The sequence below is a fragment of the Denticeps clupeoides genome, chromosome 4 (genome assembly GCF_900700375.1).
Source record: "Denticeps clupeoides chromosome 4, fDenClu1.1, whole genome shotgun sequence".
NCBI classification, from domain to species: Eukaryota; Metazoa; Chordata; class Actinopteri; order Clupeiformes; family Denticipitidae; genus Denticeps; species Denticeps clupeoides.
The window spans coordinates 27,218,019-27,429,069 of record NC_041710.1 but is presented as its reverse complement, the minus strand read 5'-3'; the positions used below and the strand labels follow the sequence as shown (position 1 = coordinate 27,429,069).

Sequence of the window (211,051 nt, the reverse complement as noted above, 5' to 3'; positions counted from 1 at the left end):
ATTGATTTGCCTCGTGTTTCCCCAAGTTGTGTCCCTCGCACCGTCTGAAGATCGCGCTCATGAATGTTTCATTGTGCGCCTGTTTTTTCGTTGCGCTTTGCTCGACGTTCGACTGAGGCCTCTCTGGAGCAGAAGAGGCCGACCAGTGACGGGGCTTCTCTTTTGGACCGAGAGAAGCCCCCCCCCCCACGAATCCCCAAGGTAGTCATTTTGATCAAGTTGAGCGTCTGCAAACCTCACTCGCATGTTTGGTCAAGAGGTAAATAATAGATCAGGGATTAAACTTGTGTGGAATTCGTTCTGGGGTAACAAGCTACTCACTCCCCAGATATGCATATTCATTGCATGTCCAAGGCCATTGGAGAATAAATACCATATGCTTAGGTTGTTAGAGAGCTTAAATCACTAATTAAATGAGATATTACTGTACATAGCACCATGGGCTAACCTAATACGGGAAAATAAGCTATTTTGGAATTGTCTGGGTTTTGTGATGTGAGCAGTGGTTCATTAAATGGATATTGTAACGTATTAAATATTAAATATGCCAGTGTTGCTAATTGCATGTTTTACTCAACAAATCAAGTAACAGAGCATGCTGGAAAACGCTAATTTTACATACATTTGACTAGTTTCCCAGTAATAACGAGGAGCTGTTGCAGTGATATTTACATATTGGTGAGCTTTGTGATATAATGTGGCAACAATCTGTGGCAAAGGGCTATTTTAATACATCGCAGGCTCCGAATTGGAGGATTCCGAACACAACAGTTCTGATCCTAATGTTTGCCCAGGAAAAACATGACATTAAAACCGCTCTCCATTTTCGGATTGCTTGCAGGAATCTACCTGCTCCGGCCACCTGCGGGAGGAGAGGGGAGTATTGGTTTTATCGCAGCCAATGACAGGACCCCATCCTACCCTCTAATTACTCAAAGGGCAGTTGATGATGAGCTATTGAACGTTCCGGGCAGAGACGATCCACTGGGACGGCCATCAGCTGTCACTAACTGCGCGTCTGTTTATGGACAGCTCAGGGAAAAGGTCAGGCCGACAACGTCATCAGACCCACGGGGAAATCACACACCTGTCCGGCTCTCGGGTGCACCATCTCGGCTGCGCCACCGGAAAACGGGCAGTCCGACGACCTTGTGACCTTTCCCTGTGCAAATGCTCCATAATTAACCTGAAGACCTAAAGTCTGGGAATCTTTATGCTCTGAAATCCTTTAGGACATATGGTAATGTTTGTACTGCTGGCGCGTGTTCACCTTGCACTTAATAACCAAAGATTGCTAGGCCTAAAACCAACTTGTCAGGTATTTTATCAGAAACAAAATTCAGTTGTGCGCAAAGGCCAGATGAGCAAAAATGGAGAGCCGAGTGGTTTAAACCACACATCCTTTTGTCTTAGGTGCAGTATGGAGAGCTTCTCCTACATTGCCAGGAGCTCTTTTTATGTGAGCAGCCCGGAATCTCTCAAGGGAGATTCGAACCCAAACTTAGCCCCTCCACCTAGCCTTGGAAAAAACAAGCCCCTGTGGAGGGAAGCGCTTCTACTCCTCTTTCCCACACTATCAGGGGCAGCACACGGGGCATATTGCAGGCCCCCGCAGCCCTGCCAGTTCCCCCATTCCATCCCTTCACCGCCCTGGCTCCCTACCCTTACCCCCACCCTGGCTATGGCCCCGAGGAAGTCAGCCTCCTCCTCATCAATCCTCTCATTATGAAGCCATCTTTCACGCAGAGGATGGAACCTAAGGTCATCAGATGGAGCAGTGGAGTCTGCACCCGAGGGGGCTGAGCAGAGGCACTTGTGCTGGGTGCATGGAGTGGGCCCACTCGTGAGAGCAGCTCCAGGCGCGTGATGTCAGGGATGGCCGAAAGGGGTCGGGTGGGGACATTGATCGGAGTGAAGGAAGCTACAGAGGTAGCTGCACAAATAAAAGGGGTGAGTTTAGCTATCAGTCATAGACAAGGAGGGGAATCAATATTGGTCTGCTGCGGCGCAGACACAAAAACAACATGTTCAGCACACTCTGGCTCAAAGTACCCTGACACAACCAGGACATATTTATGAATGTTTTTGAGCCTCAGAAAATTCTGGAAAGGCTCCATTGGTGGTTTCACTGGTGGTTTCTCTAATGTTTTTGCCATTAGAACAACTGTTTTACTGGGAATGAGTCTTATGGTCTATATTTTTCCTTTATTAAATTAGTCACATTTAGCAAAATGTTGCTCCCCCCCTAGTTCATGTTGGGAAAATCACACTATGTAATTGCTGTACATCTTTGGAATTGAAAAGAATAGCACTTTTCCCAGATCTAACAGCCTGTTGACACTGCCTAAACAAACTGTACAGTACTAAGGAAACGGAATAATCAGTGAAGTCATCCAACCCCAAACCCCCCTGACATGAGCGACAAAGACATTTTGAATAATCAGAATTTGCAACAGACACTTGTTCAACTGCTGTTTCTCAAATTCACTCGGCTTGTCATCATTTAGCATGCTGTAAACCCTGCAGTCGTTTCCCTCCTTTATCAAAGTGAATCAAAGTTGGTGCTAAACGTTTCACAGATGACAGTCCTCCTACCTGAGGTGGCAGGCGGAGACGGCTGTACTCTGAACTCTCGGTGGAGAGACACTTGTCAGCTCTGCCTACTCAGCCCACTGAGACCATGTTGCAGGTTTGCTGAATTTTTCATGTGCCGCATTTGCATGGTGTAGACTCAGGGCATTGTGAAATCATTCTTATGTGGTCCTAAGACACCGGTGGAGAATAAATCAATTTTCCAAGAGATTCCAATAAAAGTGCCTTCAAGCCAACTCACTCAATGTGGCCTTTGCTGTTGCATTTTAGTTATTAAAATAAACAAAACTAACCTCATTTATAATATTTTCACGCACATTTGCTAGTCATTGTCGTATTAACATTAAGTAAACCAATACATCAAGGCAGGCCTATCAGTTTATAGTACTCAATGATATAGTCTGCAGGAAAAAAATCTAATATTTTTATTTTATGACAACTTTCTATTGTGCTAAATTGCCATGGTTTTAAACCTCTCCAAAGCAAAATGTCCTGTTGGACAATAAATCCAAGGACTTCCACAGGGCTTTTTCTCATTCGTTTATGACATCTGTTTTTATGAGTGTTTAAGTCTCTAAGGCTGAGGAGCACGATGCTTCTCTTAAGATGCTTGAATGGGAATGATATTCCAAGCATAGTGTGCAGTGTAAGGTTAGCACCAGTTAAAATGTCCTCTTGAAGCTAAGGCCATATGTTTTTTCAGTGTGTTCTGAGATGTTTCCATATACCTTTTCATAGACTTTATTTATTCATTTATCCAGCAAGCCATAATAAAGTATTTTCTCCTCTGTGAGACTTGCTGTAAAAAAAATAAAAAGATAATCTATTATTCAGCAGAATCGTGTCCTTGGTTTATGGATTATTTGTGCTTTGCTTATTTTAATAAGTTTATTTATTAATCTCATGGTTTAAATTTACATCTACTCTTGTTGAATTGGTGACCAAAATGATCATGTTTAATTGTTGTGGTTAATATCACTTTGAATTTGCAGCCATAATTTTGTTACCAAAGACTGTATACCATATTTGCAATGCATTAAAAAGACTTCATAGAAGTTGCTGTTACATTCCTGAAGGCGTCACTGACTGGTCCCTTCCTGTTGTGACCTTACCACCGGCACTGATAATATACAATATCCATAAACTGAAGTAAGCAAATGCAAGACCTTTCTGGTTAATCTGATTTGTGATGTCAACCTCCTTAAACAGACACAGCTCTGACCCTTTTAAAGAAAGCTTCTTATCATTTATAATGGTCATTATAAAGGCAAAGCATTTTGAATTACGTGGAATATGACAAAATTGACATAATAATCAAAATAATAAAAAGAAAATGATTAAAACTGTATTTAATCCAAGTTTCTGTACATAAATATTAACACACGAAGTTGTCACTTTCTTAAAACAGCCTTTGAAAATCATGCTATGGCCACTGCACCTTATTTATTACCTGATGTGATAACCATGTAGGAAGTGGTCGCTGAGAGTATGTTTGATATGGTCTTGCTGTTTAAAACCCCCAAGCTCCCTATCAGTGTGTCAGTTGAGAGCACAGAAGGTCTGTTTTTGTGTGTAGTCTCAAATAAAACCATAGCCTGCCACACTTCCTAATACATTTGATGAAAGAGGAGAACAAATGAAAAGACACAAACGCCAGGATGAAGTCGGGACTTTAAATGATGTCTGTAATGCTGGAAATACATCACTTGGGAGATGAAAGTCATGGGCCTCGGGAGGGTGTTTTATGTGTCTAAAATATGCTCTGATCTGTGTGGATCTGTCATTAAACAGACAGCTGACAAACAGTTAAAAGAATAAAAAAAACAGTACCTGATACACCACAATGAAAGATGCATGTGGCAATGACACATTTGTGATGACAGTTTTTTTTATATTATTATTATTATTATTATTATTATGCATATAACAAATCTATTTTTGGAATCTTTTTTCATTGAGTTTTATGTCATTTTAGTCATAACATGACTGAAAAATGTAAAGGACATGTCTGTATGGTCAAAATTCAAGGTTAATGCTACTACTTGAGCATCAGAGATGAAAGTCATTTTCTCACCATGTAAGTATGCAGATTCTCTTATATGGAAATAATTTTGTTTGCCACTGCATAAATGCTGAATCCTGTGCAGAGACGGATGACTGCTAACCATCACTAGTAAACAATGGATATTGTTGAGCAAGAAATGCGCAGAAACAGATTCGTAAATGCCATGCAATAACAGGAGCAGATGCTGCAAATTATGAGCCAGTCTACTGCCTCTGAAATCACTCTGCAAATGAGCATTCTAATGAGAGGCACAGCTCGCGGGTCAAGGAACGGCCTAATCACACCAAGTCAACTGACTTATTTTGGATCAGGAAAGTTGAAGGGAGGCGGGGCAGATGAGCGAACCAGTGTTAGTGAAGAATGATGAAGAAGTCCTGTCTCAATTTCAACACTGCACAAAGGGCAAATGTATCTGGCATTTGTTTGCCAGTAGCTTAAAAATCACAGATGCAGGTTATATTTTAAGCAGAGCTCATTTAACAATATAGATAAATTTAATATATAATCTGCATGCAGTGTAAACAACCTAAAATACAGTTAGCAAAAATAATCTGCATCAGGTTCATTGGCCAAGAGGCATCTTTGATTTTTGAATTAAATGCAAAAACATTAAACAACATTGCTATTGGTCAACCAAAAAAAAATCTGTACATACACAAATGTATGGGAATTTCAATATGCTAATAGGGATATATATATATAGATATTTTTTTTGCAAACATCGATTTGTAAATGTCTTAATGTTGTGATGCGTAGATCATGTTTGGATATAGAGGTTTCAAACTGAGGTGTCTATTCATCAACTTTTTCTTTCTTGCTTCCAGAACTGCATGTTTGCACAAAGCCCCATCCTGGGGCAGCACCCTCCCGCAGCGCTGCGGCTCCTCCGGCTACTGAGACGAGCGGCCGGCTGAATGCAGCGTCGTATGTTGCCCTCCACTGTCGTAAAGTGCCGCAAACTCGTCTGGAAGCGGTAAAACGGCGCGCTCGTTTGAAATCCACAACAAACCGGCAGGGTGGCTGGTCGTCGTTGGCAACCGCGTTGCAGGCGAGCGAGCGAGCGGGTGGTGATGTGCTTCCTGCCGAACAGTCTGCGACTGCAGGAACTTTGGAGAAATACGCTCGTATGAATGTACAGCGGTTGCCTGAGTAATAGCACTGCTCCGCTACACTGTCTCTTTAATAGTCTCTAGTCGCTTGACTTCAGACGTCTCCGGGGAAGTTTATATCTTAGCTTAAGTTAGCTGGTTAGCCACTGTCTAAGTATGTTGTTTCTTCTGGTTCGCTCCGGAGTTTTTTGTCGTAATTGCTGCTTGGTTATAGTGTTGTAAGCAAAAACGGATTTGCTCGATTCGCTGTATGACAGCTTGCCGACAAAGTGAAGAATTAAGACCACGTCTTAATATGCTAGCTAGCTCTCGCACCACGAGTGACAAAAAATAGCATAAAAAAACACCCCAGCTTAGCTTATCACTCTGTTTGTTTCATAGCCTTCACTGCGCCACAACATTGCGTGTATTGAACAGTGCGTTCTAAGAATCGCTTGTTCGATTTGGTTCCATCCAATTTAACTGTTTTTGAGGAGGCGTGGGAGAGAATTAATAGACAAATTATTAATCTCTTCATAGATTGAAGATGGCAGAAAAAGATGACAGCGGTCGTGTGTTTCTTCTGGAGAAGGAAGTGAGGAGTCTGTCAGAGGAGCTTGTTCGGTGTCAGGTAAACAGAACTGGGGAAAAACTGGAGCAGTTCACTTATTCACCACCAAATTATTCCAGATTTATTTTTATTTCTCTGCAGGTGATTGTGGGTTAGAATAGCCTTTGAAAGTCTCTCTCTCTCTCTCTCTCTCTCTCTCACACTCTCACACACACACACACACACATTGAATGAGGCAGAGAAGGACCTTGCATGTCTGTAGTCTCCCACCAGGTGGTGCCTAGAAGCATTAGTGTGCTGCATTTCAGAAATGCTTTTTTACCGTATTTTCCGATCACTTTGACAAGTGATGGTTATAGTGGAATGTCTGTAGCTCTGTGGATAGAAAACGGAATGATTTGTTTTGTTTTAAACCCGTACAAACCTGTATGAAACAAGTTTTTAATTAACCAGTGGCCATTCATGGTCTGCTTTCTAAGATGAATAATTCATCGATCAGACGGGCCTGAGACACATCTTCAAATATTCACACTGAAGAAATCCTTAGAATGTAGAGAGGGGGTTCCATCTTGACCTGATGGGTCACACTGCATTTATGTCTGCCAAAGCCGTAGTAAAACGATGACCTGTTTGATGTGGGTATTTTTTTCCCTAATTCATCATTAACTTCAGTGTAGGCCAGCTTTTAGTGAGGTCTCTATCTCTTCACATCTGAGTTTTCCACTTTGTATGTTCAACCCATGGTCTATCAAGGTCTGCCTTCGCCATTTAGTAAATAATTGATTAGACAGTTTTGAATGGGGTTCAAAATTCATGTACTAATTGGAGACCAGTGGATTCCAGAGGGAATGATGACTTTAATCTTATGATGATGCAGACATAATTTAACAGATAATTTTATATTAGGTCGATATGGTATAATTCTGTCTTTTTAATGTCAGAAAATGTACTTTTTAGATGTTTCTCATTAAATGTAATGTAGCTTAAAATGTTTGAAAGACATTTTTTTCTACAAGAATCTGAATTCGAAATGTGTCAGGAATTCCTTTATAGCTGCAAATGACTGTCTCTGTCATCAGTTTTTCCTATGTGTGTTTCAAGCAAACATATCTTTCCTTTTATTTCTTTTCTTTTTTTTTTCAGTTTGATTTATGTTTGATTTTCGTGTAATGAATGCAATGAAATGACCCACTTGCTCTGTGATCCAAGGAAGATGGGCCTTAAATCAGAATATAAATGTTAAATTGTTACATGCTTTATTCAGTTGGTCATTTGAAGCGTGTTTCATTTTCTGCTCTTTATGGGAAAAGATATGTCAATATACCACATCACTGTGATCTGTTGTTTTGTAATGACAAATATAGCCATATACTGTTCAGATTTGATGATGAAGTTTAGTACATTCCATTTAAATGCAGTAAAATAGCTGTTTCTCTTTGTTTTATTTCTAGGCTGACAAAGAGTTTGTATGGTCATTGTGGAAACGTCTTCAAGTGGCCAATCCTGACCTGACTCAAGCTGTGAGCTTAGTGGTTGAGCGGTGGGTTGACTCCATACACTGTTCATATACACCTATGAGTGTGTCAACTCTGTTTTGCAACACACCACCTCTTAATTCAGCAAGCGAATTACGGTTCTCTCAGTCTAAATCCCCTGCTTGGGAGCTGTGCCTCTAAAGCATTCTCAGGCCTATTGCCTGACCCTCGCACGCTGTAGATTGAAGGCGAGGTATGTATGAAAGTTATCCAGCATTGTGTATGAGGTAGCTCTTTGGTGCTGCAGGGTTAGGGCAGAATCTGCTGCAGATGCTGATTTAAGCCCCCTTATCCCCTGTAGAGCTGCTCAGCCATGGAAGTGCTTTAATGAAAACGCGTCTTCCCATCCTAAACTGTGGAAACGGGTACTCCAAGCACCTGCCTTGGCAGGATAAATGCTAGATTTGCGATGACTAAGATGACCCTCTGAGGGTTAGCTGCACCAATGGCATGGGAACCTTTCAAAAGCAAGATTCTGCAGTAACCCCCACAATGCACAATATTATGGGTTGTGTATTGCGTAAATGTATAGCTGATGTGGAGTCCTACACTGTTAAAAGTATTCATTTTTAATTCATTTATTCCTCTTTGTATATTTGTACAAAATGTGATCTGTAGGCTTAACTGGTGAAAATCTTTTTACTCTGACGATGTGAAAAGGGTTTTCCTTTAAAACGTAAATGCAACACACGCACAGGGAAAAGGAAACTGTGTTTCTTCCAGTGTGTTTTTGCAGAGCCGCGGCGCTGAAGCACTTGGTTCTGAAGGAACAGACGTTCCAGGTAAAGGAGCCCCAGCCTCTCACCCGCTGTGGAAGCTCCCATAGGCAAAGTCAACAAGGCATGCCAGCCCTCAGAGACCAGGCAACATGCACCCTGAGAGTGCGGCTGTGTATCAGCATACCCGCCGTGTGGGATATTGACATGATAATTGTGCTGGCTCCACTCAAGCGCTCAGCCTTATGGGAGTTCCCTTGGCCTTGTAGCGATTGGTTGGTTGCTCGGGACATGGTTAACATTGCCTGGGATACATGGTATCGCTCGGCTCAGAGGAGACCAGGCATCATGTCAGAGGTCCTTGGTGAGCAGGGGAGTAGAGAGAATGAAAGGGAGCATGAGTGGAAAGAATGGAGGGGAGGAATCCCAGGTGATTGGCAGCGCTTGAAACAAAACTAGGCCCTGATGGCTGTTCTTTTTTGCCTTGTTCCCACGAGCGATGAGTAGAAAGAGACTGCAGCAAGCTTTAAGTGAGCATGTTTTGGCTCACCTGTGAGTTGCACACCTCATTTTGATGCCCCGGTAATTACTAATACCAGGAGAGGGGTGTTCTCCCTATGCACTCACTCACTTTTGCTGCGCTGCTCCAGGGGAGGGTGGGAACCTTTGAGAGGCAGCTGCGTTGTGGTTCACATAAGCTGACTTCTCAGCCACTTCTCAGTTCTAAAACTTGCAGAACACTGTGTCAGTGGTTCAAAAAATGTCTTTGCAGCATTCATCTTTTTTATCAGTACCAGAAATTCACAATTAACTAAATTAGCAGAGACCCAATTTAGGGGTCACCACAGGAGATGGTGGTTTGGCAGAAAGTTTATGCCGGATGCACTTCCTTATGCATCTCTCCCCATTTACCTGGACTTGGGATCGGCACCAATAAATACACTGTGACGTGCATCCACAGTGGCTGGGTTTCCTGCTAAATGTGACAACATACAAAAATATTGACATGAATATGATCCCATTGACTATTCAAGTATAAAACTAGACAGTGGTCCAAAACTCTTCTAAATGTAAATGAATGCTTTAAATTCTCTCAGGAATCAGCACCATAGACAGTACCATTAATATTGACTATCTACATTTATTTGTTGAATTACAACATGCAAGAAAGGTTTAAGACTTAAAGAAATTTAGCTGATGTAACTGGGTAGATTAGGTGGTGTTGAGGTCTTAAAATACATTGAGAGTATTTTAAAAGGTACTAAATTTAACTTCCTGCTTTCTGTGTCCATATTTGCTTTGTAGTGAAAATCTTAAAGCAGAAACTAAAGACAGGAAGGTTCTAGAGATTCTCCAAGCAAAAGACTACAAAATCCAAGACTTGGAGCAGGTGAGGTCACGTGCACTTGTTGTGTTGTGTTTGTTTTTATGGTGAATTCCCTTTCAAAAAACATTACTAAGTCACAGTGATGAATGTTCTGGTTGTGACTGTTCACATTTCCTTAATTCACCACTAATAAAGATCCCTCGGTGAGGCATCTGCAAGTATGTGTCATTATCATCTCTCATGACTACTTAACACATTAACCACTCCCAGTAGAGACCTGTATTGATGTAATCACCAGTATTATAGCATTCCCCCCCCCCAAATGTACACCTTCACTCATGCTAATATGGATTTAACATTAGACAAGCTTGTCTTAAGTTGGATACCAACCATGCATTTATGAAATGTAAAGACAGACCACATTAATTCAGTTGTATGTAATATTTCTATGGACATTGGATCCTTATATGCGGAACAGCAGTTTTATTTTTCAGTCCCTTTAACATAGTCCTATGAGTTTTCAGTTAAACATCATACTATTGTTTGTATGCTTTTATGTGTTCTTATAATGAATTACAAATGTCACCTAAATGTTTACACAATGTCATAAACTGTCATAAACAGAAATGTATGCATGCACATCCAGATCAGTCAGCTAAAAAATGGCTAAAACATTTCAACATTAATTCAGAATTGAGACGTTTTATTATAAAAAAGCCAGCGAAATCCAGGAATGACTGACTATCAGGCCAACATTTTTGCTGATGTGTGTCAACCAACATTGTTCTTTAAAGGGCAGTTTGTGGGGGAAAAAATAATAAATTTTCAGTCTTACAGTATACAGTAATATTTTTCAGTTGAAAAAAGCCAAATAAACTGATGCCAGCTTTTTTTATGAACCAATATGCTATACATATGCAAAGTGTGAAAGTGTGGCTTTTTATGTGACTTATTTGGTAGTCTTTAATCGATCTGCGGTTATCACTATATATTCATCTTAAAATATTTTATCTTATAAAGAAGACACAATAAAATAAAAAGTTCACTAAAATGTGTATATGATTGTCTAATATGTCTCTTAAACATGCATTGTAGAGGTAATTTGGCCTCTAAAATGGCCTATTTGTAAAGCCGATTTGCAGTGAGAATTCTGGACTGTGTCCTGCTGACACCCATTGTCTCAACCAAAATATGCGTCAGATGAAGCCGAATGGTGATTAATTGGTTTCCTGTAGATGTGATGGTCTGCTGAATCCTCAACATCTTGCTCTCACAGTGCATTTCCACAGAAACTTTGACAATCTTTCTTCTCCCCCCAACACACTCACATACACCCCACACGCACCCACTCTTTCATTTTTGTAACATAATTAGCTTTCATGAACTGCACTGGGAATTTCTCATGCTAATCTTTCTGTCCTAGACCTCTTAACTTCTTTAAACCCTTTTTCCTACCAATTGAACACTACTGGGGTTAAAGCAATTCTTGCCTACCTCATTATCAACGTTTTGAATTTAGTTCCACTTGTGGAATAAATCTCTATTAAAGCCCATTTTTGCATGGTGAACGGACCACGGCATAAATCCACTATCTGGAAGATTCCAGTGATTCCCCCAACATGGCAATTAATTGCGTCCCAGAGCACAGTGTTATTTCTGAAAGATCTGTGGCCAGTGGTGGATTACCTCAATGCCAGAGCTGGCGTAGGTCTCTGTTAGGAGACCAGCCTTCTCCTGTCCTGGTGCCTCTGCCAGCTCCTGACTGCATAAAGGAGGTAGATTATCACAAATAACTGGGAACTGCCCTGCTGCAGTTTCTCCTTGGATTTTTGTGTTGCGTGATGTGGTAAAAAATATCTGATTGCTGCACCTGTATGAAACTAATGTATAGAATACATTTATTGGCTAATTATGATAACCTTTTATTATTTTTCTAAAGCGTGTGACCATGTGAGAAGCATCATTAGCGGACATTTTCATGTTTGCTTGGGACCACTTCCATGTGCAGTACTGGAAGTATTTGAACACTACAGTATCACTACACATTTGAATTATTCTCAGTCTGAATGTTGATATTAGAATGAATGGGACTTTTAAAGGGCTTTTGGTAGAGTACCTAAAGTTATGACAAACCACAGTCACCGACGGGTGTAAATGTCTGTAGCCAAAAACTTTATCCTAGGTCATAATTCCTCCTTAGTGAGGGAGAAGGTTAAAGTGGTCATGATGCATGTCAGTTTTTGATTGGATGTTCTTAAGATATAATGCACAATTTCACAGCAATTTTCCCCCATGGTCTGCATAAGTCTCCTTATGTAGTCACTCTGCCATATTTTCCCAACAACCTGGCATGTTATCACTCTGGCATTTATTAAACATTTACATTAGCACTGGTTCGCCTGTTGTGCCATGCGCTGCCTCTGGATTTTGAATCTGGACCCAGATTGCTTTTGACTAATGGCTGTCTCTTTCTCCCCTCCTGCTTGTATGGCTACTGAAACAGAAAGTGACAGCGCAACAGCAGGAGATAAACAACCTGATCCAGAGAAGCCACAGCAACGATGAGGAGCTGGCTCTAATGAAGAAGGAGCTGGCAGCTCTTCGCCAGCAGCAAGGGAATAGGAGTCGAGAACTTAAGGTTTGGACAAATTTCCACTGGCATCCAGTGCTTTTGAAGCGCCGCGGTTTCTCTCTGGTGCGCCCGCGACACTGGAAAATAGACAGGTCCCTCGGGGCAATAGCCTAAGGCCTCAAAATCACTTTGGGAGGTGAAAAAGACATGCCCAGTCTCTCTGTCTCCCCAACTCTCTCCCCTCACCACTTTCTCACTGTCAAGTTTCTACCGTACTCTGAACTGAGAGTCAGGGCTTCCAGGAAGGCAGTGAGCTGAAGGTTGCTGGCTGCTAACTTCCAGATAAATACTTAATGATCAAGCAACGGGGAGGGAGGAGGGCTTTTTGGAGGGGGTTGGGGCACAGGGAGGTTGGTGGTTTTGAGGAAGTATGTGTGATGATGTGGCTTCTTCCTAATTACGCACTGATGGGACCTGCATGATTAATTGATAAAGTGGAGGGCTGGGTGGATGTGTCTTCGTGGAGTCTTGAATTGGAAAGGAAAAAAATAAAAGAAACACACACACACACACACACACACACACACACACACACATAGATAGATGCAGGGGGACAGCATCAAAGCAGTCCACATGGGCTAATGGGCTTGGAGTGAAGGCATTCTCATTACCAGCTTTCATTAGAGCTAAAATATGGCCCCTATACCTGCGTGGGCCCAGGCCAGCCGGGAGCCCGGGTGACCTTGCCAATCAAGAGCACAAACGGGGCCTTCTGTGTTTTCCCCACGCTGCTGCTGTTTTCTTTTCTCTTTTTTTCCCCCAACTCTCTCACTTCCTTACTGAAAGTTTTGCATATTCATCTGCACCATGTCCTCTGTAACCCCTCCATTTCACCCCCTCTCTCTGTTCTCCCTTGCTTTAGTTGTTTACTTGGCCCTTTTGACTTCCGACCAACCTCACCAAACTAAATTTCTCTTCTTGTTCAGGAATGTAAGGAGCATTGGAAAAAGAAAGAGGAGGAAGGACAACAGGCATTGCAATGTCTGGAGGAGGCAAAGGAGGAATTGGAGGGTCGTTGCTCCACCCTGCAGGCAGAGCTGGATAGAGCAAGGGAGCAGGATGACCAGAAGAGGCTCAAGGATGCGTCCATCCAGGCCACAGTCAAGGTAGCACCACAACTTGCACTCAGACAAGGAACACAAGGCAGGAGGGGGGCAGCAGAGACCCAGGGACCTCCTTTTTCTCTTTTTTGTCTATTGTTCTCTTTGTTCTTCTGCTCACCTTGAGCCTCTTTTGTGTCCCTGATCTGAATGTAAAGTACCAAACACGTCCTACGCAGCACATATTTTAAATATTAATGGAACCAATCAGAAGGGGGGAGAAATAATGACATATATATATATGTGTGTGTGTGTCTGGGTCCTCCCTTAACATTGTGCTGTGGCTAATGAATTCTCCCCATGGTGTGACTTCTTTTTTTTTTTTTTTTTTACACGTTGTTGTTGTTGCTCCACAATTAATTAGCGTGTGCCAGTTTGCATGGCCTTCCCATACCCCATGCTATGGAACAACTTTTTTGGGGGGTTTAATGACCAGAAACAGATAGCTGTTCCCTGAATCCAGTGGATTCACTGTCAGTTCTAACAACTCCCTCGTCTGTCTCTGTCTCCCCCTTTCTTCCTTGATTTCACTTTTCCTTTCTTCTTCATCGGCAGTAGAGTTCAGTTCCCTTGCAGATCCAAAGCTCATCTGCAGCTTCCTCCTCCTGAAGTGGAGTGTCAGTCAAACACTGGCCTGTGCTGCCCTAAATAAATAAAGGCCTGTGTTCATTATGTAAACCAAGGCCTTGCTCTGACACTGGCTCACACACAAACACATGTACACATCAGAAAGTATAAAATAGTTTACTTAAAGCACAAATGCATTTTAATTTTGGTCAAGGTTAAAATTAAATGTGGGATTGTATAATAAAGGAATATAATGGAATCAACCCCACACACAAATATTTATGAAAATGTTATATAGAACTATGAAACAAATGATATAGAACTAGCAAGAATAATGCTTATTACAGTTAATTACATTTATGGCATTTTGGCAGAGACACTTAAAAAAGTGTTTTTTTTTTTTTTTTAGATGTCTATCATTGTAATTTCTCGTTTGGTTCTCGTTTGACCCATATTTAATCTAAATATTTCCTAAAAAGGAAGGTTTTTAGCTTAAGATAATTTTATGAAATGATAGCTTATTTTTCCTTTATACATGGCCCAGTCAGTGAGTGTGTGTGCACATGTTTAGAATGCTTAATAACAGGTTTGCTGTTCAGCTTATTGGGTATGTGTCATTAAGGCTTGCTCCGGTGCAGGGGAGGATCCTCTGTCTGGCCCTGAGCGTTTGATGCTGGCCAGCAGGGTTTGGCTGCCTGGGCCACTACGCTCTCTCATTAGCAGCAGCGACTTGTGTGATGTGCTGCTGAATGACCAATCACCTCACACATACTGGTGGTGAGGATGAAAAGAGAAAAGAAGTGGAATGGAGGGCTGCTTTCTTAGCACTTTTCTGGTCGAAATGGTTTTGTTCACCTGATGTTCCATTTGTTTGCATGCTAGTTTCTAAAATCTCGCTCTCTCTCAGGATATGGAACAGGAGTTGAGCGCCGTGAAGCAGGAGGTATTTGAAGCCGAGGCTCGGCTTTCTGTTCTATCTACCCAGCTGAACACCACAGACATGGAGTTGAAGCAGAAGGACAATTGTGTGGCTCAGCTCAGGTACCAGTTACCGTCCTCTTCACAGTCAAGCCACAGTTTTTGTTAATAAGGTTTCCTCAGTAATTTTACAGCACAGAGGTGCCTATTATTGCCTGGAGATTTTAGTAGCAGTGAAATTACAACACTACAAAGAGTTCTATTATAGTAATAGCTAAATTCTAATTTATCCATAAGTGTTGAAACCCACCCATGCTTATATTCAGCATAATCTCAGATATCTATATCTATCTATGGCCATTGTGGTAAACCTATGCATGAATTGGGCAACAAAATTCATAAATAAAGCTTTTGCCATTTTATCTTTTTACACGTTTTAGTCCATCTTGAATCATCATCCAGTCATAAAAGCGATCATGACCACCATACTAATACTAAGGCCTAAGTAGACACATCACAAATTACATGTTCTTGTAAGTATTACAGAAATAGAATAATGGTTCAATTGAAAGATATATAAAAAAAATCACACTTTCTGGACCTATTACCTGTGGAAAACATTTAAGAATTGAGAATCATTATTGTGACAAAAAAAGGTCAGGACTAAATATAAATAATGGTTTAATAATTGTATTTATGGGAAGTTTCATTATATTATTTAAATGTTTTCTTTATTTAAAGGTTAATTATTCATATAGTCAGCTGCTGATATTAATTGACCACAAGGATTTTACTACTTCTAGTCAAAGTTGTTTTTTAGTTAGGTGGAATATTCTGTAGTATTTTGACTGCCATGGCTACTTTGATCATTTTTATCTTCTGATGATTGTCTATCTGTCAAATGGGTATTTGAGTGCCGAGGATGTGAATACGTCTGTCCAGCTCCAATTTGAGACAGTTTGGCAGTGTACACACGTTTTCACTCACACATTCACTCCTCAGCCATTTAATAAGTCCTGCATACTTAATGTGCATTGGAGAGACAAAGTGAAACCACGCAGGATTTGCTAAAGCTTGTGTCGATAGATAAAAACTGTGGAGCCTTAGAAGTAATCTCCCTTTTTCTTCTTGTGTGCTTAAGGTGTCAGTCACACAATGAAGACAAAGCGTGTCAGCTCATTTTAGCATTCTCTGCAAATGTGCTACAATAAGTAACTTGTCACTGACATATTTATGTTTAAGTGGCATGGAGAGATCTAGGTTTAATAACAAAAAATGTTTCTTTTGTTCAGTCCTTTTTACTCATTTATGTGCAATATTACAAATAATGATTAATCAATATGCCTTCAAGGTTAAGTTGACCAAGCATATTCTTAACAAAACAAATATGTTTTTTTTCCATCACAGAGGCAATCCAATTGACCCCAGAGTGTCCGAATGCATGTCATTAATGTTTTGTGTCTGGAACTGTTTCAATCAAGATGACCGTTTGACCCTGATTATTAGCTGATAGAGATAAAACACAAACACAACAATAGCTCAGTCATTGATTCATTCTTAAAGCAAGGAAACATTGGAGTGCTCCGGTTTGGATGTGTTAAGTGTGCCTTTTCTGTGCATGTCAGGCAGGAGCTGCAGAATGTGCAGGTTCTGTATAAGCAGAGTGTGGATCATGTGGACGAGCAGACACAGCTCATCCAGCAGCTGGAGGGGCTGAACCTGGACACCCAGCGAGTGCTGCGCAGCCAGGAGCAGGCCCACACCGCAGACACCGTCTCTTACCACAAGGTACTGGAAGCCTCTGCCCAGTGTGCGCCAGTCAGCCAGAGACTGATTCGCTTTAGTCAGCAAGCCCCAGCTCCACCCAACTTTTTTCCAGATGATCTTAGCATCTGTGCTCTGTGTGGAGTGGGTATCAGGTCACCATGGAAACCCCACAGTGAACAATTACGTTGTCCATGGCAGTTTTTGTTTTCTTTATACCTTTATTTAGAAATATCACTGCACTCCACTTCATCACGTTATTTTGTGTCTTTGTGTCTGTGGAAGCTCTACACCGAACTCACTGTGGCCCACCGGGCTCTGGTGTGCAGTGAGGCACAGCTCCGCCAGAGGGACATTGCCCTTAGTGCACAGCTGCAGGAGAAAGACCAGCAGATACTGCACCTTCAGGAGCAGCTGCGGCAGCTGGCAAGCTCCGCCGTGGACCCCACACAGGCCAGACAGACCAACTCTGAGCACTTTGAGGTGGGTCCCCTAATATTTACAGTCCCTTTCCACTGCTCAGTACTGGCTCAGCTTCTGCTGTTGAGGGTGTTCTTTATTGTTGTCTAAGTGAGGACATCCTGAACAAACCCACCAATTGATTGACAATGATTTCCTGGCAATGTAGTCTCATACCTCCAAGATTTTGAGTTAGAATTATGGCTTCGGCCTGCGGTTTGCAGTGTTTCCATGCTCTCTTCATGTTGTGCTGTCCAAAGGCTTGCACACTAGGTTAATTAACCATCCATAGGTATGAATATGTGAGTGACGGGTATGTGACTGGTGTGTGTGCTCTTTGGTGGACCGGCTCCCCTGCACTCTGTGTGTCAGTAGGAATAAGGGTAAGGGTGGGTAGGTAGGTAAATAGTGGGTCAGTCTCGGGCTGAAACGATTATTCTAATAATTCGATTTAAAAAAAAAAAAATGTTCCAGGAAAAATCTTTGCCTCGAGGCTTCGTTTAATTCACCAAAGACATATGGGTGTCGTGGAGGTGACGTGTTTCTGCCTACTACAGAGGTGACATGTTTCCGCCTATTGTGGAGCTCCACACCAGTTGCAGCCAGGTGCACATTTACCTGAAGCACATTTCAAAGATGCTGGAAAATGAAGATACTGGTGTGCGTAAAAGGCAAAAAATGTCTAAAGTGTGGGACCATTTTACGCTGCGTAAGGTGGACAACGTAGTGCAGTGTATACACTGTAAAACGGACATGTCCTACCATTAAAGTACATCGTCAAAACTACAGCACCTTAACCGAAAACATCCTCACGTGAACTGCAGTTCTCCAAGCGAACTCAGAGCTTCTACAAGGCATCGTATTTTTGTGATTGCTAACTGATATGAACATTAGCGCTTCTTAGAACGTACATTATAATTGTATTATTGTAATTATTGTAGCCTGTGTTATGAATCGATAGTGACGAGGCATGATAAGTAGCAAGAGAGCGAATACAAAGATCTCTCTCATGTAATTCTCCTGCGCGCCACACACACACACACTGATAAGTTACATCTCAAAACACGCCTTCCCTATACATAACGTAGTAATAATAAATGCAACAGATGGACAAATCTTCATTCATTAGCATATAGATTTAGCCAAGATTGCACCGGTGAGGTCGACTGCCGTCGCGACTGCTCCGACCCCGTTTACTTTGTTTTTCGTTTTTTAAACAAATTTTTGTATGAGTTATCTGATTAATCGATGAACAATCGTCAGAATAATCGATTACAAAAATATTCGATTGTTGCTGCCCTAGGTAAGACACTCGGCTATGAACCAGGAGACCGAGGTTCAAACCCCACTTACTCATCCGTTGCTCATCCCTGAGTAAGACACTTAACCCTGAGAGTCTCCAGGGGGACTGTTCCTGTATCTACTGGTTGTAAATCGTTCTGGATATAGGCGTTTGATAAATGCCTTAAATGTAAATGTAAATAATGAGTTATTGATTAGAAGCTAATCAATTTAAGACACATTGCACTTGGGGGTGATACGTGTTCCAGCCAAGCTGTAATGTATTTGTTTTTCTTATTTTACATAGTACATATTTTACATTTACAGCAGTTATCAGACACCCTTATCCAGAGCGACTTACAATCAGTAGTTACAGGGACAGTCTCCCTGGAGCAACTTAGGGTTAAGTGTCTTGCTCAGGGACACAATGACAGTAAGTGGGATTCGAACCCGGGTCTTCTGGTTCATAGGCGAGTGTGTTACCCACTAGGCTACTACCACCCGGCTAGGCTACTAGGCTACTACCACCCAGTCATAGAAAAATGACCTGAGAGACTTTTTTTTTTTTTTTTTCTTTTTCTCTTATTCTTCTTATCGTCTATGTGGCCTAGAGGAGGATGAAATAAAGTGACAATTTTTTATTCCTGAAATTCTAATTATTAGCACATAACAATATCAGTATTAATGATCCACAACTTATTTGCCCTAAGGTTGCTTTGTGGCTTTAAGATGCATTTGAGGAGATTATATTTGGCTACACTGAGTTGTGTGTTATTGACATGAATATGATCTTGCCCTGCGTTCTTCACCCTGTGGTTCTGTCTGCATTGCCCAGTCAGAATTTAACCCTATTAATTCAGGCAATGTTGATATTTAAACGGATCAATTAGTGAGTAATTAAATCCAGTTATGCTGTGTTCCCCAATAATTAACTCAAATCTGCAAAGATGTGTTGAATGTTTTAGTGCGCGTGGGTGTGTAAAGAGAAGCAAGAGTGTGTGTGTGTGTGTGTGTGTGTGTGTGTGTGTGTGTGTGCATGTGCATGTGTGATAAAGCATGCCTTACTGCACAAGGCCTCCATAAGGAGGCAGATCACATCTTTTTGGGGAAGGCGTAATAATCAACACTCTGCTTATGCAGAGATCCGAGGCGTAGCATTAATATTAAATTGTGTTTACTGAACACATGTAGCTGCTGCCTGGGTGCTTTGTTTCTTAACTTTCTTACCTACCGACATCAAAGTTAACAGATCAGGTATCCCATGGTATAGTGCAGTCAGGAGGGCTTTCCGTTCCCTGGCTATAATTGTACTGACAGGAGTGTGTGTTCCAGCGTAATCTGAAATTCTGTAACAACTTCCTCTCCGACACCTGTTAAATTCTAATGCACAGGTTGTTAGAGAGGCTTTATTTTAATTTTAAATGTTTGGAAGTTACCACTGGAGATGATCAAAGTGCTGATCACTGGGGGAGAGACACGGAGAGAGAGAGAGGGAGAAAGAAAGAAAGAAAGATGGGTTCTCATTTGAATATGGCGGAGTGATGGCTTTGAACACCATGCTGTGGAGGAGGGGAGGGGTGGATGGAGGAGGGGGGTGTTGGGGGTCTGAGAAGAGGAGACAAAAATTGCAGATGTAGACACGGAACCTTTATGGTGTTTGTTGCCACACATCATATTAAGAGAAAAACCTGAACAGGTTCAGGATCTCACAGGAACAAGAGCAAGGGATCGTGTGAACTTGTTCGCTCAGTGTGAGCGGTAATAGTTTTTTTTTGTTTAACATGACCATTCCTCATTAATATCTTAGATGTCTTGGTACAGAGTTTAACATCTGTCTCTCCTTCTCTGAGCATGTAGACAAAAAGCTAAACAGTGACTTTTTCCTGCTGAGGAAACTTAATAATAATAATACATTTTATTTATATTGCCCTTTTCATCACAAGATCTCAAAGGGCTACAGGTTTAAAAAAAACATCAAAATATAGAGATTAATTAAATTAATTTGGGGGGCTGGCAAAGGTTTTACTAAAAATAAATGATTTAAGACATTCTTTAAAACAGTCAGTGGGTTGTGGAGCCACAAGGATGTCAGAGAGGGAATTCCACAGGCATGGAGCAGCAGCACATTTTTTACATTACATTTACAGCATTTATCAGACGCTCTTATCCAGAGTGACTTAACCCTAAGTTGCTCCAGGGGAACTGACCCTGTAAGTACTGATTGTAATTGTCTTGCTCAGGGACACAATGGTAGTAAGTGGGGTTTGAACCTGGGTCTTCTGGTTCATAGGCAAGTGTGTTACCCGCTAGGCTACTACCACCCTAAAGGTCTCCCATAGTCCTCAGGTTGGTTCTGGGTTTGTGGAGGAGGTTTGAGTGCGAAGAGCGAAGAGGGCGTGTTGTTGGTTAAGAGTTTTTTTGAGGTAGATGGCATATCAATGGATGCATTGGTGAGTTAGAAGGAAACCATAGGACCTTTAATGTAATTAAATGTATTTATAATTAATGTGTATTGCTTACTTTTTGAATCTGTCCTCAACTTATTTTGTCTTTAGATTTGGAACACAAAAACCCCTTTCTGAACTGTGCAATACCCCTGTGATCAAGAAAGCTCCCCAGTCAAGGTGGGCAGCTGCCATATCTGGTGGCCTTCCTCACTATGGCCGTTGGCTGGGAATTGCCAGGGCCTAGTGTCTTTTATGGTCTCAACACACCTGAAGTGGCATCTGTAGTACAACATTAAAAGCCATTAAGCAGACTTATTTTATTTGGTTTCTGAATAAAACACATGAGATTCCACTTATTCATTAAAAGTCCCCCCATATATTATTTTAATAATATATGCATCCTTGAACATTTGTAATTTGGTGAAATCAAGAATATTTTTTTCTTTCTGTTCTTTCGTGCTTTCTTTTTTCCTTTTAATTCCAGCCTTTTGAGAGAAGAGTATGGTAACCAGGAGACAGGTCTCATTCCCTAATCTCCTCGACAGGGTTTTCAACATCTGCCTCCAACTGGTTTTTACCGTTGGTGAATCCAAATCTGTCAGATGTATAATTGAAGTGTCAGCTCCCCCTAACCCACCCAAAATCACACACACAGACACACACACACACACACACACACACACACACACACACACACACACACAAGCGCAGCTTGTTAAGAGGGGTCATGTTTAGATGAGTAGATGTGTTTCTTTTGATCATCACCTCTAGCATACAGAGTGTGTAGGCTGCGTGGTTTGGGTTCTTTAAATGCTTCATGCCATGGTCAAGAATTCCCAGTGTCTGGTTATTAGTCAACCCAATTTGAGAAACATATTTAAAAAATGTTGATAGATCTATTTGTAGATAGTTTGCCCTATAGTAATTGAATGAAGAATGTAATTCATGTCAGGCTGCTTCTAAATTTACAGGTTTGTTTTTCAATAGTTTCAATAGTAGTATTTCCTCATATGATATGTTGATAGTTTATAGTGTGTATAGTTTTATTGATTAAAACACACACACACACACACACACACACACACACACACACACACACATATATATATATATAAAAAACTCAACTTGCATCCATTTGGAAATGGTGCAGTTCTGTAATTTCCACATAATCACCAGTGTTATCCCTGGGTCTTAATATATTTTTCATTTCTCCCTTGTCATAATTTGGTTAGCATGTGGGATCTTTACCTTCAGACAGAGTTTGTACCTCTAATCCTTTAGACGGTAATGATAGGGGCTCCAGTGTTATTTTTCTAATAGCTCAAGTGGTCTCATTAGATCAGAGCGCTGTGTACTGAAGCTCATTAATGAAGCCCAGCCATGTGCTAAAGGCCCACAGGTCAGATTGAGCCCCCAACACGCACACATACACAGATACTCGCACGCACACACACTGTCCCACTGCTGCGGCCTCTGCTGCATGCACAAACAAGCGATAAATACTGATGCCATAAACGCTGCTCAGATGCTTCATCTTGTTTATTCAGCATCAAACATGTAAGTGCACACATGCAAAGAGATGGTTAAAATGTTAAGAAAACCCCTGACCATTTATGAAAACCCAGTGGAGAATTTTCAAAGATACATCTCTGCCAGCATCTGCACTGCTATCATTAAACTCTGCAGAAGAGTAACAAAGACTGTTAAAAATGGGCCTTAAAGTGGCCCAAAGATTTCCTTTACTCATCAATAAATATAGCACCACCAAATGATGCTATATTTCTGGGCTGTAATAAACACAGATTAATATTTTAACACACTGAAATGTGTGTATTAGTCATGCAAAATGCTCTTCAGGCATCTATAAGAGACAGCAGTTTTTACACTTTTTCATCCACAAACACATACAGCACCTCACGAGTACCCACCCACACAGATGCACCTTCAAGCCCTTTTACTCTCAAAAGCCCCCCACTTAATGCCCACCCTGCCCCCAAACACTCCATCCCACCCCTGCTGCCTTTCCACAGATGTGAGTTGTCTGATTATGGACGCTCCATAATTAACAGTGATCAGATTTGTTTTGTGGCATAAATGGTGCATGTGTCGAGCATTAGCCCACCGTGTGCCGCCCGCTCATTCGCATGCAGCTCGCGGGGTGCACCGGCAGACGGGTCATGGGCTTTGGGGGAACACAATCACAAGCGCCTCCATATGTTCCCTCTGTTTCTGCACTGGGGCCACGCGAGCCAGTCAATGTCCCAGAAGAACTTAATCGTGTTCGGTAATTACAGTGCACAGCTCCGTCTCTTTCGGCCTCTTTCTCTCCTCCCTCCCATACTCCCTCTTATTTTGCCGTTTCCCTCTCTTTTTGCTGGCTGGAAATGAGAGGGGTAGCTGAATCGCTCCCTCATCAGATCATTTGTAAATTGCTTTACGTGGCTAGTGCCGAACTCAGTCGGTTTTCAACTGCTTGAAATTATAAATAATTGTAACAGATGCAGCAATATGGCCGGCCTCCAATAAACGAGGCCCCAGATAATTTGGCCGACCCCTATGACAGGCCAATTTAATAAAATGTGAACAAAATCTTCCTGCTAATAATTTATCATCCCCTCTCCCTATTGGTTAAACTTAATTACCCTGGCAGTTAACAAGGTCACACCCAGATGCCAAGCTGCTTTGATAATGCAATCAGGAATCTAAAGGTGATGACATCAGTGTTGCGCTCTTCGTTGCACCATTCTCAGGAAAATATATTAATGCAATAATTATACCCCATGAACAATGCATTTTTTTAAGAAATGAATAACTTGAGGGTATGGAGTTTTAGTAAATCCGGTCTCCGGTCCTCTAGCTGAAGGCCCGGCCAGTCTGTCTGTATTTGTTCGCATCAGTTTCTATGCCCCAGACCACATGAGCTTCACTGTCAATAAAAAGCACAGGACAGAGCCTCTTTACAACTCACATAGACTGCATAACAACTGACCACTGTGTTAAATAAGCACAATAATGGGCATGGAAATGATTTATTGAATTTAAGATAAGATAGACAAGAATATTTAGTTTATAAAAATTCTTCAGTATTGCTCCTACCACATTCCAACTACCAAACACTCACATTAGCAATAATAATAGTAATAACAATAATGGTCACAAACAGATTATGTTGCAAATATACCACAGTTTACCCATTCAAATACCATGCAATATTATTTTGACATTTATTATCTATTTTGACATATTATTTAATTATATTTTTAATAATAAACACTGTTTAGGTAGTCCTGCAGGTGAAGATGGTGGAAGTGAAGTGCATATATATTTATTTTTCTTGATCAGGCGGGTTTGGTCATTTTTAAGTCACATCAAAACTTGAACTAAGTGCCTTTCTTTCCTTTTTTTTTCGCCCTTGTCTTGTGTGTAGGCTGCTGTGGGCCTGTGGTGTGCCTCTTAATTGACTAGCTGCTAGGAGGTGATGAATAGGTGGGCTGAGATGTAGTCCAGTGTGCTCCAGTGTGCTGGGGTCTGGACAGCTGTCCCTTGTCCCCCTGCACTATTGCAGGCATCTGTGTCTCTCACATGCTCTTCCACAACTTTGTTTGGGGTCACTTTCAAACATGACATGTTTTCTTTTTCCTCATTTCCTCAGTGTAATAATTTTTGTTTAAATCTTGTTCATTCCTCTTGTATAGTATCTAATTGGGATGGCATACAACATATGTATTAGCTATTTATTAGCCATTGAATAAAATAAAGAATATTTTTAGCCATTAACATTAGACAAAACTTGGCCTCCTTTTAGTGATTTATGGAAAAGTGTTTTCTACGCATCCCCATCTAGTGCTGCTTCCTTGTATGACACTGAGAACTAATAAGCCTCCAAAACTGAATGGTCTAGTCGTGTAGGCCTGAAAATCCTAATATTTATCAATGGAATGTATTCTAATTATGTAAGACCATCCTAAATCAATTATCTGATATGATTTTTGCTGCTATGTCCTTGAAGGAGCTGCAGAAGCAGAGACTAGAAGACAATGAGGGAGACCAGACCCCAGGCCCATCCTTACACCTACTTGAAGGTCAGCCATTATCAGAGGTGGCCTCTACTAAAGACCCCAGCCTTCCTCAGTACCAGCGCCATGAGAGCCGACAGCGGAGGGGGAGACAGGTACAGTGAAGGCTTCTGAAACTAATCAGGCAGAAAAATGGGTGTAAAATTGAGACATAAAGAGAGAGCATGTGATAGAGCTGAAATGTCCTACTCAACACCCTGCTGTGGCCTGGCATGAAGTCTTTCACGCATGCCTTGGGCCTAAACAGTTGGAAATCTCTCCATCACTGTATTCATAACAAATGTCTCTTTTTTTTGGTTTATTGTGCCAAAGATTTATTTCAGGACACTAATCCCATGGTAATGAAAAGTCTCTGAACTTGTTTATTTGAACAAAAGCAGTTGTTTGTATGAGTGCATTATGTGTTCCTTCTGTTTAGTCATATTGTATACTGTTGATGAACATATCAGCAGAGAAAGAAAATATCAACAGAGTAAGCCTGTTGGCTGTTGTGAGTTTTAGTGATATCTGCACCATATAGCAGCTGAGGACATTATGCCAGTTTTTCTGTATTTGTACAACATTTTCTTGTTTTTGTAACCTTAAAATGAATCATGTGACAATCACAGTTAATAATGCACCTAGGGTCAACCGCTAAACGAGTTTAATGTTCTACAAAGCCACTGTAAATATTTTAAACATCTCAGTGGAACATAGAGCACTCTTAGGCCATGACTCTAGCCAATGCTAATTAAAGCCCTTAACAGTAATAAGAGCATTAGCCCCATAAGTAGGGATATGGTAATTTTCTCAGCATGTGACCTATTGGGAGTAAAACTTAAAAATAGAGCAGTTCAGGATGCATTTTACAGTGTGTTGTACTGGTATAACTATGCACGTGATTAATAAAATCTTGAACCTAGTCTGTATCCTTAAGGAGTCCCTATAGCTAATGGAATGGAACAGTCACCTGACTAATTATTCAATTAGCAGCTGACTGTGACCTGATAATAGCAATGCTTGCAATAGCATAAAAATGCTTGCAATTCAGCGACAGGTAGATGAATGGTGGCCACAAATCAGACATCATTGCATATTAAATACTTCACAGAGCCAGCTATATCCAAAAATGGAAGACCCTTTCAGATGGTGGAAGGAAATGAAGGGTATTTCCCCACACTGTTGAACCTGACTAGATTTTTTCTGTCCATTCCTGCACCATCTACCCGATCAGAGTGAATTTTCTCTGCATTGGCAATGTCTGCTTGACCTGAGACCACGCTGAAATGCTTACTCTCCGTAGTATGAATAAACAGTGATTGACGCAATTTATAATCTAATTAATCGATTATAGGTGACTAGTCGACTATCGAAATAGTCATTAGTTGCATCCTTACTCTTACGTGATCATGCCTATTTTTTTTAAATCAAGGCAGTTTGACATAAATGAAATTTTTTTTGCAGCTGATTTTAGTTTTCAGTCTTGTGTGCAGTTAGATAATATCTTTTTTTTGCGAGACATCAGAGTTTTAATGAATTATGATGATAAGTGGAACTGACTACCCAGAATGCCAAATGCTGCACATGGAGGGCCTCAAATCTATTTTTTTTTTAATTTGGTTTCTATCTAAATGGTGTTTTCACTAAACTAATATTAGGGTAAATAGTTTGAGAGACTGAACTTTCCATCCACATACATTTGGATTTCTCTCAGGGCTTATCCACTCTCTCAAAAGCACAAGTGCTTTGGTCTCCTCCACACATAAATTCATCGACTAAATTAAGCTAATTGTAGTTGATGCATGAACGCTAACTCAATCATGTTCTTGCTATAGAAAAACATTCTGTCTATCAAACGATTGAACATGTTTTAAAAAAGTTTTACTGTGATTAAAAAAGGGGGGGCTGTAGGGTGGGTGTGGTGGTGGGGGATTCTGAGTTAACAACTAATAGTATCTGCAGATGGCAGATTGCAAAATTAAATATTTGACCATGCATTTACAAACTGTCTTTGTTCAATTTAAACTTTCTTTTCTAGTGTCACTAAATATTCATGTTTAATCTTCAAAACACCCTTTGACTGCAAGTTGGGAAACAAAATAACAAACTTGTTGCAGTTTCTTATAGAGACAGAAACTGTTTAATTGCAGCTTTAATTATCCTTTTATTTAATTATTTTCCCTGTAGTCCTAGTTAATAATAAAACCCCCAATATCTAGTAATTACCAACATTTTTCAAATAAAATAAATTATTGGTTAAGAATAAATAATATAAAATATATGTTTAATAAAAACATGTAATTTCACTATTGTGGAAACAAAAAAAAAAATGTGATGTAGACTTTCTAGGTACATAGTTCACCCTGGGCTGTACTGCACTGCTCATCTCCCACCCTTCTGTCATATGCTTTGAGGGGATGGTGGTCTGGATTGGAGCCCACACAATATTCTCATTCACACAACACCAGGGTCCAGGGCAGCTTTCACATGATGGCCCTGCCACCATAAAGAGCTCTATTGAATACCGTATGACCTGCAGCTTCTGTCAGGCGTCTCAAAAGTGTGAGAGCGTGCAAGCATTTTATTTCTTCTGGTGTTTTCAGAGCCATGAGGATGCATGATTGGTCCATAAAGGACGTTGCTGCTGGCCAGCTGCTAGGCTTTGGGTGTAGTGGCCTGGTCTCAACACAGATTAAAGATGTTGGTGGACAGAAACAGGAATATAAAGTGGATTGTCTGCAGGGCAGCCTGCAGAGCGTCTGGTTAACACTCATCTCCCCCATCTGCCGTTGTGACCCTGCATGGTAGTGAGCACCATCTGACTACACGGCACAGTGCAGTCACATTACCAGGGGAGTGGAGTGCTCCTTTCCCCTGGGTCATGGATTAAGTTCTTGTTCTCTAAATTTCTTTTTTTCCGGATCTTATTAAAAGGGAAAGGAAAGGTTAACACTGACTATATATCCTGCATTGTGGATCAGAAAAAGGTTTCAGCCATCACCTTTCGAACAAATTGTCACGATTCAACCACTCAACCAATCATTTATAAAGCCTTGCACTGTTTAGCTGGTGTCTGTCAAACTGGGTACAGACAGCTAAGTGTAAAGAGTCAAAAAATGGTCAATAGTCAATGGTGTTTGTGTCTAATGTGACAGGCGAACATGCTGACATCACCTTCTGCTACGGCAACTCCCACAACCGTCTGGCCGTATCTGACCACGTAGTGCCACTTTCTGAAATTCTCCTGTTGTACGGTGCAGTTGTTTCCATCATGCTGGAATATTTCAAGGAGATGAAAGGACTAGACCCTCTCGTTTCACTCGCTCGCCTCTTTGCTGGCGCGAGTCGTCTCCTGTTGTCCTATCAAGTGTAACCTGGGGCCCTGCTCAAGCAATTAGAGGCGCCTCCCTCCCCACCTTAGGTAATGAGGCCCAGCCACGTTCAGCAGTCTATAGCCCTTTAGTCTCCCCTAATGGGACATCATTATTGTCAAAGAAACAATGTAAATGTAAATGAACACTCTCATTAGCTGGATGCAGGGAGAGCAGCTCTTTAGAGCGTTGGGCTGGAAGGGCTGCTGCTCAGTCTTCTGTTTTTCTTTTTTTGTTGTTGTTTTGTGTGTTTATACGTGGTGTTATTTCTCATGCATGGGGTTATGGCTGTATCAATAGAGCCTTGGTGGCGCCTTGTGTTTTGTGATATCCCAGGATGCCGTGGAGCCGAGTTCTCTGTCTCTGTCCCCGAGGAGCAGCAGCACTCGAGCCAATGCAGCAGAGAGGAGGATTGAGGAGCTGAAGGAGCTTCTGGTGCTTAAGGTAATGCCACTTTCTTTTCCCGTTTCATGCTCTCTACCTCCTCATTTCTTCACTTGTTATCTTTCTCAATATCGACTCATTCGCCCCTTTCATCTCCACTTCTCTGTTACTAGCTAACTCTCTCTCAGCTGTATATATACTTGCTCTCCCTCACATTGACCCGTATGTGAGTATGTGACTTACTGCCCGGCCATGTGATCTCATTATCACATGAGCCCTCTCATCTGGCCCCTCATGTGTTAATGGCACAGCAGCTCAGGGAGCATAGGAGACAGCGTCCTGAGCATCTCTCTGTCAAACTGTCTATCTGTCTGGGGTGTTTAGCCTCTATCACAGTATTGATCAAAACCTGGTTTTAAATATCTATGCTATATATTTTTAATATATAGCAATGATATAACAATATTACATGTCATAATATGTCGTAACATATATCAGTACAATCCATGGGATCTTTTAAGAAAGATGATCAAAGCAGTATGTTTTAGTTTTGGGTGTTGGTCACTACTATGAACTAAATGAAAATATTTACTCAATACCACTCTTGTATGCAGACTTCGTCTCCTGTTTCTTACTTCTGCCTGAAACCCTCCTGGCTCAATTATTAACCTCTACAATCGCAGCCTTCTGGAGATAATGTGCTCTGAGACCTTCACCCACTCATACACCGCACATCTCCGCACACCAATACAGTATCCAAGGTGTGCCACTAATGTGGCCACTAAATAGAGGAGTGGGCTGGAGTAGGCATCCAGACCCAGCAGCTGATGCAGGCAGTGGACAGCCACGTGCCCTGAAGAGACACAGGCTTCTTCTCAGGGATCTGGTCCCTGGTCGGTGCACAACAAGGCCGTTGTTTTCGTCTGATGGCCGGTGTCTCCTCTCTGACCTTTCTTAATAGAGCAACTCGTCTGTCAGTCAGCCCCCTCCTCCCTGCACTCTCGCTCCAGTCCTTCTGACATGCAAGCCCTCTCTCTCTCTCTCTCTCTCTCTCTCACACACACACACACACACACACACACACACACCGTCTGCACAGGCAATGAAGCAGCAGGAGAGGAGCTGCCTGGCCGTGAGACTTCTGCAGGAGCCACGCTCTCTCCCTAAACCAATCAGCTGCATCGCTCTTCTGACCTTCATCCACTGCCTGCCTGTCTGGACCACTTGCTTTGTAACAGACTCATTTTTTCTTTTCTTTCTTCCTTCCTTTCTTTCTCAGAAGAGATTTCAGACAGTAGTTCTCAGCCAAATTGGACACTTTGGGTGTGTGGCTTTATTCCCTCTCCTACTGCAGAACATAAAAAGCTGCTATTGCAGGTCATTTCCGTAATGAACTCTTATGACTTACCGCTTAGGACTACGCTGCCTTTAAATGTCACCAAGCATGTTTTCTCCTTTTCAGCATCTTAGTTCACTTTTCAAATTAGAAGTGAGTAAACTCTCCATCAAACTTTCTGTTTACTTGTTTGTTTGTTTTTTATTTATCAAAGTCACACAAAGTCAAACAGATTCTTTTCCCAAGTGGTCTCCTGTCAAGCTAGACCTTTTTAAGGCTTTAAAAAGCAGCCGCTTCTGCTGAACGGTCAAGCCTGGTTATTGATTGTGCATCGTAGTCTGGCGGATGCTGCCCCCTGCGCTGAAGCATGGCAGCGGCTCTAAGGGCCCCCGCAAACGGCATGATGTGGGCAATGCCCTGTCACTTTAACACCGAGCGCCGGCCGATCAATCAGGCTGCCAGCCAATCTCTCTTCCAGCTTTCATTATAAGGCCGTCTTTTTTCCCCTCATTCTCTCCCTCCTTTTTTTTAAGGGGTTTGTTTTTGAAGGGTTTCAGTGTGTCCTCTCTAGTGAATATCTAGCAGTAAATCCATACTTGTCACATTGGCGGCTGGCCTCTGCCTGCTTGTTCTCTTTGTCCTTGTTAATAATAACAGGGTTCAGGGCCCCGCATTTCCCTCCCGGCAGGGCTGCCGTGTCATAGCAGCGGTAAACAAGTTTCCCTCCCTTCAAAAAGGCGCTCGACAAGTCTCCCAGCCCTGGTTGTCCAAGCGGAAAGCAGCCCCTTGCCTTGTTTCTCTCAATGCTCGCCAGCTAAGGTCAGAATAATAGGGGGCCTTTTCTTGTCAGGAAAATCTATATGTTCACCCCCGAAAAGTCCCATGTAATCTCTTGGCTGTTTTTTTTTTTTCTTTCTTTTTTTCTAACTTGCTTTCCTAAATAGCTGGCAGGATGAGGCCTGATATTTGCAGGCCATTTTGGGGAGCGACCCTGCTGATCAAGTCATTCCCCCCTGCTGAGGGGCTTAAGGTGGTGTGAAGGAGCCTGGCTCTCCCCATTGGCCGGCCACTGACATGTTGGCCTGTAATTATGCCTCAGGTGCAAGGTCGATGGTGAAATGTTTGTCAGGGCCTTACTCTACCAGTGGAGGGGAGAGAGATGGGTTCCAGGAGGCTTTGAAAACTTTTTTTTTTTAAAGGTTAAATCTTTTCTCAACATGTTGCTTTTAGGGAATAAAAACGCTTTTGAAATCTTTAGTTTCTTGCCATAACAAAACGTTCCCATAATATCATGTACTCATAATATTCATCTGTGGTAATCGTGGTACACCAAATGTCTATATACCCACAAATAGGACTGCAAACGTACATTCAATATTTTTATGAACACAAACTACATAAAATATTATGGATATTTATTTGCAGTTTTAAGACCAATATTTCAGAATTGAAAGTTGAAAATGTAACAAGACACTACAATACTAATGGTTGTTAGAGTAAATATCCCTTGTTATATTTCATCCCATCTATTTGAATTACACTGTATGATGAATAGTTTTCTTCACAATGATCTTAATAAAAAAATGTATACAGTTTTACAGACTTTTAGTTTTGAGCAAATGTTTTTAAATATTTCATACAATAATGTATTTGTGTGTAACAGACACAAGAGAACGAAGCATTAAGAAAAGCCCATGACAAGCGTTATGAACGTCTACGTCTGATCCAGACCAACTACAGGACTGTCAAAGAGCAGCTGAAAGAGGCCGAGGACACTGATAGCGAGTGAGTATCAGCACCCAGCTGTTTGATTTGGGCAGATGTCTGGACATCATTTCAGTGATTGAGCTGGTTGTCTGGCTTAAAGTTAAATTACTATAACTCACATGCAAGTAAGCTTCACTTTCATTATTACTGCAGTATGATTTTATTTTTTGATAGCAATTTCTCAGCAAATTTATGTCTGTTTTTAGTGTGGGATCATGGCATTCGTTAGACCTGACATAGCCTAGGTGTGCAAATGTGCCATGAGGAAAGAGAGAGGGAGGGAAAAATAAGGAAAAACATGGAAGGTAGTAGATTTAATTTCCTGTTCTTTATTTGGCTTTAGCTGAAAAACCCTAGGATTTTAACACAAGTAGGCAACAAGGCAAATGTCATTAACATTTCCTCAGCTGCCCTCTCCTGGGTTTGAAGGTTTTTAAATGTAACTAATGGAAGCGTGTGTTGAGTATCCGCATGGGACACAAGTGTTGACCTTGTCAGCTGTGCTCTCTCCGGGTTAATTAAAGAAAACAGTGGTGCAACGTGAGCCCGTGTGAAAGGAGTGTGAATTTATCCACCTCTGTTTTGTGCATGCGTGTGTGTGTGTGTGTGTGTGTGTGTGTGTGTGTGTTTGTAAACCTACCAATATGTGGACATTGACCTGACTGCACACCAATAAGGTGGGGACGTGTGTCATCGTGGGGACCAAAAACCAAGTCCCCACAAAGTTAACTACGCTAGCATGTATATTTCATCAAAATAAGCCTACCCCTTTAATATCTCCAAAGTCCCCAAGATGGACATTTTCTTGAAAAACATTGTGTATGTGTGTGCCTGGAATTGCTCACAGTGTGTACACGCCAACTAGGGTTGAAGAGGGTAATTGCAATTGCAGATACACACATTAACACGTGGTACAGCAATGCTGAACTCTTATTGGCTCGTCTCGATGACGTCACGGACCATCAGAAACCAATGAGAGAGCTAATTGTTAATAAGTGCCTCAGTTAGCAAGACTGAGTTTGCTGAGCTATAGCACCATCCAGATCTATGTAAGCTAACTTTAACTGCAAGAAAAAAATCATTTAAAGATTCATACTTTTATGATACACATTGTGTTAGGGGTAAATAATATTTCTTTCAATAGTAAAGTGTTTTAGTAAGAAAAGCTATGACAATGCTAGCTAGTTAAATGGTACTAGCTTAGTTAGCACATGCTAGTTTCTGTTATTTATGGATATTTAAAATTACAATTATTACTATATCTTCCATAGACGTTTTCACTAAGCAGTAAGAGAAATAATGTGCTAAGAAAAATGGCTCGGAGGCGACAAAGCCCAATAAACAATGCCATTTTTCACATCACCACCTGCCGTGATAAAGCAGGGCTTGATGTTAAATACATCAATTCCTATAAAGGTGAGCAAAGCAGATATATTATCTTAAACTAATTACTATGAGGGAAAGTAGGTATGAATGTGGGTTGTGATTCACAAATTAGGCAGGGGAGTGTTTGCCGAGTCAGATATTTTCAAAGGAGATTTCATACTGGAGTACAGAGGAGACCTTATCGATCCAGAAGAAAGTAAACGAAGACGGCGAATTTACCACAACTCCCTAAAAGGATTTATGTTCGATTTCATCTGGCATGGAAAATTCTGGACGTGAGTACAAATGGATTTATATATTTTCCTTTGTTTTGATGTATAACTGTATTAAATATTTAAAAAATATATTTGAAAACTCGCTGCTAAAACTAGTATTAGTTTTTTATTAGTATTCTAGTTTTGTTGCCACATGTGGGAACTCGTGTCTTGTGTGGAGTTGCACAGCATGGGGAGCATTTAGATCATTTATCATCGCTAAACCGCCCATAACAGCTTTAAATGTGTATTATTAATTTTTTCAAGTCAGATGTGGAGTCAAAATGGGTTACATAACGTCGCTCAGACACACAGGGATTGTGGGTAATATGGTTGTTTTCTTCTGATGGAACAGAATGATTTCATCATTTGTCTGTCAGCATTTAAGGTACTTATTGTAAACATGCCATACTATATTGACTTATTTACAGTTGGCTTCTAATAGTTAAGATAGCAGCTCATGCATGGTTCCTGCTCAGGTCTGAATATTTTCCAGAAATACAAAAAAAAAATGTTTATTTGTTCAGCTATTTGAAGTAGATTTATAATGTCTGCATATATCAGTTGTGTCATCACAAGATCACAAAAAATTGTTTAACAATTTATATATTATATTGTTAATATAAAATTAAGTAATACAAACTAACAATAGTATAATTTTGCATTTAATAACTATTCTCTTTATTCAAATTCAGTATTGATGCTGCAAGGGATGATGGCACCCTTGGAAGACTGGTTAATGATGATCACATTAACCCCAACTGCAAAATGAAAAGAATCATGGTGGAAGGAAAGCCTCATTTGTGCCTTTTTGCCTTAAAAGACATAACACCTGGAGACGAGATTAGATATAATTATGGCGATGCTGATTGTCCTTGGAGGAATCAGGTAAGAATTGTAAAAGATATTTTGAAATCTGATATTTATATAAATTAAGATTTTAGTATTAATTAATTGTAATATTATGTTTGTTCATAAAGTTTTAACAATCAGAATAATTCACACATGCTCGCATCCATTTTACTGTTATTGGTTTACTGGGCTTTTCATATGTTTGCAGCCCTGGTCCTGCATTCGAATTCTGTAACAAATATTGAATCTAGAGAATTGTGGTTGTTTTGTTTATTTCACTGAAGATGCATCATCACTATACCTACTTAAGCATATTCTCTGCATCTGTATTTATTTAAAAATGCTTTTGCAACCTGACACTGTTCAGCTTTTTTATCTTTTACCAGTATTTGGGGACTTATTGGGGATTCCTTTGATAATTTCAGGAAGAAAGAAGTGGAATGGAAGGAGCCAGTAACTGTCCCAGGTCAGAAAACGCCTCTGAAAAGGATCTACATTACACCCAAAGTTCATTGGATAACTGCACCCTCAACAATCAGGTATAAAACTGCTGTTTAATTACCCGATATTATCCATACTTTTAGAATGAGAGTGTGCATTTTAAAGTTATGCAAACATAACTTTCATATTTGGTCTAATTGTTGGCTGTTTTGTTCATTCCAGGAGACAATAAGTGGTGTAGACAGAGCTAATATCTTCCCCAAATCAGATGGTACCTCTGAAGACATTCAGCATTCCACAGACTGTTCACAGGTTGAGACTTTCCACATTCAGGTATGATACTTCTTTTTAAAATGTAATTTTAATATAATATACGTTAAGTCCCCACACTGTGCAATGTGCATGATATATGTGAAGTCCCCATGAACTATTGTGTATCACAAATCTTTTTGAAAGATTCACAAGACTCAGGATGAGAAGTGCTGCACCTCCCCCACTATGTCCCCACATTGTCTTCTAAAATTAAATCTCTATACTAAGTCCACACACTACACCTATTTTGATCTATTAGGATTTTGTAACACATGTACAACTCTTAGTACATTTAAACATTGAAAATATGTAGTGTGATTGTAGAATGGCAACGTATCTTTTATGTTTGGTTTAATGGCTGACTGTTTTGTTCATTTTAGGAGACAATAAGTGGTACGAACCAAGCCAGTAACTGCCCCAAATCAGATGGTGCCTCTGAAGACAATCAGCATTGCACAGACAGTTCACAGCATGACAGTATCTTCCACATTCAGGTATGAAACTGCTCTTTTTTTATGTATTTTAATTACCATATACGTTAAGTCCCCACAATGTGCAATGTGCATGATATATGTGAAGTCCCCATGACGTATTGTGTATCACAAATGTTTATGAAAGATTCACAAGACTCAGGATGAGAAGTGCTGCACCTCCCCCACTATGTCCCCACATTGTCTTCTAAAAAAAAATTTCTACACTAAGTCCACACACTACACCTATTTTGATCTATTAGGATTTTGTAACAAAATTAATTATTTTAATGACATGTATAACTGTTAGTACATTTAAACATTGAACATATGTAGTGTGGTTGTAGAATGGCAACATATCTTTTATGTTTGGTCTAATGGCTGACTGTTTTGTTCATTATAGGAGACAATAAAGGGTATGAACCAAGCCAGTAACTGCCCCAAATCAGATGGTGCCTCTGAAGACAATCAGCATTGCACAGACAGTCCACAGCATGACAGTATCTTCCACATTCAGGTATGAAACTGCTCTTTTTAATGTATTTTAATTACAATATACGTTAAGTCCCCACAATGTGCAATGTGCATGATATATGTGAAGTCCCCATAAAGTATTGTGTATCACAAATGTTTATGAAAGATTCACAAGACTCAGGATGAGAAGTGCTGCACCTCCCCCACAATGTCCCCACATTGTCTTCTAAAAAAAAATCTCTACACTAAGTCCACACACTACACCTATTTTGATCTATTAGGATTTTGTAACAAAATTAATTATTTTAATGACATGTATAACTGTTAGTACATTTAAAACATTGAAAATATGTAGTGTGGTTGTAGAATGGCAACATATCTTTTATGTTTGGTCTAATGGCTGACTGTTTTGTTCATTATAGGAGACAATAAAGGGTATGAACCAAGCCAGTAACTGCCCCAAATCAGATGGTGCCTCTGAAGACAATCAGCATTGCACAGACAGTCCACAGCATGACAGTATCTTCCACATTCAGGTATGAAACTGCTCTTTTTTATGTATTTTAATTACAATATACGTTAAGTCCCCACAATGTGCAATGTGCAAGATATATGTGAAGTCCCCATAAAGTATTGTGTATCACAAATGTTTATGAAAGATTCACAAGACTCAGGATGAGAAGTGCTGCACCTCCCCCACAATGTCCCCACATTGTCTTCTAAAAAAAAATCTCTACACTAAGTCCACACACTACACCTATTTTGATCTATTAGGATTTTGTAACAAAATAAATTATTTTAATGACATGTATAACTGTTAGTACATTTAAAACATTGAAAATATGTAGTGTGGTTGTAGAATGGCAACATATCTTTTATGTTTGGTCTAATGGCTGACTGTTTTGTTCATTATAGGAGACAATAAAGGGTATGAACCAAGCCAGTAACTGCCCCAAATCAGATGGTGCCTCTGAAGACAATCAGCATTGCACAGACAGTTCACAGCATGACAGTATCTTCCACATTCAGGTATGAAACTGCTCTTTTTTTATGTATTTTAATTACAATATACGTTAAGTCCCCACAATGTGCAATGTGCATGATATATGTGAAGTCCCCATAAAGTATTGTGTATCACAAATGTTTATGAAAGATTCACAAGACTCAGAATGAGAAGTGCTGCACCTCCCCCACTATGTCCCCACATTGTCTTCTAAAAAAAAATCTCTACACTAAGTCCACACACTACACCTATTTTGATCTATTAGGATTTTGTAACAAAATTAATTATTTTAATGACATGTATAACTGTTAGTACGTTTAAACATTGAAAATATGTAGTGTGGTTGTAGAATGGCAACGTATCTTTTATGTTTGGTCTAATGGCTGACTGTTTTGTTCATTATAGGAGACAATAAAGGGTACGAACCAAGCCAGTAACTGCCCCAAATCAGATGGTGCCTCTGAAGACAATCAGCATTGCACAGACAGTTCACAGCATGACAGTATCTTCCACATTCAGGTATGAAACTGCTCTTTTTTTATGTATTTTAATTACCATATACGTTAAGTCCCCACAATGTGCACTGTGCATGATATATGTGAAGTCCCCATGACGTATTGTGTATCACAAATGTTTATGAAAGATTCACAAGACTCAGGATGAGAAGTGCTGCACCTCCCCCACTATGTCCCCACATTGTCTTCTAAAAAAACATTTCTACACTAAGTCCACACACTACACCTATTTTGATCTATTAGGATTTTGTAACAAAATTAATTATTTTAATGACATGTATAACTGTTAGTACATTTAAACATTGAAAATATGTAGTGTGGTTGTAGAATGGCAACGTATCTTTTATGTTTGGTCTAATGGCTGACTGTTTTGTTCATTATAGGAGACAATAAAGGGTATGAACCAAGCCAGTAACTGCCCCAAATCAGATGGTGCCTCTGAAGACAATCAGCATTGCACAGACCGTCCACAGCATGACAGTATCTTCCACATTCAGGTATGAAACTGCTCTTTTTTATGTATTTTAATTACAATATACGTTAAGTCCCCACAATGTGCAATGTGCATGATATATGTGAAGTCCCCATAAAGTATTGTGTATCACAAATGTTTATGAAAGATTCACAAGACTCAGGATGAGAGTGCTGCACCTCCCCCACTATGTCCCCACATTGTCTTCTAAAAAAATCTCTACACTAAGTCCACACACTACACCTATTTTGATAATGACATGTATAACTGTTAGTACATTTAAATTTTGAAATTATGTAGTGTGCTTGCAGAATGCAAACATTACTTTTACATTTGGTCAAATTGCAATCAGACAGTCAGAATTGCACTGCCAGTTCACAGGTTGAGAGTATCTTCCACATTCAGGTATGAAACTGTTCTTTTCAATGTATTTTTATCATAATATCGAATCTCGAATTCCGATCCGCCAAGGTGCAACTGAGCAAAGCACTGTCCCCACACACTTCTCCCCAGGCGCCTTTCATGGCTGCCTACTGCTCACCAAGGGTGATGGGTTAAAAGCAAAGGACACATTTAGTTGTGTGCACATGTGCTGTGTTGCAGTGTATCACAATGACAATCACTTCTCTTTTACTTAATAAACATTAAGTCCCTTCAATGTAAATATATGTGACATCCCTACAAAGTAGAATGTGCTTCACCACTATTGTTGAAAGGTTAATAAGACTCAACAAGTTTTGTGTACGTGCCTCAGCAGGTACCCACGTTGTCTTCTAAAATGAAGGCTTTAGTGAAATAGCTAAGAGACTCCATGGTAGCATGAAATGGAGTCTACAACTGACATAAGTGGCTCAGGTAGTGCAGCTCGTTCAGGATCAAATTCAAATTTTATTTGTCACATACACAGTCATACATGATATGCAGTTTTAACAAAAGTGTTTAAGTGTTAGGATATGTTAGGAAGTGTTCAAGTGTTAGGTATATCAATGCAAGCTATGGCAAGAAGGTTTGTGTAGAGTCCAGAACATGAAGGCACTACCAGGAAACAGGCCAGTACATCAGAAGACATGGAGGAGGCAGTAGAAGGGCAACCCAGCAGCAGGACCGCTACCTCCACCTTTGTGCAAGGAGGAACAGGAGGAGCTCTGCCAGAGCCCTGCAAAATGACCTCCAGCAGGCCTCTCTGCTCTGCTCAAATGGTCAGAAACAGACTCCACAAGGGTGGTATGAGGGCCCGATGTCCATAGATTGGGGTTTTGCTTACAGCCCAACACTGTGCAGCATGTTTGGCATTTGCCAAAGAACAACAAGATTGGCAAATTCGCCACTGGCGCCCTGTGCTCTTCACAGATGAAACCAGGTTCACACAGAGCATATGTGACATGTGACCGTCTGGAGACGCCATGGAGAACATTCTGATGCCTGCAACATCCTCCAGCATGACCAGTGTGGCAGTGGGTCAGTAGTGGTGTGGGGTGGCATTTCTTTAGGGGGGCGCACAACCCTCCATGTGCTCGCCAGATGTAGCTTGACTGCCATTAACTACCGAGATGAGATCTTCAGACCCCATGTGCACATCTGGGACATCATATCTCGCTTCATCTACCAACACCACGTTGCATCACAGACTGTGCAGGAGTTGGCGGATTCTTTAGACCAGGTCTGGGAGGAGATCCCTCAGGAGACCATCCGTCACCTAAACAGGAGCATGTCCAGTCATTGTAGGGAGGTCATAGAGGCACGTGAAGGCCTCATTACTGGGCCTCATTTTTACTTATTTTAAGGACATTACATCAGCCCATAGTTTGTTTTGCCACTTTAATTTTGAGTGTGACTCCAAATCCAGAGCTTCATGGATAAATTTGATTTTCATCGATAATTTTTGTGTGATTTTGTAGTTAGCACATTCAACTATGTAAAGAAGTATTTAATAAGAATATTTCATTCATTCAGATGTAGGATGTCTTATTTCTGTGTTCCCTTAATTTGTGAGCAGTGTATTTTCTCCAAGAAAGAATCAAATCCTTAACAATTTTGAATGCATTTGTTTTGTGTTTAAGTGGCTCTTGATGTAGAACCACCCATAGATCCTTCTGCAAAAGAAGTCCAGAAATCTTCAATTGAACAAGCAACAGAAATAACAAGTACCACAACTACCATGAAAGGTACTGTTTGTTAAACTTCATGGAAAGCCTTTATGAACTTAAAAATCTCTGTTTTTTCTGATGTGCTTTGTTCATTCAGGTCGAAAGGTGGTAAAGAAAAAGAAATGGGACAGTGATGAAATGAATGCAGTTGAAAAGCATCTAAACAGGTTCATCAAAACTTGTACAGTGCCAGGAAAACAACAATGTGAGGCCTGTATAAATGCTGAACCTGTTGCCTTGAAAGACAGGGATTGGTTGTCTGTAAAGTTCTTTGTGAAGAACAAAATCACTACCCTTAAAAGAAGAATGTAAAGTCAGTTATTTTATTTTGTTTGGTATCTTATTTTCTGGTATTTTAGATTTCTGGTTATTACATTTGTTTTAAAAGGATCTTAGAATCTCTTTTTTTTTTTTTTTGGAAATGGGTGCAATTCAGTAAAGTGTCTTTGAATCGAATGTAAATATGTACAGAATACTGTTCAGAATGCTACATAAAAATAGCAAAAAAAAATAAATATTTTATTCATGTTATTAAATTTTGATCTTTTCATTCATTATAGCTGCATCCCAGCTGTTTCGTCCCCATGTTGTTCACAAGTACCTACATCTTACAGTTAACCAGACAGTTCACTATGTGTGTCTGCTGGTCCTCACAAGTGATGTCTACCAGACAAGGTCCCCAGTTTGTAGGAAAATGTCACATTGCTTTATTAATGTATTTTCTATATTTTAAAGTGACAGTCATTTTTAAAGCCTCAAATGAAACATAAATCTATCTTTAGATTTTTCATAAAGCCTTTAGAAATGCACGTCCCCACGATGTGGCATCGTGCATGTAGTCCCCAAATTGCGGCTACACAAGTATGTGTGTGTGTGTGTGTGTGTGAGAGAGAGTCCTCTTACCTATATGTGTGTACCATGAACAGAAAGAAGCAGATTTCACCTGTAATTTTATTAAACTCTTTGTCACTAAGTTTGCTATAGATTAGTTTCTGACCAAACTCCAATGGCTGACTGGAAATACAATCATAAGAAATTGTCTGAATTCTTACATCTTTCAAATGATAACATTTCCCCCATATGATGTTTTTGGCCTGCATTTGTTTGTTTGTTATTGTTCTTGTCAAACCAAGCTCCAACTTAAGGAAAAGAAAGAAAAAATATTGGATCCCCACAGGGGCCATGCCAGTCAAAAATCGGAGACAATAGCGAATGACTTGAACTGCCCCTGCTAAATGGGGAGAAATCAGTCCTAACAAGTCAGAGGGGAAAAGGTTGACTCTCATTGCTTTTTGGACTTGTTAAGGATCCCCAAGGTGCCACCATGCTGGGGCCCTTTCAAATCATATTGTACTTTCTTTTGTTTTTTTTCCACACTTGTTTTTATTTGTTTTTGTCTTGATCCCTTGAGGTCAAAAAGCATTGGTTTGTTGTGTCCATGATTTTCATTTGTCAGTTATTATTCTTTGTATTAGTGATATAAGTGCTAAATTGTCCAAATCTGCTAAATTTATATCTAAAAAATACATTGTATTTTTATTATTGTGGAAAAATAGATCGATCTATAAATTAAGATCTTGTTTCGCCTTGTTACACTGATTAAATATCTGGAAGGTTTATGGTTTTTGTCTAGCCATAAATCTGCTCGTTCAGTGTCTGATTTTGATTGGTCAGCTGGTCAAGCATCAAGCACAGCAGGCTGAGGAATTCAGTTTTGTGGTGAATGGAAGTGAACACCAGAGAGGACAGTGTGTTAGCACTCTGCAGTATGCTGACTTACTCATTAGCATGCAGCTGCCTTGTGCCGAACTGGCCCAATGTAGCACGTCCTGTCATTCATGATTACCTCCATGCAAACCCAACATGATGGAGAAAAGGAGAAAAGCAAGCTGGGAACGCAGTTTTTCGGCACTAAATGAAGCTGGGATGGTGGGATCAGTAAATAAAATTAAAGGTTATTAAAGCATCCACACCCTGATCAAAGTTGTGCTCATAAACAGATTCACCAGAATCAAAGCAATTAGAGGGTGCTTCTCTGTAAAGTTCCAGCACTTTCCTTCCGGCTTCATAATGAAGTCCGTTTTGCTGCAGGGGTTGTTGGAGGCAAACGTGGTGGAAGTCTTTCAACCAGCAGAAGACTCAGAAAGACCTTATGAGTCTTGGATGCCTTTGATAAAGACATCAAGTCACTTATTGTTGCATTTGGTAATGGGCTAAAAGCTTCTGGACCCCACTGGTTGTTAAGTAGCTCTGAACTGAACACCTTTTCCAAAAGAGCTTTAAGTGCTGGTGAGCACTGCTCCCACACACACCCACACAGACGGAGCGGCGTGGCATACCAGGAGTTCAAGGGCTCCTAATCGCTCACTGGGGCGTTAGCGGTGTGAAAGGAAAACATTTGCTGTTACTCGCTTGCCTCCACCTCAGGAATGGGGCTTAAGTGGTATTAGTGTAGCATAGCGGCGTCTGCACGCCCCAATAACGACTTTGCAAGAAGAGTGTAGCGATACGGAGAAAAAAGAAAAAAAAAAAAACTCTGTTCTGTTCTGCCACTCTGTTGTTTTTGCCAATCAGAAGAATGAGGGATGCAATGGCTCCTCCAGCTACATATGGCTGATGTCAGTGTATCAGGGTTGCTTCTTCAAATTGGCAGGTTGGAATGTTTAATCGCTTAATCACCCAGTGAAATGTAAAAAGGTATTTGCCCAGCTGAAACATTTGAGGATTGATATAACATTCCTCCAAGAGACTCACTTGCGCGCTTCTGATCATTGCAGATTAAGATCACAATGGATAGGCCAGGCTCATCATTCCAATTTCGATTAAAACACCAGAGGATGTGCCATAATAATCGGCAAGAACGTACCGTTTCCTGTAATCTAATCCAGCTGGACGTTTCTTAATAGTAATTGGCTGCCTGTGTGAACTCCCAGTTGCTAATGTTATTCACCAATTTGGGATGGTCTTTTCAAACTTTTAAAAAAGAATTACAGTTCGACCAAATCAGCATTGCATTTTCTTAAAATGTATGCCATAATTGATTTATCAATTGATGGTGGCAGTGGTGGCCTAGCGGTTAAGGAAGCAAGGTAATCAGAAGGTTGCCGGTTCAAATCCCAATCCGCTGAGGTGCCACTGAGGTGCCACTGAGCAAAGCACCATCCTGTAGCTATTCATTCTTTTCCCAAGTACATAATTCTTATTTAGTGGATGCAAGACTCCTCACTTCAATAACAGACTGCAACTATAGTTATATCTAACCATAGACCCCTAACCATGACACTATTTATTCCGTCCTGTCATCACAGCTATTGCCCTTGGAGACTACTCCCTTTCAGATGGATAGTTTGTGAATTTCATCTCAATGAGATGGATTTTTTTCTAAAAAACTATCCAGACCCCTGGTATGTAATCATTAACTGTATGGGAATCTCTTAAGGCATATCTCAGAGGACAGATTATATTATTCTGTGCAAACCAAAGAAAAGTGAGAAATAAACAGCTAAAGCAGCTCGTGGACCAGATATTAAAGGTAAATCTGTTTCACAGCCAAATCCTTTCACAAACACTGCTCAAACAATGATTACTGTTAAAGACAGAATATAACTGCTTAATATCTCAACAAATAGAATATTTCATGTCAAAATTACGATGTGATTTCTATGAGCATGGCAAGAAAACAGGTAAACGTCTGGCTCACCAATTATGCCATAGAATATTTAACAAGGCTATTGCTGAAATCAAAAATGAAAATGGCATAAATTACACAGATAATGCAGTAATTAAATGATGCTTTCAACAATCATGTTACTGACTGAATTAGGAGTATATAATATCAGCTCTAGACTGCATAAAAAATTATTATTCCAGTCATGGAGCAAACTCTTCCTACTGAACTAGAAGAAGCGATCACAACTAAAAGTATGCAGAGTGGTAAATCTCCAGGCCCAGATGGGTAGCCTATCAGAATTCAAAATTCTCCCAAATCATCTCCCCATTGATGCGGTGTGTTTTTTCAAAGAATCATTCATAAGCCACTCTATTCAACATATTCAACACTCCCTTTAAAACTGCTCATAATAAACTTAAATACAAAGCCAATTATCAACACTTATTGTACACTTTGAATCAAGACTTTGAAAGGTGGAACTCTATCCCTTGGTGGAAGGATCAATGTAATTAAGGTGATGGTCTTGCCTAAATTTTTATACTTATTTCAGTCTCTCCCAGTCTTTCTCATGAAAACATTTAAACAATCAATTCCTTCATTCAATTCTCAACAATTCTCAAACAGCCCAGAAAAGCTGCGAAAATACTACAGAAACCCCGGATATCTGGGAGAAGGGCACTTTATATATTAGTATTGGTCAGCCAAGATTAAAGCAAATGCATATTGGATTAGTAATTATATTGATATTGTTCAAATCCTGAACTGCCAAGGTGCCACTGAGGTGAGCAAAGCACCGTCCCCTCACTGCTCCCCAAAGGTAAGGGGTCAAATGCAGAGGACACCTTTTTTTGTGTGACATATTTTTTATTTTTCAACTTTCAATTTGCTAAACTACTGATTTCTCAATCTATATTTACTGATACATCCAATCCTGTTGCAATACACACTGTAAAGATTTTTTAATCAGCCCACCAGTGCCCAAGCCACCAAGGTGCTGCTGGGGCAGTGGTGGCCTAGCGGTTAAGGAAGCGGCCTCGCAATCAGAAGGTTGCCGGTTCGAATCCCGATCTGCCAAGGTGCCACTGAGGTGCCACTGAGCAAAGCACCATCCCCACACACTGCTCCCCGGGCGCCGGTCATGGCTGCCCACTGCTCACTCAGGGTGATGGGTTAAATGCAGAGGACAAATTTCACTGTGTGCACCGTGTGCTGTGCTGCTGTGTATCACATGTGACAATCACTTCACTTTATTTATATTTGCTGAGCAAGGTGCCGTCCCCACACACTGCACCCCAGGTGCTTTTCATGGCTGCCCACTGCGCCCTAAGGGCAATGGGTTAAATACAGAGGACACATTTCATTGTGTGCACCATGTGCTGTTCTTGCTTAGGGCTCTATGAAATCATTTTTTTCCATTTTAATTTTTCAGAATTCCATATTTTGCCTTTATAAACCATACTATATTTATTTATAAAGCACTTTAACAAACAAAGGAGCCAACCAAATTGCTGTACATTTAAAATAATAATAATAAAAAACTCACACTGGGTTAAAAGCCAGGGTGTAAAAGGGAGTTTTTAGACGAGATGACACTGTCTGACACTGATTTGTAGGTTATTCCATAAACTACTAATAGAAGGAATGCTAGAGATGTCTGGCTGATCCAAAAAAATCAATGAATTACAGAAGTCAAGGCGGGACTAATGAAACTGTGAATCACTGTTTTCAGATTTTGTTTGGAAAGGACTGGCTTGAGTTTGGTAAGGCGCCTCAGCAGAAAAAAAGCATTGTTTTACAAAATTGTTAACCTGTGCATCCATTTTCAGAGTTGAGTCCATTTTAACACCTAGGTTTGTAATCAGTTCTAAACATATTTATTCACTTATGGAGAAGGTTGGGGGAATAACCTCCACCAATATGACATCACATTTCATCACTGTTCAACAAAGTGCTTGGGAATTTACTCTTTGCTTTTGTTAACCATTTACATGTAGATAATATGTGCATTTCATGCAATTTCACAATATTACACATGTTTGACCTTAACATAAAAAATGTAGCAAATAAATAAATATTAGGGAGACCTGGAATACAAAAAAAAAATTTGTGCCCACTTGTATAATGAACTGGAACAATTATAATAAAATCATATAAAATTATATCAGCTGATTTTGCATGACCAAGAGTTTGCTGGCGTGACTGGATTGTGCTAGTTTGCTTCTTTTCTCTGCTTCTGATTAATCGTAGAATTGTACAAAAAAAATAAAAAACAAGAAAAGCAATAATTTCCAAACTCTTTATTCAAAAACAGAACTAAAATCTTTAGAATGTGCACAAACATGTTACTCATTGAGCTATAATAATAAAAATGAACTTTAACTTTTTTTTTTTAATAAAGTGCTACAACAACAATAAATAATGTGTGTGCGTGTGTGTGTGTGTGTATATATATATATATATATATATATATATATATATATATATATATAATATTAAAAGAACAATACAATCAGAAAATGTAGCAGATTTTGTTTGAACGTCAGAACTTGTTCTCTTCACACACTCACAAACTCTCACACTGACATCAGTGAGGGTGATAAAAATTATTCAAGAATGTCACAGCTTTAACTGGACCGTAAACATGCTAATTAATGCACATGCACAAAAATCCACTTTCAAACAGCCACGCAGTTCATTATCCGCTGCCAAATAATTTGGAGACGGCTGTGAAATACAAACTACAGGCACCTCACTAAACCACAACTCACCTGTCCTCACCTGTCCTCACCTGTCCTCACCTGTCCTCTCCAGCTCGCCTACTGCAGTCACGTGGGCTGATGAGCTTGCTGTTTTGTCGTGGGAGGAGAAATGGGCGGGTCAGACCAGGCATCTGCTAAAACAGACCAGGCGTGGTACAAAAACGCATGGATGTGCTGAGCATGTGCACAGACCAGGCGTTTATTTAACACTTACAAAAGCCGTTCAAAACCACGTGTTAAATTGCAGGCGAATTATGGCCCATGTGGCCTTGTATCTTTCTTCTACCTCAGCTCGTTTTTTTTGTTTGTTTTTTTTGCTGCATGCATCAGTGCGTTTTTTTTTATAATCAAATGTCTCTGCATCATGCGAAACGTGTAGTGGGCTGCAGCAGCCACAAATGCTAGTTATACGCAATTCCGCATTTTATAGCGGATTCTGTTTTATTGGTTGGATTCTGCGATTCCAGCTTTGTTTTCCGCATCGCGGACATCATAGGGCCCTACTTGCTGTGCATCACAATGACAATCTCTTCACCATTTTGCCATTGATGATCTCATGCTGTCTACATCAGTAGCAAAAAAACGTTAAATTTCCCCTTCAATGATGGATGATGCTTTTCTATGGTCTAGATGTGGCATTCACTCAATATGGGACCTTTATATTAAAGACAGTTTTGCATCTTTTGAACAGATTAGTATTCCTTAGTATTTTGAAATTTAGTATTCCTAGATCACGTTTTTCAGATATTTACAGCCGAGGAGCTATATAGCCTCCAAACTTTTTCCTTCTCACCCTCCCCATTCTCTTCTAGATTTACTGCTTACTCAACAGTCTATAACTACTATCTGTACCTTTTTTTAATACCACCAATCAAGAGTACTTAGAGGCCTTGAGATATTAATGGGAAGCGGCTCTAGAAGAAACAATATCAGATGATATATGGTGTAAGGTGATTAAAAGAATATATAGTGGGTACTGAAAGTATTCAGATCCGGTATTTTCGGTATTCAGTATTTTTAACTCTTTGTTATATTGCAGCCATTTAAGTTCACTTTTGAATTGTTCACATTTTTGCAAATTCATTAACCAAGAAAAACTGAAACATCACACAGTTCTTCATTATTTAAGCATCTCTAGAGCTCAACCACATCTTTGGGTTCTTCTTTACCTCTCTCACCAAGGCTCTTTTCCCTGATAGTTCAGTTTGGCTGGACAGCCAGCTCTAGGACCATGTAATATTTCAGCTTTTCTTTGTTAAATCTGCAAAATGCAAAATGCAAAAAAAATCTGCAAAAATGTCAACAATTCTGTGTTTTCTGTCAATATGGGTTGCTGTGTGTACATTAATGAAGAAAAAAAATGAACCTCATCCATTTGTCTCAGATATAGTGTGATTCCGTTTAACATTCTATACCAGCTTCATTGGTCCAAAGATAAATTATCCAAGTTCAGGAGGGATATTGATGCTACATGTGACCGATGCAAACAGTTGCCAGCTACTGTACTTCTTGTGTTTTAGACATGGCCAAAGTTTTTGTGATTTGACATTTGATACCTTTTTCAAAATTTGTGGTCGATTTATTGCTCTGTCTTCCACCATTTGGTGGTTCTGTATAAATGGAAAGACGCCTCACCTCCAATGTATGGACACTGGATGAAGGACATATGTGCCATGTGAGAAAATTCACTACACTATAAAGGGGGAACCAAGAGATAGAACAAGGGCAACCCCTTTTAACCTTTGTACAAAATATGGAAGCTTTAAAGTGAAGTGATTGTCACATGTGATACACAGCAGCACAGCACACGGTGCACACAGTGAAATTTGTCCTCTGCATTTATCCCATCACCCTGAGTGAGCAGTGGGCAGCCATGACAGGCGCCCGGGGAGCAGTGTGTGGGGACGGTGCTTTGCTCAGTGGCACCTCAGTGGCACCTTGGCAGATCAGGATTCGAACCGGCAACCTTCTGTTTACAGGGCCGCTTCCTTAACTGCTAGGCCACCACTGCTGGTAGATTGTTAATTGCTGCTTGTACCTGAAAACCTCTATATGTCTATGTAACATGTGTACTTGTAAATCTGTCTTGTCTGGCCTTTTCTGTCTGGATGTTTATTTGGGTTTGATGTTTATTTGTTATCATTTGGAATTGTATATGTTAAAAAATATATATAATAAAACTTTGGATAAAAAAGGAAGGTGAAGGCTACAATATGGCACTGTTTTTGTGTTTTGGCCACCTCTATTAGCCACATTTGGTCTAATTACAAGTGAAGCTAGTGAGAGAATCAGAGAGCTTAAGGCTGTAAGCGGACGTGCCCATTGGGAGCAGATGGTGTTCAGTGTGTAGGTGTGCCACCCTGTCAGACTGGCATTAAGTATTCATTAGCAATGTATTAATATTATGGTGACCTCCTTTGCATATCTGTCATTATTTAGATTTGTATCATACGTGGGTCCATCCTGCCTTACGCCAGCAAGGCATCGCCTTGGGCTTATGTGTGTGTGTGTTTGTGTTCATGCACGCGTGTTCAACCTCAATTAAGTCAAGGCCAGTTATTTAAATACGCTTAAACACATCACAGGTAGAAAAACATGCAGAGGGTCAGCCATCTCTTGTTACTAGTTTGAATTTGGCCATAGGCTGTTGGGAGCCATTGTGTGTGCATGCTGTTTTTCTTATTTGTTAGTGAGTGCTGCATCACCACGATAGGAACACACGATATTTAATTGTGTCTTCCTATGCAAAAAAATTGAGAAAAGGACATATTTACAAAATGATAAAAAAAAAAATAATAATGTTACACTTTTTAAATGCTTTTGTGGCATCATAGTTTCCATGGTCTTCACAAAGCTCTTGACGCATTTGCTTGCCTATGCTCACAGAGGTAGGACCAGGACTGTGCGTGCAGAACCCTGGGAGCTGCGTCAGGAGAACAGCGATGGTGTCTGGAAGGAGCTGGCCTTTTTCAGACGGCAGAACCAGAAACTCCTCGCAGAAAAGTAAGCCTGCCATGCACCAGACCAGAACAACGTAATTTAAAGAACAGCTTACATTCCCAATGTACACAGACAGTCTCTCTCTCTTTCTTTCTTTCTCTCTCTCAGACACACACACACACACACACACACACACACACTCACCTCCTGTGATTTGACAGTGTTAAACTTTGAGCTAGCCCTGGTGAACCTGCTGGTGTCCTCTCACTCCCTCATTATTCAGTGAGCCAGCAGGCAGTACCACATGATCATAAGACTGCTCTCATTTGGAAAATTGGCGGCTCAACATTCACACTTTTTTGTAAAATGCTCCGTTTTCTTTTTTTATATTAATTTATTTGTTATAGGAAAGGAAGTTGTCGTATTGTCTCGTATCAGGCCCATAAACCAGAAATTATTTTCCCTGGCATGTGTTAATGATCAAAAAACTGTTTCATGCCAACTGTTAGTCACAGCACAGCAACGATCCTTATGGAGGCCAAAATTGATTTCATTACAATCTCTTCAGCCTGAGAGGCCACGCTGTTGTCAGTCCAGGCACATCGTGTTCTGTAATTACTGAGTACATATGGCTGCCTTTTAGTCAACATGGGTTTGCTTATGCATGAAGCACATTGCTCAGTTATTTGAATTTCCAGCGGCGAAGCGGGGGGCCGCTCTGGTAAGTATGTATAGCTGGCCCTGTCCCTGGGGACATTCCCCCAGTGTTTGAGTTCAGTGCCGGTGACAGAGTGGGCTTCGAGGCGACTCTGGGGTGTGTGATTGTGTGAGCGGCGTGTGCGCTGGTGGGTTAGAGGCGGTGAGGGGATTGTGTTAATTACCGAGGCTCTCGTCTGCTGGAGGTGTCGTTGTTCATTAGAGCCCCCTCCCACCCCCACGTTGCCAGGCCTTGGATCGCCCAACACTACCGGTGAGAGTAGGGGGGGCAGCCCTCCCCCGTTTGATCTCGGGCACTCCGCACGCTGCCCCGGCAGCCTCATACAGGAGCACTCTTCACCCCTCTCCCGCTCCCCCTCTACCACTCTGCCCTGTCCTCCTAATCCCAGCTGAGCTCATTATGATGTAGCCTGCCTGCCGCTCCCTCTCCACCTCCACCAGCCTCCATCCCCACCCCCCTCTTCCCTGAGCCGGAGCTGTCCAAGCTAATTACGGGCTAGCAGCCGCGGCTGCCTGTTAAGGGCCCCGGCTGCCGTGCGGCTAACGCACTCCTTTGGAAGTGACCTGCAAGGAGCACGAGGGAGTTGCCGTCTTTCTTACTGTGCAGTGCCTGTCCTCTGGGGTTAGCACTGATCCCCTTCACGCGGCTCAGAGCGAGCGCTAAGCAAACTTGGCCAGGGCTAACTCGTGCTCTCGCGAAAAGAGAGAGGGATGCCGGTGGAAGAGGGAAAGCACAAAAAAACTCCCTTTGATCTTGCCTGGCCCCATCGACCATTACCGGCTCAGTGTGATTGAGTAAGCACAGGTCCGTCCGTCCCCCCGCCCAAAAAAACATATTCTCTCTCAATCCCCCTCACTCCCCTCTCCCTTCCCTGGCCTCTCAACTCTCCCTTCTCCCTTATTTATTGTACTGGGTGAAAGGGATGTTGTAATAAGAACAAGGAAAGTGTAATTAGGCTCGGCTTTCTTTATCAAGCTGTTTCACGGCCTAGCTGAGTAAATTACTGTTGATAGCCAACAATTAAGAGCGGGCCGTGCCAGTGCAATAACAAGCCAACGGGCCATGCTGGAAGCCAGATAAGTGGCAATGTGCCATTCTGCTGACCATATTAAGATGGCCGCTCTTGTGAAGGTTGCGCCTCGTAAGTGTTGCGATGATTCGCTAATGGTTAATTACTTCCTAGCGGCGCTGGATTGTAGGCCGAGTAATTGCCAGCGATAGGCTGCCGGCAGATACTTAGGATCGCCAGTGGTGGACCTCAAGAGCCTCATCTTCCGGTGTTCATTTCCTTACGGCCTAAGTCAGGAGCAGATTCTCAGCCAGCTGTCCCAGGTCATCCCTTACCCATAAAACCCTGGGCCGCTGCTTTAGTGCAAGGTTTTGTCTGTTGTTGCTTTTTGGAGGTACAGAGGGCGAAGGTTATACACTTTCAATTACACTCCTGGGCAATAGAAATGCACAGTACACAAACACGTTTCACTTCAATTTAGTATGGGTTAGTGTTACCTCAAGTCTTAATCATTTTTGGGGGGGGGGGGGGGGGGGGCAGCAAATTCTTGTTAAAGAGGGTAAGCGTGTCCCTTTTTAAACCCTTTATGCACTTCAGCTTACAAGTAACTGGCTTATAGTCTAATATCAGCTCATTTTTATATTTACACATTTGGCTGACCAGCCATCTGTCCAATAAATAAAGACCCAGGTAAGACATAAAGTTTCAGAAAGCACCTCTTTATCCTTAGGTATTCACCCTCTCACATTGCAAGTACTAATGCTTGCTCTTGGGACTGTACCATTTGTTTTAGTGCAAATTAAAATCAGCAGGCAAACAAGAGTGTCTGATCAGCGCCCTTAACTTAATGACAAACAGTATTGCTTGAAAGTCGGACAAAGACCTCAGTTGGAGATGGGGGCTGTAATGGACTCTGGAGGGAAATGATTTAAATTAAGTAAATTGCGAAAACAAATAAGGCTGAGTGCTCGGCATGATGCAATTGAAATTTTCTCCTTGTCGCATATCGGGATGAGGAATGTTGATTCACTGTGGGATTGCGCCCGCTCTCTCCATCTCGCTCTCATTATGCATCCTGTGTCCAGGCTTGTTAATTGTTGTTAAAGGTCTGTTTGGTGAAAAGAGGCAGGAATTATTTAAGTCTCATAAACAGAATAAACACGGCCCTTAGCCAGAGACGGGCACACTCAGACGACATCAAAGCGCAAATTAGGCAGCCATTACGTCGGGAAAAAGCCTCTGAGATGATTTGCTCTGCGCACCCTCCACTGAGAGTGACCATTACAAACATGATCCTCGACTTTGACTTTAATGAAGTTTAATACAGTTTACCCGTTTCACAGCCCTGTTTTTCTTTTCATCTTGATTGCTTAAAGGTATTAGAAGTAATGAGTGTCTTTTGCCCTGGGTCCCAGGCTGAGATGCTGAGATGGGGTACACACAAAGACAATGTTTTATGCATGTTATAAAAAAATCAACTGCAAGTGTTCGGCCCTCCATCAATTATTTGTTAAATTAATTAAAATAGAGTATTTAATGATTTAGCCTGGTTGACTTTACCTTGGCATCTCACACTATGGTGTTGTCTGATCACAGCAATTAGTATATTAAAAAAATATTAATAAAACGTAGAAAGCAACATATCCTCTTGTAGTGACATCTACCTGCTCAGAAATATTTACATTAAATGCTAAATGTATATATTGTTATAGATGATTGAAAATTCAATATTGTTGTTTTCCCCCCAATAATTAATATAACCCCCAAATATCCCTACACAAAAAAAAGCCATAGTTTCAAGGGACTGTAAAGCTTTGCTTTCAAATGTACACTAAAGAAATCTTTTTACAGTGCACTTGAAGGTCTTTTTTCCCATTGCCTTTCCTGTCTGTCTGTCTGTCTAAATGCCCTTCAGCAGAGCAACATGCGGTCCGGTAAGACTTCTACTGCAGCACTGTGCACTTCGCCCTTCAGCCACTTCACAAACAGCTGTGTGAACGTTGCCTGTTCCCCGCAAACAGCAGAGGCCCCTAATCCACTGGGGCAGCTCCCTGACTGCAGAGCTCTCTTTCTGCGCTAAGGCCGGATACCATTCCCTGTGGAGGCTCCAAATGATGCCTTTCCTTTCCTTCAACTTAAGCGCAAGTACAATTCCTTCAACCCAGCCCAAAAGCGCCAGAAGAGCTTTTCTGTCTCCTGCTCTTATGAGCTGATCCTGAAATAGACAGAAAAGAAGAGAGAGACACAATGAAACGGAGACATGCGGAGGTTGAGGAGGGGGGGTGGTACCTGAAAAAACCTTGGTCAAAAATGATGTACTGCTACAGTCCTAGGGGAGTGGGGCTGGCAGTTTGTGTTCTAAGCTCAGTTTGCCAGCTAAGGTAAAAGATCAAATGATGGGCAGTGGAGAGCTTAGGGGCCGTCTCTCTACTGCACACTTTACAAACAGAAGAATTAGAGACAGAGTTGTGCATTAACAAGCTGACGTCACTATTATTAAAGCCTGTCTGATGGCACTTTTCCACTGCTGCGATGTCAGGGATCAAAGTACAGTACAAGTTGTTCTGTTCAGCAGGTACTATTTAGCAAAGGGTTTTGATTAATGTAGTTATAACATTTTTATCTCTTCTATTTGGCCATGCGTGCTGGCCCAGGTTTTGATAGTTTAGTGGACATTTCCTCTATAGTTAGTCCCTCATACCATTCCAACTCTATTTCTTTCCATGCAAATGGCAGTAAATGCAGTTCAGAGATGGGAGCAATGTGCTTGTGATGTGTGTGAAATGCACCTGCTTTCTGGACTTTTTCGGGAAGCCAGAGAGTTGAAATCAGGCAGAGATTGGAAAAAAAAATAAAAGGTTGCCCAACTGAACAACTGAGATCATGGTCAATTCATTGCAAAATGTGTAGTTCAATTTATAATTGATTGACAACCTTAGTTTTATATGTTTAATCCTTAAAAAGTACTTGAGATTTCAATCAAGTATCATGTCCTCTTTGAACTCAAAGGAAAATGTGTTCTTTGTCTCTCAAGTGCTTGAATATTAGCACAACAGTTCTGTTTAATGATCATAAATGTTTGCAGAGGATTATCCAGAAGAGGGGTTTCTTGCTTCACTTTTTCCTGCAAATTCTCCAGTTGCCATGCTCCGTCTGCCACGCATGTGTGATTCAGACCGTAATGAATGTTGTCCATATGAGTTTTAATCAGAGGCAGAGGGCTTGCTTATCTTCCCCTTTATTACTGGGGGGTGTTCTCCCACGTGTGAGGTTGCAGAGACCACCAGTTTCCTCCTGGCTCCTTCACTGTATCCCCTCTTCGTTTTACTTATTTATTCCGAGAGATATCCAAGCGGCACCACGGCCTCTGGAGGGGGCCCGTGTTGGCATCCTGAGGGAAAGACCTCGACTGCAAATAAACATCTGTTATTCAAATGGATGTGTTCACACAAGGCATTGTGGACTATAAACCTGTGAGCGATGGGATTGAAGTGGTGCATGGAGAGAAAGATGGGTGGTTAACATCATCTCAACAATAGTACAGCTCTGACAAAGGAGGGAAAAGGATGTTGGAGAGGGAGGAGGAAAAACAGATTTCCTGCTGTCGCTGAGTTTTAATTGAACTGCTGTTCTTTTTTTTTTTTTTTTTTTTAATCAGGTCAACACAAAGCAGATTGTTACTTTCAAGGTGCTACAGGTTTCTTGCTCATTTTCCTTCCGTCGGCAAACCTGCTGAAACAAGCTGTCAGAAAACGGCCTTTGAATCAATGCCAAAATCTATAAAATGGGTTTATTGTCAAATGTCTGACATGAGTGGATACAGCTATTGAAAAAATGTATATTTGACTCTCTAAGAAAACATTTTTGTATTTTAAACAATTGTAGGATAGAGTATCATAATTAATGAACTCAGTGTATTTAAATAAATTTAATTTAAACTCTAATTTTTTCCCAATTGCTCAATCTTTTGAGCATTTCACGTAGGTTTACTGTATGATTTGAAATGAAGATCGCTAAATGTACTACTTGTACATCAATTACAAGGTGTTAGGGGATAATAATTTATTAATTAACAAATGTTTTACGTTTCCTGTGGCGTGACCTTCACTGTTAAAAACACATTTTTCACTTGATGCCCTTGTTTTATGGAGGTGCTACTCTGGTTAACCTGAGGCCCCTAGACTGAAAAACTGAAACGATATTGGCGAGAAACTCACCTTTGTTGAAAGAGCTTTGGCTACAGGACTTTTGGTGTCACGTCAATACCGTGCCATCTAAAGTGGCATGCATTAGAAACCTTAGATGACAGCAACCACCCCATATCCAGTCCCTCCACCCTTTCTGCTTGTATCAGCTGGTCAAGGGTACAGAGATGGGGAGCCTATTAGCAGAGGGGCTCAGTGCACATTGACTTAGGACATTTATAGAAGAAAATCTATAGAGGAGAGACACATTTCCTTCTACATTTTCATCCCTCTAGAGAATGTATCAATAAATGAGCATATTTTATCTCACTGAGATCTCACTAATGAAGATTCCGTCTCCATATGGTGAGCATACTGACCATTTTTGCAGCCATTTCTTTGAAATGCCCTCCACAAATCACACAGCCTCCGCACAGTGAATCTGACACCTCCCATTAATGGAAATATTTGATGAAGGATTTTTTTTATTTGTGATAAATAACAGTGATGATAAAATGAAAACGGGGTCTCTGTTGGGTGCCTGAGAATGTGGTTGTTGAGGCAAGCCACTGCTGCTGGTACAACATGAGTGGGAGGGGAGCTAGGTGTGTGTTTCAGGTGCTGTGAATCTCGCTGGGACCTACCTCTATCCTCCACTGGCCTCTTTTGGGTCCTAATAATAACATGAAAGTGCAGTCTTGAGCATGGCATCTTTTCCTCTTAATTAGCCTTTAGTTGGAATAAAACTAATTGCAAGGAGCTAATTGGGCTTGGATTCAGTTCTTGTCTGTCTCCCCCACCACATCCCTGCTTTGTACCGCACCTTCTCTCTTGGTGTTGAGAGTATTGTACATGTATTCTGGGTTTTTATTTTTCTTGTCACTTAGCACTTTGATTTCTTGGTGAATTAAGAGTGTTTTAATTACTCTGTTGCTTTTTTAACTCCAGCACAGCGGGTTAGAGATTTAGTTCATGTCAAAGTTAAGGCAGCACAAAGGTAAAAGACTGAAATGGGTTTAAGGGGGAAATGAAACATTGTATGCATGGGATTAATTCACAGAAGTCATTCCCCCTCAGGATGGAGTTATAGCTAATGGAGAGAACCTGTTCATTAAGAACTTGTTATTGACACTGTCTGTTTTGTTGGTAAAGTTGGTCAAAGTTCTCTAGCAGAAATCATATCTGGAGCTGTTTTGTGTAACATATATCATTTACATTTTTACATTACATTTACGGCATTTGGCCGTAATTAAGTGTCCCAAGCAATAGGAGGATTTGTCATATTGTTGACCATTAGGCCTCTGTAACGATCAGGCTGGTTCACAGTAACATCAGAGTGTGGTACCAGTTCTTCAGATATAATGGGGAGGAAATAGGAAGACTGGAGGCAGTTGGGTTTAAAGAAAGCTTTTTAACACCAACATTTTCATCACACAAAAGAAGTTAGGAGCAGTAGAGCAATTCTTTTGATATGATAAAATGTATCATATTGTCCTGAGCTTGCTTGATTAATGTTTCTTTGCTTTTTCTCACACTAGTGCTGACCTGGAGGAACAGCTAGATGTAATGCGCGTACAGGCAGCTATGGATCGTGCCGCCACTAAAGAGCTGCGTCTGTTCCTACATCAGGAGCATAAAGGTATCACACATAAACACCAACTCAGTCATACACCTGGTCCTTACCCCAGGGATAATGGAACGCACTTGTAATTAACAGTTTAGTGCCTGGTGCAAAACATTAGTCTGGTAATTTATATGTTGTTAATAACACAAGGCTTCCCACTAGGTGCTTGTTATGTTTTTTTTTTTATTATTATACTTATTTGACAGGATGAACACAACAATACAATTAAGATCAATTAATCATTTAAAAATTGAACAAGATATATACCAACAGGGATCAGTTGTTGAAGACTCCCTCTGAAACTCTGTGTCATTTAATCTGACAAAACCTCCAACATCTTCAATTAACAAATTCAATAATGAAGTTGTCCACTACCACTTTGATTACTTGGTGCCAAACGGAGGACACTTCCTTGAATACAAAACCATGGCTTCGAAGACAACATTAATTAGGGAGCTCACTCCTTTTTGCACTGCCTTATCAAGCTAAGTAGAGTGGCCTTTAACTAAAGTCTTTAATGCCATATTGTATTCTTTTCTTTGTCTTGTCAGTAATAATTTTTGTCCAGTGTGATTGTCTCATTGTCTATAGCTGTTTTACTATAATATAATATGTCTATTTATCTGAATCACCCTTCTGGTTATAGCATTGATTTGTATTTATAGTTGGCTGTGCTGTACAGGGCTGTTTGGCCCAAGTCCTAACCCTGAGTGTCTATACCTATTTCAATTAAAACAAAACCCAAATCCATAAAACATGCATCATCATTGACTCCTACATGGGTTTCTACGACCAGATCAAAGACAGGGCTATTCAGGTCATGTTACCTTGGAATTACAATAGCCAATGCAAGCAGATGAAAAAAGCAGTCTTTGGTTGTGTTGCTTGCGCGATTTCCCTTGGAGGTAGGCATATGTAATGTGTAGAAGAACCACAGATCTGTGACATTCTCTTCTCTTCAGTCAGGTCAATGTATGTTGGGCCCAGCAGAATCATCCACAGCCCTCCGGCTCATTTGTATAAGGGGGAGGGCGGTTAGGATTCTATGAGGTGACATGTCTTCACCAGCCCAGCCACACTGTGCCTTATAACATCTGACATGCTCTAGAGACAAAAGAGACGCCTAATTTAAAGTAACAAACTTCTTAAGGGGCATGTGGAAAAGAGAGCAGGAGTGTGGAAGAGAGAGAAGGAGAGAGAGGCCATGTGAAGGGAACAGCAGGAGTCTGGAGTGTCAAGCCCCCCTTCTCCACTCACATGGAGGTCAACTGACCCGAAAAGTCAGGAGTCTGAATTTTTCAGGAAATTTTCATCCAACAAATGAGCATCCGTGTTGCACATTAAAGTTTTAGCAACAGAGGAGGAAAAGTTCTGCCTTCCAAATTGGCCTCTTCCTGTTCCATCTTGAACCACACAAAGACACTGTCCTAATGTTCCAATGAATACATGTCGCAATAAACCTGTTTGATTAAAGACTTCTTTATTTGCTCATAATTTGCACTATGGCAGTATTGAGACAAATGTAAAGGTGTTGCAAAAGTTGAAAAATGCACTCTGACATTATGATTCTTAATCAGCTCTTCTTTTTCAGTTTAAAAAGAAAAAACTCACCGGAAGAATAGCTGTGATGAAAAGGAATAGAAATTGCGTGCAATTAATGATAATTGACATAATTTTTCCCCCTCTCTTTTTAATACACTAGTTTTCCGTCATCCGCTGATGACACCAGGGCCGACTTTCTGTCTGTAACACACGCTTTGTTCCGTTTCAACAGAGATGCTTCAGAAAGTGGCGCAGGAAGAGGATGAGGTCAGGAGCAGCTCTCCCAAAAAGCACACAGCGGAGAGACTGCGGCAGTCTTTTCAGAAGGTACGCCACCATGCTGTCACTGCTTGATCCAATTATAAGGACAGGGCACTGTAGGGGTGAAGCAGTACAAAAGAGTGTCTGTCTCCTGACTCATCTTGGTCTTTTTGTTTTTAATTGCAGTACTTAAGTACTCTGCTGCCACACTATTAAATGTACAAAGGCAAAAAGAGATGTGCTTGTTAATCAATATATGTGTGCCACCCTATTATTTAATACATATTTACTAGTGGTTCAGATGAAATACAGAGCATCAGAGACAAAAAGAAACAAAGCTGATGACTAGAATCAGCATCAGAATCATGTTGATCGGCCAATTACTCAAAAGAATCTAAAACAATTAAGATCTTATTTGCAGACAATACACAATCTGTAGATTAAAAAAAAGGAAATGTGTGTGTGTGTGTGTGTGTGTGTGTGTGTGTGTGTATATATACACACACACACACACACACACACACACCCACCCACACACACACACACACAAACAGTAATGTGCATGGAATTTATGAGATTCAGCCAAAGTAGTATTGTAGATGTGGAGCTGGATGTAATTCAGAGAAACAAATGTAGCAATGGTAATTTTGGTTATCTCCACTATAATGATAAATGTTCGCTGATAAATGTTTGCTGTGTGTTGTTTTAGGGAACTATCTAGTCAATAAGTGGGACTCATGGAGTGCAGGAATGATACTGTTTGAGAATTATTTATAGCACGTGATGCCATTGCGAGCTGCGCCAGCATCTGCCATATGGTCTTGTAATGGGACCTGTCATCACCTTTATTACTGAATGACAAGCACCATGTTAAATATAATAACCTGCAGGGGCAGATTCCTGCTAATGTATTCTTGCAAACTCCACATAATTGAAATCATTTTTTCAACAATAGTTACTTCACTGTGCATGTGTGTGTGTTCGTGTGTTTGTGTGTCACAGTCACTAGTATTTCTGTCACGAGCTAAGCTGAAGAAAGAAAGGGGGGGGTAATTTTGTTTGAAAGGTAACATGCTAACCAGAGGGCAGAGAAAAAGCTAAATAAAAGGCAGTGATTAGCCTGGGGGTATACACCCAGCAGGCATCCCTCTTCTCCAGCGCTTGCCATGAAGATCTAACAAAGAGACCAAATTGGCCACTTTTGTGTTTAGCCATGGGTAACAGGGTTATGAGGAGAGCGCCATGCTAGTTGCTCATCACTGTAGCCTATTTTATGCTAATGCTTGTTGGATGTCGTTTTTACTGTCGGTCAGGGGGTGTCTATGAGTCTGTGTATGTGTGCATATGCTTTATCTTGGTGGTGGTGTCAAAGGACCACGTCAAGGGCATGTCTAGTCATTAGATTAAGTGTACTTTCCCATTTACAATGATTCATTTAGTTTTTATTGAATGTCTAAAATTATATAAAATTAAAGTACAGTTTGATATAAATGATGAATATATAAATATGTATCTATAAAATGAGGTGTTCATCAATTTTTTTAAATTGATTACAGTAAATCCAAACAATATCTTCTTCCAGATAGAGCAACTAGAGCAAAAGATGTTATCTCTGGAGAAGGAGACTGATCGGCTGCGACAAGACAACCAAAAGCTCCAGGCAGCCAATGACACCCTGGTCAAAACCCACAACAGTCTGCAAACCTCACTGCGTCGTCTACGCAGGCAGGGTGCTGCGCAGGAGGAGGCAGTCCATGCCCAGGCCACAGCTGAGTGGGAGAAGCATCTAAGTGAGCTCCAGGCTTTGCAGGCCGAGGTGGAGCGCTGCAGAAGAGAGACAGACGAGGCCAGGAGAGAGGCATCTCAGGCCAAGCAGCGGCAGCTTCAACTCAGGCAAGAGGTGGGCGTGCTTCGGGCCGAACAGCACTTCCACAGGGTAACTGCCCAGTGCGGTGCAAAGGGACCAATAGTGAGTGCTAGGGTGAGATCTAGAGTTCCCCGGCCCAAAGCCTCCCTCCTGGCACAGAGACTTCACCTCACCGCAGCTAAAGAAACGAGGAACCAGAGCCCGGTCAGGGACGGATGGGAGGACGTGAGCGCAGACAGGTACACACACTATCTGAAACACATACACATACATGCATATACACACTCTCACTGCTACACAGATGCACTGATATATTCTCTTTTTCCTGTCTCCTTTCTTTCATTATTTTTCCAGTGAGGGACAGTGTGCATATGCAAAGTGTTAGCAAATGGGTGATTGAATTTCAGGCTCCTGTCTAGTTGGTATTCAGGAGCACAAAAAGAGGGGGGTACAGGGAGAAAAAGAAGAGGAAGAAGAAGACGGAGGGGGGGAAACTGTCAGATCCTTTGAAATATCCTGGGACGTCTTGCTTGGAGCTTATTGACTGAAATTTGCATGCAGAATTAGCCACCTCTGTGCGCTGGAGTTGAAGCGGTGCCAGGGAAGCGCCGGGGTTGAGCCTCCACTCCGAGGTCTTCTAGCAATGCCATTTTCAGCCATTCATGAGCACCGGAATTGACAGTTTGGCAGGTTGATTTAATTTGGTTCTGCTTTGCATATTCACCTTCTGACAGTGGAGGATTCCCATGCAGACTTCACCGGTCATTTAGGTATCTTGTGACACGTTGATCTAGCGATGAGCCTCTGTGTTATTTTTTTTTATTTTTATTTTTTCCCCCCAGCTCTCTTACACAGACTCATACACCCATGTGTATGTGCTTCCGTTTAATTTACTTAGATAAATTTTGAATGACCCTCCTCGGCTTGCTACCAGATGTCTACAAGCTGTTTAACAGCCCCTAAATTAAGAGCCATCCACACTAATTATTTCATGTATGTTTTATGCAAAGCCACTGCACCAGGGTTTACGTATTGATGGGTGGAATGATTTGGTTTCAAACACTTCGCCCTGGTGGTATTTATTTTTCCGCACTTCCTAACAACGTGCTGTTGCAACATTTTTAAATACAATCCATCTCCTTGGAATCTCCACTGGCCTATCCCCTGTAGGATCCTTAATGGTACTACTGTTCTCGGCTGAATCTAGCAATACCATAACAAATCAATGATGTGTTTTTAAATGTGTTTCTCAATATGTGCTATGTGTCAAGATGTAATGCAGTAGTAGCATGAGACACATGGCTCAGGCTCTCACTCTCTGTCACTCAAATACACACACACACACACACACACACACACACACACACACACACACACACACACACAGACACACAGTGAAACAAATTAAATTCAGAAACCGGGTAAGTCATCTTTTGCTAAAACCACATGCATGTCTGCCACATCAAGTCTCACCAAAGCAAAACCTGCCGATAACTACTATCCATTCCTTTGCAGAAACAAGTATCAGCTCCATCAACCTTTTGCCATAGCATTCATATGCCCCCCATTGTTTCCCCAGTGCCAGCGAAGAGGAATCTTCTGACAGTCAACCTCATATTAGGCCGTGCTACCCTAAGATCTCACACAAGGTCAGTCCCTGTGTTTTTTCCCCCCAGAGGTCTCCTCTAGCCTTTCTCTTGATCCAAGGGCATACCAATTTTTTGGCACTAGGTTTTCTGGTGCAGGCACTTTTATTAATAATTACCTTGAATAACAGCTCCCTAGTCATTTGTTCAAAGGGCAGTCTATCAAATTTAGTAGCCTATATGTAAAAGCGTCAACATTCTCTAACTATCAGAAAGGTGCTTTGTCCATATAAAAAGTAAACAATCCAGTAAGTTGATCTTGTGCAAGTATGGGAAGTTTTGTACCCCCATTTGATGTTAGCATGATTAAGATAGTTAATATAAATTTATTTAATTTATTCTCTGGATGTAAATGAATTAATCATAGTCATGTAAAAGTATATGCTACAGTAATGAGGTATGTTATACCAAATTTTGTGTTTGTGTGTATTTGTCTGTATTTGTGTGTGTGTGTATGTGTGTGTGTGTGTGTGTGTGTGTGTGTGTATATATATATATATATAATCGCAAAGTTTTGGTATTATAACAACTTTTGTAGGGATGGATAGTTGAGAAGGAAGTTCTGCTCATCGTTTGTTATGGAATTGCAATTCTTGAGCTGTCAGTGCCTCCCTGAGATTCTACTACACCACCACCCACCAGCCCCCCACTCTGCCCCCACATGCTCGTCAGCTCCGCCGGCACTCATCGCCATGACAGCAGAGCACCGCACTGCCCGTGTCACACTAAAGAGCTTCCGGATGTATCCGTGATCAAACTGGAGGAGCAAGGGAGAGAGGGAGTGTGATCAAAACCTTTTAACAGCCACTCAATACAAAAGAGGGGGAGAAGCCAGAAGGCTTTGATGTGACTACAAACGCTTTTATGCCTTGGTGTCACCCTGTCAGGAGATGCCACGTTGTGTTACGTTAAACTGTACCCCCCTTATTCCTTCTCAATGCTTCTTCAGTGTGTCATGCTCTTTCTGTTTCCACCCCTCCCAGCTGGGCTGCAGGTACATGGCCATGCCCCTGGTAGATTTGGCAGCAAAGGAGCTTCCTGCACACACAGGTAAGTCCCATCACTTCCTGTGATATTGCAAGAGTTTCCATTAGTTAAAATCAGACAGAGATGGAACTCAACAGTAGGGCACAGTAGTTTGGTACATTGTGTAAATTTAAAGTTATTTGTATTGGGCATACGTAAATAAACAATACCAATAGGATTACCAATACCCACCAATAGGAGTCCTAAGAACCTAATTGTAGGTATTATATTGGCATTGCTTGTCTCTAAGTCCATAACCATGCGATGCTTCCTATTGACTTATATTTTCCTACAGATTTGTTTACATTGTATGAGTGTGTTTCTGAATATGGAATTGCTAGGTCTATGTCTGTGTGTGGAAAGAACACATTTTCCTTCAGATCCTCTGTGTTTTTGCATCTGACATCAATCGGTATGTTTACAGTTTAGTCAAGCTATAGTCATTTAACCATTTGAACATTTAATTGGACTATTTGGACATGTAACCAATTGGACATTTTATTGGACTACTTGGACATTTAACCATTTGAACATTTAGTGGGACTGTTTGGACATTTAATTGTCCTTGTACCTGTATACATGCACAGGAGGGAAATTGATTTATTGACTGATTAAAGTTTACCTCCAGTACTAAAAGAAGCCTGTAGAGAGACCTGGGTCCATTGATTGTATACATGCAGGAGTTGCTTGATTATCTGGGTGTGTTAGTCAGGATATGAGAAGTTCCATGTATTAAAATTTCGATCAGACTAGTCCAGTTTTAGTCTGACTGACAAAAGTATTAGATTTACTTTGTTGTGTAAAAGTAAATGTTCTGAATGACTTTGCATCGTTAACATGAATTTTATAATATAAATTAAGTATTATGAATATAATAAGTATATTCGTAAGCACTGATATATATATCAAATGATCAATTTTTGTCTTTACCAGTTTTGAATTTCTATTATATCCAGAATATAAATCCCAGGAGCAGAGGAAGAAGATGAGGAGAAGGACTAGAGCTCTCACCCCCACCCTGCGCCAGCGCATTCTCTCTCTGCAGCAGCAGCTGATGGTTGTGCGTCAGGGTCGGGACGAGGCCGAGCGAAGGGCCAAGGATCTAGAGGAGAGCGGCAGCAGGATGAGCGGCCAGCTTCACAGCCTCAACCAGAGACTGAGCAGCAGTCAGCAGCTCTCCCAGGTACTGTATCCATGCCGCCTGCTCCCTCATTCACTCTTTTTACTTTCCATCTTTCTCAAATTCTTGCTATCTTTTTCCTCTATATTTCTCCCTCAGTATTTTTTCCCTTCTCAAACTCCTGGATGAACAACAGTTCCTTTGCCCTTATCATGCTTAATAAGTGTGTGGCTGACAGGGCTGCCCTCTCAAGGAGAGAGGTCAGAGTCACAGAGCACTGCTTCTCTCTCTCTCACACACACACACACACACACACACACACACACACACACATTCGCTCCTCTCACTTATATCTCACTTTCTGGCACTACCATTGCCCCAATTATCTGTATAATGTTCACACACTCAGTCATACACAGTAGCCCTGGCTCTCTTAACAGCTGTACAGTATTATGAACTTTTAAAATTCAGAAAAGGTAGCCCAGTCTCAGTCTCCTCACACCACATTCAGCCACCTCTGAAATAGTAGCCGAGTTATCACATACAGTGCTGCATGGCTCAGGTGATAATAAACAGCTAATGGCATAAAATATTTGGGTAATTTGGCCAACTTTTAATTTGCTTAATTAAAAATGTTCCACCTCAAATTAATTGGTGTGAGCCCTGCAACTGAAATTCTGGGGAAATAGTTTTGGAAAGGGTCTACTTTTATAAGATAGCGTGTTGTCCAATGCTGAAGATGACAGTAGGTCTGCACAATCAAATTCTGTAAATGTATGCATGTGCTTGTGACAAGATGTAAATTAAAGGGATTATTACATAGTTTTCATACACACACAAAAAAGTGTCTTCTTTCCCTTCAGAGTTGGTTGTGTAGTTAGTTGGACAGGTAGCAGACAGAGCCGGACAGAGCAGGCAGGTCCTGAAATGCCAAGCCCACCAGAGGCCTGATTAGGAGTCTTCCTCATACAGCAGGTCAGCATTGCTGTCCCTCCAGAGGCCCGGCGCTGGACCCCCGATCTTCCACTTTCTCTCTCTCTCTCTCTCTCTCTCTCTCACTCTCTCACACACACACACACACACACACACACACACACACTCATCGCCCCTGTTGTCACATCCACACATATTCAAAAAATTAAACACTTCCTTACTTGTTCATTTTGTTGCTGTGACAGTACCTCACTCTTTGACTCTCACTGTTTCTGTTCTAATCCTTCGTTGCCCTTTCGTCCAGCCTGTCTGTGTGCCTGCCTGTCTGACATCATGTCTGTCTGTCTGTCTGTCTGTATTCTTTCATGCCTTCACCTTTCTCTCTTTATCTGAGCTATCCCACCACGGTATTGCAGTAATGTGAAATAATGACACTACTGCAGGGCAAGGGGGGGTCCAAAACTTTTCTCTGGTCCGTTTTGTTTGTTTGTTGGCCTTGTCCTCCTGCAGTATTCATGCACCAGGGCCTGGAAGAGGAAGAGGGCTTCTCTTTCCCGAAAAAGGGCAGGAGGTCCCACACCCTCCGCACTGCCTCAGTTCCAAACTACCTCCCTAATTGGCCCTAAGATGGCACCTCCAGGGGGCTGTCGTTTGCTGGAGTAATGACGGCGGCCGGAGTAGGGGTTTGAGAACGGGACTGTGCTACTCCAGCTAGGACTGTCCAATGAGATGCCCCTCACCCCTCTGGCTGTCCTCCCTGAGGAGTCTGTTTGCACGAGGTTACACCATATCCTTGAAAAGCACCGGGTTGTTACTTGCCCATTTCATTTGGATGCTTTCTGAGCTGATTCTGTTTCCGCTGTCTTTTTGTCTTTTGGGGGAAACTGTAAATTTGCACTGTTTGTGCAGCCCTGAATTTTTCGTAAAGGCTCACAAATATGTTGTGGCCATTGGGACTTGGCTTTGGGTGTTGTAGGATTTTTATTTTTATTATTTTGCTGTGTTTGTCTTCCCCTGCTAACAAATCTAAGTAATTTACATTTCTAGTAGGATAGCTAGTATGTACCAGGATTTGTTCACTACTCCCAAGCCAATCAAATCAGATGTTTTCAGTATTATCATCAACTTTCCTTAGTGGAGGAGTGATCACCGTTACATCATAGTCATACTGTAAAGGTTAATGATTGATTGCTTGAATCAACTAATTGATTAATGATAAATTAAGTTACATATAGGTCAGTCCTTGTATATTCAAGTACACATGAGGGTTGAAATGATGTGTCTCTTGAAGTTAGTCATATAATTATAGTGCATGAACTCTGCATCAAAATTAGCAGCATATGTGACACTTTGAATGTTTTAACGCTGTTAAACGCATGTTTCATATGGGGTGGTGGTGGTGCACGTGCACTGCTTTATTCTAGTGTTTTCTTCTTACTCATCTTCTGTAATTGTAGGTAGTCATTCAATTTGACCCTCAAATGATGCACTGTTCTTATGTTGCCTCTCTTAACCCTGAAAGAATGTTCCTTTTGTGTGTCTTTATTTCACCAAGGCTGCTAAGTAGACCCTGCTTTTGCTGAGGAAATGGGTCTAATTACAGGGACATTACTTTTTACTTCCCTCTCTTCACTTTGTCATGTTCTGTGATTATTCACTTTTTTGCATGTAGAATGGGAGAGAGGGCGGAGACATGGTTGGAAGTCAGGTGACAGGTTGGGGGTCTAGAAAGGGAAAGGGGGTTTAGGTTAGGGATAATACGGGATTATGGTCCGACCTTAAACAGCTGTCCCACTTGAGGGGTCTTAAAGTGTGCCGCCTCGACAGGCGCCTGCTGTAGTATGCAGGTGTGGATCGCTCTGCCTTTTAGCAAGGTTTCCGGATTACAACTGGATTACACCGCACCAACAAGCATGTCTGACAGGAGTTCGGCATATCTGGGGTGTGCACATCAAACATGTTGCAGAGGCGTGTAATTACAGTGACATAACACACCTTAATCGGTGAGAGTAATGTGTGTGACTGCGCTGATAGAAAGCAGCGAGGTATGGAAAAAATTTCCCTATAACCCTATATAAGCCCACCTTTCTGACACTGGTGACTTTTTTTTGACAAATATTTGATATTTCATGGTAAAAACAAGCCCAGGGTGACTGGCCAAACTACGTTTCTCTACATTGTCACAGCATTTCCGGATCAGTCAATACACTCTTTTATTATCATGCCTTTAATACTTACATTGATGTGAGGGATGTTTATCTGTACTGTGGGTTTGATGTTGACATGCTCATCAAATCAGGCTGTGGTTGAGGTGCACAATTGCAGCAATCTTGTTGCTATTTTCAAGCACGTCTTTGGTGGCACTGGGAAAGCTGGCATCTTAACAAAAGGCTGAGCTTTTGTCTCTAATGGCACTCTGCAGCAGTCGTGTCACACACACACGCGACTGCCCTCACACCAGACACTGAAATCAAACCCTGCATTTACGGGAACCGCCATCAATGCCACTCTTAATATCACCCCTGCTGTCTCCGAGACCAAGAAACCTAAAACAAAAAGGTTTCTATTAAAAGGTGTCAGCAGGCAGCCAGATATCAATAATTCTGATGTGTGGAACGCGGTGGAGGCCTCAGAGACTTTGTGGTTTTTGTAACACACTTTTTTCCCTCAGAATGTGTGAGTGTGTGTAGTATCATTTTGCCCCTCATTTGTCCATGAGCATAACTGTGATCTTTGATAAGGAATGGTTCTGTTGACTGTGTATCCTTTATTGAGTGTATTATATAGCCCTGTAATAGGATAGAGGGGACAGGACCTGCTAATATATTTCATGCACGGCACTCCTCTGTGATTTCAAACCCTTTTACCTGAACTGTGGAATTTGCTGCAGCCACAATTAACTCATTCTTTCATCTTTTTGGCTCTTCTAACACTTGATGATGATAAACTCCCACAGTGCACTGGGACGGGCCAGAGATGGCTCTATTAAAGCTGTCAATCACAACACGGCAGAAAATGGGAATCTTATGGCTCTTCATTAGCATGAGGAGAGGGTTTAATCGAGCTCTTCTGTTAAAACATGCCTGCTGACGAGCCCGCGGCGCTGCATTGTGCTAATACACCAGTGGCTGATGACTGAGGCTCTGCATTTCCCTCCCTTTGTGCTTATTATGCATCTGTGCTTTTTATTTGCTTAATCTCATGGCTAATTGTTTTGCTTGTCAGTTGGGAGTAATGTCTGTTCCTATTGCAAAAACAAAACTGTCCCTCAAGTCTCCTTAGATGTCACTTTGGCCGATTTATTAAGATATTATACTTCTTGACCACTTTATTAGGAATGTCTGCATATGCACTTGTCAGCACTTTCCCGGCCATTTATCAAGGATCTGTTTCTGACTCAGGGACCACTGTTGGTTAGAAGTGAATTACTTACAATGCTGATGTGTTATACATTTGTTACAGCATAGGTGTCTCTTATAAAACGGACACTGAGAGTATATCTGAAGCTAATTCATGTGCGTTCTCACCAATGACTTTGCCGTTCAAGTAATTTAAGTCAGTCTGTATGTTTGTATGTGCATTGGCGTGTAGAAGCTGACTACAGACCTGGCGCAGGTGGAGCTGCAGAAGAAGCATCTGGAGTTGGAGCTGGAGCAGTGGAAGCGGATGCAGCAGCAGGCAATTCCCTTGTCTGCCGCCCCCTCCTCCCAAAGCGGGAGCCCCATCCTGGATCCCAGCAGTCTTGTTCTCAAACAGGTAGAGACGGAGGTCAAGCAGCTACAGGCCAAGCTGAAGGTGAGCTGTAGTGAGTATTGATGAAGATTTGAGTGCAAAAGAGAGAGGGAAAACCTCAGCGGGTGCACCCAAATTTTCATCATCTGTATAATCACATGGACGTGTGTATATATATTTTTATTGAGAAACAGAAAGGAGTGGTTTATAGGTAGGGTGACTAAAGAATTTACCTTTTCAGTGTGCCAGTAACGAGGTGACCAAGCTTACAACAACCAACAAGGGCCTCAGAGCAGAGCTCGCCGACAGGGACCAAAGGCTCAAAGAACTCCAAGAAAAGTGAGTGCTCTTTTCCCATGTTTTGACTGTCATAATCTTTTTACTACTGTTCTTTTTTTGTCTGTTTTTCCCCTCAGTTCTTTATGTCTCTATTATTCTCTACTGCTCCGTAATGTCTGATTCCACCTTGTGGAAGTTTCCTGCTTGCTGCAGCTCCAGTCCAGCTATGTAGCACTAGAAGTCTGTTGATTATTTTCTGTCTCCTTATTTTTTTTCTTATTATTATTCATCTTCAGTTTTCTTGCCTTTCCTTCTCTGCTTTTTCAGTTTTAGTGTACTACTTGATTAGCCTTTTTGGAGAAGCTTCCCCAAATAACCCATGCAGGTTTGCTGCCCATGCATCCATGTCTCTAGTGCCACCATTGGGTCAAATGTGCAATTTTCACTTTGGCCTTGAGGACATATATTTTGTGGATGACTGCAATGACTTTTTGCTATATTTGTTGAAACATTTTCTGCCATTACTTTCTATTAATGTTTTTTTATTTTTCATTTAATTGTTCAAAGCATACATTAATTAGGCTATAATTATTAATCTCTTGAAGTATTAAATTTTTCAGCAACAAAAAAAACCAATATAATAACATTGGTTGATAAAGCTTCATAACATGATTATATTTAGTCAGTTTATATAAACTGTCATGAGTGTTACAGCAGATGATTAACGTAAAGACTTTTATAAGAGTACATTTGTGCAATATTATTAATATATATTACCGTAAATGTACAGGTTTCTCTATGAAACAAGAAACAGTCTAAATGTAGCCTCACGCAGCAAAATAAGATAAATCATTTTTCCTGACAGGGCATTTGGGTGTCTCAAAGACATACGAACAAAGACACATTTGCACAGTCCAGCACCTTGACGATCCCTTACGCTCTGTGGTTCTACTGGTGTCCTCATTGCCTGAAGGGATTTAGTGTGATTATCCACATCTACAGCGGCATGAGCAGATGTGTGTTTGGTGTGTGTTGAGACTAGAGTGATGAAGTAGAGACTTGGAGGAAGTTATTGATTCTATCAGTCCTGAGGGAGGGAAGAAGGATCAGCATGCACACACATACACAAACATCCCCACACACACGTGTGCGCGCACACAGGGCTGTGCAATGTCACTTATGCAGTCAAATTTTTGCCACTTTTTTCCTTTATCTCTCATCACCACAATATTAAAACTGCTGACAGGCGGTGTAACACTGATTATCACATTACAGTGACACCATAAAAGGGAGGAATACAACTAGGGAAAAATTATTGGTTTTAATGGTAGGTTTATTTCACCACTGAGAGACAGAACATTAACAAATAAAACATAAAAATACATTTTAAAATGGTTATAAATTACTTAAATAAGTATTTGATACCTTGGCAAAATGTGGTTTAGTTTTTGATTGCAAAACCTTTTGTTAACATCTTTGAGGTCAGATGATTCTTTTAGTTGGCCACAAGATTTGCAGATACGGTATTTCAGGGGGATTGAATCATTGTCATTGTGGAATACACACCCATAACCCATTTTCAATACCCCGACTGAGGGAAGGCGGTTCTTGCTCTAGATTTGTTGGTGCATGGATGCCTTGTTTAGGACCACAGTCTTGTTTGGAATCTGGATAGATTAATTGCTTTGATGGAGGGTGTCTCTTATACAGGTAACAAGTTCAAAAGCTCCCAATGTCAGCTTTTTACCTGTATAAAATACATCTGAGAGTCAGAAATCTTGCTGATTGATGGGGGAAGAATATGAAAATGCCAATTAGAACTTTTTTTGAAGTGCATTATTTATTTATGTATTTATTTATATTGTTCTGTCTCTCGCTGTTTGAAATTATAGACTGATCAATTCTTTATTAGTGAGCAATCTTGCAAACCAAATGGGTTTAAATAAATTGTATATTAGTTAGCAAGTGCTTGGAAATTGAAATTAATTGGCCAGGACAAATTTTTGATGGAGGCATTTACTACACTTCTACTGCTATTAATGTCTAAATAAAAGGTCAAGATCAAGTTTGTTTCTCTGTTCAGAGCTGTTTTGACCAGAAGAGGGGGTGTCAGGATCTGACTCCAAGGGGGAGAACTGCTGCTCCATGGTTTGGCCCAGAGTTTTGCATTGTCAATGTTGTGTTCCTGATTGGCCTGATTATTTCCAACTGTATAATATTATAAATGTACGCCTATCATATTATGTTTTCGTTGGGTCATGGATCCTTGTTGCTTGTGTTTTCTGTGATAAACCCCCTTTTGATTTAAGTTGTGTGCACATGTGTGTCTGTTTTTCTCTCTGAGAATAAGAATAAAGTGCTGGCAGATCAGAATCAGGCAGAGTGGAGATTTCTCTGTCTGTTCCATGCCATAATGTCCTCCTTCAAGTCACCCAAAAGCCTTCTGCGTGTGAAATGCAAAGCCATGTGCCTTTGTCACAATTTGCGACCCACAGCATCAGTAACTCTTTCCCTTTGTCTTTTTTGAATGAAAGACATGTCTAGACACTGTGAAAAATACATTGCCATGCACCAAGGGGCAGCGTGTGCTCTGGCTTCAAAAAAAATGAGCTGAGGAGGAAAAAAAAGGAGTTTCAAAAGTACGCTGCCGTGTCCTCAGTCAATATCCGGCACCAAGGGCCCTGTCTTATTCATGAAGGCCTGGCTTTCATCTGAGCCCTGTTGTCTGTCAGTGCCATACATGTTTAAATCTCTTTTGTTGTTTTTGCGCACGACTGCCGTGCATGACTGTGAGGCCACTTATATCATTATTATATTGCTTGCACATACAGAAATGCTTCACCCTCATCATCAGACACCCAGGTCTTTAAAAAAAAAAAAGAGTGATTTAAATTCTCTGAGACTTTCATGTCTGTCTTTGTTGTGTGGACAGTGGAGTCTTCCAAACTAGATTTAGTAGATAATCTAATTGTCATTAGCATCTAAGTCCCTTGTCAGAGATTGGACAGAGAATGAAGGTGGAGAGAGGGGAGGTGAGTATTGCTTTTGGCCATATGTCAACAGTAGAGACAGACAGACCAGGCTTCACAGTGGAAGGGTCAATATGCCTTTTTCTCATTAATGGCCAAGTCTACTGGGTAACACAGACCCTGGTCCCTGGGCCATGTTCACTCATTTAATTTAATGTCACTCCAATAAGCAGACCGCCCATTAATTCAGCTTTTTGCTCTCGGACATGCTGTCCTGAGAGGCCGGGACATTTACTTAACACCAGTGCTCGCTGTCCTTTACATTAACAGAACTCTAACAGACAACAGTCAATCATTTGAGAGCCATTTAAAATTATGGAAAATGGATTTTGATGCTTATTAAAATAGACCAGTTTGCAAAGATAAAAGCAAAGGGACCCTCGCTAGCTTATCTTTTGTGATGCCGTGTTTTCCTGGGTGCCCTCTAATAAGCTTATTTGAGTAGAGTAAAAGAGTAATAACTTACTTTTAAGTGTTAGGCTAGAAATTTGCTATTAAAGCGTCCTGTGACTGTTTTTCTACCTGCTCCATCAATATTCCATATTCTTCTCTCCAGTTTGAAATGTATCCTATGTTTGCTTTATGTTTTGGAGTTCTGGTCTCCCTTGCTGTGCCTTACCCATACTGATTTCAGCTGACCTGACCATACGAGCATGCCAGTTCTCACTCATATGTCTATCCCATTTACCCATGATTCACAGGGTGTCTCACTCTGAGCGTGATGTGGCCATGAAGAGACAGTTGGTGGAGGACATGAAGAGTAGGCTGAAGTTCTTTCATGAGGCAGAGAAGAACCACAGGCACATGGTGGAAGATCTGGAGAAAAAGGTCTCACACAATTCATTTAACTAAAATCTTATTTAAATCATTTCTATCACACTGCACTACTTGCATTTTTTGTCGCAGAAAGGGTCAAATGTTACTGGCATGTTAAAACCCATTGAAAGAGTCTACCGGTTGGAGGGTGGAGTAAAGCACAGGCACAGGACATTTTTAATAAACACAAACAATATGGCACAAGGGCCAAAACCCGTGTGTCATAAGGACAGGAACTGAAAACAAACAGAAAGGTAAGTACAGGTCAGTATTCGTGTGGCAGCAGGTACTGACTTCCCAGACACCGCTTACCGAACCGCACGGAGGTGCCGTCTGAGCATGTGCAGGCCCTCCCCCTGCACGTCTCTGCTGGATGCTCCAGCGCTCTTCCCTGCATTGTGCAGGGTCCTATTACCAACCTAAAGGGCCATGCCTTCAGGTGATGTGCAGGCTCTGCTCCTGCACACCCCTACTGTCAGCTCTTCCTGCCTGTGTTGTTGAATACTGAATCTTGAATTTTGCAAACTATAGCTGAATTAGTATTTTTTTCATTCTAAAGCAGTTTTGATTTTGATGTTCAGGTGAAGACTTTATCAGAGGAGGCCAGTAACAGGAAGACCTTCATTGAGTCACTGAAGAGGAGGCTGAGTGTGGCCACCACAGAGAAAAGCCAACATGAGACCTCCAGTCTCAAGTTCAAAGAAGAGCTGGAGAAAAAAGTATAGTAATGTTTCTACAGATCTTACAGACCCAGTGTTCTTGCAGCACTTCAGAAATGCTAGGGTTCTGATAGGACTTGAGCTTCATTTGAAGTCTTCCATGCCAAAATCCATGCTATGCACAGGTTCTGATAATTGGTTTCCCAACTGTATGTTTTACTTACATTTACATTTCTGGCATATATCAGACACCCTTATCCAAAGTGAGTGACAATAGTAGTAGTTACAGGGACAGTCTACCTGGAGACACTCAGGGTTTAGTGTCTTGCTCAGGGTACACATTTGGTAGTAAGTGGGGATTTAACCTGTGACTTTGGTTTTCTGATTCAAAGGTGAGTGTGTTACCCACTTGGCTACTCCCACTATATATACAGTACAGGCCACTCCTCCTCATTCAAAGTGTTTTCTTTATTTTCATGACCATTTACATTGGTAGAGTCTCACTGAAGGCATCAAAATTATGAATGAAGACATGTGGAGTTATGTACCAGAATAAAACATGTTTTATTTTAGTATGTGTATATTGTAGTTTCTTCAAAATAGCCACCATTTGCTCTGATTACAGCTTTGCACACTCTTGGCATTCTCTCAATGAGCTTCAAGAGGTCGTCACCTGAAATGGTTTTACAACAGTCTTGAAGGAGTTTCCAGAGGTGTTTAGCACTTGTTGGCCCCTTTGCCTTCACCCAACCCATCACCCCAACCCTCTCAATTGGGTTCAGGTCCGGTGACTGGAGGCCAGGTCTCCACTACATAACTCCACATGTGTTCATTATATATATGTATATACTGTATATAACTGTGAACAGCTCCTGATGCAACCCTTGCCATTTACCCGGGCTTGGGTCCGGCACCAACAAACACATGGTCACATGCATCCCCAGTGGCTGGGTTAGAAATATATGTATAATACAATATATAATATTGTATATAAACAGCTCTTTTTTTTTTTTTTTTGGTGGGCTTCTACAGGAACAGAAACTGGAGGCCATGCAGCTGCGTTTGGGTCACAGTGAGAAGGCCATGGCTGAGCTGGAGCTCACTGCCTCCAGGCAAATGCATGGTCTGGCTCAGCAGAGTTCCCAAGCCCTGGAGACTGTCCAGCAACAACTGTGTCTGGCCACTTCCCAACTGGAACAACTCCATACCTTTATCCACGTACGTCATTCTAGTACATATAATTACATCTATAATGTTCAATTTGATGTAGTGTCGTATAATCATGTTTTTGGCACCTTATTTCATATCATTTTGTGGTTTGTGCTAAGCTTTCTGTTCGAGAAGTCTATGATGAAAATACAAATACGAACACACAACCTGCCTCAGAAAAGTTTGTTGCACTGAACATGTACTCATTGTAATCTGAGCAGCCACTGAGAAAAGCATCGTCCCCACACACTGCTCCCCGGGCACCTTTCAAAGCAGAGGACACATTTTATTATGTGCACTGTATGCTGTGCTGTGTTTCACAGAGTTAGACATAGTCATACATGCAGAAAAACAAGCAGTTTCATGGTGCAGTTAATGCTAATAATAAATATAAAATATGCCGCAGCAGTAACAAAACACAATAATTTTGTAGCGGTATGTGCCATCACAAATAGTACACTGATTGTCATCTCTGTTGAGAAAAACAATACTGGTCATCTTGAAGGACTGGAGTATTTTCTTATAGATGAGTGCTTTGTCCCCCACGTGCTGCTGTGTTTTCTTAACCTCTGCACCTTCTTTATCAGAACACCTCTGTACCACTGCCTGCACATCAAAGCATTTCCCCCATCGGTCAACACTGGAAGCGCATATGCCTCAGCATTTCCCATAACCCTCCTTGTCCATGCGGATCTGCCGCATGGCAGCGTTCCCTCGGCGATGGTGATCCCTGTGTGATGCTGGGACTCTTTGATTGGCTTTGTCTTTGTCCTGGGGAGATTTAGGCTTGTCATGTATTGATCAGCGATGCTAATGGGTCTCGCTGTGCTCCCTCATCCCTGGCCACCCTGGGCCATCTCCACTGCTGCTGAACTCAGACGGCATCCTACTGGATTAGTCATCAGGGATCGCAGGGATCGCAAGGAGCAGGCAGATCACCTCTTCTAATTGTGTCTTTGATTTTGTGAGAAATACATCTTTTGAAAGAAGTTTCCCATCGTAAGGAAGGGGAAAAGACATAGTTCTGGAAGGAAAGAAAGGTAGACTTTATTTCGAATTTGTATTGTTGTATGTCCATATTCACGCAATAGACCACCAGTTTACTTGACAAAAAAAGACCTTGAGCTCTGTTTCTCACTCCAGATACAGTATACATTACCAGTCAAAAGTTTGGACGCATCTACTCATTAATAGTCTTGCATTTTTTACATTTATACAACAAAACTGAACACACAGAACTATGAAATAACACGTGAGGTTATGTAATAAACAAAAAAATAGCAAACAAGGCAAAAGTTGAACATAAAGCAATGATTTCATTCAGACATTTAAAGTAATAAAAAAAAATCAATTCAAAGTAATTAAAAAAAAAAAAATGAAATCTCCTGAATGCACTGTAACCATGTAACCCTTTCTACAGTGTGAATATATTGGAAACTATCACCTGAAAATTGCATTTCACAACTTTATTGGACTGGTATAGTCACACATACATGGGTGTCATCTTGTGTGTTTACAGTCTTTTAACATATTTTCAGCAATAAAGTTATCTTTTTTTTTTACATGTATCCATGGTTTGCCACCTGGTCAACATCAAACATTTTTTCTAATACAGTACTTTCTGACCAAATTCACTGCAGCAATTAGCATTGTCCATTGTTTTATATCACCCTTATGCCTGTAGCACTGTCCATCGTCTGAAGGCCCGGGTTTAATATCTGTGTCCCGAGTGAAATGTAATGTGCTGTTTAATGCTTCTTATGGGCCTGTCGGCTGCAATGGAGATGTCTGGGAACCTGCAAGAAGCCATGCAGCAATGCACCATGGACCGTTGTTTGTGATTAGCCAGGGTTTATGTATGCTGCAATATGAACATTTTGAGCGAGTGCACGTTTGTGAGTGTGTAATTTCTCCACTGACTTGTCCATTCCAAGGTCAGGTTTTCACTAGGCTTAGGGGGAATGATGCAGAAGATTATTGCTTCAATCAATAAGCTCAAAATGAAGCAAAGGGGAGTTTGCTTTATTGACTTTCTTATGTACAGTGGCAGCTTTAACATTTAATTGTTTCTCTGTATTTAGCGGCAGCTCCCGTTTAGCGCCGCACCTTTCCTCTCGATGAAAGCCCCTGCTGTGAGCCCCACCCTGCCAGGCACCATTTTGAGTGTTCCTAACAGCTTAATTATTTAGCGTCTTATGAGACAGTTGTGCTGTTTCCATGAGCACCTCTGTACATAAAAGCAAATAAATAAATTAAATAGTGTGTGAGTTCTAAAGTGTCTATTCCCTCTTCATTCTCAACGTGTTTGTGTAATTCTCTATTATTTTGGCTGAGCACCTTCAAAGTTTTAGTATGCAGCTTCTTGCTGTCTGGCACATAATCCTTGCGGTCAGGCACCTTGCTTAGGTCCGGGTACATCAGTGTGTTGAAATGTGTGCCGGGTCAAGAGGCCCTCTGGTAATCCAGAGCCCTCTTAATAATTCACACACTGCCAATCTCAATATATGCTCATTTAAGTGTTTATTCATTTGTTATTCTTCTTGTCTGTCTCCATCCTTTTCTCAGGCCCTGGCCAGTGAGACTGAGCGTGATGTGCAGGACATGAAGATTCAGGTGAGGAGGAGGAAGAGGCAAAAGAGGAAGGCCCTTAATGGCAGAAGCTGTAATGGACTGTCTAAGAGGTCTATCCAGCGGGCACAATCCATCGCAGCCTCTATTCTTAATGTCACTGAGATGGACTTGGCTGAGATGCTGGATAGTGAAGAGGTGAGACTTTTCAATAAAACTTTTATAAAAACAAAATGTTAAATTTATTCATATGGGGTATCATTTATTTTGTCAGTCATACAACATAATTGATGCGTTACTTCATGCATTCAATAGCCATATGTTGTATTTAAGACTATGTTGTAATGTAAACCAGGCATTAGTCTGTTAGAGTGTATAAAGAACGCTTCCCTTCCTGGTTCCTTCTACAGGGTGGGGCATTTATATGGATACACCTTAATAAAATGGGAATGGTTGGTGATATTAATGTGAGGGGGAAAACTTTTCAAGATGGGTGGTGACTATAGTGGCCATTTTGAAGTCGGCCATTGGATTCAACTTTTGTTTTTTCAATAGGAAGTGGGTCATGTGACACATCCAATTTATCGGTAATTTCACAAGAAAAACAATGGTGTGCTTGGTTTTAACATACCTTTATACTTTCATGAGTTATTTACAAGTTTCTGACCACTTATAAAATGTGTTCAATGTCACCAACCATTCCCATTTTATTAAGGTGTATCCATATAAATGACCCAACCTGTATTTTTTGTAATGCTCTTTGCGACCTCTTTCTGAAAAAAATTAGTATATACTGTACCTACATGAATATTGTGTGACAATGTAATTGTCCCCTTATTCCCACAATCAGCGGAAGAATTCAACTTCATAATTAGTTACATTAAACTAGACACGTACAAGCTTAATTGATGCCTGCCATTTGGATTCACTTAAATAGAATCATTCCAGCATTTTAAAGTTGGGTAGGTGGTCTGACTTCTAGAGAAGCACACACTTCAATGCTACATCCCTGAGGAAGTTATTGAAATGTTGGTTTGATACATATAAATTAAAACCCTTGACCTTCAAGGAAATAAACTGTCATTAGAGGATATAAAGTACATAAGTGCGCACAAGCAAGGGTGAATATCCTTGCTGAGGTCAGAGTTGAAGGGCAGTGGAGGGTGTAATGAGTCCATTTTAATATCATTCTTCTGTAGTGGTGGGGATGCCTGTGTGTCTTTGTGTTTGTGTGGGTTTAACAAGGAAAACATGAACTGTCCTGTGCGTTTTGTAGGAGGAGGACAGAGTCTCTTCAGAGGCTTCAGGGGGGCGGGGCTGGCTCCAGCAGGTCTGTGGTATCCTCCAGCAGCAGGTGAGTTTCTAAGTGAATCTGAATGTAGCGTAGGGGCCACAGGCTTGGCCAGCAAGTGGGACAATGTGTGTGTGTATGTATGTTGGAGACATGTATCTGCTCGCTCTGTGCTCCATCAATTGTCTCACATGTGTCAGCATGAGCCACAGGCTCCTGTGTATGTTTGTGTGTCGCCTGCAGTGGTCCTTCTGACCTTTGACCTTTTACGCTCCATGTCTCCAGTTGATCCATTCTCTCTCTCTCCTCCATGTTTTTTTTTTCTTTCTTTTCTTCTTCCTCCCCAGCAGCCAGACGGACAGCTCTGGGAGTCACTGGGCTGCCATCAGGCATTCTGCTCTCCTCTTTTCTCTCTCTATCTGTCTTTTCCCTCTCTCCTCTCTCTCCCTCTGTCTCCCTCTCTCTCTTTTCTTGGCCTACACCCCGAGGCAGCTTGTTAGTGGGGAGCTGAGTATTGATCCGTATGCCTGTCGATGCTGGGAGAATGAGTGAGGGTCCACAAGAGAACCTCCTTCCCTCCATCACCCCCCCACCCCGCCTGCTATTGACGTTTCCAGGGCCCGAGTGTCGGAGCCACTCGCTAGATGACAGTTTCTCCCCTGTCCCCAGCTACGCCTCTCCTGGGACAGCATCTGACACCACAGCACTGACCTGGGAAACTACTTTTTCTTCCCCTTCAAGTGACTTGTCTTGCTCTATGTTTTTCTTCTTCTCCGTTTTTGTCCTCCACCCCCCCTTCTCTGTCTCTTCAGTAAACACTTAGCCCTCAGGGACAAGTGTTCTCACACCCCACAAGTGATCAAAGAATCAAGGGGAGTTGATGATATTTCGGAAGGAATGAGAATGAGGAAAGCGATACTATGAGGTGTGTGAGGGAAGATAGAAACTGGATCTGTCCTTCAGTAATGAATACATTCACACTTAATGCCTTTGATATGCAGTTTTCACTGATGCAACATTGTGTCACTGAAGAAGAACACACAGGCATTCAGCTCTGTCATCTGCTGTTCCGGTTGTTCCTGCCAGTTCCTCAGTTCTTACAGCAATATTTAGCCCTACCTATGAATAGTGCTGTCACCGTGTCATCAAAAAGTAGTAACTGGAAGAGTGGAGCAGTCTGGTGTCTGTCTCTGCAGAGGTTTTATGTGTGTAAGGAAGATAGTGGTTGTGTGAGAGACGTGGCCTGTTTCAGGCTGTCACCGCTCCTCCTCTGTCTGTCAGCCAGTAATGGAGTTGCCTGTGGGACCAGCCTTAATTACAGCAGTGGCCCTGTCAATATCTCAGCCATCACTCATCGGCGCAGCCGGCCTGCGCCTGTCACCGCGCCCCACATGTCAACATAACAAGCCAGCAGTGTCAGACTAGGTCTGTGCCACTGTCCCTGTGTGTGTGTGTGTGTGTGTGTGCAGTGGGACACACACACACACACACACACACACACACACAAGTGTGTCCCTTTCTCTCTGTGATGGATTGCATGTGTCTCCCATCTATGTCTGTGTGACAGACAAATGTGTGTTCTGTCTTATCCCATTGTGCCCGTGGGTTAATGTCACAGTAGATGTACTCTTATTTCATGTGTCCACCAGATTTAGGATTTTTAAAATGTAATGAAATTCTCTGTTTGTCACTAAATATGTATTTTGATGTCCCTCCTGTCTTTATAGATGTGTGTGTTTGTGCTACCTGGCAAACATCTGGACTGATCTTGGCATACTGCTAAATGTGATCTTAGTTAGGCAACCATATAACTGGTGATATGATCGTGGTACTGAAGGTTGGTGCACATGGGTGCACATGTTAATTGCTGAAAATGTTAATGCTGGTCATCATTGATGATGCATAGTCTATAACTGCTGACCCCTGTCAGTCACCTACAAAAGCTCCTACAATAGACACATGAACCTCATCTGTTCTGATGAATCACTTTTTCTTTTAAGCCATGTAGACAGCTACGTGCGTCATTTACCTGGAGACAAGATGGCAGCAGGTTGTGACATGGGAAGATGGCAGGACAGTAAAGGAGGAGTGCTGCCCTACTTGTGAATATTTTTTTTTCATTGCTTAGTACTGCTTACCTAAACATTGTTGCAGACCAAGTTCACCTTTTTTGTGATGTTATTCCACCCTGGAGGGGTGACGTCCATTCTGAATAACTTCTTTTTTTGTGGAATGTTCTGAAGAAATTCCACTAGAAATTCTGAACTACTTGAATATACTGCTGCAACTATTTCTTACTACAAGACACCACCAGTCTTCACAGCTAAGATCTGTTTTGCCAATTTTAACAGTATTAGGTAGTTTGATTGGGGAGTTAATGTTAATGTGTGTCTGTGTGTGTAGCTGCATGATATTAATGTTAAAGAAAAGCACAACATGACTCCACACATTTCTTCTCTCCTTTTATTTACTTGCACTTGCTCACCTTCGTCCCCCCAGTTCATCCTGTTCATCCTCCAACCTTAATTGAAGAAAACACGGTCACAGCCCTTGGTGACTGGGTAACAGTGTGGGACAGCATGGACGTCCAATAATGACTTGCCTGTACTGGGGTCCCTCCGGCTGGCCCGTCACGGTGTGAATAACCTCTCTGCTCAGGATATAGTGCCGGTCTGCTCTGCAGGGCCCAGACCAGGGAAGCTAATAGCCCCTCTGTATTGATTTAATTGCTTGGGTTTATTTGCAGAATCCTAATTATTGACGGGAGGTAAATTGTAATGGAGAGGTCTTTATGAACACTGGGAGATGACTGCTTGCTTGCCTTTATGCCTTAATGAACTGCGACTCGGCCCTTTGGATCATTTTTCAGACTCATTCTGTGCTGCCCTGACAGCACAAGCCGCTGGCTGTCCATTTTTCAGTGTGTGTGTTTATGACTAGAAAAGCCTGTTTAACTGAGGCAGTGTGTTACACTAAAATATATCTGTGATGTCGGGCTCAGGGGAGAAGTGGTTTTTCTATCAGGCACTGAATTGGTCTACCTTGGGCCTTTAACTGAAGAGGTTTAAATTTTTTTTTTCCTTTCATCTTCTCACTTTCTCTCCTGAAATGGGTCCAACTTTGTTTAGTTTGAAAGCATTGCCCTGATTGATATGGCTCATAATGAGTTCCTTTGCAATAATAAAGTGCTAAGCGAAATTAGCGCGGCGGCACTCAGAGTGTAAGTGTCTCTAATTAAAGTTCATTTAATGATTGTCGTAATTAAGTCAGTGACAGCCTTTTTCCTGCTCCTCTCAGTCAGAGGCTTTGTGCTGGAACTGTGTCACTGGGACAGTGGTGATGCGGGTGGCGTTTGTTCCGCTGCTGATGGGAAGGCTTTTGTGTGTGTGTGTGTGTGTGTGTGTGTGTGTGTGTGTGTGTGTGTGTGTGAGACTTCTCTTAGCATTATGTTTGTAGACAACATTACTAATTCATGTTATTGACACTAGTTTCTCTTTGAACTGAAAGCATTTATGGCCTTTCAAGTGTTTTTTATGTTGCTGGTGAAATCATTAGTGGCATCATTGGCTGGAACTTGGGCCAAGTCGTGCCTGTATTTCAGGTTAATCAGGACACGTTGCTCTTTTTACAAATATTTTCTTGGTTCACTATTAAATGTTTGATATACTTATTCAGTGGTGCTTGTTCACTTTTCTGTGAACCAGACAAATTCTCTTCAAAGGGAACTTGTTAATATTCAATGGCCTGTTGGTTCAAGCTTCTTTGTGGTAGAAGTGCAAGTTGAGGTTGTTAGCAGATCTTCTTTTCTACCCTGAACCAAATACAGAGATTGTCACACTACGGAATTCAATTCAAATGTGAAATGACAAACTATATTACAGGCAGACATAGGTACACATCATTAATGACTGGACCTGGCCAGCTGAGCTTTGTCTTGGTGCGGACATGAGAATAACAAGGTCCAAGGAGCTGTGAGTTATGTATTGTTCTTACACAACAGGGAATTAGCCCGCTATTGATTCATAATGAGTTTTGAAAATCAGAAGGAACAATGAACAAAGACCTGGAGCATTCCTCGTTTAATCTTGGGTGTATTTAGGTCAGTACTAATGGCTCAGGTTGCATAGGCCTGATAGCTGTAGCAACATATAAAAAAGAGATTTTTAATTACAACATCTATGGCCCCCAGTGTCCAATTCCCTTTCATATAAGTCCCCGGTGGCCAGGAGGGGAGAAGGCAAAGGAAGGTGGGCTCAGGGTGGGTAATTACAGCGTGGGGAAGAATAGATTGGTGCACCCGTTCGCTCCTCTTACCTGAGTTGTGTATGTGTGTGGGTATGTTCTCCCACTGCAATGTGACACATTCATTATCTCCTAATCAAATGCAGACTTTAGTAGGTCTTGGGTGCTTTGTGTTGTGCCAGTGCAATTTTGTTTTAATGTTATTCTCGTTTGATAACTTTGATTTCAGAACAAAAGTGTGAAGATCAAAGATCAGAAAGTGATTTTTGTGTGTTTGTGTGTCTCTCCTCATTCTCCCTTGTGATCATGATAAGTAGCAGCTCTGTTTTCCCCAAATGTGGCCTAGATTGGAGTTGGTTTGTGTGTGTGTGTTTTTTATTATTAATAAAAAACAAAGCAAAGTGACGCAATGAACCAAGTCCTAGCATGAGTGTCAGTGTGTGTTTTAAAGGTTGTGATTGATCATAAACTAAAAGCACAGTTGAGCCCAGGGGAACACAGGTTACTTTAGTCCACTTGTACAGTGAATGATTTTAGGTCATTTGGTCCAAATTAAACTGCAGAAAACAGAGTTTTTGAGATTTAAAGAGAGCCTCCCTGGTGGTGATTGTGGAAACATGATGTTCCGCCTGTGACCCTACTCTCTCTAAAGCAGATAGGAATCCTTCTTGCCATTCTGCATGCCATTTATCATTCAAACACTTCACCAGCAGGCGTGCAAATTGGGCCCTTCAGAACTCTTTTTACATCTTTTGTGGGGGGGGACAAAAGGTGCTTGAAAGATCTGTTAAGAAAAAGAGTGAGAGAGTGTGTGTATGTGTGTAATGGCGCAAACTCGCAGTGGGGGTACAGACTTTTGAAGGTGCAGTGGCCCAGCCTGAAGGGTAGCCCCGGGCTCTGTAATACCAGTGTCATTTAATTGGTGCCTAAAACACCTGTACGTTGCACAGCGTCTCTCACATCGACTCGACTTCTGCACCTTCGCTCCACACACTGAGCCAGTCGATATCAGGGCAGGCTGAATCAGTGCTTGGCCTTGTTGAATGGATAGCTGCCATTAGAAGACTGCACATTTTGGTCTCATGTAGAGGCATGAAGATGCTGTTTACATCGATCTTTCGTCCAGAGTCAATCAAAAACAATGAATATCAACTGTCCATGCAACAAGGAAATAGATATTATTTATTTATTTATCACATCAAGTCATATACTACCCATTGGCTGGGGATACATGTGACAGTGTATTTGTTGGAGCCTGTTCCAAGATCGGGTGAACCGGGAGGGTTGCATCAGGAAGGGCATCCAGCATAAAACTTTGTCGACAGCCAGACCAGTTGATCAACTGTGGCCACCCCTAACAGGAGAATGTGGAGGAGGAGGAAGAAGACTATCTAAAATTATGTACAAAAATTATATATATATATATTATTTCACAATACGGTTATTATAATTTCTATTTACATTTATATGCATGTATATTTACACATATTACTACATATTAAGTGGTGGTTGTTTGAGTTGCAAACAACCACCTTTTCTTCTTTTAAGGTTTGAGGTCCACGAGTGGACAAAGTACAAAAACCACATGAATGTGAGTTAAAGGTGGAAATTAAAAAATTTACAAATGTATTTGACTTCAAATGCACTTAAGTATTTAATATAAAATATCATGATTCATGTCCGTAATCAGTGCCTATCCATGGCATAGCCAGCATAGGCAAATGCCCTCCAAGGGAGCGTCACAAATGTAGAAAGAAAAAAACATTCAACTATTCTTAAAACTAGTTTGTATTAATGTTTCTTAATATGAAAAGAACAAACCAACATGAATTTACCTGCTTAGAAAAGCCTATTAAGTAGTAGTAGTAGTAATAATAATAATATGTAACTTTCCTATCAGACCGCGGACAGTAACGCTGCACTGTGAAACAAGCAACTCTCCACTGGGTCCTAGAGCCTGTCAGTTGTCTTCTGTTTTAATGTTACAACACCTGTTCAGAACAAGTAGTCTAAATCAGAATGACTGACATATTCTCACATTATAATCATCTCAATTAAATTATAATCGCCAAATAATTTTATTGAAGTGTCTGTGCCATATATCAAATCTTTACTTCCAGAAGTCTGCACAATTAATAACAATAACACAAATTTTTGGATGTGTTAACATCCAAAGACATTTTGTATTTCTTTCTAAGTATTTTAAATTTGCAATTGATTTATTTAAATAAAAGTATTCAATTTCTTCTGATTATATCTACACTAACAGAGGAATTTACTGCGATGCAAGGGGGCGCCACCTAAAATCTTGCCTAGGGCTCTAAATTTGTTAAATCTGACTCTAATATCCTATTAACAGGACTCTCATAAAATTGGGTGGTAGTAGCCTAGTGGGTAACCCACTCGCCTATGAACCAGAAGACCCAGGTTCAAATCCCACTTACTACCATTGTGTCCCTGATTAAGACACTTAACCCGTAGTTGCTCCAGGGGGGACTGTCCCTGTAACTACTGATTGTAAGTCGCTCTGGATAAGTCGCACTTCCTCTACTCTCTGGAGTAGATTTGTACTATCTGGCTACAAAAACTCTTTTTAAGATGACAGATTGGAGTATGTAATTAGGGGTGGGCAACTTTAGGCTCCTCACGATTCAAACAATTAGGATTCAGAAGGACAACTGTGATTATAAAACAATTATTGATGCATCTTTCTCCCCCCTCATATTGGTATTTTCAAGACAAAGCAGGTAATGAACCAAAATGAATTTACTTCAAATTTCTTTTATTATCAAAACAATTAATTGTGTAATAATTTGTACCGATTTCACAGATTTGACACATAAATAATGCTTATTTTAAACCACATAAACTACTGATCTTATTCAAAACTAAATAAAGAAGAGTCCAAGACATGTCATTTCACCAAAGGTCTGACTATAGAGAATCTATAGGGAATAAAATCAGTAAATAAATACATAAAATAGAAAAGAAAATTATGTACCAGCAGCTCAATTGAAAAGTGAAAGTGAAGTGATTGTCATTGTGAAACACTGCAGCACAGCACACGGGGACCCAACGAAATGTGTCCTCTGCTTTTAACCATCACCCTTGGTGAGCAGTGGGTAGCCATGACAGGCACCCAGGGAGCAGTGTGTGGGGACGGTGCTTTGCTGAATCAAACGCACCTTGACGGATCAGGATTCGAACCGGCAACCTTCTGATTACCGGGCAGCTTCCTTAATCGCTATTTCACCACTGCCCCGCAAGTGATGCTTGTGGACTTAACTAAGTGAAAGAAAATAAATACAGCCTTAAATAATCCAAGATTTAACATTTCAAACAACATATTGCACACCACGCTGGCCTTGTGCGTGCACCGAGGTCAAAGTGAAATTTTGCTGTGTGGCGTCATGCATTTTCATGCGACCAATAGACTCAAAGCATCTAAGCCGGCTAAAGTTCTCTTGAGTGTCCAGAGCTCTACAACACAACATTCTCGTCTTACTGGAGTTTAGAAAACCATGTAACTTTTTCATTCCTTAATATTGCATTGGTAATGAACAATAATCGAATATTAACAATGTTTAATCGATTCAGAATCTTTCTTTTCCTCATTGCGATGAATTGAAAAAAAAAAAACTTAATTGGTTGCAGTCTACTTCCTGTGGCCCACAGTTCCTTGCACATCGCCAGGGTTTTAGGATATGATTGAGTTACAAGCCACTGCTAATTAGTTAGTGTCCTTCTGTACATCTCGAGCTTGTGCCCAATATTCTCAGCACTTAGGAACGTGAGGCTTGTGGAGGTGGGGATCTGCCAAATTCGCCATGTCTGGCATGTGTACTAACCGTCTTTGTGCATTTGTGCTTCTTGTGATTGCATGAGTGTGCGTGTCCTCCAAAGTGTGACATTTGAGTGCTGAGATTTAGAGGTGTTCATGCTTTGTGAGTGTATGCGGTTATCTTGGTAGAATGTGTGTGTGCTGCTATGTGTGATCTGCAGTAAGGAGCTCAGCACGGAGGCTTTTGATGCCGTCAGCAGTGGGACCAAGCCCTACCCCAGCCAGCCTTCCTCTGGGGAGCCTCGGCTCCCTGTTCCCCTAATGAAGTAGGGACGCTGGGAAAGAGTCTCTGGCTCTCGCTCTTTTCCTCTCTGAAATGTCTTTCTCTCTCTCTCTCTCTCTCTCTCTCTGTCTCGTCCTCCTAAAGCACTAAATATATATGTAGTGAACGGGTTGTTTCTGAATATTTATGGCTGGCGTCAGGCCTTTGATCACTTCCGCTGATTATCATAATGTCCTTGTGTTGGTTGTGCGGAACTGGAAGGTTAAGACTTCAGAACATCAGTACATATTCCACACAACTCAGTTGGGTGTTCCAAAGTCGGGTCTTAGCAGTATGTCTGTACACACCTGGCATGAGAATGTGTCTCAACATCGATTTTGAGGGATAAGATCCCTAATGTTTGCAAAGACCAAGGCCATTTCAATATCCACTTATATGGCCACTGATGGATAATCAATTTTTAGACCTCAACCTGACCTTATGTACACTGAAATGTATTTATATAAAATATGATATGGATTCATATTAATATTAATTCACATAGCCATATATATTTGAGTTTCATATTAGGAAGAAGTGAAACACAAATAGAAAATAAAAGCCTCAGATCTGTCTTGTGTTGATGTCCACTCTTCTCTTTCTGTCCCCCTGCAGGTCCCCTCTGCAGCGCAGCTGATGGACACCATGTTGGAGAAGATAAAGGAGAGGAAAGTGCTGACCGAGGAGCTGGCCACACTCGGAGCAGCAGTCAGCGAAAAACGCCTGACCGCAGAGAGAGAGGCAGAGCGAGAGACAGAGGCGGAGAGAGTTCCTGTCATCTCCTGCTTTAAAGAAGGCAGAGACCTTGCTTTCAGTGGCAGAAGCTCTTTTCAGCCATAGATGGGGCTATATCAGAGTTCTGAAGAAGACACAGCTCTGTTGGGCTATATCAGAGTTCTGAAGAAGACACAGCTCTGTCTCACAGCGTCAACTGTGGACCAACTCCTTTAGCCAGATGCTAACTGCCCAGCCATCTGTACCCTTGACAGGCTCTGCTGATTAGCCGTGCTCTATGGTACGTGCTGCTTCCTCCCAGCTTACACTCTAAACCTGCCATTGCCTTTAATGTCAAAGCGGAAAGATGAGCTGCTGCACCGTCAGCTTTAAGAAATCCCCGCACCTCACATTGCCATGATTCAGCCTCAACATTCCTCACTCTTTCACTGAAAGGATGTTGGAATGTAAAAAGTATGCAGTGTAAATACTAGATGAGGTCTGTATTGTAATACCGCTGAGTAGACCCCATGGAGTTCGCCATTCATGAAGGAAATCTAAGACATGCCAATAGTTTAAGAACTTTCAGCTTAATTAGAATTGATTTTTGCTCATTTGTTTATCCTTTCTAAGAATGAATTATATGTGTACATATCTAGTTACCTGACTGGCAATCATTTTTGTATTTATTATAGGACTATGTTTGTTTTGATGATATTCTTTCAGAAATGTCGGATTCACTGCAACAGTCTGTTTCAATGTTCAGATGTGATTAATAAAAGTGCAAAATGAACACATGACTGGTTATGTTTGCAGTGTTGTTGCTGAGCTATAACAGGTTGTAATTTACTGTTTTTAATTTCTTTCATTACAGTGCAAAAACTATTAAAATATGAATTTCATTAAATGCTTTGAGCCTGTTTTTAATTAAAGTATTTCAACTTTAATCAATTTCGTGTGTTCTATAGTGAGCATATTTCATATGTTTATAGCGTGGCAAATTATGACCTCTCGTGTATTATTGTTCTGTCATTGTGATTATGTGAGTTTATCCACCAAAACTTTTTTAAGGTAAATATTTTGTATATATATTTTTTGTATTCATGTGTGTCTATATATGTGTGTAGCATGATGGAATTATATTTAAAGAAATGCATCGAAGTTCTATTATCATACCAGCCAATGAAAATGCCTGGTCGTCATTTTGGTCCTTTGGCATAATCTACAATAATTCATGTTTACAGTAAGAATCCCAGAGCAGCCAGAGTACCAGTGATCGCTATCTGTTTACAGAGGACCTGCACTGTTTCTCTCCAGCAGGTTGTCTCAGTAATTCGTGCTGTGTGCTGATATGCTTTCTCTTCATGGGATGCGTTGCTGTTCTGATCTCGGTGGGCTTTGGTCAGCTGGTTTTGGATCAGCTGCTGCTGCTGCTGCCTAATTAGTCTGGAACAGCAGACAACCTGGCATCAGACACGGAACATGAACTTCGAGGTACGACTGAGTAACAGACGGGGTGCATCCCAATGGTGCTGCACCAACCAACCCCATCCCCACCACCACCACCACCACCCACCCCCCTCCTTCATTCGTTTATTTTTACATTTTAAATGATGAATTAGCAGAGTTAATTTGGCTTTATTTGGTTTTTACTGTTAAACCGTGCACATCTGCAGGTTGTGTACACCGTGTTGAATTGCTTCCTTCTGAACATTGTTAACAACTGAACAATTGTTAATTGCAAATTTCACGTCAGAAATTGTCGGTTGTCCTTGGGTTTATGGGTTCTCCCTCTTTAATCGTAGATTGCACTCCTTTCTTTGTTTGCTTTTTCGCCGCACCTTCCCTGCTCTCCTTTTTATGTGCAATTAACAACCTTATGTAAAGCCACGCGTTCAGGAATTAGCAAGAATAATTCGACTTTTTATCTCGTCAAATTTATGCTAATGATGTCGTTTTCCTTTATCTTTTTATAATAAAGGATTAGCCAGGACCGTGTCTCAAGCAACTAAGGGACCAATTTATCTGTGATCCAGGAGCGCCAAGCCCTTGTGGTTAATTACCATTAATTAACATAGTTTGCATCTTTTCTTCTCTGAATACCCACGGGCGAGCTATTGTCAATATTTGTCCTATATAAATTTGCTGATTTCTAGTCACTGTCCTCAAGCATAATGCCGCTAATGACAAACATTAATAACTCGGAGGAAGTGGCGTTCACCGGGGACGGGAATTAGCGTGGCCGCGCCACCGTACCTGAATGCGCATGCGCTTCCCGTGGCGGCTTAATTAACGTGGAATAACGGGTGTCAGCCCCACGCCGGCACCCCGAACCCGCGCGTAGTTCCGTCTCATTAGCGGGGGGGGGGGGGGGGTGTCACGTGTGGGACCGACTTTGATCAGGAGCTGTCCCACTTTCTCCGGGAGGATGAGGAAGGTGAAGATCGAGGGCGACCGATGTCCCGTGTCACCGGGGCGTGGCGGCAGTTTAAGTACATTCAGTACAAAATAAATCTTACCAAACGTGTTCTGTCTGCTCAGTTCCAGTTAAATACTCAGATAATTTCATTATTATCACATAATTAGTAAAAAGTGACACTTTGCGGGGGAAAAATGTTATTCGTAAAACAAAATACCTGCTGGTTCTTCTGCAAATGTAGCAGTGTGCTAATATTCCAATAATAATGTTATTAAAGCATTTCTTAATTTGCCGGTATGCCTTCACATAGCAATTAAAATGTACTGCTCAAGAAGAATTATAAATTCATAGCTCGATGTTTGTGTAAACTGGAGCTGAGCTGTAATCTTTGTTGTTGCCAGATCATTGCAGCAGTGTTCCATAATTAAAATTACTGTATTAATACTTGTGAACGTATTGATTGCTAAAATCACCCTGTAAGGCTCACACATTTTCTCTGAATTTAAAATATGTACTTCGAATACAAGTTTTTTTTTTTTTTTTTTGCATGGTTTGATTCTCCTAATTTCCTTTTATAAATATTTTTGTTCAGAAATATTCCCAATGTTATACTCTTTTTCACCAGAAGAGGGCTCATATTGTTCATACTCTCAATAATTTTTTTTCCAAAGAGCATTCATTGGAAAATGTTTTCGAAGCATATCTGCTCTATGCAGCTGTGTGTACCTCTATTTTTTTTCTCTGGAGTCCTTGCAGTGTTCTGAAAGGAGGAGACACTCCATATGAACCCATCAGAGGACTGAAGGGAGAAGCTTGAAGGGAAAAGTCAAAGGGATACAAGGCATGGAGGCAGCCAGCGCAGCAGAACAGTGAAGCTGAGAGATGAGCGGCGGCTTCTGGAAGGTTCTGTGCGGTGGCTGGAGCAGAGCTGCCACTCCAGCCCAAAGCTCTCCCAGTGCCCGGCGCTCCTCTAAAGCCCTGTAGCCTTTGTAGAGCGAGCCCCCGGTGTGCACAGGCGGAAGGCCGGAGAGCCGGTCTCTAATCCACCTCAATGACAGCAGGCTAAGCAGCAGCAGCAGTTTTTCTTTTATTTCTGTAAGTTATGGCAGACACCAGCAGTTCGGGGATGAACCTTGAAAGAGACATTCCTTTCTGAAACTGCTGGATTATATATTATACATTAATTTAGCTGGTTCGGGTAACGTAAAAATGATCTGAGATCAGAGTTTATCACCAAAAGCTATCAGATTTCTTTTGTTGGATATTAGGTCTGCATATATGGGAATAATCAGTGATGCTAAACTTCTCACTCAGTTTCCATCACGGCTTGTTCGTGATCAATGTTGTGGCTGCTCTGAGCCCCTCCCAGGACACTGGCCGCAGGGCGGAGCACCAACCCATTCACTCACACAGACACAAATATGTACACTCCAACTTGCTTTCATTCATTCCGTCACCCAGAACATGATCTCAGTTTTAAATGGGAGGAACCAGATTATTAAAAGGTCTCACACACTCTACTTCCTCATTCTGGGTGGTTTCAACCATGCGTCATTGTCAAATGCACAAACATAATCAAAGATTGTATTTCTTTGTTGTTTTCTCCATGTATGCGTGCAAGTCCTGAGGAAGGCCCATGCTTAGTGCATAGCTTAGCAAAACTGTTGCCCATTGTCCTATAAAATGCAGGGAAAATGCATCAATCAATGTCTTTCTGGCAGATATAGGACCATACTGAACAAAATGTTACAGACATATGTCAGCCCATGATGTAAGTAATAAATGCTCTATTGTAGGATTCAGTGCTCTGTTGAACAGAAACATTTACTTCCTTATAGAATAGAGTTACTCACTTGCAGGGCATCACTGGCTTCAGATTTTTTCAGTCAAGTCGGCAATCCAACCAGTCGTCAATTTTACATTTTATTAAAAAATTAACATTTAAATAACATTAACATTTTACCGATCACCAAAATAAATTTACAAGCAGTGAATCATGTTAACGCCCAACTCACTAGTTTGTTTCTGACAACTGATGACCTGCTTCAACACACCCATCAGCATCTGACAACACTGTGGGGCAAAAGCTGGCTTCTAGTCTGTAACCCGATACTTCAGGTATTCCTACCTATCTTATTTTAAATAAATGGAATATTCAAGCGCACCATTCTCCATGGCATTGCTTTTTCCTCAAGGCCTTGCCTCAGCAGTGCCTCTCTGAGTGTCTTAGGACATGGCACTACAAGGTCACAAAATCAAAGCGTGTCTGAGCCTCGACTCCAGCTTCACGGGCCTCCAGATATAAAAAAAACGTCATTATTAGCCGCAAGAATAAAGCATCCCCTGAAATTCAGGGCACACCGTGGGTTCGAGAGCCATGCTAATGAATGCACACACAGAGGCATGCGCTCCTTGTTCTGTGGCGGCATTAGGAGCCCAACAACAAAGGCGTGTTTGTTTGCATAGCATTAGCATGGAGCCCCTTGTGCACACAATGGCTCCGCAGGCCACAGGACCGACTGCAGGCCCCCCCAGCCAACACAGGTGGAGCAGCCGCGCATCGCTGGGACCAATTACAGCGGCAGGTACATTAGCATCGCTGAGTGGGTGCGGCGTGGAGGAGGAAGAGGGGGTTCGGCAGCGGGAGAGAACACACTGTGCCGAGTAATGAACACCCCTCAGATGACCATCACCCTACCCCGCCTTCACGTTTCTTTTATCTTCTCATCCCTCACTCTCGGAGGTGAGGTGGGTGGCTGCCCTTTGTCTGCCTGCGTACGCTGCAGTCCAGTAGGGGAGGCATTCCAGCTGCACATCATTTTGAATAATGGATGAATAAACTTGCATACTTCAGGCAACAGTTAGTCAACATCATTGTACTGGAGTTATTCCTCAGATATCGGCCACATCAGGATACAGGCCTGCTGATAAAAGAATACACCTCCCGTCTGTCCTGATATTTTCTCTCTAAGATTTGTAGTTTGAAAGAGTAATGCAGAGACATTCTGCAGCAGCTCTGATCAACAGACCGGAAGACCATCATATTCCATCAGGAAACGGCCTACCATCATGGCCTGTGCACAGCAGTGGTTTGACTGGAGGAAAACAGTGGTTTGAGTGGTGGTTTAGTTCGATATTTACTTTTTCATTTGGGATAGTATGACCTTAGTTGGAGGAACACCAAAGCATAGGCAATTTACTTTCTAAAAATGTAATGATTGAAATAAACGTCCTTCTCTTCTTCCTATTGATTCCGTCTGTCAGTAAACCTTCCCCCTACAGATTCAGCAGCGGATTTTATATGGGAATGTAATACTTCCTAATGTCCACTAGATGGAGGCAAATCCACACTCAATAATGTCAAAGTTTATTTATAATTTTTTTATGCTCTATCAAAGGTAACTCGAGGGTAATTTTTTGTCCTGTTTTTATAAATATTGTCTGCAGTAAAACTATCCATCCTGCAGGCGAGTCACTGAATATAAAATAGTTTAGGCCAGTGCCTGAATGGAGGAATGATTACTGCAGGTCTAGGATGGAAATGAGATGCTCGTCACCGTCATTTATGCAGTTCACATGACAGCCACATCGGGGCAGCATTGATACATGAACAGCATCCAAAATCCACCCACACTTCCTGGCATTCAGTTACTCTAAATTACGTGCATTTACTACCTTTACAAGCATGTCAATCCTGTCTCTACATTGCATGATCTAGCACAACTGTTATGCTGTATGTATAACGTGTCAATACTGTATAATGAATCTATTGTAGTTGAACTTGTATAGAAATAATCCCACTTCTTCTTACAAATGAACACTATTTTAACTAGTTGCCATGCAAAGGAAAAATATCCCACAGTAACACAGTTTGGCGCTGCGCTTGTAATTGGTTTTAATGTGTGGGTGATCGCTGCAGGATGACATACACCTACGGACCATCTGATATCTGCAGCTCCAGCACCAACTCCATTTCTGGCTCTCTATATCTCTTTCTCTCTCTTCCTGCAGTCATCTGTTAGAGCCTCAGTAGGAGCCTCAGTTTGCGGCACCATTGTTGGGAGGCAGATGGCGGCTTCAGAGCATCCTCTAGTCTTTCTGTCCATGTCTGCAACAACGTCGGTGTGATGATTCCTAAATAGTCTACTTTTCATGCCATCTTCATCTCCTCTGTACAAAATCAAATTTGTGCTCCCTCGGCAAAAATTCCTGGGGGTGCAGACCTAAAAGTGTAGCATTAAATATACATGAAAGATGTTATTTAAGCATATTGACTTTTGTTGTTTTAAGATGAAACTGGCCGTAAAATGTTTATTTTACTTTACTTTACTTTACTTGGCAGACGCTTTTATCCAAAGTGACTTACAATAGGACGACACCAGCAATTCTCATTCGGTTTCCATAGATTTTGAGTTACAAAACTAAGAGACCTGATAAGGCCTAACTTGTCAGGAAAAGAACATGCTCGGGAATTGCTAAGTGCAAGATGAAAATTTGTTTTTTATTATTTTGTGCAGTGTGTGTGTGTGTGCGTGTGTTAGACTCGTCTGAAATACTTTTTGAACAAGTGGGATTTCAACTGCTTCTTAAAGGTGGTGGTAGTCTCGGCTGGTCGAATGGAGCAGGGCAAGTTGTTCCACCAGCCAGGGACAACAGAGGAGAACAGAGTTGATTGGAACCAGAGACCCCGTGAAGAGGGAATTTTCAGTCTCATTTCATTTGCAGATCTGAGAGGGCGTGCAGGAGTGTAGTTAGGTAGTATTGTGTTGATATAGGAGGGTGCAGTTCCATTTACAGCCCTGTAGGCAGCATCAAGGACTTGAACTCAGCTACCAGGAGCCAGTGAAGAGATGTGAGAAGAGGCGTGACATGGGTGTGTTTCGGCTGATTGAAGATGAGACGGGCCGCCACGTTTTGGACCATCTGGAGTGGTTTTACGGTGACTACAGAGGCAGGGGAGAGAGTTACAATAGTCGAGTTTTGAGATGACCAGTGCCTGGACGAGGAGCTTGTGAAATAAAAGGTCAAATCTTGCAGTGAACCTGCAGGATCTGGAGATTGCAACAACATGATGGTTTGTCGTCAATCCAAACTCCAAGTCTTTTTGCAGATGGCGTAGGTGTTAACAGTAACAGCCCATTTGAATTGAGAGGTTTTGCTGAGGGGAGTTGTTGCCCCGAAAGATCAGAATCTCAGGTTCGGATAGGTTCAATTGGAGATGTCGCTCAGACATCATGTTGTGTCTAATGTAATATTTCAATATTTCAAATATTTCAATACTATTTGAAATGTATGTAACTAATTACATTTTACAATTACAATCTAATTACAATTGAAACTAATAACCTTACATACCAGTACTAAACTACTGCACCAACAAGCAACTCACCTGGCAGCATCCAACATTTTTCTCCAGCATACCCCGCCTTCCTCATAATAAACTGATGACCACGTGAGAACCAACCTCGCCTCCATGTTTGTTTCAGAACCCGCTTTGATGTTTTCTTTCTGTTGGTCCTGTCACAGTGCATCACATCACACAAAAGGTCAAAATTCGGTGCGCGCAGACAGTCAGAGTGCAAAATCGCTCTTTAGGTGCACATACCGAGAGCTTGGCAGGGTCTGCATTAAACACGCCAACTTTCTGCGCTTTCAGAACCCACTTTCAATGGATGCCGTTCAGACTGAAACCAGCTTAACAGTGTCCAGGATATTAGTTAATGGACTCATGACAGTGGGTGGGGCCTGGGCGTGGTTCAGGTTAATTTTTTTACATGGTCGGCAAGCACTGATTGGTTGACAAATATCACTCCCATGATTCCCATACACACCACAATTATTAAACATATTGGCAAGGTGTACAATGTTAAGACATAACTTGCAATCATGAATCTTGGGAGAATCTTGGGAGATTTACAGAAGTATCTGTAATTTAATTACACCTTTTCCTCCAGTAAATTTATTTATTTATTTATTTTGTAATTACAGGTAACTCGTTACAGGTAACACTGGCCATAACATTATTACCACTCACCAAATATTGAGTACATTTATCAGATGCCTTTATATGAAGCCATTTACAATCAGCAGTTACAGGGAGAGTCCCTGTGGAGACATTCAGGGTTAAGTGTCTTGCTCAAGGACAAAATGGTAGTAAGTGGGGTTTGAACCTGTGACTTTGTGGTTCTCTGGTTCATAGGTGAGTGTGTTATCCACTAAACTACTACCAGCCAGTAAGTCCCCACTTGGGGCCTAAAGCAAACCCGACCCATCAAGGGTCATACACCTCAGCATCAGTAGCAGATTCTTTTAGTCAAGTTATGAGGTGGTGGCTCCATGGATTACGCTTGATTTTCCAGGATATTCCACATGGGGTAATGGTGGCCTAGCGGGTAACGAAGCGGACCCATAATCAGAAGGTTGTGGGTTCGAATCCCAATCCACCAAAGGTGCTACTGAAGTCCCATTGATGAAATCACCGTCCCCACACGCTGCTCCCGGGGCACCTGTCATGGCTGCCCACTGCTCCCTGAGGGTGATGGTTAAAAGCAGAGGACACATTTCGTTGCGTCACCGTGCTGCATGGTTTCACAATGACAATCACTTCACTTTCAGATACTCTATTGGACGTGCACAATGAAATGTGTCACCGTGTGCCATTTATTATGGTTCATAAGGAATGTGAAGGAATTCAGAACACCTGATGCCAATGCCTTACACTTAAAAGGTTGTGAGTTCGAATCCCAGTCTGGACCTTGGGTGTGTTTGATACAGGTTTCCTAGGTGGAGTGGTAACTTTGAATTGTCTGCAGGTGTGATTGTGTGAGTGAATGGTGTGTGTGTGTGTGTGTGTGTGTGTGTGTGTGTGTGCACGCGCCTGGCTAGCTCAGTGGCTAGAACATGACACTCTTAATCTTGCAACCAGAGGGGTTCAAACCCCAAAGTGTCCCACTGAGGTCCCCCCTCCCCGGACGCCTTTCATGGCTGCCCACTGCTGACCCCGAGTAGCACTGAGCGGTTGTGGATAGTGAGTAGGACCGCGAGTGCTGTCCGTGGTGCTGAATGTGGTGCGGGCAGCGCTGCGTTCATCTTAACCATATAAACGTGCCCGATCTTCAATAAATACTACCAAGCCCCGCACACACACTGATCCTCAGCAGATATGACACTTCACTCCAACTCCATGGCAACTCCGAGGGACATTCCTGCAGCTGCAGCACAACCGGCCGCTGCGGCTTTAAGACGATGCCGGCTGACGTCACGGGCGTGTCCGACTCTCCGAAGCCCGGCTCCTGCCCCCGCAGCTGGGATCCCCACAGCGGATTCCGACCGGCAGGGCTCACGTCGACGCACCCCTTCTCTCTCACACCCACGCCGGTTCGCACGCAGCGCAGGACGACGCATCCGGAGCCATGTCTGTAGCCGGGCTGAAGAAGCAGTTCCACAAAGCCACTCAGGTGAGAGCCCGTCACGGCGCCGGAAATAAAAAAAATGGACGCAGTGTGATTATCGGTGTTTATTTCGACTGAATTAAACACAGAACGCCTATTTTTGTTATCTGCTACTGTTATTAAAAAAAATTCCATCGGGAGGAACGATGAATGCGGCAGAAATTGTGGGGAAAAAGGTCCCTCCGCCCCGAGCTGGCTGGCCAGACGTGGGAAGGACTCCCCTTCAGATGACATTTCCCGTGGCGCATCAGCAGCCGCGGACCGGCGCGTCCGAGCGGCCGGCCGCGTTGCGTAACCGGCGTGACGCGCGTCCGCGTGGAGCGCTGCGTGACCTCGGCGCCCTTTAGAACCCCACGGCGCGTTCGCGGAGCGGGGACCGTCCGTTCTCGGGGTCGCCGTGCGCGGACCCACGACGTTTGGCGCTCGCCGCCCCCCTCTGTGCGCATGCGCGTGATTTACTGTTTCTATACCGTGGGCCTGAGCAGTCGGGTCACTGCGGTATTACCGAAACAATCCTTAATAAAAAATACGACCTTTCATTTCGAATGGCTTCTCAGGCCAAAATCACGAATTTGTGTACATTGCTTTAACCGGGTGTATTCGTCGTATATTTCCATAATTATTTTTGGCTATTCAGTTAAGTATTGTGATCATGCACTTATGCATTTATATGCCTTATATCGTATTTCAGAATAATTTTCTTTACATGTATACCAGTGCAGATCAGGAAGCCACATCCCCTTTCAAGGGAACACTCCTTCCCCGCGTTTGTACACCGACCAAGGCCTTCAGGAGATGTTTTATTAATTTCTGACTTTCGCAAATATCCATACATTCTATATAATAAAGTGAGGATGATAATGAACGTTGTAGTACATGTTGTTCAAAACGCAATTTGATCGATGCCTTCATGTTATGTCATGATCGATGCCTTCATGTTATGTGGGGAGGGTCTGTATTCATTCTCACATGTGACATAACCAGGCAGCAGCTTAGCACGTGCGGGGTTTGCACGACACCCACACACACCCCCAGCAAACAGAAGGGTCTCCCGTCGCCGGAAGCCTTAATCCATCTGAGATCAGACCTCCAGCTCTCAAATCTGCTCGAGTAATCTCCAGGGCAACTGCTCTGTGCCCCCACCCCCCCTTCCCCACTCTGTCCCAGCCCACAACCCCCCTGCCGTATGAAGATCTTGGGGGATGGGCCGATACTTCTGTGTGACTCGATGTTAACATCAATGGCAGTGATGCGACTGCGGCCCCGGATGTCCCATTGTGGCCGGCAGGACAGAATATGGCATTATTGAGATTAAACGAGTCTGTTGTGATCGCTTGGTGTCCTTTTTGTGGGCAGGTGTTTCCCAGTGAACGATCCACAGAGAGGAGACAACCATAAATCCAATTCCTGTGTCATGCAACCCCCACACACACACTCACACACACACACAAGCAAAGGCAGCGGGTTCTCCGCCACGCTTCGCTGCGGTTTTACTAGAAGGAGATTGTCCGAAGTCTGAAGGCAGTCACCATGAATGTCACCCTACTGGCACCTCAATCTCCATACATCACCCACAGGCATGGATTTATATACGCCGCCTGAATATCGACTTCATCTTCAATCAGAGCCCTCAGGGTTTGGTCCATGCATGGAAGGTCCTAGCACATTCCTGCTCCCCGTCCTGAGGGACTGAGCGGTGCGGGCTGACTCATAGCTGCCGTAGTGAACAGATGGCTCTCTGAGCGCGGGGCACGCGCTACACACCCTGCGCCTCACCCCCAACCACGTGAGGCCATCTTGACAAACGCAGATACCTTTTGCTCCTGTTCAAGGCCTTGTGAAAGGTCTATGGTGACAGATTTGTGATTTTGGCTTCTGTTGGCAAAAACAGTATATTTTTTATTTGATGCGGCTTCGAAAATTGTGCTCCTGTGGCTGTAAATGAGAGACATTAAATCCAATACATATTATTTTGTTTGGTAGCATTGCCTGTAGCGCTATGGTTAGTCTTTTGTGTTAACTTTGCGTGTGCCCAGTTATGAGCGTTAGTTATGAATAGCTGTTGTGTTCCTTTGGCTCCTGGTGATGTGAGTTGAATTGTGTTTGATGGTATCCTGCTCATCCCGGGGGGAGGATTTAAGGGGCAAAAAAAGACTTTTGGCAGAAGGGAGGAGGGAGAAGAAGAGCAACCAGATCCTTGGGCCATGCAGATTCTGGAACGTTGCATCAGATTAATGTCAGCATAAACACGTTCTACTGCTGTAATAGCCCTCGCTGTTGACAGATTAAGTGTGGGCTGGAGGTAGTCCATGGACCTGGTAAGACATCAGATTCATAGAGAACCATTACAGTTACAGCTCAATGAAACCAGATCTGAAAGGTTCTTTTTCACCACAAGCTATAAAGAACACAGGGTTGGAGAACACGGACAGTTTTGAGTTGGTTGCATCTTTTTGTCACTAATACTCAGGATGTGAATGTCCACTGGTGTAGTTTTCTTTGCATAAGGAACATTTTCATGAGGAATCAGGAGACTTTCTTGATGAATCTGTAATTGTGAAAACGCCCCTCCCCCATCACACATTCTGGTGTGCTGTGGACCTGTATGTGTGGAAGATCCTTTTCCCACACAATTAACACTTTACTTCCCACTATAACTTTCTTGGGTTTTGACCATTTATTATTATTTTGATTTCGATTATAAGATACATTTCTAGAGAAAATATTTGGTAGAGACCTTTGGTAGACCTTTTCTAGACCTTTTCCATAAACTGTACTATTATTGAACTCCATTTATAGAATTTATCAGACAACCTTATTCAGTGTGACTTACAATCAGTAGTTACAGGGACTGTCCCCCTGGAGACACTCAGGGTTAAATGTCTTTTTCAGGAAAACAGTGGTAGTAAGTGGTGTTTGAACCTTTGACTTTGTGGTCATCATAGACAAGTGTGTTACCCACTAGGCTACTACCACTCAGTGTACAGTGTAACTTGCCATATAGCAAAATGTAATCCAGTGTAGTAACCATATGGCATTTAATTATGTGGCAGTTTGTTTCATGTTACATTGTTCTTACCATATGTGGATATAATATGCCTTGCAAATTCCTCTCGCTTCTACCATGGGTGTAAATATAGTATGTAAAAGAAGAGAGTTTATATAATTCTAAGGAGCTTTACAGACAAAATTGGCATTGCACGGCGGATCAGACTCTTGACTGTACTTTTGACAAGATAGTTGTATCCCAAACAGAGATTGAGTCTACTCCCCATGTTTATAGACAATCCACTGTAGACACTCACAGCTCTCTCCTGACCTCTTTCGTACATACAGATGATAAATAGCAGCAAAAGACCCGTTGACACAAATGTCCAGTTCAGGTTAGTTTCTCTTTCTTAAGAATATGAGAAAAAACATAAATTCTAATGGCCTATTGTGCCATTTATGGTTATTACTACAAATGTCTATTGTTTCCAGTTAAGTGTCCTGACTAGAATCGCAGATTTTAGAAAAAAAGGTCTGCACATGTCGTGTTCTGGAACTGTTCTCATTGTGTTACGAATGATTAGCCGATGACACTGTGATTTGGCACTTTCAGGCAATCACATTACTACGAGTCCCACACCAGTCAAGTCCCCATGACAACCAGAGGGCCTATCATGTTTTTGACTTGTCATCTTCTACCCATATTCAGTAGCACCCTGTTAGATCTGCACAAAGTGGGTACATGTGATAAGTGGTAAATCTGGGGGAATTGTTAATGGTGAGCTGTCATAAAGAGCTGATTGTGTGAATACACAAGCTAGATACTTTCTCTGATATTGTATATAATTATGTACCTACATTTACATTTACAGCATTTATCAGACGCCCTTATCCAGAGCGACTCACAATCAGTATTTAAAGGGACAGTCTCCCTGGAGCAACTTAAGGTTAAGTGTCTTGCTCAGGGACACAATGGTAGTAAGTGGGATTTGAACCTGGGTCTTCTGGTTCACAGGCGAGTGTCTTACCCACTAGGCTACTACCACCGTCTACCTAAAGAGTTACGTGTCCAGTCCATCCACGTCCATACTTTATTACTCAATCTCTCTCATAATTTTTAACCAAGTTAAGTTTGCATTAATTCTTCATGAGTTTGTTGTGCACAGACTGTGCCTCAGATATCAGAGATGCCCATAAGACCCTGGGGTAGAGGGGTGTGTGTATGAGTGTGTGAGTCATGCTGGAAGCTGCTAGTGCTGCAGTGCAGTACATTGCCTTTGATCAGATCTGGGAAGAAGAAGAAGAATGCGGGATTGGATGCTGGACGCAAGCAGACTGGCAAACACACAGGGAGCGCAGCATGGCAGGGCACACAGAACTAAACCACATCACAACACCTCTGGCTGCTCTCTCTCTCACACACACACACACACACACACACACACACACACACACACACACACACGCACTTACATACCACTGACCTTCCCTGTCTCATTCGGGCATCTCACAATAACCACTGCACTGCTCATAAAGATGTGACATTAATTTTATTGTATGTTGCTGGTTTATTTACTGAGGCTGCCATTTTTTTTTGTTGTTTATTGTCTCTTACACTCTTTTGGGTTTGGCTGGAGCCAGACTGCAATCTTGCATCTTTTTTTTTTTTATTACATTTTTTAAACTGCTGCAGAGACAGGATAGACTTTCTGTGGTGGGTCTCTCAGGGTGAGGGACCTTTAGGACCTGATTGGGTTCATTAGAATTAACCTCTGTGTAGCTCAGCAAGCGGTGGAGCCCTACAGACAGCTACAGAGGCCATGGGTATTCATTTTTAATAAACATAGACTGGTAGGGTACATTTATAATTGAACCATTATAGTATTTGTAATGTATAATTTAATGAGGGAAGGAGTGATAAGGGAGGCAGAAATTTAAGCTGTGTGTAATAAGGACCGCAATGTGCTAGGGATGTGCATGTTAAGAAGGGAAATTTAAGGCTTGAGAAGTTTTGCAATCTAGCTCATCTGTTTTCTGGGCCCTCGGGTGAAGGTTATGGCTACATTTGCACCCACTGCCTTTCCCCTGCATACCAGGGCACAGGGAGATGTCTCTGGTGGCAGATATCAGATGGTGGAAAGGCAGACTGCGGATCTGATGTTTTATTCAGCTCACTGGATTACGTATTCTGGGCATCACCCACTGTAGGAAACCCTGGCTGGCTCTGACACTGGGGGAAAAATGCATTTCAGCTCGTGGAAGACCAGTGGGGGAGGGCTGGCCAGCATCCAGGGTTGAGTGCTAAGCTGGTTAAGTAACATCCATCAAAATGTCTGCCTGGAAACTGCAGTTGTGTGTGACAAATGATAGTACGGCATCCAAGCCTGCTTGTAAATTGTGATACTTTATACGTGTGTGACGTTTCAGATCTGTAGCGTGTGTATGTCATGACATTTTGATGTCATTCAGTGAAAGGGGACGGTTTTAGTATCCGGATCAATTGCACAACTGGGATCCTGGTCCATTGAGTAGAGGAAGAGCGTTGTAGGAGAGGGCGGAGTGAGCCAATCACAGCCCACCCCATTTATGGCCCAACTGGTCATTATCATCCAGCTGGTGGTCTTCTGGGCCCTGCAACGGCTGTGCCAAAAGCACAGGGAACAGGGTGTTCTGAGCGGTTACATGAGGTGAGCTGAAGATCCCGTTCTTGCACTGAGGTGCTTCCACATATGATGGGGCTTCATACACTCTACAAGAATGTACATCTTAGGTTAGATTAGCTAAGTGTACCATTTTGAGGGCCAAAATGTTCAAATTAGCCATTATATTATGACATCATAATATATTGAGTATGTCGCCACCAAAATAGCCCTAACCTCAGGGTGATGGATGAACTCCTCAAGACCTCTTGTGCAGATCACTCCAGTTTTTGTGGTCCATGTGTCACTATAACAAGATAATTTTTGACTTTCCTTGAATTCCCTGGATGAAGCTCTTACTGCACTACATCTGTGACCCGTCATGAACAACCCAGGGTAATCCAGTGCTGACCAGAGGAGGATTGGTTCCTCTCAAGGTTCCTCTCAACATTTTTTTTTTCAGGCAGCTTTTCCCTGCCGTTGTTGCCTTTGGCTTGATCACTAGGGGCCTTGAGCAGTGTTCTGATGTAATGCTTTGTGCCAATGTACATTGTAAAAAGTGCTGTACAAATAAAAATTGATTGATTGATAATCAGTGTTATTCATTACACCAGTCAGTGGTCCTAGTCTTAGGACTGATCTGTGCGCATAACCTTAAGGTGCAACAAATAAGAGTACTTTTATATCTGAAATTGTACAATGATCACGTGCGGGTGACATTGTGAGATTGTGAGATTGAGTGGGTGTCAGAGCACGCTGATGCCAAATCAGTTTCTGTCAGCCTTAATGTCATTGTGAGCAGAGATTACTTGGACTTGATTCTTGCATCTGTCATTGTGATGAATATTCTCTCTGGTTTCCAATCAGTTTGGCATGTGTGCATGTCTGGTTCACAAATTAACTGTTGTTTTGTGGCGGTTGCTCGATCCAATCTCGAAATTTGAAACATATTGATTTTTTCAGAAGCAGCCAAGCTCCATCAAAGACCTTTTTATAGAAGTAAATAGAATAGCCTTGTTTTTGTGCTCACTATGCTCTTCAGTCTACCTGCAGCCAGACGTGTGACTGGTTGAAAAATATCCCCATAATGCTCTTCTGTGTGACCGATGTGCCACACACCCTGCCTATAAAAGTATGGATTAAGACAGTAGGGATTAGAGAGAAAATCACCTTTTTAATTAGACATTCATTTAAAGCGTAGCTGGAAACTAATCTTCAGCTTTCTGCCAGACCTTGTCTGCCAGAAGCACGTCTGCCCGCGTGTAAGCCCAACGTGGGCAACACTCTCCCATGCCTTCACCTCTTAAACAGGTTGCCCTGGGAATGTGGATTATAAAGGGAATGAAACAAACAAATGGGGAGAGGTTGCTCTCTGCTAAATATCCCTGAGTTGGTATGGCAACAAGGCAAAGTAGGGGTTGTTGTTGAGAAAAAGGACTTAATAATTTATGGCTGCTTCCTCTAGCATCCCACATCCAACTGACTAGCACGTGTCTCTGGATAATGAGCAAAAACCTGCTTTTATACCATGCTGAAACGGTGGGCGAGGAAATGCATGCTGCATACCCATGATCCCCAGATACCTATCTAATCTCGTCCTCCCTGGCATGAATGATGTGCTCTGAAGTGGCTGTCGGACTCTCATCAGTCCAACCCACTCATTCCAAGTGAGTACACCGATGTCAGAGCACCCATCCCCCAGAACCCAACCTCCACTTCCCAACCAGTGGACCAATGTTGCTGGGAAAAGCAGACAAAAGTACAGATGGTTCCACCACAGATCATTAGTTAACTATTGCCGGATATATGATCACATCTATCAGCATATTATATTGTTATATAATATAATTCCCTTAACTGAATGAGAATAGCATGCACATTGTACAGTGTGGTGTCCTGGTATCAGATTAAAATAAATGCATTCTCATTCCTAAGAAATATGACTGTTGCAAAACATTTTATATTATCTATGAGAATTAAAAGCATATGTGAATTTGCTGTTGCTACTGGTATTGACCAGGTATTGAGTGGTAAAGTGGTGCTGTCTGTGGTGCTGATTTATTTTTGTTCAATTAACATGTAGTTTTTAACGTATTATTTAATTATCCTGCTAGCATTTTTTTTACCTCACCAGAAATTCAATCAGCTGTTTGAAATTGGAGGCCCGTATCTAAAAATATGGACCGAATCGATGACCAGATTGCTTTTTTGCCCTGAACCAGGGGAGTGGGAGGACAGGATATCTGCCTGGCTGTCTGAGAGCGTACTTAGCTGTGTGCCCAGGTGGGGATAAATTTGTTGTGGTGTACTATCGATTTCTATCTCCGGGGAAGGCGCGGCCCCCTCCCCCGCGTGCAGCAGAATTTTCTGTGCCTGCATTTTTAACACCACGGGAACCCAAACACATTTGTCTTCCAGCTATGATCGTCTGACACGTGTTTGCAGCTAAGCTACTTTGGCTAGCCTCCGCCATGGGGACCTTTAATCATAGCCATGTCAAATCACGTCTGATGACATTGTATGAAGGCCAGTTTGTGCATTTTCATTTTAAAAACTATAATTAATAAAATTAATTTGCCATCTGTTTATCTGTCTGTGTGATATTACAGGTCATATTTAAGTCTCTTATGAAATATGCAGACATAATTTGCATTTAAATTTAGTGTGAGTGAGAGCAGGAAATTGTTTAATCAGAAGATACAGATGTTTGCAAACTCACGTAATGGGTAATTTAACTCCAATTATCCCAGCGTTGCCCCGTCAGGGAAAAAGGTTGTCAGCTGCTTTGATTGTAAATTAAAAAACGCTTACTGGACTATTACCATTGTGCCTGTCCTTGTGAGCATGGGGCTTGCAAGTTACTTCTTTTAAATCTAGTGCCCGTGGTTAAATCAGTGGGTTTTTTTTTTTGTTAAGATCTCCAGCTGCTATTAGTCTTCACTTCCTGTGGAGACATTCATATCACTGAGCTGGAAAGGGAACAATAGACCTTTCGGGTGGACATGACACCTGCTATGCTCAATATGTGAGGGACCATTACTGGCCTCCCAAATGTAATTTTTTTTCCCTGAGCAATGTGTAGGTCTGTGACAACCATTAATTTAAGAAGGCGTACTCTGCTTGGGTTTAGGCAGCTGGTGTCTGAGGGGCTTTCCACGTTTCTGTGAAGATTAACATATTTTAAAATGCTTTTACGCTGCATGAATTTCCCTGGCCCGTTAATGTTAATCTGTGAGAGATTAAAACGTAAAGGGAATGATCAGAGAGTTATGTGGACAGGTAACGTAATCAAGTTGGATTTTTACCCGAACTGCCATTTTTAGTCATGTTTATCCCCACACAGATTTGTCCTATGACGCCATCCCTGTATGTACATGCTTTATTTATTATTATTATGCCTTGTCAAACCCCATTTATAAGGATTATAAAGACCGACATAATGCCTAGTCTTGCTAATATAAAAATGTATACTAGAAATAAACACAATTGTCTGAATCCATCCAAAAATGGCAAGCTCAAGTGTGTGATAAGAAATTAATCTGTAGTATCCCACACCGAAGATGAATTTATTATGGCACATGTTACACAACATTGCCCTTCTAGCTGTTAGATCACAAAATTGTCCTATGAACCTGTAATGAGCGTGTGGGTGCTGGAGTTCAGAACAGACACAGATACATTTGCATGACATTTCAGCATGCAAGCCTGTCCTTTTCCTAATTATAGTGAGAAAATCAGTAGAGTTAACCCCTTAACACATCCATCCAGGCACCAATTATTTTATGTTGTTTTAAGTGGTGCTGTCCCTAGTCCTGAGATGTTGAGTGTGTAATAACAATACAACATTTTTACTATTAATTGGATGAATGAACAAGCTGGAGGTTAAAAGATGGCATTTATTCAACAGAGAACATCAACCAAGCAAGAGCAAAGACAGCATAGCACAACAACTGCCATACACTTGGCCAGTCATCAGATATGGATCGTGTGACGGATCAGGTGTTTAAACATTATTAATTAATGGATGGACGTTAAGTCAACTAAAATAATACATCAAATTAATACATTGCGTAAAATAATAATAATTAATCTAATCATATTCAGAAACATGACAGAGTTAAAACAATCTGTCAAGGCTCTCAAGGAGCATGACTAATGGTTTCCAAATTTCCTCAAATGTTTTTGCTTTTATTTTTAGTATATAAGTCAATCTCTCAACTGAAATTCCATATGTTACCTCCTTCACCCATGTCTTAATAGAAGGTACTTCCATTTTCCGTCAAAACAAAGCTATTATTCTCCTAGCCTGCAGGAGTCCAAAGCCTGTTAACATTGCCTGTTTTGAGTTAACAAGAAAATATCTGGGTATATGCCAAGTAGGCATTTCCATTTCAACAATCTCCTATATATTTTTAACAATTATTTTCCAGAACTGCCTTAATAAATAATATCATTGTAATAAACAAAAAAAAAATTAATAACCAGACATTTCTGAAATATAAACAAATTATATTCTTCTACTTGATCTTGCTCAAATTATGGCAAAAAATCTGACCAGCCAGACAGACCATCCCTCCACCATGCTGGACCTTAGCAGCTGAACACATGTTCTTTTTGGATGGTGTCACAGTCCCTGTAAAGAGTTGATACTAATGTCAAGCATGCGATTGGCTTCGTAGTAAGTGTTAGATAATGCCAATGTGACCGAGCATCTGGTCGGCTTGCCCACTGTTAGTGGATGTCAGGCCAGCAAAATCCATTCCATTACTCGATTATTTAGACAGTTTGAAATGGAAATGCCGGGCAGGGAGCCGATCTCGCCACTGCAGCAGCCGCAGCCATAGAGACAGTGGCACTGGCACAATCCGTCACGCAGACTCTGGCTGTTGCCAATCAGGGTTTTGGGAAAGTGTAAGCTGGAAGAAACAAAAAGTATGGTGAGAGTGATGGGAAATAAAGAAATCTCCTGCACTCCTGTTCTCGCCTGTTCTGAGCAACACTGTGTGAACTGGAAAAACATAATTATCAGTCGTCAGTGGAGGACACACTGTCCTCCCTGGAATAGCTCTTAAATACAGTGTGCAGTATTATCCCTTTACATTCAAATCTGAAAGTCCCTTGCCTTTGCAACAAATTTCACTATCTTTATTGCTCTATCATTATGTATACGTGATTATGGGTATTTATTGAGCATAATAGAAAATGTCCTCAAAGATTATATGTAAATTCTGTCATTCCTTAGAAAAAAGTAGACTGTAGTTAACTGTGTAACTAACTAATGACGCATTAACAGAAAATCCAGAAAAGACGTCAAAGGCACAAGTCTAAGCCCCCTATATATGTAGCGGCATATGCAACTGAAGACTGCATTGCGTGGAACCAAAACTGTGGCTTGCCGCCAGGAGGATTATTATTCACCACGGTTATGTGTGTGGGAAGGATGGGGAGATGGCGGATGATGGCGCAAGCTCAAGTCACAAGATAGTCACCCTAGGTAAGGTGGGGTAAACCCTTCTCTCACACTTCTTCCACACCAAATTCCACTAAATGAAAGGAAATGACAACCACAGACTTGTGTTTTTATATTGTATTGTAACATGTTTCTGGAAGCTCATCTGTCTTCTGTGCTTTGGTCTCTTCGGGCAAAGGGAAGTGAACCGGAAGTGTTCAGGAGTCTTCCTGTTTTGGATTTTCCTTCTCTCTGTGTGGGAACTGACTACAGTGTTTTGGTTTTCATTTTATTAAATATGCATGTTGAGGGGACATACAAAGGACCACTAGATGTCCTAAGGTGCATGCACAGATGATCTTTTGTCAACTTTATTGACGAATAGTTATTAATGCCCCAGCAGATACACTGACTAACTCAAAACCAGTCTCTTTGTGGTCTCCAAAAGCTCTTTTACAGACTGTAAAAAAAAAATTATATATATTTGTTCAGTATGTTGATCAAAACTTTCTATACTTTCTGTTCTATATTTTTGACATGCCTGTAAGTCATCTTATTTGGGGATATTTTGAGATATTTTTAGGTAAAACATGCTTCAGGTCAGAAATGTGATGACAGATGTGGTGAACTGTGGGTGATGTTCTGTAATTTACTGAGCTCAGTGGCTTTCACAGAACATCATGTGCTCAGGAACGTCAGCATGACATCTGGTCCAGGTGACTGCTGCAGCTGACGTCATTAAGCAGTTTGTCCTTGTGTGTGTGTGTGTGTGTGTGTGTGTTTGGACTGGGGGCGGGACTGAATCGTGACTGCCAGTTGATGAATGGATGTGCATGCATGCATGCTCACATTATCCCTGCTTTCCTCTTATACCAGGGCAAACGCTTCTTCCTAAAGCACTCGGAAATCTCTGTACCCATCTCCCCCAACACTGCCATATGTCACTTTTTTATTCCTCCTCCCCCTCTCTGTTTCTCTCCCTTTCTTCATTCCCCCTTTTCCAGCCTCCTCCTCACGCTTCTTTTGTTTTCCCTCTCTCCGGCACATGGCAGCAGGGAATGCACTCGGTGCAGAGACTCATCCTAATGTTACGTAAGAGTTTTAAAATTCAGGCCGCTGCCACCGTACCGGCGGGGTTGGGGGTGGCAGCGATGTCCAAACTCAACCTCACGACCAGGGGTTTGAGGTCCATCTGTTTTTGCTTTTGTATTGTGCTTGTGTGTTAATCTTTTCATTTTTGAAAAAAATGTTGTCCAGTTGATGCTTGAGTGGATCGGAGGATTAGGGTAATTTCGTCATTAGCAATATTAAAGACTCTGAGTAGTAATTAAGGCTCATGATCCCTGGAAAGCATCTATTTTTTGGGGGCAAGCGTTGTTACTGTAATGCCACGGGGTGAGGGAGAAACACAAATGCTCGTCATTATCAAATAACCGGTGACTTTAATAAAAGAAAAGAGGCACGGTGGCCAAAACACAGCTCAAAAGAAAGCAGACGGCATACGGGAAGTAACATGAAAACATGCAACCTAAGATGCACACAGTTTGTAATATGAAGGGTAATAATCATCCACACAGAGTGGGCGAGAGCTGTGGGTGAGCTGTCCTTTTCAGAAGCAAGTCATGTGAATGAATTTGGGGTTTTGACTAGTGTAGATCACAGCTCTGGATTTCTTATTTCTGCCGAGTCACCATGCAGCAGAAAAATAACCTGGAAGTCTCCCCAGCATTTCAGTATCAAAGATAAAGAAGGGAATGTAAAGCTCTACATGGATTCATTGTGCAGGTATCCCTCTCACACACTCACACACACACACACTCAAATACAGATGAAGTACTTGTGATCTTACGGGTTCTGCAATCTGATTTTATGGACACAACCACATGCCACCTCCTCAGATCCTTGCCACAGGAAGTCACCGTCCCTTCCTGTTCCTCCCTGTGTCCCGTTGCTGTTTATAAACCCCTAATCGGTGCGGTGGTGCTAATCCTGCCCCAGTGAGGAGGGTTCAGGGCCATATTTAAATCAGAGGCAGGACCCGGTGTGGCCCGCTGGGGATTAGGGCCTGAGGGGTGGGGCCTGCGCTCTCACCACAGCAGCCGTGTCTGCCACGTGTGCCTCTCTCACATTGGACTCCATGTGATGTGCTGTGCTGCTGAAGGCCGGTGCCACCCCGTCACTGCATTGCCTCTCTTGGCCACAGAGCCCAGACAGCACCCGCAGGATTTTGTGGCATTTGTACTGTGAGGTCAGGGTGTCAGAGGACAAAGAATAGGAGATGAATGACTTTATGTCATCGCTGTATGGTCATTATTCCTGTCAATTATTGACATTTAGCATTGACTCATCTCATAGTGAACTATGTGTGTGTGTGTGTGTGTGTGTGTGTGTGTGTGTGTGTGTGTTTTCCCTTTTCCTGGTGAAATGATGGACGGGTGAGAAGGAGAGTTCTGCTTCCCTGAGATTCATATTGATTTCTGTCATCTGGGCCGGGCAGAGATTTAGAGAGGGGAGAGAGCGGCACTCTGACAGAATACTTCCACCTGCCTTCTCCCCTCTCCTGATATATCAGCCTCATCTGCACTGCACCATTACAGTGCTATGTGCACCACACACACACGCAACTCACTTTATTCTGGTCTGTGTGTTATGCTTCATAAAACTTCAATCCGTGATGAGTATTTTCAGTGTGAATAAGGCTCCTTTACTTGGTTATAAAGCTCATTTAAATGTGTTCAAAGTTTTTCCAATACAGAAGTTGAGCACCAAGTTTAATGTGAAAGCTTGAGACAAATTCCTTGCCAAGGCCTCTGTTAAAATGCCAGCATTAGTCTGACTATATGCACCACCAATTTATTTAACCTAGCAGAAGAAGATCCACAACTATGAAATAACACATGAGGTAAACAAAGTTAAATATTTTACCAAACCTTTGCACACTCCACACTCCAGTTATATTGGCATGTAAAGATTAAGGTTAAATCACATATACCAAGGATATTCACAACTTTACAACTTTAAACTATTTTGAAAAAATTTACCATCTATGGCTGCATCGACAAACCTTACAAGTGTAGAATTCAGCACCATAGACAGTTCTCTTGACTACAGTCATGGCCAAAGGTTTTCAGAATGACACAAATACTTGTTTTCAGAAAGTTAGCTTTTTCTGGATTATATTTGCATATAATCCAGAATGTTATGAAGAATGATCAGATGAATTGCAAAATCCCTCCTTGTGATGAAAATTAACTTAATCCCTAAAAAAAAAAGTATTTCAGCCTTCCACAAATGGGCCTGCTGAGATCATTTACATTTACATTTATGGCATTTGGCAGACGCCCTTATCCAGAGCGACTTACAACGTGCTTTCAAGTTACCATCGATGAAGAGATCAATTCCGGTTCACTAGGACCCCAACTATGAATACATCTATTTTATTCACTCTGTTGTAGAAGTTCGACAACAAGAAAATTACAATTTAATCTAAATATTCTTTAAAGAGGAAGGTCATTTCAGTTTCCTCTCATTAATACAAGTGAGAATGTTGATGAGCACAAGGCTGGAGATGATTTTGTCGTGCAATTTTTGTCAAGTTTTCTCCCGATAAAGCGTTATGTATTCACAACTTTATTGATGTCAAACCCTGATATTCTAGAGTTTCTTCAGAATTCTCTTGGCTCCATCCAACCATTGTATATGCCTTGTATTTCATGTTTTGTCGGCCCCTTTGTTAACCCGCCTATATTAAGAGGACTCTTGGCCCAGAGGAAAACCCAAAGGCTTTACTGCACTCTCCCTTGGCTCGCGCTGGTTACTCTGGGCTAGTCTGCTGTAATCTGACTGCTGGTATTTTTAGAGGAGCCCACAGCGTTCGTGGCGTGTGGGCCACAGTGGATAAATGCACCTCCGTCACCGATAGTGATTTGATGGAGCACTCTGGGTTCATGACTGCGTGGCTTTACTCACACTGTGGCTCCCTGGGGAGATGTTTCCACCTGAGTGGTGGTGGGAAGAAGCTTAGCTGAGATGGCACAGTGGGCCACTGGTGGATTGACTTTTCCACTTTTCTACCACCGAGTTTCCTTGAGGCTGACGTTTCTGTGGCGATACAGCCGACATTTCAGATCAGATTTTTCAGAATTTTTTTTATCTAGTTCAGGTTGCAGATTACTGTTCTAAACAGGATCCCACATGAACCCACTAATTCCACACAGGGCTTCCCATGTTTCCCCCATGAATTATTCTAATGTATTTCCTGTTATGGAATGGAATGTCTGGTATGGAAATGGAGGGATTGTGTGTGTATGTACATGTGTGTGTAAATGCCCCATTCAGGGGAAGCCATTGAGGAATACTCCCATTCGGAAAACTGTGTCCGTTACTAGAAAGGCTGCTTGAGGTCACTCTGGATAATTCTGGTCCTACTAGATTAGACCCAAGGTCAGGCTGTGTCCCCTGCATTAATGACCTTTCCTCCAGACTCCTGCCCACCATGTGTGAAACATTCCGTTTGTTTAGAAGATTAGAAGATTTAATTCCTCGTACAGCTTGAGGAATCAACCCAGGCAGAGCTTGAAGACTGAGTGCTTGTTGTCCATGCAGGCGTATTTACGTTGTTAGCATTTCCGCGTGTGTGTGTGTGTGCTGCTGGTGTGATTCGCAAAAATATTTTAATGAGCTGTTTCAAAACACGCAAAAACCCGAAGCCAGTCCTGCTGAAAACGGGGATAATCGATGTTTTGGCTGCCGCTGTGTGACAGAGGGGAGGATCTGATTATCAGCACCCCCCTCCCTCCACCTGCATGCGAGATTTTACCGCAATTACATCTCAGAGAAGCCGGAAGCACAATCATTGCTGTCTGCTGTAAACACGTGTGTGTGTGTGTGTGTGTGTGTGTGTGAGACTCAGATCAGCAGGGTGGCAGGATTACAGAACTGTCACATCACCAGGGTGCCAGTCCTTGCAGACCCCTCGTCATGCCAAATATGGATATATGTCTGTGTGTTTGGGTCTTTAAATGGAACGATGGGGGAGGAGAGTGTCACCGCATCCCTCATTTTCCACTCAGACTGATGGCCTCATTTCTGGATTAAAGATGTAGGCGTGCAGCACTTCCAAGCCACTTTATTTTTCTTGATTTCTTATCTTCTTCTTTTGTTCTTTTATTCTTTCTTTAGAAAGAATAAAAGGGTTATATAGGGTTGTCCACTGGTTGTGGTAACCCTATAGCTTTGATCTTCACTCTAGATGCATCCCAGCAGGGAATTCTTCACACATCCTGGTAGCCAGGTGCCTGTCCCCATGGCAACCAGCTCCTTATGGACATTACAAGATGTTTAATTTTTATTCCAGCATGATATTGGAGCAAGTTGGTTGAACCAGCGCTGGTACTGCTATTATTTGTGTGTGACTTTCAACAAATGTTCTTTGCCACTGGAATTATGAAGCAACCTTGTGTTATGTTGCAAAAACAACAACAACAATTGTAGCATCCATCAGACAAGCAGACAGGCAGAGAAGAGTTTGAGGTGTATACAGCAATGTCACCTTTAAATTCATGCTCACAGGCTCTCTCTCTCTCTCTCTCTCTCTCTCTCTCACACACACACACACACACACACACACAGACACACACACACTTACACAAAACACACATGCAAAACACAAGCCAAGGGTTAGAAGCCCCCTCCTGAGTTTCATCTCTCTTTATTCTCATTCCTCTTTCACTGATCAGCTCTTTTGAAGGTCTGAAGATGAAGGGTCATTCTGGTATCACATGATGATGAAATTGTTTTGTGTGTGGGTGTGTGTGTGTGTGTGATTTGTTGGGATGATACAAAACATATTAGACATTAGAACCCACCCGGCACAATGGCTTTCCTTGTTTGCCTGGCAAACAAGGGCAAGACCCAAGGTTAATATAATCCTGCTTGTCTGTGTTTCAGTGAGTAGTGAGGTGGCCCTTTTCTCTGAGACAATAAGAAGGGGGTGAAAATGCAAGGTCAATCTGATTTCGCATGCTTTGTCTTAAACCTAATTAGAAATAAATAAAGCTCACTTTGCCAGTGACAGTGCCGCTAGTTAATTGTCCGGAGACCCACTGGGGGTAGAAAAGTGTAGGCTGTCACACATTCCCAAAATACATGAATGGCTACTGTCTACTCATGACTGTTTTTTTTCTCCTCTGCAGAGGGTGAGTGAGAAAGTTGGAGGAGCAGAAGGCACCAAGCTGGATGAAGAATTTATGGAAATGGAAAAGGCAAGAGACTTTTTATTTTCATTTTTTAGAAAAGTTCCCTCTTTTGGTAGCAAGACTGGGATAATGTATTGTATAAATGATGTTTAGTATGGGTCCTAAACACTTTTCAATGAGGCCCATTGCAGGTCATACAAACTGCTGATTTGCCTCGTTTAGTCTTGGTATTACTTGGCTTCTTTATTGGTCTGATTAAACAAAATAATAGACACACAATTTAATAATTTGATTAATAATACAAAACTGATTACTATATCTCAGCAAACATTGCTTCAGGGAATGTGACTAAATTCGTGTCTGTGTGAGGGTCCCTGTACCATGTTTGTGTCATTAATGTTGGTGAGTCCTGCTTTGCATGTATGACAGTTGGCATGACATGGCAGGAGTTCTGCAAATACTGCAGTTTAGTCGAACTTCCTATTGAAGACTGTCATATATAGCAGTAATGTAATATCTGCTGTGTGACAGGAGTAAAATCACTTGGAGGGGGTCACCAATGGAAGGGTGAAAATGACAGGAAACATGTCAGATCCCCTTTGTTTAGTCAAAACTGCTTTCTAGGAGCAAACTCTGCTACAGTTACAAGATGTCCCCCCTTCCATCAGTATATCCCTCACTTATCTTGTGCAGTCGCTACATGATGTTTTTTTCATTGTTTGATGTTGTGCTCGATGACGCTGTCGGTTGCGTCAGTGTTCTCTTCTCTCACATCTCTGCTTTCTTAACTTCTCTCACATCTTTGAGAAGAAAGTGGATGTTACCAGCAGGGCAGTATTGGACATCATGACCAAGACCACAGAATATCTGCAACCAAACCCAGGTACTGCTGCCTGGGTTTAATGTTGATCTGCTGTGTGAGGAAACTATATCAAATGTTACAGAAGAAAGGCAAAATCCCAGTGAACATCATTTTACCAACCTGTTTTTGTAACCTTCCTTTGTAGTTAGTATAGCTCATTAAACCAAGCACTCAATTGTTAGCCCATATAAGCTCTTTTTCTTACATTTGAAAGCAAAAACTGACGCTAGGGTGTTATCACCTATATTATAGTCGATGCCCTACAAAACACTTCAAAGGAGCAATACTTTTTTTCTTTTAAGGCCAGTTTCGTACCCTTTGCACTGTGCGTTAAATCTAAAAGTTGGCAGCAGGGTATTTTTTGACCAAGGCATTGTTTCCATAGCAATCCGAGCCAAGATGAGCATGATGAGCTCCATGTCGAAGATCCGAGGGCAAGAGAAAGGGCCCGGCTACACCCAGGCAGAGACCATGCTGGGCGACTCCATGCAGAAGTTTGGCAGGGAGCTCGGGGAGGAGTCCTCGTTTGGTACAATTGTTACAAAACATTAAAGTCATGTTTAAACTTAAATACAAACCTAAAAAATGTTTATATTTCAATTCTTGCCAGTTTGCCCACTTACTTCAGAATAGCGCTGGCTTTTAGAGTCTGTGAGTAGTGCTGGGTCTTAGTATCTAAATTGTTTAGGTCTGGCTCTTATCGATGTCGGAGAAGCCATGCGTGAACTGGGGGAAGTGAAGGATGCTCTGGACATGGAGGTGAAGCAGAACTTCATCGACCCTCTACAGAACCTACATGACAAAGACCTAAAAGAAATCCAGGTACCCCTCTACTGATGTCTGGTTTCACCGTGATTTCATATATGACATCCATTCCAAAAATGTCTCCCTTGGTATCTGAATTTCAAAATCAGTTTTACAATCATTGTTGAGAACATGATGCAACAAACACAGCGAAAAAACACATTTATTAAAATTTTTGTACATTTTTTGTAATGCAACTCCCTACCAAGACTACTACAGTGAGAAATGGCTTGTGCTTCATGCATTGAAAAATTACCCTCAGGAACCACAAGGGGGCGGTATAAGATATGAATTTTACTATCAGACATTTTTTTAGCATGATTACATCAGACAGTTAATCAGATATGCCATTGAAGAAATCGCTAATTCGTTTTTGTGTATATCTTTATTTTGCAATAGATTTGGTATTTATTTGAATCACAGTGATCAAGGCACCTCTCACTTTCTATTGCACTAAAATAGTTTGGTCAGTGGCATGTTGTATTTCCTCAGGAGAACCAGATAATCATTACTCTTTTATTAATGAGACTCATTAAAATCACATTAGCTGATACAGCGCAGATAAGGAATGTCACTGCCTCCAGGAGACATTCTAAACCTTTGTCTTTCCTCGGGCATTGCTGCGCAGCAGGCAGCAGAGATATTCACTCCATCAAACTACATCAATGTCACAATGTTTCAAACAAATTAAACAGAAAATAAACCAAAGACAACCCCAGTTCCGGTGAACAGAATCGACGGAAAAGGCAGTGGCAATCCATCTTTCTTCCAGCCAGGACATCCATTAACAACTACGTGTGCATGTAGAGAATCATGCTGACGTGTCTATTGGAGTTCGTAGGTGCGAAATGTACAAACAGTGACTGTGTGACGTTGTCTATCCGTTTGCAAACAGTCTTCACTGATTTTTTTATCTTAACCCGATGACAGTGTGACACGTCTATGATGGTTGACTCTGTTTTTTTGTGATCTGGCTGCAGCAACACAATTACTACAAAACATGCAATTGATTAATATTTTAAATTAATTTTATGCAAACCTCGGTTGATATATTCAGGATAATGGACACGTAATCTAGACCATGACACTGACTACATCCTGGACTTCTCCAACCCTACAACTGTAGGACTTATTATTATATCATCCCCAACCCTGCACTGACACCATTTGCAGTCTCACTCTACCCTGGAAGGGGGTCCCTCTCTGTATCACTCCTTCCCAAGGTTTCTTCCTTTTTTTTTTCTCTCTCCTAGAGTTTTTTTTTGTGTGGAGTTTTTCCTTGTGTGCAGAAGGGTCAAGTGTGGGGGGTGTCAACTGTAGGGCCTGTCAAAGCCCATTGAGACATACTGTATGTGATTTTGGGCTATATAAGAAATAAATATTGTTGTTGTTGGTAAAACATTGCATGTATTAGCATGCATTGCAAATCATAATAAATGTTTATAAACTTAAATGATAATAAATGTAAAAATAATAATAAATGTATATAAAGTGTTTTAGTGATTAGTCTTCTGTCATTCTTCCAAAAGCACCACTTAAAGAAACTGGAGGGTCGGCGTCTCGACTTTGACTACAAGAAGAAGAGGCAGGGCAAGGTGACTGATGATGAGATCAAGCAGGCCCTGGAGAAGTTCGACGACTCCAAGGAGATTGCAGAGCAGAGCATGTTCAACCTGCTGGAGAGCGATGTACGGCCTGTGGAGCGCTGAATTTCCTCCCATCCCCATGTCTCCCCATCAAAGAATGAACCAGTTCCACACCCATCTGTTTAACCATGAGCTGGAGGTTTCTCTCAAGTCTCCCTCTCACACCCATCACACACCAATTTTTATCTTTGGACCAGTTATTCATCTGCATGTGAAGTCTTCTAGAATCTTCTTTGTTTTTGTCTTCTTTAGCCCCTTTTTTACTTTTGCTTTTATCCTTATCCATGCATTGCATCATGAATTGAGTCCATGACAACAGTGATATCTTTTGAAGCATGTCTTCCCTCCTTGATCCCTCCTCACTGAAAGGTGTTGCTGTACTGTGAAAAGGGGTCACATGAAGGTCAACAGATTAGTGGATAAGGACAATATCTGATTGTCTGCTATTTGCATGTTAAATGTCATTACATTGCCATTGAAGTACATAGTTTCGCAGTGAACGCAACATTCTAGAATTTCATGCTAAATGATGTGCAAAAATGATTACAGTGCCACATTACGCAATATTGCCTGTAGTTCCCACCATGTCTTTCATGTTGCGCTATTGTCGCGGCAGCCATATGTAACAGTAGTTCCTGCGATTTTGTGTCCCATCAGCAAATCGAGCAGGTGAGCCAGCTTGCTGCTCTGGTCCAGGCACAGGTGGACTACCACCGGCAGGCCACCGAGATCCTGCAGCAGCTCTCTGGCAAGATCGAGGACAGGTTAGTGTTACCACTGTGCCAGTGTCACTTTCTGCTAGGCATTATTGCAAGTGGAATGTGGAAAAACAGACTTCATTTTTAATGACTCTGGACATATTTTATTTTATATTAAGTGCAAATGTGTTTTATGAGAAAATGGCCCCCTGTGTAAAGCACAAACACACAGTAGGCATTTTGGATCTCTGATATTGAGATGAATGACAGGACATGCAAAGCTAATAAGTATCCTGCAAAGGTTGTAACTGTGGGGCTAACCATTCTGCATGACAAATTAAAGTTTTTCTCAATGGGTGGACTTAATAAAATACATAAAACCAAAATACATACGTTTTATTCTGGGGTCAACAAAATGAACACCGGTTATTTCTAAGCAAATAAATCACAATCATCTTTACTGATGACACCCGACAAACTTTGGGTGAAGAGAGGTGTATAAAAAATATATAAACATACCATTGAAATTCTAAACTGATCATTACTTTGTTAGTGGACAAACTTACAAACTTTGTTAGTGGAAAAACTGGCCCATGAGGTAATTTTGCCCCAGTTTTCATTTTCTTCAGTTTTTCTTTTTGCCATTCTGTAGAATAAGGGAGGCCTCCAATAAACCACGGAAGGAGTACGTCCCAAAGCCACGCACATCAATGGACTTCACTGCCAGCGAGACTCACAATGGAGGCATCGGCCACAGCGGCCCCTCCAAATCTCCAGGTTTGTGCAGTGTGTGTAGTCAAACATGAGCTCTGACTGGTACGGCTCACACAGTCCAAAACCTTCTTTGTCCTCCATCCACCCCCATCCCAAATCTCTCATGTGTCCCCCTCTCAGCTCCCATGGACCAGCCATGCTGTCGGGCTCTCTACGACTTTGACCCAGAGAACGAGGGTGAGCTGGGCTTCAAGGAGGGCGACCTCATCACCCTCACCAACAAGATCGATGACAACTGGTACGAGGGGATGCTCCATGGCCAGTCGGGGTTCTTCCCCGTCAACTACGTGGATATCCTGGTGGCCCTGCCCCACTAAGCCCCAGCTACCCGTATCTGGCATCTCCCTGCTGACCCCCTTCCCACAGATCATTTCTGGTGGCCATGTCTTGTGTGAGTGCAGAAGATGATGAAAAAGACAACAAAACACTGGGAAAAAAAAGTATGAGAAAAGAACAGCAGGAAGCACAGCATCATGCCGTGAAGTGCAAAGAATAAAAATTGAGTTTTGGAAATGAAAAAATCACACCAGAAATGAAGACATTTTTGAAAGCCACTGTAAACATCAATATCGAGTTCAAAATAATTGCTCAGTTTTGGCTTTATTATGGTTATTGTTTTTTGGGTGTTGTTGCTTATACTTTGTCTGAAGGTGGAAAAGGGACAATGTTACGTCTCTTACGGTGACAACACATTTGCAGTGCCCATCTTCATCCATTCTCCTCTTCGTCTGGCGTTGTTTTGCCTGCTTCCATGGCAACATGGCGAATGCAGATTGGCTCTTTCTCACTTCCACCATGTCTTCTGTAAGACGTTATGACTTTAAATTTCGGCCATGCATGTTTGCTTACCTGATTTGCTAACGTTCTACAAATTATTCCCATGACCCATGTTTAAAATGTTAATCCTTCTTGTGCATGTTAAGACGAGTCTGCATAGGAGAAAAAAAGATTTGTTTGTCTTATTTTAATGTGTTTGTCTTTTATTCTGGACTATGTTAAAAATATTCTTTTACCTACATGATTTGGGCACGATTGCCATGGAGAATGGAAAGCTTCTGGGTTGTGTGAAATATGATTGTAAAGGTGTCGTCTCATTTTTAGATCCATTTCCTACCAACTCTAGGGTACAGTGTCAGTGGCAGTGTCTATAAAACTGGTGGTGAACATAGTACTGGTACATGGTAATTATAGCAACAAAATTCCAATAATGTGATGTCTTAACTGTGACAGTGGTTACAAAACTATAAGAACCTTGTACTTTCTCACAAAGGAAGAAAAAACTGTGTTTCATTTTGCTAAACAATGTCAAATAAATTGTAAGAATGGTACTGTTTATGTACTGTTAGTGCTATATAGCAAGTAGAACAAGTACTTCTATTGGATTCAGACATGATGTTCTGTCCAAATTTTTGGCCCATTTAACACTGGTTTAGATGTTTAGTTGTCTCAGACAAAATAAATCATGAAGCACTGCCTGAGCGGTTTGCAGAATTACAACGTGTTTTCATCTGAAAATTTAAATGTATGTCAATAGGATTATTTTTGTAGCCTGTTAAAAATCACAGACACATATTTTTTAAAATAGCAGTGCTCACCATCTATTTCAGCATTCATCTACAGAGATTATTTAGACACATGAATTGACTCGTTGGTAATTTTACAACACCATTTGCTGTATTTCAGCTGCATGCTAGTACTGCAACTGCATTACTATCAGAAGATCTTCGAATGGGCTGGCTGGACAAAGAGTCACATAGCTGGATTTCAGATCTGCACGATCTGCGTTTGGTTCCTCTGATGGAAATGCAATTGCTGTAACTCTTGAACAGAATTCGGTGTTGTAACAGAACTTTGGCAGGACATGCATGTTTCAGAGGCAATAATGTTGATCACTTTTTGAATTTAACCTGCTACAGCATGTCTGCTCAGTGTGTGTGGGTGTGGGGTTCATGCCATGCACACTGAGGTAAATGTGTATATAAAAAAAAGCTACATACAATATTTCAGTATTATGTGTGTTGAGTTCATATTAACCATCACAGACGTGTCTTTGAAAATAAAGTAAGAAATAATAAATGATCAAAGATACAGTAAGTATACAAATGCACAGTAGTCATTTAATTGCTCAAACCAAGAACCCAAATATCAGCCTCTTCTTTTTTTTTGTTTCCTTGTTTTTTTATGTGGAAATGTACTTTTTTGACAGAATGTCTTGGGATAATGCTTTGACTGGCAGTGCATTTCCATTTTTTTTAAAGGGGTGAGATATCAGTAATTATGATCTTTTTTGTAAACAAATGTATTTTTGCCCTCAATGAGGACTTTACGGCTTTATTGTGCTCTGTTTTCATCTTGTGTGTATATTAGTCCTGCATTTACAGTACTGTATCTTATTTTTGTATCAGTGATTAAGTACGGTATGTACACATAGATATATAAATATATATATAGCTATAGGTATAAACACAGTTATAAACAGATAGATGCTCCATATGTATAGTGCAGTGTTAAGGGAAGGGTTTGTCGAGCTGCAGATATTTGTTGTCTTTGGAATCTATTTCATGTTTGTTTGATTTTTCTTCTCAAACTGGTTTAAATGCTTGATGTCTAAATACAATCGAGATATTAATGTAAGTGAAATAAACACCAGAACACAGATATCTGTAGTGTGTGTGTGTGTGGTATGGGGCACTGCAGTGATACCATGAGCCACTAGATGCTGCTGCTCTGCTGGCAGCTGGAGCTCCATATCATACGGCGAGGCAGCTGAAGGACTGTTAAATGGTGGTGAGTAGAAATCATTCACATTTAACTCACTTCACAGAAGCTTGTTAAGAAATGCGGCCCACCCTGCGCACCCTGAAAATAATTTTTAAAAATGCGCCTACTCGACATGCTGGCATCAGTGCAGGGATGGAAGTGTCTGAGTATCACAACTTTCTCCCTGCTTATCTGATTGAGGTAAGATACCATATCAATGAGTCTGTATCTGATAACAAAAATATTTTATCGCTCTTTTTCACTCACTGTAACAATAGGTTGCACAAGGGATATAAGAGAGTTGTGTGTTCAGGTGTTGCATTTTCAGTGTAGGTTTACTAAACTGGAAGTCAATAAAACACTCACTAATGCCGGCACTACTTTGTAAAAAAAATAACGGTTAAAGATAAAAAATAAACCAAAAAATCCCTTACTTTTAAAAATTCGTTTTAATATTTTGTATCATTAGGATTCATTATTGAATGCTCTGCTTTTCATGATCAATAATAATAATAAGAGGAAGAATATTAACTATATAATAATCATTACTGTATTGTTAACAATTCAGCATTTCTTGAGGGGTTTATCACATTACACAACACCAGCATGAGGAGAAACACAAATAAAAAAACAAATACCATCCATACCTGAGCAGCAACTTCATTTTCTAGTGATTTCTTTTATTGGCACAATATATATTTTTATTTAGCAGAACTAGAAGTTGTACGGGACTTAAATTCATAAATATTCTATATGAATGCTATATAGTAATAGGAGATTAATGTAGTGTAGTAAAGTCTATATATATCATTTTCAGAAATTTGATCTAAAATATATATTTTTATGAAAACATCATGGTACTGAATTCTTATCTGTTGTTAAAAACACACTTTACATGAAGGTGGTTTGAAAGGTTTGAGTGTTGACTGAAGTGTGTCAACGTTTGTCGAGAGAGGGAGGTTAGTTTGGTGTCATCACACATTCTACATATTTGGGAATAATACAATACAATCCTGAATATCTGCAGATATCTAGAGACATGTATACATACTGACATCACTAATGCTGGAATAACATTAGGACTAGTATAAGTGAAGGTTTTGGGTAGGGCTAGTCTTAGTCCAGGATGGATTTCACATCACTCATGCCGGAATATGTTGTGTGTAAGGGTCTGTTTATCTATCTGTTGATCTTTGAACAAATCAGTGTGTGGATGGTGGCAAGTAGTCAATGAATTCCAAACAAGTACCTATAAGCACCTATAAGCCATAATAATAAAATATTGAAAATATTGGAAAAAATAAAATTTTACTGCCTACCAAATCATAGAATTAAAGACCATAAATATGATTTATTAACTTTTAAACTTGGTCAGGGTATCTGTTAGCTCACTGCAAGACCATAATTTTTTCTGCATGAAAAGATAGTATTTCCTTTTCTAATGTCTACACTGAATGCAGCTCTGCATAACTGTTGAACTCAACATCAAATATTCTTTTCAATTTCATGTGCATTGTAAGCCACAGTTGTGTTAGATGCAAACATTAATGGAAATGAAATCATAATCATAATAAAAAAAAGAATGAAGTAAGAAATGCTACCGAAATAAAGACTAAAATGTGTTTTAGTCCTAGCAAAGACAAGATCAAGGTCAAAACATTGTTTTTATATATATTTGCATATGCTATTGTATTATAAAAAAGTGTTCTTCTGGCCAAAAGGCACACATTTTGCCTTGATGCTTCATGGGAAACCTATCTTGGATTACAGCAGATGTAAATGGGCACATGTGGCAACCAAACAAGACCAAGAAAAATATCTTGAGAAGTTCAACTTTACAGTGTGTCAGTGAGATCAGGCTAAAGCATTTCCAATCTACACAGTATCATAAATAGTTTAGTGACAGGAAACAAATGTAATGACACCTGCAGTGATCCCTAAGAATTCCACGCAGTTGGCAGCGAGGTGTTACCACACTGTGCCTGTCCCAATATTGGTGTGTAGCGATGGGTGGAACCTGCCAGCAACCGCAGTGTCTGTCACTGAGGCGCATCGCAGGTTCTGCCACCACGCCCAACTCTGTAGCACGCAGCAGACAGATGCAGGCCACCTGACCCTCACTGTCAATATTGACTCACACAGGGTCCCTCCTGTAAGCCCCACGCACCACACGCACATGGACATAGCTCCTGGACATGTACATGCACTATGGGAGCCAGAAACACTCATCAAAATATATATTACAAAAAAGATAACAATATGTTACAGTTAAACACAAAACACATACTCAATTCATGCTTTAAAAAACACGGTGTACATGACATTCCTCAGACCCTCCTGGTGGGTGGCCGGTCTGCCGGACCTCACTTATGGAAGCAGGAACAAAGCATGAGGCACTTGGCCTAATTACTGAGCCCATGTCAGCTCTGGTCCACCTCCATTTGAAAACTAATCCCGACGAGCCAGTTTAGGACTTCACAAATTGGTTAAGTAGCAATTCAATTAACTGTTGGTTAATCAACAAAAAACGTCATTCTAAATCTAAACATTCTGTATATACATAATTAGCTATAATGTGAAAGGGTAAAATAAACATTATCTATAATTAAAACCTACCTCATTAAATATGATCGGTAACACTATGTAGCTTATTACTGGGTGGCAGTAGCCTAGTGTGTAACACACTCGACTTGAAATCAGATAACCACAAAATAACCACAGATAACCACAGTTTCAAACCCCACTTACTACTTATGTGTCCCTGATCAAAACACTTAACCCTGACTGTCCCTGTAACTACTGATTGTAAATTGCTCTGGATTAAGGTGTCTGCTAAATGTGATAAATGTAAGTATTTACATTATTTCATGCTGTAAATAGCTGCGTATGGCTTGATGACATAGAGAAGTACATAGTGAGGGGGGGGGGGGGTGAAAGAGGGAGTGTGCTCGTCTGTGCCATTACATGTCCTCTCGTCGGTGTTCTCACATACTTCCTCTATTCAGTGCAGGAGGCCCAGCTCTCAACACTGCACAGGGGCTACTAATACTCTGCCTTTCAGCCGCACTCAAAGCCTCCAAGATTGGGGTTGACAAATGAGGTGGCAGGACAGGTCAGACCGCTGCACCGATCTCCGAGAAACGCACGTGTCTGTGTAAATGCACAAGACGGGCTAGCCCGCTGGCCTGATGGCACGCCGGATGAATAGACCCACGCTCCCCAACCTGTGTCCTGCATGCATGAGTGACGGCTACGTCACTCAGGAATTGCGAGGTGGAGAGAAGAGCGTTTGTCCCAGGGCCGAGATTACAGGCACAAACAAAGATGATAGCACAAAACCGCATGCTTCCATAAGCAATGGCGCCTTCATTTGAACCCCAAATGTCCACCACATACCTGAAATATTAACCACATCAGTTTTTAATCTGCGATAATATTATGAAATATTTCTAAATGTTTCTCTGCCCCAGTGCAATTGAATAGAGAGCAGACAGACACCATGCAAATCAACACAGCAAGGGAACGATTTGCTGTGCAAATCTATTTAGTCGATTCAAATAAAGTCACACTCAGGGTCCTGTGCATACACACACAATTTCATGCGCCCAGTATTACCAGCTACGCTTTGTGCACAAGACCCACACCTCTGGCTTTGTTTAAAAGGGAGCCAATTGCAATTATGCAGAAGAATGTGTCAAAAGGGAACAGCTCAAATGACTGTGAACAGATTAATGAGTGTGTGTTTGTGTGTATACACACAACTTATTTTTGTCTAAAGGTTTTCTTTATGTTTATGTAACATTTCCGTTACTGTTGGGATTAGTCCTAGGCATCTTATCAGGTCTCCACAACAAAAGTATAGCAGGCTGTGTGTATGTGTGTGTGTGTGTGTGTGTGTGAGAGAGAGAGAGAGAGAGAGAGAGAGAGAGAGAGAGACATATCATTGGATGACAGAGTAGCTTGTAGAACCCGTAAAACTCAGTTCTACTGTAATCCAGGAGAACCACCCATGGCTGCTATTGTCTCAGAGTGAAAGCACACTATTCACATGAATATCCTGCAACACTGCAGACACTCGCAATCTGGCTCGCCCACACATGCACACACACACACACACAAACACACAAACACAGAGGTGGCAGTGCGCCTGCCACCTGACATGGGAAAAGTCCCAAACATAAAGGTTACTTTACTCACCAGATTAGTCAAATTGCTCCCCAAGTCATTGGGGTTGTTTAACCCTTTAGCCGCCCTGATGAGCCCACATGTAAAGTGTGAGGCCAGTCAGTCTCTTGTGAAAAAGCTTGTGGCCATTTCATCTGACAAAGAATCACTAGAGACCACAGCTTCTACCAGACATTTAATAATCATTTTATATTTATGGACCAAATAACATTTTGGGAACATTCCTCCCAAACAATTGTGGGAACCGTGTATATGAAGCTTGTAATGAAAGGTGAAGTGTTCTTGGAAGTATGTAGAATCAAAACTTGTCCTGTTGGTTTTCTCTTTTGCATTTATTGCTCAGTTGCTTTTGGTTATATTTGTAACACTGTCACTTTAAGATGCATGTGGAGACTTACCAGTGACAAGCGGATGCCTGCCAGCAAACTACTGTTGGTAATGCAAATAGTGGCCAGCATGGAAGGGTGATAGAAGGCTAAATCACTGAAAAGTAACTTGTTGTTTTTGTCCATTATCAAAGATAAAGGGACATTGTGTAAGTAATACTCAGAAATGGCAACAGCAGATTTCCATACTGATTCATAGCCTTGCACAGCCCACCACAGGACATGTCATTAAATAAACTGTCAAATTATGGTGTAGGTTTTTTCATTGTGTGTCTGTATAAATATATATTTTTATATATTTACTATATAAATATATATACTATATATATATATTATATATTTAATATATATTTTTATATATTTACCTCACAATTCTGTTGTCTGCACAATACTACACAATATTTTAATGTTGTTGACATTGTGATGCCTAATGAAGCCATGTCAAGGATGTACATCAGACTGAAGGGTCACGACCTAGCATCTTTCCATCATGTGATATTACAATTTAAAAATAATTATTAAAATAATTAGAAACATGAATAAATATTAAATTAGAAGACAGTGGCAAAACGCATGAAGTCAAGATGGACAGGATAAGGGGCAGTGGTGACCTAGCCGTTAAGAAGGTAATCAGAAGGTTGCCGGTTCGAATCCCAATCAGCCAAGGTGCCACTGAGCAAAGTACCGTCCCCACACACTGCTCCCTGGGCGCCTGTCATGGCTGCCCACTGCTCACTATGGGTGATGGTTAAAAGCCGAGGACACATTTTGTTGTGTCACCGTCTGCTGTGCTGCAATGACAATAACTTCACTTTAAGCTTATATAACACAATATTTGATTTGACTGTGTATGTGAGTATTTTCTAATGTATTTATTGAGATTATGAGTTCTAATTACTTTCTTCTCTGTGTTTATTGCAGTCTGTTCACTTATTTTGTTACTTTGTGTATTACTTTCTTATAATTAAAATGTAAAATTCAATATCATGCGGGTTTGCCCTTACTGTGTGTGTGGGTTTGTTCCACTGTTTGTACCAGTGGTCTTGTCTCAGCTAGTAATTTGTAAGTGCTAATTTTTAACGTCTGAGCTTTGGAAGATAGCCTTGAATTTCGCTGGTGGCACTTTAATTTGTTACAAGGAGTCATGCTGGCACATCAGTCATGTGCAGACTTCTGCATTAATAATTTAATTAATAAGCAACACATCGGTCTATTAAATGTAAAGTCTCTTTCTGTCACAGCTTCCAAGAATATTTCCAACTGTGTTAGCTACTGGACAACATCAAGCCTTCCACAAGCCCTGCGGCCAACAGAGTCACCTGGCATTGAAGATTGAGAGAATTTTTTTGGCAGAGATTAGTTTTTACTGTGGGGCAATTTCCTTTTCAGAGAAGTGCGTGTGCTTTCAGGACAATGGTTCACCTTCTCACCTCTGCTCAGCTCCCGACGCAGACATTGCCAGGGGAACCTCGACCTCATTGACAAGAGGGGAAGCCCTTTGGTGTAGGGCTCCAGACATCAATCATGGCCAGCGAATGTAGTGAGAACTTCAGTAAATGCCAATTTTAATAGGCAATTGCAAAAAACATGGTAAAGTCGCGCGCGTGAGGCTGAATGCGATAATATAGCAAATCTTGAGACAAAGAGAGGAGAATGCAGCCGGTGAGCACTTGAATAGCTCCGCACAAGATGTGGCATGTTTTGGCTCAGTGCCTTAAGAACAGGTAATCCAGCGGTGTCAGTGATTGAGGAGTTACAAATCCCATGGCAACAGACATGCAGGTGGCACTGGAGAAAATGCATTCCACTTTTCTTTTTTTTCTCTCTCTGCCTCTCTGCTTCTCTGACTGCCAACCACTTGCCATTCAAATGTCCAAAGCTGAGCCAGCCAGAGCTGCCAAGTTTTAGGGTCAGGCACATTCACACACAAATGTATACATGAGGTTTTTAAAAAGGCATTCAAATAGGGATGCAGAAATGTACAAAGTTGCACTGCATGGATCCCGGAGAACAATTTACTGGTAAGACAAAAAACATACAGGGAGACCTTCAGAGACTCATCACAACCACTGGCCCCACCATGTAATTTAAAGTTAAAGTAAAACAAAAAAACACCCCTTTTACACACACACAATAGTCGAAATGACGGAAATATGTTCAGAGAAACATTTCCAAACCAACCACTGTTTCGCACTGTTGTATATGTGAGATTCTATTATAATGGACTATAATGGGAGTCCAGCCGAAGTTGCACACTGGTCTAGGATCAGTAGGTAGATCACAAACATACCTTTCATGTCCTCATACAGTACATCTGTGCAACTCAACCTCTGTATCTGCAGAATATGCCAGTGCATCAGGTTGAATGTCATGCTTGGAGAAAGCAACTGTTCCTGAGCAAGAAATTCATTTTTTCTTTCATATTCATGTAATCTGACACCTTAAGCAACTACATGAATGTGTTTGGTGCACTGTACTCCACAGTTTCAGGAGGGACCGGCACAGAGTTTTAATGGATGTTATTACAACCTAATACAAGCGTGTTGTGATATGTATTGATTAAACATGTCAAACCCAAGCGAAATATCTTGAGAACCTTTCACGATGAGTTGACAGGCTTCTCCCCCTTAAAATCTGCATTGCTGAAAGATCCCTCTTTGACTGACAGACATCGAAACCGCTGTGTTCAACATATTTTTGGAATAACCTGGAGGTGAAGGATAAAACAGCTAGTGACAAAAATACGTTTTTTTTATATCGTTTTCATTTGAATAACAATTTTAAGTGTTTTTCACTTTGCAAACACATTTAAAGAACTGGTTATACCACGGATGGTTGCTATATGAAAAGCTGTGAGTGGTCCTGAAGATTTGCATCCATATTTATTATAAATAAATTAGATTACATAGCTTGTTCTTCATTATTACTTAAACACAGAAAATATACATTAAAATCCAATTTGCAGTTTAAACTCCATTAAATATATAAATAATTTTTATTATGTTATAGATTGAGCTCAACTTATACTCTTACATATAAATGTTGTAAAAGTTAGTTCCCCTGAACTTTCCCCTGAAGTAATCTTTGTATTTTAGAACCTTATAAAAATGAAACAAATAAAAAACATTAACAAATGAATCCCAATTCCTTCTTGTAAGCCCAAAACACTGTGAACTGCATGTTTTTATCTTACGCTGTCTATCTCCATCTTTATGTAGGGATGATCTGTGTCATAGGCCAGAGCAGCACAGGAAGTAAATAAATAAAGCTCTGTTAAATGTTTTAATTAATTTGAACATGTTGCAAATTCATAAACTAAATGAACATGAAAGATTCCAATTCCAACAACCAAGGAATTTTGAAAATGAATTTTTGCATGTTGGCTGGAGGGTGAGCACCAATTTTTACCCTTTTATCACAAGTAAATGGCGTGATGGCTTCTTGCATGTAAAGGTGACTCACGCTCACCACACACAGGCAGCACCAGAAACAGCCAGCTGGCCTGTCAGACTCAGTCACAGCGGAGACAAGCCACTCTTAATGAACTGGAACGAAACACGGAGTGTGGTGAACGCGAGCGTTCTTCCTGAGACTAGGTTGTGCTTTCAGGTGCAGGCAGGGGGAAAGTGCAGCGGGGAGACAGGCAGGCCGGGACATCGGCACCAAGTTCCAGCAGCACGGCCAGACAGAAGGACTTTCAATCAGTCGAGACTGGAGTTGGGAGAGGCCCAAAAACGGATCAGGGATGGATCACACCCCCTCATCAGTGCTTGCACAGGAGATGGTTTGTTACCTTGCATGCTTGATATGAATGGCAGAAAGTAAGGAGCTAACAGCAGCAGTTCTCTGAAGCAGTTAAGTTTATTTTTAATTGAAGGACATATCATTTTTATGCTTAATATTTCTATACATAACACCATTATTAGGTATCCATAAATAGCGCAATCAACCCACAAAAGATTTACATTTATTCATCATTTTTTCATCCATGAGGAAAAGAATGTAAGAGAGAAAGGAAAGCAAAATGTATTGTGCATGAACAGGCTCACTCACAATCGTATTTAAAGGTTTTAAAAATGACTTGTGATTGCATTTAAATTATACCATTGCATTCAAAAGTCTGTAATAATTTTTATGGTAATAAATGGCCCAATTTAAATGCATATTGCATGAAGTCTCGCAAGCCCTCATCAAAATCTCATTTATCATAATTTTATGACAAGTTGCTCTCTGACCCGCTGTTCCAGAGCCTCCGTGCTTAAGTGCACTCCAGAGACGGGCCACCTCAGCGAGCGCCATCTCAGCCGCCTGCGTCAGCAGCGTGCAGTCACAGGTGGCTGGCCGGTGGAGGGCCAGAAGGATCTAACGTTAGCGAAGGGCGGCTGCATGCTGCTTCAGTTATGTAAACTGGCAGGGCCTGGGATCCAGTCAACCGGCACAGGGAGTTTGCATGCAGCACAGTCCCCCCTCACTGGCAATGCAAACAGCGAATGTAAAAAGTGAGTAAAACACACATTGCAATGTGAACACACACACACACACACAGATAGAGTGGTGATAAGAAAGTAGCAAATATATATATATATATATGAACACCTTTACAACTGTGAAATTAATACCTTTACAACTGTGGTGTATAATTTGACTGAAATGATTGTTAAACATGTATTAAAAAAAAAAACATTTTAAAAAAGCCATTAACAATGAACTATAAAAGTTGGGAAGAAAATGGGGAAAAAAGAGAACATTCTTGAGGTGGGTATTATTCTGCCACAGGGCAGTAGATTCCAGCAGATTCAGACACTGCTTGACCAGCTCCTGATGTAAGAGATTTACCAGCCTCAAGTTGGAAAAACATCTCAGAGATGTCAGAGCAATACCTTGAAATCAGTTTTATACCTGTGTAAAATTGGAATAACACGTTTTGACGCTACATTTCAAATTTTAGCCATATTTATATGATTAGTGAAACTTGCATGGGTTGTGGTCTTGAGAGCTCAGAATTCCAGGTGGTCAAGAAGTTGTGGTCATCCTCTTTGTTTCCATACAGAATTTACTGTCCTGTGTTTTTTTGTCTGTCTAGTTTATTTGCATTCCAGTTTTTCACTCTGTGGTCAGATAGACGCCATGAGGTGTTGGGTCCAAAGTAAAGACAAGTACTGATATTTCTGCATGAGTTCAAAAAATCCACAAAAGAATTTGATCAAGCGACAGTATTTCCGGTCCGGAGCCGGAGTTTCATGTTCTTCCTGTGCTGTTATGTTTCCTGATTGTTTTCTCCGGTGTCTGATTGTATAAAGCTGCCCAGTTCGTGTCTGTTCACCGTCGGGTCATTGTTACTGAATGTCTCCCCTGTCCGGTTCACCGTGTATTAAACCCCTTTTTCGTGACGTCGTGCGTTCGCGTCCTTCTTCCAGCCATTGTTCCAGATCTACTACCTCGCCATTTCAAACAAGCGTGACACAGTATGGCTAGGGTGAACTGAACATATGTGCTTAAAATAACATTTGTGTGTCCTGCAGAAAATGAGTGCTAATGGCTTGTCTCTCCCAGGCCTGGGTGTGTTCATTTGAAACGTGTGTCAAACCCGTCACTGCAAACTCGGTTTCGAACGCACCCGGCTTGATTGAACAAGTCAGATGCATGCATGATTGAAAGTTAATCAGCAGATTGTCATGTCAGTAAACCCTGATCATTGTCTAAGTAGGAATGCTTAGAGATGCAGGGAGGATGCCAAGACCCAAAATCCAGTCAAAAAAATGTAAAAACACACAATGAAATAAAAGCTGAGCTGCCCTTTTTGGGTTTTCTTCTTATCTAACTTGAAAAAGCGCATTGTCTGTCTGTGATGTCTTTCATGTTCATTTCGGCCTCATTATTTAATCAAGTGTAAAAAGCAGTGGAGATCATGGTGAGCTCATGACCTCCATGTTTAGGCCACCAGGTCATGCAGAGGAAAGACCCGGAGGAGGCCGCCCCATCACCTGCTAAGCCGTGAAAGCTTAGTTGAAGTGCGAGGCTGAAATGGTCCCTGCACTGATTTGGTTTTCTTTGTTCGAGAGAGCCGTTTCTCTGCCGGTGGTAGGGGGGCTTTGGCTTCATTTGCCTCAGCTGCAGCCATGCGCAGCTGCACGGATTCCTGTCTGACATTTGCCTCTCAGGGCTCTCTGGACTCAAATGGTCTTTTCTGACAAACAAACGAAGAGTACATTTTGTCAAAAAACTATGACACCATTAAGTGCTGACAAAGGCACAAGGGTTAAGTGTCTAATTAATTAACATTGACAGTAAGACACTAGGTTGCAGAGCTAGATTGTTAGAATCAGGTTCATCCACCTGCTCTTCTTATGATGACTCAGTAATGACAGTTTCATTTTTAGACCGATGGTGCCAAAATTTAATGGACCTCAATAATCTTGAAACAGTTTTCATAGCCAACAAAACCACTTTCAGCAGCATGAAAATGTAATCTGTGACTAAACCATTGTCTATCCTAAGGCTAGATCTCTGAATAATTCATAACATGCCCTATTTGGAGGAAATGACAAAAAAAAATCTATTTGGTTTGACTGGGGCCATCTGTTGAGAAGGACATGCCTGGTTCACACCTGTTCACTGGAAGCCCACACCAGCAGCCGACCTGAAGCCGAAGGGGACCTGCCACTGCTCTGTTTGAAAACTGGGAGCTGCCTCCTCCACCTTCATTAAACAAAAACCTACTTTATTGTCCAATCATGCATCTCACATTTGATCTGCCAAGGCATAATTCATACCATGAAAACATTTTCAAACAGGAAAAAAAAAAGACTGAATCGTTTCCATCTCGTCCAAACGACAGAACATTTAGTCGTGTCTATTATTCCCTGTCATAGAGCATGAAGAACGGTCTACAGTAGGTGCAACCCAAGGCAAATAAACTATTTAACATTGAGCTGTCATTGGCATTAGTGGCCATTATTAGATCCATCAACCGTGGACAAAAGCTACACATTCTGAATCACAAGACGAGTATGTCTGCATTCTGCCCCATTTACTGCCTCTGCTGCCATATGTTCCCTGTGTTTGGATAAGGATCAGCCGTAATTTGCACAGTTCATCTCATCGGGAATCTAATTAAAGTGTAACACCTGATAAATGCTGAGCTCCACAACAGAGGAAATTCAATAATGTCTACATGAGATGAGCTATTGAAGAGGCTTCCATTAAAATAGCTGCAGCTAATAACAAGCACTACAACTGCAAAATGTGGAATGACATGGGAAAGGATGAGCCCATGATGGTAAAAAAATACCCCCCAAAAAACAGCATGAGAAACCCTCAGTACAGAGCACAGATTATTTAATTATATATGGAAGAATACATTTTCACCAAACCACCCTTTTATACAATTATTTTTACTATTATGTTACAATGATTAAAACATACTTATATTAAACACATCAATTGAAATTACATTAAGAAATGTTATATGTTCAATATGATCATAGCTTTTAATGTAATAAAATTATAAACATATTACAATTTGTATTATACAATATCTCACAAAAATGAGTACACCATTCACATTATTGAATTGTTTCTTATCACGTCATATCTTCAGTGTTGTCCCAAGGAAATATATAATAAAAAATGTACAAAAATGTGGGTTGGTGTACTCACTTTTGTGAGGTACTGTATGTACTGATATATTTACATATATACACAAGTTCATGGCTGATGCAACATGTCCTTAAGGTAGAAGAAGGGGAAAAATTATGATGGAAATGCAATTATTCAATATCAGTGCCACCTTCTCATTCCTGATGCAAACAAAGCTGAACACCTTCACAAATATTCATGCAACAAAAGCTTATGACAACTACTAACAATAGGTCTTGAAAAATCCAAAAGAGGGTGCACAATAAAGTAAAATGGTGTGAGAATATAGGCTCGAGGTTTAGGGTCTACCAAACACCTTCTATGCCTCCCCCAAAATAAAAACAACAATAAAGATACACGCCAGTGCTGTTGCTGGATCAGATTGACTTGCTGGCTTGTAAATGTAACCATCTGAGTTTTCTGGTTCCACAACAAAGGATGTATGATGGATGAGGCATTTGCATGTCACCATCTTTCCACTTTCGTAAGTGCCAACTCCAGGCAGGGGTGTCTGCGGGCTTTGCATACACTATGAACACAAACACCTTTTTTACATGCATAAGTGGAAGGCCTTTGCAGGACCATACAACTGAAACGGAGATAAGTAAACACCTTCAAACAGGCAGCATCAAGCAATTGCAAATTTACATTTGTTGGCAATTGCAATTTAGAAAGGCGGGTTCAGTCTTTATATGCTGTCATAGGAGGGTAACAATGCCATTACTTAGAACCCCCCTGCTTTAAGAACATTTAAGGATAGGCAGGAATTTTTAAAATGTCCTAAATAGTTCAGGGTCGAAAGGATTTGCGTACACGTTGCAGGTGAGTGGGGCAAAAGGAATCTTGAAGCAAAACCCAGGGACGGGTTCCACCTCCGCAGAAAGACCCATTGTGTCAGCTCCGCTCCGGAGCTCAGCTAAAGCGCCGAAGTCAGCCCGTGGGTTGGTCCTGTCAGCAGGCTGTTGTCATGCTAAAGCCCTGGGGCGCAGCACACCTACCATGCACTGTTCTCTCACCGGGTCTCAGATCCAGACGTCTTCCTCCTCAGTCCCCCCCGCGCAGAGGACCGGGCTTTGTCTGAGTGTTTGCTTAAAAGCTTTCAGGTCCCTCTGCAGAGGTTGACCACTGGAGAGAAGGTCTCAAGAACAAAAAAAAAAAAAAAAAAACTTCAGAAGAACCCTCTCCAAGCCATCAATTTCTAGTAGAACCCAGACAAGCTGACTCTCCGCTGGACTCGGTATTTACATGAAAGCATGTAAATGTAAAAATGCCTGATTTAATATGTCTGTCGCAGAGGTTTGAATATGGGACTAAAATCTATATTCAAAACCTTCCAGCAGAAACGATGGATGGCCTTCGCTTTGCATGCTATTAAAACACAGAGGGGGTATCATCTGGCCAACATTTACATGGCTTAACACAGCTGGGGCCTTCGAACACTGCGGCAAAACAAACAGGGCCACGCAGACAAAACAATATAGAGCTTACGTTACCACTAAACAGGACAATTAGTGTTTAAAGAAAGCCCATTTAAGACCAAACAATACTCCCATGTTGTGTTTTCGGCGTTGCAAAAGTAAACTGCGGCCATTAAAATCACTTCAAAGAAAAGGGTAACTGTATTTTGGCTTCTGGAGACTTGCCGCTCCGTAGATCTTTACTGTTTCAAAAATATTAATCAATGCAGATTTATAAAATAAATGAGCCTGCGGATAAAAATAAAATAAAAAAACATACAATGTAAGTCAAGCGATTTATAAATGTTTTGAATTATGTTTAAAAAAATGTCATAATAAGATGAAGGTGGTGGTAAGTCTGCAGAACAATAAAGGCTTTCCAGCCTTCAGCAGCACGTGACTTGCTCCAAGGGGCGTGACTGACTCTCAAGGCAGGTAGTCTGCTCATCAGGTAGCATATTCCAGCACTTGCCCCGTTCAAGACGGCACGGAAAAGCCAGCATTGAACCTGCGAGCAGGATATTTACACCAGGAGGGATCGTGTCTGTGCGCGACAGGGGGGTATTCGTATGCCGGGAAGGACACTGTTGACACTGCAGACTCGTCTCTGGGCTCGTTTCCACTTGTGAGAGTGCCAGTCGGAAATGTAAGAATTGTAAGTTGAGTGTCAAGAGCCGTGTCAGATTTGAATTTTTCTCGCATGCTTCAGAGTTCCTCACCTTGTTGCTTGAGTAATCTTCACCATCCCCAGTTGGGCTGTTTTAACGCTTTTGTAAGGACGAGTTTGTCAAAATGCCTGTGGTTAAGGTGGAGAAAGACTCCCCGCTGGAGACCTCGGTGCCCGTAACCTCCCCACCCACAGCAGAGCTGCCTCGAGGTCGCAGGAGGAAGCGGCCCTTGCAGCGCGGGAAGCCCCCCTACAGTTACATCGCCCTTATTTCCATGGCGATTGCCAACTCACCTGACCGCAAGCTCACTCTGGGTGGCATCTACAAGTTCATCACAGAAAGGTTCCCCTTCTACAGGGACAATTCCAAGAAGTGGCAGAATTCCATTCGTCACAACCTGACGCTCAACGACTGCTTCATAAAAATCCCGCGGGAGCCGGGCCGCCCCGGCAAGGGCAACTATTGGGCCCTGGACCCCAACGCAGAGGACATGTTTGAGAGCGGCAGCTTCCTGCGCCGAAGGAAGCGCTTCAAACGCTGTGACTTCACCACTTACTCGTCCTACGTGCACGAGTCGCCCGTCTTCTCGACTGTGCAGATCGCTCGGACCCCCTACACCAACTCCATCTACTCCAACATGCCCGTCCCCCCTACATATGGACAGCAGCTCCCCCACGCCTACTACTCATCCTCTTCTCCTGGGTTCGGGTCGGGTCAGTCCCGTGTGTTCAGCATCAACACGCTGATAAGCCCCCACGGTGGACTGGGCCAGGCCCCGGAGATGGTGGGCCAGCAGTCCTGCTGTAGCTTCAGCCCGGACGGAGGCTCATGCAGCCTGGGCAGCCCGGGCTTCCAAAGCCAATCATGCAGCGGCACGTCGGTCCTCTCCCGCTGCTCCCCATCATCCAGCCACATGGCCTTCACTTATTCAGGGCCAGCCGGACACGGACACGGCCACGGCCACTCACAAGGACAGTACTCCCAAAACGCCGGGCAAGCCTACGCGTCGCCAGGCCGACTGGCAATAACGGGGTCGTCCCCCGTGGCAGGCGACCCCGTTGGAGACCCCTATGGCAGCGCATCTCCGGGACAGCTTAGCACTTTCACTCAGTATAACAACAGTGGCACAGGAGCCTATCTGAGGCATCCTCCATACGCCGGCGGTATGGAGAGGTTTGTGTCGGCCATTTAAAGAGACAATACAAAACTGTGAGGATTTCAGGATCTTCCGTGTGGAGCGTTTGTTTTACAAAAACTCAACACCATTCTGTGTTTAAAATACGGAATGGTTTGCTGAATGGCCTTGTATTCTCTTAGCCTGTTGTGAAAATGTCTGTCTGCGTCTGACCAAGACTTGGTGCTGTTTTAGAAAGGAAATATGATAAGAGTACAGCATTTGATTAATTGGTGAATTAACACGAATTATGCACAAAATTTAATATAGTTCTGTGCTACTGGAATTTTTGGAAGCTGGAACTTGGATTTGTTACTTTTTAAAACAAATATTTTTCAAATGTGAATAAAATATGTTAGCTGAAATCTTGTTTTGTTTTGCAGCAGTGATGATTTTTATGCAATTGATGTGATGGACTGTTAATAACGCAAGAACAATTTCATTGTATTTTTTGAATATTATTTGTAAATTATTTTGATGAACTTTACACCATAAAAGATTACAGCAAAACTGTTGCTTGTATTGTCTGTATTGTTTTTGTACAGGTGTTTGGAGGGCTTAATTTAAAATATAAAAGTAGTGGAAACCAACAAAGGATTAAACAGATATGCAAAACAGAACATGTAGCTCTTCAGACTTTTAGATTCAAATGAGAATGAACACACAGGCCAAAAAGGCAAATGTAAAACATATCCATTTAGGATGATGCTAATTTCTATTACATGAATTCATGGCCCTGTGAAAGTTGTACTAGTATTCAGAACATGACAGATTATTAAAGCACAAACTCCTACAAAACCACAAAGCCCCAGAATTCACTTAAGTTGCCTCATTGCTTTCGTATGAAAAGAAAAAGCACACTCCTTCAGCGGAATGTAAGCTTCATTCGGCCCTTTTATTTCAGGAGGTTTCAGCTCAGTTGAATGTGAAGTGTGTCTGGAGCCACAATGCGGGGTCCTGCCACCCAGCCCCCTCCATTATCGCGCCCAGACAACAGCGCAGCTCTCAGCAAGAAAAGCCTCAGCTAATCTGCTAAAGAGCACAGCAATCAAGCAAATGAACCAACAGAGAACATGATACTCAGCCATGTGGGTCAGACGGCAGCGATAAAAAGGGGCTTTGCTGGTCAGTCATCCTGGCAAGCCCATGAAATAAAATGTCATACTGTGCATGACCACTCAGGAGTCCATATTAACAGCCATTAAATAGCTAAAATAACCTAACACCAAATAAAATAATACCATGGTAATGCATGATCATGGGTAAAAACAAGACAAAGCTTGACAGAGCTTGTTCCAGCTAATTGGGCGTCCATTTAGATTTGAAAACGTACACCAAACGTGACAAGCGAATCAAAGAGCACTGGAGAGCAGTGGAGCAGAAATAAGAAGTGAAATGAAAAATGTGCTGAGATTAAAGCATTTCATTTCAGTCAACCCCACATCATGATTAATTACAGGACTGTCTGTATTCATGCTGAAGAATGCATATCTATGTCTAGACCAGAGAGATGGACCACCTAGGCAAGGTGTGGGCTTCTACACCAGACAGGGTCAAAACGAGACATCCCACTGTAACATGCAAAACAACTTCTTCCAGTAAAGCAGCCTAAAAGCAACATAAAACAAGCCCAGTTTGGGGTAACTATAGGTGATTTTGGAGCACCTTCTGGCATCTGGTATGACTAAATCTCCTCCACACCTATGTTTTAAGGGATCGGTGATTTATTCATCCTATTTCTTATTTCTATGTTTGCGTATTTAAGTAACCTACAGTGAATATGTTTGCTGTGTGATTTATGAATGTGTTCTGTTACATTGTACCATTTAGATTACCTCTGACACACAACACACAAATAAAATGCCCACATTCTTTAAACATGGGTAATAATAAGATACTCTTTATTTTAAAAAAAATAATAATAGAAAAAGAAACCAACTCCACATATTAAATTATTTACAATTATCCAAGGTACTCCGTGAGCTGCTGCAGTTGTGGACAGTTCTTAACAACCTGTGGCACAGAAGACAGAGTCTGTGGAGACAAAGAAAAGAATCACGCAGTGCGAATCACAAGGCTGATGCACATAATGGAACCCGTGTCTGCTACAGGTGAAAGATTAACCAAAAGCGTATTACCTTCCTGACCGTCTCGATCATGTCATCAAGTAAGTGCAGCTCACGCTCCAATTTGCCCTGATTCATTACATGGACCATTTGCTGGAAACAGAGATGGGAGAACAGGGGGTTTGGTATGACAATGCTGAATATATGTAGTAAATATAAAGGGAGATTAATGCTCACATGTCTCTTTGCCCGCTCCAGAAGCTTGGCCCTGGACTCTTTGACCTCCTCCAGGCTTTGCTTGAGTTTATCCATCTGTGAAGAGGGTCAAGAACACATAAGGATGAGGGGACATTTTGGGGTTAGTTGAGGAATATATAGGTTAGTAAAAATAAAAAGGTCAACAATATTTGATCTTCATAAAATAACCATTTAAAATGTTTTGTGCTAGTGTTAGAACAGATAAAAAAGGCTTGTCTTGTCTTGGCAGGTTGGAAAATCCCGCCCCCTGGTGTTCACAATGTACACTGAATTGGATTTATCACTGTGTTACTCAGTTTAAATAATAAAATATCAGCTGCAAAAATCTGAATCTGTAACAATATAACTATTAACAAATGTTGAAGGACATATATACTTTATGCACTTCTAATTATTGAATTTAAAATTCTAATAATTCTTCATTTAATCCTTGAAAGAAATTCAGTCAGATGTGAGAATTCAGTCCTAATTAAAAGAGCTTGCAACCTCTTTCAAAAGATGTATCCTCTCATCCACTGCTTTCATGCTTGATGCTGATTGGCCACAAGCTTTGTTAAGCTCCTCCCTAAGGGCATGGGTCTCCATCTGTGATTGCTGCCGAGACAGGTGTAGTTCTGACAACTCCCTACGCAACTCCTGTCAGTCGAAAAAAAGAATTAAAACCAAATGAAATGCAATTAAAAGTACTTAAAAACAAACAAATATTTCCTTATATAAGCACAAATATTTTAATGAATCTGTTGTAAACTTTCTAATGAGATTTTCTGTGAAGGACCCATCATGCTTCCTAGGTCACGGATATGGACTTATATTAGTAGAGATTTGTTTTCATTGTCTGCTTTTTGTACATTGCTGATAGTTGGGTCTTCACTTACTGTTTGGATCAATATCTCATCATACATCCCTCTTAGCAGCATTACATTAGCAGGAAATGGTCTTACTGTGCTCTCAGCTCTAAGCCTTTGAAGAGACTCCATATTCTCATCCATTTCACTGCACAGTTTTTTCATGGCTTTTTCATCCTGAACAGAACACAGGAGGCAAGGCCGCAAATACATACATTACATCATGTAGCTACTGCATCAACAACAATGTCTGATCTCATTCCCAAACCCCACATATCTAGTGTGAGATTTGGGTCTGATTTGGGTCTGACCTGTGCCTTCTGCTGAAGGGCTACAGCATCCTTCTCAATCTGAGCCTGCAGCTTCTCCACCCGATACTTCAGTTCCAGCACCTCCTGCTGGTGTGAGTGAGCCGAAGAGTACAGCTCATCCTGGAGGCTCGATCTGGAAGGGTAAAAGTGATATTAATCAACACCGTGTGCATCTATTCTAATTGTAAATTATGTTGCAACTCTCTATCACCCTTATTGTATAAGATAAAGGTTCAGACTAGTTTCCAGCCACCCTCCTCCAAAACTCAAACAAGCACTTACGCATGCTGCTGTAAAACTTTTTGTTGGCCCTCTTTGCTTTGCTGGAGCTGCTCAATGGTGTTGGTAAGTTCTGAGAATTTCTGACTCAGGTCTCCAAGTAGCTCCACCACTGTCTTTGGTGGTTCCTCTAAACCAGAAATACACAGACACAATCAGCCTTGCCATCTTTACTCACCTTTACTCATCTTTACTACAGAAGAATGTGCCACAGTACCTTCCTGCCTTTTTGGGGTGACTGGAGCGACACGGGTGAAGGCACTGCGGCCAAAGCCCAGTTTCTGAATTTCTTCCTCCACCTCTTCTGGGTCCTCTATGATGCCTGCTCTCTCACACACACCCACACACACACACAAAGAAACAGTCTGTATGCTGTTTTTATAGTAGTGTTACTAAACAGTATACAATGGCGTTGGACACATACATAAATCAACAGACCAATGTATTCAATTGATAAAACATAATCAGTATGCTAGCATCCAGAATTGATAAATCACTTGAACTTGTGCATGATGAAAATTAGCAATTTTCTTTGGGTCTTTGTCCATAAAAAGGCTACAATTTATATGAAAATCACAAGTTACAAGGATATAATAATCATAGACAAATGCCCTGCATTACATCATAAAATCTACAGTATTTTAATATCATGTTCTGCGCTACATCTGTATGATCATTTTGTGGGATTCTCATTTAAGTTTTTGTTCACACCTGCGTCAGTAACAAGGCCACACTCTGTGTCCTGAGACTCTGCAGTAATGGCCATGATGACCGAGTCCACAAACGAAGCAGGGCGCTGGGGCTGCTGGGAAGTCGCGTCATCTTCAGAAGGCACAGATTTCTAGAATAATGATTGAGAACCAGCTTTAAAATGTCATGATTATAACATCCTACATTTCACTACAAAATGCTGAGAATGGAAATGAAATTAGAAACACCCCATTAATTTAGTACCTGCTGTGTGGTGTGAGTTCAGACATGTGTGGATTTCTGGAAAGTGTCGGTTGTGGCACTGTGATGTTATGAAACGAACGTGCGTGATTAAAAGAGCGGACATGTGAGTGTGCTGTACCGTCTCGGCTAGTGCCTGCTGTAGGCTGCTGTTGAGGCAGTGCACTTGGTGGTGAAGCAGCGTGACATCGTTGGTGGCCTGCGCCTGCTGGTCTTCCTGCTCCAGCAACATGGCCTGAGTTCTCGCCAGCTCTTCCTCCAGAGACTCACGCTCCAGCCTGCACACAGAGCGGAATGTAATAACATCACCTGCACTCAAATTACAACACGTGTATGGAATAAGGAACTGGACTGCAGTGAAAGATCAGCTGGAGCAAAGATTTCTGTGGTCTTAGCGACAGAAAACCTTAAACCATATGTAGTGTCCCCCTGGTTCTTGTCTGGTGCTGGGCTCAGTACCTGAGCTGGGCCAAGGTGACTTTCAGGTCCTCACACTCCAAGTTCTTCTCCCTCAGGCCCTGCAGGTGTGAGCGCAGCATCCCCTCCCCCTCCACCACCTGCTCCCGCATCATGTCGTTCTCCATCTGCAGGTACTGAATGATGCAGTGGTTTATGTGAGTCATTGCATCTTTCACCGAAGGGTCCCGACCCTGCACCGGGGCTCACCTCCTTCATCTCTCGGGCACTGGACATCTCTTCACGGAGCTCATGGAGCTGTTGGCGCTGTGCAGCATGGGCCTTGGCCTGACGGTGCAGCTCGCTCAGCATGTCCTCCTTTGCAGCGAGAGCCTTCCTCAACTCTGCTGCCTCGCTCTGAGTGAACTTCAGAGCCTCCTCCAGACTGAGAAAAAGCAGACAGAGCATTTAGATATTTTGATCTAATATTTTATCATCAATAGGATTATAACTTCTGGCACTTTTTTTTCTAGGTGAAAATATGAATATTGTCTATTTTGTTATCCCTAAGGTAACATATAAAAAAAATCTATTCAGAATTAAAATAATTGTCAGATGTATGGACTTACCCAAGTGCCTTCTGTCTCGCTTCTTTAGAGTCCTGCATGCATTGCTGGAGTCTAATCAGTGGCACAGAGGTAACAAAACATAAAAAAAAAGAATATTTGAACAAATGAAAAAACTCAAAACCACAATTAATAATAATATTAATATGTTTGCTAGAGTTGGGAATATTAAACTGCAGTTCGACGTTTTTTGGTTTACTTTTGAGTCTCACTGGCTAGTGCATTCTCAAGAAAAGCATAAGAGGCCAGAGTGGAGGTGACTGTGGCTGAGAGCTCAGTGCTCCTCATCTCCAGCTCACTGCGTTCCTCCTCCACCTCCGCCAGTTGCTGCCGAAGCACGGTCATCTCTGTAGGAGACACAGAGACATTGTCCTTGTACATTAATTCTTTTTAAATACAAAGTTTGACTGAGGTATTTTCAGACTGACAGAAGAAACATTCTTAACGTTTATTTAGTCGAACCTGAATTCAGGATGGTGATCTGCATGTTCAAATCTCTAATTTGCTCGCTGGCCTCCTGTAGGTTTGTGCAGGCTTGGTCGAGTTCATTTTGAATCTGTAGCAAAGACCCGAAGACAACATTGCTAGACATATAATGACTTCTGAGGCCCATCCCACTTGAAAACACAATCCCAATATTCTAACCTGGGCCTTCTCTTCCAGCACCTGGTCTTTCTCTGCAATGTTCTGCTGGCTCTGCTCCACAGCATTAGCTGCCTTCTGATGAAGCTCCAACAACACAGGCCTTGTCCTCTGGAGAAGTTGCTGAGATTTCCTGAGCTGAAACACACACACACACACACACACACACACACACACACACACACACACACACACACACAGCAGCTGAGGGGGTCATGAAATCATTCTGACAGCTACACTTTAAGCCAGTACACAGAGATTGACAAACCTCTTCAAGAAAGAAAATGTGATCCTGCAGATTCCCTTTCAGAAGCTCATCTGCTGCATTGAGAGACTCCACATAATCCTTGTTCAGTGAAACCTACATTAAATTAAATAGCTTGTAAACTAGCTTGAAATATCAAAAATCGCCAAAGAGTTGTATTGATCATAATTTAACATACTTTAACCATAATAAGCAAACAAATGCTGAAGGCTGAGACCTTACCTGTTGTATGAAGGTGTGTTTCAAGACCTGAAGGAGCTCCTCACTGGAACCCACATTCTCCTCCAGCTCGGCCAAGCGGGCTGCAGAGTGAGCGCGCAGCTGCTCTGTTACACTCAGCGCCTGGGCAATGGGATAAGTATCAGGGGAGGGGAAAGCCCAATTGATAAAGTAAGCAGCTGTCTTATATGTGTTCTGTTAGCATTAATAATGATGTGTATACAGATCAAAGAGGTTAATGTACAGATCTAGAAATCAATTTGGTCACATATAAATTTAAAGCAACCAAAACCGAACAGCTCCCAATAAGAAGGAAAAGAACTAGCGGTGTTGGGCATTGAAATGGGAGACACAAAAAAAAAAAAAAAGAAAGAAAAGTGTAGTGATTGTCACATGTGATACACAGCAGCACAGCACACTGTGCACACAGTGAAATTTGTCCTCTGCATTTAACCCATCACCCTGAGTGAGCAGTGGGCAGCCAGCCCGGGGAGCAGTGTGTGGGGACAGTGCTTTGCTCAGTGGCACCTTGGCGGATCAGGATTCGAACCGGCAACCTTCTGATTACGGGGCCGCTTCCTTAACCACTAGGCCACCACTGCCCCCGATAGGCCAACACAACCACACGACTGTGTACTGCATCTCTTACAGCTTCCTTAGCTTGTATGGCCTCCTCCATCTGCAGCTTCATGTTATCTCTCTCCTGAATGCAATACTTTGTCTTCTGCTGCATCCTCGTCAGAGTGTCCACACACTTTCCATATAAAACCTTCATCTGAGCTGTCTAAAAGGCATGACAGAGCAGGTTGTAACAAATTATTGGACCCATTAAACACACACTGAGGTCTTTGTGTCAGTGAACTTGCCTGTGCAGAGATGGATTCATGATCCTCGTTGACAATGGCCCCAGTTTCTTTAATTTCAGACAAAGCATTGTCTGCCTCAGTCTTAATGGTAGCCTGTTAAAAGTGATAATAATATTGTGTATGTAGTGATTAAACTGTAGAATTACTCATATACAGCTGAGGGTGACAGTCAGTGTTGTTCACACCATGGTGGCTGTTACAGCCTCAATGCTGTGCTGCAGGTTTTGGAGGTTCTGCAGGTCCAGCTGTAATGACTGGATCTTCTCCAGAGCGATCACATACAGATCCTTATAAGTGTCCACCTGACAGAAAAACAGAGGTTACGTTCACTGTTTCTGCAAATAAGCCTTCTGAAGTACAGCACTTTTACTTTACTGTTTTTGTAGCTCGTACCTGGCTGAACTCCGTGTGGTCTGTCTGAATGAGTTTGTCTCGTAGGTCTGATGGCAATGGGCCAGCGTATTGGGTTTGTGCTCTTGCTGAGGCCAGTTGCTGGAGCAAAGCATCGGTCATGATTAAATATGAGGTTAGTCTCTGCTCTAGTTCTTGCCGAGGAACTGATTCAAGGCTTCCAGGGTTCAAGCTGCGGAAAAAAAAACATCTTCAGTGACTTCATAAAAGTGGCACACAGAAACTCCGGTACTACTACAACGTTACTGTATTCCACTAAGTGAGCGGGAACTTACTTCCATAGTAAAGAGTCAGTACTGGTACTGGCATCAGACGCCAAGATCTCCTTGACCGGCTCTACCAGAACAGAAGTGTTTGTGCTGCGCTCCACCTGCCGCACCGGCGAGGTGCACACACATATGCTGTGCTTTTGCACTAAAGATGTGCCAACAGCAGTGCTGTGGCAGTCTACAGCAGCAGCTGGAGCAGCAAACTTCCCTGATGCCAGGAGCAGCAGCTCAGCCATCTGCTTGAGTTGCACCTGCAGAGCCCCATCAGTGAGAGCAACAGGTTGACTTGGTGGTGGATCCCCAACCTGTGGTGGTGGTGGTGGTGGTGGTGGTGGAGGCGCAGTCATGGCCTTGGACTGTGGCGTGGGAGCTGGGGTGCAGTTAAGACTGATGGGAAGAGCTGTGGAGTTAAACATTGGAGGAGGAATGGGGCTCTCCAGCACTCCATCCCACAACTTGCCCTCCTGGCTGTCAACCCCAAGGTCCTGGGCCATCGTTTTATATAAGAATGAGTTCTTTGGAGTGGAGGGAACTGAAACAAGGATGGACTTCAGCGATGGCGACACGATGGCATCAGACAAAGCATTCATGGGGCTTTCACAACGCATGACCTCAGGCTCCATTTCTAATCCCAGTGCACTATCTTTGGCAATATTGCTCTCTGCCGGTGCAGCAGGTGAGTTTAACAATTGCACACTTGGTGCAGGATCTGCAGTAAGAGGCTCTGGACGTGCAGTTGAGGTGTTTTCAGTGCTGCAGTCGGTCTCTCGTATGTTGGACAGAAGAGCATCGGGTATTTCTTCACAAGGTTGAAGGCCCAGGCCTGGTGGAGCTTGGGTGGCACCTCCAGATGTTGACCTTTGCACATCATAGTAGGCATGGTCATTATGGCTTCTGTCTCCCTGAATATCCTCAGCGCCATCCTCCACACTTACAGAGTCTTCTGGAAAAGATGGAGAATGACTTGGAGTGTCCTCTTCGATGATAATGGTGGACTTCTCCAATGAGTCAGAACCCTCCTCAAAAACTTCAACCTCACCTCCAGTACAAATAAAAGACTTCAATGTAACATGGCCATCTTCAGGCCTTGGTTTGTTTTCATCCTCATTAGCCAGACCTAGACAACTACAAGCCCCAGCACTGCACTCTTGATTCTCTTGAAATATAACGCTCGTCTCTGCACACACAGCTGGCATCATTTGGCTTATATTTGCAGCAGGGACACAGTATGCGTGCTCTGTGTGTTGACCAGAACATTCTGAGACTTCTGGATCTGCTTCAGTATGCTCACTGCATTGGCTACGATCTTCCAGAGTCAGGTGCTTGAAGAGTGCTGACATCTCACTTGTCGCATGTGAACCATCTGCAATTTCAATCTCGACACCAGCGAAAGCAAAAGATTTGAGTGTTAAGTCTGGAACGGACACTGATCCATCTTGGTCAATTATTCCATCGTTGGTTTTAAAGACATGGGATTCTGACACAGGTTCATCCACAGAAACAGGCAGCTCTTCTGTCTGCACTTTTCTCGCTACCTGACAGTATGGATGATCAGTATGGCTGTCACCATACTGTAAAGGCCCCAAACTCTCCTCTGCGACTTCACTGCAATCACACATCACAGGACTATGGCTCTTCTCTGTAACATTCTGGGTGGAGCACACTTCCGTTGAATCTGACAGCTCGATTTCTCCACCAGGACACAAAAATGATTTAAATGTGATGTCTCCGTTATTCGTACACTGCTCCAGAATCAGGCTGGACCGGACTCCACAGTCAAGAAGAGAGTGGGTTTGAATTTGGTCTGTATTTTCAACCGTGTAATCCAACAGTCCAACTGTCCGGGAAACCGCAGTGTGGTCCTATTTGAAAACGATAATGTAAAGTGTATTTTAGACTTATATCATACAATTAGCATTTATAATGATAGTATTAATAATAAAAACTATTATAATGATTACTCCATACCTTAATATTTGGGCCTATGCTGCAAGGTATGACTGATTTGCTCTGTGAGGCCTGGTTTGTCTCAATATGCAATACATTTTGCACGTCGCGGAGAAGAGTCCTGTCAGATCTTTTCACGGGCTGCAATGTAAATAAAGTAAGCGGCGTTATCTGATGCTGATCATCACAAAAAAAAGGCCATGAATGATTTAACACCGAATTGTCTTACAGTCGTCGGTCCAAGTGACATTTGGCTCTCTGACATTCTGGCAAAACACTGATTCTGTAACATTAGAACATGCTTTGTTAAAACGCTGCTTTCATTCTGCGGTTGGTGTCAACTCTAAGTAACGGGATCGTCGCACCTACTGCAACTTCTACAGAAATATGAACAGCATGTTAATAAAACATATACTGAATATTGGACGTGAACGCTAGCAGGTCCTCGCGAAAATTACCCCGCACTGATAAACAAGACGTCCCTATTTGACATAAACACCGCGTTTAATATAACGATAAAAACATTGGATCTCAATATGCCGAGTCAGAATAGCAAAGTTGATCGAAATACCTCGCGTTGCCTCACTGTTTTGCTCAACAGTAAACCGATGCCGATCCCGCCTATCCGATTTGAACGCTGACATGCTTCGCCTCCATTGGCGGAACACTTTTCCTCGTTTTCTTTCCCCGGGAGTCCACGGCAGTTTTCATGTTGTTGCGCCACCTCGTGTGTCGGAGGGAGAAATGCATCGTGGACGTGAGGAGACGGCACAAGCAGTTTTTATTTTGATTATTTTATAAGAACAGTGAATTCAGACGAAAGGATGTTTGCAGTATTTTATTTTTTCAATGTATCCTATTTTCACAGATTATTATTCAAAAGTTTTATATCAGTGGATACATATAAAACACCATAATTAAATTCAATATTAGTCTGTGTGCATATACAATTAAATTATTTTCCATTGCATCTTGCTTCATTCCTGGTCTTCAGCTTTTCCAAGCGATTTGAGGAAGCTTTCCCTTTTTCGCCCAGCCTGAAGCCCTCATAGATTGTAACACTGGGATGTGTGCCTGGTGCCGGACGAATCATGGGGATCGCAGCAATGCTGCACCGACGTGGAGATTCCTGAACTTCCCTGCGCACACCGTCATCAATAGAACCCAAAGACATTTTCCTGCCCCTCGGCCTACGCTGACGCGGCTTGGCCTGCAGAGAGGAGTCTGCACCGCGCCCGGACAGCCGGCGGCGGCAGGCCCGCGGAGGTGGGGGACGTGGTTTTGCCTGAGGCCGATATGAGGGGCTGAGCTGAACCTGCAGCTTTTCTGTCAGATTCTTCATTGTCAGCCGCCAGCCCAGCTTCGCTTTGGACGGAGCTACAGCACATAAAGCCTCCTCCACCTTCATGTCGGCTGCTGCTTTCTCACTGAAAGTTCTGGATGAGAGGTCTTCCCAGCTGGCCAGGGGTCTGTAGGCTGCCTGTCTCTTCTCCCACAGATTTGATGGCAGGGTCTTATACGGAAGAACGTCTAATGATGGTGACTCCTGGCTCTTAACAGGCTTTGACCTTGACTTGCTGCCGCTGAAGCATGACTGTTGTAGCCGTTCCCCCGCTGGGACGAAAGGAACATTTTTGGGTCCTTTGCCACAGTCATATTTCACAAAGACGGAGAAGAGCAGGTCATGGATGTCACGGTTACCAACGTGAGAGGCGTGCCACAGAGCATTTCGACCGGCGTTGTCTGGTTCGCCCGGGTTGAAGTCCAGAGCTTGAAGCAGGAGCTGGACGAGGGCTTGGCGTCCATAGAGGACCGCGTAAGTAAGAGCGGAGCGGCCACGCACGTCTCTCAGTCCTACCTTCCCTCCGTGGGCCAACAGCATCCGGGCGACGCCCAGAGCCCAGGCCTCCCCGTTATGAAGGCTGCAGATCATCAGCGGAGTGCGTCCGTCATGGTCACGTTCATTCACTCCTGCCCCCATCTCGATAAGCCTCCTGGCCGAGGCGAAGTCGGCCTTTAGAATAGCGTGATGAAGGATCATGACTAGCTGCTGAAAACCTCGTTCAAGCTTTCAAAGTCTTTCACTTGACTTCTTAGTACTTCTGATGGACTGAGAGCGGCCTTAACGTGTCAACTCTCTCTCCAACTCCCAAACAGCTCCACCAATCAGAACGAGGGATTCGCCGCTGCTCTTGGATAAGGGAGTGGTCACAGTAATAACTCTTTGCAGTGCTTTCAGGGTGGAGTCCCAGCAATAAGAAGTTGACAAGTTGTTCTAGTCCATGTCAAGAAGCATAAAGAGAAAATGAGTAACAGCAACTATAAACCACAGCTTCAATAGTGATGTAACGGACCGGAAAAACTCTTACCGCCGGTTGGAGGAACGGTTAGGCTATTAACATGATCTACTGCACATCATCTGGCTGCTGAGAGCAACCACGAACACTTCATTCTGATGGGAACGGACCACGCCTTAACAACGCAGAACACGAAACAGAGCACAAGCTTCAGGCCAGTTTTTATTGCTTCAAACACGTCCAAGTGGTAAATGACATATCTGAACTGTGCTTCCATAACTCATCGATTAAGTAACATTTGATAACATCTGAATGGCCTTAAACAGTCTAGCAGGTCAAGGAAACCAATCCTACACAAACCATTCTTAGTGTTGATTTAACCCGATCCTGTTCTTATCATGGGCGAGTTAAACGGTTAACTGGTCTTCACTGGCTGCACGCGCAGAACTTCTGCAAAGCCCTCTCCAAACCAACAAGTGATGTCAGCGGTGTCCATGGTGAAGAAGAAGAGGCGGTCGCGGCAGCGGGCGCGCCTGTACGCCGAGCGCGGGTCCGCCGAGAGGACGGCGAGGATGGCGGCGGCGGCTTCGTCGCCGTCTTTCAGAAACTTGAAACGAGGTTTGCCGTGCACTGGGACCGAGACGCAGACAGACAGAAGAGGAATTAAGGAACAATCCTGATTCGTTGTTAATGATTCCCTGGCAAGGGGAGCAACATGAACAAAGAAACCAAATAACAATTCATATGTCTCCATTTTAACCATCCCATGAGAATATTAGTACTGTCAGTGTAAGCGGGAGAAGGTCCGAGAAGGTACCTGGACTGCCAGCAGGTACGAACTCCCTCAGCTCCCTCTCTGCAGAGGGAGTGAAGCGCACCTCCAGGCTGCTGGCCGGGGGCCGTCGGATCCAGGAGGCGATGGTGCTGTAGGCATCTTCACCGTAGCACAGCCTGGCACCGTCTCCCTCCTCGGGAACCACGTCCGTGGTCTGCTCGTTCCCGGCACCAGACGTACCTTCGCCAGTGGTGACACCGCTCAGTTCGCCCTGCCGGAGGTACTCCTTCACCTCGGACAAGACGCTCCTAAAAGGCCTGGAGGCCATACCAGGTTTCTTTCCGGAACGTGTCACTCGTGCGCCTGGCTGGGGACATTCGCCATCAGAGTCCGGTTCCGAGCGATCACCGCAGTCTGGACAAGAAGAGCAGGATGTCTCACAGCCAGACCTTTTATCGTCTCCTCCACCCGAAGCCACGTCACTCTCACTCAGGTCAGTCGGTCTTCTTGCGTGAGGAGAGTCGTAGTCTGGGATGTACGGCTTTATATCAAGGACCGGGGTTCCTGCAATCATGTCAACCCCCGACAAGTGGAGTGTATCCCCTGTAAACAGGAGTTTCCATGTGTCGATCAGGGCTCTCACGGATTTTTACAAAATTTTCAATTACTCGAAGACAAAATTTCATGGCCACATGCTCTCTGAAGGTGAAAAACAAAAAAAAGACAAGACACAGTGTTTCTTCCTCCAAATTCGCCGAGCCCGAGTAGAATGGACCAATAAAGTTTGTGCATCAGATCATCAGCTGTAATTTACGCGACTTTTAAAAGGAGACAAGTGGCTAAGAAATTTCTGGAATATGGAAGCAATGCATGCGGTACCACGTGACAAGCCTCACCACATAAAGCCACCTGAGCTAGTTTTAAACGTAGTTTAAACGTAGAAAAACATTTCTCGTGCAGTCTTACGGGACCGATGTACTTCATGTTTTACATTCATGTCCTACATCAGGTTTCAATAACTTTTCCACAACTTTATATGTTTATTTTATATTCCAAACTTTTCAAGGCCTGGAAAATTCTCTTTTCCAGGTTTTTAATGAGCGTAGGAACCCTGGTCAAACTACACAAACTGCATTCATTAGCCACTCATAGAAGCATAGTGCAGAATTATACATTCATGCTCACTACACTGTGCAGAGCTTTAAAGTGAAAGTCATTGTGAAACGGTGACACAAACGTGTCCTCTGCTTTTAACCATCACACTTGGTGAGCAGTGGGCAGCCATGACAGGCGCCCGGGGAGCAGCGTGTGGGTACGTGGGATTCGAACCGGCAACCTTCTTACAGTATTTCTCAGCCAATAATAAAGTAGGTTTATTCGCCCAACAAGGTCTTGGTGGGCTGCTATGCAACACACTGCTAGTGTGGGTCACTGATCACTGCTCCAAATTTCTTCACGTTAAACTATGAAACTACAGTAGCCTAAAGATTACACGTCAAAGTGAACGATCCCTCACCTACGCCTGCTTATTCCTGTCATGGCAATATGTGCATTTGCCTCTTTACAAAATGTTCGTTGTCTTTCATTTACCGACAACCCGTTCCAACTTGGCTAATGTCAGCCCCAGAGCGTTGGGCCTGTGGGGACTGCGGGTGGAGTACACCCCCACCCTCAGGCCATTCAGCCGGGGAGGCTTCACCTTGGCCTTGTAGCTCAGGTGGGCATTCTTGTGAAAGACAAAGATGATCCTTTGAAGAGAGACAAAACAAACATTACTTCTAATAAACTAGATGTAGAACGATTGTAGATTGTGGAACGGTCTTACCATACGTGAGAATAGTGTTCAAGGCCCGCCAGAGAGTGGTCTGGGTTGTTGAACACAGACTGCTGAATTTGCAGGGTCGCGCGGGACACACTGCATATTGTTGGCTGCCTCGGGGTGCCGTTTTTCACAGCAAAGCAGGAGCTGATGAAGCCAATGGGGACTGTCTGGATACAGCCTATGGAAGATATGATGTGTCAGTCAGAACACGTGATGAGCGCTTAATTGCCAGCCTGTTCGTTAACTTAATCAGTTTCGGTCAAATAATAATTACATTAGTTAAGGGACTAGCAGTGGCACTGATGGGGTATTGTGATATTGGTGTAGGTGTCACAGAGATCACGTGGTCAGAAGGCCGATCGTCTCCCACGCTACAACCCTTCGTTTTCCTAATAAAGTACCCATTGTGTGCAATGTTATCAGCAAATCCAGTCAAGCGTTTGTCCTGTACCCTCCTCCAACGACACATGCTCGGCATCGACGGCAGTATGCTGGCAGGCTCCCGCCTGCAGTGCGCCCTGGTCCGTGCCGGACAGAAGGGCCTGTAGAGACCCCATGTGCTTCGTGTGCAGGCGAGTGGACCCGACAGCCAGCTGCCTGCGAGAGCGACAAAAAGATCAGCAACGCGCGACCTTGTCGCCGGGCGCGCACCGAGCTAGTTGGCGTACCTGAGATTCTTCAGCTCTTTTCGCATGACTGATATTTGGTGACAAAGTTTCTTGGCCGTGTCGCCGCCACAGCTGCACCGTGCGGACATGTTGCTGAATTTGAGTCCGAAATCCAATATTCGATATAAATGAACCGCTCTAAAAATCAGGAAGAAGTCAGCCTTAGCTTTAAATACCAGTACCTAACACGAGCTGATTACAGTCGTTTCCCCGGCTTCCAGCACACTGTTGTTTTCGAAATAGTGAGAATGAAAGGGCTGAAAGCCTTAAGACATTACCCGAATTTCATTTAAACTAGACACGTGTTATTGGAATTTGATGAATGTTATATATCACGATAAAATTAAAGGTCTGTTTGAGTGAATGTGTGTTTCATTGTTGTTACGTGTTGCACACTTATCGCAGTGCTGTTAGCATGATGCTAATATCAATGACGCCATCACCCAGTTTCGGTTTTCGCGCCATTTCTAACAGTAGTGTCTGCATATCAGTACCTTTCAGATTTTCTTTATGATTCCAACCGTCACATCGATATGCAGGTTACACGATTCCTGTTTAAAAGTGCTTTGTTCGCTTCCTTTTCTTGTGGAATAAGCTCGTAATCGCTCTGTTTCCCCGCGTGATTCAACGCGGAAGTAAATGGAGTGATCGTTCTTGTCTGTAAGCCATCTTTGGTTCAAGCAAGGAACCGCATAGTCTACCCACGTGACTCAACAAGGCAGTAAATTAAGAGCTGTCGTTCTTGTCCGGAGAAGATCTTTGGTTCAAGTTAGAAGACAGCTGCCAACAACTGCTGCGTGGCTTATTAAAAAATATTATTTAATTTAACGATATATTGCAAAGGTATCCAATCACTGGCCCTATATTCGGGTTATGTTGAGTAATATATAAATCATGTACATATTTGAAAAAGTATAAATCACAACCAAATTATAGAACAGATCTACGCTATTAAACAGCAGAGGGCAGTGTTGCGCACACACCAACAGTTTCTGTGAGTGCAAACGTTAAATTGCAAATATGCTAATGTTTTACCTTTGGAAAAAAAACAGGATAAAAGCCACCGTTAAGTAAAAATATTTATTGGCTAATTTTTTACACAATTATTCTCTGGAATTTTACCACCACCCACTGACAATACATTTGGACAAATATGAGCAAATGAATAAATAAACATTTACTGTTAAGTTTAAGCAATCTGTCAGTTTTTTGCTCCTAAATAATTGAGAACAGCACAATATAAAAATAAATTTGCCCCATTTTAGAGCAAATCTAGGCACAATATAAACTGAGACCAGGGAAAATTTGACCCAGTCCTTAAATGAAATTTCCAGGCAGGTATTCTTGTTGAGGTGGTGGAGAGGTAAATACTGGGTAGGTGAAAACCTTATTTGGTTCAGGGATGTTTGTCATATTTGAAGACAGATCTTCCTCTGTACCTGCAAAAATTCACTTGTTAGTACCTTCACTGGAGCTCTAATTCTCAATACGGCCAGAGGTGTCACTGAGACAAGACATTTGTATGATTACCTTGATCAATGACCAAATTCCCGTGAGGCCCTGGAATATCCTCCTCCTCGTCAGGCCCCAAATCTTCAACCAGGACATCTTCTGGAGGCCCACTACTCAGGCACACCACTGGAGACAGTATCTGGGTTGGGTCTGAGACCAGCTGTGGAACTGGAGCTGGAATGGCAACGGGAATTGGGAAAGAAGCTGAAATCAGCTGGGTCTCAGCAGGCTTGGAGACCCCCTCAGGGACAGAGGGTTGTGGCAACACTTCAGCCACAGAGAATGAAGGCACTTCTGTAAGGAGCTCATGGCCGCCCTCCTCCTGTGGTATCTGGGCTTCCAGAGTCACTGTACTTTTTCTGGGCCTTCCTTTCTTGCCTGTGCTGGTCTTTATGTCTTGTCGTCCCCTCTTCCTCCTGCTCTCGGCCCTAGAACGTCAAGACCTGGCTGCTTTTAATGATGCTCTTACTTTGTTTTCTTGTGTATAATAGTTTAGAAGCGTACACACAGAAGCCTGACACAGTGTTAAATACGGATCACAATGTGTTATTTAATGTTCATTTCAAGAGTAAAACTGGATTAATGTGACCTGACTGCTCTGATACACAAACAGCATCAAGCATCACATCAAACATTGCATTTAATGTTAGTTTGGGGCAGAAACACAGACAACACGATACACCACTAAATTTACCCATAAACCCACTGGTTAGTTGCCTTCTCCTCCGCCTCAGCCTTCCTCTTCCTCAGCACTTCTCTGTCCCTCAGGCGGCGATGGATACCACCTTGTGTTTAAAGAAAACAGGCAAATTCATCAAGCCATTAACACCTCATTTATGAACTGCGCTAAACTTTGTCTCCTCCTTTAATTATATATCCATTAAAAATAGTGAGATGAAAATGAGCATGTTTACAATATTGTTAAAAAAGAGAGTCATATTAACATTGCATTATGCAATACTATGCAAATGTTTAAGCATGATTTGAAAGATTGAAACAGACTTTCTAGAATAAAAAAATCTGCACAAAGCATTAATGTATTCTAATAAACTGCTATAGATTACACCATCATTCTTAGAGGAAGTAGAATTGAAAATTGCAGTCAGGTTTAAAATAGTTCATATATTTTTCACAGTTCTCATTTTACTGCTTCATCTGTACTCAGCGCTGCAATATTTGCAAAGTATTATAGCGTGCTGAAACATGAGTGAATAAACTCTGTAGTCCTCGATGTTGCCTTGGTTAGGAGGCAGTGAAATATGTCATTTTGCAGTCAAAGTTCACTGGTCTTACCTTGATCATCAGGCTTGTTAGTGTCATCTAAAGGCTTCTCTTTTTCTGCCGTGTCTTCCATTTTGCCCGTAACGGATGATTTGAACTTAATGAGAAGAAAAAGCAAATGTAGGTACAGGGATTAAAAAAATCTTTCTATTCGCAATTCTTGCAGCCGCTGAGAATAATCTGGTTAAACATTACCATAGTGCCAGGAGAACTCTGCAGCTACGCTCTTATCTTATTTGTAAAGGTGGAGGACTTGGCATAAAGGGGGGCATGCGTGAACGCAGGGTGCAATGTCACTTTTGAAGAGCCCTGCATGTAGTTTCGGTCCAGACTGGTGAACACATGACCTTCACAAACTTCGCCATGAGAAGTTTTAATCTGGAATAAGAACTAGCAAGCAAGTCCACTGTGGTTAAAAAGCACCATGCAAGATCTTAAGAGCAATTATTTAATGTCCTGGCTAATCTCTATTAATTATGTCAAGCACATACTTCCAAAGCAGAAGTACAGTGATTCAGTGCCATTAAAAGGGCATTTTGAGAAATATAAATAGCCATTTTGTTGAGCAGCATTATTCTGAGCACAAAATCTGCACAAAGACTGATGAAGAATGAAACCTCAGTTTGGGGTTGCAGTAAGGAAATCAATGTAATGTGCCACAGCAGTCAGGTTTCTCCTTTGACTTTAGTGTAAAAACTAAATAAAACGATAAACTTTTCCACCATAAGACAGGAACCAAATCAAATAAATGAATTAGACCGAACGCCTCAAACAGAAGCTTGCAACCAACAGCCTCGTCTCTGCCCACTCCTCCCAGACATGGCCATCTTATCACTGAAACAGGGAGCTGCTCCTCTTCTGGGTGTGTCCTCAATCTTCCTGCAGCACATTGATACCCGCCTTCTAACACCAGAAAAGTGGGTGGAGCGATTTTTTTGAACGATTTGAACATTTTATTGCACTTTAACCCGTGCAACAAAACAGTTCAGGACAGTCACGTTCACAGGTCTGAGCTGCCATCCCCTCAGTCCCACTCGCTGGCTTGTTATGGCAGTAGCATTAACGTAAGGAACTGTACACCATAAACACATCACTGCTTGGGATATGACACTTCAAAAGGCTTTTCTTTACAAATTGGTGATATATTAATGCTGTCAGTGAAATATATGAACATATATGGTGTAAGGGGAGTCAGTAATAGTGCAGTGGATACAACATTTTCCCATATTCCAAAAGCATCCTTTACTTCAGTTCCATCATCAAGTTTGTAGACAACGTGATGAAGGTCCACCTAATACTTGACAATAATGAATCAGCATATCTGGAGGATGTAAAACAATGTAAGGCAAAAAGAAGCCTCATTTGCATAAATGGGCCTCAAATTCCTCTGCATCCTCACTTCCGAGGACCTATTCTGCTCCAGCGATAACTGGTCAGTGAGGTGCAGGAGCCTGAAGAGGCTGAACAAAGCCCTCCTGTCTTATTGAGCACATCTACACCAGCGTGTGGTACAGCATGGCTAGCAGGAACGTGGTGAAAACACTTCATCTAATCAATTACTGACCTCCAGCACACACGCTGGCTGCCTGAGGTCCGGCACCAGAGGACTTCATCACCACATCGAACTCTTAAACCCAGCCAATATCACCCCATCCGACCCCCCAAATCATGGAGCTCCCCTGCTCTATTCATATATTTACTAAAGTACTTCTTACTCTCAGCTGCCCCTAGCTGTTCACATGGGAAACTGTCATTGTGGTGCACAGCAAGCAGAGCACATGGTGCACACGGCAAAATGTGTCCCCTGCATTTACCTACACAGCAGTGCAATATGTACAGTGCATCTGGAAAGTAGTCACAGTGCATCACTTTTTCCACATTTTGTTATGTTACAGCCTTATTTATTTTCTTCCTCAGACTTCTACACACAATCTATCTACACAATATCTACACATAATAACAACATGAAAAAAGTTAACTTGAGGTTTTGGCAAATGTATTAAAAAATGTAAAATATTGTGAAAGTATTCACAACCTTTGCTCAACATTGAGCTCAGATGCATCCTGTTTTCTCTGATCATCCTTGAGATGTTTCTGCAGAGCCCAAACCAGGCATGAAGTCAAAGAAATTGTAGACCTCAGAGACAGGATTGTCTCTTTCCTGACTAGTCTCCCAGTTCCTGCTGCTGAAAAAGTGAAAGTGAAGTGATTGTCGTTGTGACACAATGAATTGTGTCCTCTGCTTTTAACCATCACCCTTGTTGAGCAGTGGGCAGCCATGACAGGTGCCGGGGAGCAGTGTGTGGGGACGGCGCTTTGCTCAGTGGCACCTCAGTGGCACCTTGGTGGATCAGGATTCGAACCGGCAACTTTCTGATTACGGGGCTGCTTCCTTAACTGCTAGGCCTCCACTGCCCCAATGATGTCCTCTGGAGCCATCAGGTTCTTGGTCACCTCCCTTCTCCCCCAATCGCTCAGTTTATGTAGTCAGCCAGCTCTAGGAAGAGTCCTGGTGACCTACAGACAGTTCTTTTGACTTCATGCTTTGTTTGTGCTCTGATACGAACTGTCAACAGTGGGACCGTATATACATGGTGTGTACCTTTCCAAATCAGGTCCAATCTACTGTTTTTTTCTACAGCTGGACTCCAATTAAGATGCAGAAACATCTCAAGCATGATCAGAGGAAACAGGATGCATCTGAGCTCAATTTTAAGCTTTGTGGCAAAGGTTGTGAATACTTATGTACATGTGCTTTTCTCTGTCTTTTTAAATTTTTAATACATTTTTTCATGTTGTCATTATGGGGTGTTGTGTGTAGAATTCTAAACAGTTGCATTTTGTAATAAGGTGGAAAAAGTGATGCACTGTGAATACTTTACTGGTATACTGTATTTAACACTGTCAGAATATAGTCAGAAAGAAAGGAGTGCGGTCGGCCACGGCAGCACACCCGTTTCAGGAGACAGCGTGCAGGTCCGAGTTCGGAAGTGCACCTACAGCGCCCCCTTCTGGTACAGCGAACGCTCTCTTCCGAGCAGATGGAAGCAGCGTGTGAATGAACAATTATTCTGAGACGCACATATTCAAAGTTCACTCTTTAATATGATTCGTGTGCCTATAAGCCGAACAGGCAGATTTCAGTGGTGAATGTGTGTGAATGAAGTATGTAGGAACCCCCGAATGGTTCAGTAGAGCAAACACATTTCCACCAGTTTCAGAAGTTAAAAACGACTAAATAAATAAAGAATAAACAAAGCTACCAGCGGTGGTCGTGGTGCTTTTGCCGACTGCAATATGAAAACGTGTTGTCGATTTCACACACGCACGCATGCATGCATCGTTTACCGCGTGTGGTCAACAGGTATTAGGGCCCTAATTAAATATCAGAAAGAATGGCAGACACACGCGAAAAGAACGCATTCAGCGATAAAAGCTGCGCAACGCAAACGAAACGTATCGCAAACGTCTTGAGAACGTTTCGGTGCCATTCCGCTGTACGTCGGTGAAAGGACTTCATCCGTGTAAAATCTCAGAGAATAAAGTGGAGCCGAGGCGAGCTGCTTCACGACGGCGCGCTGTGTGTGTGTGTGTGTGTGTGTGTGTGTGTGTGTGTGTGTGTGTGACCGCATTGCCCGTTTAACTGCAGTGCGCGTCTCTGGCCGTGCGCGGCGCTACTGAGTATATATTTGTTTCAGTCCCGTTTCCCTCCATGGTTTCTCCTCTCCCCGAGTAACTTGGCGTTTGGTTCGGTTCCCTGTGCGGTCCCGTATCCCCCTCGGTAAGGGCATCTCTCCTGCCTGTCGGGCTGAGCGCGGAATTCCTCGGAGGAACCCAGGAGGGAAGAAGTCACAACTTTCGGCAGGGCGGCGATGGACATGAAACGGAGGATCCACTTGGAGCTCAGAAACCGGACCCCATCTGATGTGAGTGGCTCCCCCGGCGAAACCTTACTCAGTTTTCCGGCCGGCCGGCCGCGGGGGCTTCATACTTTCTCCCACCCGCGGTCCTCGTTGTTTTGGGCGACGTTTCATTTATTTTTCCAACGATTACCGCGTTTTTTTTTGGAGGGAGGGGGAGGCGGCGGGCGGGGGGGGGTCTCTCGAAATAAATCGGTCTATCAAAGTCCCTACTTTCTTTAAAAAATGTTTAAATAAAACCAAAAGGTAATTAAAAGACGGGTGGCGCTTCCTCCGCGCCCGTACCGCGGCGTTTCGCAGCCTCCGCGACCCCCTCCCCGGGTCCGCGACTCGCACATGATCCGACCCGCTCCCCCGCGCTCCATTTTGCCCGAGAAACTTTCGGCGGCGGCGGCGGCGCCACGATGCGCCGGAGCCCCGGACGGGTTCGCCTCGCACCCGGAACGCGGTGGCCATGTTTGCCGCGGACCGCAGCGGCGCAGGGGCCCGTGTGGTAGTTTTATTTCGTTTAAAGCGCGTCGCTTCGGGGAATCCAGGTCACGCCACGACGTTGTTGTGGCGGGGAAAGTTTACAGATGGCGTTTCACGTTCGGGCGTTTAAAATGTAATGCGGGCGGAGGGCCGAGCGAGTTCGCCCGTACGATAAATGCACCATTTAAAGCGTTCATATTTAGTTTATTCTTCCGAGCGAGGGGACCGAAACGCAATGCGGCCGGGGGGAATGGAGGAGGAAGGAAAGAGCCCACGCCGCGTGTGCTGAGATGGGTGAAATGGAGCGCCATGTGGGGGGGGGGATGTGGTCGGTTCCCGCCATCGCTCCCCCGGTCCGGCCGGCAGAGAGAAAATAATAATAATGATGATTTAAAAAAAAAAAAAAAAAACTCCGGTCGGCGCACGACGAGGAGCCGGAACCGAGCCGAGCACACGCGGGCGGGCAGGGAGGGGAGCCGCGCGGTCTCGGGTCGGACGTCCGCGGCGGAGGCTCCGGCCACGTTTTTTTTTTTTTTTTTTTGAGGGAGGGGGGGGGTCCCCGCGCCATGCCGATAACTCGGCAGAAACGTGGCGGGGAGCTGCGCGTACTGGATGTGCCGAGTCGCCATGTTGCCATTCTGTCGTCTCCGGCGCGCTGGAGGGAAGGAAATCTCTCCATCTTTGTCTCGCCGATTTCCGCTCCCCGCCACTCGAGAAACGCGCTCGAACCGTCTACGCTTCTCCTTCGCCCTCGTCTTTTTTTTCCTCGTATGTGTTTGGAAAAAAAAATAAAAATAAATAAATAGAGAAAATAGAAGCGACGCGGTAAAAAAAAAAAAAAAAAAAAAACGAGGTCTTTCCGGCGCGGTTGGCGCGCCTTCTCTCAGGCGCCTAATGGCGGCTGGCGGGCTGCTGCCTCGACGTTCCTCCCCTGCGCGACAGCAGCGCCCAGACTCACTACACACCACAATTTACTTTGGGCCCTTCGCGTTTTTACCCCCCCATAGTAGTTTTTGGACTTTTTCCCCCCAGACAAACGGGACACTCTTGATCTCATGAAAAGCCCTCGCAAGTTTTATTCAAGCCAATTAAACACACACGCCGATGCGAACTGTGTCTATTTCGATTGTTGATGCAGCTTTTAAGGAGCCACCTTCGGATTTTGGGGCCCACGTGTGTTTAGTGATTTGTTTAGTCACATCGTGCCTGTGCATATAGCAACGCTGGCCTTTTACTGCCCTGAAACGGATCTCCGTTGTATTTTGGTGGTTTTAAAACGTGTCCCTTTACTTTTTGTTGCCGACAGGTACGGGAACTTGTGCTCGACAACTGCCGCTCCAATGAAGGGAAGATCGAAGGCCTCACAGCGGAGTTTGTCAACCTTGAATTTCTCAGTTTGATAAATGTCGGCTTAATGTCAGTTTCCAACCTCCCCAAGCTTGGGAAACTCAAAAAGGTTATTTCCCGATCGGTTTATGTGGCTGCGCATTAACGTGTTTGTGGTGATGTGACATGTTAAGTGAATGTTGTTCCAGTTGGAGCTGAGTGACAACAGAATCTCCGGAGGCCTCGACGTTTTAGCAGAAAAACTCCCAAACCTCACACATCTAAATCTGAGCGGCAACAAACTGAAAGACATCAGCACATTAGAACCCTTGGTAAGCATATTTATGGCCGTGTATAGAAGGCGTGTATATAGAATCGAGTGCCGAGTATTGTAATGGCTCTTGCTAAACCTGCATCTGCTGACCTGAGATGGATCTTTGGAAGCCGGAGGAATGTGTTGCATGCTCTCATGTTTTGTTTGTGACTATTTATTCCCCCCCCCAGAAAAAGCTTGACCACCTAAAAAGTCTTGACCTCTTCAACTGTGAAGTCACAAATCTCAACGACTACCGGGATAGTGTATTTAAGCTCCTCCCACAGCTCACTTACCTGGACGGCTATGATATTGAAGACCGGGAAGCCTCAGACTCTGATGGGGAGGTGGATGGCGATGGGGTGGATGACGATGATGATGAAGGTATTTTTGTTGGGTCTGTCCCGTGTAGACTATTTCAGTTGGTGTACATTCTCAAAGCGGCAAACATTCCTGTTTTGCAGAGGGTGAGGAGGATGAAGATGAGGATGGAGAGGAGGACTTTGATGAGGAAGATGATGATGAGGAAGAGGATGATGAGGTAGAAGGAGAAGATGATGATGACGATGTCAGTGGTGAAGATGAGGTACATTTTGGTTTTGTCACTCCGTCCCCGTTCTCCCCCCCACTCCGTCCCCGTTCCCCCACCCCACTGTGAACTAAAAGACCTTTTTTTTTTTTTTTACTTTTCCAAGGAGGAAGACTTCGGCCAAGACGGTGAGGTAGATGATGAGGATGAAGATGATGATGACGATGACGAAGGTGATTCAGTGTTCTCTAAAGGAACTATCACTTCAGATCTGATTAGTCTGGGTATTAAAAGCGTGTATGACCTTTTAACCTCATCAGAAGGAGAAGAAAGTGGCAAAGGTGAGAAGAGGAAGCGAGAACCTGATGATGAGGACGACGATGACGATGAGGATGACGACTAGGAGCAAAGGAGCCTTTCGAGTTACCAACCCTTCCCTCTCCCCTGTTTTTTCTGCCAACCGCCTGTCCCACCTCTCCACGTTTCTTCCCAGCGCTGAGCTCCCGACGGGAGCAGGACTGTACCGGATAGGTGGGGTGTGTGGAGCTGCCCCCGTGGAGCCGAATGAGACCCTTTCCTGATGAGCAGCTCACTCACAGTTTCTCTGTCAAATTTTTGTGTGTTTAAAGAAGAAACCGTTTGAGAACTCTGGGGACTGGTATCTAGTTTTGGGTCTGTGCTTTTAATATTTTGTTAGTTTTTTTTTTTTTTTTTTTTTTTTTTTTTCTTCTCTCTGTCGTTGGGTTCATCATTTTTATTTTCTTGTCATTTTTTTCATCCCCTGGTTACCCCAGTAAAGATTATTGCTATGGCAACTGTGTGACACGCGAGCCATAATTTTTCCTTTGGCAGCCTGTTGCACAAATCAAGGTTGTAGCAACATTTTTACATTTTTCTGTTTGACAAAATGACAAAGACAAACCTTTGTAAATAAAACGTTAACATTTTGCGCAGTGCTCTCCCTGCCATGCCTTCCTCTCTTGCTCCCGCCTTTTCGTCAGGTCTCTCGCTGTTGGACGATCCTTGGCCTACCTCAGTCACTCTCCATCACTCCTGCTGAATGTTTCTGGCGTAGAACGCCTGTTGTCTTCATCCCCATGTCAGACCATGTGTATGGCGGCTGGTGTTGGGCACTTTGGTATGCGTGTGTATGTGTGTTACAATCAGGAGATCTGCACGTTTAATCGTGGGATGGGAAGCTGTGTTTCTCGTGCCCCGGTGTGTAGTATTCAGATAATCCGGGTTAGACGTGTAAGGATAAGGGTTTATTGTTTTGTTTAAGAGTTCCTAGTGATCATGAACAGTCACCATCGATCAGTTTTTGTTGAATGTGCCTTTATGTCATTACTTTGCATCATATAGGGACCAAAAAAAGAATCCATGCATCCTGCTGTTACTGTCTTCTGCTTTAGGACAGAACCCAGAAGATGTCATGACGTACCTTGCAGTAATATTTACAGACATGACACCTTGTGACTGGCTTGACTTGATGGTGTCACTGTCATGTTTGTGTGTTATTTCTCCGCAGCAGGACTCATTTCAAGAAAGATTATATTTCTATGCCAAATGCAGTTTTATTAAAAAAATTATTAGAAGGATGGCTCTGTAATAAATAATCGGTTCTTCTTCCTCTGCACTGACAACAATGCCTTTCATAAGTAATGTATATTATTTTGGATAACTGAAAGAATCTGAAAATCCAGTTTTATTCTTGAGCAGTTTAAATGTTGTCAATTGCAGAACGATTCAATCGGTGCCTCTTTCTGTCCTAAAGGGGCATGACCTGAGGTTAAGGGTTCACAGGGTAGGTTTTTGGAAGCACTGTTTTAGGTTCCACACCCCTTGAACATCTAGCACTTTTTGTAATATTAACCAAAGGCAGAAGTGGCATGGCTTTCAATATTACCCTGTAACATATTTTGTAGGAGTATGGTAAAAAAAGGATCATCTTCTTTGGCACTGCATTCCAGTATAAGCATGATATTGAAAGTAGGGCAGTGGTGGCCTAGCGGTTAAGGTAGTGGCCCTGTAATCAGAAGGTTGCCTGTTTGAATCCCGATCTGCCAAGGTGCCACTGACCAAAGCACCTTCCCCACACGCTGCTCCCCAGGTGCCTGTCATGGCTGCCCAATGCTCACTAAGGGTGATGGGTTAAATGTAGAGGACACATTTCACTGTGTGCACCGTGTGCTGTGTATCACAATGACAATCAGTTCACCCTTTTTTTTTTGGCTTCACCAAGTCCTGCAGGTTGCAGAAGAGTTGCTTAACATTCACCTGCATTCTGTAGAGTGTTGATCTGTTTAGCTGAAGTAGATATGACCTGATGCTGGAAATTAATGAGGTCCCAATTAAGCAGTTAGACCCACCCCCCACTGACCAACACCAGGATCGAGTTTCTACATTTCACAGACAACAGAATGGGACGAGTAGAAATTTCAGAAGGTAAAAATCCACACCAACCGGTTGGTCCATTCATGAGCCAATTACTCAACTTTTTTAGTGGCAACCATATTATGTTCTGAACTGCAAAAAAGTAAATATCTACAAATTCTATTCTTATGACAATGTTTGGCATATAACAACATGCCTTCATAGTTTCCCTTTTGTTAATCCTGTACTAATCTACAAAAGAAGAAGTACAGACTAAAAGAAAAACCAGAATAATTGAGGGGAGAAACTCAGCAGAACAGCGTGGAGGGCTCACTGAAGATGAAACTGAATAATCACCTTTCTGCCACGATGCGAGCGCTAGTTCAGATGAAGGCGAGATGTACTATGAACACTAGGGGCTGCTACAGTCCTTTAGATGACAGATGGACTGCTACTCTTGACAAACAAACAGCAAATACATAAAGAGAAATAATGGTTTTGGACCCACAGTGTATGAGCACCATGTACATTTTTTTAAACCAGCAAACTGCTTTAGGCAGCAAGTTTGCAGTTAAAATGAAAGAATTTCAAGCTTCACCGATGCTGTTGAGAAGTGCATTAAAATGAAGCAGCATTTATTAAACAACAACTCTAAATTCTCTAATCATCTAAATAACAGACAGCTTCAGAATACAGAGGCAAAGCTCAGTTGGGAAATGTGCAACTTCACTCTTTTTCTTGCTTTCAGCACCAGATAGACATTAACATACACGAACATTTAAACATATTTGTTGAATTTACTTGCAGCACATAAGGTATTATGGCTTTTCAATTTGAAAATGTTTCATTGTGAAACCTGTATGCTACTCAGTGATGGGCAGTGGTGTCCACACAAAGACTACAGACGTGGACATTGCTTGGCCAGGAGGTCATCAACATGATGCACACACCTTCAGTCGGCAGTGGACTGATTCAGTGCTCGCTGCGTGTGGTTTTGCGGAGTGAAAAGCAGTCGGGAATGCCTGTTCCGACAGTGCAATTCTGTGCTGATGGTGATGAGAAACGTCCCCCCCACCAACCACTCTCTCGGGGGGTTCTCGAGTTCGATCGCTTCAACCTGTCATGCCAAACAGTTTCCTTTTCAGTCTTACATGTTATTAAGCAAGCTCCAAATTCCCTGTTCTCTGTGGCTTCTCAGGCCTGCTGTAGGGACAGAGGCAGGAATGGTGATGGGCGTTGGAGGAAAGACCAAGGCCCACCTTCACCATTCTTTAACCCTGAAAATGGGTCTCTTCTGTGCAATGTATGCTGGTTTTTGGATTTCGGACCCTGAATATATAGTTTGGAGTTGCTCATCTTGATTCACAAGGCCAATCTTTTTTTCTTCATAATAAAATAAATAATAATAAAATGAATTATTTTTTCTGACCAGTACCTGATTTCTTTTTTATCTTTGTAATTTCACTATTTTTCTTATTAGAGACCCTTTAAAATAGTCCTAATTCCTATAATGCTTCATTTGCATACCTCACATCAGCACACAGCTCTCACTAACCAATTTCATACAGACGTTTAAATAAGTAAATTACACAGCTCAGTGTAAAATAAAACAGAAGAGATGCCTCTGCATCAGTATACGTTCATCGTTGAATATAGGCACTAGACAGTGTTTTTCCCCCCAGAATAAAAATAGCATTTAAAAATAAAACACAAACTTGCATAGCCCCAAAGCTTAAAAAATGCAAGATAGCAGAGCAATACATATCTCTCTCTCTCTCTCTCTCTCTCTCTCTATATATATATATATATATATATTTATACACCACATTTAGGGAATGTTCTAAGGGTGCTTCTATTGGTTGTGTCCATGTGTACATACACACACACATATGCAACGTATGGCTTCGGAACAGCCTTAATTATGAAGAGTGGTGAGGAGGGTCAAGGCCCGTGCCCTTGCGGGGTTATGGCAGGGAGGTGCGAGCAGGGCTTGCAGAGCCCTTGAATGGTGAAACTGTGGTGTGGGGTGACTGGTAGAAGAGGGCGGGGTCCTCTCTCAGTGGGAACTCTGGGAGTTCTTAACATTTTTGATCTCCAGTTCCAGCTGCTTTATCCGCACCTCCCGCTGGCTGAGCATCTCCCTCAGCCGCCGAATCTCCTCCTGCTGTTTGTAGAAGACCTGCCGGAGCTGAGGAGAGCACACACACAGACACAACCAGGCTCTTAACTATTAACTAGTAATCCAGTGATTTATGATGCGGTGTGAACATGAGGCAAACGCAGTTCCAAAAAATAAAACACAATCCTCTGATGCAACAGGAGATCTATCCTTCAAAACACCCATATCTTGTACTACAGGGCTAATTTATTAGCAACACCCTTCTTACCGATCAAGCTACAAACGGTAATCTATGAGATGATGGGCACCGTTCAACAGCCCATTACCTGATTCATAAAGGATCAGATTATTCTGAATAGATGACTTACTCAGTGGACCACGAAAAGTGATGAAGGTTCAGGGCTACATGATGGTTATAAAGTAAACTTGAGCCGAGAGCAAGGATGTCTGGTGAGTGTCTATTTCTTAATATCCACCCTGTGCTGGATATGAGGCTTGTGCACTTTGTAAAGTACCTCGTTCTCAGTTTTGGGCGGCGAACACAGCATGACGTCTCTGCCATTGGTGACGGCGCTCCGGCTCTTGTCCTGGGCCTCACCATTCTGCCACGCCTGCAGGTCATTTGTGGGCTCAGGCTCTTTGGATTCTTTGGCGTCCAGCTGCTCCTGGATGAAGGACAGCTGCAGGAGGCCTGGCCTGCTCTGGCTGCGGCGAGAGTCCAGGGAACTGCTGAGGGCCTTCCCTGATGTCAGGTCTGATAGGGGGTCGGACAGTTTGCTTCCAGGCTTCAGGGACATCATCACAGGGCCTTGTCATACAAAGATAGTGATTTCATTAGAAATACAATGATAGGTTTTTACATGGAAATGGTTGGAGTTTTGCAGAATATAAGACAACATACTCTTATAATTAGAATAATTACAACAAATAAAGAATTCCTTTGCAATATAGTAATATAGAATTGAGTTTCTTTACAGTCAACCCCATATAGGCTGCTGGGGGCTTCTAGTTAACATGCTTTAATTCATTTATTTCCAGTGTTAACTGGGAGAAAACCCACACAAAAACAATGATACCATGCAAATGCCACATAGGGAGAACTTGCATAGAAGCAGTACTAACCATCAGTCCTCCACTCTAAAAGTCATTAAAAGGTTGAAGAAAAAAAACATCTTCAAATAAATCCTCCGTCGTACACAGAGGAGACTGCTTATAGCATTCAGGAAATCAACAAACTCAAATGCATTTTCTCTTTACAAGAAGATAAAAAATTAATGGTTTTTATGCACATCTTGCTCTTGCCATTAACCTTCTAGGCTGTACAAGACAAATGAGAGCAGGGGGTAGGAGCGTAGAGAGAGAGCGTCCCTTGAGATCCAGACAGGGTGTACTTGCTGTAGGTCAGAGCTGAAGATGAAGCTGCCGTGCCCAGTCTGTGCATACTGATGACAGGTGCGTGGCACTGCGTCTAAATGCACCTCATTGTGCTGCTGTTCATGTGCCACAATAGCAGGAGACTGAGCACGAGTTGAAAGAATGCAGTCACTGAGCCCATTTCTTCCTGTTTATTTTCTTTTCTTTTTCCCCTTTATGTTTATTATGTTTATGTCAATAGCATGCGATTCATTGGAGAATACCTCTCAAAAGCATGCCACAGCATTCAGGAGAAAAAGAATGATCTGCAAATAAAACCAGGTGACCACCTGCACAGTGAAGTCAGGAAGTGAGACTGACCTTTGTCCATACCACTCATCCACTCGGCCGCGGACATGGCTGGTTCACAGCCGGCAGTCATGGGGTAAATATCCTCCTGGTAGGACTCGGACTGCACAGAGGGCACAGCACCAACCAGAGCAGAACATTCCACAGCCGCATTAAAACCAGAGAATGATAAGACAATATTAGATAGACATATGTAGATTGTAGAATAGTAAATGATGGTTGTACTGATGACACAATGATTTGACTAACATTTAGTTAGTCACTTTAGTGAAATGTGCAAAGTGAAATTATATTTAACCAATATATTGTTAGACCCAATGATGGAGTAGATATTATAGTATGGGTTAGGGTTAGTGTGTGTGTGTGTGTGTGTGTGTGTGTGAAAATACCCTGCGTGGAACGATCATGGATAGTGGCTCGATGAGGCTTTTGATTGTCACCAGCCTATAAAACCGAAACACCTCACAGGAGTAAACATCCAAACCCCGCTTTGGCATGATACCTGAAGGAGAGATTGTTTGGAAATAATTAAAACAAAAAACATATATATAAAATATACAATTAAATTAACCCTGGATAACCTAAGGACATATCCAGGCTGCTCTATACTGCTGATTCATTAAAAACGTCTCATATACTAACTGTTGCATGTGCAAAAGAGCAGTTAGTGAAGGGAATTTAAAAAATATTAAAAAGAGTACATACCCATTCCCTTTTGAGGTAGATGTGATCGATACTCAGTCAGGAAGTGAATGTATGGCTTCTCCGAGCTGATCTCATAATACCTAATATTACCATCGCCCTGAGAATGACAAATGTCCACAATACTAGTATTCTCCACTAACTATACTTTTAATTAGACATTTTCTTTTAACACTGGGATTATCAAACGCCACTTTCTGGGCAACACAGACTTTTAGGAATGCGTTTATGACAAAATAAAAATCTGCAATTTCGACTATGTTGCAATGAAAAGATCAATGCCCTAGATGCACTATTAACTATTAACTAGCCTGGAAATCTGGGAAAAGGGTTTGATCTATTTGGAGATTGAATTTTAGAGGTATCACAGAGTCTCACCTTTCCAGCCACGTACAGCATGTGTGTGTCTGGATCATAAAAAGGAAAAAGCACACCAGAAGATCCATCCAGGTCCTCTTGTAATAATGGCTGGGAGAGATCCTCCTTTAAGGTACACCAAAAGTCCATTTGAATATTCAGAACAAGCTGATTCATTTCCATTAATTGTTTAATGCAGTGATAGAGTATTATAAGAACAATCAAGTAAAATGTATGTTAAATAAATGAAAGGTGCAATGTAAACCTGACTGCAGTACCACTTGTATACCACTAGACGTCACTAAAACCTTAACTCAAGTCTCTACCTGGTCCCATAACGCAATCTGCCGATGGTTCCATCTGGAGTTGCCAGTGGACAGTAGCATCTTCAAGTTCCCCAGATACAGCACCTTGCTGGCCTTGTGTGATTTACAGTTGGCCTCCTGTAATTCATAAAATAAATAAGTGCAAAGCATGATACAAATCACTAAACATTACTGATGCAGCGTAATGTGTCAACTTGTATTCTCAAAGTATAGTAGTACTGCTGACATAAATACCAGTGGGTGTTACTAGCCTAGTCGCTGCCAAACCAGAAGAGCCAGGTTCAAATCCCACTCACTACCATTTTTTCCCAGAGCAAGACACTTAACCCTGAGTCACTTGGGATAATGGAGTCTGATAAATGGCATAAAAATGTACCAGTTTTGCATTTAAGCCCAAAATGACCAGCACAATCCAGACTCAGCACTGCTTTCCCCTCGGACAGGACTTTATTTTTGTGTCTGCTTAGAAGGCATAACCACTTCCATGAGTGAGCCCTGAGCCTCAGAATTGCTTCTGATGTAGGCCTACTGCATGACTGAAGCGCCCATATTGACACCTAGTTCAGGGGAAAGCAGAAGTAGGCATGAAGCAACTGACCCCGCTGGCCTTGAACCCCAGCTGGAGGTCTGCTCATGGGGATGTGTTAGTTTTAGAAGTGTGGTGCTGGCGGAGCTTTGTGATAACTCTACTGCTCAGTAGTTATGGAAATATCAGCAGCTATAGGCTGCTATAAGCGAGCAGTTTCAACTAAAAGGTCTACTCTAAGCAAATAATCAGGGTTTCTGCAGGTTTAAGGACGCCAAATATAAGACTTTTTAAGTCATTTTCAAGTCCACTTTCAACAAATTTAAGACCCTGCATCTGAGTCATCAACTACAATTTGCCCAAGGGCCAGAGTTTTTCTCGACAGACACCTTCTAAATGGCCAGATGCTGACTAAAGTACAATATTATTTACAATATTATTTTATATTAAGTAATATATTATTATTTGGTATATAAATATCTGTTGTTTTTAGCCTTTATCATTGTTGACATACTCATATTACCTGTACTGCTGCAAGCCACTTGGGGTCGACTGCAATATTTTCAGTTTCTTTTGGTATGGGCAGCATGGGCCATTGCCCAAGATGACATCGTGGATGGGGCCAGCATCATGGGCATTGCATTGTTTTTTTAAGCGTTTTAGCCGTTTTTGCACAGGGCACCAAACAGACTAGGCCCCTCCCCAGTCGTTTCCATGCGTGCACTATGCAGCATACAGTGACCAGCAGATTATTGATATATTAGGTCTGCAATATTTTAAAAGACCTTTCAACTCTGGATATTAAGATTACTAGTCATTTTTAATTATATTTAAGTTCTTAAATTTTGGATCCAAATCCAATTTAAATGGTCCCTTATTATATACATTTTCTTTTGTGAGATTATTTAACATCAATACTAGTTCCCCGAGCCTGTCTATGATCCTGTAGAGGCTAGAAATGGTGAGATGCATAAAGAATGGCAGCTCGGATGGTCAAATCTGGAATAACTCCACCCACCGTCATGGCTTGAAATCATTGCAGTTGCTCAGTGATTGATTGTAAAAATAATATAAAAGCAAAAACTTTCATAATAGGGGACCTATTTAAGACATTTTAAGGTTCCGCAGAAACACTGAAATAATATTTTAGAGATGACAAAAAAAAAAAAAAAAAACTAAAAACCACCTATACACACCTGCAGAAGGGCTCCAGTGCGAGGGTCAAAAATGCGGATCTTCTTGTCCTTGCAGGATGTGGCCAATCTGCTGCCATCCATGTTGAAAGACATAGACAGAACCATGTCTGGGTGCACGCTGATAGACCTCACAGGATTTTTGATAACCTGTTCTGGGGCGTCTAGATTCCACACCATCACCTGAACATACATATTGGAAAGGGTCGCATCAGTTTTACGACACAGACAGCTGCTGAAAGCAACGTTAAATCATTACATCTTAAGCCATTGACAGGTGGAATTCCTGAACGTTCCTCAGGCTTTCGCCCTTGAGCTTCTACAAGTGTCAGATGCAAAGTCAGAGCACTACTGGTATTTGACTGGGAAATCAGGTCTGCGAGCCAGGCTGTACATGAGTTCTGTCTAGGTAGGAATGTTCATCAGATATTGCTTTTATTCTAATGGGCATCCAACCCACAACTACTGAGCATGTGTGTTTTACCTGATAGTCATAACCAGTGCTGAAGAGTACATTGTTGGCGGTGGGATGCCACTCGATCAGGCCCACCCGACGAGAATGGCCCTGGAGTTCTTTCCATGGCACAGTAATGTTTTTCAGCACACCATGCTTTGGGATTTCCCAGACCTTTACCTGAGATGGAGGATAGAATGCCAGTTTAAGTGATAGGCGCAAAATATCTTTCACAACATGCAGATAAGTACAACATTCTGAGTGCTGCGTAATAGGGCCACTTGCTGGACCTACCGTTGCATCTTCTGAACAGGAGGCTATACAGAAGTCGTTGAATGGGTTCCACTTCACGTCCAGCACATTGCCCCTATGCCCCGAAACTCTAGGGTGATGGGGGTCCACCTTCCCTGTCTAAGGAAATATACATCACATATATTCAACAGAGACGCATACCAAGACAAATACACAAATACTCCTGTTCTTCTGTTTATGCATGCACATATACACACGTCAACAAGAAGTTCCAGAGAAGGTGTGGTTTTGGCAGGAAAGAGCTAGATTGGATTGTTGGTGAACAGTTGAACAATTTTCTAGAGAAATTGGGTGATGGGGGTCTTATAGTGTAAAACCAGGGTGTTACTTTATAGAGGAAAAACAGCAACAGAAATGCATCCTCACATGTTAGGACAGGATCATTGGCATACCTACAAGATACTTCACAAGAAACTGCGGGAGTGAGTCACTGACAGAGTAAATGTGGTAGCTTACAATAAAAAAAGAAACAAAGGAGAAAACAATATATACATTTTTTGTCACACTTCATTTCTTCATATCATTCATACCTTTTTGGTATTAAGTCATTTAATAATTAAGTCATTAGTTTTTTGGTTTGTGTTTAATTTATTAATATCTTTTCGCAAGTGGAAAGAGGTGATCAAGAGCTTCCATCTGAAAAAAGTATGATATGAACTGCATCTCTGCAGTTTTTGAACACTAACCTCTGAACAAAGTAGCATAGTGATGACGACAAACATATAACACCAAAAAATAGTATAATTCTGTTGTCGGTGCAAATTGATTTCACAGCATATCTATGACATGCTGCATTCTTGTCATCATGGCTGTAAATATTGCGAAATCCGTTCTGGGCACATTGCTCAGCTTCATATGCAACGGTTTACACATGCAGAAAAGGAAAAAATCGACGGACATGTGCGCCCAGTCTATGTGGTTATAACCTGATGGCAATGCTGGATTCGGCAAAATAAACAGAAGAAACTTCCCGCGCCGCCGTCACTTCAGATGAAAAGGCCTCTGCGGTTTTCAGGGCTGTTGAGCAACGCTGAGTCTGATCCAGACCTGTCTGTTGTTCCCAGAGTGTGTTAATGAGGAAGGAGCTGGTCTGTCTGAACACAGCCCAGCTCCGCAGCTGCTGACAGAATGACAGATGACACCCGGTGACATCACCCACGGCTGCTGCCCGGCGCAAGATGCCATTTGGCACAGCGGCTGCGTGGTGAGGTCACCTAGGCTGTGCCCCATGCGAATGCCCTACAGGTGTGTATATGGGCGCCCTTCAAAACAATGAACTGAGAATTATTTATTAGTTTATGACCTCGAAACACAAAACGCGTCGCCTGGGATGCAGGAACAAAGAAATGGCAAATGACAGGAGAGACGGAAAGAACATGAAGCCGCACTTCCGTTCACGTACGTTGAGTGATCGAGGGGAGGGAAGGGGGAGAAGTGGGGGGAAATAGAGGGAAACCGGGTGGGAGGCTTGTGTACATTCGAGAACAATGGCCCAGTCAGCGCCGAGACAGATCCCCCTGTATGCCGAGCCGGCTCCAGATAAACGGAGGGAGCAGGAGGAGATGGGAGGACGATGCACTCTACAGTTTCAGCCCTTCCACTCTGGGTTCCGCCATTCCTGAGGAAGTAGGTAATTCCTCGGTCAGAAACGTGATAAATTCAAACGGAAGATGAAAAAGGAAAAGGCTGGTGTTAGGTGGTGCGTATGTGTGGGAGGGGATGACAGATAGAGAGAGGGAGAAAGAAGTCTTGTTCTCTCTGGGACAGGAGGTTCAGTGGAAAGCCGGAGCACATAAATCGTGTGCTGGCGGGCAGGTGAAGAGGTCTGCTTCAGGCACAACTTGGAGGATGAAAGCTGAGAATGTGAGAGGAGGCCAGAAAGTCAAGGTTTTTGTTTCACCTCCCCTTGCACTTAGTTGTACAGTTTTTTTTTGTTTTACTTCGTGTCACAAATGTAAATGTTCAAGGAACATAAATGAAATAAAAAAACCAACAGGCTGACACACAACTTTGAATCAGGACAGAGAGGCCGCTGCACTCCACTGAATCTCTGCAAGCCATGTCAAAATGACCAACCAAAAATTAAAATATAATATTTTAACTTACATGACTGATAGACAAGACAAGGAAGGCCCCACCCCCGGCACATTCGGTGATGACTGCGATGAAGCGAGGGTTAGCCGCGCAGAGGTGGTTGTCGTGGACGCTCCTTGTGATGGGGACGCCATCGTAGCAGTTCTCCTTGGTGGCGGGCTTACCGAACACGTGGCGGAACTTGGAACTGCGGTACTGAGGACGCCATGTCATCTGAAACAGGGAAGTTAACAGATCAACAAACAACACATCCTTCACATCCACAAACTTCCATTTATCAAAACCATCGACCAACGCCTTTAACTTTAAATGCTTTTATTGCGCAACCACTTGATAAGTAAGACTGCTGAACATCAGAACATTCAAACATGTCAATGCACAATAAGCACATCACAGACAACTGATAACAGCCAGACTAGATAATCCAATGCCATCTACTATCCTCATACAAACACCCAAAACAACGGCCCAATCCAGGCACAATCAGCGAATGAATGAACAGCTTCCATACTAAGGAAGGAGTCAGGTTGTCCCATGCAGCCAGGAGTCAGTCTGGCCAGTGCACTAGCAGCATAACTGCAAACTGAAAACGGAGGAATATAAAAGAAATAGAGCATGATTGAATATGCGAACAAGAGATATAAAGAAATAAACACACAGGGGTTACGTATAATGAATATAATACAATAACATGTGAATGTTTCAAAAGGGACACGGCGGTTTTGCAGTGTCTACATGTACACATACTGTAAGCAGTCAGACATCATGTCTGAGCTGGACTATCCCCAAACCTTCATCACAGGGAAGTTCCTGCACTGAACCCCTTCTGATCTTTATCTGCTTTGTGCCCTCAAGCCTGAACGCAGTTTGCAACGACAGAAACGCTTCTGGTACCTCCACAGAACAGCTCTCACAGAACATCAGACACTCCAGGCCACAGGGGGCTTTGAAGGGCAGGCCATACTTAAACAATGCTGTTAAAAAGGAGACAACTGTGGCCAATTTGTAAATTATTGTCATTATGACAGTGATTTCGAGGGATGTCAACAGTAATTGTCATTGCAGCACAGCACACGGTGACACAACAAAATGTGTCCTCTGCTTTTAAATCATCACCTTAGTGAGCAGTGGGCGGCCATGACAGGCGCCTGGGCAGCAGTGTGTGGGGACGGTGCTTTGCTCAGTCGCACCTCGGCGGTCTGGAGATTCGAACCGGCAACCTTCTGATTACGGGTCTGTTTCCTTACCCACTAGGCCACCGCTGCCATAGAGCATGCCAGATAAGGATGTGAGCGTGAATAGCATTGTGTGTATCGTCAGCGTGTGTGTGTGTTTGTGTTAAGAGTGCGTCAGCGCCATCTTAGCACGATCAGGACGAAGAATAGGACAGATAGTCATCGTTCACCTACTCGTCTCCTCAACCAGTCAGGTCTGTCTGTCTTCCTGTAAAAGCCCTGATTCGCAGAGAACCTCACAGCTGCCATGACAGCTGCGTCAGTTCAGCACAGACAAACCTACAAGAAACCTAGACACCCACACCCAGAAAAATAAAGCCAAAAGCCCTTATCTGAAAGATAACGCTATCTGCAAGATGATCGTAAATTCAGTCTATTTTTAAACGCTGTCATGCATCAAACGTAGGAAAATTTCACTTTGGCTGCTGAACCGGCGTGACATTTTCAAAAAAAAAAAAAAAACGGCTTTGAAAAAAGCAGCTTTAAATAAATAACATTTTCTGTGACCAACGAGAAAGGGATGGAGCCGTCACATTTACAGTCAACCTCTCACCCTCCTTCCAGCTCCATAAACAGGATCATTAAAGCTGGTTCAGCTTCCCCCTCTCCAGCCGTACCGTACGGCGTGGGGTTCAAAGTTCCGCCACAGTGCTGGGGAGCTGCAGTCTGGGGGTCGGTGAGGAAAACGCAACACCTACACATTGTGTGAGGACCCCTCTGGGCCCTGCACTGCAGACAATGCGCACGTGTGTGTGTGCGTTACCGTTTGGCAGTCTAGTTTTACAGAGACGTGAAAGCGAGTCGTGGTCGTCTGCCGTGTTTTGTAAGCGCTGAAATGGACACGTGAGAGGAGGTATTCCAGGTGACTGCAGGCGAAGCGCAAGCGGTCTTGTCTGACATGATCCCCGGGGAGAAGGATGGAATGCGTGGGGTTTTTTTTCTTTTTTTGTCTTTTGTCTTCAGGCTACGGCGAGGATTCGGTGGGAGTCAACTTGTGACAGGGCCAGCAGCTGCTGAAACACAATCCTAGCAAACGACGTACAGCCCGAGCCAGACAAATGGAGCCCACCCCCCCCACCCTTTAAGCTGAAATAATGTGCAGGCTCTTAAAGTACAATAAACCCCAACACACCCCTAACCCCAGGACATCACTATATAACGGCACAAACCCACTTACACGGCTGGAAAAGCCTCTCTGTTTATCCCCTTTCCCCTACTGGGAATAAATAAAAGTGTAATTAGAAAACAGGAGCCAGACTTCGGGGATGCCCGCTCACCCCTCAAACACTACGCGCTACTCGGGCGAACCGAAACTCCTGGTGGTGATCTGGCTGCGAACGTACAGCCCAGGTCTGTAGACAGGACGGGATTAATAATTAACGTATGAATTGGGTGAGCTGGGTGTGGTGGCCGGGGAACAATGCGTCCAGCTTCTCGGCCCTGGTTTGCTCACGCAGCGTTGCGCAGGTGTGTATACATTCAGGTGACCACATTCACCGCCGGACGTTATCATGGATCCCACCAGACTGCTCTCCTGCATGCCAATCCACACACACACACACACACACACACACACACACACACTCAGAAAATGCCACTTCTGTGTGAGTTGTGAGTGTTGGCTCTTATTAAAAAGGACAAATGACCCATAAATGTCATATTTATTTTATACTAATGACAGACCCTATATGTTCTGCTTTGCGTATGTGATGGTTAGCCCTCAGCTACGTTAAATGTCCCTCTTGTGCAATAAATTTGCAATGTCTGATGACGTCGCCGTGACTGTACAGCAAATGACGACAGCTTTGTTCTTTTCCACGAAGTAAAATGCAGACTGGAATTACGAGGCAGGCATCACCCCTGCTGTGGTGGTATTGGAGGCTTGTTTAAGCCTGCCTCGCCCCACAGGTCATACAGCCTCTGTTACGCATCTGTCCACCCTTTACCTCTCTACACCTGACCCAGACCCTCGGGCTGAGGCTGAACTCTTCAGCCTCTCTTTTCTCACCTGTCATCAAAATCAAAACCGGTCCGCTTTGAGCGACCAGAGAGCTTCCAAAAAGCTGCACGAAGAGAGACAAACCCCAGAATAACTGGAAGTGAGACAAGGATAGAGTGAATAAGAAAAAAGAGGCTGGTGACAACACAGAGCAGCTGTGATGCACCACACCGCCATACGTTACTCACCCTGTCCGTCAGCTGGAGGACAGAGCGTCTCGAGAGAGAGAGAGAGAGAGAGAGAGAGTCCCAGTCCGAACGGCAGAGCAGGTGCCGTCCTCTGCTTCCTAGCGCCTCGTCACGCGGCTGTCCCGGTCCAGAGACGCATGGAGGTCAGACGCTCCCGGGCGGCACACAGTGACGGAAAGAGAGGTGCACCCTCCAGCCAAAAACGCTGAGATAAGACAGCCGGAGAGTCGTGGCTCTGAAAGAGAGAGATCGAATGAGTATGTAAACGAGAGAGAGAGAGAGAGAGAGAGAGCGTACACTCCCTAAAGGGGAGGGGCATTGCTAGAGCACGACAGAGACAGAGGCAGGTAACCGGAACCTCCCACTTCTCCTCCTTTTCTCACCTCTCCTCCTCTGCTAAAACAAGAAGGGAAAAGAAAGTCTCTGCTCATTCCTATTCGACTGATATCTACCTCCAAGACAGGCCTTTGAGCTGCAAGCCCATAAACCTCGAGCACCATTACTGTCAGTAACAGTATAAGACAATAATTCAAGTAAAAGCCCTTTCCAGACAGTGCTGGTTTCAAAGCCATAAGGAAACAAGGGGGGGGAAACAACTCGGGGCCAAGCACGCTGTGCAATCAATGCACTTAGGGCTGGCGGCTGCCCAAATCCACTGAAAAACGAGCATCGCACAGACATACGCAAACACACGCCGACTAGCGCGGCTTTACATTACATAATGGCTGTGGGAGTGTCGATGTGCAGCAGAAGAGAAAGCAAACATTCAAACGCGTGCAAACCATTTACACTCACATATGCAGGCACATGCGCATGCCCACACACACACACACACACACACAAACACCCGTTAAAGCAAAGCGAAGCAAAGTCAGCTGTGAGTGGTGGACACATGGCTCAATATGTTCAGCATGTGCTAACATGCTAACACAGCAGAGGTCAGGGTCCGGAGGGTCCACTGCCTGGCCGGGACTTGATAAAATGCAACAGATGCTAAGAAAAAAAATGGTCTGTCTTGCATCAGACCGTGACCTTTGAGCTCGCTAATCAATGGCTCTATCACGACGAGTCTACTTTGCAGGCAAAACCAGAGCGGACACACAAAATGCGGTCATTCACACATTTGTTAAAACTCAAAAAGCGGCCGGCCCCCAGACTCTTCATCCAGGGCTGGCCTAAGGGCAGGATGTTCTTGAGGACTGTTTGGCGGTTACACATGTTTGTGAGATAACCGTAGACCTTTTACGCGAAATTACGAACCATTAGCACAGCGGAACCGCTAAATGGAGGGCTAGAGCATCTTATGCAGTGTGCACTAATGGAATCATTTAAATGTACTCAAAACAGAAGGAATAGCCTTCTGATGTCGAACCCGTGTTGTACATTTGGCAAATGGCAAATGTAGGATTTGTGGACACTCTGCTCTGTCGCCACAAATCCTTACCACCTCCTTTCATGTGTTCAGATGCAGAAGGGTCGACTCGGAGCACAAACCCATCCCAGCAGTGAATACGAATGGCCTCCCAGTGGGCACCTGGGGAGCACTTTCATGGGGAGAACTTTATGTAGGGCAACAGCAGCCAGAACACCAGTAAAGAAACTCCTCTTCTGCAATGAGCCCAACAATCACTTGAAATAGCTATGCTATCGTAACCTGATTAATGAAGTATGTATGAAGTATGCATGTGTGCATAGCAACATGTGTTCATTCACTTCATCACCAAGATGAAATTAATGCAGAATATCAAATTGAACGACAGGTTCTCTGCACAACATCCAAAACATGAAACACTGACAACGTCTGGAATCAGAAATCAGAAGTCTATTTGTTAGTGCCAAAGCTGTGATGGGACGGGACTTGGGCTGATCAGACACCTGGTTTAAGAAGCAGAACCAGCACTTTCAGTTTCTTCTTGCAAGCGGGGCCCGTGGGGAGGTGGTGTGTGAACGGTTTCAGGGGTGTGGAGCGGGAGCTTTTAGGGATTAGAGGGTGGATGCTCCCGCCACGTTAGCATTACACTGAGTGCTCTCATTGATGGTGGGGGAGGGGAGCCTTGCGCCACTGGTTCCTCCGTGTAAGTACAAAGGACCACGAGGTGATATGGTGTGCTCACATTCTTCTGAAAGCTTCCCGTCTCTCTCCATCATACAAATTGCGCGCTCTACAACACTACACAAATTCTGTGTGAGCTAAGCATATAAAAGCTGTACGTAATGAAACAATTAAAAAGACAGACTGATTGTTAATGCATCATCACACACTTTGAATTTAAAGATCAACTATTAAAATAATCTGTTTTGGTTCAGCCATGGCTGTTTGTAACACAACTCTTTATATTTTAATCACAGACATAAATTCTGAGTTCTGTTTCAATTAACTTAGGTTCATAAAATAATGCTTATTAGAGATCCATCTTGATAATGTCCATATCATGAGTTCATTCATGAGTTACCACAGCAAATCCCAGGGACCCTTTTTCGAATAAAATGAATTTCCATGGGATCCAAGTCTCAGGCGTATTAAAGAGCATTATATTTGTTTGCAGAAAAAAAAAAACACTGTAACACTGCAAAACATAAAAAGTACCATCTCAGGTTAACTTGGTGAAGGGGTTTACCTGAGAAATCATTGCCATTTAATCAAACTGCGCACACCAAAAATCAAAAACAGGCTGGATGAGTAGAGATGGTGCAGATAAGCCTTGTCTGCTGTCCAGGCATTTGCTGGGATTTGCATTGACCTCTTTTCCATAATGTCTTTGGCGATTGCCTATGCAAAAAAGGAAGGTACTACTAGCATGTTACATTCAATCATTGTGTAGGGTGGTTCCATTCACTACTTTTATATATTTGTATTACTTGATATGTAATAAAGGGACTGGATGTGAAGTGATTGTTATGTCATTGCATCACTGTGTACGTAGCCATGGTGTCAATTCTTTTCTTTTTTGTGCTTAAGTGATCTGCTTTTAGTATTTATCAAATCTTTTGAGTTTTATTGAGAAGTGCTAAATAAATTTAAAACTGCTTACTACTAAGGTAAGTAGAAAAGCTGCGTCTGACCTACTCTTTAAAGAAAAAGTGAACACAGTCTGGTCATGGAATCAAATAACTGAAATTCCAAGCATGCATTACGTAAGAACAGGTATAAATCTCTTGAAAGTTTACTGAAGCAGTGGTATCTTGACCACAACTTACATACCACATATTTTACACATCAGTTTCCCTTCACGCTTCAGAGGGAGCCTGAAGATCATACAGGCACGCACAATTCTGACTAAATAGATAACCTAACGCCACAGTACAAATCTAAGAGAAAACATTTTTCCAACAGAAGTAGCCAATACCAAACCAAATGTGAGGGTAATTCTGGGTCGGTCTGCACTTAAAGGGATGGTGCCCACCTGTATTGCACCTCTGCAGACCTCAAAGGTTATAAATCTTTAAGTGAGCCCTAAATCATGTCACTGTGTATGTGGCCTTTAAGATAAGACAGGGACAGAGGAAGACCAAAACTCACATGACCATTTCATCGCCATCATCTACATTTACAGCATTTATCAGACGCCCTTATCCAGAGCAACTTATAATCAGTAGTTACAGGGACAGTCTCCCAGGTTAAGTGTGTTATCCACTAGGCTACTACCACCCATATCTATTTTCGTTAAGAAATAGACAGCTTTATTGATACATACATGGAAATTTAACCATCTGCCATCCTAAAGAAATCCCCTTTATTTTATGATGAAGCTTAATTTGCCTAATAAATGTTTTAAAAGTTTAAAATGATCAGACTGTCCATACTGACATGGAATATTTAATGCTGATCAATGAGTGAAACTCTGAAATCAAGTGTACAATGCATGTACACGTGTACAACATATTTAAGTACTGACCAGCATGTCAGTTGCTACACTCAAAAATACGTAATGTCATGACATGGTGGGTACTGAGTCACTGTTTTTTCATGCCTGCACAGCAACCCCGGACTGCTCAATTATGACATACGGCCCTTCAGCACTGTTATTAGTCTAGAGCAATTTCACAATGATTCAAATGATGTAATCGTAGAACTACAAGTCATGTATATTTCTGCTGAAACCCAATATTATTCTTAAGGTAACGTATCATATTCATATCGGCCCAAATCCCACAAATCTCAAGTTGCAATAAATGAAACATGAAAAGTAAATAAATAAATAACAATAATGAAAACGAGGAAGAGCAAATTCGACACAGGCTCCAGGCTAACCTATAACTTCAAAACTCCTGGAAATATCTGATTGGTGGCTAAGCTAAGGGAACCATATAGCACAAGACTAGTGAGCAGAAATAAAGGGCTGAGGATTTTATATGCTTCAGAGGAGGCATGACCATCCCAGGCTGATCCAGCGCCATAAATCAATACGAACTGGCTTGTTGCTATCAGCAAATAAATAGGGAAAATTCATCAATATCCTTCTTGCGTTATATAAAAATATTACAGGCCTGAATGATAAATATTTAGTATGTTATTCATTATTTGATTACATTTTTATGGAATTATGACTATTGGATAGTATTTGTCAGGATTGCCTGCAGCTGGGCTCCACACCGGAAGCCAATCCTGACGCCCCATAAATGCCGGAAGTTTCTGCCCGTTCGGGGTCGCTGGCATTTTCGTGAACTCGCTGCACGAACTTGACCTAGTTTTGTTTTATGTGTTTTGAGTTCTGGCAATCGCCACACGCCTACGGGTTTGTTTCAGTTCGTGATTTATGTTAAACTGTTTTCGGCCACCGCGCCCATCTTTATTTGTGTTTATTGTTTATTTAATAATAAAAACCCCTTCCCAGAATGTCAGACCTCTGCGCTTCCTTCCCCCGTAAGTCCGTAGTCGTGACAGAATGCCAGCGACCCACCCAAAAGCGCAGAGGTGGAAAGCAGAGGAGAAGAAACGCCGCGAAGGACGCAGCCCGGCGCGGCGAACGCGGACGGCAGGGGAGAGACGCGCCGCCCGTTCTGGTGGAGCGTTTTCTCCCCGAGAAGCCGTGGTACGCGGCGCCGCGTGATGACGTCACCCCCGGGAAACTCCGCGAAACCCGGAAGCGACAACGTCGGCGGGTGAGTGGGCGGAGCGAGGACGTTGGCGTCGGCAGCAGCGAGGAAGTGACGTGGGCAGCGAGCGCAGTAGATGCGACCCCCACGATCTTCGGCATGTCGAGCCAAGAACTCTGCGCTCTGCTGGCAAGGCTCCCCGTGGACTGGGACGACACAGACGACGAGAGCACGGGAGACGAGAGTTGGGCTCCGCCCATCGCACCAGTCTGCGATCGTCGCAAGGTCCGTGGGGACCCACGTCACTTCCAGGGGGGTGAGAAGCGGCAACAACAACGGCGGTGTTCCTCCAGCGAGGAGGTGGGCAGCCTCCAGCCCGAATGGCCAGAGTACTGCCCATGGGAGCTTATCGCGCCATGGGTCCAGGATGTCCGCAGGGTGGACGACCCTTGGAGTCACCGGTGGGAGGACACGGATGACGAAAGAGATGATGACGTGGATTTTCGGTGGGCGGTCGTTGCCGGGATGGCTCCGCCCAGCGTGCGCGTCCGAGATCATCGCGGCGTCCGTGATGACCCATGTGACTTCCGGGGGTACGAGGTGGACACGGACGACGACCAGGATGACGCCGTTTGGGCAGTCGGTGCCGGGATGGCTCCGCCCATCGCGCCCATCCAGGATCGTCACGAGGTCCGTGGAGACCCACGTCCCTCCCAGCAGTGTGAGGAAAGCTGGTGGAAGAGGGCGACGGGAGGTCGCCAGCCAGCAACTGCGCTGCCGGGACTGCCTCGCAGGGAATCCTCCATTCCTGCTCCAGTCGCCGACCCGCCTTCCCTCTGCCCGGACGTTCCCCAGCGAAATGGCAGCGCAGCACCAGCGCCCACACCTGCTGGAGAAGACGTCCACCCCCCTCCACACCACACACCTACCACCATCTCCAGCGACGTGCCCAGCCCCGTGTGGGACAGCCCAATTGTCCCGGGACCCTTCAGTGGGGCAGCAGACACTGATAAGACCACCACCATCCTCTCGTGTCTGCTTGGGTCAGCATGGGGCTGGAGCGCAGCCCTCTGGCAGCAGGGAGAGACAGACAGCAGTTTTCGGGACTTCCAGCAGAGACTGAGGGCGGAGTTTGATCGGCCAGAGCCTGAGCCAGGGATCGAACTCTGCCCCTCCACCACATCCAGCGCCAGTCAGGATCCGGGGCAAGAAGACCAAGCACTGGCGGGCGACGAGAAGGTCGCGCCTCCCGAGATCCTGGCTGTGCCCCCTGAGGAGGTCCCGGAGTGCTCAGAGAGGGAACTAGACGACCCTCTCTTCTGTCTGTCTCTGTCTGTGTGTGTGTGCGTGGCATATGTGTCCGTATGTCGCCCCCACTTCCCCTCTTTGTGTCCACCAGATGGTGACCCAGCAGCAGAGCCGAACCCCAGAGAGGGAGTTCCCAACCTGACTGCACCGGTCCAAGGCGAGGTGGACGAGCCCCAAGGTACCCCTAAGTCCAGCCGGGGGGGGGTGCTCCCCCAAAGAATTTTTTGGGGGGGTGCAGTTCGGGTTGGGGACTCCTCCTGAGGGGAGGGGAGGTGGGGAAGCGATGGAGCTGGGTCCTCCGGTAGCCAGTGAGGAGGGCGGGCCAGGCATGGGCCTGCGTCTGCCTCCAGAGGGGTGGAGCGCCATAGAGGCCCCGGGTAGGCATGAGGACCCAGCTGGGACAGGCAGGAAGAGGGCCTGCTTGTCCCAACGGACGCAGAAGGGGCTAGCCGGATGGTCTGGCAATGCCCCCCCCTTGGCACCAGGGCCGGGCAGCGAGAGGGGCTGCATAGTCCCAGAAGGCACCAGCCTGGGGTGCCTGGAACAGTCGCCAGAGGCTCTGGGACAATCTCCCTGCGCGGTGCAGGGGGTGACACAAGAAGTGTCAGAGGGGATGTGTGGAGACAGGGCCCACACATACCCAGATGGATCGGCCCTGATTATTGTGTGCAGGTACGAGAGTCCGGGGCCGCCATGCGGGACCACGCCGGGGAGCCAGGCCGAGGGTCCGGGGCCGCCAAGCGGGACCACGCCGGGGAGCCAGGCCGAGGGTCCGGGGCCGCCAAGCGGGACCACGCCGGGGAGCCAGGCCGAGGGTCCGGGGCCGCCAAGCGGGACCACGCCGGGAGCCAGGCCGAGGGACCGGGGCCGCCACGCCTGACCACGCCGGGGGGGCCAGCCCGAGGGACCGGGGCCGCCACGCCTGACCACGCCGGGGGGCCAGCCCGAGGGACCGGGGCCGCCACGCCTGACCACGCCGGGGAGCCAGCCCGAGGGACCGGGGCCGCCACGCCTGACCACGCCGGGGAGCCAGCCCGAGGGACCGGGGCCGCCACGCCTGACCACGCCGGGGAGCCAGCCCGAGGGACCGGGGCCGCCACGCCTGACCACGCCGGGGAGCCAGCCCGAGGGACCGGGTCCACCAAGGGGAGGATACAGCAGGGCAGGAGCCCTGTGGTTGCCGCCGTCCGCCCCGCCGCCTCCACTGATGGTACTGTTGGGGCTCCGAGGACGTAGCCCTTGGAGGGGGGGCTCTGTCAGGATTGCCTGCAGCTGGGCTCCACACCGGAAGCCAATCCTGACGCCCCATAAATGCCGGAAGTTTCTGCCCGTTCGGGGTCGCTGGCATTTTCGTGAACTCGCTGCACGAACTTGACCTAGTTTTGTTTTATGTGTTTTGAGTTCTGGCAATCGCCACACGCCTACGGGTTTGTTTCAGTTCGTGATTTATGTTAAACTGTTTTCGGCCACCGCGCCCATCTTTATTTGTGTTTATTGTTTATTTAATAATAAAAACCCCTTCCCAGAATGTCAGACCTCTGCGCTTCCTTCCCCCGTAAGTCCGTAGTCGTGACAGTATTGTGGTGATGTGTAGTACATTTATGTCAACAGAAAACATTAGCAGTGCACACAGAAAAGGGTGATCTGAGTCTCATCCTTGCATTAATAAAGAGCAAATATCCATCATGCATGTGAAACCTGAAACTAAAATCAATCTGTTTATTGACCCTCTGTAAGAGGTTGAGCCATCATGTAATTAACCTATTATTAACTGCAGATGCATATGCAGCCTTAATAAGACTGGAGTGAGTACACAGAATTAAAATAATACTAAAGATCCACACACATAGAGATAAAAATAAAATAAAAAACCAATGCAGAGAAAATTAAACTGACAAAAAAATATTTGGCACAAAAAGTGAAACAGACAAGTAAATAATGAAAATGAAAACAGCATTGATCAAATTAAAGTATTTGTATTTCAGATGCTTGACACATACCACCTTCCTTAACATTGTTGGTGATCAAGGACGCCCATATAGGGTAACTGCAAAAATGGAACCTGCAGTGGTGGCGCCCCCACCATAGGCGAGTGGAGGCCTAGCGGCTAAGGAAACGGGCCCGTAATCAGAAGGTTGCTGATTCAAATCCTGGACCACCGAGGTGCCATTGAGCAAAGCCCTCACACACTGTTCACTGCTCACCAAGGGTGATGCAGGGTTAAAAGCAGAGGACGCATTTCGCTGTGTTTCACAATGACAATCACTTCACTTTCACTTCACTGTCACTTCGCAATGCAAAAGCCAACGTCCACTGTCCCTGCACTGATCCTTCCAGAACCCATCATCCTGGCTCCAGTGCAGTGGGACCTTCTCCGAGACGTCGTGTCCAGTCACACCCCAGAACCCCCACCACTTGACACCCCGCCTGACCACACGTATGTCCCCTCTCCGGCCACCAGTCCTACAACAATGGCCAAGCCATTGTCAAAGCAGGACCCAACACATTCTGGTGTCCGGGTCTCCCGGTAACATCACAGAATACGTTGAAGCCTGTCCCCCTTGTGCCGCCCACTCATGCTCATGCTATTGCCCCACCCCACTGTCCCTAGACTTAATCCAGGACTTCATAACTGGACTACCCATGTCCCATGGTGGAGGACCCTGACAGGTAGACAGAATGCCTGAACCAAACTGAACCATGGCTGCACTGCTACTGTTTTTCCCATCCCTCCTGGTCCACCTAGTCACTTCTTACATGAAAGAGAAAGTGAAGTCATTGTCAATATAAAACACTGCAGCACAGCACACGGTGACACAATGTGTGTCTTGGCATGAAATGGCACCTCAGAGGCACCTTGGCGGATCGGGATTCGAACCGGCAACCTTCTGAAGGGCTGCTCCCTTAACCGCTAGGCCACCACTGCAAAACTGACCAGGAGCCACCGGTCTCCCCTTTGAGGGCCGTATGGCAGAATCAATCAGGCAGGGGTCTCCCAAACCCTCTCCAGGTGAAAGTTCCCTCAATTACACCGTCCACTGGCTCCTCGACATCTGCCAACGTGCCCTTTTCCCACCACCACCATCGCAGGGTCACGTGAACTGCATCAAGCCAGCAAGCTGCTTCTTGCTCACACTCAGGCCCACACGGCCATCCAGCAATTCCCCAAGCGTCAGGGCTGTCCTGCCATCCTATTCCTGCTCCTAGTCCAAGTCTAAAGGGTCCTGCTCCTGCACTCTCTGTCCCCAGCTCTGACACAACCTTCTCAGCAGTCTGCAGCTGTTTAGCTTTAACCTTCACCCATAACCTGCAGTTTATAGCAGCTGCATGGACAGGAGCCTCTATTGGGATTGCAGCCTCCTCTTAATGGTGATGGGACGTAGCTATGGAGGTTGTAGTATGCCACAATACTAATGTCTACACACTACTAAACACAGTCATAAATACACTTTTACTTGTCCTAATGTTTTAGATGTGTACTCAGATAATGTGGAATATCATTTCATTTAAATTTATTTAGAAAATCTGAAGGATTTGCAGACATTTGAAACACAGTTTCCTCTCACTATGTAAAAAGTTAACTAATTTCAATGATATTCAAAGCAAATTATTATCATAACCCAGACATTCAAAGTTCAGTTTACATGTTATATTAAATAGAGAATCAGGCTTAATTAAAATATTCATACAATGGACCACATTTTAACTCAGTACTTGCTGTCGTATGTTAAACTTAACAGTTAAAAGGATAGTTTTACATCACGTACGTGCATCAGACCATCTTGGTCATTTTAGTTGCATATACTGGTATTGCATAAACATTATTTTATTTAAGTGTTGCACAATTTTGACCCCATTATACATTGAAATATTGGATGCAATAGTTTTGTCTGAATGTTTGTAGAGTTCACAAGTACTACATACGTCACACTTGTTCATAGTTCTGACCACCAATTATGGGGACAAAGTAACTTGTGTTATCAAAATGTCCCTTGCATCACATGGAGAATCATCCAATGATATTCCTACAGTCCCTGACAAAAGTCTTGTTGCTTGTGTACAAATTAACCTCAAGTGCTGCTGAAATATATTTCTAATCCAGATTTTTTTTTACAATAAATGGCTCATTTTATTCCCAACAGCTTTTGTGATAATGTTTCAGTACAAAACGAAACTGTCAAAAAGTATTCTAATATTCCAGGCTTGGTAAAGCCCATTGAGTCTATTTTTGCAAAGACATAAGTGTTGTCGCCCTTTCATATGAGCGTCACCTTTGACTAATAATGGATCAATTACGTGACAGGTGGGTATAAAAAGAACCCCAGTACACTAGACCTTCACGTCAACTCTGGGAGGCATGCAAGACTACTTTCTTTGCAATTCCTGATGATTTCATCAGTAAATTGTATGAATCCCTGCCAAACCACATGGATGCAGTCCTTCAACCTCATGGAAGTCATACAAGATATTACATTTGGATCTCACAGCACCACTATTTAATTTACTGACATATTTTTGTATTTGCAGTAAATTTGTTCAATTTCTGCTGAGGCGACACAAACCTTTCTGTCTTGATTAAATGATAAATATTTTTTCCCTGAAACTAATTCATTGCAATGCATTAAACATCATTTGGTAGGGTTTTAGCTTTTCATATGAGCTGTTTCTATCAGCAATTGACAAATTAAAAGTCAGGTTAATAGCAGGTGTTTCTACAAAATAGATAAGCGACAAGACTTTTGCCAGGGACTGTAATCGTCCACATATCATCCTGTGTATCATCCCAAATTGTAGTACCATGAAAAGCTAAAATAAACATTAAGTAGAACGCTTTAGTGGAGATGGTGTTGTGCAACTGTGGATCAACCTCCTGATGTAAGCAGTCAAGGACCATAGACATCAAACCGATAAGGATTCGATCAGGGCAGAGCATGCAAAGAGGAGTTCCATAATCAGATCTCTTCCATTAGTTAACTGCATTAGCACAAAGAGGACATACTGCATCAGCGCAGTGTGCTCGGGCAATGCTGAAAATGCTGTGGTCAGGAGCAAGGGCGTGGTCCCTCAAAATGAGAATCACAGGCGCCTGGGGTTTATCGCGCAGGCCCGGTGCCTTAAGGAGAAACACGGCCCTGCGAGGACCTCAGCGAAGCACATTTACACGTTAATGCAGCACGCCCTCCATGACACCCACATGCAGCCAGGCTTCCCTCCATAATTGATAGACACAAATCAATGAGACGGACGCCACATAACAATATCCTCTCTGAGGGGATGGAGTGTGACGAGAATGAATACAGCATCCATGCAAAGAATGCAGCATCCTTATATGCAGTAAAATAAATGGTTGCTGGTAATACGATTACAGAATGATTACAGCAGAGGAAGAATGATGAAATGTATGACAACATCTGTGTGTGAACGGGACAGCGACGGGGTGCTTTTACAAAGGGCTTCTCCCCTCAGTGTAATCTCTTGGATGTGTAGGATTTCTCATGCCAGAGCCGACCTAATCCAACAGGGAGTTGGACAGCTGTCATGCGGTGCCTCTCACACGTGCACACACACACACACACACACACACACACAAACACATGCTGTTTCTTAATAATCTGCTGCCCATTAAGAACACAAGTCATTTCTTTCTAGAACACATTTATGTTCTGCTATTAAGAGAGCAGGGCGGGTCACCAGGGTGGAGGCAGTTTCTTCCCAGACATCTGATGTCAGATGCATTTCTTTGGATCGTGACATCACGGCTCCCAAAACTGCGTGCAGAAATTTGAATTCTGCTAGGAACAACTGAAGCTGCTCAGATGTATAGTGCTTGGGCAGAGCTGTTGTAGTGTGCTCACGATGGATTATGTACGAGGATTAGAAGGGCCACTAGAAGAATGGCAAGTGACATTTTTAAGATGCGGCTTTAGGTCTGTGTAATATGTGAAATGTATCAATATTATTGATACCGAAAACAGTAATTTCGATGTATTATGGGGATTTGCCCTTAATCCTGTAATATTAAAAAATGAAAACATAATGTCACAAATGTCTGGTTGTCACTGCTGGAGTTCGGGGACACATTTGCAGCCATGAGCAGACATGGGACGCGCTGGGGAGGAGGACCGGAGGCGCTTGGTTGGGGAGAGGGAGGCCGGAGGTGAGTTGGGACGGGCGTGGGGTCGTGGACGCGCCGCAGCGCTGCGTGGAGGGAACTAGGGCTTCGTGGGGGGTAGCGGGGAGATTGTCTTGTCACAAGGGTCAGGCAAACTCAGTGTCAACGGCAGGCGAAGGTCGAGGTAGGTCGAGGTGTCGAGGTAGAATCCGTCAGGAGATCGTCGTAACAAAGGGGGCAGACAAGGCTCGTGGTCGTGGATTCTAGTCAGCGGGGCGTTGGAAAATAAGGCTAGCGTCTCTGGGAATAAATTCAACTCAAAGAGCGCTCTCGTTCCCGCTTCCAGGTCGCCGTCTCTCTGTCTGGTCTGGTGCTCTCTGGTGGGCTTGAGGTGTATTGGCTGTGACAATGGTGTCATTCTGAAGATAATGGTACTAGGTATTACTCTAATATTCAAATATTCCCTTATTGAAGTTGAGCAGGAACTTCCCCGGATGCAGAAACATCTGATTCAGTCATCAGTCCACCACAGGCCACACCCCCACAAGCTCTTCTGACCAATCAGACAGCCACGATGTGATCTCAGGACACCCCACCGAAGGGCAAAATCTGTCAGGGTGAAATATGTTTGAGGTAAGTCTGGGGCAAGAGTATGAAGTCACCTGAGTTCCTTCTGGGGGAGAAGATAGTCATCGCTGAGGTGTTCCGCCAAGAACTAAGGGCTGCAAAACGCCAATGGAAACGCATGTGAGTCCGTGTGTGTGTGTAAGAGGTTGTGATGCCAAACACTAGGAGGGCAGCAAACAACCTGCCCATTCATGAAAATGAATCAAACTAGTGATAAAGACGCACAGTGTCACTGCGCAGCCAACAAACTGTACACGGCAAAGTTCTCCAATTTAACAGCTACACCCACCGAGAGCGGCAGCGGGCATTAATGTCGAATTACATCCATACAGAGGATGAGGCGCTGATTCAGAAGAAAGCCACATTTGGTTGATTGCGCCCAAATGGGACGTGGGACACTGAACGTCCCGTTAACTAACAGCCCCGGAAGGTCAGAGACACATGGACTGACTGACAGACAGAGAGAGAGAGAGAGAGAGACTCAGTATAATCACCTTACACAACACGGCACTCTAATTAATTTTTACACCGCCATGCTGACGGTTTGACGGCGATGTCTGAATGTGCCACAAGCGTCACACATTCCATGTCGGTGTTATTGTGTACGTTCTGTGAGCGCTTTAAAAAAATACTACAAAAAAGCACTACAATTCACAATAAACTCAAAAAGGCAGAAGTATTGGAAGAAGTCCCAGCGCAAGGTTCTGGCATATCAATGCAACAAAGAGTGAAATAGTTAATAATGTTTTAATGATGGTTTCATACTCACATCGTCTAACTTAATTTAATGGCGCAGCCAACGTTTGATGGCACCATCATCAGAAATCAATCACTGCTCTGCATTAGATCCCTTCTGTGGGATTACCAGCGCAGAAGATAAAGTGCGTGTTTGCACAGGCCTCGACTCCTGTTCTGGAGGAGCCCCGCCCCGAGGACTTTGAAACCCGGCAACCGGGGAGCAGCTGCTGCACCTTTCCACACAGCTCCCTAATGACCGGCCGGCCGCCACCCCGCCGAGCATCCAGCCACATCGCCCGCCCGCCCGGCCCGGAGATCTGATGTCAGCGGGCCTGGCTGTGAAGAACACACTTTCCTTTGCCAGAGGCGCTTGGCTGGGTTTGAATGGGGAAGTAACTGGGTTTTAATAAGGCAGCAAGGTGTGAAAATCTGTGATCCTGCCAGGAGTCATGGAAAGAAAATCCAGCTCTGGCGAAGGGCGGTGTTTTAAAGCAGAGGCACAAGATCCCACTCGATCCCCGCGCACACTGGATTCCCGAACCACGACATGTGGTGACCCGTACGCGGCTGGACTTCAGCAGCCCTCCAGTCCCGGTGAAGTGACACCCCTGTGCATGCTGGGTAACGCGCCACGAGCTACGCGCAAAGTCAAATGTAAAATGTGTCCCGCTGCAGCGCGGAGCCGAGGACGCCTGGGGACGAGCAGGGGACGCGGGAAGCCGGAGGTGTTTACCGTGACGCGGAGATCCAGCTGGAGGAGACCCGTGGCAGGCAGGGCAGGCAGGCAGGATGTCCCCGCGGCTTTGGGAAGATATATTATGATGAAGATGATTATGATGATGATGATGATGGTGCGAGCGCAGCCCCGGCTCTCATGACGCCGCAGTGCTGGGTCCGGAGGGCGGAGAGTGGAGGCGCAGCGGAGCGGATGGGTGGAGGGATGCTGGAGACGGACAGAGGGAGGGAGAGGAGGAGAACCCCACCCCGCCCCGCCCCGCCCCTCCATACTCTCCTTTTGTAACGCTGCACCCCCCAGGCCTGAGCGTCTTTTGTCCTTTTTGTCCCACAGCCGCCCTGCGCGCCAACTTGCGCGCCGGTGCACGTGGCCAACACCCCCCCCCCCCCCCCCCCCCCCCCCCCCTCCATAAAAAAAGCAAACAAATAAGAAAATATTCTTTATCAAATGATAAAATGTCCTTTTCTATTCTCACGGCTATAATTTACATCAGTCGAGCTACTGCCCGGCCGATCATACGGTATCTAATCCTGGTGTCAGAAATAAATCCTTTAAATGGGTCAACAATCCAGATCCTCCCGCGTCGCGTCTTATCGATCAATTTACTGCGAATTAATTGCAACATTTCCCCCGCCAATAAACCTGTTTTTTAATGGCGGCATTTCAGTGGGTACATAGGATGCCCCGTAATTACTGCCATGACCCAGCATGTGTTCTCGCAACCCGCTGCTTACGTAAAGCCGAACTCGCCTGATCCACGTAACAGGCAGTGGGACCTGGCGAGGGGTCATGCCTCCCCCTAGTGGACATTCACCCAATTACAAAACAAACAGATTTCTGATAACCCAGGGAAATAGGGAATCATAAGAATAATCTCGGTGGAGATCCTTTTATTTTTATTCCCAAAACGAAGCAGGAGAGTATGATACGGGAAGACTACAGCAATTACTGGTGCACTTCATTATTTTGTTATAGTTCATTATTTTTTGCGTTTGTCTTATACGACTGCATTGGTTAATTGTAATGTTATTTAAAAGGTAGGTGCAATACATTCTGAGTTTGTTAAACTGGGTCAGAAAAACCTGTAGCCGTCGTAACACTTGATAAGATTAGATGTTCTGATTGTAAACATGATATGGCGAAGCGCTGCAGTGAGGTTCAGATTAATTATTAAAGAATAAAGATAATACAATGTGTTTGTCCACATGTACCCATGACCTTAAAGTGCCAGCACAGCATTGACAAAAACCTCACCAACATTTCATTCTAATTTGACATGAATATGTCCGGATTCTAAACAAAGCACAAAGGAAAATTATATTTTACTTTCCTATGTCTTCGTACATATTACAAAAAAAACTACATTGCATCCTGCTGCAAACTACACTCATGGACACTACCCTATAACATCAATGTGGTCATAAATACAGCTCCTTCTCATAAGTGGCAAAGGAAGAGAAAGCCAGTTGTGCCTCTTCTATTTCTGACCGCACTTTCGAAAATTAAAACAATTCATCATTCAGTTTTGGTCCATGATAGAGGAGGGATGGATAAAAATTGTGCATTTAAAATGTTAATATAAACAGAGACAAAATATTCGTACCTGAAAATGCATTTTATTAAATTACGTGATTCTGACAGATTTACAGATATACACATTCAGCGGGTAAGCGCTCAGCAAGGCACCGCTAGAGTTCTTCTGCCAAAGATGATCAGTTGAAGTCCATCATTTTATATGCTTATTTTACACTGGGGCTTTTCCCAGACAAGACCTCTGCTCTCCACCTGCCAGGTCAAACACGGCCACTGAAGTTATTTATACTTGTAGAAGCCCTCCCCGCTTTTCTTGCCAAGTTTGCCCTCAGCCACCAGCTTGTTCAGTATGGGGCTTGGTGCGAACAGGGGGTTGTCTGGGTCCTTTTCATACCAACCTGCAAGTATTCAAGAAGAATAGTATGCAGCCACATTGTCCCACGGCAACAGACACATTTTATACTATGAACAGACACTTACCATCAATGATGAACTTGGATGTATCCAGTCCAACATAATCAAGGAGTTCAAAAGGGCCCATAGGATATCCAGCACCAAGCTTCATGGCCACATCAATGTCCTCTTTAGAGCCATGTCCTAAGAGGAAACAACTAAATATTTTAAAAGGCAAGTTCCCGTTAATGTCAATGACTGAATCCTTAATTGTTACTCTGGGTTGCAAAAGATGTTGAGCTAAAAATACATTTCCACAAGGGAAGTGGGAGAATTTGGGTGCACAACAGCTCTTGAAAGGTGGTACTGTCTGCTGCAATCATTCACTCAGACGAATGGGGTGGTAGTGGCCTAGTGGGTAACACAACTACCTAGTAACCAGAAGACCCTGTAACTACCCCACTTACTACCATTGTGTCCCTGAGCAAGACACTTAACACCAAGTGTCACCAAGTGTCTTACTGATTGTAAGTCGCTCTGGATAAGGGCGTTTGGTAAATTCCGTAAATGTAAATGAATTAAAGCTAGACCATAAGACAGACTGCATACCTCTCTCATACAGCCGGACCGCTTCCAACATGTAAGGCACAAGCAGACGATTCACAATGAATCCCGGTGTGTCCTAAAAAGACATTTAGACAGACGTTTCTGACAACTGATAACATGCTGATGTTCAAAGTTAGCCGGGTTACCTTGCAAGACACAGGGTGCTTGCCAAGAGCTTTGGTAAAGTCCATGAGAGAATCAAAGGTCTGCTGGCTTGTTCCAGGAGCTTTGATTACCTAACAAAATTAATATCTTCATGTAAGTTACAGCTATAAACAAAGCACACTATGTACAGTGTGCACATGAACAGTTTACTTTATGAGTGAAACCAATTATGTAAACAACACGCATAGACAGAGAACCTGAACCTTTCTGAAGCCCTCACCTCTACTAACTTCATCATGGGAACTGGGTTGAAGAAATGAAGCCCACCAAACCGATCCAGTCTGGAGGTTGAGCTGGCAATGTCAGCGATAGGAAGGGAAGATGTGTTGCTTGCAAAGATGGTGTGTCTGATAGTACAACAAAGACACTCTTAATGACTTATAGCACATTTACTGGGGTAATACTGGTAAACTCCTTTACCAGTCATCCACACTCATTTATATTTACGGCATCTAGCAGACACCCTTATCCAGAGTGACTTACAATCAGTAGTGACAGGGACAGTCCCCCCCTGGAGAGTGTCCTGCTCAGGGACACAATGGTGTTCGTAGCCTAGTGAGTTTTTCCTTGTGTGCAGAAGGTTCAAGTGTAGGGCCTGTCAAAGCCCAAAGCCCATGTGATTTTGGGCTATATAAGAACTAAATGTTGTTGTAGTGGGTTACACGTTCACCTATGAACCAGAAGACCCAGGTTCAAACCCACACTTAACCTTGAGTGTCCCCAGGGTGACAGTCCCTGTAACCACTGATTGTGAGGCGCTCTGGATGAGGGCATCTGGTACATACTCATCCATTCCTTACTCTGGCGCCACTTTGTCCAGGGCACTGAAGAGCCCCTGCTTGACTTTGAGGTTTTCCACTATGGCCTCCACCACCAAATCAGAGCTCTTCACCACAGACGCTGCATCTGTGGCCATAGACACGTTGTTCATGACTTTCTGGACAAACTCCTCCCCAGCCTGTTACAAATCAAACCAGATAAATTGCATAGCACGTCTCGAGGAGCAGACTTTGAAGAAATGCACGAACGGCACGGACCTCTGGCTTGTCCGCGAACTTCTTTTTCACCACCCTCTTCAGGCTGCTCTCAATGCCTTTGATGGATTTCTTCAAGATGTCTTCATCCATGTCCACCAACACCACGGTGTGGCCCGTTGTGGCAGCAACCTGCCATTGTAGATTGTCGTAATTTGACATTGGAAAACGCTGAAACAGCAACGCTCAACAGACTGTGTGCAGGTACTAAAAATGATGCATTACAAAAACGACAAAGGTCACCTACACATAGGGTGCTAGCTCTGGCTAAGTAGCTTTGTTTGCCCTGTTAGCAGTGACAGCTTCGTGCACGGCTATTTACCCCAGTGCACGGCAGAAATCCCCCCAAATGGCCCTGGTTCGCAGCCCGGGGCAGCGGGCGAACTTGCCTGTGCAATTCCTGCACCCATGAGTCCTCCGCCGATCACGGTCACGCGTTTTATCGCCGCACTTCGCGACGCGGACGAGGTGAGCGTCCTAACAATCCGATGTGTCGCAAAAGCCATATTTCACCGCGGAGCGGAGGGAATAATAATAATAATAATTACAAACCAAAAAAAAAAAAAAACCCAAAGAAGCAGAGCGTCTGTGCGAGCTCCGTTCCTGCTGGAAGCGACAGGAAGGTCGAGCGCGTCCCGGTCACGTGGCTCTACGTGACCTTTCACACGCATTCACAGTTTTACTTTATTGTAATAAAGTTGCGACTCAGGAAGCGCCGAAGGAATATAATACACATCCAGTTGAATCGATTTTTTTAAACCCATATGTTTAATCGTTCATTTCAATGCAGAAAAAAACACAATTGACATTAAAACAAAGTGGAATGTTTAAAATACAAATGTACTGACATGTACGGACAATAGAATCCGTGATGAATTATGAAGAAATATGTGACAGCGGTGAAAAGCCACTGTATTCTGTACGTTCCCTTACTGGCATGCTCAAAAGAAATAACATATACTGATAAGTAATTGCCTTACACAGTTCATTTGCCATTCATATGCATATCAATTCAAATACATTGTAAAAAATAATATTTGGTAAGATTTAAGCAATAAAGTGCATCGAAAGCTTTCGCGAATTGTAATGGACTGAAATGAAGATTGAATTGCCATTTTTAAAGCATAGGTCAAGTGCAGTAATTTTGGAACCAGCCCTATCATGCACTGGTGCCAGTTGCCATTGCATTAACTGTGGCAGGGATGCACCTCAGCGAGGCGTTACACACACAGTGTATGGACACGGGGCCAGCGTCAGACCAAAACGGCCCAGTAAGGACGGAGGAGATGTGCCTTTTGGCAGTTTAAATGTGAACGATTGCATTAGATTGGTGAACATCAGGAAGAGCTCCATCTTGGCCAGCTGTTCCCCCATGCATACTCTCCGACCTGGGAATACATGTACACAGTACAACTTAACACATAGCAAGAACCATACAGTTGATGAACCTAGATAACACCCAACACTTTACAGTCACCATTTACTTGATAAAGATACCGTAATCTCTGTTGTTGTCCTTGAGACCGCTCTTCTCTTTTCTCTGAATAAATGTTTGCTGTTGATCCTTCGTTGTGAGCTTTATTGGTTTTCAACCCAATCTTTTTTTTTTATTTAGCGTCATCGTTTCAGAATGTGCATTCTTAAAGAGTGTGAAAGTTAATTTTATGACCCATACTGCTTGCATGACACTTCACCTGCACACTCATTTAAACATTCGCCTGCTGGACAGTTTCAAAATACTGTACATATACTGTGCGTGTGTACTGTACTTTTTATACTGTGCTGTTGGCATTGTTTTTTTGTTTTTTTTTTATTCTATTTATTTCTGCTGCTCTTCTTTCTGTCATGTCAATGGGACTAATAAAAGATTATCTGATCTGATTTTGTTTTATCTTATGTCTTATATCAAGTAAGAAATAAACAGATTTGGGCAGAATTTCAGAAGTGAAAAGTACCTATTCCAAAGGGAATGAAATGTTCATTCCTCAGAAGCTTTCCCTCTTCATCAAGAAACCGTGTAGGATTGAAATCATCTGGATTGTCCCACACAGTTGGATCTCTGTGGACAGACCACAGGTTTGGAATAATCACCGTGCCTTTGGGTATCGTATAGCCCCGGAACTCTAAAATAGACAAAAAGAGATAATTAACCTCAAGGAATAAGTGTCTGTGTGGCAACATTCTGTGACAATGTAGCCTACCAAGTAGTCAACGTGTAGCAGGAAAAATGTGCAAGTGGCCACTTTGTGACAGACCCAACTGGATAATCAAAACTCTGTATAATCCTGTATGCTATAGGGCTGTAAAATTGGATTTTGAAAAAGCTAGCTCACAGGTTCATGGCTGTATAGAATTGGCCCAGTAAAAACATTTACTTTGTGATGGTATTTTTTTTTTTATGCACCACACAGCAGAACAGTCAGGTCGGGCTCGGACTGGATCGGAATTAACTTTTTAGGGATGATTACAGCCCTTATATAGACTCTATATATCCTGCAGTGTAAAGCAAGGCAAGTGCTGTTAATTTTGCAAATAAAAGTTTGTAATTAATCTTTTTACTCTTTTAATGTGTGTGGTCTAGGGCACCCAATGCTCACATATCAGAATGGTTGTCAGTGTAGTGCTAATTGCTGGTCTTAGTGGCTGAACACGTGGACTGATCAGAGGGTCCATACTGAACTTTGTTTGCTGTTGGCATCAGAACTGCACCATGGAGCACTGATGGCCTGGTCTGATTAATCTTGGTGGCCAGACACATTTAAAAAAATTAAAACCCTTTCTGCATTTAGCTCCTTACCTGTGGTCTCTGAGGACATGTGAGGTATGGACAGTGGAACAACCACAGTCATTCTCTGCACCTCCATTATGGTGGCTTCTGTGAATGGCAAGTTCCCTTTGTCTGTCAAAGATGGAGTCCTGCCTGGTCCAACAACCGTATCAATCTCTTTCTGAACCTTCTCTGTTTGAACAATAAAAAATGGTCAACATTTGCAAATGGGTAATTTAAAACTAATGGAAATTTTACCCATAAAATTATCATGTTATAATGCCTATAGTGTCCTAAATGCAGTTTTGTAATACATTTATATAGACTGCAAAAGATAAAAAAAGGATTAAAAAATAGATTTTGTGCCACAAAATGAATGATATTATGACAAAATCAACTTGCTACACCATGCTACATTTTGTCCTCAGAAGGATAAACCCTGTCACATTTTGCCCACAAAAGCAAGAAGTCATGTCTTTATTTAATTCACAGCAATTATTCATTTTGTGGCACCCATCAGTCTGTATTGTATAAAGGACAGAAAGTAGTTTAGATTGCAACCTAATTTTAGACAACATTCATGCTGCCAATAAAATTCACGCTGGCTTTAATATGTCATTACAAAGACAAACTGACTTCTTTTTGACAAATGTATGAAATGACAATAAAAATGATATACACAGATGGTTTTCCTACTGAAGGTCTACCTTGGATTTCAGGGTGAACACACATGTACAGCACCATCCAGAGAATGGAGTTCGCTGTGGTGTCAGTTCCAGCTATGAAGAGGTCGCCTATGATGTAAAAGAGATAGTCCTCCGTGAAGCTGGTCTCTGTTGGTCCTTCCGTTTCTTGCTGAGCCATCATTTCCACCAGGTAAATGTCTATGAAGTCCCTTGGATTGTTGGGGTCTAAGGTTGCTTTGTGCTCAGCAATCATTCTTTTGAGAAACACTGTGATGTCCTGCTCAGCTTTCCGGAGTTCCTTGAATACACCAAAAGGCATGTAGTAAAGCCAGGGAAACGCGTTGATGAGCAGAGCGGCACTGTTCAAGCTGATTTCCAGCCCACGGGACATAAGGTGCCGCATGTAGCAGAACTCCTGGTCCTCAAGGTGGAAGCGCTGGCCCAGACTGATGGAGGAGATCACATTGGAGACGGCGTTACTTATCAACGTGGTCAGGTCAATTCCCGCACCTCCAGCTTTATCGCTGAGTTTTTGCAGTTCTGATTTTACCACGGCCAGGCACTCCATTATGCAGGGCTCCAAGCTAAGTTTGCCCAAGCCAAAATTACGTAGAGTGGAATGACAAAACTTGCGCTGTCTTCTCCATAATGGACCATAAGGTGCAAAAACTATACCTGAGGATTAGAAAAAAAACATATGCAAAAGTTGTAAACATGTGAATTTGGTGATTATCAATGCAATTGCACAGAATAATCAATTGCTCATGATACTAAACAAGATATGCTTATTTAATAAGATAAACACACTTTTTTCATTGTCATTATTTGTTCTGATGAGTAAGAAGCTGCATCAGGTATACACAGAACGGCAAAGAAATTCAGCAGTGAAACCACTTCAAACATGAGCAGGTACTGAGTTAAACTAACCACAACTTGAACCATGTGAATCAGGCTTGTACTGAATACAAGTGCTCCCTTGGCTTAAAAATGGGGTTAAGAACCATGCAAAAGCCTAACAGTGTATTTAATGACAAATTTAATGACTTCATTTAGACAGGTCACAACATGTCATGTCACTCCTAGCTCAGAGGGGCTGAGTGGAGGAACAGACATGAACAGGCGAAAACAGAGTTGGGATTGATTTTGCAATTTTTTTTTGCCATAAAATACTACCTTTACAGAATTAATATTAGTCAGGTAACATTTTCTATCATATTGTTTCTGCAGATCATTCTGTTGAAAAAAAAATGCAAGAAAACCATACAATGGTTTTAAAACCGTATTAAGCTGAGCGTATCATTGCATCCCTGATTACCATGATCTCGTCACAACAGTATCAAAGAGTCATTATAAGAAATTGGTAATTACATAGTTTTTAATGGGATTGCATTTGGTCACTAGCAAAACATGTTGGCCGTTATTTTATTTAGTACACCAACCATTGCCTGGTAGAGCAGAGAGGTCATTTTGGGTCATTTGGTTCCATGCCCAGAGGAACAGGGCCGATCAAAATGTTTCCATGGCTTGTTGTGGTTGAACACCGAGAAATAAGAGACACCCTTTGTCACCCTTCTGGCCACCCCTCTGGTCTAGAGTCTACTGTATTTGTGTTTATTAGTCTTGCTGTTTTTTTACCCCACCCTGGACTCTGCTCTTCTGGATTGTTATTTGAACTGTTTGCCTAGCACCAATAACATTTGTGCCAGTGTCTTTCCAGTGACCTATCTGTTTTATTAATGGTCACAAACAGGACCCTGAAACAACGACATTATATATATATATATATTTTATTCTAAAAATATCCCGTTTCTCTGAGAGGGCAGCAGTGTCGTGTGGATTCAATTTTCATGGTTGGCATCAGGAGGAAGCTTGGTTGTAGATGCCAGCTTGCTGTTGCTGCCCTTCCCCACTGTGATCCAGAAGATGGTGAGGGGGAAAGGGGGTCTTCGCTTGGTGGCCAGAAGCTCGAAGTCCCTTTTGACTTATAAGCGTTTGGATCAGAAGTGAGAAAGTGAGTTTTATGGAACCCTCTGCAGACTTCGGGGAGTTGACAAATCACTTTAGATAAGCAATGATAAGACACAAAATACACAACACAAGGAAGCGAAACTGCCCGTTCGCAATAGTTTTAAATGAGGAACCTACACTGTAAAAATAAAAAGTTGGGAAAACTTCATAATTCAAGGCAGCATCTTTTTTTAAGATGGCCATGAAGTTCGCAGCAGGTACATTCTTGCTTTTTCCCAACTTTTTCATTGTTGACAGTGCATGGTGGAATTTTTCTGCCATTACAGCTCGAAGAAAACACCCTGCAGAGTGCCTTCCACAAGCCATGGCCGTCCAGTAAGAGTCCTGGACAGGATCCCACCGTGCGTAATCTGCGCCCAGGAGAGTTTACCTTTACGCTTGGTCAGAATGGTTATGACGGGCACATCTGGCCTGTCGGAGAACACCTCTGGCCGGTTGGAGAGCGCGTCCTTCACCATCTCGTAGCCGGACAGCAGCACGATCAGCTGACTCCCGACGAACAGGCTCAGGATGTTTCCGTAGATCTTGGACAGCTCCATCAGGGCGAGCTGCGGCGACAGCGGGTTCAGGCTGCGCTTGGCGTCCTCCCCGGTCTGTCCCAGCCCCTTCAGAATAAAGGGGGGCACGAGAAACGAGCCGAAGTTGCCCACTATGGGCCACGGCTTCGGACCCGGGGGGATGTTGCTCAGCATTTTATTTCTCCTGTACTCGCGCACGAAATAAAAGACCACCACGAAGACCGTCACGGCCAGTATGTTGACGGTGGACAGGACTGCGGTGCTCGGAATGCCCTGCCATATCTGGAGATACATGGCGGCGGCGGCGGCGCTGACTACGCACCCCTTCGCTTTTCCGCAGTCACCCGCGTTTAACCAACGCAGCTTGTTGTCAGACACCAGCCCCTCGCCGTCAGCCCTCAGACGCCCATTGGTCCGCGCGTCCGAGCTGCTGGCTCCTCATTGGTCCGTTCGCGACAACACGGACACGTGGGCGGGACGCCGCGCACAGCCAGGCGGCGCGCAGACGCGAACAGGCCCGGCGCTGGCACCGTGCCACTCCGGCTTAAACTGACAGGGCGCTTTAACTCCGACGTGCGACGCTGCGTTGGGTCAGAAAGATGATGTATGCTGAAAAAATGCAGTTGTTGACAAAATGTCCGCATTAGAACAAGTTGGTCTACTGGGAAGATCTGCTTCAGATGGTCCAGACACATAAGGGAAGGTGGCCAGTTTTGTCCCCACACACAGTGCAGTTTGTTGCTGACCTGTGTATGCCTCCAAAAGAACCTTCAGGACTAGACCACGAAGCGATGGAAAGATGGCTGGGTACATGTGTGTGTGACCTGGCAAAAGGTCGCACTATAGAAAGAAGGCAAGCTGGTGGAAGCTGGTGCTTTAATATTCTGCATGGAGAACCTGGAAACAAAAGTCCATGAAATCAGTGCCCTCATTTAGCATGGTTGGTTCACTGGTTCAAGAAAGGCTTGAGGAAACCTTTATGGCTGTTTTTGTGGCAATATGAGCATATATTAAATTTTAGGCGGATGCACAGTGTAAACAAAGCTAAAGGCAGTCCAAGCAAATATTACAGTCTTGCTGTGCCAACATCCAGTTCCAATATTTGTCCAAATTGTTCTTGTGGTGAATTGAATTCTGACCACAGAATGGGTCGATTTGTAGTTCTAGGCCAGACGCACATCAGCACAAACACTCTGCAACATATACATCAAAACACTGGTTTAATACTTAATTTTCTTCTGCAGCAGGTTATTTCTTGTTCAGGCATTTTAGGAATTTTCAAATAGAGTTATGTTAGAGTTATACGTCGTTCCAACACTTATAGAGAAGAATGACACAAAGCAGTTGAGTTCTTTTTTTTTTTTGCAAGGAGAGCGATCAGAGACGCGCATTACATCATGCCTCCAACAGCTCTGCGGTCTCAATCGAATCCTCTCTTTTTATTTAATACAGGGCGGTACATTTACCATAGGATCACACCATATAAGCTAATAATTATCTTCTGCACGTAGGCTTATTTCATGCTTCACTGTTGCCGAGGTCATGGTCGCTGGTTTCCTGCTTTTCAGCGTCTGCAGGACTCCCCTTATCCGTTCGTGTTCACTCCAGGTCGCGGTCCTGCAAACTGTCCTGCAAAACATCCTTTGTCCCACAGTTTCTCATCCAAGAGACTAATGATTAATATAGTTTGCGTATTTTGAAGATTAATACAGTTTAATACATGTGAGATATATATGTCAAAAAGGTAATTGCATGATAACTTATATACATTTTCCAACATTTCCCCCCTGTTTATCATGTATTTGACTCTTTTTGTTATTTTCCCTAAACTGAGCAATACATTTACACTCAAAGGGTTTGTTGCTTCAATTCTCATAGAGAGATTCTCGGAACAGTTGGCTCAACTGCAAGTCACTGGGTTCCATTGTCATCTCAAAGCCCTCATTATGGTCATTTTCCAAAAGCGGGTATACCTGCGTGGGATCAACCTCCCAGGGTGATAAGGCCGTAGTGATGAGACGGTTCACAAGACTGCGCAGACAAGGAATACAACAACATCCACACAAGGTCAGAATTGCTGCAAATACAGCCATGGATATTAAAACAGATTGAACTAGGGCTTTGTATTTCCCGAGTACATTCATCCAGGAATCCCACATCGTAGTTTCCACCACTGAATGCTCCTTCATCTTCCGGTTGAGGGTGCGCAGGCCGTCAATGGCCGATGTCAGACTGCCTCCTGCAGCTGTGTTGTTTGGTATGAACGAGCATCATTGCTCTCCAAACATTGCGCATAGCCCACCTTTCTCAGTCAGTCAGGAGCAAATCCAGCGCTATTCTGTTTTGGAATGCCATTAGGGAGGTGGCGAATGATTGCCCATGCACGGCCTCCAAACCGTCTTGTGTCCAATTTCCTAGTTTCTGAACATTGTAGAGGATGTAGTTGATTCTGTCTACGTTCTTATTAATCGTACACCACCAACACAAGACTGATTCGAATCCCGCTGCTATTTGATTTGCTATCTTATATTCGTCAGGCACCCCCCTGGGAACCCAAATAGCATCTATGTACGTTGGATCCGTTAACTTCTCCCAGGGCGGGGTTGACCACTTCATCCTGTGCCAGTCTGCAGGCACAATGCTGTCTAATTTGAATAATAGGTTACTTATTGTTGTTGGATATATGGACACTGATAATAAAAGGTTTATTAAGGCACACAACCCGGTGGTATTTGTGGGCAATCGATCAAACAACCTATTTCCTCCACACCACCACCATATGTCACTTCGAGACAATCTGGTTGAGTTTTGTTCATTACTTCCACAACACATTCGTCTATTATAACCGCTGGTATTACCTGTAATAATGGTTGTGGCCCCAAGCAAACTATGCAGTCTTGTTTAGTGATATTAGCTGCTTGCTCCACTAAAAGAAGCCAATTATTTTTTTTTACCAGTTATTCCCGTAGTTACTCTGAACAACTCATCAGAGGGTTGGCTCTCATCCAACACTCTAACCTGTATACCTTTGTCATTTGCCTTCTGATTCAATCCCGTTTTATTCATTTTAGACTCTGGTAATTGACACACTTGGAACGGAAAATAAGGAGGATGGTTGGTATAAGGCCATCAGAGGAATACCCAACATCTTTCTCCCTTTCCTTGTTGGTACGTATTGTATGCTTTATGGATGGTTGGTGGCCATAAGTCTAGTTTGGTGAGATTGACGTACACTTCAAATACGGGACTCTGATTTGAGGGATTGGACATCACGAAAGAGATTATTTTTCAACGATGTATCGCAAAGGTGCTTATGGTCCCAGTCATAACCCACAGGGTCTGCTACTAAGGTGTCCCACCTCCAATACAGTTGATTATTGGTTATGTACCATGGATATTGTGCATAGTTACTTGCTCTTTTCCCCCTACGGTTATCTTCTTGCCACAGCAGCCACCATGCGGTTATTACTAACAATACACAAAGCACTACCACGCACGCTCTTTTATGATCCTTCATTTCTGCTAACCTTTACCCGTCTGCCTCTTCTAGGATTGGTGGCTGTAAAGTGTTCTTCACTGACTTTCGGGTCTACCCAGATTCTATACGTCTGAGTCCACCCTATTATCAGACTTTTGCTCACCTTTCCCGTTGGCACGGTTTGCAGAAATGACCTTTTTACAATGTGACTGATGTATCCAGGTTCCCCTTTCTGCTATTTTAACAGCTGTCGGTGTTGTCAGGATCACTTTATATGGCCCTTCCCACTTCGGTGAGTGCCAATGCTTCCGTTTTATGATTTTTATGAGCAAATTTGTGTCTTCCTCCTTTTCCCATTGGAAGTAAGGCAGTCTATATGGTCTTCCAAACAAGGTTTCATAGGGAGTTAAGCCGGCTGTGCTAGTAATATTGATGTATAGTTTTACCAGGTCTAGAAATTGAGTCCATGGTCAACGTGTTTCCTCCATGCACTTCTTTAACCTATTTTTAATTATTCCGTTCATTCGCTCCACTAGTCCTGCACTCTGTGGATGGTAACGGCATTGGTTTTTTAAGTTAATATTTTCCCTATATTGGTTACCATCTGGTTTACAAAATGATTCCCATTGAGGCTATATATTTTTTCAGGTATTCCATAGCGCAGAATAATATATTTACACAATGCTTTTGCTACTGTTAACGCATCTGAGTGTTTAGTTGGAAACAGCTGGATAAAATCCATGTGTATCATTTGGAATGGGTATTGTAGCGTTGGGAACTGTCCTCGCTTTGGTCTTAAGTTACCTTGGGCATTATGTCTAGCGCATATCAAGCATGTTTACAAAAAAATTTTGAATATAGGCTAAGGCCATATGTAGTGAAATATTGTTGTACCAGTCCTACCACCCCCCCTGTTAAGACATGTGATTTCCCAAGGCTCAATATTGCAGCCCATTTGTACATATTTTTTGGTAGGATTTGTTTCCCCAGGGGTCATATGTAGATTTTGATTTGTTTTGTAGCTCCATGTTTTATCCATGTGTCTATCTCGTGCGGCATGCTTTGTTGTTGCATGTCCATGAGAACGTCAGGAGTTATCAATTGTTCTTGGTCTGTAAGCAACACTTGTATACTTTTTGCCGCTGCTTGTTTAGCTATCCGGTCAGCAAAGGCATTTCCGAGCGCTACTTTGTCTTTTGAATTAGTGTGTGCTACACATTTACATATAACTAGTTTTGCGGGTAAGTGGACAGCTTCTAATAGTTCCCGTAGTAATTGAGCATGGGTCACTGGTTTTCCTGTAGATGTAACCATCCCCCTATTCTGCCAGTACTGAGCAAATGTATGGACGGTCGCAAAAAAAAAAAAATCAGTATATATAGTAACATCTTTCCCTTTCATTATTTTACAGGCCTCTGTTAGTGCAATTATTTCTGAAAATGTTGATGGTAAGTGGTGAGATTTAAGTACTGTGTCTTGATTTAGCCATGTTTTCTGTGAGTGCTTGGCAGTCGTGTTGCTCTCCGTCATCAGGTAAAGGTAGCAATGTGGTTGGGTTCAATGTGGTGCATCGTTCTGTTGTGAGATGTGGCTGTGACAGCAACGTGGCCATGCAGGAGAGGTGCCTTGCGGGTGATAAAAAGATCGTATTGGTTTGCAGCGGCAAAGCAGCTACTGCATGTGGGACCTTAAGGGTCAATGGGTGGAATAGGACTATTCCAGCACTTACTTCTACTGCCATGGACGCTGCTATCACCGCCCTCACACAGTGTGGTAATGCGCAGGCTACACTATCTAATTTGGATGAAAAAGAATCGGTCTCAGCTTATTGGTCTCAGCTTATGTCTTATTTCTGGCCTATTTATCATGTATTTATCTTTGCAGTCCACCATTTGTATAAACGGTTTACTGTAATTGGGCAATGCTAGAGCTAGACTGGAGGTCAGCGCCTGTTTAATATCACAAAAAGGCTTTTTCTGCTTCTGACGTCCAGTTCAGCGGCGATGTCATTTTTAGGTCTTCAGTGTATATCAAGGCTGTGAGTGGGGAAGTAATTTCAGCGTAATTTGGTACCCAACTTCTACAATAATTAGTCAGTCCTAAAAATGACATCATTTGTTTTTTGCGATTGGCTTTGGTGCCTGTAGGACCGCTGTTTTTCGTTCCTCTACAATGGTTCTGCCACCTGCACTAAGATGGTGGCCCAGGTATTTTACATGTGGTTTCCATAATTGCAATTTGTTTTTGCTGACTTTGTGCCCTTCTTTTGCCAGGTGAATCAGGAGGGTCACTGTGTCTTTTTTTACATGCTTCTAGACTTCTGGAGGCCACCAGTATATCATCTACATAGAGTAGTATCTGGCTTCCTCCAGGTGGGTGGAATTTGGATATGCTGGCATGCATGGCTTGTGAATATATAGTTGGGCTTTCCCCATAGTCCTACGTATATCATTTTCCCTTAAATGTAAATGTGAACCAGAATTGACTGGTTGTGTCGATAGGAATGGAGAAGAGGCATTGCTAATGTCGACCACAGTAAATATCTGGTCTTAAGGAATATAATAACGTGTGTGGGTCAGGCAAGCACGGAGCTCGCTACACCCCTGCGGCATTTACTGCCTGTTAATCCTGCACCATTCTCCATCCCACTGGGGGAGCTTGCTTTTTTACTGGGAATATAGGTGTATTGCAGGGAGAATCGTCATACTCTATAATAACTCCTGCAAATCACGTATTACTGGTGTTCTAGAGCGTCTGGTTTAAGTGGATATTGTCTTATGCAAGGTTGATATTCTGTTTTTGGTCTGATTTGTACTGGCAAAATTCCTTTTACCGGTCCTACATCAGATGGTCCTGGTGACTACAGTGATTGAGGTATTTGTGTGAGTTGTGATTCATCCTCTTCAGTGAGCATAATATGTCACTGGTTGCTGGTATCCATATGCACCCCGGCATTGGTCTGTATTGTCCAATACAGCCACTTCCTGGTCAGTCGTGTGTGGGCACTATGTTCTATTTTTTACTCCCATGTCTGTCCAATTCGTTACACTTGTACTATTCTACCCAACGATTTCCAATCCATCTCTCTGTTTTTATACATTGAGACGTGAGGTGGGCCATCCTCAAAGCATTGTTTTGAGTGGGGCGGACAAGGCCACCTCTGCCACCACATTTCCTCGCCCGCCTGAGTAAACGTAAGGAATGACTATGGTCGTTGGCGTTAGTTGTGACAATTTCTTTTCATATGCTGGATCGGGCCCAGGAGAATTTTTATACCACATGGTAACATGCAGTTCATCTAGGGGCACACTTTCCACACCTGTCATGTGTGGCTGACAGTTTCCCACCTGTCCTCCCACCTTTAACAATTCGGTTCCCACTTTATTAGGTTCTTTGTCATAGTATGTCATAGAAAATGTCATAGAAAATTGGGGTACCTCTTCCCTCTAAGGGGAATAGGTTCCCTCTCTGTAAATCGGCCCTGCGATTGATTACTAATCTCCCCTCCGGAGTGGAGACGAGTGCCAAACCTAATTTAAGCAAGCCGTCTCTTCCCAGCAAATTAACAGGGCATTCTGGAATAAAAAGGATGGACATTTTACATGATGTACCTTTGGGGTCTCTCACCCAAACTGGATTAGAAGCAGTGACTACTGTTGTACCCCCATTTGCTGATCTCACTACTACTGTATAGTTTTACCAGGTCTAGAAATTGAGTCCATGGTCAACGTGTTTCCTCCTCTCATCCTCCTCTTGTTTAACTCTCCCTATTTCAAAGTAATTTGCTCTTTTCCTATACTTCGCCCGGATCCGTCCCAGCAATGCCTGCGTTCTGGTTTTCAATTCTGAACTATCGTGACTTAGAGGCTGTCCTCCATGTCCTAAAGGAGACCAGTCACCTCTTACATGGTGCCAGTCCGGTCCCATTGCTTGCATATACACTTGCTGCACTCCTCTGCCATTTAAACAATAAGACTGTCTTA

General features: G+C 42.9%; 10 protein-coding genes and 1 long non-coding RNA gene across 20 annotated transcripts; 5 read left to right on the top strand and 6 right to left on the bottom strand.

The window, feature by feature from the left end:
• Positions 1 to 5,516: 5,516 nt before the first annotated feature.
• On the top strand, positions 5,517 to 89,144 carry cntln (centlein, centrosomal protein). Of its 5 annotated transcripts, none has more exons than XM_028977585.1 (27): positions 5,517 to 5,630; positions 6,286 to 6,376; positions 7,768 to 7,856; positions 9,873 to 9,957; positions 12,398 to 12,532; positions 13,453 to 13,632; positions 15,101 to 15,234; positions 16,737 to 16,899; positions 17,161 to 17,358; positions 25,072 to 25,233; positions 28,825 to 28,932; positions 31,872 to 31,993; positions 49,617 to 49,733; positions 57,120 to 57,220; positions 58,980 to 59,074; positions 60,591 to 61,114; positions 62,455 to 62,524; positions 63,505 to 63,571; positions 64,504 to 64,730; positions 69,192 to 69,395; positions 69,574 to 69,671; positions 73,342 to 73,468; positions 74,038 to 74,175; positions 75,148 to 75,333; positions 77,890 to 78,090; positions 79,169 to 79,246; positions 88,144 to 89,144. In XM_028977585.1, exons 1-27 carry the CDS (start codon positions 5,572 to 5,574, stop codon positions 88,366 to 88,368), a joined length of 3,984 nt encoding a protein of 1,327 aa, XP_028833418.1. In that variant the 5' UTR covers positions 5,517 to 5,571; the 3' UTR covers positions 88,369 to 89,144. The 5 variants fall into 5 exon arrangements, with proteins under 5 accessions (XP_028833418.1, XP_028833420.1, XP_028833416.1 ...); XM_028977587.1 differs by lacking the exon at positions 5,517 to 5,630 and adding an exon at positions 5,665 to 5,920; XM_028977583.1 differs by lacking the exon at positions 5,517 to 5,630 and adding an exon at positions 5,665 to 5,984.
• Positions 35,653 to 40,695, top strand: LOC114788740 (uncharacterized). The gene is made up of 3 exons (XR_003749564.1): positions 35,653 to 35,714; positions 40,215 to 40,319; positions 40,399 to 40,695. It is a non-coding gene; the product is annotated as an uncharacterized LOC114788740 (long non-coding RNA).
• Positions 89,145 to 97,928: 8,784 nt separating the features above from the next.
• Positions 97,929 to 122,829, top strand: sh3gl2a (SH3 domain containing GRB2 like 2a, endophilin A1). Its single transcript, XM_028978235.1, has 9 exons — positions 97,929 to 98,118; positions 115,383 to 115,451; positions 116,196 to 116,268; positions 116,633 to 116,776; positions 116,936 to 117,069; positions 118,581 to 118,739; positions 119,355 to 119,461; positions 120,048 to 120,172; positions 120,290 to 122,829. Exons 1-9 carry the CDS (start codon positions 98,074 to 98,076, stop codon positions 120,484 to 120,486), a joined length of 1,053 nt encoding a protein of 350 aa, XP_028834068.1. The 5' UTR covers positions 97,929 to 98,073; the 3' UTR covers positions 120,487 to 122,829.
• A 14,289-nt stretch (positions 122,830 to 137,118) lies between these two features.
• On the top strand, positions 137,119 to 138,947 carry foxe1 (forkhead box E1). The gene has a single exon (XM_028977833.1). It carries the CDS (start codon positions 137,388 to 137,390, stop codon positions 138,453 to 138,455), a length of 1,068 nt encoding a protein of 355 aa, XP_028833666.1. The 5' UTR covers positions 137,119 to 137,387; the 3' UTR covers positions 138,456 to 138,947.
• A 1,374-nt stretch (positions 138,948 to 140,321) lies between these two features.
• On the bottom strand, positions 140,322 to 149,481 carry spag5 (sperm associated antigen 5). Its single transcript, XM_028977530.1, has 26 exons — positions 149,360 to 149,481; positions 149,018 to 149,071; positions 148,810 to 148,929; positions 146,848 to 148,703; positions 146,555 to 146,744; positions 146,347 to 146,463; positions 146,162 to 146,254; positions 145,945 to 146,079; positions 145,299 to 145,418; positions 145,080 to 145,172; positions 144,815 to 144,949; positions 144,632 to 144,725; positions 144,369 to 144,516; positions 144,173 to 144,223; positions 143,814 to 143,988; positions 143,607 to 143,740; positions 143,269 to 143,425; positions 142,908 to 143,037; positions 142,414 to 142,518; positions 142,200 to 142,326; positions 141,918 to 142,050; positions 141,703 to 141,783; positions 141,248 to 141,397; positions 140,741 to 140,815; positions 140,576 to 140,656; positions 140,322 to 140,471 (listed from the first exon to the last, which is right to left on the bottom strand). Exons 2-26 carry the CDS (start codon positions 149,051 to 149,053, stop codon positions 140,400 to 140,402), a joined length of 4,608 nt encoding a protein of 1,535 aa, XP_028833363.1. The 5' UTR covers positions 149,054 to 149,071; positions 149,360 to 149,481; the 3' UTR covers positions 140,322 to 140,399.
• A 130-nt stretch (positions 149,482 to 149,611) lies between these two features.
• trmo (tRNA methyltransferase O) lies at positions 149,612 to 155,050 on the bottom strand. 3 transcript variants are annotated; one of them, XM_028977531.1, is made up of 7 exons: positions 154,845 to 155,044; positions 154,351 to 154,488; positions 154,134 to 154,279; positions 153,686 to 153,860; positions 153,451 to 153,608; positions 151,903 to 152,463; positions 149,612 to 151,715 (listed from the first exon to the last, which is right to left on the bottom strand). In XM_028977531.1, exons 2-7 carry the CDS (start codon positions 154,437 to 154,439, stop codon positions 151,501 to 151,503), a joined length of 1,344 nt encoding a protein of 447 aa, XP_028833364.1. In that variant the 5' UTR covers positions 154,440 to 154,488; positions 154,845 to 155,044; the 3' UTR covers positions 149,612 to 151,500. The 3 variants fall into 3 exon arrangements, with proteins under 3 accessions (XP_028833364.1, XP_028833365.1, XP_028833367.1); XM_028977532.1 differs by lacking the exon at positions 154,351 to 154,488 and having other exon boundaries at positions 154,845 to 155,050; XM_028977534.1 differs by lacking the exons at positions 154,351 to 154,488; positions 154,845 to 155,044 and having other exon boundaries at positions 154,084 to 154,273.
• A 366-nt stretch (positions 155,051 to 155,416) lies between these two features.
• Positions 155,417 to 158,747, bottom strand: hemgn (hemogen). Its single transcript, XM_028977535.1, has 5 exons — positions 158,708 to 158,747; positions 157,156 to 157,240; positions 156,557 to 156,647; positions 155,881 to 156,290; positions 155,417 to 155,789 (listed from the first exon to the last, which is right to left on the bottom strand). The coding sequence occupies exons 2-5, from the start codon at positions 157,214 to 157,216 to the stop codon at positions 155,668 to 155,670; spliced, it is 684 nt and encodes a 227-aa protein (XP_028833368.1). The 5' UTR covers positions 157,217 to 157,240; positions 158,708 to 158,747; the 3' UTR covers positions 155,417 to 155,667.
• Positions 158,748 to 160,822: 2,075 nt separating this feature from the next.
• Positions 160,823 to 164,412, top strand: anp32b (acidic (leucine-rich) nuclear phosphoprotein 32 family, member B). 2 transcript variants are annotated; one of them, XM_028976068.1, is made up of 7 exons: positions 160,823 to 161,069; positions 162,841 to 162,990; positions 163,070 to 163,192; positions 163,365 to 163,557; positions 163,638 to 163,759; positions 163,869 to 163,935; positions 164,023 to 164,411. In XM_028976068.1, the coding sequence occupies exons 1-7, from the start codon at positions 161,016 to 161,018 to the stop codon at positions 164,103 to 164,105; spliced, it is 792 nt and encodes a 263-aa protein (XP_028831901.1). In that variant the 5' UTR covers positions 160,823 to 161,015; the 3' UTR covers positions 164,106 to 164,411. The 2 variants fall into 2 exon arrangements, with proteins under 2 accessions (XP_028831901.1, XP_028831903.1); XM_028976070.1 differs by lacking the exon at positions 160,823 to 161,069 and adding an exon at positions 161,434 to 161,556 and having other exon boundaries at positions 164,023 to 164,412.
• Positions 164,413 to 166,689: 2,277 nt separating this feature from the next.
• On the bottom strand, positions 166,690 to 194,025 carry coro2aa (coronin 2Aa). 3 transcript variants are annotated; one of them, XM_028976065.1, is made up of 13 exons: positions 193,858 to 194,025; positions 179,303 to 179,537; positions 175,893 to 176,093; positions 173,769 to 173,885; positions 173,505 to 173,654; positions 173,024 to 173,203; positions 171,302 to 171,418; positions 170,997 to 171,101; positions 170,622 to 170,718; positions 170,306 to 170,418; positions 169,929 to 170,019; positions 168,710 to 169,002; positions 166,690 to 168,263 (listed from the first exon to the last, which is right to left on the bottom strand). In XM_028976065.1, exons 3-13 carry the CDS (start codon positions 176,091 to 176,093, stop codon positions 168,132 to 168,134), a joined length of 1,596 nt encoding a protein of 531 aa, XP_028831898.1. In that variant the 5' UTR covers positions 179,303 to 179,537; positions 193,858 to 194,025; the 3' UTR covers positions 166,690 to 168,131. The 3 variants fall into 3 exon arrangements, with proteins under 3 accessions (XP_028831898.1, XP_028831900.1, XP_028831899.1); XM_028976067.1 differs by lacking the exon at positions 179,303 to 179,537; XM_028976066.1 differs by lacking the exon at positions 193,858 to 194,025 and having other exon boundaries at positions 179,303 to 180,100.
• A 1,431-nt stretch (positions 194,026 to 195,456) lies between these two features.
• On the bottom strand, positions 195,457 to 198,218 carry hadh (hydroxyacyl-CoA dehydrogenase). The gene is made up of 8 exons (XM_028977541.1): positions 197,981 to 198,218; positions 197,595 to 197,723; positions 197,358 to 197,515; positions 196,778 to 196,904; positions 196,539 to 196,628; positions 196,396 to 196,468; positions 195,874 to 195,990; positions 195,457 to 195,791 (listed from the first exon to the last, which is right to left on the bottom strand). Exons 1-8 carry the CDS (start codon positions 198,095 to 198,097, stop codon positions 195,673 to 195,675), a joined length of 930 nt encoding a protein of 309 aa, XP_028833374.1. The 5' UTR covers positions 198,098 to 198,218; the 3' UTR covers positions 195,457 to 195,672.
• A 205-nt stretch (positions 198,219 to 198,423) lies between these two features.
• On the bottom strand, positions 198,424 to 203,975 carry cyp2u1 (cytochrome P450, family 2, subfamily U, polypeptide 1). Its single transcript, XM_028976719.1, has 5 exons — positions 203,443 to 203,975; positions 201,066 to 201,719; positions 200,389 to 200,550; positions 199,547 to 199,714; positions 198,424 to 198,979 (listed from the first exon to the last, which is right to left on the bottom strand). Exons 1-5 carry the CDS (start codon positions 203,882 to 203,884, stop codon positions 198,801 to 198,803), a joined length of 1,605 nt encoding a protein of 534 aa, XP_028832552.1. The 5' UTR covers positions 203,885 to 203,975; the 3' UTR covers positions 198,424 to 198,800.
• Between the last annotated feature and the right edge of the window lie 7,076 nt (positions 203,976 to 211,051).

Bases quoted from the DNA above. Each gene is read 5' to 3' on its own strand.
- anp32b (XM_028976068.1), top strand. From the start codon at position 161,016: ATGGACATGAAACGGAGGATCCACTTGGAGCTCAGAAACCGGACCCCA. The intron at 162,991-163,069 runs GTTATTTCCCGA...ATGTTGTTCCAG, and splicing joins AGCTTGGGAAACTCAAAAAG to TTGGAGCTGAGTGACAACAG. The intron at 163,558-163,637 runs GTATTTTTGTTG...CCTGTTTTGCAG, and splicing joins GGATGACGATGATGATGAAG to AGGGTGAGGAGGATGAAGAT.
- spag5 (XM_028977530.1), bottom strand. From the start codon at position 149,053: ATGTCAGAGAGCCAAATGTCACTTGGACCGACGACT. The intron at 146,464-146,554 runs GTACGAGCTACA...TTTTTCTGTCAG, and splicing joins ACCACACGGAGTTCAGCCAG to GTGGACACTTATAAGGATCT. The intron at 142,519-142,907 runs GTGTGAACAAAA...GTGAGAGAGCAG, and splicing joins TGGCCTTGTTACTGACGCAG to GCATCATAGAGGACCCAGAA.
- cyp2u1 (XM_028976719.1), bottom strand. From the start codon at position 203,884: ATGTATCTCCAGATATGGCAGGGCATTCCGAGCACCGCAGTCCTGTCC. The intron at 200,551-201,065 runs GTAGACCTTCAG...TTGTTCAAACAG, and splicing joins TGTTCACCCTGAAATCCAAG to AGAAGGTTCAGAAAGAGATT. The intron at 198,980-199,546 runs GTACTTTTCACT...ATGTATTCCCAG, and splicing joins TTTCATTCCCTTTGGAATAG to GTCGGAGAGTATGCATGGGG.
- cntln (XM_028977583.1), top strand. From the start codon at position 5,923: ATGTTGTTTCTTCTGGTTCGCTCCGGAGTTTTTTGTCGTAATTGCTGC. The intron at 6,377-7,767 runs GTAAACAGAACT...TTTTATTTCTAG, and splicing joins AGGAGCTTGTTCGGTGTCAG to GCTGACAAAGAGTTTGTATG. The intron at 9,958-12,397 runs GTGAGGTCACGT...CTACTGAAACAG, and splicing joins AAATCCAAGACTTGGAGCAG to AAAGTGACAGCGCAACAGCA.
- coro2aa (XM_028976065.1), bottom strand. From the start codon at position 176,093: ATGACATGGCGTCCTCAGTACCGCAGTTCCAAGTTCCGCCACGTGTTC. The intron at 171,102-171,301 runs GTAGAGACTTGA...TGTACCTTAAAG, and splicing joins AGATTGCGTTATGGGACCAG to GAGGATCTCTCCCAGCCATT. The intron at 170,020-170,305 runs GTATTTTCACAC...CCCTCTGTGCAG, and splicing joins CCATGATCGTTCCACGCAGG to TCCGAGTCCTACCAGGAGGA.
- hadh (XM_028977541.1), bottom strand. From the start codon at position 198,097: ATGGCTTTTGCGACACATCGGATTGTTAGGACGCTCACCTCGTCCGCG. The intron at 196,905-197,357 runs GTAAGGAATGGA...TTGTACTATCAG, and splicing joins CTGGACAAAGTGGCGCCAGA to ACACACCATCTTTGCAAGCA. The intron at 196,469-196,538 runs GTAACCCGGCTA...ATGTCTTTTTAG, and splicing joins AGCACCCTGTGTCTTGCAAG to GACACACCGGGATTCATTGT.
- hemgn (XM_028977535.1), bottom strand. From the start codon at position 157,216: ATGGAAGACACGGCAGAAAAAGAGAAGCCTTTAGATGACACTAACAAG. The intron at 156,648-157,155 runs GTAAGACCAGTG...TTTAAACACAAG, and splicing joins TAACAAGCCTGATGATCAAG to GTGGTATCCATCGCCGCCTG. The intron at 156,291-156,556 runs GTAAATTTAGTG...TTGACGTTCTAG, and splicing joins ACTAACCAGTGGGTTTATGG to GGCCGAGAGCAGGAGGAAGA.
- sh3gl2a (XM_028978235.1), top strand. From the start codon at position 98,074: ATGTCTGTAGCCGGGCTGAAGAAGCAGTTCCACAAAGCCACTCAG. The intron at 115,452-116,195 runs GCAAGAGACTTT...ATCTTTGAGAAG, and splicing joins AATTTATGGAAATGGAAAAG to AAAGTGGATGTTACCAGCAG. The intron at 116,269-116,632 runs GTACTGCTGCCT...TTGTTTCCATAG, and splicing joins ATATCTGCAACCAAACCCAG to CAATCCGAGCCAAGATGAGC.
- trmo (XM_028977531.1), bottom strand. From the start codon at position 154,439: ATGTCCGCACGGTGCAGCTGTGGCGGCGACACGGCCAAGAAACTTTGT. The intron at 153,609-153,685 runs GTAAGACCGTTC...CTCTCTTCAAAG, and splicing joins GAACACTATTCTCACGTATG to GATCATCTTTGTCTTTCACA. The intron at 151,716-151,902 runs GTACCTTCTCGG...TCTCGGTCCCAG, and splicing joins CGTACCTGCTGGCAGTCCAG to TGCACGGCAAACCTCGTTTC.
- foxe1 (XM_028977833.1), top strand. From the start codon at position 137,388: ATGCCTGTGGTTAAGGTGGAGAAAGACTCCCCGCTGGAGACCTCGGTG.